This window comes from Paroedura picta, chromosome 18 (genome assembly GCF_049243985.1).
Source record: "Paroedura picta isolate Pp20150507F chromosome 18, Ppicta_v3.0, whole genome shotgun sequence".
NCBI lineage: Eukaryota > Metazoa > Chordata > Lepidosauria > Squamata > Gekkonidae > Paroedura > Paroedura picta.
In genome coordinates this window covers 6390433-6674458 of record NC_135386.1, presented here as the reverse complement: position 1 = coordinate 6674458, position 284026 = coordinate 6390433, and the positions used below count along the sequence as shown (strand labels likewise).

The 284026-nt window shown below is 47.8% G+C and overlaps 8 protein-coding genes across 15 annotated transcripts in view; 4 read left to right on the top strand and 4 right to left on the bottom strand.

Annotated features, from left to right (window-relative positions):
* The window catches only part of GLDN (gliomedin), a 21734-nt gene extending 9398 nt beyond the window's left edge, over window positions 1–12336 (bottom strand). The window contains exons 1-6 of the mRNA XM_077318082.1: window positions 11680–12336; window positions 8197–8248; window positions 7364–7381; window positions 3956–4054; window positions 3309–3455; window positions 2206–2334 (exon numbers count right to left, since the gene is read on the bottom strand). Of these exons, the coding sequence (XP_077174197.1) occupies window positions 2206–2334; window positions 3309–3455; window positions 3956–4054; window positions 7364–7381; window positions 8197–8248; window positions 11680–12069 (835 nt within the window). The 5' untranslated portion in view covers window positions 12070–12336. The remainder of the gene's footprint in view (window positions 1–2205; window positions 2335–3308; window positions 3456–3955; window positions 4055–7363; window positions 7382–8196; window positions 8249–11679) is intronic.
* A 1754-nt stretch (window positions 12337–14090) lies between these two features.
* AP4E1 (adaptor related protein complex 4 subunit epsilon 1) lies at window positions 14091–131302 on the bottom strand. Its single transcript, XM_077318075.1, has 16 exons — window positions 131100–131302; window positions 129890–129979; window positions 128373–128508; window positions 127638–127896; window positions 125438–126004; window positions 125120–125304; window positions 124146–124303; window positions 122902–123044; window positions 114292–114420; window positions 98100–98461; window positions 93600–93708; window positions 88127–88204; window positions 63032–63253; window positions 40654–40902; window positions 36954–37064; window positions 14091–14243 (listed from the first exon to the last, which is right to left on the bottom strand). The coding sequence occupies exons 2-10, from the start codon at window positions 129903–129905 to the stop codon at window positions 98354–98356; spliced, it is 1701 nt and encodes a 566-aa protein (XP_077174190.1). The 5' UTR covers window positions 129906–129979; window positions 131100–131302; the 3' UTR covers window positions 14091–14243; window positions 36954–37064; window positions 40654–40902; window positions 63032–63253; window positions 88127–88204; window positions 93600–93708; window positions 98100–98353.
* Window positions 23292–45103, top strand: CYP19A1 (cytochrome P450 family 19 subfamily A member 1). 2 transcript variants are annotated; one of them, XM_077318083.1, is made up of 10 exons: window positions 23292–23782; window positions 30050–30211; window positions 31755–31905; window positions 33599–33753; window positions 34671–34847; window positions 36976–37090; window positions 38425–38539; window positions 39772–39934; window positions 40765–41006; window positions 41537–45103. In XM_077318083.1, exons 2-10 carry the CDS (start codon window positions 30067–30069, stop codon window positions 41792–41794), a joined length of 1521 nt encoding a protein of 506 aa, XP_077174198.1. In that variant the 5' UTR covers window positions 23292–23782; window positions 30050–30066; the 3' UTR covers window positions 41795–45103. The 2 variants fall into 2 exon arrangements, with proteins under 2 accessions (XP_077174198.1, XP_077174199.1); XM_077318084.1 differs by lacking the exon at window positions 23292–23782 and having other exon boundaries at window positions 29970–30211; window positions 34680–34847.
* Window positions 64896–117526, top strand: TNFAIP8L3 (TNF alpha induced protein 8 like 3). Its single transcript, XM_077318085.1, has 2 exons — window positions 64896–65082; window positions 114519–117526. Exons 1-2 carry the CDS (start codon window positions 65031–65033, stop codon window positions 115079–115081), a joined length of 615 nt encoding a protein of 204 aa, XP_077174200.1. The 5' UTR covers window positions 64896–65030; the 3' UTR covers window positions 115082–117526.
* Window positions 131303–143703: 12401 nt separating the features above from the next.
* Window positions 143704–185733, top strand: SCG3 (secretogranin III). Of its 5 annotated transcripts, XM_077318076.1 has the most exons (13): window positions 143704–144000; window positions 146862–146955; window positions 151370–151422; window positions 154966–155011; window positions 155111–155323; window positions 159898–160040; window positions 161032–161193; window positions 161715–161868; window positions 163837–163953; window positions 175211–175285; window positions 176641–176766; window positions 180863–180943; window positions 181587–185733. In XM_077318076.1, exons 1-13 carry the CDS (start codon window positions 143719–143721, stop codon window positions 181703–181705), a joined length of 1665 nt encoding a protein of 554 aa, XP_077174191.1. In that variant the 5' UTR covers window positions 143704–143718; the 3' UTR covers window positions 181706–185733. The 5 variants fall into 5 exon arrangements, with proteins under 5 accessions (XP_077174191.1, XP_077174193.1, XP_077174196.1 ...); XM_077318078.1 differs by lacking the exon at window positions 155111–155323; XM_077318079.1 differs by lacking the exons at window positions 143704–144000; window positions 146862–146955 and adding an exon at window positions 149989–150575.
* A 3319-nt stretch (window positions 185734–189052) lies between these two features.
* Window positions 189053–196120, bottom strand: LYSMD2 (LysM domain containing 2). 2 transcript variants are annotated; one of them, XM_077318233.1, is made up of 3 exons: window positions 195726–196120; window positions 191427–191795; window positions 189053–189919 (listed from the first exon to the last, which is right to left on the bottom strand). In XM_077318233.1, exons 1-3 carry the CDS (start codon window positions 195951–195953, stop codon window positions 189911–189913), a joined length of 606 nt encoding a protein of 201 aa, XP_077174348.1. In that variant the 5' UTR covers window positions 195954–196120; the 3' UTR covers window positions 189053–189910. The 2 variants fall into 2 exon arrangements, with proteins under 2 accessions (XP_077174348.1, XP_077174347.1); XM_077318232.1 differs by having other exon boundaries at window positions 191461–191795; window positions 195726–196117.
* Window positions 196121–208030: 11910 nt separating this feature from the next.
* On the bottom strand, window positions 208031–238641 carry LOC143827651 (tropomodulin-2). 2 transcript variants are annotated; one of them, XM_077317375.1, is made up of 10 exons: window positions 238425–238641; window positions 233188–233380; window positions 229998–230154; window positions 224213–224335; window positions 222661–222744; window positions 218241–218371; window positions 217313–217420; window positions 216446–216589; window positions 215329–215473; window positions 208031–214576 (listed from the first exon to the last, which is right to left on the bottom strand). In XM_077317375.1, exons 2-10 carry the CDS (start codon window positions 233311–233313, stop codon window positions 214542–214544), a joined length of 1053 nt encoding a protein of 350 aa, XP_077173490.1. In that variant the 5' UTR covers window positions 233314–233380; window positions 238425–238641; the 3' UTR covers window positions 208031–214541. The 2 variants fall into 2 exon arrangements, with proteins under 2 accessions (XP_077173490.1, XP_077173489.1); XM_077317374.1 differs by having other exon boundaries at window positions 233188–233383; window positions 238425–238636.
* A 5816-nt stretch (window positions 238642–244457) lies between these two features.
* Window positions 244458–283329, top strand: LOC143828053 (tropomodulin-3-like). The gene is made up of 10 exons (XM_077318231.1): window positions 244458–244610; window positions 257492–257678; window positions 258392–258548; window positions 269788–269910; window positions 270919–271008; window positions 271261–271391; window positions 271681–271788; window positions 272418–272561; window positions 274733–274877; window positions 279713–283329. The coding sequence occupies exons 2-10, from the start codon at window positions 257553–257555 to the stop codon at window positions 279745–279747; spliced, it is 1059 nt and encodes a 352-aa protein (XP_077174346.1). The 5' UTR covers window positions 244458–244610; window positions 257492–257552; the 3' UTR covers window positions 279748–283329.
* Window positions 283330–284026: the final 697 nt, after the last annotated feature.

Genomic DNA, 284026 nt, shown 5'->3' with positions numbered 1-284026 from the left:
CCAAACTGTAGCTCTCCAGATGTCCATGGACTACAATTCCCATGAGCCCTTGGGCTCATGGGAATTGTATCCATGGACATCTGGAGAGCCACAGTTTGGGCACCCCTGCAATAAATAAAGCACTGTCCATCCACATTACAACTGGATTTTGCTGTGTAGAATAGCCAAACCTGCTTGCCCAGATTGAAACGGCATTATTCCACATGTGCAAAAAACACGCCCGGCTTTATAAGAAAGGGAGGGGCCGCCAAGCCCGTAATCTGCACAAGATTCGGAAACGAACAATGACAAAGGAAGGAAGACCAAGGGATTTGGAACTCCAAATTCGGAGGGGTGGTGGTGGTGGTGGTGGTGGTATTGGGTGTGGGGAAAATTTGGGGAAACCTCAAAGCCATCCCCCCACCCCCCTGCCAAAACCACAAGAAGGGAGATGGCCAGGTTTGAACAGTGGCAGGATGTAGCCAGAGTTGAGCGGCCATCTCCTCTAAGTCAAGGCCTACCTCGCAAACGGCTGCTCAGATCCGTATTGGCAAATTATCTCCTTTCTCTTCTCGTCAGATAAGACAGAAGCTAGACACAGCAGGGAAAGAGAAGCAGTGGGGCGCCAGCTCCTACGGCGAGCTATCAAACAGCCCCCAAAATAGGACAAGGGGGAGAAGCCGACGTTCCCCAGCCGCATCCTTGAAGAGGCATGTTCTGTTCCGAGCACTGGAAGAGGGCCATGTTCCCACTTCACGAGCTCATTACCCGGCTTCCCGCAGCAGCCATTTTTCCCCCAAACAAAAAGGTGAGACCGCTCAGGAACAAACTGGCACAGACGCTCCCGGCAGGGTTTCGTTGCGAAGGCTTCGCTTTAAGACCCCCAAACAGCTGCCAGAAGTCTCGGGGGCGGGGAAAAGGTGTCCGGGATGAACGTGGCTGGCAACGGAGGGACGGGAGCTTGTCTGAGAACTGAATCCTCTTGAAGGAAGCCTTGAAGGGCTGTTGTGGGGAGGGGGAAGGGGGCAGCTGGAAGGCACGTGAGGCTATGGGGGGGCGTTGTTTTAGAGACCACCACCACCCTGCTACGTACTGCTGGACGGGAGAACCCGGGGGTGATCCTGGGGCCTTCGGCAGCCAAAGCCTACACTCTCCCCGCCGAGCTGAAAACACTGATCACTACTCTCAACCACGTCTCGGAGAAAGGCGTCATGCCCACGCCCACACCCCAAATGTTTACTAAGACCGGTGACTTGATTCTATGTAAGCCGATTGCCACTTTGGGATCGGGAGGCGAATTTCTTCCAGGCCAGACTGGCCAGGTTTGGGGAGAAGGCATCACTGGGGCGTGGGATTGGGTCACCATGGGAGTTGTGAATTTCCTGCATTTTGCAGGGGGTTGGACTAGATGGCCCTGGAGGTCCCTTCCGACTCTATGATTCTATGAGTTATGGCAGGGGGCCTTCAAAACGACTGAGAAGCTGAGGTCCTTCACCATGGCCTCCTACTGCAAGCCTTCCTCCAAGTAACTATCCTTCTTAGCTTCTGAGATCTGGTGAAATCAAGCGACACCGTCCCACCTTCCCCTACCCGGCCCCGTTTTGATCACTAAGGTATAATGACAGCCTAGAAAAGAAAGCCTTTACATAACAGCCTGTTCAAAAGGGATTAAAATTCTCAGGTGGCATTTCCAGATGGCCCAACCAAAGGGATCGCTTCCCCGGCCCTTTTCTCCTGCTTTTTTTTTTTCTAGCCTCAACGCAGAAGTAACATTAAACTTGTTTACTTCCCTGCCGCTTCCACTGTTTCCCACAGAGACCCATAAAAGGGAGAGAAAATTAACAGCCCAAAACGCCGGAGGGAAACGCCACTGGTTTGTTTTTTTTCCCCTCCGAAGGAACAAATCTCTGTCGCTCTTGCAGGATTTGCAAACGGGAGAGCCGAGGTGGGAAAGTAATGGACCAGGCTCAAGCTGACCCAGGTTCAAATCCCTGATCCTCCAGCAGGTTTACTCAGTAACCTTAGACCATCCTACCTTGGTTTAGTAGAGTTAGGGGCACAGACTTCCAATCTGGCGAGACCGGGCTTGATTCCCCACTCCTCCCCCACATGGAGCCAGCTGGGGGCATATAAGAACCCTCCTACCCCGAAGTAACACAATGCGCAAGCTGGAACTTTGGGCTTCCCATGCGCAGGGAAGACGAGAACAATGTGAGAGTCACTCACCTACACACTGGGCGCTGAACATGTTCTCCTGAGCCTGGGCTTTTGCTTTTCGTTTCCCGGGAGGCCCCGGAGGCCCTGGGGGACCAGGGGGGCCAGGGGGTCCCGGAGGCCCTGGCTCGCCTTTCGCACCTAGAAAGACACACAAAAAGCGTTGTGTTTCGAGCGCAGCAAAGTTGTTCCCAGCTGGGGACGCTTTCAAAAAAGCCCACCAGTGAGGGGGGGGGGACCCTCTAACTCGGATCTGAATTTACATATAGTCAAATATTTAGTCTTCGGTCACCACCCCATCAGCCATAGCACCACCAGAGATGTCAAGGTCATCTCAAGGGCACAGATCTAGAAGGTCTGCAGCAGAAGGTAAGGCCATGCCTATTCCACAGGTCATCAACATCCAGACACTAGCTAGAGGAAATTCTGCAATTCCTATGTACATCTCGTAACATGCTTCTGGCCAGCAAAGAAGGAAAACTGACGTGGTTCCTGCCAACTTTGGACCCGTCTCATCGGCTGAGCCCAATGTTTCCAAGGAGTGTCTTTCACTGCCCTGTCTTGAGCCCAGAACTGGCTCAGAGATCTGGGGCTGCTGGGGTTGAGTTGGGACTGACTCTCCCACAGCATTGCTGTTCTTTAAACTTCGAAGCCCAAGTGAATAGGACAACATGGGTCCCTCCCAAAGCTTCTAAAGAAAGAGCAGCAGATAAAAGAGCTAGACCAGGGGTGGCCGAACTGTTGTTCTCCAGATGTCCATGGAGTAAAATTCCCATGAGCCCCTGCCATGCTGGGAATTGTAGTCCATGGAGCAAATAGTTCCACATGGTCATTTGAGAACGTGAGAACAATGGAGAGGCTGAAGCTATTTGTCCTCATACTTTGTAGTCCCCAGCAAGCACAAAGCTCCTGTTGCAGATCAGATGCAAAACTCCTCCTGTCGTCCCATGACAGACACAAGGACTTTGAAATGGAACCTCACCCCTCAGTGAACTAAATGAGCAAATTAGAGAGTTTCAGTGCTGGCAAAAAGGTTAATGGCCCCAGAAAGTTCCCTGCATAACTCTCCAGGGGAGTTCCACCGTTCCTCTTTTTCCAAATAAATCTCCTCTCACCTTCTGGCGTTAAATCATTGCTTGCTTCTCCTTTCTCCCCTTTGGCTCCTCGCGACCCTTTTTCTCCCGGTGTCCCATTTTTCCCAGGTAAGCCAATTTCACCAGGATCTCCTTTTTCTCCTTTCTCTCCGGGGTCTCCTTTTGGTCCTGGTTAAAAAAAGAGAAAGGCATGACTTAGAAAACACATTTGGAAGAACTGCTTGCGTGCCGATATCTGTCAAAAGCGCACCATGATTTTCACTTCTGCTATCAAGCTTGGTCAGGGCTGGTTTTTGGAACCACTTTCCAAACAAACAAACAAACAAACAAAAAGATCCAGGAATTTAAGCAAGCCCATCATAGGCTCACTGACAAAGGGGATTCACTCTGCATGTATTCAGAGGGACTTTTTCGACTGGTACTTCCTACTTTCTGGCATTTCATAATTCCTTAGCGTCCTGGAATTAGAGATAAAATTGGGCCCCATATGCAGACGTCTGATACAGAAGACCCTGGTCCAACATGCTGTCCTCTGCATGCAATCTGGAGAGGTACAAAGGAGGACTACACCACGTGATTTTATTAGTGTTTTGAGCCAGCCGCAAGGTATTGGAAGTGGGGGGAAAGAGAGATACTTCAAACCAACTATTGTCCACGTGGAAACATACCTGGTTTCCCTCGTCTTCCAGGTTCTCCCTTTTGCCCGGGAAGGCCAGGAATCCCGTCAGATCCGTTAAAACCAGGCGAGCCATCAAGACCAGGAGGACCTGAAGAAACCAACAAGACATGAGATCTGAGTGTCCCACCCCAGAGAACAGGGAATCTAACACCAAACACAAACTTCAGCGTTCACTACCTTGGCTTAAGAGTCAACGGAAGCCAACTTGAGATCCCCCCACCCAGTCGTGAAAATGATTCAGGGAGACCTATAAATACAGGAAACAGGACTGCGGGATACACTCCTAATATGTATTATTTGTTGATGGTTGATGTGTATTTTTCTCTAGCTCTCACTGTGTTGTATTTCCACTTACACAATACCAGTTCTCGCATTAACAGGTCAAGTTTGATACTCAAGCCTTGTTCCTGACTCCTGTAAGCCTCGTCCTATTACGCTGTTGATGAGATGTCTCCTCATCCCTTTGGTTGCACAATTTACATTCTGTAATGTAGGACTCCAGGAGTCTTCGCAATAAAAGGCAGACTATAAATAACGTAAAGGAATAAGCCTATGCTAGGGCTGCCATCTTTTGAAAAACAAAACACAACAAACAAAACCAGGACACATTTCCCGATGGACCACTTCAAACCAACAATTACTATGACGAATCTTCTTTTAAAGGAGGAGGAGTTGGTTTTGATACCCTGCTTTTTCCTACCCAAGGGAGTCTCAAAGTGGCTTACATTCGCTTTCCCTTTCCTCTCCCCACAACAGACACCCTGTGAGGGAGGTGAGGCTCTGAGAGCCCTGAGATTACCGAAGAAGAAGAAGAGTTGGTTCTTATATGCCGCTTTTCCCTACCCAAAGGAGGCTCAAAGTGGCTTCCAGTTGCCTTCCCTTTCCCCTCCACACAACAGACATCCTGTGAGGTAGGTGAGGCTGAGAGAGCCTAGATATTACTGAAGAAGAGTTGGTTCTTATATGCCGCTTTTCTCTACCCGAAGGAGTCTCAAAGCGGCTTACAGTCGCCTTCCCTTTCCTCTCCCCACAACAGGCACCCTGTGAGGTGGGTGAGGCTGAGAGAGCCCTGATATTGCTGCTCGGTCAGAAGAGCTTTCTCAGTGCCACGGCGAGCCCAAGGCCACCCAGCTGGCTGCATGTGGAGGAAGAGCGGGGAATCAAACCCGGCTCACCAGATTAGAAGCCACCGCCCTTAGCCACTACACCAACACAGGGAATCGAACCCGGCTCTCCACACCGCAGGCTGCCCTTCAGCCACTACACCAAGCTAGTTCGTGGTAGGCTGGCACAAGTCGGATCTCACCAAGACAACAGTTGGATCCGGTCCAAGTTCCTCCGAAGAGGGTAGGTAAATTTTCCCTGCCCTAACATCTGCCCAACTGCGTATTCCAAGCAGAGTTCCCTCGCGCTCTCAAATGTGCTCGGGAACCGCAAGTGGGTGGAACGCGAACCTTTTCCAAGAAATATGAAGCTCATTAAATGCCGCGTCTGGAGGAGGCCTAGGCCAGGCCAGGGCAGAAATGTAATCCCGGACAACCTGCTTTTGTCCCGCCTGCGGGAGAAGCCAAGAAGGCCAAGGGAAACCGATCTTATCCCACACCCTCTCAAAAGCTGGAGGAGGAATGCTGCGAAGGAGGCTGCCAACTTCCAGGCAGTGGATGGAGATCTACCAGAACCACAAGTGTTCTTCAGACCACATAGATCCGTTCCCCTGGGGCAGCCTTTCTGAGCTTCTTCACCAACAAGAAACCCCTAAAGCATCTTTCAGGCTTCGAGACACCCCAGAAGTGGCACGGTCGTGCAGAATATGGTTGGGAAGCAGAGCTGTCCACATGACCCTCCCCTTCCCCACCCCTCCAGGCCCATCACTTGGGAGGCCCGATATATGTTTAATAAATTTTAAAAATATATTAAAAATTAATTAACTCCAACTCATGTGGAAGCCCTTCCAGGGCCGTCAAGAAACCTCACGGGTTAAGAAAGCCTACCCTGGAGAAAATGGCTGAAACGCCTCCCGTCCCCAAGGATCTGCCTCCAAAATCTCCTGGATTTTTCCTTCTCAGAGCTGGCAATTCTGACTGCATTGTTGAGGCTGATGACCCTTGGGGTCCTTCCATCTCTATGTTTCTATGAGGAGCATCTTCGCTGGGGATTATCAGGTATCTCCTGCACCACCCTATTTCTGAATCAACCTCTTTTGTTTTTTACTGCTGGACCGTTTCTGCACTGGAGGTTTCATGCTGGGCTGCAGGCTGGGGTTTTAGTCGTGGCAGGTTGCCCCACCTCTTCCTGCACCCACACGGGGGAGCATTTGGCCTGGTGTGCCACATCTGCCCCGGATTTGTGCTCCTGCACGGGAGTTGGGGCAGTGAAGTTCCCTGTGCGTAAATGGTCCTGGAGAGGCATTCCAACATCTTCATTTGCGAGTTAGCAAACTTTGAAGAGCAAAGATCCCAGAGTACCTGGGATATGATCCCTTCCTGCACCCCCTTCATCTACATTGACGTATCCGGCACTATGATCCATAGTGATCAATAAGGATTCTGTACAGCCTTTCCTGCCCCCCTCCCGGGAGGGGCTGACATGATCTGAATCCCCCTACAAGACCGAAGGGCAGGAAAGGAGCTTTGGAAGTTATAAAAGGAAGCAGGTGCCAGCCCTAAAGCCGTGCCAACCCAGTAATTGCATCCTCGAAGTTTCATAATAGCTGGGATTTTAATTGACGCCTGATGGAGGAAAAGAACCCCGCCTGGCGCAGAAATTAAAAGCAGATCAATTCCATTTGCTTTCCAGCGGCTTTGGGTGGGAGTCGGCCGTTTCGGGTGGCTCTGGTTTGTAAGAAACGATCGTTACGGCGCTGAGTGCAACATTGTGCAAAAGACGTTTACTGACGATCCTCTGCCAACTTATTCCAGAGGTCGTTTGGAAAAACATTCTGTTCTGAGGGAAGACAACAGCCAAAAAATGCCAAAAATGCCCCCCACACACCCAGAAAGAAGAAAAGGTGGGGTTTTCATGCGCCCTCAAGAAAAATGGGGGAGAGGGTGTGAAGTTCTAGGAAATTCCCCCAATCTCTATGGTAAAAACCATAGAGAGTATGGAAATTCCTAGAGCACCACCTGGAAAGCAGTACCATGTTTCGCCAAAATTCCACTCTCCCGAGGCACCGCCCCCAAAAACCTCCTGGCTTTTGCTGGGGCAGGGCTGGCAACCCTAGTTTAATCTCCACAGTAACCCCATTTGGGCAGGAACAGCACAGGCCGTGATCACAGTGTTGTTGTACACGGGTAGACCCTCCCGTGGCTACAGGTCCTGGTTTTTATCCACTGGACTAAGAGCGTTCTCAGTTCCGTCAATGGTTGAATGGTAATGTAAGAAGAAAAAGGCAAATTACCTGGTAAGCCTGGGGGCCCTGGAACAAAACCAAAGAAAGAACAGAAATTAGTTAGCAGGCACGATTGGGCAATAAAATCGAGGAGAATGTTCTTATCGGAAAGGGCTGGGCCGGCTGAACTGGTAATACTGTGCCAGCCAAATACTTAAACAGGAGACTGGAATCGTTTGAAATGGGATGCCTAATTATAACCTACTTGTAAGCTTTAGAGTGGGGACCTTTGGAATCCTGACACAGTGGGGAGGACACAACCACAAAATGGCCGCCACAAGAGATGGAGTCACACATGCACACACAGGAAGTCCACGTCTAGGGAGGAAGACAGGCCATTTTTAAAAAACCCCGGGGAAGAAGAGTTGGTTCTTATATGCCGCTTTTCCCTACCCGAAGGAGCCCCAAACCGGCTTCCAATCACCTTCCCTTCTTCTCCCCACAACAGACACCCTGTGCGGTAGGTGGGGCTGAGAGAGCTCTGAGAAAACTGTACTGCAAGAGCATCTCTAAAGAGAACTGTGACCGGCCCAAGGCCACCCAGCTGGCTGCCGGTGGAGGAGCGGGGAATCAAACCCGGTTCTCCAGATTAGAGGTCACCGCTCTTTAACCACTGCGCCTCCCTGAAAGAGGGATAAAACTAACCATGCAGTGGCAAACGCCGCTGAAACATGTTTTAATCGGCACAGCCAATCAGATGACCAAGAGCCAATCAGAATAGGCTCCACCCACTTTCAGGAAACGGTCAGTGGGTACCGAGGAAGGTGCTGGTGTCCACTTACACCCCATGACGGGGGGAAAGTGTGTTCATCAATCCGCAGGCCCCTATTTCGACAACCTACCTGTTAAACACACTCCTTTGGTGCCGTTGCACAGCTCCAACATCACCCGGACCTAAAAGCACAAAGGTGAGGCACAAAGTTAGCATCCCAAGCAAACATTTCATCGTGGAATCTCTCTGCTGGACAATTCTCGCCTCTGACGCTGTGGTTCTCCAGCTGATCCTGAGGACATCCCAGCCTGTGCCGCAAGGAACAGATGCATGCACTCTGTAAAGCAGGGGTAGTCAACCTGTGGTCCTCCAGAGGTTCATGGACTACAATGCCCATGAGCCCCTGACAGAAAACATCTAGAGGACCACAGGTTGACTTACCCCTGTTGTAAAGGATCCTGTGCGCAGCTTGGTGTGGTGGTTAAGAGCGGCGGTTTCTAAACTGGCAAGCTGGGTTTGACTCCCTGCTCCTCCTCTACATGCAGCCAGCTGGGGGACCTTGGGCCTTGGGTCCCAGTCCTGTTAGAGCAGTTCTCTCAGAGCTCTCTCAGAGTCTCACCTGCCTCACAGGGTGCCTATTGTGGCGAGGAGAAAGGGAAGGTGCTTTGAGTCTCCTTCGGATAGTGAAAAGCGGGGTATAAAAGCCAACTCTTCTTCTTTGCTCCGGAGGGCTGTATCTGCTGCTCTTTGTACAGATATCAGGACTCCCACAGAACAGATTGTTACCTCCCAAAAGCAAGTCCCGTCTGGCCATGCTTTCACGTGGAAGCCAAACTAACTTTCGAAAGAAGGCCGCCAGCTGACCTTACTCATTAAGGCCATTAAAAAAAGAGAGAGAGAGAGAGAGAAAGAACATGTTTTAAAATCCAACCGTGCAAGGATTAGGTCAAACAGCGCCCCAATCCCAAACATACACAGCTGAGTAAAGCCCGAGTAATTTCACCCATGTTGTGACTTGTAATGTTGTGGCGTGTGATGTTGTGGCTTGAAGCAGGGTGTTCGGCACACTCCAGTCCAGAATAACACACACACACCCCTTCCGGGGGGAGCTGAAGTTGCACATTTGGAAAAAAAACTACAAAACAGGTGAAGGACAGGCCCATGTATAACACAAGAATGCATCCCCCCCTCCTCTTCCCCCAAACGTCTGTAATGTGCAGTCACGATGGCAAACTGGCCAAAAGGGAATGCCTCCCTTCCTCCATTTTGTTCTGACAACACCCCTGCAAGGCGGGCCAGCTGTTCTCAGCCTAGCTTCCAGCAAGTTCCAGGGGATAGCGGGGGGGGGGGGGATTCGAACACAGCTCTCCGACATCACTCAAACTGCTCCACGAACGCTGGGCCACCTGCTCTACGCTTTTCCTCCGGATGGCTTTGAGAAGAGAACAAAGGGTTAGCGAGGGAGGCTCAGTGATGTAATAAAAAGCAAGCAGATGGTCGGGACGAGCGTCAAAGGGGGCTGTGCTTCGAATTCCAGCCTGCGCTTTTTGCGTCGCTCACAATGAGGAGCTTATTGCAAATGTGGGCCTTCGTTTTTTCCACGGCCGGGAAAGCCACGGCCGCCAAGACCCCCGGTGACGGGACCGCCAGCACGCTCCGGGGTCCCTCGCGCCTTTTAATCGGCACAATGGCAGCGTGATTACCCGCTCTCCGGAGCGCCCCCTCATCAGGGGATTTTGTCAACGGCCACCGCTGTTAAAAGAAAAAGCAGAAAAACGAAAGGGGGGGGGGGTGCCTGGAGACGTGGTGTTGGCAGGAGAATCAAGGGAGGGGGGGGACTGATTTTGCTTTCCCCGACAATTATCTCCTCTCCGATAACTGCTAAAGTTTCTGCATTAAGCCGCTATTGAAGGCACAATGAGAAGAGCCCGATGAGAAAGGTGGGGCGGGGGAGTTAAGATGTGTCTCACTGACTGCGCATCTCAGACCTGGGCCCGGAACGTATTTCTGGCCACCTCTCTTGAATTTAAGCAGTTTTTCGGCCCTCGCAGATCCGTGGGTCAGCAAAGCGCATGCATTTCCCACAACCACCCAGGTGCCCAACTTCTGCCGCTTTCCCATCAGCCTTGGGAACAATGCCCCCTTTTCGGTTGTCTCCTCTTCTAAACAGAGGTTGGTTCTTATATGCCGCTTTTCTCTACCCGCCGGGGTCTCCAAGTGGCTTACAAAGCCTTCCCTTCCTCTCCCCACAACAGACACCCTGGGAGGGAGGTGAGGCTGAGAGAGCTCTGGAAGAACTGCTCTGACAGAACGGCTCGGCGAGAACAGCTCTAACAGGACTGTGACTGGCCCAAGGGCTGGCTGCAGGCGGAGGCTCAAACCAGGCTCTTAAGCACTATATGCCCACCACTGAAATCAGCGGACTACCGCAGGTCTGCTTGGGGCACACTGTCCAATAGGCAGACTTTCAGCATTCACAGATTAAACGAACTCATGAACACCGAACAGCAGATTCTCACTGGGGAGAAAACAGAACCTGAAGGAATCTTTCCAGCAAGAATCACCAACCGAAACCATCTTCTGCTACTATGCCTTTAACATGTGACCCCCCCCCCCCCCAGCCCAGAGGAGACACAGCAGCTGAAAAGTTGGCAAACTGCTTTGAATGTCTGCTCAGAGATGTGCTCCATATTTTGGGCTTGGATGAAGTTATGGTGGGATTTCTCGAGGGGTGGGCGGAGGGGGTGCGCTGACATCTACCCTTCTGGGCCCAGGCAGGGTGTCGCCTCCAGCTCAACCATCCCCCTCACGTGGCCCTCTGTGTGTTACCTGCCCAGCAGGAGGGCAGTGAGACACGGAGGTAGGGCTCTTGTGCCTTTCTCCATGAATCAGAGACTCTTTGCTGCTCGCCTCATCTGTCTGCCGCACGGAACATGCTGTTCCCGCTGGAAACTTCAACCTCCAGATTGGCCATCTATGCACAACCGCTGATTGCGCCTTACCTGCAGGGGCCTCCTGAGCAGCACACCTGGAGCCCCTGCAAGGGGAGGAGAGCTGGAGAGGGAGGGGATAACCCAATTGGGCAGGGGCTGCTCCTCTAAGCCAATCCAAGCAGCCCCACAGCAATTCCAGCTGTGCTGCTTCAGTGGGGATTTTACTAGGGCACAGCAGGCAGCAGTTCAACAGGGGCAGCACTCTCCAGCAAGGAAAAGGATGGGCAGCTGCTTGTTTTCACACTGGCGGTTGCCACCTCTGGCTTGGGAAGTGCCTGGAGGTTTGGGGGAGGTGGGGCGTGGGGAAAGCAGGGTTTGGGGAGGGGCGGGGCCTGGCGCTTCCCTCCAAAGCAGCCCTCTCCTCCAGGGCGACGGATCTCCGTAGTTGGAAGATCAGGCAGTGGCCAACCCCTCCCCAGCCCAGAGCTCCCGGCGCCGCTCTTCAAGTTTCCCGGCCAACTTTGCAATCCGCAGGCAGAGTTCGCCGTAGCTTTTAAAGTCGCAGAGGCGCTTTCCGTGGCCCCCTCCCCGCCCCACCCGGGCGCGGGGCTTGGTCCCCCGGGCGGGAAGGTGGCAACCGGGCCCGTGGGGCAGGTCAGCCGGCCCAGCGCGCCCCCTACCGGCAGCACGGAGTAGCTCATCAGCAGGAAGGCGTCGTCGGGCTCCAGGCGCAGCTTGGCGCAGCCGCGCCCCCGCTGGCTCCGCTTGCTCCGGCCGCCCGGGGCCGTGGGGGGGCCGCCGCTGGGCGACGGGGCGGTGGGCTGCGGGGCCTGGCGCCGGAGAGGGCTGGCCGAGCCCGGCGGCCACCGCTGCGACCCCGAGGGCGGCTCCGACGGCGCCACCGCCACCGCCGCGTCCTCCTGCATGCGGCGCACGGCCGCGCTCAGCTCCCGCCACTGGCCCAGCAGGAAGACGGTGCCGGCCAAGCTCAGCGCCGCCGCCAGCCCCGCGCCCGCCGCCACCCACCGCACCGCCCGCCCGCCCGACGAGCCACCCGCCGCGCCCCGCATCGCGCCCGCCCGACGAGCCACCGAGCGACGCCTGGCCCCAAAGCGCGCCCCGGCCGCTGCGCTGCGCTGCGCTCCGGGGAGGGTCTTACGCCCCGTGGGCGGCTGGCTGGCTGGCTGGACGGGCCGGGGCCTGCGATGAATGGGGGAGGCGGGCGGCCGCCCTGCCCTGGCCTGGCCTGGCCCCACGGGGGTGGGGAGGCTGGCCCGACGGTCGGGCGGACGGACGGAGCGGGCGTGGGAAGGCTGCGGGAGCCGGCTGGTGGCCGAGCGCGTGTCTCGGGTTGCCAACTCTGGGTTGGGCCACTCCTGCAGAAGTGGGGAGGACGGAGCGGGGCGAGGCCCCCCTACCCGGCGCCGGAGCGCTCCACTAGCTCAACTGGGATGCCAGCCTCCAGGTGGGGGCTGGAGATCTCCCGGAGTGACACCTCCTCTCTGTCGGAAGAATGAGCTGTGATTTTACAGAACTTATGGGCTAGAAGCCCGGTTGGTTTTTCAAGGGGCTTCGGGACTTTATTGCAAACCGGCACAGCAGCCATCGGGAATACATTCCCTCCAACCCCCCCCCCCCCCCCGTTACTTTGAAGGGTGGACTTGATGGCATTCCTGCTGACGTCAGGCTCCACTCCCAAACCTCCCTCCGGGAAGTTGGCAACTAATATAATCTAAACCCACTGGAGACAGAACAGCATAGTGGCATGCCTCCCCCTGCCTCTCACAAGCACAGAGGCCAGCAGAAGCTGTTTACTCAGAAGCCAGCGGCATGTCGCTCAGTGGGACTTACGCCCAGGTAAGGCTTGTCGTGGGAGCCAAGAGCCTGGAGGTGGATTGTCGAGACCAAAAAGGCTAGCCCCTGTTCAAGGCAGGGGTGATTTCGGTGGACGCCCAATCCCAGTGCAATTGGAAAGCACTGTTCAGATATATTTTTCACGAGCCTGGCCAAAATTAGTCCATGGGGACTTGCAAACCACACCTTGTGCATTTAGGCCGCAACTAAATGTTCAAAACATCTACATGTTTCAGGAGCAGGTCAGCTCAGACGTAACACATCTTAATCCACAAGGCTCAAGGGAAAGGATTTGCACATTTGCATATATATATATTCATTATATAAAAGGGGTAGCTCTCCAGATATCCTCTGGGCAGGGGCTCATGGGAATTGTAGTCCATGGACCACTGGAGAGCCACAGTTTAACAAGAGGCAGTTTACAGCTTGCTAAAAAGTTGCAACATGCTCCATGATTGGTCCAGGCAACCTGTCATATTGAAGTTTGCTGAAGAGTTCCTGCCAATCAAGGGAGCACTTAGCTGAATTGGATGGTCAAAAATGCTAGTTCCTGAGCCGAATTCTGCAACTAGCCCTGCAAAGACTAGCCAGAAATGTAACGGTGAACGGAACAGACATAGCCGCCCATGGGCTGAACAAGTAAAGCACTGATTTATCATCTGCTAATAAAAGCACAGACCCACCAGAGATGCTGAGTAAACCCACTTTTAGGTCGCAAGGGAACCTTAAATGGTGCCGTGTTTGTGGCTGGGTCCTCGATGCTTTAAATCTTTGGATTATCCCTTTTAAAGTAGAGGGCCAGGCGAAAATAGCTACCACAGGTTGACATTTGGAGCATAGCAGGAGGGAAACAGCACTCGGGTTCTCCATCTGTCTATTCCGGGGGTAGATCGGGCTTTTTAAAAAGATCGCTGGTGCTTTATTTATTTACTAGACATTTTTAAAAGGAAGAAGAACTTGAGTCCAGCAGTACCCTTCAGACCAACCGGGTTTAATTCTGGGTATCGGCCCTTGTGGACATGCATCTGAAGTGCGCATGCACATGAAACTTGGCTGGTCTTGACGGTGCCACCGGACTCTCCACTTTGCCCTGTGGCCTCAGACCAACGTGGCTACCCCTCCGGGATGTATTTATTTAAAAGAGTGCGTTATCACCAAACCCCTCCGTTGTACACAAAATGTAACAAGGCAGAAGCCACACATCTTACCTGCTCCTGGGATTTGAAATGCTGCATCTACAGTTACAGAAAGATGCTGCAGGCTGCATTAAGTCCTCATCGGAGAGCAAAGGCCAGAGCATAAACGGAAACAAACGAAGGCTGAAATCCTACATCTCATTAGATCGGCTTCCTGCAGTCCTTCCTGCGTGTCCAAACATAGGCCGGAGCATCTAAAAATAAATAAAAATAGATAAATGAACGGCACGGGAGCGAGCCCCATTGAATTCAGCTGCACTTACATGGCTGGGATCCCATTATTTTAAAATGGGAGTGGCTAAGAGTGGCAGCCTCTAATCTGGAGAACTGGGTTTGTTTCACGGCTCTTCGGCCTGCAGCCACCTGGGGGGCATTAGGCCACAGTTCTCTCACTCAGCCCCACCTACCTCCCAGGGTGTCTGTTGTGGGGAGGGGAAGGGAAGGGGATTGGAAGCCAGTTGGGAGAACTTGGGTCATGCACAGTTCTCTCAGAGCTCTCTCAGCCCCACCTACATGACAGGGTGTCTGTTGTAGGGAGAGGAAGGGAAGGCTGCTTTGGGCCTCCTTCAGGTAGTAAAAAGTAGGGTGTAAAAAGCAACACATCTTTTTCTTCATTTAAACTCTGCTTTTCTCCCCAATGGGAATACAAAGAAGAGAACGGAGGGAAGGACTGCTCGCCCTCCCTCTGTTACATGGCCCATTTGGAGGGGAGGAACCTCTATAGAAGAAGAAGAAGAAGAGTTGGTTCTTATATGCTGCTTTTCCCTACCTGAAGGAGGCTCAAAGCGGCTTACAGTCGCCTTCCCATTCCTCTAGAGAGGGGGGAATGGGGAAGAAGAGCTGTTTTTTTTTTATATAGCCTGCTTTTCACTACCCAGAGGAGTCCTAGAGTGACTTACAAACCCCCTTCTTCCCACAACAGACACCCCGTGAGATATGCGGGGCAGAGAGAGCTCTGTGAGAACTGCACTGTGAGAGCAGCTCCGAGAGAACTGTGACTGGCCCGAGCTCACCCAGCTGGCTGCATGTGCAGGACGAGTGCGGAATCAAACCCTGCTTCTCCAGCTCAGAGGAAGACCTGGTTTTTAATAACTTCCCAAAGCGGCTTACAAACACCGCTCCCTAACTCTCCCCACAATGGATACCCAGTGAGGCAGGTGGAGCTGAGAGAGCTCTAAGAGAACTGGGACTGAGAGAGCTCTAAGAGAACTGAGACTGGCCCAAGGTCAGCCAGCTGGTTGCATGGGGAGGAGGAGTGCGGAATCAAACCCGGCTCTCCGGCTTGGGGTCTGCTGTTCATCACCACCACGCCACCCTCCAGAGGCGACAAGCTTCTTCTCTGGCTGATTCATAACCACTCAGCCCCCTACATGTGCCTTGCAGACGCCAGGCCAATGAACTGTAACCTTATGCCCCGCGAAAGACGACGCCGGCAGAAGGGAGGCCGCTGGGGAGAGGGGCCGTCCGGCAAACGGCACAAGCAAGAAGGGATGCCTTGCAGTCGGGGTCTGGGAAGAATTTTTCCCCGTCGGGTCCTAAAATGCAGACTGCGTCGGCAGCCAGCAGAAAACAAAGCGACAAGTGTGACGGAGGAGGCCGTGTGGGAGGGGGTGCAGAGGGGCCCTGCGGGAAACGGCCCAGCGATATTTGCTTTTGAAATGATTGGGTGCTCGTCTGATGCCATGAAAAGTTTGGCGGGGGAATAAGTCCCACCCGGGGTTTCAACTCTTGCAAATGTGCGTACGGTTGAAGCCGCCTAGGATGCAATCCTCAATAGAGTTCGGCCCTTCGAAGCTCATTGGCTTCAACGGGCTTCGATGGGTAGAACTCTGCTTAGGTCTGAGCAGTGGCCTTTCGTAAGCGTGCAGGGATTCGAACCCAGGTTCCTCCAGTCCGGGGCCCCATCACCCAGGCTCATCGGCTTGCCTCGATGCTCTCCAATGGGACGCGGGTGGAAACTGCTGCCTGTCCCTTACATCAGGGGTAGTCAACCTGTGGTCCTCCAGATATTCATGGACTACCATTCCCATGAGCCCCTGCCAGCAAATGCTGGCAGGGGCTCATGGGAATTGTAGTCCATGGACATCTGGAGGACCACAGGTTGACTACCCCTGCCTTACGTGGTGTATCCAAAGCCTACCCCTTCTGCCCTTGTAAGTTCCACTGAGTTAACGGCCACAATTGTTTCTCTCCTCCCTTTTTCACGCAGAGTGCTCAAAATGTGGAATTCCCTGCCAGAGGATGTCGTGACTGTCAGAGGAATAAACCGCTTTTATGGGGAATTTGATTCATGGAGGTTCATTCGGTCAATGGCTACTGGCCGTGGTGACTGAGGGGAACCTCCACATTCAGGGGCACTAAGCCTTTGAATCTCAAGAGTCCAGAGGTATGTTCGGGGAGGCCTCGGCCTCTATGCCCTGTTGGCTGTCCAGAGGAACTGGCTGGCCACTGTGTGAGGCCAGTTACTGGACTAGATGGACCCTTGGTCTCATCTAGCAGGGTTCTTCTAATGCCCTTATGAAGGCCTCGAACTCTCTCCTTGCTACTGGCTCTCCAGGGGAGGCTGCTGGCCTCGATGGATGACTGGCCTGACCCCGCAGAGCTCTCCTCGTGTTCAAGCCACCTACGCTGGCAGCTGTCACAATACCTTGTGACAGTAAGTTCCATAAGCTTGCAGGTGCACTTTCTTTGGACAGCCCTTAGTACCAGTTTTAGGAGACAGGGAGAAAAATTTCACTCATCTCCCCCCCCCCCCCCCGCCCCCATCATCACCTAACATTTCATACCCCTTTGAATTCACAAACACAAACACACACCCCGAAACGGAAAAAAAAAACACCCGTTGAAGAAGAAGAAAACCAGCGATTCAGTGGAGCCGGGCCTGGAGAACAAAGAACTTGGATGCGATGGTTAAAAATAAGACCCAAGTCCCTGGCAGCCGGAGGAGACTCTTCCCAGAAAACTTGCTCACAAGTCCTGCAAACAATCGACCGCTTGTTCGCGAGGAGGAAAGATGAATCAGACAGGAAAGGTGACCAGAGGGAGCAATCGGACAGGACCGAAGCGCGCGAGGAGAATGAATGAATCAAACGGAACCCAGATTATAACTTGCCCATTCATGGCTGCGAACCAAGGGAGAGAAGCAATCGGCTGTTCTGTGACTTCATTCTCTATTTGTGCTTTCCCAAAGGAAGTCCTCCTGAGGCCAAAAGGGCTTATAGGAGAGAGGTCAGACTTCAGGTGAGACTTGGGGACCCCCTGGAATTACAGCTCGTCTTCAGGCCGCAGAAATCAGTTCAGCTGGATAAAAGAGATGCTTTGGGGGGGGAAGTGTATGGCATTGTGCCCGTGTGACATCGCCGTCCTTCCCAGGATCCATCCCCGAATCTTCTTTCTTGACCAGGGATGTGCGCAAACTGGCTAACGAACCAAAATCCGGCAAGAATTTGGACCAGGGTCACGGTTCACGAAGCAGTGTTCGCAAGCTGAAGAACCACTGTGAATTTTCATGAGGTTTGTGGCGATTCGTGAACAGGAGAAAGCATGGGCTTAAATGCCTGCTTTCTGCTCTTCGCGACAAAGAACTGTGCTCAGATGTTTGGCTTAAATGGCTGAGAGCCATTTCGCTCCCTGCTTTCTGCTCACAGCTACTTTTGGCAGCGAGCAAAAAGCAGGAGGTGAAATGGCTGGGGCTCACTTAAACCCCTGCTTCCTGCTCCCCCTTTGGCTTTCCGTGGGGAGCAGAAAGTAGAGGGAAAGTTGAAGGCTGCTAGGAAAAGATAAAGACCCAACATGAGATGAGATGACTCAATCAGCCCTTCTGTTTGCAAAGATTTGAGCAAGGGTGTAACCAATAGGATGATTTGGGGGTCATTCATTCATAGGGCCGCCATAGAAGCGGTGCACAGAGGCCAAGAACAGGACAGAGAGGCTGAGGCTCTGTGACTCAGAGGACTAGTGCCTCTGCATGTGGAGGTTCTCCGCAGTCATAATTGTCATTGCCAGGAGCTCTCGCCTTCTTAGCATGTGACCAAAGTTCAATAGCCTCAGAATGGTCACCGTTAATTCATATCCTGTTTTTCTCCCCACTGGGACTCAAAGCAGCTTACAACCTGACCCCCCCCCCCCATATAACTTAGACAAAGAAAAGTTTCCACCATCACCGGTTCTTCACAAACTCTTAGAAGTTTTCTTCCTGCAGAACTTCGATAATAGCAGGAACGCGTTCAAGGGCTCTTAGAAAACCAGTCTCTTAACAGACTGGCCCAGAATATCTGGATCTTATCAGGTCTCTCTTTATTCTAGGAGGCCATTTGGACACTCAGAGCTCCTTTCGAACCTGCTAAGGACTCCCGACACCTTCCCATGAACCACATGAGATTGCTAACAGGAAAAGGTAGGTGCTGGCTGTTTACTCCGCACTCAAGGAGATAAGCCCCAGCACTCCTCTTCCTCCTCATTTGCCGCTGGAACGTGTTCTGAAGGACTTCTCACCAGGGGAGGACTGTAGAGAGGGAGGCGTGTGAAAATGCAGCTGCCCGGCCCTGCAGATGGGAGCGCAGCTGTTTGGCTCGAATCGGGTATTTTTAGCAGCTGCAGCCCCGACGGTGCTGGGGAAAGGGCGATAAAAGCCATCTGCGGGGCCTTTTCTTCCTCCCTCTCCTGGGCCAGCGGAGCAGCAAAGAGGCAGGAGTAGGAGAGGGAAATCAAAATGTCAAAATTCTTGCGTGCAAAGAGGAACTGCGGGGAGGAGGGGGGGCAGTCGGGGTGGAGGACCTTTCGACCCCCGGGTCAACAGCGTAAACACGGTGCCGTTTTGGGCAGGGACCCACACGGCCTCGCCGCAGAGACATCTGTTTGTGTGAAGATGTTTGGGCCCCAGTTGCAGATAGGCAGGTGTTCTGGGCTCTGGGTCAAAAGACGCCGAAGGGACCGTTGTTTCCGACAGCCAGGGCCCAACGAAGGAAGACGCAGCTGCCAAGAAGTGCCCATTGGGCTTTTTTTTCTTTGCCCTGGCCTCAACCATATGCCTGGCGGGATAACGCGGTTTTGCAGGCCTTGCAGAACTTTGCTAGTTTCGTTGGGGCCCGGGTTTCGGCCAGGCTGGGGCCAGGATTAAAAAAGGCCCTGCCCCGGTTGAGTCCTGATGTTCTTATTTTGGGTCAGGGATCGCCAACATGTCTTTAGTAGAAGACCTCAATGTTCATCTGGGGGCATACTCAGAGACAGGCCATACCTGATTATAGAAACATGCCCTGAAATACAGTCTACGAGACCTCCCATCTCACAAGGTCAGAAAAGAGCCAAGAATTCCCACTAAAGGGAAGGAGAACAGGATGAAACGTAAGGAGAGGCCTAGGCGGAAGATGCTGAGTGCCAGATTTTGCCAGAGATTGTTTTGACCTCCGCTGAGCCTGTGAAGTACAAAAGCAGTTTTGAACAAGAAAGCAAGAGAGGCCAAAAACAATACCTGGAGAGTAAAACGGCACATGAAACAGGAGAGGGGAAACAACAACTTTTAAAGAGGTGTGTGTGGGGGGGGGGGGAGGGATAACACACTGAAGGGCCACGCGTTCAAGAAGGCAAACCGTTGCATTTTGGCAAAATAAAGTCAGGGGAAGTATGCTCAAACCTTCCAACTGTTGATTGGAGAGGGGAGAAATTGATACGAGTGGTTTTTTTTAAAGAAATAATTCTGAAAAGCAAATCAGGTTTGCGGTACTTGGCTTGCATCTTGGAGAGGCCCTCCTCGTGCACGGAGAGCTACTTGTACGGTATCGGAAAGATAATTGCTTCTGCTCTGGGTTGGCGGTTTGTCTTCTTCATATCTGATTTCTTCAGTAAATAACCCGAGACTTTGCTACAAGAGGGTCCCCACTCCGGCTGGCGGGCCGCCAGCTATGCAAAACTGAATTTCTCAGGATGCTTTTTTTGTAAAGGTAAAAGGGCTTTATGATAACACCACGCTTCTGAAAGAATGCTTTAATAAAGAGAGGGAAGGCACAAGAAATGGAAGGTCAGTCCACGATAGGATGTGGAATAGTATACTATAGTATACTATAACAATAATATTAGTAATAGTAGTAGTATTATCATCATCATCGTCATTAGCATTATTTCAGAGTATTCCCCGCCACTCCCAAGCGGCTCGTGGCGGGTGGCTATAGTCTGAACAAAATCCCCAATAAATCTCCCATTAAAAACGCAGACATAAAAACACATAGATCCATAATCACAAACCAAAAGAGAGAAAAAACGGCAGAAAAAGCAATTCAGACCACAATCCGTTCCCCCCACTATAGCACGTGCTATGGGCCCCACAGTGTTTTTGGGTCCCCCCCCCATGGACCATGCGTCCCCCCCATAGCTTCTCTACTCCCCCCCTTTCCCCTCTTTAAGGACACTTGGTGACACCCCCTTTTACATTGTAGCGGCCCCTCTGCCCCTAGTCTGGCAGTTCCTCCTGCTAAGGCCCTGCGCATCCTTAAACTGCCTTTGGTTCAATGGCCCACACAAATCCTTAAACCACTCCTATGAAATGGGGGACAGAAAGCCACTTGGAATCACAATGGACAAAGGTCCATTTGTGAACTTAGAGGAGACTACCTCGGGTTTCTTTTTTTTTTACGGCATTAGAAAGAACTTTGTGAATTCTCTAGCAAGCCTACACACGCCAAAGAATTTTCTCAGACCGAGCCAGAGAGCCTTTGTGGCGAACAAAACTCCAGTTATTCTGCCTTGATGATACAAAGTTCCAGGAATTCTTTTGGCGTGAAAGGAACCTTTGCTCAACTGAGTTTTGTTAAAACAACAACAACAACAACAAAAGATTTCGCATTATTTCACCTCTTTAACGCTGACCTTATGAGATGCGTTCAAAGACACTTCCCCCCGCCCCTCCCCATGTCATCATGGTCCCCAAATGACATTTTTTTTTTGCATCGATAAGTCAATGGAACGCTCGGACAAAAAGAATGCTATACCAACAATTATTCTGTGCCGCTACACAATTTTGATACAGCTGCTGCGTTGTGTATTTTTAGCCAAGTCAATTGGGACAGACTGGGAATAAGGAAGGCATGACAGGGATTGGGGGTGGGGGGAGATGATCACATGTTGTGAGAATTTTCAGAAAGTGAGGATCACATGCTCTTAGGCAGGGGCATCCAGGGTTTGGCATCCTGTTTGCCCTTCCAGCGATGCTCAAGAATGTGTTTTGTTTTCATGACGTTGCCTTACTTTCTTTTACCATTGAGAAAACCCTGAAACTTTCTTCAGGCTTTGAGGAAACTCAGAAGTGGTGGGATCCTGCAGAATGTGGTTGGGAAGCAGAGCTGTGGACACGCCCACCCTGGGCCCCTCCCCTTCCAACCTCTTCCAGGCACATCATTGGCCATTTTGGGATTGGGGGGGGGCAGGTCTGCATGAACATATATGGTCATAAAGGTAAAGGTATCCCCAGTGCAAGCACCGGGTCATGTCTGACTCTTGGGGTGATGCCCTCCAGCGTTTTCATGGCAGACTCAATACGGGGTGGTTTGCCAGTGCCTTCCCCAGTCATTACCGTTTACCCCCCAGCAACAAGCTGGGTACTCATTTTACCGACCTCGGAAGGATGGAAGGCGGAGTCAACCTTGAGCCGGCTGCTGGGATTGAACTCCCAGCCTCATGGGCAGAGCTTTCAGACTGCATGTCGGCCACCTTACCCCTCTGCGCCACAAGAGGCTCTTCTATATGGTCATATCACCTGCTAAATGTTTAACAGATGTTATTAATAGATATTGATGGCTAGGAATTGATACATATCCAGACTCTGCTCAGTCAAAATGTTTACCCAACTTCAAAGCAACGGGGGAAAGACTTTAGAGGAGTGGGTGGCAAGGTGAGGCTCTCTCTGTGTTTGGTGTCTACGGCTTTCACTTTTCAACCTGTCACCTGACATTTTCCCCCAAAGCACATTCCTGGTGGCTCAGACACCCTAAGACCAGTTGGCCCTTAACTTGGGCAGCATGTAGAGGATCATCAGGAAAGTTCTGTGAGTTTGATGCCACAGAATTCACTCTCTAAAGCAGTCATTTTCTCCACGCGAACTGATCTCTCTAGTCGGGAAGATGTAATTCCAGGAGATCAGGTCCCACTTGGGGTTGTAACCTAAGGCTGAAGTGATCTGCTTGAGAGAAAATGGGCACCATAAACAAGGTGTGCTTGATTCTCCAATGCAGGCTTTCCCAACCAGTGTTTCCTGAAAACCTGGGGTTTCTTGACAGCCTTGGAAGGGTTTCCTGAATGAGTGGCGTGAACTAATTTTAAATATTTTAATGTGTTAAATATTTTGGTGGTGATAAGACCTTATATCGTCATGTCAATCCCCCTCCAAGTTAGCCAATGATGGGCCTAGAGGGGCGGGAAGGGGAGGGGTCCCAGGTGAGCATAACTGCAGCTAGACCTCCCAACCATATTCTGTATGATCGCACCATTTCTAAACCTGAAGAATGTTTAAGGGGTTCCTCAGTGGTAAGAAAGTTGAGAAAGGTTTCTCCAGTGCCTTGCGTGCTCCTCTGTAATATTTACATCCCGACCACATTTCCCAGAAGACGGTCTGACTTATTTACTAAGCAGCAGGGGCCCCACTTTTCGCTTGTGGCTCTAGGTGGCTTATAATACTAAACTATGAAGAAGCTTTATCCTTAGTTGGACTATTGATCCATCAAGGTCAGTACAGTATCCTTGGGGTGGGGCGGGGTGGGGGGTCCCAGAAAGAGAACTCTCTTCCCTATCGCCAGCTGTCACAATGGGAGACCCCGGGAATGGACCTGGGACTTCTTGTATGTCAAGTCATTAAGTCACAGTCCCTCCCACCCTCTCTTCCTGAGTAGTATAAGCAATGCACAACATGTAATATGACATCATCGTACAGCAGGGGTCCTTCCCTATCCTCACCCCCACTCGCTGGCAGTCTTCAAGCAAAGGTTGGATACACAGTTTTCTTGGATGCTTTAGGATGCTTAGGGCTGATCCTGCGTTGAGCAGGGGGTTGGACTAGATGGCCTGTATGGCCCCTTCCAACTCTATGGTTCTATGATTCTATGAACATTGAGCAGGGGGTTAGACTAGATGGCCTATATGGCCCCTTCCAACTCTATGATTCTATGAACATTGAGCAGGGGGTTGGACTAGATGGCCTGTATGGTCCCTTCCAACTCTATGATTCTATGATTCATTGGCTGCCATGACCTCATGAGTTTTGCATCACTACAAGCTACCAAAGAGAAGGAATACGAGGTGATCCAAAAACTTGGAGATCTATCTTCCATGAATCACTTCAAAGTTCCCGTCAAATTGATATCATCCCATTGTTCTTTGTCATCCCGTCTCTCAGAACAATCTCAGACCTCTTCAGGGCTTCTCAACTGTTTGATTCATTCCCAACTGGTTTCTTCCCTCTCCCCTTCACACTGGATATTTTGGCTTGAGTACATTCTGCTCTAGAGGTGAAATTGCAAAAACTCTCCTTTCAGCGGCAAAGCCCCCTGCCCTAACACATCCACATCCACATCCCCACACACACACACAAAATAATCTCTTAGCAACCAATCTCTTAGCAACAAGAAGTACCTTCATAAAAAGATGCTCCGCAAAGAGTGATCATCAGAAAATCTTTTTCTGATCTTTAACAGGAGCGAATCATTAGCCAGAATAGGACCTAGGAATACGGAAGTGGGAAAAGAAGAAGGTAACTTGATTTAAACTTTCTCTATTTCAGACAGAAAGCCACAATGAAAAGCTGTTTGAGGCTTTGTAGGTCTTTCCCCTCTCTTTTGTGTAGTTTTCTAGATATGCCTAACTTTCTTTTTCTGCAAGGCTGACTATGATTCAAAGACGACTGACATTTGCTTCTCAGTTTCCTCCGGACTCAGAAGAGAAATGGAGAATTTATCCTGCTCAGGTTTTCTTGAGCTGAAATTAAAAGAGATCGTAGGATGCAACTCTTAACACCCTTAACAGGGAGTGAAGTCCCTTTGATTTACTTCTCAGTAGACCTGTTTAGGGTTGCACTGTGATTTTGTAACTTTTAACTGATTGCAGCAATGAGATGCCAAAACTGCTATGCATTTTTCCTTCCCATTATTCCTTCTCTTTCTTTCCATTAGCCAAAACAAAAAAGCTTTTGAGGGGCTTCATCCTACAAGAATTCCAAGGAGTGTAGAGTTTCTCCAGGGCTGATTTCAATTGGAGGGGGGGATGTATTTCAAGCAGGAGCGAATGCAACAAAAACTTCTGTTTGACTTGGAGAGGTATAAAGAGCTGGTGACTCTCAAAGGATGTTTTGGGAGGCTACCTGTGAACTTCATGTGATGTTCTCTCTTTTCTGGACAATGTGAGCTAGCCTATTTCATAAACTAAATTTCCTCTCTTCTGATTCAAGTCAAAATTAATTCTGTTGTTCTGGTATTTCTATTCTTCCTAGTTTGGAAATATGCATTTGGTTTCCAAAACTAGGGTGCTGTTTTGAAGCCAGTTGAGAAGAACCAAGGGACGTACCAAAAGGATGATATTTGCGAGGAAGTTTGTCCACTGAATGCAAATCAATCTGGAAGAATTTATAAACTGCTCCTGATTCCTCTGCTTGCATTCTGCTATCTTCTTGTGGGGAACTAGGGATAAGATGTTTTGAACAAAATAAAGGCGTTAAGATGCCAAAACCTAGGAGATGGCTAAGAGAGACAGAGAGCAGAGGTTTATGGAGGAATAGTGCCTTTTCAGTATCTCTGCCTGTTTTGAAAAACAACTTTGTACATAAGATGCAAATATGCTACTAGCCTCAGACAATTGATGGACTTCTTCGATTCTTCCACCCGAGCATATTTTTAATACAAGACAGGTTGATGGGTGGGAAGAGGTGGTTTAACTCTTTCCTTTATGGTTGCTCTTCAGCCCAAAATCTGCCTCCCCCATTTGATTTTTCTCCCATAGGAGAAGTTACGGGGAGCATTCGTGGATCCCATCTCTCTCCCCCATCCCGCCCCCTCCCCATAGTTGAAAAACCAGTCTGGGAAATAGGAATTTGAGCAAAGGAAAGATCTGGAGAGAAAAGTCAAGAAAAGAAGAGCTGTGTGGGTTTTTTAATCCCATTAATCTCAAAGAGCCAGTTTGGTGTAGTCGTTAAGAGTGTGGACTTCTAATCTGGCAAGCTGGGTTTGATTCCCTGCTCCCCCACATCAACCAGCTGGGTGACCTTGGGCTCGCCACAGTGCTGATAAAAGTGTTCTGACTGAGCAGAGATATCAGAGCTCTCTCAGCCTCACCCACCTCACAGGGTGTCTGTTGTGGGGAGAGGAAAGGGAAGGGGATTGTAAGCTGCTTTGAGACTCCTTCGGGTAGAGAAAAGCGGCATATAAGAACCAGCTCTTCTTCTTCTTCAGGAATATCAGGGCTCTTTTAGCCTCATCTCCCTCCCAGAGTGTCTGTTGTGGGGAGAGGAAAGGGAAGGCGAATGTAAGCTGCTTGGAGACTCCTTCGAGTAGAGAAAAGCGGCATCTAAGAACCAACTCTTCTTCTTCTTTTTACTACCCAAAGGAAGGTCTCAATAGTGCCTTGCTTTGAGGGACAAAAAGCATGACATCCCAGATCGCTAGAGAAAAACCTACAGAGTTGTCATAAGCAGCATTACAGCCTTCTAAACCCTTTGGCTTCAGGAGAGGCAGAAAGGGGGTAACTCTGCAGGGGAGGATAGCCCAGTTAACGAAAGGGAAGCGGTGTCAGGTCCCGACTAGCTCTAGCCTCGTCAAATTCTGACCCGCACCGAGGGCCCTTCCTGCCCTCTGAAAATGAACTTTCGGGTTATTATTACGGAAGAGACTTTCAGAAGCGCAGGCAGAAGTGCTAAAGACAAACACCTGTTCAAATCCGAAATAGGGGAAGGAGGATGGTGGATGGGATGATTTTTTAGTGGGGGAGAGGGCATGCAGCTGCGTTGGTGTCCGTAGGTCCATTCCCAGCAAGCCCTCTTCCTTCCGACTCTCCTTTCAAGGGCTATTATGAGCTAATGGCCCTCCGCCATTGGGACTAAAAAGGAGTTGGAACAAAAAAGGTACAACTTGAAATCACGGTGCGTTGGCGGGAGTTATTCTTCGTGATTACACCGAGGGCCTCTTCTTTCTCCCTTTCTTTGTCTGAAAAGGTATGAGGGCTGGCAGAGGAGCCGGGCTTTGGAAAGCGTGCAAAAGTTAGCGCTGCGGAATGACGGAACGCCCTGCCAACCTTTCATTTTGTCGTATTCTTCTCCTTTCGAGAGGACAAAAGGGGAGAGACGGCGTCGTTCCGGCAATTAGTTGCTTATCACGCCGTGCTTCCCCGACAGCATGTCTTGTTCCCCACTTCACAGGTCGGCCTTAGGTAAATAACAGCCACGGAGCTCCTGATAGCCCGATAAAAGATGGCCGCTGGCTGCCAATGGACGAGGGGGGCCAGGAGACCCACAGTGTGCACTCCCTTTGCTATGATGCTTCAGGTCTGGCCCCACAGACCACGTTGTATGGAGAACTGGGAAGGGAACATTCGCGCAACGCTTTCAGATGTTCAGAACACGTGTCTAGCTGCGTCTCTCTCAACCAGACCGTTCTCCCAAAATAATTGGGGTTTTTTTGCTTGCAGAAGAGCGGGAAGGCAATTTTTTGTTGGTCCCCACCCCCTCCCCACTGTAGACCCCTGCTTGGGTGGTGCTGAGAATCCAGACACCTCCCACCTTCTGGAACAATATTTCAGGGGAGTGCGGAGGGAGACAGAAGTAGGAAAGTCTCACTTGGAGAAGTCTGTGGACGGCTGGATCAGGAGTGGTTTACAAGTGTGGCAGAAGGAGCCAGACAGGGGGCCGAGGGGCCCTCCACATTGGAAAGGAGTGTCACTCTGAGTGCCCCTGAAGAACGAAAAGGGGGGAGGAAAGAGGCTATAGCCCTGTTCCATGGGGGGAAGGCACCTTGTGGGCCTTCTGAAAGTGCGGGTCATGGTCATGTGCTACATGGATAAACTGGCCAAGGGGCTGGCAGAGGAGCGAATGCTGGCAGGGGCTTCTGGGAATTGTGGTCCATGGACATCTGGAGGGCCGCAGTTTGACTACCCCTGCTCTAACCTGTAGGCAGGGCAGGGGGCTTAAAGGATGACCGAGCATTCCCTTACCCTGGGGGGTCACTCCTTTAGTTATTTTGCTATGGCTTCACTTAAACTCTTTCCCTTCCCATTGAAACAGGCCAAATTGCCTTTCACTTCTACGGATTTTTTTTTTTAAGCTAGCGCATTACATTTTCAGAAGATTAGTGGGGAAGGATAGCACTAAGCCAGCCACAGGGCGGCTCTGCCCAAGGTAGTGCATGCCATCTGTAAGGGAATATTCCTCACGGAATACTCTGGCAACTCAACTAAAGGCTGCTCTCCTTAAGTGTCTCTATGAGTCATCTCAGGAGGCCGAGGATAATCCACTAGCTCTGCAGGAATACAACAGGATCTGAGAGAGAAAGAGAGGCAACAGGTCATGTCCTTACAGTGCTGGGCCTGCACAAGGAGACTCTCCAACTGCATTGATGCACCCTCTGGGGTCCATCAAGGCAAACAAAAAAAATCAGGAATGACTGGGAAGGGATCTAGAACGGGATTTCATGCTTGAGGAGGGGAGGGGACAGCGGCCCAAACGGCTTGCATTCCTATTTCTGACAGGGAAATCCATAGTGCTAAAAACAGAGGTGGCCCTGCAAAATCCTGCCAGGGTCCGGATCCCCCTCAGCAGCTCATTCCACGAGGCAGGTGCCAGGGCTCAATTGGATTTCTCTGGGCCCGGGGATCACCAGCAAGTGGGCATTTATTGGGAAAGGCAGTCCCTCAGACACACAGGGCCCAGACCACGTATGGCCTTGGAGGTGGAACTGGATCCAAGCTCCCTTGGCTGAAAACAAAGCTTCTTGTTCTTAAACGACAACCCTCTCCCCCAACCCCCCGGAGCTGAACTGCCACAGATGATTCCTCTCGGCTGTACCCAATCCGTAGAATGCCCGACAGGTACCCGCTAAGTGCTTCCTTTGTCAACTCCGACTCCCAAAGTAATGTCCTCGGGTGATACGAGGCCGGTTTCAAAGTGTACCTTGCGCTGCCTCCTTCGGCGTTCAAATGCCTAGTCCATAATTGAAAACTGAGAACACCACGTCCCGAGACACGAATTTCACGGGGACGTAAAGGATCAATGGGTTCTCCCTACCGTCAGAATCCTTCCCCCAACAAGCCTTCTTCGGCGAGAGTGCGTCTCCGAGGAATTCAAGGCCGAGAAAGCTCTCAGAACGGTTGGCAGGCTGCAGAGAGTAAGAACGAAAACAAAACAAGCCAAGCCACGTTGGAGTTTGACGGTGGGACCCAGGCAGCAGCTGCTGGGAGATCCGGGAGGGATCAGAGCTGGGGTGGTGGGAGGTTAACTCCCCTGATCAGAAATAGGGTTGCCAGCTCTGGGATGGGAAAGATCTGGAGACTTTGGGGGTGGAGCTGGGAGTGGGTCAGGGAGGGACCTCTCAGGGGTAGTCAACCTGTGGTCCTCCAGATGTGCACGGACTACAATTCCCATGAGTCCCTGCCAGCAAATACTGGCAGGGTCTCATGGGAATTATAGTCCATGAACATCTGGAGGACCACAGGTTGACTACCCCTGGAGTATAAAAGCTACGGAGTCCCCCCTCCAAAGCAGCCATTTTCTCCGGGGGAACTGATCTCTGTCTCCTGGGGAATGTAAAACCAGGGGATCCCCAGGTCCCACCTGAGAACTGGCCTCCCTAATCGGAAATGGGTAGGAGAAAAGGACAGGCAAAAGGTCAGCTGGGGAAGTGGTGGGCGGGAGATGTTGGCCCCCTCTTCCCCTATCCTTGAGATCCCACCGCATACTTCCCATGTAGATGGCTCCTATTTGATTGGAGGACATGGACACTAAAAGGGCAAGCTGGGACACGATTCATGCTGGCCTTGATCCAGGCCTGTTTTTGAGAAGTAAGAGGCCTCCATTGATTTCATCGGGCCCGCTGGTCCATACATGTGACTCACCATCCATGCAGTGCCCAGTGGCTATGTCTGTTAAGGCTTAGTCTAGGCCAGCCTTTCTCGACTTTTTCACCATTGAGAGACCCCGGAAACATTCAGGTTTCAAGAAATCCCAGCACAATCATGCAGGATATGGGTGGGGAGCAGAGCACAACAGACACCCTGTGAGGGAGGTGAGGCTGAGGGAGCCCTGAGATTGCTGAAGAAGAAGACTACCGAATGTTTTTAGTAATAATATTTATACTGTTGCGGTGTTTCCAATGGATTGTTTGAATGTATCGTAACCCACCCCCAACTACCAGGAATAGAAGGAAATAAGAATAAAGATGATGATGATTATTATTATTATTAAATCCCAAGCTTTCTGAGATACGCAGAACCCAATTAGACTCATGAACAGTATCACTCCTCACCCCACAAGTGTGTTCCAACCCTGCTGGGAAAATCCACCCGACTTATCGTGGCTATCCAAGGACACCGGCCGCCCCCAGCCCCAGAATCTGGGCAGGGAATGCGTGGATGAAAGGCCGCTCAGGGGAGACCTCTGCCCCCAGCAAGGAATTTCATTTTGTTGGTTTTGACTGGGGAGTTGGCACTGAGTCAGGGGTCCACGTCACCACGGGCTACTCAAGGGTAGCAGGAAGATAGGGCCTCCGTGGGCCTCCGATTGCCCTGACAGCATCCTGAGCTCCGATACCAAGGCCAGAAATGCTTTGCTCTTGTTGGGCATGATGTGTATCTTTCTCAGCCTCTTGTTTTGACTTGGCGCTCCGGCTGTCTTGTCTAAAACAACCCGCTTTGTTATAAAACAAAGCTAATCGGGGAAGAGCCTCATTTCTTCAAGGCACTGGGCCAAGCCTAGGGGGCTGCAGGATCGCCTGCTTCTGACGGAGCCGGCGTTTTCTTTTTTTCCGCTCCTCTGCCCTCCCAGGTTGGCCGCCCGACGAGATGATCGAGGAGCCCTTAAGCCCCGGTCACTACAACATCAGCCGGGTGGTTTCCGAGACGGTGCCCGCTGCCGCTTGGCCTCTCTTGCTGCTGATGGCCTTCCTTTTCCTCATGTGGAACCTGGAAGAAACCTCGTCAATCCCAGGTAACTTGACGCAAGGCCCGTCTGAGGAGGTGGGATCGGAAAGAACGGGAGAGGTGTTTTCACACAGCCTCCCCTCCCCTTCCCCTCCGTTCTCAAGGCCCTTTGCTGCTGGCTTTTTCCTGTGGGGAACGGCAAGAGACGCTCATGGACGCTGGCTTGGAAGACGTTATTCGACAGGTGTAAAAGCCACAGGGGGTTCCCCTCTTCTCCTCTAGGAAGCTGGGGGAACAGCAGATCCTTCAGGCCAAAAGCTGGGTGGGGGGATCCTAGTTGCTTTTCACTAATCCAATAATGCAACTTGGAAACGTCCCTCTCAAGGGCGGAAAGGATGTTGTGTTTGGCCAGGCCCCCGTGAAACCCTCCCCATACCTCAGAACCACCGTGCCCCCGTTTTTGACCAGCCACAGCTAGGCTGAAAGAATGAGCCATTTCGTACAAAGGACCCCAAGGGTGGGGAGTGGGGAGAAGCCATTGAGAAAAAGAGGGTCAAACTCTGCTGGGTCTGATGGAGGGGGGCTCTGCATACAGCACACACCAAAAAATCAGGGTTGCCAACTCTGGGTTGGGAAACGCCTGGAGATTTGAGGGCAAGGCCTTAGTGGGGAGAAGGGATATAAAAACCCAAAGCCAGATGTCTCCAGAGGAATTGACATCTATCATCTGGAAGTGAGTTGTCATTCCAGATCTCCAGGCCCCGCCTGGAGGCTGACAACCTTGCAAATGATTAAAAGAAATGCAGTAAGAAAGTTCGGAGGGGGGGGGGAAGCCCATAAAATGTCCTGCAGGGGCATCAAAAGCAGCATTCAAAATCTAAACACCAGAGTTCACACTGGGAACGTAAGAAAAAAAGAACAATTCAGATGTGAGCCAATTCCAATTTCCCCGTGTAAACTTCATGGGTAGATGGGGGAACTCTCAGCTAAAACTGCTCATGATACAGACATGAAGCTGCCTCCTGCTGAATTAGATGGTTCGTCCGTCAAGGTCTCGGGTTGAGGTGCCATGAAAGGCAGATGTTCTACCACTGAGCCAGGGTTTTTCCCATCACCTCCTGCCTGGTCCTTTTAATTGGAGATGCCAGGGGTTGAACTTGGGACCTTCTGCATGCCAAGGAGAGGCTCTTACACTGAGCCCAGGTCTCAGGTCAAGGCCTTTCCATCACCTATCACCTGGTCTTTTGAGCTGGAGATGCCAGGGGTTGAACCTAGGATCTTCTGCATGCCAAGCAGGTGTGAGCCAGGGTCTCAGGTCAAGGTAATTCCCATCCCCTCCTGCCTGGTCCTTTTAACTGGAGGAACTGAACCTGGGACCTCCTGCATGCCAAGCAGAGACTCTTCCCCTGACCCAGGGCCTCAGGTCAAGGTCTTTCTCATCCCCTCCTGCCTGGCCCTTTTAACTGGAGATGCCGGGGATTGAACCTGGGACCTTCTGCATGCCAAGCAGAGACTCTTCCACTGAGCCCCAACCCTTCTGTAAAGTACTTTGTATTTTGTCTTCTCTGCCTGCTGGTGCTAATCAGTCCTACTTCCCTCCCTCCCCTTAGGCCCTGGTTATTGTATGGGCATCGGCCCGCTTATATCTCACTGGAGGTTTCTTTGGATGGGCGTGGGGAGCGCTTGCAACTACTACAATGAGATGTACGGTGAATTCATGAGAGTCTGGATCAACGGAGAAGAGACCCTCATTATTAGCAAGTAAATCTTTGATTTATGCAACTGGGGAATTACTGCAGGTGGGGGAAGGGCCTGCTCCAGATTTGGGGAGGGGGGCAGAGAACACTCCGGTGTCCCCCCTCCCCTCATTTGCTAGGAATTAGACAAATTCACGGAGGTTACCTCCATAAAAAGGTTATTTATCATGATGGTGCCATGGAACCTCCAGGTTCAGAAGCAGTACTCCTTTAAATGCCCATTGCTTGAAGCAGAAGCAGACGGCTTTGGTCGCTGAGCCCCTGCTGTGGGCCTTCCAGGATGATTACTGTGAGAAGCAGGATGCTGGATGAAATGGGTCTGATCCATAACATCGGGCATCTCTGTTTTTAAATTGTGCAACCAGTCAAAATCACTGATTCTTAAACAGAAAGAGACGGGTCTTGCTAAACTGCATTGGGCTAGATCGCGGTGTCCTTTTAAGATATAGGGAGCCAAATGCCTCCCAAAGGAAAATGCAAGCAAAAGGTAGAAAGGAATACAGGCTCCTGGCATTTCCCATACTGTGCCATCACTGGGATATCTTTAAGCTTCTAGCTCCCCCTAAAGGCCATTCAGATTAATCCATACGAGTCTAACAACAGAACAGAGATTCCGGGGAGTCACCCTGTTTGTCTGGAGCAGCAGAACAAAATCGGACTCCAGAAGCACCTTTAACACCAACAAAGCCTTATTCAGGCAATAGTTTTCTTGTGTGCAGGCTCACCAATTTTGTCGCTTAAAAGCAGAACACAGTTTGAGTCCAGGAGCGCCTTTAGGGGCAACAAAGTACAAGGCATGCTCCCAGAAGGTTTTTAGTTACCCGCCCTGAGCCCACCTGGGAAGGGCAGGCTTTAAGAATAGAATGATAATAATTTTTTAAAGGGGAGGCTATAAGAATGTTGTTGTTGTTGTTGTTGTTGTTATCAATTGCTTCTCAGCCTTCTGGCTAAAATCAGCTGTAGTGTTATCATCATCATGATGTCTACGGGTACCATTTCTTTACAGAGTTCAGGGCCTGTCCTGCACATGTAAGATAATGCGCTTTCAATGCACTTTAGAAGTAGATTTTCCTGTTCCGCACAGGAAAATCCAGCTGCAAAAGCACCTTGGAAGTGCATTATCCAATGGGTGCGTGTCCTCTCCCTCCCCTACCTGCCATGGTGCCCCCCTGTCCATCGACTCCCTTCCCAGCTGCTGACCTGTGTGCCTGCTGTGCATCCCCCCCTCCGGCCTCCTCACGAACTCTCTGGCCACTGAAGCTCACCACCTGCATGCCCTTTCCCTGACAATGATGGGCACTGGACAGTGCCTGCAGCTGGGAGCCGGGAGGCAGAGTGGGTAGGAAAGATTAGATAGGTGGGCAGCAGGGGGAAGGATCAGGGCAGGGGCATCAGCAGCAGGATGCCCAGGGTCCTGGCAACGTCCGCCTCCCTAGGGATGCCAGACTCAAAAGATCAGCCCCCCTGGAGCAAGCGGCTGCTTTGGTGGGGTGCATTCTGCAGCGTTATATTCCACTTAGGCTCCTCCCTTCCCCAAACCCCGCCCACTCCCAGCTCCACCCCCAAAGTCTGCAGGTCTTTCCCAACCCAGAGCTGGCAGCCTTCCTCAGGGTACGTTGACACTGGCTCCGCGTAGAGCAGAATGGTGGAGGCCGAAGCAAGCTGTTGACGCCACGCCCTTTCCTCCGGCTTCTTAGGTCTTCGAGCATGTTCCACGTCATGAAGCACGGACACTACATCTCCAGGTTCGGGAGCAAGCTGGGCCTGAAGTGCATCGGCATGCACGAGAACGGTATCATCTTTAACAACAACCCGGCGCTCTGGAAAGAAATCCGGCCCTTCTTCACCAAAGGTAAAACGGCACAGGCTGCGATCCAGAGCGCTCTCCCAGGAGGAGTCTGAACAGGCCAGCTTCGGATTGCTCTCTCGGCTACTTTTCTTCCCGTCTTAGCCTTTGCTTCGCTTTCCTGGGATGGCATTCGGATTGCTAAGGGGGGAAATGGTCCATTTGTCAGGCCAAAGGGCAACAGGGGGCTGCAGCTAGGGATGCCAGCCTCCAGGCGGGACCTGGGGATCCCCTGGAGTTACAGCTCATCTCCAGACTATAAAGTTTCCCTGGAGGAAATGGATGCTTGGGGGGGGGGTGAACTTTATGCAACTGTACCACTCTGGGGTCCTTGTCTTCCCCAAGCTCTATCCCCAAATCCCCAGAAGTTTCCCAGCCTGGATATGGCAGCCTTACACCCACATTCCCTGCCAGTGGCTGGGGGAGAGGGGGGATTTTTGCATGGCATCTAAAGGCTCCCCCTAGGCTGTGTGCCCAGAGAATCTAGGGCAGTGATTCTCAACCTGGGAGTCAGGACCCATTTGGGGGTCGAATGACCCTTTCACAGGGGTCACGGCAGGGCAAGCAGCTTGGCCGGGAGGGCATCCACACAACAGCCTTGTGGGGTAGATCGAGATTGAGCGATCGTCTGTCTGGAGCAGCAGAAAAGAGCGAGATCGGCATGGTGGGACAAGAGTCAGAACTGAACTGAGAAACCCTGGGGAAAAAACCCAATTTATATGCAATCCTGAATAATGGATCTTCACACCATTGGTCAGTTTCGGTGTAATTTCTGTGATAATTTTATGGTTGGGTGTCACCACCACATGAGGAACTGTATTAAAAGGTCGTGGCATTAGGAAGGTTGAGAACCACTGACCTAGGGGTTTACTACCAAATGTGACAGCTTTATTTATTTATTTGGGTCCTTTGTGAAACTTCAGCTCTGTCAGGTCCAGGTCTTGTGAGGATGATCACTATCTGCGTGGACTCAACGAGAGAACACCTGGATCGTCTGGAGGAGGGGACGGCCGAGTTGGGCTACATCAACACCCTGAACCTCATGAGGTGTATCATGCTGGACACGTCCAACAGACTTTTCCTGGGGGTTCCCCTCGATGGTACTACAGTTCTGTTTTTCCCGTATATTTCTCTGCAATCCTGTTTCTAGGGTCTGATCCGAAAAGATGTTGTAAGAAATAGCTTGCAGATATGAACAAAAGGGAATAGGGCTCAGTGTAGACAAGGCCTCTCGTCAAAATTTGGTGATGAATCAAGGTTTCGTACACCTTGTGGCTGGAAGCAAATGTACTGGGCTACTTACGGCAGGTGAGGGATGGGCATTCAAAGGTTGAACTCCCCCTTTGTTAATGTCATTGTTATAACTCATGTCAATTGAAAGAATGCTGTAAGTAATATTTGAAAACCTTCAGACGGAGCGGATTCTCTAATGGTCTGGCTTTAGGGAAAATAAGAGGGAATCACAGGTATGCAACTGACAGGGAAGTTGTCCGATGACAGGGGTTATACTGATCTCGCCATACAAAATGGTTCATGTTGACCTACCCCCCCCTAAAATGGCCAATGATGGGCCTAGAGGGGGCAGGAAGGGGAGGAGCCCCGGGTGGGCGTGTCCACAGCTCTGCTTCTCAACCATATTCTGCATGATTGCGCCACTTCTGGGGTTTCTCAAAGCCTGAAGAATGTTTAAGGGATTTCTCAATGGTAAAAAAAAAGTTGAGAAAGGTGGGCTTTAATTCTGTTAGTTGTGATTTTTATTCTAGGGAGAGATGTGCCCATAGCTTCAACATTCTCCCCATAGGCAGGATTTTCTGCCAGAGGTTCTATGAACTTAGATGCCCCATGGGCCCTGAACCGTGCTCCAACTTTGTCAGGGCCCTAAAACGAGAGGGTACGTAGCCAAAATCTAACAAATGAGGTGCGTGGGGAGCTAGCTTCACCCGAACAGATCAGTGAGAAATTTCCTCGCAGGAATCTGTGAATCCCAGTCCTGGTGCTTTGCAAGGAAGTATTTTTATCATGCTGCCAAGCCAAAGCAACACCTCCGTGGGATTCGTGTGGGAGAGAGCTTTGCTTATATTTTCATCCGGCATCGGTGCTTTTCTCCAGCTAAGTAGGACTAAACAGTCTGCTAATCTAACAAAAGCATTGGATGAGGCTAGTATCCACAACACATTCTAGCAAAATACTGCAACATCTGTAGTGGTTAATGCCTACCATGAGAGTGTCAAGCAATTCCCACCACACACACACACACACACACCCATGCTCCCGTATTGCAAGATGTGTAACAGCAGGATAATTCTTTAGAAGAGAAGGGAATGTGCTTTGCACATGCCCAGAAGAATCATCGACATTTCCCCCATGTTTGAACATTAGCTATCTTCTACTATTAGAGCCTCTTGTGGCGCAGGGTGGTAAGGCAGCAGACATGCTGTCTGAAGCTCTGCCCATGAGGCTGGGAGTTCGATCCCAGCAGCCGGCTTAAGGTGGACTCAGCCTTCCATCCTTCCGAGGTCGGTAAAATGAGTACCCAGCTTGCTGGGGGGTAAATGGTAATGACTGGGGAAGGCACTGGCAAACCACCCCATATTGAGTCTGCCATGAAAACGCTAGAGGGCGTCACCCCAACGGTCAGACATGACTCGGTGCTTGCACAGGGGATACCTTTACCTTTACCTTACTATTGGGGGGGGGGGGACAACCAGAGCAAACTGAGATGTGCTGTGATAGTCAAGTATCCGAAGAGCTCATCACAGAGAGAATGGAGTTGTTTTCCGTTGCCCCGGAAAGCTGGACCAGAACCGATGGATTGAAATTAAATCAAAAGAGCAGGGGTGGGCATGAACCAACAAAATGTGGTTCGTTACCGAACCGTGAGCCAAACCTAATGGGGAGATCCATTCATGAACCGAACTGGTTCATGGCCGCATAAACCTTGGTAAAAGAGACCTCAGTCCCTTTAAAACAGGCTTTCTTGTGCACCCCCTTTAATGTAAAGGGGCTGAATAAAACAGCCTGAAGTAGCTGAGCAGAGGGGAGAGGGCTGCTCCCTTTAAGAGCAAAAATCCAGTGGCTAAATGGTGATTCGAACTGATGTCTCCACCATCTTGGCCCAACATGCTAACCACTAGACCACACTGGCTCCTTGGATCAGCCCCGACTCAATAAAGGGCGTGGCGCATGTCAGGTATGCCTCCACTTACCTTTCCATCTTCTGTATTCCAGAAAACGCCATCGTGCTCAAAATCCAAAACTACTTCGATGCTTGGCAAGCGCTCCTGCTGAAACCCGACATCTTCTTTAAGATCTCGTGGCTGTACAGGAAATACGAGAAGTCTGTGTGAGTGGCGGCAAACATTGGACAGTCGAGAGTCATGCTGTTGTGCAAATAAAGGGTCTTCCCCTAGGCTGAGGGTAGGCCAGGATGGCTGAAAAGAAACCGTGGTTGCTGTCACCCATGCTGGGCTATGCACTTTCAATCCATGCTGAGGAAATGCTACCATGTTGGAAAGAAAAGAAGCTACGCTTTGTAGGGAGTCCTCCAGTGACTTCAGTAGGAAATTGCCCTAAGAAGAAGAGTTAGTTCTTATATGCCGCTTTTCTCTACCCGAAGGAGGCTCAAAGCGGCTTACGGTTGTCTTCCCTTTCCTCTCCCCACAACAGACACCCTGTGGGGTGGGTGAGGCTGGGAGAGCCCTGATATTACTGAAGAGGAAGAGTTGGTTCTTATATGCCGCTTTTCCCTACCTGAAGGAGGCTCAAAGGGGCTTACAGTTGCCTTCCCTTTCCTCTCCCCACAACAGACACCCTGTGGGGTGGGTGAGGCTGAGAGAGCCCTGATATTACTGAAGAGGAAGAGTTGGTTCTTATATGCTGCTTTTCCCTACCTGAAGGAGGCTCAAAGGGGCTTACAGTTGCCTTCCCTTTCCTCTCCCCACAACAGACACCCTGTGGGGTGGGTGAGGCTGGGAGAGCGCAGTAGATAGAAGAAATCCATGTATATCTGCTCAGATCCAGCCCACTATTCCCCTTTGGAAGCTATCTATGCCTGTTGTCCACATTTTAATTGCTTGTCATGTAAAGAAATATTTCTTTTTGTCTGTCTTGAACGGCCCATTAGCTTCAGTGGATGCCCTCAAGTTCTATTATTTGAGGGCAAGGGACGGGGGAGTCCTTTTCGTCATCTGTTTTAAAACGCGGTGGCTATATAAAAGCAATGGGAAACCATCTCAACGTCTCTTGGCTTGAAAAACCTATGGCAGGGGTGGCCAAACTGTGTCTCTCCAGATGTCTGTGGACTACAATTCCCAGGAGCCCTGCCCGCAAGGGCTCCTGGGAATTGTAGTCCACAGACATCTGGAGAGACACAGTTTGGCCGCCCCTGCCCTATGGGGTCACCATGCCGGCTGCAACTTGACATCAAATCAAATCAAAATAAATCAATAAAAGCCAAGTGAATGAACAGAGTTCTTGCAAACAAGATACTGAAATACAGCCCTTTCCATCCCTTTCAGCAAGAAATGGTGGAACAAGCACTAAATCGGAAATCCCGTCCCGTTTAAGGACCTTTCAAGATACTGAATTATCTGGCCCAGTTCCTGGGTGGGCTTCCTGAGTGGGCACAGAGAAGCACCATGGCCCTTATGTGATGTTGCCTGTCCCTTTCTGTTTCAGGAAGGACCTGAAAGAAGCCATCGAAATCTTAATTGAGCAGAAACGACAAAAGCTCTCCACTGTCGAGAAACTGGAGGAGCACATGGACTTTGCATCACAGCTGATCTTTGCGCAGGTAATTTTGATCTGAGCGGGACACGCCCTGGAATGTACCACCTACAGCAGGGAGGAATGTGATTTCATTGATTTGAGGGGCGCATTTGTTTCCATTTCCCTGCAGCCACACCCATTGCAAACTAGGAATGAACTGGGTTTCCTCATCCCATGCTTTTATTGTTCATGTGTCACTCTCTGTCCTGCACATTGCCCCTCCTGACTTCCATCTGAGCAAAATTAATTCTAGAAGTGGGTCGTGCATTATTTGCCACAATTCTCTGTGCCATCCAGGGATCATATTATCTGTCTTTTTCTCTCTCCTAAAAAATAAAGCATTCAAAACTCTAAGGCATCTGTTTCTCCAGCTATTCAACAGGAAGAATGATTTGCTTGCAGTTTCAAATCATAGAATCATAGAATCATAGAATCATAGAATCATAGAATCATAGAATCATACAATCATACAATCATACAATCATACAATCAGAGTTGGAAGGGGCCACACAGGCCATCCAGTCCAACCCCCTGCTCAACGCAGGATAGAATCATAGAATCATAGAGTTGGAAGGGGCCATACAGGCCATCTAGTCCAACCCCCTGCTCAATGCAGGATCAAATGAGCATCCAGTGGGCCATTCCAGAGGACACATTAACCATTTGTTTGCCTGCTAGGCTCAGACATACTCCAGAATTATGCCAAACAAGTTGCAGATGACTTACGGTGACCCCCAGTGACAGATGATTTATGGTGACCCCCAGTGGCCAGCATTTGGATGGGCAACCTCCAAGAATTTGGGTGGTAGTTCCTCCAAGGAACACCAGGGGGTCATGATGTGAAGGCAAGCAATAGCCAACCACCTCTGAACATCCCTTGCCTGGCTGCCAGTGGGACACAAGCAATGCAACTAAAAATGTGGAGAAGCCCACAGAACGAAATCTGAAATCTGATCACTCCACCCCCTCTACCCTAGACCCCTCACCCTTCCTGAGAGTCTCATCACATAACATAAAAATATGGCCTCGGTGTTTGCTTGATTTGTGTCTGCCTTGACCAGGGGTAGTCAAACTGCGGCCCTCCAGGTGTCCATGGACTACAATTCCCAGAAGCCCCTGCCAGCATTCGCTGGCAGGGGCTTCTGGGAATTGTAGTCCATGGACATCTGGAGGGCCGCAGTTTGACTACCCCTGGTCTTGACCATGCGGTTGTCCACTGTGTCCAACAGTCACTGTTTTTCTCATTAAATGTTACAGAGCCGCGGGGAACTAACGAAAGAGAATGTGAACCAGTGCGTTCTGGAGATGCTGATAGCGGCCCCGGATACTCTTTCGGTGACACTCTTCTTCATGTTAGCACTGATTGCTGAACACCCTCATGTGGAAGAGGCGATGATGAAGGAAATCCAGGCTGTGATGGGTAAGGGACCATGGACAGGTGGTAGAGATCCACAAGACAAATGATCCCCTTTTTGCAAAATTCCACGTTGGAAAAGGAACAAAAGGTTAGTGATCCAAAGGCAGTAAACCTGACGATTTTTTAAAGACAGTTCTATAGACCAGGAAGTTTTAAGCATGATTTTCTTAGTCTCAAGACTGACCCAAGGCTGCGTAAGAAGTAGGGATGCCAGTCGTCACGTGGAAACTAGAGATCATCTCCAGGCAACAGAGATCAGTATTCCCTGGAGAAAATGGCTGGGTGGACTTTATAGCATTAGACTCCACTGAGGTCCTTCTTGGCCCCCCAACCCTGCCCATTCGCAGCTGAAGAGCCTTCTTCCGACTTCAGAATCTCTTCCGCTGGCGGAACAGCCACTTCCATCAAAGGGACGTTCCTTAGCTGAAAACTTTGCTGAGCACAGTGGTAACATACAGGCCAATGTTCACTAAACTAGACCAATGTAAAGGCCCTTCTTACTTTTGGAGAGAGCATGCCTGGACATGGAGGTGGGGGGGGGGGGAATAAGAGGGTGGCATTTTTTGTAAATGTTTTTGTCCAGTGGACTGCTGGGTCATTGGTTTGTTAAGGAAAGCAAGAACTGCTCATCCACCTGGTTTCAGAATCAGACCTTTGGCACATCAAGTCATATTTCAAAACTTAAAAACGATGAGCATTGAAAAAGAAAAGGAAAAACCCACCTGAAATGTGGCCAGATTCCAAACACAAGTGGCCCTATTCTTCCAGCTTTTCCCTCCCGGGAGAAACAGGAAACCAGAGATCAGCCTCTTTGTCTTCCTCCCTCCCTCCAGGTGACCGAGACATCCAGAGCGAAGACATGCCAAAGCTCAAAGTGGTGGAGAATTTCATTCACGAGAGCATGAGATACCAGCCGGTTGTGGACTTAGTAATGCGCAAGGCCCTGCGGGACGACGTGATCGATGGCTACCCTGTGAAGAAGGGAACCAACATCATCTTGAACATCGGGCGCATGCATAAACTTGAGTTCTTCCCAAAGCCCAACGAATTCTCTCTGGAAAACTTTGAGAAAAATGTAAGTTGTTACATACACATGGATGTGTGTGTGTGTGGTTAAAGGTTCACACTTCAAGAGGCAGGGAAGGCTGGCCAAGTTTTTGCTGAGCCCCACTCACAGAGCCTCTTGTGGCGCAGAGTGGTAAGGCAGCCGTCTGAAAGCTTTGCCCATAAGGCTGGGAGTTCAATCCCAGCAGCCGGCTCAAGGTCGACTCAGCCTTCCATCCTTCCGAGGTCGGTAAAATGAGTACCCAGCTTGCTGGGGGGTAAACGGTAATGACTGGGGAAGGCACTGGCAAACCACCCCATATTGAGTCTGCCATGAAAACGCTAGAGGGCGTCACCCCAAGGGTCAGACATGACCCGGTGCTTGCACAGGGGATAACTTTACCTTTACCTTTTATGTGTTTCCACATAATCTGCAACAATCTAATTCTCATGTATATTTTGGTCTCTAAGATGTTTCGAGTCTCAAATTTTGCTTTTCTGCTGCAAGCCAACATGGCCAGCCCCCCCCCGAAACTGAACTTTCGTTTGATGTTTGTACAGGTCCCCCATCGCTACTTCCAACCCTTTGGGTTTGGTCCCCGGGGTTGCGTCGGGAAGTTTATCGCCATGGTGATGATGAAGGCCATCCTGGTCTCTCTTCTCCAACGATCCAGCATCCAGACCCTCAAAGGCAAAGGCCTCCAGAGCATCCCGAAAAACAACGACCTCTCTTTGCACCCCAACGAAAGGCAGCCCTTGCTTGAGATGGTTTTCGTGCCGAGGAGGAACATGGCGGCCAAGGAGAGGGAGGGCCAATAGAATCGAAACAGCAAGAAGACTGGCGGTTGGGCTTCCCGAACCTCAACAAAAAACTGTCATCCATCCCGGGCGCATCCATTACACATTCACTCCACCAAACAGAACGTTTGTTTGTTCCAAGTGCATCAACTATGCGGGTGGCCATCTGACCAGTTTGGGTCGTTATTTGAGACACATTCCTTCCAAGCAACAGAAGAAAGGCAGTAGGTGAGCGGACATGCAATAGACGGACGAATACCTTGACAGGGTATGCCCTTGAAGATGGAATTACGGGACTCTGGGGCACAGGCCCCCAAGAACTGTTTCTGTAGGCCCCGTGGGGCTAGACGTGGGTCACGAAAGAGGCATTTGTAGCAGCCAAGCATATTAATGGAGCCATGGTCCCAGGCGTGACCCTGTGAACGAATTTCCGTGCCAGTGTTCACCAGGAAAGGACAATGGATGGATACAACTTTTGAAAGAGAGCAACAGAACAATCTCTTCTTCCGTAGTTTCGAAAAGGCGTTGTGAAAGGATCTTTGCTGCTTAATGTCCGTCGTCCTGATACACCGTCTGCACAAGCCCTTGTTTATTTATTTAGGTATTTATGCCTGGCTCTTCTCCCCCAGGGGGGACACAGAACTGCTCACACTACTGTTCACCCTCCCTGCTTCTGTTTCGGTTCTGAACTCACAACAATAACCCTGAGAGATAGATTAGACTGAGAGCGTATTGGCTGAGCCAAGGTCATCCAACAAGCTTCCATGGCAAAGTGGGAATACATGAAGCTGCCTTACAAGGACTCAGACCCTCGGTCCATCGTCAGTATTGTCTACGCAGAATGGCAGCCACACTCCAGGCTGCGGGCTCAGGTCCTCATATAGCCCACTGCCTGGTCCTTTCCACTGGAGAGACCAAGGACTGAACCTGGGACCTTCTACATGCCAAGCAGATGATCTACCACTGAGCCACAGTCCCTCCCAGATTTGAGTTTGGGTCTCCCGGATCCTACTTGAAACACTGTGCCATTCTGGCTCTGTTTTGAGACATTTTGGGGAGGGGTGGGTGGGAATGGGACACGCCCACAATGAACTTGCGGGCTCCATTCCTCACTTAGTGCGCTGTCTTCAGAACGTCCCTGCAGGAGCACCTAGGGTTCTCTCCACACCATCAGGAATCCTTAAAAAAAGAACATTCTCAAATGCCTGGAAAGAATGATATTCCCATAGACAGGGGTGGCCAAACTGTGGCTCTCCAGATGTCCATGGCTACAATTCCCATGAGCTCCTGCCAACACTGGGTAATTGTAGTCCTTGGACATCTGGTTAGTCACAGTTTGGCCACCCCTGACATAGACTTATAGCACATTGTAAGGTGTTCCAATCAAGGGGTAGTCAACCTGTGGTCCTCTCAATGTTCATGCATTACAATTCCCATGAGCCCCTGCCAGCATTTGCTGGCAGGGGCTCATGGGAATTGTAGTCTATGATCATCTGGAGGACCACAAGTTGACTACCCCTGTCAATCAATCCTGCCAATCGGTGTGTTTTGTTTCTGCAGGTGACCGACAGAACAGGGTAGATCCAGCCATCCAAGTTGCCTTCCTCCAGTCCTGAAGCAGCCTTTTCCCAATGGAAGAGCTACTGAGATTGGAGGAAGGCTTCAAACTTGAGGCCAAAGTTCAACAACGAGGCCAGGGGGGAAACAATCATTCTGAACCTGGGCCTGGGATACTTAAGCAACTTCCTGTTCCCTGACAACTTCCTGTCTGCCTGCTCACTGAGAACATCCTTAGAGGTCTTTCTCAAAAGCCCCACCATCTATCATGATTAATCAGGGTGGACTCAAAAGACATTGCCTTCTTAGTGGTGGTACCAAGATTACGGAACTCCCTCCTTCCTCTTGACCTTCCTTTGACCATATTCCAATGCGAGGTCAAAACCGAGCTTTTGAAGGAGTTTTTGGAGGAGACCTAGATAGTTTTATTTCTTAGCTATCTACATCTCTGGTTCTGAGTTGACTTTGATCTATTGGTTCTTTGATGATTTATGCTGTGTTGGGTTGGGTTTGGGTCTTTTTGTGTTTTTGGTGCTCAGATTTTAACTGCATCGACCGACAGCAGTTCATGGCCTGCTTTGCGGACTAAAATACTTCAAGTGTGTCAGAATGACGGACAACGTTTTGTACTCTGGTCAGAGAAACCCGTATCAGATGGCCATCAGCAGAGGCCATGCGATCTTGTAAATATCTTATTTATTTGAAGGCCAAACTTCTGAATCATGAACTTCTGGAAACATTATTTGATGGGTAACACGACACTTTTTACAACTGCGATGAACCGATATTCCAGCTGTTTGATGACCAAGCAACAATTTATAGCTTAGGTCTTCTGAGCTTTGAAATGGGCCTAAACCTGCGGTCAACACCCTACTGCCGTTAGTGGGGTGATTCCAAGCATAACATTCGTTTCCGGCAACCACAACTAAGATCTGTGGGACTTGAGATTTTATTCCTTCCTTTTCTGGCATTCATACAATGAAAACATTTTCCATTTTGCATGCAAAACCATGACAGTCGCAGCTCTTTTTCGGTGGTGTCCCATGGTCCTGTTGTTTCCTGTTCTTGTGAAAAGTCAACTGGATTTTAGACTGGGTTTTAGACTGACTTTTAGCACACAGGCTAAAAGCCCTTAAGTGAGCGTCATGGCACAGCTGTGGTTGAATGGGAAATGCAACGTATAAGACTGAATCTAGATTTTAGCCTGGCCCTTTGGTAACTGTATGGTCGTCAACAGTAGGGCTTTTCAGCTTTTTTTCATCTTGAAAAAAAAGGGGGCTTCATAGAGCTGCCAATCCTAGGTGGGACCTGGGGATCCTGTGGTTTTATAACTCTTCTCCAGATGACATAGATCAGTTCCCCTGAAGAAAATGGCTGCTTCAAAGGGTGGATCCCATCGCTTTATGCTCCACTGAGGCCCCTCCCTTTCTGCCCCAAACCCCGCCCACTCCTGGCTCTGCCCCCAAAGTCCCCAGGTCTTTCCCAACCCAGTGCTGGCAATCCGAGACTCCGACCACTTAATTTCCCTGTTATGTTGTGGGCAGCTGTGAATCCGGTGATGTTCATCTATTGTATAGTACGGTTCTTCTAACACGGACCCTTTGTTAAATTTCACTTTTCACCTGTGTTGTCAGCTGCCGGCTGAGGCGGGTTGCGGCTGAGCAGGGCCCAGGCCAGGCCAGGCTTATGTCCTAATAAAGTTCTGTTCCGTTTTGGTACCGGCTGCTGTGCAGTTAATCCAGCGCCCCTCTTCCGTGCCGTCCTCGACAGAATTAGCAGCCGAAATGCAATTCGAGCGCGCCCCTCTTGCTTCTGTGCCGTACGTCACCCGGGGTGCTTTTGAGCACCGTTTGTGCTCTCCGCTGTCAAACTTTGTCGAGGGACTTGTGGCTCTGTGCTCAAGCAAGTCAGTTGAACAGCTATACTGAATGCCGCCCAGCAGAGGGCACACGCTGCCAATGTTATGTGCCCTGCGATTTATACTGAACGGAGGCGCCTTCTTTAGACCAGCCACTCTCCATGCGGGTGGGGGGTATATGACTCCCTGTGAGTCAGGCACATTTGAAGAGGGGCACAGGCTGAAAAAACGGGCAGTGATGATGTCAAACATTCAGCTGAGTCCAATTCGTGGCGATCCTCTGGCACAGATGCCCCCACTATCTACGATCTTGCACTGCTTCTTTTAGATGCGCAATGTTCGGAACAGTGTCCATTTTGATCGTATCCAACCACTATGTTCTTTGTCGGCCTTTTCCCCACCGACCGATCCTAGCACAATTGCTCTTCCCGTTGAGTTGGAGCGCATGATATGGCCAAAGGGAGCCATAGGGACCCCGATGGGCAGATGACAAATGATAGCTTAGGGTTTAAACACCACAAACACCCCAGGAGGAAACTGTAGGTGACAAGGCAGCATTTCATGCGGTGCTTTGTGAAGTCCACCCTGAGCTCGGGAGGTTGCTCTCAAATTTCATTACCTCCTCCCTAAATTGATTCCCGCACTCGGACGTGAATGAAATAAATGACGGGATAAGTGCATTATTCTGGACGGGAAGGGAAATTGCATGTGGCATACAATATACAGACTTAAATAGGATTCAAAGTTCAGCGGGTGGAACCCAATCTAGTCTATTCTTCCCTACTCTCCCCGCCCTGCAGATGTTAACTGGAAGGCCCCACTTGGAATGCCCACTCTGCCTCAGAAGCTTGCTGGGCGACTTTGGGCCATCTCTTAGATCTCGCCTACCTTGTAAGGTTGTTGGAAGAATAAATTGGAGAAGGGTGAAACAATGTTGCCAGCCAGTTCCGGTTCCCGGTGGCTTTAGGCCAGTCACAGTTCTTTTAGAGCTGTTTTCATATAACAGTTCTCTCAGGGCTCTCTCAGCCTCACCTCCCTCACAGGGTGTCTGTTGTGGGGAGAGGAAAGGGAAGGCAACTGTAAGCCACTTTGAGACTCCTTCAGGTAGAGAAAAGCGGCATAGAAGAACCAAGTCTTCTTTTTCTTCCTTTACCTACTTCGTAATCTGAACCTAATCTGAGACCTCATTCATATTTACGACGTTTCCCTGCCGCTATCTACGTGTCGGGTGGGGGCAGAACGGGCATCTGTCTCGATAAGCCCTGGCAATCCATCGGATTCACTGTATTCTTTCCAAAGAGAGCGCTGGCCTTTTACTTTTCCTGCTTGCCTGACCCAGCTGCCTGAAATTTGTCTCCATCCATCGCCACAGAATCCAGTTTAGTCTGCCACGCATCCTGTCTTCCCTCCTGGAGCAGCAGATTCGGGATTATTGAAATAGTCGCCCGAGAACTGGTTGAGTCCTCCCCCCACCGGCCCCCTGGTTTTTTGTTTTTGTTTTAAATACCAACTAGCCAGCTGGATGACCACTTCTGGGAGATTCCATGCAGTGCTTTGGGATTGATCCCCCAGTCCTAGAAAAAGGTCTTGCACCATTCTTCACTTTGGGAACAGGTATTCTTGAAATTTGCAAAACAACTCCCCGTCTGCGTTTTTACTATTCTCGGGACAATATTTTGCCGGTGAAGGCATCACACCAGATAACCATCTTTGGCCTTCTTCGATCCCGGCTAATTGAAAACATCTTTTCAAAACAACCGCAAGCCGGCAAACGGCAGGCAGAAGGGAATCGCTAGCCACAGAGGCTGGCCGGGGCCTCAACTAGAATGCAAACAATGAGCCCCCCACCCCACCCCTGCTTTGATTTTATTTTAAAGTTAAACTATTAACAGATCAAGGTTGTGGCTGGCTCCCTCCGCCCCCAATGAAATCCCAAATCAGATTTTTTGAAACCCGAACAAACAACATCACACACAGGTCTTGATCAATTGCACTGTTTGTAAAGATTTGCCATTAGTCAAGAAGAGTGTTGACATTTCCCCAAGAAAAGCAGATAGCGAACTGAACTCACACCAGTCCCAAAGAATGGCATATCCCGCTTAGGAATTCACAACGTTTGGTTTTGCCCTGAAGAGGAGTGCACAACAAATAAGATCCAAGAGCCATTGTTCATCTGTGCCGACGGAATCTGGTTTATCTCTTTTCTCACTCGGGAACTGGAACCCACCAGCTTTGTGACTGGGGCAAGAGACCCTGCCTGACTACTGGACCCAACTAGGGTTGCCAGTTTCCAGGCAGCATCTGGAGATCTGATGACCAACCTCAGTTCCCATGGAGCAGATGGCTGCTTTGGAGAGTGGTCTCTATAAAATCCATCCATCCATCCATCCACCCACCTATCCAATCCATCCATCCATCCATCCACCCACCCACCCATCCAATCCATCCAATCCATCCAATCCATCCACCCACCCACCCACCCATCCAATCCATCCACCCACCCACCCACCAACCCATCCAATCCATCCATCCATCCATCCATCCATCCACCCACCCACCCACCCACCCTATTCTATTCTATTCTATTCTATTCTATTCTATTCTATTCTATTCTATTCTATTCTATTCTATTCTATTCTATTAATATACCCCACAACCCCAGAGGTTCAGGACAGCCTACAAAAGGTTTAAAATACACAGTAAATCAGATACTTATTTAAGTCAGCCTTTCTTCATCCACAGATGAAGCCACACTTGAGTATTACATATGAGGATGTAGACTGGCCCGCAATTATGAGAAGCATCAGCCTATTTTCTTAACAGAGCCAGAGTGGTGTAGTGGTTAAGAGCAGTGCCTTCTAATCTGGCAAGCCTGGTTGGATTCCCCGCTCCTCCACATGCAGCCAGCTGGGTGACCTTGGGCTCGTCACAGCCCTGATAGTGCTTTTCTCACAGAGCAGTCCTGTCAGAGCTCTCTCAGCCTCACCCCCCCCCCCTCACAGGGCGTGCGTTGCGGGGAGAGGAAAGGGAAGACAATCATAAGCCGCTTTGAGACTCCTTCAGGCGCTGAAAAGCAGGATATAAAAACCCAACTCTCCTTCTTCTTCTAAATGCTCAGTAAGGTGATTTCATTCCTAGACCTGGCTTTTGAATTTGCACAGCCGAAACTGCTGCTTTGCCAAACATGCCACTCGGATGGTTTTGCAGGCATGCTCTATATGCCTGATCAGTTGGACATCGATTGCAGAGGCCCAGTCGGTTCTGGGAGGTAAGGAAGCCATTTATGGAGGCTACGTTCTAGCTATTTCAGAATCAGAGAGTTACCACTGAAAACGGCCCTGCATAAAGAGTTCTCGAGGGCCCGTCTGTCTTGCACTGCAGCCGAAGTCAGTTTGCTGGGGGCTGTCGAGAGTGCATGTAACAACCAACCCTTCCAGATTCCCTGTTTGTGGTTTCCAATAGCAACCCATCTGAAGCTTTTTAAAATATATATATATATATACATGCGTAATAAACATTGCTCATGCCGAGCATAAGCAGAAGTGTCTGGAGCTGATGATGGAAATATGCCGATCGTTCGAAACCACACCTGAAGCAAACAGAGTTCTTGCGGAGGCGTAGTACAGGACCCACGGGTCTTTCTTGCAAAGAATAGGATTGGTGGTGCAATCCTGTGCAGAGGTACCCCAGTCTAAACACGCTGAAATCCACGGGCTTAGAGTGGACTAGAATCCTAGAATCATAGGGCCATTCCGCACAGATTCATTGTAGCAGGAGCGTGGCAAATTGTAATCGCTACTAAAATGCAGTTGTGCACAACGTCGTAGACAATCTGCCACACTCCTGAAACCGATCCGCAAAAAGCGCTTCGTTGTAGCGCTTCCAGGAAAATCCCAAAAAGTGGATTCACCCTCTGGAAAGCACTACACTTTTGCAACACTAGCGGAAAAGAGTTGGAAGGGACCTCATGGGTCATCTAGTCCAACCCCCTGCACTATGCAGAGTCACTCAGAGTGACTCTGAAGAATTTTGATGTTAAAGCTACTAGGAAGCACAAATCGTGGCAGATAGCCCCCTTTCCTCTTCACATGCACAGGGCACGGAGATGACGCTCCGTCGTTCATGGACCAGACCCCCTCCTGGTTGGGATCTTAAGTGCGGTTATTTCAGTTCAGTAGTTGAAAAGAGCAAGCGAGAGTCCAGGAGCACCTTAAAGACAAAATGCATGGTAGGAGCTTTCATGAGCCACTGCTCACTTCTGAAAACAGCGAGAGTCCAGGAGCACCTGAAAGCCAAACAGAATCCAGCTTTCATGTGTCACAGTTTTTCGGATACAACTGGAACTCAGATTCCGCCAAGAACAGGGTATGGAGGCCAATGCTTTATAAGTAGATAAGAAGGGTTCTGCTGGATCAGACCAGTGGTCCATCCAGTCCAGATGCCTGTCTCACTCTCTGGCCAGCCAGTTCCTCTGGAGAGCCAACAACAGAGCAGAGAGGCCCACAAAGTTGCCTTGTGGCTCTGGGATTCAGAGGTGTCGTGCCTCTGGAAATGGAGGCTCCTCTCAGCCACCCAGGCATACTTTGCTCTCTTCCTATCAGAATCGTGGTCTGCATCACTTCCTGTTCAGAACAAACCCTCCTGACTTGGGAGGCCGGGACTTTTATAGCTGGGGTAAAGTGAAACATTTGGGGCTTGTTCAAGCCCCGGACATCTGGCAACCATCGCGCTGGCGTTCCTGTAAATCCACATCTCTCCTTGCTTCCTCTCTAAGCCGTGTCACCGGTTTCGCGGGAATGCCTCTGAAATATGAGTGTTCCAAAGGATTTGCTGCATAGTCATTCCCCTCTCCCCTGCCCCCCCTTGCATCCCGGGTTGCTCAACCCTTGACAAGCGAAAGAAAATGAAAGGCATCTGCTGGGCAGATTTTTCGACTGCTCCAACTCCCATGGTCGGGGGCCCTCGAATTCCGACTGTCTGGGCCCGACGGATTGTTTTCTGAAGACTTTCCCCCAGCCTGATTTCGGCCACGAGGCCTGCCTGCGCCTTCTGCTCGGAATATTGAGATTTCGTTGCACCCAGACAAGGAGTCTCCTTCTAAATGTTGGGTGGCGGGAAGGCCGGCTGCTTTATTTGGGCCCAGACAGCTTTTCCACTCAGTCTAGCACAACCCCCCTCTGGCAGGGAGCTCCTGGGAATTGTAGTCCACGGACATCTGGAGGACCACAGGTGGACGACCCCTGTTCCAATGGACAATCTCAAGCCAGGACTGTCTCTCCCGACAGTTCCTTCATTTTAAAACTGTTGCTCTCCATCCTCTGGAGGCGCAGAGGCTCTGTTATGGCTCTTTTATTGGAGCATCAATCCTGAATGCAGGTAGCCCGATGACACATAAAACCAAATCCCAGGTGCGTCTCTTCAAATCAGGCGGGCTAGTGCGGGAGGCGCAGTTTGCAGTCCTGCTTTATGACTTGTCAAAGATAGCTAATGTGTCTGGTAGGGAAACGGTATTTCATTTTGATTCTCCCCCCCCCCTCTCTTTGGCGACACTCAACTCATTTATACAGAGTCACCATTTTTCAAAGGAGATGAACGTTTCCTCTGTCCTCGTGATACATGGAGGATTTTATTAAAAATAAAACAAAAACAGCACCTTTCTCAATAAGAACACGTCCCCCCCTCTGCTCGGTTCAAAGAAAAGCTCGTGGCCCATGGTGATTTCCACTTGGAAGTGGACGAGAGACATCACAAGGCCGGTGGCCTAAAGCAGGGGTAGTCAACCTGTGGTCCTCCAGATGTCCATGGATGACAATTCCCATGAATTCCCAATTCTCATGGGAATTGTCGTCCATGAACATCTGGAGGACCACAGGTTGACTGCCCCTGGCCAAAAGAACAGAAAAGAGAGAAGGAATTTGATTGTAGAAGGAAAATAATACAAAGAGTAATTGTAGAGTGTAGCCACGTTGGTCTAGATCAACCTTTCTCAACTTTTTGACTATAGAGAAACCCCTGAAACATCCTTCAGGCTTTGAGAAAACCCCGGAAGTGGTGCAATTGTGAAGAAGATGGTTGGGAAGCAGAACTGTGGACACGCCCACCTGATGCCCCTCCCCTTTCACCACCACCCCAAGCCCATCATTGGCCAGTTTGGGGAGGAAGGGGTCACATGACCATATATGGCCATATCACCAGATAAATGTTTATCAGATTTAAAAATATATGGGAAATAAATCCTTCCAGTGCTGTCAAGAAACCCCAGGGCTTCATGTAACCCTGGTTGAGAAAGCCTGGTCTAGACTCAAGTCTAGAAGCTCCTTGGTGATCAGCAACATTTTGGGACTAAAAGCTCTGAGGCTTTGATGTGCAGAGAAGCCACTGATACCAGATATCCTAGTGCCCAATATTCCATCCCTTTCTACAATTGCCAAAAATCACCAAAGGTCCTTTGGAACTCTAAAAACGAATAGGTTTCCTAGGACACAAGCATTTTCTGACTGATACTCTTGGCTGGCATACAGATCCAAACGATACCCGCCAGTATAACCGGCCATACATAAAACACGTCAGTTTAAATCCAATATCTCAGCTAATGATTGATCCGATTCGGTGCGACAACTCCTTTGCCCAGTGAAGTTCCCCAAATGATTACATCTCTCAGTAGGGAATTGAATTAATATTTTGGATTGAGCAGCTAGAAAACTAGCGTTGCGTTCTTGAGGTAATCTCATTTTCTGAGCAATGGGGGAGATGATGCAGTGGACTTAGAAGAAGAAGAGCTGGTTTGTATACCCTGCATCTTACTACCCAAAGGAGTCTCAGAGCGGCTTACAATCGCCTTCCCTTCCTCTCCCCACAACAGACACCCTGTGAGGTCGCTGTAGGTGGCCAAACTGTGGCTCTCCAGATGTCCATGAACTGCAATTCCCACAATCCCCTGCCAGCTTTGTTATCAGAGGCTCACAGGAATTGTAGTCCACGGACATCTGGAGAGCCACTGTTTGCCCACCCACCAAGCTGGCTCTCTTAGAACGGTGTAACTCTGCTTAGGACTCAGACTGGGCTGCAGCTCAGTGGCAGAGCATTGGCTCGGCACACAGAAGGTCCCAGGTTCAATCCCCGGTATCTCCGGTTAAAAGATCCACTCAACGATGGGAAAGACCCTCAGCCTGAGACCCCGGAAAGCCGCTGCCAATGGCTTTGATGGACCAAGAATCTGCCTCTCTATACGGCAGCTTCATGCGTTCCTGGATCTTCAAAGTCTCATACAGTTTGGACCTCAGGAAAAGTGTTGGGCTTAAATGAGGATTACAGAGCAGGATCTTTCTGCCATGGCTGTCATGGCTCCATTTTGCACTTCTCCAGGCGGGATGCTAGAGGAACGGAATATGCCGCTTCAGAGGCACAAGGGGCACCCAGCTGATGATCTGCCCTGTCCCCAATACAGACCAAACAACAGAGCTCTTGCGATTAAAAAAAAGGGACGAGCAGGAAGCACTTTTCATTGCGCTCTTCTTTAATGGTGTTTATGGTTTTCCTCCCCCTTTGAGAATAATGGAGACATGAAATGTCCGGCTTAGAGCTCCTATTATTCCTCATTAGAAAATAAGAGGAGGCTTGTTTCCTTCCCATTTTGAGCTTGAACTGTGCCACGGAACATCTGTTCTCGTACGCCAGGATCTTTTATGATTGTTATCTGCGTTTTGTATTCAACAGCACAGACGAAACGAGAAGGGGGGAGGGGGGGAGAACGCAGAAACAATCTTAAACTCCTCCAAACTTAGAGGCTTACGTTCTAAGTCCACTCTTTTATAATAAAAATGGCTTCCGGGCGGTTTCCCCGTGGCACTGTGTCTTTTGCAGTTCTCTCCTGGTGAGAGGAGAGGTGAGCTGACCAACAAATTATTCTCTGTTGCCCACTCTGGGCCGTTGTACTGAGACCTGGGTCCATTCCGCACCCATTGGTTAATGCGCTTTCAATGCACTTTAGAAGCAGATTGTCCTATTCTGCACAGGAAAATCCAGCTGCAAAAGCACACTCAATGTGCATTATTCTACATGTGCGGAATGGGCCCTGGTTGCAGATCCATGTCTGGTTCCTCAGAGACTGCTTCCTCCTGCAATGTCTCTGCTACTGGCTGTGGTTTGGGGACTGGCCTTCTGGCTGCTCCTGCCTCCAAGTCCTCCTCTGCATCACTGGACTCCGTTGGCGCTGGCTGGTCCACGACACCCACACAAGGGGAGTGCCCAAATATCGCATGTGAAATCTGGGAAGGACAGAGAAATATGGGAAATCCGTGCACCTCACCCTCTTTCAAGCAGGAGGGTCCACCACAGGTAAACAGGGATCACATCCAAAGGGAGGGGGATATTAGGGCTCAATTGTGTTGACGGAGGGCAAAAGGTCCAAAATTTAACCGGCAAGCTCCTTGGGTCAGGCACTTGTCCTGTTTGCTGAGGCTCTTTGGTCGATGGGCCCACAGCAGACCGGGCTGTATAAATAGCCATAATCGTTGGGCATCATGCGCATGAGCACCGGTTCTGCAACGCCTTCAGATCGACTGCCCAGTGAACCACATTCTAGCACTCGACAGACTCGTAGCCATCCAGCTGTGCCGCCGCATCAAAGGCAGAGGACCGGAATGACCTTCTCCCTCGTAATGTGCCTATCAAAAATAATTTGCCAGCTGCCCATCTCCAAGTAACAACGGCTGGCCCGAAGAGTCCCTCGCGAAATGCTAAAACGGTAGATTATTCACGCCGGCCAACTTCCCCCCGAGGCAAGGGCTTGGTTACAAGCAGTTGTCCTGTTCGTTAAGCCGGACTTGTTCCACAAGGGCTGTCGGGCACTCTTGGAAAGGGGGCTCTGAGAGGTCAATAGGGTCGGAGGGTGACTTTGAGAAACCCTTGGCTCTCGAGGGTCACTTGGCTCCCATCCAAGACCTGGGCTTTCGTGCAGCAATTGCATCAAATCAGTTGATCACCAAAGAGCAGCGATTCGAGCTCGATTAGAGCATCTCAGTTTTGGAGGGGGATTCTCCCTCCAAGGTTTCTCCCCTCCTATACCTACTCTTTGGCTTCCCAGAGCTTTTTGAGAGAATTCATTCTGGCCAGATTAAATGCCCCCGCCTCGGCAGTTAGGAGGGGAAGGTTAATATGCCGTAGTAGACGAAGAAGAGTTGGTTCTTATATGCCGCTTTTCCCTACCCGAAGGAGGCTCAGAGCGGCTTACAGTCGCCTTCCCTTTCCTCTCCCCACAACAGACACCCGGTGAGGGAGGTGAGGCTGACAGAGCCCTGATATTACTGAAGAAGAAGAAGAGTTGGTTCTTAGATGCCGCTTTTCTCTACCCGAAGGAGGCTCAAAGCGGCTTACAGTCGCCTTCCCTTTCCTCTCCCCACAACAGACACCCGGTGAGGGAGGTGAGGCTGAGAGAGCCCTGAGATTACAGAAGAAGAAGAAGAGTTGGTTCTTCGATGCCGCTTTTCTCTACCCGAAGGAGGCTCAAAGCGGCTTACAGTCGCCTTCCCTTTCCTCTCCCCACAACAGACACCCGGTGAGGGAGGTGAGGCTGAGAGAGCCCTGAGATTACAGAAGAAGAGTTGGTTCTTAGATGCTGCTTTTCTCTACCCGAAGGAGGCTCAAAGCGGCTTACAGTCGCCTTCCCTTTCCTCTCCCCACAACAGACACCCTGTGAGGGAAGGGAGGCTGAGAGAGCCCTGATATTATTGAAGAAGAAGAAAAGTTGGTTCTTATATGCTGCTTTTCTCTACCTGAAGGCGTCTCAAAGCGGCTTACGTTCGCCTTCCCTTTCCTCTCCCCACAACAGACACTCTGTGAGGTGGGTGAGGCTGAGAGAGCCCTGATATCACTGCTCGGTCAGAACAGCTTTATCAGTGCCATGGTGAGCCCAAAGTCACCCCGCTGGCTGCATGTGGGGGAGCGGGGAATCAAACCCAGCTCGCCAGCTTAGAATTCTGCTCTCCTAACCACTCCAACCAAACCACTACACCAACGCAGTATTATATTCCATTGAGGCCTCTCTCTGCCCCAACCCTTGCCCACTCCCTGCTCCGTCCCCAAAGTCTCCAGGTATCTCCCAACCCTGAGCGAGTGACCCTAGATCTTGGAAGCAAAGCAGGAAGGACACAGGACAGGTTCTGTGCACTTCTTTCAGGCAGGAGGGTCCACAAAACCACCAAGGCCACCAAGGGAGACATTGCAAACCACTTTGGCTTAGCAGCTTCCCTTGAAACCTTGAAAAACCCAGGCAGTATCCAATCCTCCGCCAAGAAACAAGAGCACAGCTCCCCTTCCTGCCGACTTTTGAAGCTTGCTAAAGATCAAGGGAATGGCAGCGAGGGAACCGGTGCAGAATGTTTCCGCCGCATTCCCGAAAAGACCCAGATCCGTGTGCGAAGGAAACAAAGCTCGTGGAGGGATGTGTGCGGGGAAAACACACACACACGAGCACAACGAAACAGAAGGCCCAAAGACAGGTTGCGGTGCTTCAATGCCACCCACACCTCTCTCGCATGTAAACAAGCTGGCCAGAAATGTATACCGGCTTTGGATCAGGTTAGTGACCGATGAGTCAGGAGGGGGGAAGGGGCATTTCGGGATTCGTAAACAATTCTGAAGGACGGCCTCGGTCAGATGGGAAGCAGGATCAGAAGAAACCGCCCACGGGTTTCGTTCGTGTGGGGAACATTGGCCACGTTCATCTCTAAACGGCGATTGTTTTTCAAGGCCGTTCTCCACGAGGAGGGGTTTGGGCCCGATTCGGATGTACGGCTTGTTGAAGTGGTTAAAAGCGGCAGCCAGGTGGGATTCCTCAGTCTTCCTCCACACACAGCCACCCGGGTGACCTTGGGCCAGACACAGTTCTCTCAGAGCTCTCCTAGTCTCCCCTATGTCACAGAGGAAGGGGAGGGGATGGCAAGCTGCTTTGAGACACAAGAGGCCTGCTGGGTGCTTTGAGACACAAGAGGCCTGTTCTGATTGTTGTTTATTGCATTCACGCTGGTAGCCCCCCAGCCCCAAAGAGGTGCCTTTGGCTTCGACCAAACTCCAGCTTTGGAACAAACCTGACTCTTCTCTGTCGCCAAGAACTCTCCGCCTCTCTCAGGGATTGTGGGACACTGCCTGTGGAGTTTGCAGCCAGAGACTCTTTCTAATTGGTCTCTAGGCGAGTCTGGTTCTTTGCCGTGTGGAAGGGAAGGGAATGATTGTGCCTGCACAGGGAGAAACATAAACGGACACTGGAGGACCAGTCTGGGGTGCAATATGCTATCAAGTGGCTCTTGCCTGCAGCTCTAGATAGCAACGCTTTTCCTGGAAACAACAGAAAACTCCCCAGGTCTCTTGACTATCTGTGAACAGAGAGTAAATCAAAGAGCCGGCGTTCCTGGAAGGGTTGTCGGGTTCTTGACTTTCTGGCAATTCCCTGTTGCTGATCCTTCTGCCTTTGCCCTATAGAACTTAGCAGACGGTCTTGTTTAGTGCTGTGCCTTTAAAAGCTGTCCCTGCTGGTGCCTGACGGCAGAAAGGCAGGCCTAGCTGGTTTGTTTCTGGTCAGTTGGCAACCCCTGTGCAAAACCACAAAGGGAGGGACATAAGAGGAGTCCTACTGGATTAGAACAATACTCTTCATCATTCTGCCTCACACAGTGGCCAGACAGCTCCTCTGGAGGGCCAACAACAGGACAGAAAGGCCGAGGCCTTCCTCTGATGTTGCCTCCCGGCTCTGGGATTCAGAGGTTTTGTGCCTCTGAATGTGGAGGTTCCCCTCAGCCGCCATAGCTAGTAGCAAGTCCCAGGAGCAGAAGAGAATTTTCCTTTGCAGCAGCACGAGAATCAAAGGTTTATGGCTTACACAACAGGGTGTCTGTTGTGGGGAGAGGAAAGGGAAGGCGACTGTAAGCCGCTTTGAGCCTCCTTCGAGTAGGGAAAAGCGGCATATAAGAACCAACTCTTCTTCTTCTTCTTACAGTGGAACCTTTCCCTGAAAAAGATTTGTAATGAATACCAGAGAGTCGGAATGAAGCAAAATGAATTCTGTTTTACAGAGCCCTGCAGAAATGGGCTAATTCTTTGGTGATAAAAGAGCCCTGAGAAACAATCCGCTAGCAAGCTTTCCGCCTGTCTACTAAGGTACGCCGGCGGGAGGAAGTATAGATTTTCTGTTTCTCTCAACACAAGATCCCATCTTTCTCTACTGCAACAAGCTTTCAGGAGCGACCAACATCAATCCACCCAGTCCGTTCCTATGCCAAGAAAACCTACAACTTCATTATTCAGGAGCAGAAACAATATTTTTTTCCCCTCCCTTTCCAATTTGCAAAACTGACAGCTTGGTTGGCCATTCGGCAACCGATTCTCCATTCAAGGCTGAAGCCTACAGAGAAGACCCCGCCCAGCGACAGGCTTGGGCTAAGGACCGTGTTGGGCAGGGTAAGTATCCGCAGGGTGAAGTCGGCAGCCAAGACTGAGTCAGGACCACGGACAGAGCACAGTGGGCCCATGGAGGCTGAAGCCGGGCAAGCACATGGCGAGGGCCAAAGAAGATAAGTCAGTAGACACTGACTAATCAGGTCCATGAATGGAACTACTCAATCATAGAATCATAGAGTTGGAAGGGACCTCCTGGGTCATCTAGTCCAACCCCCTGCACTATGCAGGACACTCACAACCGTACCGCTCATCCACTGTCACCTGCCACCCCCTTGAGCCTTCACAGAATCAGCCTCTGTTTAAAAATCTCCAAAGATGGAGAACCCACCCCCTCCCGAGGAAGCCTGTTCCACTGAGAAACCGCTCTAACTATCAGGATGCTTTCCATCAGCCAGGCAGGTATCGTGCTTACAGTGTCTCCAGACCAAGATCTGGAAGAACCACGTTCACGTGAGCATGTGAAGCTGCCTTAAAGGCACTGACCAGCTTGGCGTCCTTGATTAGGAGTGGCAGGCCCTAATCTGGAGACCCAGGTTTGATGAGAAGGGAAGAACAGGAGGGAGCTGCAGGACAGAAGGTGCAGTGGCAGATTGGCAGCACAGCACAGGCTCCACACAGCTGCCTCCCAACCCTATTCTGCTCAATCCCATCCCACTTCCGGAGTTTCTCAAAGCCTGAAGAATATCCAGGGGCTTCTCAACAGGGAAAATTGAAAACGGCAGCTCTAGAGGATGGGGGATTTAGCTCAGGTGCACACACCCACCTACATCTCAGTGGCCATCCCACTCAGTCATGAGCAACGACAATGCCCGCTGAGCCACTGGTCAAAAGGGGCGCAGGCGGACGATGCTCTGGGGCCATTTTAGCTTCTCAGCAGCGGGCCACTTGCAATCCGCTGGACGGCATCAAAGAGAAGAGCCCTGGGAACCAAACTGGAACCAGTAGCGCTCCCCACCGCCCACCCCCCCTGCCACCCACCCCCTCCTTCAGCACCCAGTCGGGACTCCCAGCTGTTATTTTGCAATTCCAACAAGCGAAAGGGATTCTAAGGAATGCGAGGAGAAAGGCAGGGACGCCAGCCAACCACCCGTCAGAGAAAGTTAAGGTACAGCCACTTGTATTGTTTCCTAGCAACCAGCACTCCTCCGCTTTTGCCCGCTCATGCAAAGTTGCAGGTCCCTCCCTCCCATATGCAACCTGCTCGGGAAACAGAGATGACCTCGACTCCCGGCAAGGCGGGGACGGTTTCGGGGTCTGATGGAACCTGGCTGAGCATCAAAGCAGCTTTTGCAGAGAGCTCAGGTGGTCCCTGCGTTCTCCCCTGGCCACGGTGAGCGGCTTGACTCTTTGCGGCTTTCAACCAATGCATGCAAGGGGAAGACCTGTTTGCGGTGTTCTAAGAGAGGCAAGGAGGGGGAGGAAAAGGAAACAACATCGGCTCCCTCCCTGCTCTCTGGAAACACGCCTGCAGGAACGGTTGGACTTGCGCAGCACGGATGCCCCGAAGGAAATATTTCCGCCGAGAGAACAGGTGGAACTCCCTGCTTCAGAAGCCGCATTTAATTTTTCTCTCTCCTGTTTTGCGGAGAGAGAAGGGAGGTGGTTTGCAGTTGGCAGGCACCCGTGGCTCTCCTTAGAGCCCAGCCTTTCTCCAACACTAGGGTGTTTGGGGGATGGAATTATTCGCACCCCTGTTCCTCTCCCATGGAGGACCACAGGTTGACTACCCCTGCTCCAGGGGACTGATCTCTGTTGCCTGGAGATGAGAACCAGAATGACACAGAGCTGAAAGAGACCGCCAAGGGCCATCCAGTCCAGCCCCCCACCTTCGCGGGGCTTAAGAAACACACACTCCTGACTGATGCTCATCCAATCTGCTCCTAAAAACTCCCATCGAAGGAGATTCTACCGCCCTCCATATTCCATCTCTGGACAGCCCTCCCTGTCAGAAAATGCTTTCTAATATCTAAGTGGAACTTTCTTGCCCATCATTTGAACCCATGGCTCCTAGAAATTGGCTTAGAACTGCAGTAAACTACTATAATCCCAGGGGATCCCCGGGTCCCACCTGGGGACTGACATCCCTAGCCTTGACCCTACATAAGACGTGATCAGGCAGGTAGGATTTGGAAGGCCCAGGTTCAAATTCCCCACTCTCTCAGCCCAGCCTACCTCACAGGGGTGTTATGAGGATGGAATAGAGGAAAGGAGAATTATGCAAGCTGCTTTTGGTTCCCTTTGGGAGAATAAGGGGATGGATGGATGGATGGATGGATGGATGGATGGATGGATGGATGGATGGATGGATGGATGGATGGATGGATGGATGGATGGATGGATGGATGGGTGGGTGGGTGGGTGGGTGGGTGGGTGGGTGGGTGGATGGATATAATATCTCCTTAGGTTTAAACAAACTTTGGGGCATTCTTAATTCCATTCAATTGGACAAATCTTCCTTATTAAACAATAAATCTTCCCTTCCATTGGACTATTGGATAATAACTCTTTCCATGTGATTACTCGTTTGAAAAGGCACAGCCTGCATTGAAACGTAATGAGATATAATTAAAAAAATAAGTCCATTTGGAATCTGTAGGAAACGTGTAAGGATATGAAAAGCACCAAAGATAGGATGCCTTGTGGGTGGGAGTGTTTCAGATCAGGAAGTAGCTACAATTTGTGGAATGTTTGCATACATTTTGTTTGGTGCATTTGCTGTGCGGGATGTAAAATGTGCACATATTTGGAAATGACTGAAAAAGACACACACAGGCAGGCTGGTGATGTCTTGCCCTGGGACTCCAGAAATGGAATGGAGAAGAGGCGGCCTGTCAGGACAGTTGCTGGAACACTCGAATTCATGTCTGTGGGCCACACAAAAGGAAAACCATATATAACATGCGCGGAAGAAACATGGAAGAAGAGAAGAGCTGATTTTTGTACCCCCCTCCTTTTTAGGAGAAAAAGAGTCTTTTTTTTCTACCAGAAGGAGTCTCAAAGCGGCTTACAGTCGCCTTCCCTTTCCTCTCCCCACAACAGACACCCTGTGAGGTAGATGGGGCTGAAAGAGCCCTGATACTACTGCTCTGTGAGAACAGCACTATCAAGACTGTGACTAGCCCAAATTCTGGGGCTGATATGGGCAGCCGCTTTTGACAACACCTCTGCAAGGTAGGCCACTATCGCAGTCCCTGTTTTGAGCCTCAGCGGCACCTGCAATGTTCAGCGGTCACACCAGCGTAATCACCTGCTAACATCTGCCGATAAGTGCGAACATGCAGCGGCTGGCCATGAGTCATCTCGCAAAGTGATTTCATTCTGGCATTTCCTTCTTTCTCCCCCCCCCCCTTTCCCTTAAATGAATCACAAAACGAATAACGTTAGGCCAGTCATGCGAACTCTTGCTCGCAGCTGCAATCCATTCTGGGCTTCCTGGAGAGAGCATTTCCAGGAGCAGAGACGATTGTGCGCCAACGGGACCCCCGCGGAAAGCATTTAAATAACTAGCCAGGCCTAGTTATTACTACTAGTTAGATATACGATTTCCCCACTCCCATGAGCACCGGCGCAGTAATTAAAGCCTTCAAGGCTTTCTCTGTTAGCTCTTTCTTGCAAGCAGTCGCCTTATACATTTCTTGCCCCGCTGGCTTGTTGTTTCGGACAACTGTGCATGCCGGAGGCAGAAAGGAGGAAAAGACAGAATGTGGTGTACCGAGGCAGGAAATGAACAGAATCAAAAGACAGGAGGAGGCACAGAGAGAAAGACACAGAGAGAGAACATGCAAAGGCTCCAAGCCTAGGCATGTTCACTAGAGAGTGCAGTGGAGTGGTTAGAGCAGGGGTCCCCAGCGTGGGTTCCCATAAGCACCACGGTGTCTGTCAACACCTGCTTTAGGATGCTTAGGGCTAATCCTGCGTTGAGCAGGGGGTTGGACTAGATGGCCTGTGTGGCCCCTTCCAACTCTATGGTTCTATGATTCTATGATTCTATGATATCCACTTTTCATGGATGTTTTAGGATGCTTAGGGCTGATCCTGCGTTGAGCAGGGGGTTGGACTAGATGGCCTGAATGGCCCCTTCCAACTCTATGATTCTATGAGCAGGGGGTTGGACTAGATGGCCTGTGTGGCCCCTTCCAACTCTATGATTCTATGATTCTATGAGCAGGGGGTTGGACTAGATGGCCTGTGTAGCCCCTTCCAACTCTATGATTCTATGATTCTTTCCTGGCATCTGCCGAGTGTTTTTACAAAGTATCTGGGGGTCCTGTCCGTGGGTTTCGTGGCTCCGCCTCCTACGTTGAACCATTCTGTGATCCAGCCCACCACCGGGGTCAGAATTCTGAAGGTGTTCACCAGCTCAAAATGTTGGGGATCCCTGGGTTAAAGGGGCAGATTAGGTTCGGGGAGGGCCAGGTTCGAATTCCCACTCTGCCAAGAAGCTTGTTGGCTGACCTGGATGTGACTGTGCAGAATACGGTTGGGAAGCAGAGCGGTGGACACGCCCACCCGGGGCCCCTCCCCTTCCCTTCCCGCCCCTCCAGGCCCATCCTTGGCCATTTGGGGAGGGGTTGTGTGAGTCGACATGACTATATATGGTCATATCATCCGATAAATGTTTAACATATTTTTAAAATACGTGAAAAAATTAACTCCCATTCAGGAAACCCTCCCAGGGCCATCAAGAAACCCCAGGGTTTCACGAAACCCTGGTTGAGAAAGCCTGTCCTAGTCTAACCCTGCCTATCATCAGTACTATTAGTATTACTATCAGGTTAGTAAAGGTAAAGGTATCCCCTGTGCAAGCACCGAGTCATGTCTGACCCTTCGGGTGACGCCCTCCAGCGTTTTCATGGCAGACTCAATACGGGGTGGTTTGCCAGTGCCTTCCCCAGTCATTACCCTTTACCCCCCAGCAAGCTGGGTCCTCATTTTACCGACCTCGGAAGGATGGAAGGCTGAGTCAACCTTGAGCCGGCTGCTGGGATAGAACCCCCAGCCTCATGGTCAGAGCTTCAGACAGCATTTCGGCTGCCTTACCACCCTGCGCCACAAGAGGTTAGTAACACATTGCAAAGCTTTGGGGCCTGAATGACAGTGATACATATCAAAGAGGACAGGTTTTCAGCTGGGGAGGGTATCTGGTTTGCGGTCTCGTGGTGGGTAAACTATTCCTTTAAGGTATTGGCCTCCTGCCTTGCCAATTCAGTTTGAAGCAGCCAGTCAGAGCGGTTGGACACAAACAATAAAGAGCTTTAAGCAACGGCCGAAGAATGCAATAGAAGCAAGCAGAATTAGAACGAATAGATCCAAGGAGAGGAAAACAAGTTTAAATTCACCTGTTCGCCAACATAGCCCAAAGCCAGCTGAAGCTTGAAAGGTTCCTTTACCTGGTATCTAAACACCGAAGGAGCAGAGCACCAAATCGGGATAGGCCATTCCACAAACACGGTGCCACCACGGAGTAGACCCTTCCACTTCCTTAAGCAGGCTGCTTCAACAGTTCTAAGTTCAGAAAGGAGCTGTGGGAACAACGAATCAAGATGTGTAGCTTCCCCTTGCAGAAGCCAGAACAGGTCAGATGGTTGCAAACTGGATAAATGTGTTCCCAGCTGTGGAAAAAAGAAGAGGAATCTCAGCTAGGGATACTTTAGTGCAAGAGCAGATTTTACAAAGTCCTCTTTTCATAAATCTGCCTAGTGCTGGTTGATATGAACATAATTTGTAGAAAAGATCAAATCACTTTTAAAGGCCTATTTTAGCTCTTGACTGCAGTCCTAAAGATGCTTTCCTGGGAGTAAGCCCCATTGAATAACATAGGATGTACTTCTGAGTAGACTTGCTTAGGCATGCTCCTGCCTAGCTTGTATTCTGGAGTCCTTGCTCCCCACCCACCCCTATTAGCACTGAATCCAGTGGCACTTTTCAAGTTTAATTCTGGATTTAAGATTCTTTGTGCATGCAGATTGAAACGCTGTTGATTTTAAAGGTGCCACCTGGTCTTAAAGAGGCAGACACAAAAAGCTTATATATTTATTTGTATTTATATACCGCTCTCCCGAGAATTACACTTTGTTGGTCTTAAAAGTGTCGCTGGACTCAAGCTTAATTCTGTGGTTTTAGACCCACATGGCTACCCATGGCTCTCCGCCTGAATCTACCCAGACCTGGGTTTGGTGTGGGACCCAAGGACTTTGTAGAATTTCTTGAAGGCCTTGGTGTCTAGTGAGACTTGGATGGATATCGAATTCAAAGTAGTGTGTTTTTTCACCCTTTGTTAGGGAGGTTATTTCTGTTGGTGGATTCTGCAAAGCAGCCTCACTTCTCTGTTTTTGACAACACTGTCCATCCCCACCCCCACACACACACAAACACAGATTTTCTGATTGTATTTTTGGTGATTTTCTCCTGCAGCCATCAGACTTGCCCCCCCCCCCGCCCCCAAAGTGTGGAATATTTTGTTTGTCTCTTGTTTGTCCGGAGCAGGGGTAGTCAAACTGCAGCCCTCCAGATGTCCATGGGCTACAATTCCCATGAGACCGTGCCAGCTAGTCCATGGACATCTGGAGGGCCGCAGTTTGACTGCCCCTGGTCCAGAGGGAGAGAGAAACAAAGAAGGGTGCAAAGTTCTCAGGACACTTTCCAATCCAAGAACCTGGTTTGGTCTTGTGGACCATGGCTCTCAATTGTAAGCAGGGAGCAGCATCAAGCAGGGGCTTCCAAAATCTCCTGAAGCTGTTTTGCCTTGTTGTCTTTCAAGCTTAGCCCATCATTGATTGGATTTGGTCTATTTTGGATAAACTTGCTGCAGGGGAGGGGGGCGGAAAGAATGAGCCACTGTTGACCCCCCCCCCCCATCTAAGCATCCCCCATTCAGCTGCTGATCTCAGCAGGCTGGCTGCAGGCTTACATTCCTGAACTTATTTATTTCAGGAATGCGATGCCCTTAAGCGAGTAGAGGGCTCAGAAGTTTGGGAGGAGGGAGGGGGGTGCAGTTCTGATCCAGAAGTCCATGGCGACTTGAGGAAGGGGGGGGGGGAGATGTCAACCCTGGTTGAAAGTCATCACTCCTCCTTTCCGCGGAGTCTACCTCACAGGGCTGTTGTGGGGCTCAAACGTCCAAGGAAGAGGAAAGCCGGGCGAGCCTGCTTCTTTGGGAAGAGGAACCGAGCCCCGCCCCGCCGCCTCCTCCTCCTCCTCTTGCCCCCCGAGCCTGTCAAGCCCGCCCGGGGGAGGGTCGTCCCCGCCCCTGGCTCCGCCCGGGCAGGCGGCCGCCGGCTTGGCTGCGGCGCAGGGACGGCCCCCCTCGCCGCCCGCGCCCCATCTGGCCAGCGCGCTCCGGCGGCGGCGGCGAGGACTTTGCGCTCCTGCCCGGGCGGACGCGGCGCCATGGACTCGGACTCGGGCGAGCTGAGCGACGGCGAGCTGGTGCCTCCGGCCGGTAAGCCCCGCGGAGAACTGGGGGCGGGAGGGATCGGGGCTGCTCTCGTCGGGGGAAGAGCAGGCGGGGTCTGGGGGCGGCGCAGCCATCTCTTCCCCGGTTTTGGATCTCCCCCCCCCCCCCGCCCTGCACACTTTGGGGATCCCTTCCTTTCCTCTCTGTTCGGCCTTCTTCCCCAAAACGGTTTGCGTCACACACACACAGACACATCCGTCCCCCGATTTATCCTCACGACAACACCCCTGCGGGGTAGGCCTGGCGGGGAGAGGGCGGCCGGCTTTGAGGGTCTGTCTCGTTTTGTAAGCCTGGGAAGCGCGACCTCCTCCCGTCTCTCTTTATTTTCCGCGTTATATTTTTCTTTTATTAGCGCGGATTCTGTGCACTTAGGCAGATTGTGAGTGGGTGGGCAGAAGGGACTGCGTCGTGCTTGGCTCTTGGGGTCCTTTCTTGCACGCCCAGGGAAATGCCGGTCGCTACTTATGGGGGCAGGAGGCAAATTTCTTACAGGCCAGACTGGACAGGGATTCTGGGGGTTCATCTGGGCATGGGTTTGGGGTCCCTGTGGGTGGGCAGGTAAATTTCTGGGGTAGCCAACCTGTGGTCCTCCAGATGTCCATGGACTACAATGCCTATGAGCCCCTGCCAGCGTTGCTGGCAGGGGCTCATGGGAATTGTGGTCCATGGACATCTGGAGGACCACAGGTTGACTACCCCTGGACTAGATGACCCTGGAGATCCCTTCCAACTCTATGATTCTATGACTTCTATCCCATTCTAAATGATAAACATGGCCCTTCCCATCCCATGGTCCAGCATATCCTCCCAACAGCCTTGCGAGGTAGGCTGGGGAGAGCTTTCCTAGTAAGTTTCAAGGCAAGCCCAGAATTTGAATCTGGCTCTTCTTGTCCGGTGCTACAAACACCTCCACAAACACTGCCTTGACTGTAAAATGAGAGTATTGCTATAGTAAAAGAAAATTGGGCGTGCTTTTTAAAAATAGTGACTCTCTGCCAATTTGAAGGAGCTCTGAGATTTCTCCCACCCCCAGGTTTTCTTAGGGCACAGAAATGGTTCCTGATCCTATGGCGCATGCACAACTGCGCATGAGTCTTAAGGCAGCATCAGTCCGTGTCCGCAAGTATATCACAGGGGTCTATTTCAAGAGTTTTATAGCTTGCTTTAAGGAAGAGCACTTGCCTGAGGTGCTCACAAGATCGGAATGGACCCAGCGAAATGTATCGCCAGCTCTTGGATGCTGGTGCTTGATGCACTGTAAAAGATCAAGTACCTTATTTATTTGTTTGTTTGTTTGTTTATTTATTAGATTTCTATCCCACCACTCCTGGCAGGCCTTCAAAACTTAGCAGAATTTGTGGCAGGGGAGGAGCTTCCATGAGTCGCTGCTCACTTCTTCGGATCTGGAAAGAGCGAGAGTCCGGGAGCATCTTCAAGACTTTGCAGAATTTGTGGCAGGTTTGCGGCCCGTTAAGTCTTTCCGGTGCTCCTGGACCCTCGTTCTTCTCAGAGCTGAAGAAGTGAGCAGTGACTCACAGAAGGACCTCCCCGGCCACCGATTTTGGTGGTTTTTAAGGTGCAGCTGGACTCGTGCTCTTTTCTGCTGCTACAAACGGACTATCCAACTTGATCTGGGTTTGGAACTCTGGTTTTCCCAAGACGTTTTGGATATGCAAATGTAAGGAGAAGCGTCTGCTCTCATTTAGGCAGGAACTGAAGGAGGGTGGGAGCCAGGAGGTCCCCCGTTCCAATCTTGCCTTTTACAACCTTGCTAGGTAGTCTTCGGCAAGAGTTACTCTCCCAGCCTCAGCTGCCTTACAGCGATTATCATATTGGCTTACCTCACAGGGTGATCGTAACAATGACAAGTGTGCAAAAACCCTTTCAGCAGTGGAGACGGTTATATAAATGCTGGTCGTATATATTATACGGAAAATTGCGAGGGTCTATTCTTATTCAAAGGATCCCAGAACTTCTCTGCATTCCTCAGCCTACCTGTTGGGCTGTCCCTAATCATCAGGACTTATTAGGGGGTGTTTTCCAAAAACACGTGAAAGCAGTTGTTAGTGGAGTCATTCCTAACTAGGGCAGAACTGTGACTTCATTAAGGAGGCCAAGGTTGTACGCTTTCTGCTTTCCAGATGCGGCAGATCAGTTTCAATGGCTCACAGGGGGGGAAACGCTCTTTCTTGTCCCAGGACTTCTCTGGGGGTCTCAAGGAAGCCAGCTCTTCAGGTTTTGGGGTCAGGAGGTGGGTGTCTTCCTCCGCATAATACACCAAGGTGCGACCTTGCAGGCCTTAGGCTGTTTTCACCCGCGAACCTTTGAAGAATCAGCTGTGGGACGATGCGGATACAAAATCTACATTAGCTAGAACGCTCATCTGCATAGCAAACGGCCTCTCTTCCCCCTAACCCTCACTTTGCAGGCTTTGATGTAAATGTGGAAGCAGGAAGTGCCGTCAGAGTGGCAACCTGTAGGGCAGGGGTGGCCAAACTGTGACTCTCCAGCTGTCCATGGACTACAAGTCTCATGAGACCTGCTGGCAGGCAGTCACGGCTGGGCCACCCCCATGGGCTCATGGGAATTGTGGTCCATGGGCATCTGGAGAGCCACGGTTTGGTGACTCTGTGGACTCTTGGGAATTGTGGTCCATGGGCATCTGGAGAGCCACGGTTTGGTGACTCTGTGGACTCTTGGGAATTGTAGTCCATGGACATCTGGAGAGCCACGGTTTGGTGACTCTGTGGACTCTTGGGAATTGTAGTCCATGGACATCTGGAGAGCCACGGTTTGGTGACTCTGGACTCTTGGGAATTGTAGTCCATGGACATCTGGACAGCCACGGTTTGGCGACTCTGGACTCTTGGGAATTGTAGTCCATGGACATCTGCAGAGCCACGGTTTGGTGACTCTGTGGACTCTTGGGAATTGTAGTCCATGGACATCTGGAGAGCCACGATTTGGCTACTCGGAATTGTGGTCCATGGACATCTGGAGAGCCACGGCTTGGCCAGGTCAAGATGTTCAGAGGTGGTTGGCCATTGCCTGCCTCTGTGTAATGACTGGACTTCCTCAGTGGTCTCCCATCCAAAGACTGAGATTTGATGGGATCAGGCTAGCCTGGGCTGTCCAGCTCAGAGCCTCCTAATGTAAATAACGTCTCTGAAATAGCACTGGAGTCCTCACAGTGAGGGCCCTCCTCCAATGCAATGACTTTGATGTGAGGAGATGTTGCCCTCAGCAAGATCAGGAGAGCCCAACTTGGCTCGAGCTCACCAGCTATGACCCTCTGCATCCAAGCAGCGTTCAGTGGAACTGAAATGCTAGACTGGTTTGTACACACTCTTGAGTTTTGGCCGGGGTTCTTTTGGAGTGTTGCTTGAGTTTACGAGTTTATAGGATGGCCAGCTTGCTTACATACCGGTGGAGTCAGGGGATAACTTTCACGTATACAACCCATTATCTGTAGCCTTTCAACTTTTGTAAGCCGTGTGCCTTTGCGAAGGGCCTCTGATTACACACCAACGGAGATAGTCTTATTTTAGACATATTTACGAAGGGGAGCAAAGGATCTGCCTTGCACGTGGAACATCCCACGTTCCGTCTCCAGCATCTGCCTGAGACCTTGGAGAGCTGCTGCCGGTCAGAGTAGACAATACTGACCTGGATAAGTCAGTAGTCTGACTCAGCAGTCAGCAGCATTGTGTGTTGTGCAACTAAGTCGACAAAAGTTACTGGTGCACAAGGATTTTAGTAGTCTGGCAGTTATCTGCATTAATCATGTACCACATTAATGGTCTGCAAAAAAAGAATACAGGTCAAGAATACCGCTACGTCCTAGGGGTAGTGTCAGCCGTATTGTCACATGTTTGCCGCGTGTCATATAGCATTTATGTTCAGAATGTGTATTGCGATATTTTTTTCTGATGCTCTGAAAACATAAAGCCATCTCTCCCTTTAGAATGCCTCTCTGTCCTTGACCATCAGAGGAAAAACGTGTGTTGCTGTGTTTTTCCTGAAAGGAAGATAAAGACTTTTTCCCAGCAGAGCTGTTAAGAGGAACAGGAGGTTGTCTTAAGGTCACGAACAAGTTCCAAGCGTGTACACTTAATGAACTTTTTGTGTCGAGATGTGGGACCTAGATGTGTCTCCCAGCAGCGCCAACAGTTGTGGCGGGAGCCGGGTGACGTAATGAAGAGACTGACCCCTCCTCTCACAGCACCATCCGGACCTGGGTCAGGGTGTGTCTGCGATGGTTGCTTACCAATTTTTAAAACTGCTGAGAGATTTGGTCACCTCATCTGGTCTGGGCCAAACTTTCTTCCTGTTGACAAACCCCTTGGGCTGATCAACTGACATGTAGTTATGGTGGCTTTTCCCAACAGGCTTTAAGTCAAAGAAAATGATGTAGGATTTGGGGAGGGGAGAAGGCTGAAAAGCCCTCCCGTTATTCCCCCACTTTTTCCATCTGAGGCCCAAAGAACCTCACAGAATTCTGTTTTATCCTTACAATAACCCTGTGAGTTAGTGTGACCAGCCCCAGGTCACCTAAATAAGTGACCTAGGACAGGGGTAGTCAACCAGTGGTCCATGGACTACAATTCCCATGAGCCCCTGCCAGCAAATGCTGGCAGGGGCTCATAGGAATTGTAGTCCATGGACATCTGGAGGACCACTGGTTGACTACCCCTGACCTAGGAGATAAATAAGTTTCCACAGCAGAGTGGGGATTCAAACCTACGTCTCCCGGATGCCAATCTGACTCTGTGACCATCATGCCACCCTACCTCTCGTGCTGCCAGTCCAAATTGGCTGAGCGCACGTGTGGGAATTGGCCTTTGGGAACGGAACTCCCAGAATGCAAGTCCCCATGGGACGCCGAGATGTGCTGAGATGTGCAAATTGGCCCTGAATTTGGTGTAGAGAGCCAGTTTGGTGTAGTGGTTAGGAGTGAGGACTTCTAATCTGGCATGCTGGGTTCGATTCTGCGCTCCCCCACATGCAACCAGCTGGGTGACCTTGGGCTCGCCACGGCACTGATAAAACTGTTCTGACCGAGCAGTGATATCAGGGCTCTCTCAGCCTCACCCACCCCACAGGGTGTCTGTTGTGGGGAGAGGAATGGGAAGGCGACTGTAAGCCGCTTTGAACCTCCTTTGGGTAGGGAAAAGCGGCATATAAGAACCAACTCTTCTTCTTCTTCTAAATCTGGGGGCCACTGTAAGAAGCGGCTATTTATATCGTGAACATCATGAGCCACCTCAGGCATAATCGAGGTGAGAGAGAAATCCCTTTTAAAAAGTAATCGCCTGTTGAGAGGCTTTTGGGGCTGTGTTTTCCCAATGTGTGAAGAAGTTATCCATTGGTTTACTTGACCGAAACATTTACGCCTGGCCTTGTGGTTCAAGGCGGCTTACGAGGATGGTCTTACGAGCGAGTGTGCCCACTTGAACCCAAAACAGCAAACCCCCAAGTCCCTCCCCATTTGTCCCTTATTTGCTCCTTGGGTTTAGTGGCCTGCTGCAGAGCACATTCCGCTGGGATTGAGTCCCTGAGCCTGGGTGGCATTCTGTGTTTAGCTCACTGGGAGCCGGCTTTGCAACATCTGAGAGGCAGGCTGTTTCATTTTGCTCCCCCCCCCTCCCAGTGTTGTGTCATGGGGACAATACAAGCCAGCTGTTTTCCGTAGATGGGAAAAGGGGCCTAGAGAGTTGAGGGATGGAGAACTGGGTTCTTCCTGGGTAAGGGAACAACTTCAGAAGAAGAAGAAGAGTTGGTTCTTATATGCCGCTTTTCCCTACCCGAAGGAGGCTCAAAGCGGCTTCCAGTCGCCTTCCCATTCGTCTCCCCACAACAGACACCCTGTGAGCGAGGGGAGGCTGAGAGAGCCCTGATATTACTGAAGAAGAGTTGGTTCTTAGATGCCGCTTTTCTCTACCTGAAGGAGTCTCAAAGTGGCTTCCAATCGCCTTCCCATTCCTCTCCCCACAACAGACACCCTGTGAGGTGGGTGAGGCTGAGAGAGCCCTGATATCACTGCCTGGTCAGAACAGCTTTATCACTGCTGTGGCGAGCCCAGGGTCACCCAGCTGGCTGCATGTGGGGGAGCACAGAATCGAACCCGGCAGGCCGGATTAGAAGTCCGCACTCCTAACCACTACACCAAACTGGCTCTCAGTGAATCAGCAGACCTCGCCATGGAAAGGGCGCTGGCTAGAAAGTGAGTGAATATAATTTCTGATGGGATTTCCCGACGCTGGGCCCATGGTATGTCCTTGCGTTGGTAGACTGCATGCTGATCTGCAATGATCTTTGGGCAAATAACTCCCCCCCCCCCCAAAAAAAAAACCCCACCTTTTTCTGACCTTAAATAGCACCCCATCCAGATTCGTTTCTTGCTTCCCTTGGAAACATTCAGATTGTTATGTGCTGCCTGTCTCAGCAGCCCTTGTGGCTTCCCTTTATCACTGCCAGGAGAGAGGGACAGAGTTCAGCAAGATCTGAACATGCCGGGGGAAGCGGGCGAGTGAGAACAAGATGCAATTCAACAGGGACAGGAGTTCTACATCTGGATCGCAACAATGAGAATCACGCACATGGGGCAGCAGCGTGTGAGAATGAGATCTTGGGGGTACTTGTGGACTGTAAGCTAAATATGAGCAGACAATGGGATGCGGAGGTAAAGAAGGTAAATGCGGTCTTGGGCTTTATCAACAGAAGTATCGCATCAAAATCACAAGATGTCATAGTCCCACTGCATACCGTGTTGGTCAGACCCCACCTGGAGTCCTGTGTGCAGTTCTGGAGGCCTCACTTCAAAAAGGAGGTGGACAAAGTGGGCAGAGGAGAGAGGCAAGGATGATCCGGGGCCTGGGGACCAAGCCCTGTGAGGAAAGGCTGAGGGACTTGGGAATATTCAGCCCAGAGAAGAGGAGGTTGAGAGGGGACAGGGTGGCTCTCTTTAAGTGTTTGAAAGGTGGTCACTTAGAGGAGGGCAGGGAGTGGTTCTTTTTGGAGTACTAAGTACATGCAACATAATCCTTCTCCATTTCATCCTCACAACAACCCTGTGAGGTAGTCAAGGTTCCTCCAATGAGCTCCATGGCAAGCTAGGGATTCAAATCTGATTCTCCACGATCCATTCTTGGATCTCCTAGCAGATTCTCTAATGTAATGCTTGGGGAGGGGGGGACGTTCCATGGGTTAAAGTCTGTATTCTTGGGTTGCCAACTGGTTATCGCCCCTTTCTTAGCAGCCTGACGCTCAGAGATTAAAGAGGCAAAACTTTTCCGTAATGCACAGCGGGAAGGCTTGGTGCTTGTTTAAAGCCACAGAAGGGAGGCTGCGGGTGGAAAATGCCGTCAAGTTGCAGCTAATTTATGGTGGTGCCATAGGACGGGGGCGGGGGGGGGGGGAATGGTGGCTCTCCAGATGTCTCCAACATATTGGCAAGGGATCATGGGAAATGAAGTCCATGGGCATCTGGAGAGCCGCCATTTGGCCACCGGTGCCATAGGATATTCGAGGCAGGTGAGACAAAGAAGTGGCCTGACTCTGGCCACCAACCCTGGACTTCCTTGGCCCAGGCTTGTTGGGCCAACCAGCACAACAAAACAAAAGCAGAGTCCAGGGGCACCCTTAAGACCAACAAAGATTGATTCAAGGCGTGAGCTTTCGAGTGCAAGCACTTTTCCCCAGACTATGAACAGTCTGGGCCAACCAGGTAAGGGCGAAGCAGGGCTAGTTTCCAAACGAGAAGATGCCTCTCCTTCAGTTGGTGAGTTTTCATTGCTGAGGAGCCCCACCTGCTGCCCAGGAGGAGGAGCTGCCTTAGCTGGCCGCCTACCGAGGTTCAGCTTTCCCAGTCGCCTTGGGCTGCTTCATAGCATCGACCTGATGGTGCCGCTACCTGTGCCCGTGGGTGGGAGGTTCGCTCCTAGGGGTTGCCTGCCCCCTAAACACTGACTGATCCCGCCCGGTTTGGCTTGTATTCATTCCCTTGCCATATCTAAAATCCGTGCCTGGTTTTCTTGCTATAGGGCTACCGTGTGTGTGTGTGTGTTTTCCCCCTTCTGCTTCTTACCAAAGGGGGACGGCGTGTTCCAATTAGTGCTGGAGACGGAGTCGAACTACCGCTGGCTTTTACAGGGACGGCAGCTGTTTTCGGCTTCTTTGCCCCCAGTGGCCTTCGGTGCTGCTCGGAATCCGTTTTGCATCCTGCCACCGTGCCGTCGGCTTTAATTAAGTCCGCAGCATCTCCTAGCCCCCTTTTTTGTGACTCTGGCGAATCCGCGGACTTTGTGGGGGGGTTTTTTCCCCCCTTTCTCCTCCCCGAAAGAGAATTCTGGGGAAACTGAAAGTCTGCCTGCTGCGTTATGTGAGCGGGGCCTTGGCCGATGCAAAGGTTGACTGTCTGTATTAACTTTAAAATTCGATACAATTTGCACAATTTAAAAAACTTTAGGAATTAAAAACATGTAACAGTGTGCTATGCACTATATGAGCCAATAAACCGGCGCATTTTGGCCCTTACGGGTCTGGTTTTAACACACACATATAAAATATGTATAGCAGCCAATAAAAGCCCCAAAGTAAGAGCTGTTAAGTACCAGAGTCACTTAATGAGTGAAGGCGCCTATTTATCAGCCATTAGCTCTCTTCCAAAGGCTGCCAAAAATTTCAGTGGTGTGTTCTCTTATTAGTGCATATATCGCAATGAGTGAAGCATAGCACACTGTTTTGCAGTAGCCTATGGGCTGTATGCATGCTTCCACTTCCTGAAGTTATAAAAATTGGGCACAATAAAAGTTATAGAATTTTTCAATTCATACAGACATTCAACCTCTGTAGGTCCTATCTGTCATCAGTTGGGTTTTTATGGCCACTGTGAGAGACAGGATGGTGGACTAGATGGACCCCTGAACAAGCAAGGCTCTTCTGATGTTCTTATGAAGGCTTCGGCCTCCCTGCCCTGTTGTTGGCCCTCCAGTGGAACTGGTTGGGCCCCTGTGAGAGACAGGATGGTGGACTAGATGGACCCGTGATCTGTTCCAGCAGGGGTCTTCTGATGTTCTTAGGAAGCTGCCTTATAGACAGACTGTTGGCTCATCTAGCTCAGTAAGGTCTACTTTGAACAGCAGTATAAAATCACCTGTCTCCTTGAGATCCCTTTAATGGGCAGTGTGAGGGGTTGAACGCAGATGGGGCTTAGTGCATTCAAAGCGTCTGCCCAACTGGCCCTATAGCATTGTCTTCTAGCACGTCAGAGTCTCCATTCCTTCCAATTCAACTGTGGCTCTTGGGAGTGTTACAGAGAGCAGCCATGGCCTAACGCCTGCTACGTGAGATCCTTTTAGACTGGCAATGCCCGGGATTGAACCCGGGACCTTCTGCACGTGAAGCAGGAGCTCTGCCACTGAGCCACAAGCTCCTTTGACCATTAGCCTGGCGGTGCAGGAAGAAGCCGTGCTGCAGCTCTCGCCTCACCCAACTATGAAGGGAAGCTTTATTTCCTTGCCAGGAAAAAAGCTTTCCTTCCTTAATGTCTGCACTTTCGCCAGGCTGCTGTTAGATACAGCAGCACAGCCAGGAAACTGGGTGTGTGTGTGTGTGGATTGCACGCTTTTTCCTACAGCCTAAAATTCCAGTTGTTGGGTGTAATGTAGGTGTGTACTGTGTTTACTCCTCGGCAAAATGGAAAGACCTCTCCGAATTTCCTATCATTCCAAGCGTTTCTTGCACTGGAAACGGGTTCTACGATCTCTCTCTTTCCCCCTTCTCCCTTATCTGCCATATGTCCCCTATTTTATTACCTTAATGGACATCGGGATAAGAGACACAAAATCGGCTATGAAACCAATATTAAACGCAGAAACTGGTGGAACGGAGAACCGTAAAAGAACGATACATAACTGGACAGCAAATTAAGGCCGGGATGGATTCCCCCCGCCCTGGCGCCACAAAGGTGATGAAAATTATCCCCATGCCAGCAAATCTACCTGCTGCCATTTTCCAGTTAGAGAATTCCCTAGACAGAGAAAGCCGTCTGCCGCGTGTACACCTGCGCCAAATTGCATCCTCTTTATTATGGGTCAGTGGCTCCGAAATTAAAAGACAGTCTGTGGGCGTCCTTTGTGCCTGGCCATGTTGAGTGCCAAGTCTGAATCCCAGAACCGATGAACTGTAGAAGGACCACAAGCTTCAGAGATGAAAGGCTTCTGTGGGGGAAGATACTGTCTTCACGGGCCTCCATCCCTCTCCTCCTTCTTGGCTCCCCCCCCCCGATAGAAGAGGAGGCTGGAAGGTTAAAAACCCTGGGGGGGGGGGTTTGAAGCAGTCATCATCACCCTCTATCCCCCCAATGCCCTTGTTCGGGTAGGGGAGAGTGGTATTTTCCGCCGTGTTGGGTATTTTTATAGTCTTTTAACGGGGGTTTTAATGGGGCATTTTAAGACTGTTAAGACTGTGCTGGCAGGGGCTCGTGGGAATTGTAGTCTGCGGGCATCTGGAGAGCCACGGTTGGCCCACCCATGGTTTAGATTAGGACCAGGGATGACCAAATTCAAATCTCTCGCTTAACCAAGGAAGCCTGTTAGGCGACCCAGGGCCCGTCACAATCCCTCAGCCAAATCAGCTCTCGCAAGGTTGTTGTTGTGAGAATTAAGTGGAGGGAGAGCGAGTTCGAGAAGTTGCTTTGGATCCCCGACCAGGGAGAAAAGCACGATATACGTTTAAAAAATAAATTATTCCCCGTGTCTATTGTCTGACCCCCTCGATTCTGTAGCCAGGGAAGGAAGGAAGGAGATATCTGGCAAGTCTCATTGGGACCAACCTCAGCGTTTATATGAATCGTCTTCCGCTAATGATGGAGTCACAAGGCCCTTTTGTTAATGGTGTGCATTAGCAGCCTTATAAATCAGGGCCACGTAGAGGCATGGGCAGCTCTCTGTGTGCAAGGCAGCTCCTGAGCCTTATTTATGTTACGTTCTGATGGATGCCGATACCTAGTTTCAAATATATACTGCCTCCCCCCAAGAGGACCACCGTAGCATTGGCTGTGGATTGATTTGATTTAAGTTTCTGTTATTCTGGACTTCTGTTCCTTTTCTATTTAAGTGCAACCGCCCCCCCCCCCCTTCCCTTTGCTTAAGTATTTATTATCCCTCCTCTCCAAAAGAAAAAAATAATAAAAGTGAGAGAAATAATTGTTTTTCTAACTGCTCATTAGCTGTTTGGAACGGCATAATGCATTTCTAGGCAAGCATTTTTCTTTCCTCCATCCTCCCCCCCCCTTCTCTATAGATGCAGTATATTTTGGTGGGTTTGCGTGGGCGTTCGATCATCAGCCTGTCAGTCAATCTTGTAGGCGATACCAACCCCAACCCCCCCCCAAAAAAGTCTCTTGGTGGGGGAGGTTCATTTCTGGGATTACAGCCGGAACTCCTTGATGGAGACGGGTCATTGAGACTTCTGTGACTGGAAGTATCTCATCTGCAGAGGTGGGGGGAAAAAACCCTTGACCCTGGGGCTTTTTTGGGAATGATATTCTCAGTACTGAGCACTGGTATCTCTTGGATATGCAGTGGAATTGGTGGACATCAGCACTACCTTACATATGAGTCCTGATAATCCCCCCCCCAATCACTGCACAGTCCCCCCAGCCCCCCCCCACTAATTAAGGGGTCAACCTACTTTTATCTATACTTTCCTGTCCCCTCGTCTGCATATGCCCACCCCTTCATCTGCATAGTTATACCCTTCTTCTGTCCTGTCCTGAATTCTTTAATTACTTCTGTCCTACCCTGTCTTTCTTTCCAGTGCGGAGCCAAAATTGTTTGCATCGTTCTCCTCTCTTCTAATTTTTTCCGTCACAACAACCCTGTGAGGTAGGAGGGTTTGTGGCTGGCCCATGACGGCGTCGTTATTTGAATCCGGGTGTCGTAGATCGACATTCTACCCGAGTTCACCACGCTGCTGGCTTTTGGTCCCTCTTTCTCTCTCCTCTTGGTCCTCATTCCCCTCTGTTCTACTTTTTCCTTCACAACGACCCTGCGAGGTAGGATAGTCTGAGTGTTTGGGGGTGGCCCAGCACGTTTTCCTTAGTGGCGTAGGGATTTTAATCCCGGGCGTCCCAGACCGACATCCTGCCCACATTCACTATGCTGGCTTTTCGTCCCTCTTACTGTGACGGTGCCGACGTCGGGAGAGGTAGATAGATGGTTAACCCCAGTCCGTGAGTTACTGACGACTGGGAGTTACTTTATTTAGAAAAATGCATTAGCAAGTTGGATAAAAGCGGATAAAAAACTTCTCGCTGAGGGGATGTGATGAAACAAGAAGGAAAGCTAGCAAGTAGGACGCAGTCCTACCCTGACGTGTGTGCTTATATATAATTGCAACCTACGAGCAATGATTCGGAGACTTTACTTTGCCCTTTGAAGTCAAAGGCCTGGCTTCGGTTTGTTTTTCAGGTCAGGGAGGGCTGCCTAGTCGGTGGCAGGCAGCTGTCAACGCACAGGAGGGTTCTGCATGGTCCCCAACGTGTTTGTAACAAGATGTGGTGTGGGTTTGGGGAGGGGAGGGACTTCAGTGGAGTATAATGCGGTACAACCCCCTCCTAAGCAGCCATTTTCTCCAGGGGAACCGTTCTCTCGCCTGGAGACGAGCTGTACTTCCGGGGGATCCCCAGGTCCCACCTGGAGGCTGGCATCCCTATTAACAAGGCATGGTTTGGGGTTACCTCTCAACCAAGTGGATGTCTCTTATGATATGTCTTTGCAAGGGATATCTTTGCAACAAGATGTGATTGCAAGGGATATCTTTGCAACAAGATGTTTGTAACAAGATGTGGTGTGGGTTTGGGGAGGGGAGGGACTTCAGTGGAGTATAATGCGGTACAACCCCCTCCTAAGCAGCCATTTTCTCCAGGGGAACCGTTCTCTCGCCTGGAGACGAGCTGTACTTCCGGGGGATCCCCAGGTCCCACCTGGAGGCTGGCATCCCTATTAACAAGGCATGGTTTGGGGTTACCTCTCAACCAAGTGGATGTCTCTTATGATATGTCTTTGCAAGGGATATCTAAGCTGGCATTGCATGCATATGAGAGAGAGAGAGAGAGAGAGAGAGAGAGAGAGAGAGAGCTTATGTTATATTGGTTTTTGACTTAATAAAATCTATTACGCAAAATGCAAAATTGCTGTGCAAGCCGGAGCGATCTATGCTATTTAACGAGCTTTCAGCGATATAAGGCATGTCATGTTTGCAAAATGCTGACACCCCCACACCCCCTGCACCCATTTTGGAGGAAAGAAAGCCCTACTTCGGATCAATTCACTGAGCTTTGGGCTGGCCCCTGAAACCCCAAACACCCTCTGGGTACAGCAGCAAGCCCACCCACCTACCCCAAACCCATTACTGGCTTTATCCCTCAATTCCATCCGTGGCCCAGAGCCGCCTTCGGAGCGATTCTTGCATCATAACTCCTGGCACGAAAGGGCTGGATCATTAAATTATATGATGTACCATCTCGTCCTAATCACAGGGAAAGAAATATGTTGCTGGTAAACACAGTATCAGATTTGATCGTGATTTACGATGCCGGCCGAGGCTATAAAAAAAGGCGTAATTTACTCGGAGCTGCCCGGCAGATTTTATTATCGAATTTGCAAGGCCTAGCAAATCATTTTTGTTTTGTTTTGTTTGCTAAACCATTTAGGAGCTGTATGTACACTGGCTTCATTGGGAGCAAGCTTGGATCTCTTTCATAGTATGCCTTCCTCTTGCACGGAGTCTGAGCTAGTAGATTTTGCTGTATCAGACTGCCTTCCACACACATCAGAAGTTCGTTTCCTGGAACGATGCGTCCTCCAAATGTTACCATCATTGGAACATGTTTTAAAATCGGGCTGTGATTCAGTTAAAGACATTTTAGTTGACTAATCCTCAGGATTTGAGCAAACGGCGTCGATGGGTAAATTCTGGATGTTTCCTGAAAACCGACCTTTAATTTTTATACTTCTTTTTTTTAGTCGTGGAGAAACGATTCTGGAGTATTAGAGAACGTTCTGTGCCGGGTAGATTTCTTTTTCCTCTCATTGGCCAACTGGGCAGAGCTCTCCCTCCTTCAAAAGGAACGTCACAATTGCCACTGCTTTGTAGAAGGGTGGCCAAACTGTGGCTCTCCAGATGCCCACAGACTACAGCTCCCATGAGCCTCTGCCAAGCAAGGAGGGATTCAGCAAAAATGTAACCAGACAGCTGGGCAACTAGGAAAATCGCTTTCATCCTGGGCTCCAAGGCCAACCAATCAGGGGAGGACGTCGCAGAGCCAAGATGACACCACAAAGAAGTCCCTTTCTCTAGCTCCTGTCCCCATTTTGGATGCCAATCCAAATAGACTAAGCAGGATGGTGGAAAAACATGGCCAGTGGAGAGTCGCTGTTGCTGGGATCGCAGAGGTGACCGGAGCCATTGGTGTGTGAGAAGATCGAAACGGTGCCCTCCAGTGTGGTTGGTGCAACAGCAATAGATTTAAAAAATTGATCTCCCTCCCCTGGGCCCATCCATGCTCGCCTGATATTTGGTGCCCTCAGCAGGGGCGTCACCCTGCCTGATCCTAGCACAGGCCCTGTTTGGGAAGGCTGCTTCACCTCTTCCTTTTCCTGTCTCCAAACAGGCTGTGCCTTCTTCTGGGGGGATTAGCCTTTCCGTAGACAGAAAGGTCTCTTGCCCCTCCTGTTCAAATAAAGTTTCCCGAGGGAAATTTCCCTCACGCGGCATAATGGAGCACAGAATGAAAAGACGCCTCCCTCAAAACCTGTCTGTCGTGCCAAGGTTGGTTTAAAAGTGAGAAAAGGTTCACGGGAAACGTTCACAGCACCAAGAGTTCAGGGGAGAGGGACACCTTGCCGACGAAAGGCCGTGCCAGTCTGAGGAAGTTTTCCTTGGAAATCCCTTTTGGCAGTCGCAGTTTGGAACGCATTTTGGGACTGGGGCAAACCGACCATCACTTCTTAGCACCCAGAAGACGCACGTTTGTATTCCCCCATCCTCCATCCTCTCTGTTTGTTTTCCCCTCAAGAACTTAAGAAAAGCCCTGTTGGATCCAGCATCAAGTTGGTCCAGTATCAAGTATCGCGCAATGGCCAGCCAGTTCCCCTGGAGGGCCAATAACAGGGCAGAGAGGCCGAGGCCTTCCTAAGAACATCAGGAGAGCCCTGCTGGATCAGACCAGTGAAGGTCCATCCAGTACAGCATCCTGTCTCACACAGGGGCCAACCAGTTCCTCTGGAGGACCAACAACCGGGCAGAGAGGCCGAGGCCTTCCTAAGAACATCAGAAGAGCCCTTCTGGGTCAGACCAGTGAAGGTCCATCTAGTCCAGCCTCCTGCCTCACACAGTGGCCAACCAGTTCCTCTGGAGGGCCAACAACAGGGTGGAGAGGCCGAGGCCTTCCTAAGAACATCAGAAGAGCCCTGCTGGATCAAACTAGGGGTCCCTCTAGTCCAGCATCCTGTCTCACACAGGGGCTAACCAGCTTCTCTAGAGGGCCAACAACAGGGCTGAGAGGCCAAGGCCTTCCCCTGGTGTTGCCTCCTGGCTCTGGGGTTCGGAGGATTATTGCCTCTGAATGTGGTGGTTCTCCTCGGTCACCATTCGGCAGCCATGAATCGACCTAATCCCCTTTGAAAGCTGTTGATTCCTCCGGCCATCGCCACATCCTCTGGCTGCACATTCCACTCTCGAATCACTCTCCGTGTGAATTGGTAGGTCTTTTGTCCGCTCTGAGCCGACTGTCCTTGCTCACTTGAAGCCCTCGAGTTAGAGTTCTTCATCGTCCTACTCTCTCCCTTGCAAATCGCAGTGTCTCCGTGCCCCGCCCCGGCTTGAGCGCTGCCTATTAGCAAAACGCGATAATACGTATTTTAGACCAGAGTCGCTTGGAAATTGCCATTCAAAACCAGGCCGGGTTATCTTAATCACCGTTGACATCTTTTGTCAACGCCGAGAATGCCGGCAATCACAGCCCTTGGCTGAGGTGTGATGCCGAGAATCGCACTGCGTGGCGGAGCGAAAGCAGCACGGTGCAGCGAGGAATTCCTGTTTCCCCTTCCAGACAATGCTGCTCCAGAGGAATGAGTAATGTTTTTTTTCCGTCTTTCCATTTGCGTCTGACGGCGGGCCTGCTCAGCACTTTGGCAGCCGCTGCGATTTTGGGGGGGATAAAAATAGAAGCCGTAATTCAGAACTCCCAATTTCTTGTTCGAAAGAAGCTGGCATTCGTCTACTGTAAAGAGAGATTTCCACCACAGTAAACTTCCTAGAAGCTAGATCTAATAGTTGGCTTATGACTGTTCCCAGAGCTTAGCGGAGATCCTCTTCTCCAGCCGTCTTCTCTGCACCCCTGAGCTGACGTGGGTGGCAGAGCTGACGTGGGTGGCCAGAACCAACAGGGCTTTCCCAGTGGTGGCCCCTTGCCTTTGGGATGCCCTTCCCTTGGAGGCCCCCCTTAACTTCCTTTAGGCTCCAGGCTCGCCTTAATTTCCTTTAGGCTCTGGCCAAAACGTTTCTCTTGATTCAGTGCTTAACTAGAGGGCTCCATCGTCTTAAAATTCTGGGTTATGGTTTACTCCTGGCTTGCAAGCTCTTTTATCCATATCCAGTTTTTGTTTTATGTTCTTCTGCCTTAGCTTGTTTTGGTTTGGGTTTATTGCCCTGGCTTGCTTTTATCAGCATGGTTTTTTCAGTTTGTTTTTTAAATGCCTTGGATCGGTTCTATTTTATTGGTTCAAGTGGGCCTGGAGAAGCAGCATAGGTTGTTTCCTAAATTATTTATCACCGCCAGCAGCGGGGGACGTCCCTGCAACCACATCTACCGCTGTCAGGCAACTCTATCCAAGCTCATGGTCTCCTCTCCAAATTGCCACAGTTACATGTATGGGGGGCAGAGAATTAGAACATGTGGGCTTTGAATTTTATTCCACCAGGCATTTGGTTGAGGCCGCGCCACCAATAACAACTAGAACCCCTCCCCCCCCCCCCACACACACACATGCATGCACACTTTTCTCTATAACATCTATATTCCGGCAACCAATTATAGGACAGTAACGTGGGAGAGATATGGCAGTAAGGGTACATATGTTGCTTTAGATATTCTGTTTATTCAATGTCATTTTAATGTGGCGTACACTGCCCTTAGCTGGCTGGGCTGAGAGGGGCGGCCCTACAAATCAAAGTCTGATATTCTTTTTGTCAAGCAAAAAAAGGAAGAGGGGGTGGGGAACGCCACTCAACTCCAAACAACTCTGTGCATCTTTATGACTGTCGGAGTTCTGTTGCTTGTCAATAACGTTCCAAAGATGATTGGAGACAGCGATGCGCTTCCATTAAGTGGGTTTGCGTGGGCTTGTTAATGCTTTTGAACATGCAGCCAGTTCTCGGGGGAAAGGAAGAATTGCAGATTGTGTAGGGTGTTGTTTCTTTTTTTTCCTTGGTGCAGGCTTGTCATTTCTTTTCTTTTTTTTAAAGTTCCTGCGACAGCTTGTAGTACAGGAAAAGGTCGTCGAATGTGTTCGCACAGGCCAACGTCGGAAGGCCGAGATGAGAGGCGTTCGGTCAACACCCTTGAGCGCTTTGCTCCAGTTTTGCAAGGGCATCAACGGGTGAAGAGCCAGTTCAGGGGATGCTTGGCATGGTGTCAATTGGCCAGACAGATTGTTAGCTCTAACTTTTCTCCCTAGTTAGGACTCAAAGTAGCTTGCAATGGGAGACCACCGAGGAAGAACCAGCGTTCTCCCCCTCCTCCATTTTCTCACAACCACCGGCCAGCGAGGCAAGCCAGGTTGCAAGACTGGGACCGACCCAAAGCCATCCAGTGAGTTTCCATGGTGGAAGCTGGGATTCAAACCTGGCTCTCCCGGAATTGTAGTCCAGCCCACGGTCCACTGTGCCAAACTGGAAACCTGTCTAGTCATATGTGTTAACAAGTGCCCATCTGGATGCCTCACAAGTATGTGGGTGGCATTTTCCTTGGCTCAGGAGGAATCTTATCGTTCTGCTATAGGTCCCCCATAGAGAGGTTAGTTCCCTTGTCCAAGCATCAGATCGGGCCAGCCACTGCCCGCGATGGCTGACTTCTCCACCGAGATTCCACAACAGAACTGGATGTTTCTTCCGGTGAGATTGCTCGAGGCATCAGAGATGGTTTCTGAACTCTCGTGAGATCTTGTGGGGGGTGGGAGGGTTGGCTCTGCTCTTCCTGTTGCCACAACAGCTTCATTGAATTTGCCTTATGAGATCCTGATGGGTCGTGAAGGAGATGGGGAAGTGGAATGAATCCCCCTTGTACAATTCCTTGAAGATTGGCTACTTGTGTCATCCATTGACAATGGACGATCTGATGGGCTTCAGATCAAGAGTTCTACTGTAGAATCTATGCCCAGTTGGAATAGGGCCCTGCTCTGAAGGAACACACCTTTGGAGGTCCATACAGTGATGAAAACATCTTCTTAGGATTTGCCGACATAAAGTATAATAAGCATACACTTGACGCCATCATAGTTTCCCATATTATATGTGTCAGACCAACTGGCAAAAATTCAGACTGCGGTGAGTTGGATCCAACCATCCCTCCAACTTTACTTAAAACTCTTGCTTTAATTTGGAGGAGGGCTCTTTAGACGGGAGGAAGGCCAAAGGAGGTGGCAGCACATCAAATCTCCAATGGCAAATCAGAAACTTCGCTTGGCAAACGCTCCACGGGGTCCCTCCTACTTTCTAAAAACACTTGGTGGGCACCATGTTGGGGGCCTCTGCTTTAGAAATACCACTAAATAATGTAAACACAAGTCCCCAAACGGTCAATGACGTAAATGAATGCAGATTAAGTATTTCATAAACCGCTGAAGTTTATATTTTGGATCCCGTTAAGTTGATTACATGTGGTGTGTAACCAAGCACTTAACTTTGGTCTCCCCTAAATTTAACCGGGTAATCCCACATTATAATATTACCAAAGGAGAAACAGGTAACCATATCAGTAACCAAAGAGACACTTATGTCAGTCAAGGTCATTTAGATTTCTGAGAGGTTAAAGTTGCCGGTCAGAGAGGACATAGTTTTATGGGCCCAGTATTAATAGAGATCCATGTTCCAACTATGATTGCCCTGTAGGTCTGCGTTCCTTCCTCCATTTAATGCTATCAAGCTAAATGAATATTGCAGGAAATCAGTGAAGATTTCATTTTACTCTGATCGTAACGTCAAAGAGCTTTTAGGCAATGCGTCAATAAAACCTTACGAGACAGTCTACATGGCCAGAAAAAGAGGCTACTAAAAATGGTAGACAAGGAGTTAGATCCAGCCGGGCTTTTGTCTCAGTCTCCCAATCCCTCTCGTAGATAAAACTGAAAGAGTACTGAGGAGAGCAACGAAGATGATCTGGGGCCAAGGGACCAAGCCCTATGAAGATAGATTGAGGGACTTGGGAATGTTCAGCCTGGAGAAAAGGAGGTTGAGAGGGGACATGATAGCCCTCTTTAGGTATTTGAAAGGTTGTCACTTGGAGGAGGGCAGGAGGCTGTTTCCTTTGGCTGCAGAGGGGAGGACACGCAGTAATGGGTTTAAACTACAACGATATAGGCTTGATATCAGGAAAAACATTTTCACAGTCAGAGTAGTTAAGCAGTGGAATAGGCTGCCTAAGGAGATGGTGAGCTCCCCCTCACTGGCAGTCTTCAAGCAAAGGTTGGATACACACTTTTCTTGGATGCTTTAGGATGCTCTGAGCTGATCCTGCGCTGAGCAGGGGGTTGGACTAGATGGCCTGAATGGCCCCTTCCAACTCTATGATTCTATGCTTCTCCATGTTACAAATCCCATCTCATGTGGCTTTTATCCATGGAAACTCCCATGGGGATCCCCGATGTAAATCCATGGATGAATTGGCCTGCCCTAGTGTGAATAATGAAAGTAGCTCAACTGGGCCATTTGCAAGGTATCTACTTGGGGGTTCCCTAGGTAGGCAAAAAAAGTACTGCATTCCTCCCTGATCCCAGGAATGTCTCATCAGCTGCCTGGCACAGAGCTCATGTGGACAAAGAGGCAATAATGCTGCGAAGAAACCCGGCTGGCGGCTTGCAGCCAAGCACAAGTGCAGCCTTATTTTAACAGAGACGGCAACTACCCAAAAACCTTCTGGGTCATCGGTGGGCCAGGAATCAGCGTGAGTCTCTGCTGTCCCAGGCAGGTGGACCTTCTCCACCCTGGGTCAGAGCTTGAGATTTGTCTCCATAAAACCACTGAGTCCTCCCAGCTCGTCAGACAGATAGGGCTGAAGTAACTACACTTGCCTGAAGCAAAACACCAGTTTTTTCAATCCTCTTTATATCGTTACCAAGTCTATTCTGTCCTCGGCTGTTCCTGAGAGGTCTTCTGAATGGCAGGGCGGGGACACGAACGGGGGAATGAATAAGCACTTCTTTCTCAAATGCCAGTTTTCCAAACAGGGCTTTCAGAGGGTCTCTCTGCCTTCCAAAAAGGTGGGGGGGACCCCTTCCTAACTGGCAGCCTGTCGCTGGCAAGTGATAGGCTTTCTAGCTGTCAATTCTGGCTGCCGTTTGGATTGGGTTGTGTTCCCCCCCCCACACACACACACACACACACCGTCCCCCATCCTGTGCAGTCCAGTTTGTTTTCTTTCTCCCCACGGTGAAGGCTAACCAAGAAAACACTTTGAGGGAGCAATGACACTTATGTTTCGGCCTTTTTTTCTTCTTCTTTTTTTTTAGTGTTGGGGAGGCAGTAGCAAGAGCCAAATCGTGTTTCGCTTAATGGAGCTAAACTTTTTTTTTTCTGGGTTATTTTTTTCCATTTGGGGCTATTACTCAACTTTGGGAAATGTGTAGAATTCAACCCACAGAGCAGCAGTTAAAAACAGCTTCTGGGGCTGAGCCCACACCCATCTGCCTGGCCTGCCTTTTTCCTCCCCTGGCATAAAGGTAAACGGGCGTGGTGGGGAGCTGGGAGGGAAGGGGAGTCATGGGTGCAAAACTCCTGCCCGAGGTGTATGTATCTGATGAAGTGGAATGAAACAAAGGTTCCTAACCAGTGTACTTGCCATACTGTACACTGAGAAACTAAAATAAACCATCTAGGAATCTGATGCAAATGAGAAGATTATTTAGACTTCACTCAAGTTTTGGAGATCATTTTTATCATTATTCACTATGCTTTATCGTACAGCCTATTCCCTACACTTTTTTAAATTTCGTAGAAATATAACACGTTTTTAAAAGGGCAGAAATTCAACGGGTTCAACTCCTCGTCCCTCAGTGGCAGGGAAAGCTGCACCTATTCATTATCTGCCTGCTAGGCAGTGCCTTAGGAGGCCCAGCCTCTAGCGGGGAAGAGGTGGCTGGCAGCCCTAACTAGAACAACCGCTCCCAAGCATGTCACGGGGCGCTCTGCTCCCGGAGTGCTGAGCATGAGTTGACCCTTGGCTGAAAATTATCTCAAGGCACAGTCAATAAATTACGCAAAGAGTTGACTTTTTTTGGAAAGGATGAATGAAGGATGGCCGTTTGGGAGCCCGGACTGACTGCTTTAAATCCCCTTGGGCAAATAGCACATCTATGAATCTGCCCTGTCCCAATGGAAAAAAAGTTTATGCAATGATTTACGCGCTCGTTAAAATGCTGTGTTTTACAGCGGGGTGAATCTCTTCGGGGAGGCTGAGCGGGAAGGGGCAGGGGCCGGGTTTGCTGCGGCATGATTGAACCGCTGTGTCGTTTCAGAAGCAACATGAAACCGCGGAAGGCTCTTTGGTTAAGGGAGCTACAGCATGGAGGGGATACAGGAAGTGAAGGCAGTGGCAGCAAAAGGAACCTTTAAAAAAATATGCATGGCCAATCAGAAGTCTTGCTGGGTGAAAGCTCTATCTGGTCCCACCCACTTCCTAAAGAGACTTGGCAGGTGCTGTTGTGCCCGTGAGCTCCCCACGCTGGGGACTCCAGGCCTAAAAAGTAACTTCTCCTCCTCATTTCACAGTTGTATGGAGACAGATGGGGCAAGCAGCATATGGTGAGGTGAGAGGCTTTGATCACAGACACAGGCAGTTCTGTTTCTCCCTGTGATTTTGTAAACGACAGCTGAATTGCAGGGGACTGATGGGCTGTTTTGACAAAGAATTATCATTGGCTGTGTTTGGCTGTGTGACAGTCTACTGATGTAACAGAATTAATTTTTGCTACATGTTCCCTGTCCGGTAAGGAGTTCATAGTCTGAGGAAGAGAGCTTGCCCTCGAAAGCTCACGCCCTGAATCAATCTGTGTTGGTCTTAAAGGAGCGACTGGACTCTGATTTTATTGTGCTGCTTCAGTGCGACCTACTTGAATACTTCTCCCCAGTAAACCTCAACAGAAAAACAAGACACTGCGGATGGATGGCAAAAATAATGGGATTTGCAGAAACCTAGCAGGTTTAAGAACCATTTAACAGGCATTCTCGAGGCCCTGAATGGAACAGTATGTCTTTTCCACCTCCTGAACCTTTTTCAGGCCCTGTTGAACCTCTCGATTGTGGAAACAAAGTCGCAGATTGAACTGAAACAAAAAATTGCTTGTCATCTTCAGGAGAGTTTATGGCATAAACATGTCCAAATAAGGACTTGCTTGGGGAAAATAAACCATAACTATTTAATGAAACGTTGTTTCGTTATTTGATCAAACATCCTTGGGGCTTAAAACATGCAAACATTAGGGCCAGGTGAATAATGTCTTGCCATAAATATACACAAGGAACTAGGATTTTTCTCGGAATCATCTGGAGAGGAACGGAGGAAAGCCGTAAGGCCAGATTTGATAGTAATAACAGTACTTTTATAGGGCTATTTCAAGACTCCGTTGTGCACATATAAAATTAGACATCCTGGGCTGCTTGGCGCATCAGCCGGAGAATGGGCTATGGTTGCGTGTGTGTGCGGGAAACACAGAATACTCCTCTAGGAAAGTACACATTTTTATCCTACCGTTCATCCTGGAGGCTACAGGCAGCATGCAGGGTTCTTCTACCACCCGTCCCTTTCGGTTTTGTCCTCAAGACAGCCCTGTTGGTGGAAGAGAGAGTCAGTGGTCTAAATCAGGGATAGTCAATCTGTGGTCCTCCAGATGTTAGAATCATAGAATCATAGAGTTGGAAGGGGCCACACAGGCCATCTAGTCCAACCCCCTGCTCATAGAATCATAGAATCATAGAGTTGGAAGGGGCCATACAGGCCATCTAGTCCAACGCCCTGCTCATAGAATCATAGAATCATAGAGTTGGAAGGGGCCATACAGGCCATCTAGTCCAACCCCCTGCTCATAGAATCATAGAATCATAGAATCATAGAGTTGGAAGGGGCCACACAGGCCATCTAGTCCAACCCCCTGCTCATAGAATCATAGAATCATAGAGTTGGAAGGGGCCACACAGGCCATCTAGTCCAACCCCCTGCTCATAGAATCATAGAATCATAGAGTTGGAAGGGGCCATACAGGCCATCTAGTCCAACCCCCTGCTCATAGAATCATAGAGTTGGAAGGGGCCATACAGGCCATCTAGTCCAACTCCCTGCTCAACACAGGATCAGCCCTAAGCACTCTAAAGCATGTTAATGGACTACAATTCCCATGAGCTCCTGCCAGCAAGTGTTGGCAGGGGCTCATGGGAATTGTAGTCCATGAGCATCTGGAGGACCACAGGTTGACTACCCCTGGTCTAAATGATGAGTTTGACACTCGAGTCAGATTGCAGCTCTGGTTTCCCAGTCCTGGGTTCCAACGCTCTGGCCACTGTTACAGACTGCCCCTCCATGGCGCAAGCAGGCATGGGATCAGGACCCTCCCCGGAATCCTACATGAATCACCTTTGCATTCCACAATTGAAGAAAAACAGGCTGCAAACAATAATAATAGATATATATAATAAATGAAGCCGCTGTCAGGTACAGCCCAGTTGACGTGACCCTGTGGGTTGCTAACGTTTGCATCCTGCTTGCAAGCGTACCTGTGGCTCTCGTGGCCTGTGTGAAGCACCACTTGCTGCATTGGGCAGGAAACGGTTACTGGGACGTGCTTGTGTCTGAATCAAGAGGGCCCCTCGGTTTTAAAAAAAATCTATCTTGCGTTGCTTTCTTGATTATTTGGGTCGCAAGCTTCCTGCAACCAACTCGCAGGGTGGCATTTTGTTGGACGCTTCGGGATGGGGAGGGGGGTTTTGAAAAGAGAGCCCCTCCGATCCTCACTATGTTCTCTGGCTGCCAAACTCAAGGAGCCGCTTTCTTTGCCCCATTCAGAGAGTTCCTTTTGAAGCAGAGCTGGAAGCTGTAAGAGGCTTTGGCCTTACCAAGAAGATGCTGAACGCCACCGGCGGCTGGCCGGGAAAACCGGAGCGGAGTGCGGTCAGGATTGCTTCGCTGTTAGCTCCCTGCAAAGTTTGTTTTGGAAACTGCCCTACCGCCTCCTTCCCATCAGCTGCCTGCCGCTGCTTAGTTCACCTTCCAGGCCTTAGAAATGTTACTGCTTTGAGTTCTCCATTCACATCCTCATTAGGGGTGGATATCCCAGGATGGGGTGGGAGGGAGAGACCCGGGCATATTTGCAGGGGTCTCTGTTTCTTGGCCTGCTTTGTGCTTTCCCCGTGAGGAAAAGAACACCCTGTTGGTTTTAGAAGAAGAGCTGGGTTTTAGAACCCTGCTTTTCGTTGCCTGAAAGAGTCTCGAAGCAGCTTACAGTTGCCTTCCCTTCCTCTCCCCACAACAGACACCCTGTGAGAGAGGTGGGGCTGAGAAAGCCCTGACGGGATTGCTCTGTGAGAACAGCACTATCAGGACTGTGACTGGCCCAATTTCACCCAGCTGGCTGCATGGGAAGGAGTGGGGAATCAAACCCAGCTTGCCAAACTAGAATCCACCACTCTTAATGACCCCACCAAGCTAATCATTCCTTTCCTTTCCTTTCCTTTCCTTTCCTTTCCTTTCCTTCCTTCCTTCCTTCCTTCCTTCCTTCCTTCGGGCTTTGCAACATATATGTCAAACACAGTCCATTATTAAATCACAAGTTCTGTTTCTAAAGGTAAAGGTAAAGGTATCCCCTGTGCAAGCACCGAGTCATGTCTGACCCTTGGGGTGATGCCCTCTAGCGTTTTCATGGCAGACTCAATACGGGGTGGTTTGCCAGTGCCTTCCCCAGTCATGACCGTTTACCCCCCAGCAAGCTGGGTACTCATTTTACCGACCTCGGAAGGATGGAAGGCTGAGTCAACCTTGAGCCGGCTGTTGGGATCGAACTCCCAACCTCATGGGCAAAGCTTTCAGACGGATGCCTTACCACTCTGCGCCACAAGAGGCTCTTAGTTCTGTTTCTATCTGCTGCTTAATCCACTTCTTCCCATGATGTTAACAGCGGGAATGACCAGGAGGTGAATGGCCCCTAGGTTTTATGGCAGTGGGTGTTCTGGCCTCAACTGAACGCCTGGCAGAAAAGCGCCGTTTTGTAGGCCCTGCGGAACTTAGGTAGTTCCGTCAGGGCCTGAGTCTCAGTTGGCTGACATGACTTCTGGGTCTCCTCGAAGCCTTAATAATTACTTCAGTGGCTCCTCCGTGGTCAAAAGGTTGAAAAAGACTGCACTGTGAGGTAGTTCCCAATGCAGAAATCCCCATGAAGCTTCAAAACACAGGCGTGTAGTCACCTAGCACTGCACAGAAGGCAGATGTGGATCTGCAGCCCCTTTAAAGGCTGGGGAAATTGTTCTTGGCGTCATGAGTTCTGCACCTAGAAACTCTGGTTTCTGGGCCCAGATTGGTAGAAAGTACACCATGGATTTCTTTTGAATGATTAGTTGGCTGAACTTTATCTAAATGAACCTCTTCCCTGGTGCATACCTTATATAGCAGACTAAAAACCTAAGGAGTGCTTTTGGAGCTGTTCTTTTTCTAAACTTTCCCCAAATATACTCCCATCCATCCAGCATGCAAGAAAGGTCTAAAAATTGTTTCTAATGATGCCCGGGTTGGTGCCATTATGGGGGCAGGCGGGGGGGGGGGATTTTTTCCAAGCCTTAAAAGGCAACGGGCTCCTGACGGCACACGCAGGAAGGCAGAAAACCATGTTTGTTCCTGCCAGTTCTCCTTGAGATTATGACTTTTCCCCCTCCCTGAAAGGACAACACAGAGCGACAGGTACATCAGGTAAATGGCCACCTGTCACCTCAGTGAGGTCTCGTGTTCGGCACCCTGGTTGGCAACGTGAGGCAGTTTTAAGTGGAAGAAAAATCCCATCCTATTCAGAGAGGCTCAGGGGGAATTGACATGCTGTGAGTAGCTCTTTCATTCATTCATTCATTCATTCATTCATTCATTCATTCGGATTTTTGTACCACCCTTCCCTACGGCTCTGGCCGGTTGACATGGAACGTTCCACAAATTTACATAGAACTTTACGACAATCTATGACATTACACAAATTTCAAAGAACAGCTCAACAATACATCAGGTAACAATCACAACACAACACAAATACAACACTGATATATGCCTGGGGAGATCAAATTGTTCAGTCATGGAAGGGGGACCAGCAGATGTTCTGAGTCGGTCGGCCTCAAGCGAGTGCCTGGTGAAGGAGCTCCCTTTTGCAGGCCCTGTGGAATTGTGGGAGTTTGGCCAGGGCTCTGTTCTCCTCAGGGAGCTTGTTCCACCAGGTGGGGGCCAGGACCGAGAAGGCTCTGGCCCTTGTTGAGGTCCGACGTTCTCTTTAGAGACACCCATTTCTACCAAAGGCTGCCTCTGAAGCAGTTTGAAGAAGAGTTGGTTCTTACACCCAACTTTTTGCCACCTGGAGGAGTCTCAGAGTGGCTTACCATCGCCTCCCCTTCCTCTCCCTACAACAGACGCCCTGTGAAGTGGGTGGGACTAAGAGAACAGTTGTGAGAACAGCACTAACAGGACTTTGACAAGCCCAGCGTCACCCAGGGAAGGAGGAGAGGGGAATCAAACCCAGCCTGCCAGATTAGAAGCTGCCACTCCTAACCACTACACCAAGCTGCCCCCCCCCCTCCTTTGCCATGCAGCAACGCTGAATTGGGGCCATTCGTAGCTGCAATCAGTCTTTCAAAGACACTGGAAAGACCATCTGATGACGGAGCTCCAAGAGTCTTGTCTTTCGGAGGCATTTTGGAGCGCTCCAGCAAAGGACAGCAACTGACCTTAACGCAAATTCTTCTGGGTGGCATGTTTAGTCTGCTAAGAACTGTGGCCTTGATTTGACCTTGGCTGTACCAAGGGACATTTCGCCAAGTATTTACTCTAGTTAAAATTATTGCCTTCTGCCCTTTTGAGGAGCGTGCTCCTTCTTGACATCTGTTGACGCTCAAGATCAACATAAAGTTACAGCTAGGTTTCGAAGCATTTAAACATTTTTATAGCGCGCGGGTCTCGGCAAGCAAGAGCCAGTGGTCACCGTGACACTAATTGTGTATCTCCAGCCAAGGAAAAGCACATGTCTCGTTTCGGCCGTGTTTATCTCCTCGGTGTTCCTTGTAAATACCCCGCAGACGGCTAAGAGGATGGATGTGTTGGTTTGGCTTTGGTTTAAATTGTTAGGACTTTTCACCGGGAAGAAAACCCTATGACACATTTCAGGGGCAGCGCTGGATCGTAGGAGTCCTCCGATGAGGATCCGGTTAGAGATGGTGAGCGGTAGGGGAAGGTGGCGCATGCAACCGACGTCTCCTTAAGAGCCACACGCTGCTTCTGGCTAATCAGAACACACTGCAGAGTTTCTCTTAACAGGCAGCTAGTACTAAAGTGTGTGTGTGTGTGTGTGTGTTTGTTTAATATACCAACCTCCCTGAAGGCTCAGGGCGGTTCACCTAAAACAGGACAGAAGCAATACAGATAACTTAGATGAGGGGTAGTCAAACTGCGGCCCTCCAGATGTCCATGGACTACAATTCCCAGGAGCCCTTGCCAGCATTCACCGGCAAATGCTGGCAAGGGCTCCTGGGAATTGTAGTCCATGGACATCTGGAGGGCCGCAGTTTGACTACCCCTGACTTAGATTAACAATAATGAACGAGGTGAAACAACAAGCAACATGGAACAGTAGAAAAATGTGGGAAACGTTAAATTAACTCCTACTGATAGCCCAGGGGGGTGAGCGGAATTAGGGTGGGTGCCGTAGGAGGGGGCTCAGGAGGAGGGCCCTTGGGAAGTGATGGCACAGGTCGACCTCAGCCAAATGCCGGGTGGAGGAGCTCCTTTTGGCATATAAAGCAGGGGTTGCCAAACAGTGGCTCTCCAGATGTCCGTGAACTACAATTGCCAGCATGTTGGCAAAGGCTCCTGGGAATTATAGTCCATGGGCATCTTGGGAGTCACCATTTGGCCACCCCTGATACTAAGTGTCACATTGCAACGGTAGGATTTTCATGGTGAGAGACAAATGCAAGAGGTTTGCCATTACCTGCCTTTATGTAGCATCTCTGGACGTCCTTGCTGTTCTTCCATCGACGTAGAATTCGGGGCCAATCCCACGTAGCTCCTGCGATCCGAGACGATCAGGCTAGACTGGCCTATACAGGTCGGGGCACCAAAGAGAGAGCAGCATTGAAAAACAGCCACTGAATGCAGCCTGTGCTTCAGAGTGCGCAAAATGTCCACTGACTCCCTTTGTATGTGACCTTCCCCTTCATTTTGGACAAGGGGGCAGCTCACAAACAAATGAACCTTTTGTGGAAATAAATGGAGAAGTCTTTGTGGCGAGTGCGGGGTGGAGATCTCTAATCTGGAGAACCGGGTTTGATTCCATACTCCTCCTCTAGATTCAGCCAGCCAGGTGACCTTGGCTCTGTTACAGTCACAGTTCTCTCAGAGCTCTCTCAGTTCCACCTACCTCACAGGGTGGGGAGTGGAGGAGAATTTGTGGGGAGAGGAAGGGGAGGCCATTATAAACCGCTTAGAGACTCTTTCAGGTTGTGAAAAGCAGGGTATAAAAGCCAACTCTTCTTCTTCCTAGAGCTCATTCAAGCATCTGGGTTTGGGATAGGGGTGGGGCCGTCAATGGTCCGCAAGACAATTTATATATTTTGCAGAGTTCTAGATCTTCTATCAAAGCATCATACAATGAATAAGGGGGGAGGACCATTTACAAAAACCTGGCAACATAAAGAGACTCAAAGCTCACGAAATATGACGGGGAATCCCATAGCACCATCAGATTAAAAACCTGTAGAACATCCAGATTAAAAAGCAGAATAAAAGCTGTTATTAAAATAACTCACGAACGGCCATCAGTTAACCATCATGGAAATTACCAGGCGTATTTAAGCCCCTACAAGAATAGGAAGGTTTGGGGTTGTTTTTTAAGATGCCGGGATTGCTCTTTGGGTTTTTCTTAATGGCTGGATGCGCTGGATGCATGAGAGAAGGAGATTTGCATGCAGGGGTGACTAATCTGTGGCTCTCCAGATGTTCATGGACTACAATTACCATGAGCTCCTGCCGGGGTAGTCCGCGGACATCTGGAGAAACACAGTTTGGCTTCCCCCGCATTAGAGATGTATGTATCATATGTGGATGTCAAGTGAGATTCTACGAGTGCTGGGGAGTGGTGACATGCATTGTGACCATAGCTGACAAAAACTAAGGTTAATTACTACCAATTGGCTTGTGTGCGTTGAAAATTAACTTTCTGTCCCTCCCAGCAAAAACGAGGTCACAGCCAAGGTCATTCTGTGGATTTATGTAGGGCAGGACCCAAAGGCTGTGTTCAGACCACAGGATGAACTGTGGTTCGTAAACTGTGGTTTGCTTCTAAAGGCCGCTGGTGCAGCAAATCATAACAGGATTTCAAACTAGGACTTGCTGGCCACACCTTGTACTCATTGTGGTTTCTTGCGACCTTTGAATTCACAGCCCCTTTTTTTAAAGTAGCACAGCCATGTCCTGCCACCTGGCACCTCTCAAAGGTGGGAGATAAAGAAGGAGAAACGGACAAGGCAGGGTTTACACACCAACTGGTATGGGTTTATTGCCCGTGTCTCATGGGTCATCTAGTCCAACCCCCTGCACTATGCAGGACACTCGCAACCCTATCACTCACCCACTGTAACCTGCCAGCCCCTTGAGCCTTCACAGAATCAGCCTCTCTGTCAGATGGCTCTCCAGCCTGTAATAACAGGGAGTCATTACAGATGCCGGCATTTCCTTGACAGTGGCCTAATAATGGAGGACTAGATTTTGTGTGTTTAATTTGTGTCCTGGAAAGGGAAGGCTGGTGCTGAGATTCACCGTCGTCTGTGGCTAATCCACTGGGCCCTCCCGGGAGCTATTTAGGATTACGTTTCCTAAACGCCGATGGGTTTCCGAGTCTAGACGCCGGAAGATTCCTGCCTTTTCCAGGCTCCGCCACTTAAGCAGCTGGCTTTCGTCTCGGCTGCCTCCGCAAAACTGGTCGGTGGTCCAAGTTTTCATTTTTAGCGCGCAAATGTTCCGGCCAAGGTAGGCATCCTGCGGGGGGTTTAATGGGTCCTGCGACCTGCGTTTTCGGATAAGCGGACCGCAGGGTGACCGCTTCTCGGTTCTGCGAGCAAGCCCACATCATCCAGACGGATTTTTTGTCGCCATGAGGCTTTGCGCGCCGCCCTCAGGAGGACATTAACAAAACGACGTTGGGAGCACAAAGCAGCGGGGGTCACGATTTCCTAATTTCTGTCTCTGAGGGGTGCTCAGGCTCAGTAATGAAATGGTTGGGGGGGGGGTTACAGGAGGACAAAAGGAAATACAAATAAGATGTTGTGTAGGCCTGAAATCTTAAGGGGATGCTATGCTCAGAAGAGTAGCACTTTCTGCAGAAAACTGTCTCTTCACAACGTAGAGCAGGGATTCCCAGCCAGGGGTCCGTGGACCCTTGGGGTCTACAGGAGCTCCAGAGGGGGTCCCTGGCCTTTCTTCTCCATCCTTAATGGTCACAAGCTAGGGAACCAGCTGTTTCCCTTGCTCTCCTCCAGGGCATGAGTGAGTTCAACCACTGGATAACCTACTGTACGGTCCTTGTCCTTGAGGTTGTGTGACTTCCTACCACCGAGACATCCTCCTGGATCTCATGGGAGAACTTTCATGGTCCCTGCACCTGGGAGGGGGTGGAGCCTCCATGTCTTTTCCTGCTTTAAACCACCTTCTGTCTCCCTCCGCTCAGTCCGCTTCGAGCTTGCCTGTAAATGCAGGCAGTGAGGTCACTTCTGGGGGCGTGGCAGGGAGGCGTGGCCAGCTGACACCACATCCAGGGCTACATGAAGCTTGAGAAATTATTGCAGGGGCTCCCCTGTGGTTAAAAGGTTGAAAAAGTCTGGTGTAGTGGTTCAAAAACTGCTCTAGAGTGGGCTAAGCAGGTTGGGGAAATCCAAGTTCAAGCCCAGGTATGGAGGCATGGCTGGTCCTGGGATATGGCGGTCCGTTCAGCATTACAAAGATCACTCTCCTATACGTGGATGGGGTAGGGGCGTGATAGAGGCACTGGCCAGGTCCTGGCTGGGCTTGGCTCAGCCCCAGGAAGAAGCAGCCTCATCACTGCAACCCAAGGGGACATTATGATCAACCAGGGTGGAGGGACTTGAGAATCTTCAGCCTGGAGTGGAGGAGGTTGAAGGGGGACAGGATAACTCTCTTCAAGTTTTTGGAAGGCTGTCACTTAGAGGAGGGCAGGGAGTGGTTCCTGCCAGCAGGAGAGGGTAGGACTCACAATGGGTTAAAATTACAGGTGAAAAGGCACCATCTGGACATTATGGGGGAAATTTTATAGTAAGTGTAGATCAGCAGTGGAATTGGCTGACTAGGAAGGTGGTGAGTTCACCCTGGCAGCTTTCTATGTGGCTGGCCATACACTTGTCACAGGTGCTGTAGGCCATTTCTCCATTGAAACTGCGATTCTAAGAAGCTGGAAGTTTTCTTAGTTTGCTATTGGATGAACACACCAAGAGGAAATCCAAGGCTTATTTCACACACCCTGCTCTCCTCCAGAAACATCTGTTTGGTTAAGAATCCTTATCTCCCAAAATAGAACCTCTCCTGTCCCAAAATAATGCCAGACAGAATAGTTGTTGCTAATTCTGCATTGTTCCCATTGTGAGGGTGCACGTCTTTATTTTCGCTGTACCCACGAATAGAATCCCAGGATAGGCATTGTGTCTCCGCAAGCAGGCGACATCCGTGCTAAAAAAAAAGCATATTTGCTTGCAAGTAAGATATCTGAGCCCCCCCCCCCCCTCGCCAATCTTCAGCAACAATTTGTACTTTGCATCCTGCCATCTGGAGGCCAAAGATTTTGAGAGTTTTCAGTTGCTTGTGGAGATTGCATTAACAATTCTGAAAAGGGGAGGAGGTTCTTAAAAGGAAACCTGTGATCATTTCTAGTCTGTTCTACAATCCAAAATGATCCTGAACAGTTTTAGGAAGTTTTAATGTCACTCACTTGAAGGCCAAGCAGCACCTCAAGGGCTTAAGCTGGCAGGGGCTCCTGGGAATTGTAGTCCATGGACATCTGGAGGGCCACAGTTTGACTACCCCTGGCTTAAGGGAACGTATATGGCTTTCTAGTTAGAGATGTGAAAGGGAAACGTGGAGAATGTCTGACAACACTGGAAGAAGGTCCAAGGCACAAGTTTAGTAAAAATAAATAAATAAACAAATCTGGGTTTGTTTGTTTGTTTTTTCAGTTTGTGTGGAGGGTTTTATCCTCCTTGGCTTACCTCATTCAGGTGGCCGGCGATCTACTAGGCCTGGCTGAGGCCTGCTCTCCATTTTGTAGCTGACTCCTCCCCTTCTCATGGCAGCCATTTTGTAGCTATCTTCTCCTCTCCTCAAGACAGGCATTTTGTTCCCGACTATTCCCTACCCAAGGCAGCCATTTTGTAGCTGACTCCTCCCCTTCACATGGCAGCCATTTTATAGTTATAGTTATTCCTACCTTTCTCATGGCAGCCATTTTGGCTGGGGCTTATGTTCTCACTTCCTGGCTCAGTGTTGATTGGCTGAGACTTGTGTTCTCACGTCCTGTTTCAGTGTTGATTGGCTGAGGCTTGTGATCTCACTTTCTGTCTCAGTGTTGATTGGCTGCAGCTTGTGTTCTCACTTCCTGTGTCAATGTTGATTGGCTGAGGCTTCTGCTCTCACTTCCTATCTCAGTGTTGATTGACGAAGGGTTGTCACCTCACTTCCTGTCTAGATGCTTATTGATGGAAGAGCCATGTCTCTCAGCCTCCCCTCCCTCACAAGGTGTCTGTTGTGGAGAGAGGAAAGGGAAGGCGACTGTAAGCCGCTTTGAGCCTCCTTTGGGTAGAGAAAAGTGGCATATAAGAACCAACACTGCTGCTGCTTCTTTGCAGGAATACACATTTTTTAAAAGTTCCATGTATGTCCATGAGTGCCTTTGAATTGCCAAATAATCTGTTTCTAGACAAGTACATAATATATCAGGCTATGTAGATGCAAAGGAAAACGAACTGCTGTTCGTTTTCTACTTCTCTTTAATCATTTTTCTTTTTAAAGAAATCCTGTTTACACCATTGACCTAAGCAACTTCTTTCACCGTATATAAACTGTGCCAAGCATTTGAAATAAAATAAGCTGGGTCCTGAACAAAAATAGTGATACTAACTATTGCCAAGGCAAGCCAGTACTTGAGAGACTGTCTGAAAGCCAAATCCTAGTTTTGCAGACAAGCTATTGCTAAAATGCACCAGGCTTTTGTGCGATGTCAGAACCGTGCCTAACGTTGCATACCCCACTGTTTTGTGTTCTGGAGTTACGGCGTGGATAACTTTTTTTCTAGTATAGCCGAACCAAAACAAATGCCCGTCTGGCTTTTAAAACCCGTGGAAATCTGGCTATGCTACAGTGCACGAATCCAGCATCCTGTAGGCGGAGTAAAGCCACTAGCGGCATGCAGGTGGGAGGTGTTGAAGCCCAGGCAGTGATGAGGGTGGGGTAAAAAGAATCAGAGTGTTGAGCGTGTCCCCTCTTTTGTCTACGGAAGGCGGGTTGGCACGCGGTGTCAAGCGAGGACACGGCTTGTTCTCTCTCGTTGAGCGAACAGATGCAGATGGTTCCTTACTGGTACTTTAGCTGCCGAAGGGAGGCCAAAATGTCTCTATGACTGTCTGTGTTTCTGGGGGGGAGAGGCAGTTGCAATATAGCTAAGCTGGGGAGAAGCTGGTCTGGTTTTTAAAGCTAGTGTATAAAGAAGAGCCTGGGAGCTTCAAAAGGGTATTGTTCGCTTTGAGGAACGGCTGCTGCTTTCGACTAGTGTGGCGCATCTGGACCCACTCTGCGCCTAATGCACTTTCAGTGCACTTTAGAAGCAGATTTTTGTGTTCTGCACAGGAAAATCCAGCTACAAAAGCACATTGAAAGTGAATAATCCTCCATGTGTGGAATGAGCCCTGGGCCCATTCCGCACACATTGGATAATTCAATTTCAATGTCCTTTTGTAGCTGGATTTTCCTGTGCGGAAAAGGAAAATCTACTATTAAAGTGCATTGAAAATGCATTATCTAGTGTGTGTGGAATGGGCCCTGGTTGACTTACCCATGTCCAGCTTTGATATATTTGTAATTACACAGCCATTATAAAAGGCACTCTAAGCCCCAAAGAAAACACGACCCTTTTGTTGTAATGTCGCCCTGCTGAGTACAATAGGGATTGTGCAAAAGATGGGATCTTGCTGTAAAATGCTACAGCGTTTCTTGGATTCGAGTACGTTTCTGGCTAGTGTGTTAACTGAGGCCCTATTTATCAATGCCAAGAGGAGTGAGGTGTGTTTTCTTTTAAAACCAACCCAGTTTTATTTGAGGTATGAGCTTTTGTGCACATGCAATGGATAGGTTTTTGTGCACACGCTGGATGCCCACAAAATGCTTATACCCTGAATAAAATTTTGTTGGGCTTGTAAAGTGCCACTGGATTCAAACATCATTCTGCTGCTTCATGCACACAAAAGCTTATATACCTTGAATAAAACTTGGTTTGCAAGGTGCCTCTGGACTCAAAACATTGTTCTTTGGCAATGCTATGGTTTTGTCAGAGACCGAGATGCAAGCATTGAACACTAGGTGTCGCTATATCTTCACAGGCACCGTTAAGCGGGGATGAGTCGATTTTCCTAGTCACATTATTTTGTTTTGGGCAATGTTTACCCCGCACTGCATTTTATTCAGTTTAGCTTTAAGAAGGAGAACGTCTAAAATTCAAGCTTTCAAATTCTTCCATCCATCTGCACCCACCTCTAATCAACCTCTGAGACCTCCCTCTTTCTGTTCACACTATCCTCTAAAGAATCATGATATAGGTGGAACTGCATGGTACACGAGGAACACATGTCAACACATGTAAGAGGCACTGGGATTACACCCACTTCGTAGAATAGAATCAGAGAATCATAGAGATAGAAGGCACCTCCAGGATCATCTAGTCTTACCCCCTGCAGAATGCAGGGAACTGACAACTACCTGCCCACCCACAGTGACCCCCATTCCATGCCCAGATGATCCCCCCCCCCCCCCCGGAATCCCTGGCCAGTCCGGCCTGGAAGAAATCTGCCGACCCCAAAGTGGCAACCGGCATTTCCCTGGGCATGCAAGAAAGGGCCCCGAGAGCCAAGCACGACACAGTCCCTTCTGCCCACCCACTCCCAATCTGCCTAAGTTCACAATGCAACCTGTTTTTTTTTTTCACAAGTTGTGCCAAAGTCACGAAGGGGATAATCCCACTCACCCCTCCCACCTCTTACGCTCTTTGACTGTACGCTCCTCTCAAGTCAGGGCAGTTGTAGCAACCCAGATAGAAGCTGCAGTGTCTGGGAAACTACGGGCACTGGAAGTCCTTTTCTTCAGTCCCAGGAACTGTGCAAGGGTGCTACGATGCCCCCCATGCGCATTTTGGCTGCGGACGAGAAGGACCAAGCGACACCCAAATTCAAGAGCACTTTCTTCGCTCTCCTGCCACTCATCTCAGCGGGAGTGACCCGCCTTCTCAAGGCTCCGTTGCGCTACCCACGTAAGAGTTAAATCATCCAGCAGGGAATTTTATTCTTCCACCCGCACGACTGAAGCACACTGGACCCCACCTTTTGTGTGTTACTGGAATGACACAGCAGTGCACCCCTGCTTCCCGCTTGCCTTGGAAGCCCCTTGTTGGGGTGGCCATGACTTAGTTCTAACCCAGGGGTAGTCAAACTGCGGCCCTCCAGATGTCCACGGACTACAATTCCCACGAGCCCCTGCCAGCATTTGCTGGCAGGGGCTCCTGGGAATTGTAGTCCGTGGACATCTGGAGGGCCGCAGTTTGACTACCCCTGTCCTAACCTAACGGCCCGTGACATTTGTAGAATCCCTGCCATTCAAGCAACAAGCTGGGCCTCAGACTGTCCTCTAAAACAAAATGTATTCACTAAGGGGCTCAGAACATTTTAGATTTATCTCTCCTCCCTGACCAGTTTTGCAATTCAATCGCGTTTGCGATTTCTTCATGGTTCAAAAACAACCGGCGCCAAGATTAATAAGGTTTAGAGCGTATGCCGTACGTGGGTTCCTTAGCACAGCTGTAGAGTTTTGCTTTGAGAATTCAAAGAGAGGGGCTAATTTTGAGCTTCACTGTTTGCTTGCTTATCTGTCATCTAAAACGGTCCGATATCTATTTGAATAGCATTTAAAAAACAAAAATTGTTTTAAATGCACAATTATTGCTTCCTTCTCGGGACATTTTTAATAATCTAGGCAATTATGCAAATTATTTTCAAGGGGGAAATAAAGCAAACAGTGGTTTGATAAATGGCGGGTTTTCAACTGCATGTTAATTGCTTCATTAGAAGTGGGTGGGATTTCTCCCCGCTAAAAAACAAAAACAAAAATCTCCCGCCCCATCTTGTCGAAAAGAGATCTTTTACATTTTGTAAAATAACGAATAGACAAAATATTTATGTAAAATGTCCTCAGCAGACCATAGAGTGGTGATGGGCTTGCAGCCCACCATGGTTCTCTCCAGCCCCCTTAGGACCATCTGTTATGAGCTTCTACCTGAAATGTTGAAGAATTACTGTGCAACTTATGCATAAACTCCCTTTTCTGACGTTTTGTGACAGCCTCCTGTGGCAGCCATTTTGTGGTTGGCTCCACCTCCTGTGGCAGCCATTTTGTGGTTGGCTCCACCTCCTGTGGCAGCCATTTTGTGGTTCCACCTACCTACCGCCCTCTGTCAGAATTCCAAAGTTGCCTGCAGGCCCAAACGTTGGGGGCTCCTGCTCTAAGAGTACTCATTCTTCCTTCCATGCTTGCCCTCTCCCTATCTTCAGCATTACAGTGGCAATCCAAATTGTATTTAATGGGAGACAGAGCTTTGCTGTAGACTCTTGACGTTTTGAAAGATAAGTTAGGAGCACAACAATGCAACTACTATACCTTTGTATGGCAATTGGGTCAAGCAGTCAAGACACATAGGGGTCATGGGCGATGGTTCTGAGCCACCCTCATGTTACATTCCTTGCTGCATCCCAAAACCATGGATTTCACTGACCCTTAGAGATGCCAAGTTCTCCCTGGCCACTAGAAGGGGGTAGGGTTGGGGGTAGGGTTTCTAGACCCAGGTTAGAAAACTTCTGGAGATTTGGGGATACAGCGTGGGGAGGACACCTGGAGGCTGGCATCCCTATTCTCCCTTGTGCCATGAAAGTTACACATTCCCCAATGAGACCATGGGAAACATTTCACCTGTTAAATTTCTAACCATCGAGCTTCAAAGCACCATATCCCTGGCCCCAAACACCCCTGGGTGAGATTTGGCTTGCCCTCGCTTTAATTTGTTGCTGGCTTTTGTGCTAACAGAAATTTAGGGAGCCTTTGCTTAATTATAGAAGGGGAAAGAACTGCCTAGCAACCAGCAAAGAGTACACTATTATTGCCTAGTTATGAGCAGAAACACAAGGAGACAGTAGGTTGGTACCTAGCAACTACCTGTATTATTTATCCCCCCACACACACACCCAACAATCATCCCTTCTTCTCCAACTATTACACTTGCAGAACTCACTCTCTTTGAATTTGAAAAAAGTGTGCATGCACATGACGACTTATACCATGGATAAACCTCGGTTGGTCTTAAAGGTACCACTGGACTCAAACTATGTCTTGCTGCTTCAGACCAACACAGCAACCTATCTGAATCTAAATGCAAAGGTTAGGGGCCAAGGGATTACTCACTGGGCGACGGGACCCTCCAGAATCTCCAGCAAATCCAGAGTACCTGTAAACTGGAGCAGGTCCGCCAGGCCCTGTGGCTGAGGCCAGGAGAATAACATCTGGGAATCCCTGCCAAAAATCCCTTCGAAGCTCTGAGAAACCCATATAGGGATAATTTTTAAGTGGTGCTTTTTATTATTGTAGGGGTGTAAGAATGTTTAATTATGTTGGCTGCCCTGAGCACACCTGGAAAGGGTGGCATAGAAAGAACACGTTTATCCCTAAAAAATGGCTGCCTTGAGGAGGGGAGGGGCCAGCTACAAAATGGCTTTCTTGACGAGGGGAGGAGCCAGCTACAAAATGGCTGCCTTGAGGAGGGGAGGAGCTAGCTACAAAATGGCTGCTAAATTGAGGGGAGGAGCCAGCAACAAAATGGCTGCCTTGAGGAGGGGAGAAGCCAGCTACAAAATGGCTGCCTTGAGGAGGGGAGGAGCCAGCTACAAAATGGCTGCCAAATTGAGGGGAGGAGCCAGCTACAAAATGGCTGCCTTTAGGAGGGGAGGAGCCAGCTACAAAATGGCTGCCTTGAGGAGGGGAGGAGCCAGCTACAAAATGGCTGCCTTGAGGAGGGGAGGAGCCAGCTACAAAATGGCTGCCTTGAGGAGGGGAGGAGCCAGTTACAAAATGGCTGCCTTGAGGAGGGGAGGAGCCAGCTACAAAATGGCTGCCATTGGTAGGGGAGGGGAGGGGAGGAGCCCGGTACAAAATGGCTGCCAAATTGAGGGGAGGAGCCAGCTACAAAATGGCTGCCTTTAGGAGGGGAGGAGCCAGCTACAAAATGGCTGCCTTGAGGAGGGGAGGAGCCAGCTACAAAATGGCTGCCTTGAGGAGGGGAGGAGCCACCTACAAAATGGCTCCCAAATTGAGGGGAGCAGCCAGCTACAAAATGGCTGCCAAAATGAGGGGAGGAGCCAGCTACAAAATGGCTGCCTAGGATAGGAGGGGCCAGCTACAAAATGGTTGCCTTGAGGAGCGGAGGAGCCAGCTACAAAATGGCTGCCTTGAGTAGGTGAGGAGCCGGCTACAAAATGGCTGCCATGGGTAGGTAAGATGTCAGCTACAAAATGGCTGCCATTGGTAGGGGAGGAGCCAAAATAACAAACAAATGCAAAGTCAGGAAGTGAGATCAGCCAATCAACACTGAGACAGAAAGTGAGATCACAAGGCTCAGCCTATCAACACTGAATCAGGAACTGAAATCAGCCAATCAACACTGAAGGGATGAGCCTTGAGGAGGGGAGGGGACAGCTACAAAATGGCTGCCAGGGGTAATGAATAGTCAGCTTCAAAATGGCTGCCTTGAGGAGAGGAGGGGCCAGCTACAAAATGGCTGCTTTGAGGAGGGGAGGAGGCAGCTACAAAATGGCTGCCTTGAGGAGGGGAGAGGCCAGCTACAAAATGGCTGCCTTCAGGAGGGGAGGAGCCAGCTACAAAATGGCTGCCTTGAGGAGGGGAGAGGCCAGCTACAAAATGGCTGCCTTGAGAAGGTGAGGAGCCAGCCACAAAATGGCTGCCTTGAGAAGGTGAGGAGCCAGCTACAAAATGGCTGCCTTTAGGAGGGGAGGAGCCAGCTACAAAATGGCTGCCTTGAGAAGGTGAGGAGCCAGTTACAAAATGGCTGCCTTGAGGAGGGGAGGAGCCAGCTACAAAATGGCTGCCTTCAGGAGGGGAGGGGCCAGCTACAAGATGGCTGACTTGAGGGGAGGAGCCAGCTACAAAATGGCTGCCTTGAGGAGGTTAGGAGCCAGCTACAAAATGGCTGCCTTGTGGAGGGGAGGAGCCAGCTACAAAATGGCTGCCTTGAGAAGGTGAGGAGCCAGCTACAAAATGGCTGCCAAAATGAGGGGAGGAGCCAGCTGCAAAATGGCTGCCTTTAGGAGGGGAGGAGCCAGCTACAAAATGGCTGCCTTGAGGAGGGGAGGAGCCAGTTACAAAATGGCTGCCATGGGTAGGTAAGATGTCAGCTACAAAATGGCTGCCATTGGTAGGGGTGGAGCCAAAATAACAAACAAACACAAAGTCATGAAGTGAGATCAGCCAATCAACACTGAGACAGAAATGAGATCACAAGGCTCAGCCAATCAACACTGAATCAGGAACTGAGATCAGCCAATCAACACTGAAGGGAGGAGCTAGCTACAAAATGGCTGCCTTGAGGAGGGGAGAGGCCAGTTACAAAATGGCTGTCTTCAGGAGGGGAGGAGCCAGCTACAAAATGGCTGCCTTGAGGAGGGGGGGAGCCAGCTAAAAAATGGCTGCCTTGAGGAGGGGAGGAGCCAGCTACAAAATGGCTGCCTTGAGGAGGGGAGGAGCCAGCTACAAAATGGCTGCCTTGAGAAGGTGAGGAGCCAGCTACAAAATGGCTGCCAAAATGAGGGGAGGAGCCAGCTACAAAATGGCTGCCTTTAGGAGGGGAGGAGCCAGCTACAAAATGGCTGCTTTGAGGAGGGGAGGAGCCAGTTACAAAATGGCTGCCTTTAGGAGGGGAGGAGCCAACTACAAAATGGCTGCCTTCAGGAGGGGAGGGGCCAGCTACAAAATGGCTGACTTGGGGAGGGGAGGAGCCAGCTACAAAATGGCTGCCTTGAGGAGGTTAGGAGCCAGCTACAAAATGGCTGCCTTGAGGAGGGGAGGAGCCAGTTACAAAATGGCTGCCATGCGTAGGTAAGATGTCAGCTACAAAATGGCTGCCATTGGTAGGGGAGGAGCCAAAATAACAAACAAACACAAAGTCATGAAGTGAGATCAGCCAATCAACACTGAGACAGAAATGAGATCACAAGGCTCAGCCAATCAACACTGAATCAGGAACTGAGATCAGCCAATCAACACTGAAGTGAGGAGCTAGCTACAAAATGGCTGCCTTGAGGAGCGGAGAGGCCAGCTACAAAATGTCTGTCTTCAGGAGGGGAGGAGCCAGCTACAAAATGGCTGCCTTGAGAAGGTGAGGAGCCAGCTACAAAATGGCTGCCAAAATGAGGGGAAGAGCCAGCTACAAAATGGCTGCCTTGAGGAGGGGATGAGCCAGCTACAAAATGGCTGCCTTGAGGAGGGGAGGAGCCAGTTACAAAATGGCTGCTATGGGTAGGTAAGATGTCAGCTACAAAATGGCTGCCATTGGTAGGGGAGGAGCCAAAATAACAAACAAACACAAAGTCATGAAGTGAGATCAGCCAATCAACACTGAGACAGAAATGAGATCAGCTAATCAACACTGAAGGGAGGAGCTAGCTACAAAATTGCTGCCTTGAGGAGGGGAGAGGCCAGCTAGAAAATGGCTGCTTTGAGGAGGGGAGGAGCCAGTTACAAAATGGCTGCCTTGAGGAGGGGAGGAGCCAGGTACAAAATGGCTGCCAAATTGAGGGGAGGAGCCAGCTACAAAATGGCTGCCTTTAAGAGGGGAGGAGCCAGCTACAAAATGGCTGCTTTGAGGAGGGGAGAGGCCAGTTACAAAATGGCTGTCTTCAGGAGGGGAGGAGCCAGCTACAAAATGGCTGCCTTGAGGAGGGGAGGAGCCAGCTACAAAATGGCTGCCTTGAGGATAGGAGGGGCCAGCTACAAAATGGTTGCCTTGAGGAGGGGAGGAGCCAGCTACAAAATGGCTGTCTTGAGGAGGGGAGGAGCCAGCTACAAAATGGCTGCCTTTAGGAGGGGAGGAGCCAGCTACAAAATGGCTGCTTTGAGGAGGGGAGGAGCCAGTTACAAAATGGCTGCCAAATTGAGGGGAGGAGCCAGCTACAAAATGGCTGCCTTGAGAAGGTGAAGAGCCAGCTACAAAATGGCTACCTTTAGGAGGGGAGGAGTCAGCTACAAAATGGCTGCCTTGAGGAGGGGAGGAGCCAGTTACAAAATGGCTGCCTTGAGGAGGGGAGGAGCCAGCTACAAAATGGCTGCCTTGAGGAGGGGAGGGGCCAGCTACAAAATGGCTGCCTTGAGGAGGGGAGGAGCCAGCTACAAAATGGCTGCCTTGAGGAGGGGAGGGGCCAGCTACAAAATGGCTGCCTTGAGGAGGGGAGAAACCAGCTACAAAATGGCTGTCTTCAGGAGGGGAGGAGCCAGCTACAAAAAGGCTGCTTTGAGGAGGGGAGGAGCCAGCTACAAAATGGCTACCTTGAGAAGGTGAGGAGCCAGCTACAAAATGGCTGCCAAAATGAGGGGAGGAGCCAGCTACAAAATGGCTGCCTTTAGGAGGGGAGGAGCCAGCTACAAAATGGCTGCCTTGAGGAGGGGAGGAGCCAGTTACAAAATGGCTGCCATGGGTAGGTATGGTGTCAGCTACAAAATGGCTGCCATTGGTAGGGGAGGAGCCAAAATAACAAAAAAACACAAAGTCAGGAAGTGAGATCAGCCAATCAACACTGAGACAGAAAGTGAGATCACAAGGCACAGCCAATCAACACTGAATCAGGAACTGAGATCAGCCAATCAACACTGAAGGGAGGTGCCAGCTACAAAATGGCTGCTTTGAGGAGGGGAGGAGCCAGCTACAAAATGGCTGCCTTGAGAAGGTGAGGAGCCAGCTACAAAATGGCTGCCAAAATGAGGGGAGGAGCCAGCTACAAAATGGCTGCCTTGAGAAGGTGAGGAGCCATCTACAAAATGGCTGCCTTTAGGAGTGGAGGAGCCAGCTACAAAATGGCTGCCTTGAGGAGGGGAGGAGCCAGTTACAAAATGGCTGCCATGGGTAGGTAAGATGTCAGCTACAAAATAGCTGCCATTGGTAGGGGAGGAGCCAAAATAACAAACAAACACAAAGTCATGAAGTGAGATCAGCCAATCAACACTGAGACAGAAATGAGATCACAAGGATCAGCCAATCAACACTGAATCAGGAACTGAGATCAGCTAATCAACACTGAAGGGAGGAGCTAGCTACAAAATGGCTGCCTTGAGAAGGTGAGGAGCCAGCTACAAAATGGCTGCCAAATTGAGGGGAGGAGCCAGCTACAAAATGGCTGCCATGAGGAGGGGAGGAGCCAGTTACAAAATGGCTGCCTTGAGGAGGGGAGGAGCCAGCTACAAAATGGCTGCCTTGAGGAGGGGAGGGGCCAGCTACAAAATGGCTGCCTTGAGGAGGGGAGGAGCCAGCTACAAAATGGCTGCCTTGAGGAGGGGAGGAGCCAGTTACAAAATGGCTGCCATTGGTAGGTAAGATGTCAGCTACAAAATGGCTGCCATTGGTAGGGGAGGAGCCAAAATAACAAACAAACACAAAGTCATGAAGTGAGATCAGCCAATCAACACTGAGACAGAAATGAGATCACAAGGATCAGCTAATCAACACTGAATCAGGAACTGAGATCAGCTAATCAACACTGAAGGGAGGAGCTAGCTACAAAATGGCTGCCTTGAGAAGTTGAGGAGCCAGCTACAAAATGGCTGCCAAATTGAGGGGAGGAGCCAGCTACAAAATGGCTGCCTTTAGGAGGGGAGGGGCCAGCTACCAAATGGCTGCCTTGAGGAGGGGAGGAGCCAGTTACAAAATGGCTGCCTTGAGGAGGGGAGAGGCCAGCTACAAAATGGCTGTCTTCAGGTGGGGAGGAGCCAGCTACAAAATGGCTGCCTTGAGGAGGGGAGAGGCCAGCTACAAAATGGCTGCCTTGAGAAGGTGAGGAGCCAGCTACAAAATGGCTGCAAATTGAGGGGAGGAGCCAGCTACAAAATGGCTGCCTTGAGAAGGCTAGGAGCCAGCTACAAAATGGCTGCCTTTAGGAGGGGAGGAGTCAGCTACCAAATGGCTGCCTTGAGGAGGGGAGGAGCCAGTTACAAAATGGCTGCCTTGAGGAGGGGAGGAGCCAGCTACACAATGGCTGCCTTGAGGAGGGGAGGGGCCAGCTACAAAATGGCTGCCTTGAGGAGGGGAGGAGCCAGCTACACAATGGCTGCCTTGAGGAGGGGAGGAGCCAGTTACAAAATGGCTGCCTTGAGGAGTGGAGGAGCCAGCTACAAAATGGCTGCCATTGGTAGGGGAGGAGCCAAAATAACAAACAAACACAAAGTCAGGAAGTGAGATCAGCCAATCAACACTGAGACAGAAAGTGAGATCACAAGGCTCAGCCAATCAACACTGAATCAGGACCTGAGATCAGCCAATCAACACTGAAGGGAGGTGCCAGCTACAAAATGGCTGCTTTGAGGAGGGGAGGAGCCAGCTACAAAATGGCTGCCTTGAGAAGGTGAGGAGCCAGCTACAAAATGGCTGCCAAAATGAGGGGAGGAGCCAGCTACAAAATGGCTGCCTTGAGGAGGGGAGGAGCCAGTTACAAAATGGCTGCCATGGGTAGGTAAGGTGTCAGCTACAAAATGGCTGCCATTGGTAGGGGAGGAGCCAAAATAACAAACAAACACAAAGTCAGGAAGTGAGATCAGCCAATCAACACTGAGACAGAAAGTGAGATCACAAGGCTCAGCCAATCAACACTGAATCAGGAACTGAGATCAGGCAATCAACACTGAAGGGAGGAGCTAGCTACAAAATGGCTGCTTCGAGGAGGGGAGGGGACAGCTACAAAATGGCTGCCAGGGGTAAGGAATAGTCAGCTACAAAATGGCTGCCTTGAGAAGGTGAGGAGCCATCTACAAAATGGCTGCCTTGAGGAGAGGAGGGGCCAGCTACAAAATGGCTGCTTTGAGGAGGGGAGGAGCCAGCTACAAAATGGCTGCCAGGGGTAGGGGAGGAGCCAAAATAACAAACAAACACAAAGTCAGGAAGTGAGATCAGCCAATCAACACTGGGACAGAAAGTGAGATCACAAGGCTCAGCCAATCAACACTGAATAGGGAAGTGAGATCAGCCAATCATGACTGAGGGGAGGAGCCAGCTACAAAATGGCTGTCTTGAGGAGGGGAGGAGCCAGCTACAAAGAGGCTGCCAAATTGAGGGGAGGAGCCAGCTACAAAATGGCTGCCTTGAGGAGGGGAGAGGGCAGCTACAAAATGGCTGCCTTTAGGAGGGGAGGAGCCAGCTACAAAATGGCTGCCTTGAGGAGGGGAGGAGCCAGTTACAAAATGGCTGCCTTGAGGAGGGGAGGAGCCAGCTACAAAATGGCTGCCTTGAGGAGGGGAGGAGCCAGCTACAAAATGGCTGCCTTGAGGAGGGGAGGAGCCACCTACAAAATGGCTGCCTTGAGGAGGGGAGGAGCCAGCTACAAAATGGCTGCCTTGAGGAGGGGAGGAGCCAGCTACAAAATGGCTGCCTTGAGAAGGTGAGGAGCCAGCTACAAAATGGCTGCCTTTTGGAGGGGAGGAGCCAGCTACAAAATGGCTGCCTTGAGGAGGGGAGGAGCCAGTTACAAAATGGCTGCCATGGGTAGGTAAGGTGTCAGCTACAAAATGGCTGCCATTGGTAGGGGAGGAGCCAAAATAACAAACAAACACAAAGTCAGGAAGTGAGATCAGCCAATCAACACTGAGACAGAAAGTGAGATCACAAGGCTCAGCCAATCAACACTGAATCAGGAACTGAGATCAGCCAATCAACACTGAAGGGAGGAGCTAGCTACAAAATGGCTGCTTCGAGGAGGGGAGGGGACAGCTACAAAATGGCTGCCAGGGGTAAGGAATAGTCAGCTACAAAATGGCTGCCTTGAGAAGGTGAGGAGCCATCTACAAAATGGCTGCCTTGAGGAGAGGAGGGGCCAGCTACAAAATGGCTGCTTTGAGGAGGGGAGGAGCCAGCTACAAAATGGCTGCCAGGGGTAGGGGAGGAGCCAAAATAACAAACAAACACAAAGTCAGGAAGTGAGATCAGCCAATCAACACTGGGACAGAAAGTGAGATCACAAGGCTCAGCCAATCAACACTGAATAGGGAAGTGAGATCAGCCAATCATGACTGAGGGGAGGAGCCAGCTACAAAATGGCTGTCTTGAGGAGGGGAGGAGCCAGCTACAAAGAGGCTGCCAAATTGAGGGGAGGAGCCAGCTACAAAATGGCTGCCTTGAGGAGGGGAGAGGGCAGCTACAAAATGGCTGCCTTTAGGAGGGGAGGAGCCAGCTACAAAATGGCTGCCTTGAGGAGGGGAGGAGCCAGTTACAAAATGGCTGCCTTGAGGAGGGGAAGAGCCAGCTACAAAATGGCTGCCTTGAGGAGGGGAGGAGCCAGCTACAAAATGGCTGCCTTTTGGAGGGGAGGAGCCAGCTACAAAATGGCTGCCTTGAGGAGGGGAGGAGCCAGTTACAAAATGGCTGCCATGGGTAGGTAAGGTGTCAGCTACAAAATGGCTGCCATTGGTAGGGGAGGAGCCAAAATAACAAACAAACACAAAGTCATGAAGTGAGATCATCCAATCAACACTGAGACAGAAAGTGAGATCACAAGGCTCAGCCAATCAACACTGAATCAGGAACTGAGATCAGCCAATCAACACTGAAGGGAGGAGCTAGCTACAAAATGGCTGCTTCGAGGAGGGGAGGGGACAGCTACAAAATGGCTGCCAGGGGTAAGGAATAGTCAGCTACAAAATGGCTGCCTTGAGAAGGTGAGGAGCCATCTACAAAATGGCTGCCTTGAGGAGAGGAGGGGCCAGCTACAAAATGGCTGCTTTGAGGAAGGGAGGAGTCAGCTACAAAATGGCTGCCAGGGGTAGGGGAGGAGCCAAAATAACAAACAAACACAAAGTCAGGAAGTGAGATCAGCCAATTAACACTGGGACAGAAAGTGAGATCACAAGGCTCAGCCAATCAACACTGAATAGGGAAGTGAGATCAGCCAATCATGACTGAGGGGAGGAGCCAGCTACAAAATGGCTGTCTTGAGGAGGGGAGGAGCCAGCTACAAAGAGGCTGCCAAATTGAGGGGAGGAGCCAGCTACAAAATGGCTGCCTTGAGGAGGGGAGAGGGCAGCTAGAAAATGGCTGCCTCGAGGAGGGGAGGAGGCACCTAGAAAATGGCTGCCTTGAGGAGGGGAGGAGCCAGCTACAAAATGGCTGCCAGGGATAGGGAAAAGTCAGCTACAAAATGGCTGCCTTGAGGAGGAGAGAGGCCAGCTACAAAATGGATGTCTTGAGGAGGGGAGGAGCCAGCTACAAAATGGCTGCCATGAGGAGGGGAGAGGTCAGTTAGAAAATGGCTGTCTTGAGGAGGGGAGGAGCCAGCTACAAATGGCTGCCAAATTGAGGGGAGGAGCCAGCTACAAAATGGCTGCCTTGAGGAGGGGGAGCCTTTCTCCTTGCGCGCCTAAATATCATCCCTTCACGCCTATCAAGAGGCCACTTCCTTCAAACCCCTCGAAATGAGAGAAGCTGTCTGCACGGGTGCAACGTAGCAGATTCCCTTAGCCACTTATTATTCAACTGCCCCAAATTTCAGATGTTCCATCTTTATGGGAGGGGAGGTTTATGGGAAAACTGAAGTATCTGGGCATCGATGAGCAACATCTGCTGAAAATGTTGCTGAGTGTAAAGGAGCCTTTTCAGATAGTGGACCTTGCAAAAATTCAGTCAATTATCTCGAGAACTAATCTATCTCTGCTGCAGATTGGCTGCAAGACATAAGGCCTTATTACTGTTGTCCATATGTCTATGCCCAGAATTTGTGTCTGGTTTAAATGTTATGACTATCAAATCATATGCAAATAAAGGTATCTGAATCTGACCAGCATAGTTACCCCCTCCCCGAATTTATATTGTCGCCAAGTTTTCCGGCAGCCAAGTCGGGTTCTTCATCATCACTTTTCACCTCCTACAGAAACTTCAGGATAAAATTAATTCCTCCTTAAGGGCTTTGTGCTGCTCTCTGACGGAGGCAGGGGGAGAGGCTCAGGCTGGAAGAGCCGGAACGTTTTCCCCCTCACCCCTGTTGAGGGTCACTGGCATAGCAGAACTCCCCCTACGCAAACATACATTGCATATCTGTCCGTACATCAACTTAAGAGACTAGGCTTGCTCGTCTTCTGTTTCAACAGTAGCTACTCCGCGAAATGTCAGCGCTGTCTGTTATGCGCCTGTGAAAGGTTTGCCGCTGAATGCGTCTTTCCACACCAGCTGAGTTTGATAAAAACTTAATTTCGCTAGATTCCGCGAATGGCCTTTTAAGCTGGCAATCGGCTATTCTAAGTGCCTGAATGGCAGGTCACTCCTGCTGAGATGAGTGGCAGGAGAATGGAGAAAGTACTTTTGAATTTGGCCAGAGGGCCTCTTTTTTTTCTTTTTTTATGAGCGCTCTACTGAATTTGGTGCAAACTTAAATGGACTCCGGGGAATGGTAGAAGACAGGAAGGCCTGGAGGATCATTGTCCATGGGGTCGCGATGGGTTGGACAGGACTTTGCACCTAACAACAACAAAAACTGAATTTGGAAATGACTTAAACAAGGCGTCTTGGTTTCATAGTAGGTGAACACTGTAAGCATTCAAGTCATATCCTTCCAGAGTTTGGTGGTCTCCAGCACTCGTGGAAAAAGAAAACCATGGGTATATAGATTATGTCAGGGGTCCCCAAGGTGGTGCCCTTGGGCACCATGGTACCACTGCCACCCTTCTTGGCACTGGCCGAGTGTTTTTCAGAAATGGGTGGGACCGCAAGGGGCTATGGACCAGTGAGGCTTCTGGAGGGCTGTGTAGATTTTGAAACATGAAAGGTGCCAGAACACAGACTGGTTATTAAAAATTTTCAAACATAAGTTCTTCAGTGACAAAATCAAACAAATATTCTACAAAGCCATTTGTCCAATTTCTTTCCGGTCTGGTATAGAAACAATCTTAACACTGTGGGCATAAGCAGCTATTAGGCTGTGACTACATCTACTTGTCCCCTGAATTACTACTATTTTTTAAAAATAAGATTCTATTCTAATACTTCATCTTAAGGGATACGCTTTTGAACCATGGTGTCAAAACTGTTTTTAATGCGTTTGAAAACGCTTACTAACCTTTTTGCATTCCCGGCTTGTTTCGTCCTTTGAATAAAAGATTCCTTCTACTTGTTTCATTTCTGCAGCTCTATTGTCAGAATTCCAAAGGCGACCGCAGGCTTGAAAAGGTTGGGGACCCCAGTCTATCTATAACATATAATAGGATGTGTATTGAAAATTATGTAGTGAACTTCCCCCCATCTCTCTCTCTCTCTCTCTCTCTCTCTCTCCACTGCCCTTCCTAGGTCCTGACAGTTTCAGCTCAAAGAGTCTCGCCTTGCAAGCCCAGAAGAAGATCTTGAGTAAAATGGCGAGCAAGACCATGGCCAACATGTTGATCGATGACACGAGCAGCGAAATCTTTGACGAGCTGTACAAAGTGACCACGGAGCACCTGAAGAACAAGAAAGAAGCCCACAAAACCATGAAGGACTTGATCAAGGTGGCCATCAAAATCGGCATCCTCTACCGCAACAACCAGTTCAACCGCGAGGAGCTGGAGATCGTCGAGAAGTTCCGCAAGAAGCTCAACCAAGCGGCCATGACCATCGTCAGCTTCTACGAGGTGGAGTACACCTTCGACAAAAACGTACTTTCCGAACTCCTGCACGAATGCAAGGACCTGGTCCACGAACTGGTGGAGCGGCACCTGACGGCCAGGTCCCACGCCCGAATCAACCACGTCTTCAACCACTTTGCAGACGTGGCCTTCCTGACCGCTCTGTACAGCCTGGATGGGGAATGCCGCCCTCACCTCAAAAAGATCTGTGACGGGATCAACAAACTACTTGACGAGAAAATCCTCTGAAACTTTGCTTTTTCAAGATAGATTTAACGTAAGCAATGTCAGCTGAGAAGGTAGGTCAGAAAGGCAAGCACCACTTCCTGACTGTAATTGCAAAACGGGACATCTCTAATCTGGATCGGTCAGCATTGTTTGTTCATGGAAAACAAGACAGAAAACTAGTCACGCAGAGTCCCTGGGCCCACCGGTAGCTTTTTAGAATGCAGGACAGTTTGTCATGTCAAATCACATTGTGTCATAACCACTGTTACTGCCATGCTGGGGCTACAATTTAATGCCTCTTCCCAGCCTCCCTCCCCAAAGCCTTATATCCACGCCAGAGATGAGCAGTTCCACACCGTTTTGATGACAAGAGAATCCCTGACCGCCCTCAACATGGCAGATCTCCTGCTGTACACACGCAAGGTCAGGCGTGGAAATCATGTTGCAGGCCAGATACGACCGAAGCACAAAACTTTGATTTTTGGCTTGGTTTTTTTTTCTTATGGAAGGAAACGAAAACGTGAGAGCCATATGTGGCTCGTATTTCCCAAACTTTCTGCACTGCCCAAGCTGCTCTCTAATTGTTACTGGTTTTAGCCCCAGTGTCCACTAGACTCCAGCCACGAGACCCAAGAGGAGCACTGGAGATTCAGCCATTAGAATGGGAGCCCTGTTGCAGAGGAGAGGACACGCAGTAATGGGTTTAAACTTCAAGTACAACGATATAGGCTAGATATCAGGAAAAAAATTTTCACAGTCAGAGTAGTTCAGCAGTGGAATAGGCTGCCCAAGGAGGTGGTGAGCTCCCCCTCACTGGCAGTCTTCAAGCAAAGGTTGGATACACACTTTTCTTGGATGCTTTAGGATGCTTAGGGCTGATCCTGCGTTGAGCAGGGGGTTGGACTAGATGGCCTGTATGGCCCCTTCCAACTCTATGATTCTATGATTCTATGAGCAGGGGGTTGGACTAGATGGCCTGTATGGCCCCTTCCAACTCTATGATTCTCTACTGCAGCCCCTATTGCACCATGGAGTGGGCCATTTCAGTGCAGGCAGATAATGTCAGGGCGCCCTTAAATCACGAACAGCTTGCTGGAATTCATTTGTGTACCCCCCACAAAGAACTCAAGATGACACTGGAAAGGAAAGGAGACTTGTGGTTTGTTAGCAGATAAAGTGAAGAAGCAGCAGCACCACCAAGATTTCAATCCTCTTATTCCGCTCCTTTTCAGAGGAGCGTTGCTGGATGTGCTGAGTGACAGGCTAGCGGTAGAGAAGCAGCGTTTGAATTCCCCATTCGGCCATGAGGATCACTGCTTGATCTTGAAGCCAGTCGAGCACACCCAATCAGCCTCACCTACCTCACAAGGTGGGCATGAGGATAGTCCGGAGGGCTGCGGAGATTCACGTGGGCCACCCTGGGCTCCTCAAAGAAAATGTACCAGAAGCCCTTTACACTGATAAGAGCCTTCACAGATAAACTCACAGTTTTCCTGCCTGCCTTCCATAGTTAATCTAGCCTAGAGTAACATAGATCCACATAGGCATTCTAGAACCATATCAAACTCTTTGGTGGGAGCCTTAATCATTTTAAGGGGGCATTTGCAGAAGGTGACAGTGCATCTTTGGCAACACAAACACTGCAGTGACCCCTGCTGTCAACACCACGGAAGCAGCACGGGTATTTCTAGGTGAAGCCCACGTTCAACAGCTGCCTCAAGTAAATTCTGGAAATTAGCAGAGTTCATAATGTCGCCAGGCCCCTGCTATTATTCATCGCGTGGCATGTGTAGCGTAGCCTGGAGACCCAAGCACTGACTGGCAGCCAGCCATTCGGAAGCAGGTTCCCATTGCCTGCCACTGTGCCATGACCTCTAGTGTTCCTTGGAGGAACTACCACCCAAATCCTTGGAGGGCTCTCATCCAAATATTAGCCATGGTTGGCCCTCCTTAGCTCTTGGGATCGGGCTGGTAAGCACTGATGTGCAAGATTTTAACTCGTTGACAGTCACTTGCCTAGAGTGTCCCTCAGTTTGCCCGTTTTGCTTCTGAGTCCCTGGACTGTTTGCCAAAAAGGGGAAATGCAGAGCATTAGAAATTCAGATACAGCGACTTTTAATAAGCTTTCCGCAGGGAGGCAAAGCAGAAAGGAAGGGTGTTCCAGAACAGAAAGCACAAGAGGAGATCCTGCTTTATAAAAAAAAAATAGCACACATTGCTATTCAGATTTTAATTATTTTAGGAAACAGCCAACTGTCTTGTCACTTTTATTTATAAGACTTTGGTAGCCTTAAAAATGAGGAGCGACTATTAAGCATTGCTCGTGTCGGTATATGCTGTACATTCATGGTTTACTTTTATATATTAGTACATAAAACATGGTAAAGCATTCTGCTCCAAACTATCAATCAGCTACAAAACTGTGCATTGTATTATAAATTATACATTAAATGATTTGTGATTCAACAGCTGTCTGTTCCCTGGCACTTCTTTTGAGGTCTCATGCCATTATAAGACGTTGTTCTCAGACAGTAATGACAAACGGAAGGCTTTAAAGCTAAAAGAGGCTATTATTAAGGTGGGGGACTCCAGGTGGGTGAAGATGGGAAACAGATAAAAGGTAGGTTGGTGAATGGCTGGGAAGGAGGCACGGAAAGGGGAGAGGACGTAGGAGTTGCCAAGGGGCGGGAATGAAGAGAGCAGGGCAGGGGATACAGGAGGAAGTGAGGTGCAGCCAACAATCTTTAGGGGTTTCATATTAGAGCCTTTTGTGGCGCAGAGTGGTAAGGCATCAGACATGCAGTCTGAAAGCTCTGCCCATGAGGCTGGGAGTTCGATCCCAGCAGCCGGCTGAAGGCTGACTCAGCCTCCCATCCCTCCGAGGTCGGTAAAACGAGTACCCAGCTTGCTGGGGGGTAAACGGTAATGACTGGGGAAGGCACTGGCAAACCACCCCGTATTGAGTCTGCCATGAAAACTCTAGAGGGCGTCACCCCAAGGGTCAGACATGACCCGGTGCTTGCACAAATGGGCTTGGCCAAATGGCCTGCGCAACATTACTGGGCCATAGTTTTTTCTAGGTTGAGGCCACTAAAGATAGAGGCGCAATTACACATAGATTTGCCGTTGGGAAGGAGAGAAGGAAGCAGGAAAAGGGGAGACGCTACGGGGGAAAGAGGAAGTAGTGGGGTAGGGGAAAATGAGATGCCTACCGACCGTCTGTGTGGGTTATTATTATTTTATTTATTACATTTCTCTACTACCCTCCCGAAACCGGCTCAGGGCAGTTCCCTCTTGTTATGGTATAATTCTCATTTCGTGTTCTTCATCCATCTATCGCTGGACTTTGACGCCGCAAGCCCACATTTCTTGCTGAGCCTCAAGGCGGAGTCACGACCAGACAGCATAAAACATTGAAAAGGAAAGGCAAGTAGGACTACGGTTACTGGGACCCAGTGCAAACCAGTTGGAAGAAGCCCATCTAAAGACATGTCATACCACGTGTCTCAAACCCCCTGGGATAGCAGGATGGCGAAGACAGGCATTGCAATAAGAGATTTTTTGGGGGGGAGTGACGACTCTGTAGAAGCTGCCCCCCCCCCTTGACCATAAGTGCTATTCCATCAGAGGAGCTGTGTGGATACAGGTCGCTAAATATTTTAAAAGAATGCCACAAATGATTCATAGCGAGATAACACTTTTTTTTTTTCCTTTTAAAGCAGCAGAATATTTTATTACACTGGACTTTTATAAAGTTACAGATCAAGGGATGGGGGTGGTGGTGTGGGAAGCAGTTTCTGTAGACAATTTAAAAATAAAAGTGTACCACAGGTACAAATGAGCAACCCCGTTTAGGTCCTGCAAACATAAGTTTTAGTGATGGTTCTCCCAAAATTCCTTACATTTACAAGATAAACAGTTAAAACGCCAGAATTAAAAAAATCTTTCCAACCAAGTGTCAAAAAAAGAAGAAGAAGAAGAACTCTGCTCATGTTCAGTATGCAAAAGGCATAGCAATGGTGGGATATCGATTTAAAATGTCACATGGCTGTAATGGCAGGAAACTGCATAGCCTGGGAACGGAAGCTTTGCTAGCTGACACAATCCATGATGTTTTGCTCAAGCCTCCCCTTAATATCTGAGGCACGCTGCCCGCAGTCAGTGGAAAGAACGTTCCCGGGGTTCCCTCGACATCAGCAATGAACAAATGTAAACCTTAAATGCATATTCTAGACGCCGACATCTGTGATTTCAATACGTTTCAGTGCATTTGAGTCAAGCCCTCGATTTGGATGACGCTGGAGATCGTGGCAAAGCCGTTGGCTCACTTCTGTGGGTGGCCACGCCGCACTCCTGAGGCCTGTGACCCCTGATGTCCTCTGGAGTGTGTAAAAAGCAGCTTTACTTCCTCACAGAGAAGTGGTTCGAAAGACGTCTACTGTGCAGCCGAAGCAGAGGCAAGGCCTGTCCATGTACCCGGCGTTTGGGGGGACCACGTTGTGCTGCTCTGCACAAAGCGCACACACGTGGGAAGGGGCTCAGTGGAAGAGCATCCGCTAGGCCTGCAGAAGGTTCAATCCCCAGCAGCAGTAGGTGACGTGAAAGGCCTCTGAATGAAGCTTTGGACAGCTGCTGCTGGTCTGAGTTGACAATCCTGGCTTTGATGGACCCAAGGTCTGATTCCATAGAAGGCAGCTTCGTGTCCAGAGTCGTCCTTCCAGTCACCCAGGCTCCCCCCACCCCTTTGTTCAGGTTCTCTACAGTACACAACATCTATAAACACGCAGCACAACTGTACTCCCTTCTTCCACACCGACAAAACCACCACAAAAACCACCACAGAGACAACTATTATTTTGTGCCATCAGGATTTTCTTGCGATTGTGGCTGTGCACGCAGCAAGTTTGCACCACACGACAATACACACTGGTGGCTCCACACTCTTATTTGAAATTTATCCTTTCTGGAGCTTGAAAGTGAAGTACATGGTAGAGCGACAATCTTAATATGCATCTTATATGCATGCTTTTAACCAGGGCAGAAGGTTATTTGCAAAGAGGCCTCTATGTTTTATCTCTGCCTTGCTCATTGAGTCCCCATGAGTCCTTGTATTGTGGAGAAAGGGAGAAAAGGACTTCTTTCTCTGCCTTCTCTATCCCAGGCCTCATTTTGTAAACCTCCATTATGTCACCCCTCAATTATCATTCCTCCAAGCTAAAAAGCCCTTAACTCTTTAGCCTTTCTTCATAGGGATGGTGCTCCAGCCCCATAATCTTATTAATTGCCCCTTTGGGTACTTCCTCCAACCCTAATAGTATCTTTTTTTAGGTACAATGACCAGAAATGCACACACCATTGAATTAATACAGGGGCATTATGATACTGGCTGCTTTGTTTTCAATCCCTTTCTTAATAATCCCCAAGCACAGCATTTGCGGTCACAAACTGGGTTGACATTTTCCAAGAATTATCTATCACAACTCCAAGATCTTTCTCCTGGCGAGTTACAGCCAGTTCAGACTCCAGCAACATATAATTACAATTTTTGGCTCTAATGTGCATTATTTTGCACTTGCCTATGTTAAACCTTATTTGCCACGCTGATGCCCACGCAGGTCCCTTTAGCCCCTCACAGTTTTCCCTGGCTATCGCTGTCCTGGACAACTTACTCTCTTCTGCTAAATTAGCCCCTTCACTGCTTACTCCCAACTCCAAATCATGAATGAACAAGTTAAAAGTACCAGAACTCGTACTAAGCTCTGTGATACTCCACTACTTTACCATTTTCCACAGTGAAAATTGCCCATTTATAATGACTCTGTTGCCTGTTAATTAACCAGTTTTTGATCCACAAGAGCAGGGGTAGTCAACCTGTGGTCCTCCAGATGTCCATGGACTACAATTCCCATGAGCCCCTGCCAGCATTTGGACATCTGGAGGACCACATGGGCAGTCCATGGACATCTGGAGGACCACAGGTTGACTACCCCTGCACAAGAGGACTTATTGTCCCATGCCTACTGAGTTTCCTTAGGAGCCTTTGATAAGGAACTTTATTGAAAGCTTTCTGGAAGTCTAGGTAAATAACTACTGTTTCACCCTTGACCACATGTTTATTTAATCCCACAAATAACTCTAAAAGGTTAGTGAGACAAGATCTCCCCTTACAGAATCCATGCTGATTCTCCAATATCTTTTGTTCATCAATGTGCCAACAAACTGAATAAATAATAAAAATCCATCTTCAGTAACAGATTCCACCAACATACCCAGTATCATTAGACTGATAGGCCTGTCATTTTTCAGTCATAATCGTCTTACACGGAGTTTGCTACATCAGATTTCAACCCAAGGATGCTGTAGGCTCCTATGAACATTTTTTTTGGAGATACCAAATCCCCCAAATACTGCAGTTTTGACAGTTTTGATAGCGCCAAGCTCAGATTCACCCTGGGCGCCAGAAGGGAACAATTGCAGACAAAGACATTTCGTGACGAGAAGACGCAAGAAAGAACCTCACAAACTGCATAGAAGAACTACTTTTGATTTCGAACGTATTTGTGAGTGATGCTTTCAAGCACTGTCAAAACCACCATGCAGCTCCCAAGCATCATAAAGCAAGTGTCAATCCACAATGGTTTGCATTAGTAAGTCACTTGGACAAGGCCAGTTCAGCACAAGCTGCATGACAGTATTGTATGCTCGCCCAAGAGACCAGGTAACTGATTGCCTCGAATTGTTTTGGATCAGGAGAACAGAAGGGAAAAGGCAGGTTCAATCACAATCTCCTCAAGTCCCAGCCTCAGTCCAAATCAAAACTTCAGAACCTGATAATTGTTTTTTGTTTTTTTTTTAAACCCTAGGAGGTCCAGACCCAGGACTTTCAGCTGCTCATCTGGTTTGACCCTGCTGCCCTGAGAAATGTGACTAAGGTTTTTTTTTAACATTTTCCAGAGCAAGTATCTGAAAATCGACATGGAAGTTCATTTTGTTTTCCCAGACCCATTTCCCGTAACAGAAATTGTCCCCAAAGGTCCCCACTACGGTTTCAAAACGGGGGCTCAAGGCGCTCGGCATCCACGGAACCCCATGAGTAGCCGTAGCTTTTTTTTTGCAAGACAAAAAACTGCAACTTTATAATGAAGGAAGCCAAACTGTGCCCAGGCAATCTTAAATTATAAAACATCTTGCATATCTGAGCGAATCCTCTGCGAGGCACGCGGAATGACATCCCCAAACCCCATCATCCGGGAAACAACCTTTTGTGTTTGACATAACGCCAAGCCAGTGTGGACAACAATGGTTCGTGTGTCTTGTCAACAAATGTCAATTTCACACAGACGTTTGGCAAACCGCCGAGCAACCAAACTGCTCTGCGAGAGCCGCCATCTTGTTTTTAATAAAACTGGTGGCTTTGGATGCTGGGGAGGGGGGCAGTCACAAACAAAGCGAGTGAGGTTTCAGGTGCAACTTGACAACATGAGACATGTTAACAGCTTCATTAAGCAGCAAACGATCCTATGAATAAAGTGTCACGACTTATACAAGTATGTAACCAAGAAGACATCCTTTTAGTCGAGACAATGCGTCTCATTCAAGCAATTACCAATACTTTTATTTTGCCACTCGTCAGTGACTGATAGATCCTGAGCTTTTTTTTTTTTTTCCTCTCTCTCTTTCGGGCAGGCACCTAAGAATACTAGCCCAGAGGTACACAGGGGGCCTAAACTTGCCCAACGCCACTCTTGGTAGACAGATTTGTTTGGGTCAACCCCTGCACAATCATACACTTCCACCCAGACGAGGAGACATTCCAGACACCCTCAGGATTCCCCCATCACCTTCTGACACTGGTAAAGTAAACAGTCTGGGAGTGCAGAACACGGTGACCTGAACCAGAGGGCCAGCATCCCAGCATGGATACGACAGTGCAGCAAGCCGGGGACCGACGGAAGCAGCCTGCAAGCTGCTAGTCCCTCGCTGCCTAAAGAGAGGAGAGAGATGACCTCCCGTTAAATTATAAACGATGTCTGGCATGGTAATAACGCACTTCTTTTCATATGTAGCTTTTGCTATAATCTGAATTACAGGATTGCTATGAGCCTCAAATCCATGCCTTGCTTAGTAAAGCAATTTCTGTCTGGGGGAAACAAAGAAAAAGTAATGACTCCTCCTTCCCTACAAGGTGATGTTCAAAGGACTCTCTGTCTTGGATTCAAAGAGCGACTTGCCTGGTGTGTCCAAGGGCACAACGATCCTGCGTTGAGCAGGGGGTTGGACTAGTTGGCCTGTATGGCCCCTTCCAACTCTATGATTCTATGATTCTAAGGGCTCCTTCAACATCTTTGTCAAAACACCACATGCACTCTCTCCCTCGTCCCCTCCCTCACCCCCAAAATTCAAAAACTACAGCGCCCTACAGAAATACTGCCATATTCAGGGGTGGCCAAACAGTGGCTCTCCAGATGTCCATAGACTACAATTCCCATGAGTCCTTGCCAGCAGACATCTGGAGAGCCACCATTCGGCCATATGTGCACCTGCCAGATAATCCCACCCCACCCGCAAATCAGTCAACCTGCTTTGCTCTGCTGCTGTTAAGTCACCGCTGGCTTATGGCCGACCCTATTGGAATTTGCAAGGCAGGAGTCATTCCAAGGTGGTTTTGCCATTGCCTGCCTCCTCTGCATCATGAACCTGGTCTCCCACCCAAATACTTCTCAGGGCTGACGCTGCTTAGCTTCTGGGATCAGGCTAGCCGGGGCTATCCAGATCACAACAACCTGTTAGCCTACATCAGGGGTAGTCAAACTGCAGCCCTCCAGATGTCCATGGACCACAATTCCCAGAAGCCCCTGCCAGCATTCGCTGGCAGGGGCTTCTGGGAATTGTGGTCCATGGACATCTGGAGGGCCGCAGTTTGACTACCCCTGGCCTACATGTTCTCTCTGCTCCCCAGGGTTAGTGCAATCTGGGGCAGGGGTTGGAATCTATTTCACTGACTACTTCAAATGCGTAGCGATGTACTGTTGCCAACTTGGATCGTACATGCCACAACCCTGGAAGGTGTCCCCAAGTTACTTACCTATGATATCCACAACGTGTAGCTTTAGTTTTTGCTGCAAGGTGTTTAAAACGACTGATAGAGATCCCTGAGACGGTGTCATTTTTAGGTTCTGTTTGACATCGTTAGAAAAGGAGAGCCACAGTTTTCCAAATTCTTCAGTGGTTATTTTCATTGGTCTGGGGAAGAACGTAACAGAATCAGAAGAGCCCTGCTGGGTCAGACCAGGGGTCCGTCTAGTCCAGCCTCCTGAATCACACAGTGCCCAACCAGTTCCTCTGGAAGGCCAACAACACAGCAGGGGGTTAAGGCCTTCCCCTGGTGCTGCCTCCCGGCACTGGGACTCGGAGCTTGACTGCCTTTCAACAGGGAGGCTCCCTAATCACTAGGAAACTTAACATATCTGAGCTTTTTAAAATGTTAAGCAATTTTAAAATTAGCATGTCCATGTAACTTCGGTCATTTTTAAACATTTAAATATTTTAATTGCAGCTTTTACGATGTCTTGCAAGAGCCTCTTGTGGCGCAGAGTGGTAAGGCAGCAGAAATGCTGTCTGAAGCTGTCTGCCCATGAGGCTGGGAGTTCTATCCCAGCAGCCGGCTCAAGGTTGACTCAGCCTTCCATCCTTCCGAGGTCGGTAAAATGAGTACCCAGCTTGCTGGGGGGTAAACGGTCATGACTGGGGAAGGCACTGGCAAACCACCCCGTATTGAGTCTGCCATGAAAACGATGAGGGCGTCACCCCAAGGGTCAGACATGACCTGGTGCTTGCACAGGGGATACCTTTACCTTTATCTGCAAGCTGCCTGAGCCCTCAGGGAAGGGCGGCATATACATTTGATGAATAAATAAGTAAACTTAGAAAAGAATGCATGCAGGTATACCTGGGGTACCTGGAGCTACCAGTAATATGAAGTTAAAGAAAAAATTCAGATCAACAGCCATTACTTCACTGCACTACAAATGTACTTGTTAAACAGATCCCCTTAATTACCTTATAAAATCCAACAGCACTAAAGTTACGGAAAACAGGAGGCACATCTCTGACTCTCGGTGGTAACGGAGGGATCCAGACAGCAGTCCCTCTGAGCAGAGCTCCTCCATGGCTACACATTTCTGGCAGCTTTCTATGCTTTGAGCTTCTATTTCGGCAAAATGGCAGCCGAGATTTCCAGAGATCTACAAAACAAAGGGGAGGAGGGTAAACCAAAAGGAATTACAGGTGTTTTTTGTTTAAATAACAGGTCTTTCTTTCAGGAGGAAATTAAAAACAGAGCCAATAAGGAAATTCACAGACTGTTTGTCTCGTTACCTTAAAATGTCTGGAGGGTTCCAATTCCAGCTTGACGGCTGTAAGCGTAGTGACACTTCTATTGGCAAGAAATGCGAACAGCGTGAAACTGTCTTCTTTCCACACTTTACACAAGTACAACACGATGCTGTCGTTGCCACAAAGTTCCGTGATCTCGGAATGAGGATACTGGGCTACTTCTTCTGGCAGGGAAGGCGTCAAAGAGAGTTGCTTTTTGACTCGGGGCTGAGCGTCCGGAGAAGGCTGGAAAACCTCCATGTTCCCGTCCGCAAACAAGGACGGAGGCGAGAAGGTGCAGCCCAGAAGCGTCTCACCTAGTCCAGCTTCCGGCAGAGAACGAGACCGATCCAGTACTGCCTTCGATTCTGGAGCATCAGAAGAATTCAGGGACGCTTTCCGTAATCTTAGATGCCCGTTGTTTTGGAAGGGATTTTTGTTCCTAGATAACGCATCGGGCGAAGGACTTAGGGGCGGGCTTTTCCTTGTGAACAATTCCTCGTTATTTTGGGATTCACCCATTTTAGATTTCCTTTTGAACTTCTGGGCGAGAGACTCTCCTTTGCCCATCTGAAAGCAGACAAACAGAAATATCATTTTTAAATGCAGGTGTGTTTTAAGGGGCTCCCCCAAAAGTATAAAGGGATCTCCTGGACACTGCTTCGAAAGATAATGTTTAGCAATATATCGGAGACTCAAGTGTCAAGAAATAGCAGTTTTATAGTGACAGCGACAAATGAAAAAGTATTGTTATTAATGTCCTGCTTTTCTCCCTGACTAGGAACTCAGAGCAAATTCGAGAGACCCTTGTTCAAATCCTTATCAAGTCATGAAGTTCACTGGGAGATCTGAAACATTTTTATGCTGCCTTCCCTGCATTTTTATGCTGCCTTCCCAAATTCGGAAACATCAAACTATTTCAACATTAGTACAGCGTTTAAAATGACATGTAAAATAATTCAATAACGGTTTACGGTTGAGACCAGGCTTAACATCTATACCCCCCCGGGACCTGAGGATTGGGAGTAAAGAGACAGGTACCATCAGTATCCCCTCTCCACCCGCTAGTGGGGGAATGGGTAGTCGATTAGCCGCTCTTGCCAGGTAGCTTATTAATTGCAGATGTGTCAATGGGATTTTAATGTATTTTATGGGGTTTTATACTGTTGTAACCCGCCACGAGCCGCAAGGGAGTGGCGGGTAATAAATCCAATAATAATAATAATAATAATAATAATAATAATAATAATAATAATAATAATAATAATAATAATAAAAACGTATCTACCAAAACCAGAGAGTAGGGTCCACAACAGTTATTAGGAATACACCAAATGAAGCAAAAAGCTCTTCACCCACCAGCAGAAGACTACCACAGAGGGAGAGTGATGAATCTCCCCAGGGAGAAAGTTCCAAAATGTCGTTGCCACAACCAATTATCCCTAATCTCAGGTTACCGCCCATCTGGCTCCAGATAGCAGGGGCTCCTAAAGCAGGCTCTCCAAAGATGACCACGGTGGATGGGTAGGTTGGTAAGAGAGTTTCTTATGAACTCAGGCAGGGTACAAATGAAATAAAAAAGATGGCAGGACAAGCAGCAAGGGATCCAGAATTGTTTAAAGGGAATGTAACGGAGGCTTTGAGCACAACGCCAACTGGACTGGCTCACCTCCGGACAGAAACACGAGGATCAGGCCTGTGTGACAATCCTCCCCCTTGATTTTTGAATGATTATGAAGGAAGAGAATGGCCAAAGCTACAGAGGAGGGAAAACAGTAAGCCACATGCTTGGCTAATGTTTCCCTTCCTTGCTAAGCAGGGAAAGGCTGAGACCGAGATTCACACAACAGGGGGACCTTTTCGTCCACATCCTCAGCAGAGAGCCATGCAGGCATCATCCAGGACACAAAGACCGGCTTTGGGGGAGCTCAAGGGCTTGCATCCGCCCGGCAGCCTTTGACTTTTCTCCACTTCGAACCGCTGGTGCCCATGACAAATTATTTTTACAACTCCCCTCAACTCCAAGCTGGCTTTTGGCAGACGGAATGGCTACCCCCCCCCCCCGCCCACTTCAACTGAATGGATTTCCTTTTTAACATGCAGGCTACAATGTCTGAGTCTGAAGAACCTCCACTCAGCAACAGCCAACATCCTCGGGTTTCTTGAAATGCTGCTGCTACAAAGCTTTCGAGAGCTCCCGTACCAGACTGACGCTGCCCTGCAGGCCGAGGCCGACAAAGAGGGTCGAGGCAAGATGCTGCTTCTCCTTCTCCTCCTTGGAGGGGCTGGCAGTTCCTTGCTCAGACTGCAAGGCAGAGCTATTGACTGCAGGTTCCGCGGACACACTGCTCTCTACGGCGGGCTTTGAGCTGTCTTCTTTCCCCACCGGGCTTTCCTTTTTGGGCAGGTAGCCTTCTTTCCCCCATAGCTTCTTCACACCTTCGAGCTTCAGACTGTTGGTCCTAAAGAGCACACAATGACGAAAGGTCAGCTCAGCGCAGGGCCAAGGAGGGAGCTTGAAAGAGGAGCATTTTGGAGAGGATCAACGGAGACTAACTTAAATTCAAGGATGCTCTGCACCAGGGGAAGGGAGGGTCAGTACTCATTGCCACTGAGGAGCTGTACGAGAGAGGAGTGACTGGGGTGGATTTAGCTCTTCTTCAGGCTTCTGCCAATTTAAGTGGCTTTTCCTGCAAGGAATGGGCCACGTACTTTGGAGGCAGGCTTCAAATCTGATCCCAATGGGTAGGCGGGGTATAAATATTCTGGCAAACAAAAAACTTTGTTCAGTGGATTGGTAGAAGCAGAGCAGGAATCCAACCCAATGACCCCGACGGAAGCTATGAAACACACCTTGTGCAGTTTGACTACTAAACTCAGCACAACCACTAACATATTTCATTACAATAATAAGTTGGATTGCTTGGTTAATACTCACTCCTTCTGTCCCGCCTCACCGCTGTTACCAGAAATGTCAGAGCCCAGAGAAAGTCCAGTAGGAGACTGTCTGCCAAGAAAGGCACAGGCTGAGAGGCTTTGGGAGAGCGACAATCCGTAAGGCTCGAAATTCAGAGCTGCAAATACAGAGTTATTCACCCATCAAAACAGATCATAAGAAGATCACAGCAAAGAAGCAATTCATCATCAACGGGATGCCGACTGAACGGTCCGCATTCAGCATCCTACCAATGAGAGAGCCCGGATGGTGTGGAGGTATCAGACTAGGATCAGGGAGGCACAGGTTGGAATCCCCACTTTGTCATAGAGAAACCTTGGGGGCCAGTCACGTGCTCTCAGCCTAACCCACCTTGCAGGGCTGTTGTTGTGAGGATGAAATGGAGGAAAAGGGAGTGCTGTAAGGCACTTTGGATCCCCATTGGGGAGAGAGAATAGAAGTGAAATTGAAACATAGCAAAACACAAATCATTATTGGGCCACAGTACTGATTTCAGAATCATAACCCTTTTCGAATTCACACGTGTTCCTGAGACACGCCAATCATAGCAAAATGACAACGGCTCCAAAGTTTTTGCTTGGACAACAATGTCCTTATTTGACGGACACATATCCAAACTCATTCTGTATAATAATAAGTCACAGAGTAGAATTAAGCACAACTTGTTCATACCAAGTTAAATCCCTTCAGTCGCAATCTGAAGAACCATTTAATAACAAGGGCAGCCTGCGATAATCTACTCACCTAGGACTGTAATAAATGCAGACTGCAATCTCTGGTAGTCTTATGTTATAAGGGAGAAAAAGCATGTCTGTACTTTGGAATGTATGAAAGTGTGTGCACATTCCACTGCAAGTACATAAAGGGGGAATATACTTACACACAAAAATCGGTAACCGCAGTACAAAATTCACACCATCATTCATAAAGAGGCTGGCTTTGCAGTGAATACTGATGATTATAATGCTACCGTTACCTGTTTCCCCAGATTTTCCAGGCGGGTAAGCTGCTTGAACCCCACAAAAACCCCTTTCATGGAATTTGCCACTATCTAGAGATTTTAGGCTTCTTGTGGCGCAGAGTGGTAAGGCAGCAGACATGCTTTCTGAAGCTCTGCCCATGCCGGTGGGAGTTCGATCCCAGCAGCCGGCTCAAGGTTGACTCAGCCTTCCATCCTTCCGAGGTCGGTAAAATGAGTCCCCAGCTTGCTTACTGGGGGGTAAATGGTAATGACTGGGGAAGGCACTGGCAAACCACCCCGTATTGAGTCTGCCATGAAAACGCTAGAGGGCGTCACCCCAAGGGTCAGAGATGACTCGGTGCTTGCACAGGGGATACCTTTACCTTTTTAGAGATTTTAGATACGTTTCTAGGCCAGCCAATAATTCACCTTCTGTGTGGTGTAAAATACAGATTCCCACCCTTTACCTCCTTTCTCTCTCGGCTGGGAAAGGAGGCTTGAAGTACCCAGCTCAAAACAATCCGGAGAAAACACTCACCTTTTTCCTGAGACATCTGTTCCTCTTGTCTTTGGTGGCGAGGCTTATATGGTGCCGTACCGCGGCCGAGACCTTCCGCTACAAACCCATCTAGGAAAGACAAGGAAGCATCTACCTATATTGAATTAGAGCAACAGTTTGAAATCCGATTAAGGAATAGAGCACTTCAGGCGAGTAGCACCCTGCAAAATAAGCGTAACTCGCCGGTATCCAGCAGCTCCTGTGCCAATGCTACATCCCGTACTCAAGTTTTTTTACTCATGAGGACACTTAACTAGTCTATCCATTTGAATGATGCATTGAAGCAGATAAAACAGAAAGCATCAATCTGAGTAGGCAGGCAAGGAGACAGAGGTGGCATACAAGGACAAAATCTGAAAATGAGTTCAAAATTGGAAGGTGTGTAAAGAATGTCTTTTTGATTCAGCCCGTGGGGCCGCAGAAGGGTAAAGAGGGAAAAGTCAGAGTGATTATTTATCACTGGACCAGAAAGATCTTATTCTTCACCCCTGATTCAAGGTCATACAAACTCACATTAAAAATCTGATGTTTTTTTTAAAGGGTGAATTATAGAGTTGGAGGGGGCTATACAGACCATGTAAGTCCAGCCCCCAGCTCCCAACAGCATCTATGGTAAGTATCTGTCCAGTCACTGCTTAAAGATAGCCAGTGAGGAGAGCTCACTACCTCATGCCTCCTCTTAACCTCCCCTTCTCCAGTCTGAATTATCCCAAGTCCCTCAGCCTTTCCTCACAGGGCTTGGTCCCCAGGCCCTGGGTCATCCTTTTCTGCTCTCCTCTGCCCCCTTCTCCATTTTGTCCCTGTCCTTTTTGAAGTGATTAAAAATATCCCTAAGCATCTTTTGTTCCAAAGGATGTGAAGTTTAAATGTGGGCCTCTCATCTCTCAAAAATATTTTTTCAAAAACACTCAGTTCTGCAGAGCTCAGTGAAAATGAAGAAAAGTTGGGTTTTAGACCTCGGTTTTCACTGCCCGAAAGAGTCTCTCTCAAAGCGGCTTCCGCTCGCCTTCCCTTCCTCTCCCCACAACAGACACCCTGTGAGGTCGGTGGGACTGAGGGAGCTTGTGAGAGAACTGCTTTGTAAGACCAGCTCTATCGGAACTGTGACTAGCCCAAGGTCGCCCAGCTCAGTGCATGTGGAGGAGTGGGGAAATCAGACCTGTTGAAAAACACAATGCCGTCAACTCACCACAATCTCCTCACAGCTAGCATCCAGCGGAAAGAACTTCCTCATTGATTCTCTGTCCTCACATAAATTCTTCAGCTCAAAGGCATATTGCCTCATGCAGGTGTCCAAGGAGGTACTGTAGTCCATTATCAGCTTCTCCACTGTTTTAGAACACGCGGTGCGAGAGGTTATTTTAGTGACGGCAGCCATAATCCAGGCCTTGGTTTCAGAGGTAGCGTAACTCTTAAGGATCCTGTACAGGTTGGCCAAGATAACCTCCGGATCGACATTTGCCATAAGGCAAGAATATTCTCCCAGCACCTGTCGCGAGGAAATGGGTTAAACGTTACGGACGGCTGCCACATTGCTGAGGCCAACAAGGGCTTAACTATCCCGAGGAAAAACAATAGGGTTTGAAAGTGACCACTTTGGGGCTGAAACTCACGGCTTCCCGAAAGCCACCACGAGGTTCTCCTGTCACTAAAGTGCATGGACCCCTAAGGTGGCATTAAATGGGCAGCGTCTTACACGGGACTCTCTACTCTCAAGCCTGATCTCTCCATTTGGGCAAACGGTCACTCTCTGCTTTCCTACGTTCAACGTCTGAGCTACCTGGGCTGCCGAGTGCACATGTCTCTTACCCAGCTCATCACTTGAAGAAACTTCTGGGGGTAGACGGCCTTCTCGTCCTGGAGCAACCCGAAGTATGATTGGACAGCGTGCAGCCGTAGCTGGCTATCTTCCTTTTCATCCTCGAATCCTACAAAGCAAAGCACAGTTCTCTTTTAAGGGGGGGGGTGTGTGTGGGGGAGACTTGCTGGTTAAAATAAACATGTGGTGCTACTTGCCTAAGGAGGTGGTGAGCGCCCCCTCACTGGAAGTCTTCAAGCAAAGGTTGGATACACACTTTTCTTGGATGCTTTAGGATGCTTTGGGCTGATCCTGCGTTGAGCAGGGGGTTGGACTAGATGGCCTGTGTGGCCCCTTCCAACTCTATGATTCTATGAGCAGGGGGTTGGACTAGATGGCCTGTGTGGCCCCTTCCAACTCTATGATTCTATGATTCTATGAGCAGGGGGTTGGACTAGATGGCCTGTATGGCCCCTTCCAACTCTATGATTCTATGATTCTATGAGCAGGGGGTTGGACTAGATGGCCTGTATGACCCCTTCCAACTCTATGATTCTATGATTCTATGATTCTATGAGCAGGGGGTTGGACTAGATGGCCTGTATGGCCCCTTCCAACTCTATGATTCTATGATTCTATGAGCAGGGGGTTGGACTAGATGGCCTGTATGGCCCCTTCCAACTCTATGATTCTATGATTCTATGAGCAGGGGGTTGGACTAGATGGCCTGTATGGCCCCTTCCAACTCTATGATTCTATGATTCTATGAGCAGGGGGTTGGACTAGATGGCCTGTATGACCCCTTCCAACTCTATGATTCTATGATTCTATGAGCAGGGGGTTGGACTAGATGGCCTGTATGGCCCCTTCCAACTCTATGATTCTATGATTCTATGATTCTATGAGCAGGGGGTTGGACTAGATGGCCTGTATGGCCCCTTCCAACTCTATGATTCTACTTATTTAAATACCCAGACCCTCCCCACCCCCAACCATTACAGAGCATAGGATGTTTTGCCCACCTTCAGCAAGGAGTCTCAAGAAGCCATTGGGGATGTCTGGGTGCATTTTATCCCCTCCTACAGAAAAGACCGCGTTCATGGTGCAAATGAACCATTCGTTGTCAGGAGCATACGTAACGGGGGTGTTAAGGAAAAGTACATCGACGGCCAGCCCATTGCAAACCATTTCCTCCCCCAGCTTCAAAGTCATCTGGTCTGATAGAAACAAGCTAATCGGGGAGCTATTACTAGAATTATTTATATGAATTTGAATTGCTAGACCGCTCTCTCCGCCAAGGCAGACTCAGGGCGGTGAATGACGTCTGTAGAGGCAATGCAATTAAAGACACAATTCAGCATTTTTTAAAAGATCTCTAAAACATACGGAACCCAAAGGCTCAACATGGTTTTTGCAGACCCCGGCAGAGTGCTCTTCATGACCTGGACAGCAGCTCTGAGCAAAGCCATTTTAAAGCCTGAGAGGGTAAAGTGTTTTAAATGCTGCTGCAGAAATCTGGCAATGCAAAAGAAGCAACTATGTATTGGTTCCAAAGCGGGTAAAAAGGATATTTCTCGGCTAATTCTGCTATTTTGCCGACTATGCTGATGACCGTATATTCCTCCTCGCTTTGGGTCAAGTAGTCAAGCATCTTCTGGACAATGACGGTGACGTTCTGCCCGTTGGTGATCCTATATAGAAGTTCCAAAGTCTGAAGGAGAAGGCAGACTGGATTTACATATTTCTTTACTTCATTTATACAAGAGGGGGCCAAACCGTGGCTCCCCACAGGTCTGTGGACTACAATTACCATGAGCCCCTGCCAGCATTATGCTGGCAGGGGCTCATGGTAACTGTAGTCCATCTAGAGAGCCACAGTTTGGCCACCCCTGATTCATACCCTACCCTTCTCCTCGATGGGATCCCCAAAGTGGCTGACATTGCTCTGCTCTCATCCATTTCACCCTCACGAGAGCCCTGCGAGGTAGGTTAGGCTGAGGGTACGTGACAGTCCCAAGATCACTCAGCATCCTTCCCTGATAGAGTGGGGATTTGCACCTGGCTGCTTCTCCCGAAATGAGTGCTGAAGCTTTTACAACCAAACGTTCCCCTGAAAAATGCTGCAGCTTCCCGAACTATTAGAAGACCCAGGTGAGCTGTCTTGCAATGCAATCCTAAGCACAGTTATAGCCTTCTAAGAATACGGATTTCAATTGGTTTAAGAAGAGCGGAGCTCTGTTTAGGAGCTACTCACTACTGCAAGACCGCTAAATATTAACATTTATTTTTATTTATGTTCAGATTGATTATTATATGACCGCCCTTCCCGGCTAAAGTGGAATTCAGGTCAATTCCTTCTCAGTGCTCTGATCAGAGCACTGTTTATTTCAGTTAAATGCTAAGGATGAGAAATATGTTTACAAAACATTAAATATGGATGTATCTCAAATGTGAGGCAACTTGTATTGCCAAAGTACATTACTGGAATACGTTCTGTTAAAGGTAAAGGTATCCCCTGTGCAAGCACCGGATCACGTCTGACCCTTGGGGTGACGCCCTCTGGCGTTTTCATGGCAGACTCAATACGGGGTGGTTTGCCAGTGCCTTCCCCAGTCAATAAGTTCTGTTAAGAGGAGGGAAATAAAATAATACCAGTGTGATGGCTGAAGGGGTATGTGGGTTGTTAGAATTTACCTTACCTCTCTTTTAATAATGGGGTCAGGATGATCCAGGCACTCGATGATGGTCATTTGGTGCTGCAGCGCCAGGTTTGGATCCTGCTGCACGACATAAGTCAGAGCCTTTAAACCTAAAAGGGGAAGGGCAGTTAGGTGAGTTATAGGCAGCATCAAGTGGCAGGTTAGAGTGGATGAGCAATTGGGATGTGAGTGTCCTGCATAGTGCAGAGGGTTGGACTAGATGATCCATGAGATCCCTTCCAACTCTATGATTCTATGATTCTACATCCCCTAACGTAGTGATCCCCAACCTGTGGGCCGCGGACCACATGTGGTCCTTCGACTAATTGGAGGTGGGGAATCTATGATTCTACGTCCCCTAACGTAGCGATCCCCAACCTGTGGGCTGCGGACCACATGTGGTCCTTCGACTAATTGGAGGTGGGCCCCGAAGGACGCCTTCTCCCCCACCCCCAGCCCTTTACAACACACTTTGGGTGTCATTGTCTCCCATCACTCCCAGATGGGACTATCTCGTTGCAGAGAAACAAGCTCAGGGTTCCCACTGATTTGTCATTGTCATGAGTTAAAATTTCCATGAAAATAAAATGTTCCTTATGTTCATTGCTGTGGCGTGTCTGTATCTTCTTTTGAAGGGATGTTTAAACATGACCAGAGCGATCAGAGAGCGTTAGGGCAGTGGTTGAGAGTAGAGGAGTAAACTCCCCCCACACACACACACCAGGCCTCAGTAAAAGGCGTTGAGTGGTCCCCGGTGATAAAAAGGTTGGGGACCACTGCGGAGCTGTGATAAATCAAAGAACTTACCCAAGTATTTCAAGTTGATTTTTGGAGACAGGACAAATTTTCCAATACATTTGGCAGCCTTCTCAAGTAGATCAGACTTCGGGTATATTGTATAGATTGTCTGGACACATTCAAACAAGATTGCTGGGGGCGGGGAAGAAAATTGGTAAAGGGGATTTATCAGAGCTTTCACAGTTCACTCAAGAAACAGCTATGCCCTTGTTAAGGTACTTGTGAATGCGCTGCTTTAGTTTTATGCCTAGCCATCTGTGCCCCAGCTACATCAGGTCCCTCTTAGGAGTCTTTCCTTAAAGGTAAAGGTATCCCCTGTGCAAGCACTGGGTCATGTCTGACCCTTGGGGTGACGCCCTCCAGCGTTTTCATGGCAGACTCAATACGGGGTGGTTTGCCAGTGCCTTCCCCAGTCATTACCGTTTACCCCCCAGCAAGCAAGCTGGGTGCTCAATTTACCGACCTCTTAAGGATGGAAGGCTGAGTCGACCTCAAGCCGGCTGCTGGGATCGAACTCCCAACCTCATGGGCAGACAGCTTCAGACAGCATGTCGCTGCCTTACCACTCTGCGCCACAAGAGGCTCACAGTCTTTCCTTACACTGTGCTAAACCAGGGACCCCAATGTGGCACTTGCAGGTATCATGGTGCCTAGCCAACACCTTTCCTAAATCCCACCCAGTGTTCATAAAAAGTGGGCGGGCTTTTCTTCTGATCAGTCACTGGAGATCTGAAGGGCTGTGCAGATATTTCAGAAGTTGCTTCAGCAACAGCTGCCCTCACAGCACAAGGATCTTCACTGAATTACCCTGTGTGTGTGTGAGAGAGCAAGAAAATATTCTTAAACTATATGTTCATTTGAAAAAGCATCCTGCTATATAGAGCGGCTGCCTGAATTATTGAAGAGCTACGGTTAGTGTTATGCACTAAAAATTCTTGCAAAACAGCAGTTAACCACCTTTCCACTCCCCAATCCACTGCTCAGCTATCTGGGGGGTCACGAGGGGGGCGGGTTTGCTGATGTTCCTTACAGCCTGGCCTCAGCTGAATGCCTGGGAGAAGTGCTCTGTTTTGCAGGAACTTGTGGAAGCGAGCTCTGACAGGGCCTGTGCCTCCTCTGGGAGCTCGTTTCACCAGGTGGGGGCCAGGACCAAAAAGGTCCTGGTTGAAGCCAGGCAAGCCTCTTTCGTGTTTGCTAAACTGCATCATTACAATGTGTATATCCTGCCTTTCTTTCCGCATGAATCTCCAGGAGACATACACAGGGGGTTCTTGATGGTCTCTCATCCAGGAACTGACCAAAACCGACCCTTAATAAACTTTGGCAACCTTCTAAACATGCTATCAGATTCTGACACTGGTATCTCACTATCTAGGATTAGAATTTAATATTTTAACCAAGCCTGCAGGTTACCTGTTCTAAACATAAGAGGGGGAAGTTCTCACCTACCATATGTAATGTTGTGATTTATCTCTGCTCTCCTTAAAGATTCATCCAAAACATCATACATTAATTCGCTGGTTCTGTAAAAAATATGGAAATGTTCAAGGATAGTCTTAAGATCTCAATCTTATATAAAGGCACCTTTATATTATGACAGTTATTCACTACTGAGAACAAAGGAGCTCATGTTCTGATCATTCAAATGTTTTAACAGGCAATGAGGAAAAAAGGACCTGAGGGAATTTACAGACTCAATGGCTGTAATCTAGAACTCCAGCTAATGGGATTTGGGGCTGTATCAAGTGGAGTATCCTGTCCAGATCACGGGAGGTGATGGTACTGCTTTACTCTGCTCTGGTTCGGCCTCACTTGGAGTACTGTGTTCAGTTTTGGGCACTGCAATTGAATAGGGATGTAGACAAACTGGAGCGTGTCCAGAGGAGGGCAACAAAGATGGTGAGGGGCTTGGAGATCCGGAGGGAAGGACCAGAACCAATGGGATGAAATTAATTCAAAAGAATTTCCGCCTAAACATCAGGAAGAAGTTCCTGACAGTTAGAGCAGTTTCTCAGTGGAACAGGCTTCCTTGGGAGTTGGTGAGTTCTTCATCTTTGGAAATTTTTAAACAGAGGCTGGATAGCCATCCGACCGAGAGGCTGATTCTGTGAAGGTTTAAGTGGGTGGCAGGTGACAGTGGATGAGTGATTGGGATGTGAGTGTCCTGCATAGTGCAGGGGGTTGGACTAGATGACCCAGGAGGTCCCTTCCAACTCGGATTCTAAAAATTCAGAATTTCGTAAAGCAAAAATCAAGCAATGCATTATGTTTATACTTATAAACTGCCATTAAACCCTTGCAATTTTGTATTTGGATGGTGATGCTTCTTCCCCAATATCCCTGAAGATTCCTGTGGTTTGCACGTAGAGCTAACAACACAGCACACCCAAGGATCTGCACTAACATGCACACCCCTACAAATGGATGCTCACATTCAAAGCAAATGAGAGACAGTTTACCTTGGATCATCTTTTCCAAGCAGCCCCAGTATTCTTAAGAGCTGGATTTGTAGCCAAGGGGCTGGCACACTGTGGTAATTGAAATCTATGGGGAGTTTTCCACCCACCACCTGCTTCAGAATAGCTATGAAACTACTTGTCAGGTCTTTGTATCCAGATGCGTTCTCCTAAAAGAAAGATTGGGGGGGGGGGAAGAGATTTGTGCTTTATACAGATTTCTACACAAAACAAAGAGCGTCTTGTGGCACAGAGTGGTAAGGCAGCAGACATGCAGTCTGAAAGCTCTGCCCATGAGGCTGGGAGTTCGACCCCAGCAGCTGGCTCAAGGTCGACTCAGCCTTCCATCCTTCCGAGGTCGGTAAAATGAGGACCCAGCTTGCTGGGGGGTAAAGGGTAATGACTGGGGAAGGCACTGGCAAACCACCCTGTATTGAGTCTGCCATGAAAACGCTAGAGGGCATCACCCCAAGGGTCAGACATGACTCGGTGCTTGCACAGGGGATACCTTTACCTGTACCTTACACAGAACAAAGGCAATCACATTTCCTTTTTCAATTTCTGAGTTTGCACTCACACATTAAATCCCCCCCCCACACTCCCAGTTTTCAACGCACGGCTGACACAAGCTATACAAGTGAATCTGGTGTTTTTACTTGGGGGGTTTAATTGGCAATGTTTTAATTAGGATTTGTAAGCCAAGAGAAAAGGCAGGGCGAAAAGAATCACAATGCGGCTGACACAGTCACACTTTACATGCTTTGTGAGCCCTACCTTCATCATCTGGAGATAAATGTGCAACGAGGCAGCCATGACTCCCACATCCCGGTCGCAAAGGGCTTTTCGGAATTTGTCGTGGATGTGCTGGACTTGGTTGGGATTGATCAGGTAGAACTTGTAGAGTGCTTGGACTGCTTTCCTTCTAATAATTTCCCTAAAAGTTTAAAACAAAATCTTACCAAACCTGGCTATTAAGAGTTACTGGCTGTTATGGAATACTACATTGATTGTGATTGCTACATTTGTTATGATGTTCTTTGTAATTACACTGTGGCATTTTATATAAACTATCCAGAGCCGTATGGAAAAGTGGTATACAAATCTAAAGCAATCAATCAATTTTAGGGTTGCCAGGTCCGGGCTGGGCTCCCCCACCCCCCCGAGTTATTGCTGGAGATGTTAGGGATGGGACGATGTTTCAGCCACATCTTTATTTTATACTGTTGCTATTGTTGTATTTTATGGGTTTTATGTCAGAGGTTTTAATGGGATTTTTTAGATTGTATCTGACATTTGTAACCCGCCACGAGCCTTCGAGGAGTGGCGGGAAATAAATCACTAAATCACTAACTAACTAAATCACTAACTGACTAACTAACTAAATACCTGACGATTTAGGGAAAGGGAGAGAACGCAGCAGGTTACAAAGCCCCAGACTCCACCCTCCAAAGCAGCAATTTCCTCTTGGTCGTCTGGAGAACAACTGTTGGAGGCTGGCACCCCCCAAAGGTTTCTTAAAATCCCCATTTTTGAAAACATATTCTTACTTGGAATGCTGGAGCTTGTCTTCCACTAGCGGGAGGACAGCAGGAATCATTTCCCGTGGAAATATCTGACTTGCCACCGTGAGAGCCATGCATACTTCCATGAGGTTAGTGCTCTGCAAATCCTGCCAGAGGCGTGGAAACAAAACGGTTATTTCTCTTCCCAATACTGGAAATCTAACATTAGAGAACAGCAAAGTTTGAGTCCAGGCGAACTAAGTTTTATTCAAGGTATAAGCTTTCGTGTACAAGTATACTTTTTCAGTTATCTGTTCTGGGAGATTCTCCACTCTTATAAGCTCCCATATCTTAACTATTCATACCTTACAGGCATGGAGTTATTTTCAGTCACGGAACCAAACTGATGCTTTGCAAAATCAAAATGCAATGTACTTTTTTGAAGGCGGCTTTGCGTTTTCTTAATAGAGCCTTGAATTTATCGGTATGAATGAATCTTGAAGGCTCTCACGCCCACAGAAGGACCCTTGGTGGCAAAATTGTAATTTCACTTTGAACGCGTAGAAAGTGTCCATTAAACCCTGTGCTTCATTGCTGTTCCAGATGCTAAACAAGGTTTTACTTCAAAATGTGCATGCAATGCTCTGAGTTAACACTTTAAAAAATACATCCAGGCCCAAGACCTGCATGATGTTTACCCCCAAGCCTCCCATTAAACCGTACCTTCACTACGGTGTTCACAAGCAAGAGCAACAACTCGTGATCCTCATGAAGAAATAAAGAAACCGCCAAGTAGCCTTAAAAAAAAAGAAGAAAGAAAAACCGAATTATTGCAGCCCAAACTCTCTCTATAAATTGTTTTTTCAGAGTGTCAGTTTGGGGGAAAAAAAACTTTAATAGGTCAGAAACTAACTTCGGAGGACTAGTGAACCTCTCAGGTGTGATTCAAGACCTAACACAGACTGGCAGGGAACAGTTTGATCAAATGAGGACTGGTTGCAATAAAACAGTGGTCCATCCAGCTCAGTATCCTGTTATATTTCAGTGGAGCATAAGGTAAGTCATATTGGACCAGGCCAATGGCCAATCCAATCAGACACTCTGTGTCACACAGTGTCCCAAACCCAAGAGGCATCAGGAGAAGGACCACCAGCAGGGCCAGGATTTCAGAAGCCCTCCCCGCACACCCCAGAACCAAGAAAACATAGTGTCACTGCCCCAGAGTTACAGCATGAACAAAATATGGTGATCCAGTAAAAATAAATGTTGTAAGGGGATCCTCAATCTCTAGTTTACTTAGCTTCTGCACATATCCAGCTCTGAATGGGAAGGAGCTGGGGGCCCTGCAGGAGCTTCCGGCATTCTTTAGGGCTTGCAAAATGGAGCTCTTCCACCAGGTGTGTGGGCGAGGCCAGGCGGCAAGGAAGATCAGCTCCCCCCCTTTAGAGGGAGATGGTCAGGCTTTTAGGCCCACGAAGTGTTTTCGCCACAACTTATTGGTTTTATAGGCTTTTTACGTTATTTGTATTTAGTTTTTATCGGTTTTAAGGGGATATATTGGGTTTTTTATCTGAATTTGTAACCCGCCGTGAGCCTTCGGGGGGACGTGGGTAATAACAATAAAAACAATAACAATATCAATAACAAAAACAAATAACAAAGGCAATAAACAATAACAATAACAAAAACAATAACAATAACAAGCCAAGCCTTTCTTGAGAAGCCTCCTGACATGCAACGCTTTCGGATACATACCCACTCTTTTTTCAAAAAGGTTTCCTTGTTGGGCCAGCTTGATAGCGTGGATGTACCCAAACGAGGCCTCGTAGCCCAGCATCTCACAATAAATAAGCCTCACCATGCATTCCTTCATCAGCCTCTGAAATAAAAGAAATGGGAGTATTATAAACATTTTGGCGTACAGTCGGACACGACCACCCAACTCTGAGTTTGAACCAGCCTCACAAATTGTTCCATTAGTCACAATCGACACACGAGCCTGAAAAAGTCAGCATACAACAGACTTGGGGGCCATTCTTACTTGCTAAAGGCAGTCTGTTGAAAACAGCAGGAGTCCGGCAGCACCTTAAAGACTAATAACATATGTGACAGCTTTCGTGAATCACTGCTCACTTCTTCAGACATGGCTCGAATCTTTTTAGCTCTTCCCCTTTCTGGCTTCCCCCTTGGTGGTTCCAAGTTCAGAAACCTCAGTTGAAGACATTGGACATGATTCATGCAGCCAGCCTCGGGGAAGTCCAGAAGGACAAAACCAAGTTTGTTTGTTTTTTAAAACAAAGGGAGAGGAAGACAGGTAGAAAGAGAAAAACAAAGTGCAACCTAAGGGGCTCTCAAAATCCACAGCTGTCTCAAGCATAGTCAGGAAAAAGTTCGAGGGCTTCCAGGAAGAGAAGCTGATTTTTATACCCAGCTTTTCACTCCCCGAAGGAGTCTCCAAGCAGCTTACAATCACCTTCTCTTCCTCTCCCCATAAAAGACACCCATTGAGGGAGGTGAAGCTGAGAGAACAGGGACTGGCCCAAAGTTACCCAGCTGCATGTGGAGGAACCAAACCCTGTTCTCCTCAGAGTTTATCACTCTTCACCACAACACCAAGCGGGCTCTGAAGCATATCAGAATGTCAGTGTCCTTCTCCTCTTGAGAAAATAATTCAGTTTTACGTTTAGAACTCACCAGAGTGGTAGTGGGTGCAGAAACGGTTGCTTTCAAGCTGCTTAATTCCTGTCGGATTAATTTTTCTTCCTCCTAACAGGGAACAATTGTAAAAGGCACTTTAAATCATTCCACAAAATATGCTCGGCCAAGTAGCCAAAATGAGCAACATCAGGTAAAGATTATCCCTGCATATTATAACTTCTCCGTGTCATGTCCCCCCGTGTATAGAATTACACTGAATTGCTACATTTCAATTTGACGGCATTTTTAAAAAGAAAGGAATCAACTCTACAGAGAGCTATTTTCAAACTTTCATGTGGCTCAGCAACAGAGCCTCTGTTCATCATGTAAAAAGTTTAATACCCAACATCGTCAATATGGACTTTGGTGGGCCAACCGTCCAATTTGGTATAAGGCAGCCTCATGTGTTCATCACCTCACAAAGGTGGTCGTTTTAGCCTGTTGCCGCAAACTAAGACAGGCATCCCGTAGCATCTTCTACACGAAGTTTTATTCCAACAAAATTTGCATCTAGTGGCACTCAAATTACTCTAGCAAAAGTTAAGCCAGGCTGCTTTCACCAGGTGCACAAAAACATCCATTTGACTATTACCCTTCTGTATATAGCAACTAGTCCAATCACTGCTCAAGTTATTCAGCTTCTGAAATCACTCCACTTTCCAATGACGGACTCACATTATAGCTACAGGTGCACTTCAGTTGGGATAGACATAGCTGCCCATAGTGGCCCATAGTACTGTAATGTAATGTAACAAACTCTATATTTTGAGTGGAAATGTTGGGGGGGTCGTCTTATACACCCAGTCGTCTTATACGCCGGCAAATACGGTATATTTAAAGGAGCTATGGCACACGAAAGCACCTACCATGACCCAAATTTTGTTAGTCTCTAAAGTGTGCCTGGATTCTCCCTCTATTCAGAACTGAAAAAGTGAGCAGTGATTCACAAAGCCTCCTTCTCCTGTCACATATTTGGTTCGTCTTTAAGGTGCTCCTAGACCAGGCGTGGCCAGGGACTCATAGGAATTGTAGTCCACGGGTGTCTACAGATCCACAGTAGACGATTTCTGTTTTCAGATATCTGAAGAAGTGAGCAGTGGCTCTTGAAAGCCCTTACCCTGCCACCAATCTGGTTAAGTCTTTAAAGTGCTCCTGGATTCTGAATCGTTTTAGATCTGCAGCAGTGACTCCAGGAAGCTCCTAACCTGCCATGATTTCTGTTAGTCTTGAAGGTGCTCCTGGACTCTCGCTCTTTGCAGATACCTGAAGAAGCGAGCAGCGACTCATAGAAGCTCCAACCCTGCCACAAATTTTGCCCATCTTTACGATGTGCCCTCTTTTCGGATCTCGAAAAACTGAGCCGTGACTCGGGGGCGCTCCTCCCGTGCCACCAATAAGTTGCTCCTGGACTCATTCTGCACACATAGGATAATGCGCTTTCCCTGCACTTTTGCGGCTGGATTTTCCTGAGCAGAACAGGGAAATCTACCTCTAAGGCGCGCTGAAGGTGCATTAACCCTTAGGTGCAGAACGGGCCCCGGACTCTTGCTCTGCTCCGTGTCACTGAGACACTTCTACTAAGGCTGCCTACAGACCGGGCGCCACAAAAGTTGCACAAGGCCTCGCCTGGGAGAACCTCCAGGCCTAGACCCGGGGAGACCCAGGTGCGAATCCTGCCCCCGCCTGCCGGGGAGCCCCGCAAGAGGGCCTCGCGCCCCTTCCCGCCGTGCCGACCTCGCAAGGCTGTCGTGAGCGCGTGTCCCCTCCTCCGCCATGCCCGCCTCCCCGCTTCGGCGACCCCAGGCCCAAAGCCCCCCAGAGGCCCAAAGCCCGTACATGCTTGGAGGCGAGCGCCGTGATGCTCCGGATGAGGCCGCCGAGCCGCGACGTGGCCGAGCCCCGACCGGGCCCTCCAGCCGCCCCGCCGAGCCCAGGCCCAGGCCCAGGCCCAGGCCCCGCCTCGGGCTGCCCCAGCAAGCCGGGCAAGGCGCTCAGCGTCCGCTGCACCACGTCGCTCATCCCCGCCGCATCCCCGGAAAGGAAGGCCCGGCACGGCCCGCCGCCTCACGCTCACTTCCGGGCTCCGGAGGAGGCCGAGGGGGAGGCCCGGCGCCCTCTCCGGCCGGCGTTTGACTCGAGAGTAAGCCCCGCGGAGGCGGGCGGGCTTCCTCCCGAGTAGGCCGGGCGGGCCGCGCCAGAGCGCTGAGGGAGGGGAGGGGAGGGGAGGGGAGGGGAGGGGAGGCCCGGGCTGAGGGGGGACTAGGCCGCGGGCGGCCTGAGGAGATGTTTTTTTTCCCCCTCAGGTTTGCAGAGGCCTGGCGTTGATGAGGGTTGCCAACCCCCGGGCCGGGCTGGAGATCTCCCGGAATTAGTTGGAAAAGCCAACTAGGTAGATGGCAGCCCCTCTGCCTTCCTCTCCTCCCGCTGTAAGCTCGGCCTCAGTCATCAAAGGCAGGGGGAGTCAACCTGCGGTCCTCCAGATGTCCATGGACTACAATTCCCATGAGACCCTGCCAGTCAACCCGTGGTCCTCCAGATGTCCATGGACTACAATTCCCATGAGCCCCTGCCAGTCAACCCGTGGCCCTCCAGATGTCCATGGACTACAATTCTCATGAGCCCCTGCCAGTCAACCCGTGGCCCTCCAGATGTCCATGGACTACAATTCCCATGAGCCCCTGCCAGCGTTTGCTGGCATGGGGCACATGGGAATTGTAGTCCGTGGATATCTGGAGGACCACAGGTAAGTGGATGCAGCAGTGTTCAATGGGTGGGTTTGTGCTAAGGTGACCCGATTGTCCCACTTTTGGAGGGACCTCTGGGGGCACCTGGCAAATGGTGCGTAGGTTGAAATTAGAAAGTATATATTACAATAGTATTTTTGCATTCTATGCGTTCTAGGAAAAATTTTGTTGCTTCAGATAAACCAAATTTGTAATCAAGAATCCCGCCCCCCCCCCCCCCCGGTCAATGGTGTCCCGCTTTACCAAAATCTGGTCACCTTAGTTTATGCAATAATTTTATAGTAATTTCTAACCAGGTTCTATCTTACGAATCATTGTCTTTGCAAACTGCCCCGAGACGGGGGAGTGAGAGGGGCAGTGTATACATCATCATGAAATAAATAAAAGGAAATCTTTCCCGGCTTCAAACAAAGGATCGCTATGACAATTCTCCCTTTAAATACCCCTCTTATTGTAACGGTGGTCATCGCTACACGCTAGGAATATTCCTAACCTTACAACCCAAAAAGGGGACATTTTAATCCATTTAAATATAAATATGTTATTATAATATATAATAATGGTATACTTTTTAATTTCAATAATGGTAGACTTTAATTGGGAGCATTTTGAAGAAGAACAGGCTATTTATATCCCCACTTTTCACTACCTGAAAGAGTCTCAGTGCCTTCTCTTTCCTCTCCCCACAACAGGCACCCTGTGAGGTAGGTAAGGGCTCTGAAAGAACTCTGACTGGCCCAAGGTCACCCAGCTGACTGCATGTGGAGGAGGAGTGGGGAATCAAACAGCTTCTCCAAATTAGAGGCTGCCAAAGACATGAAAAGCTCTCAAAATACCAGAAGATGGCACCAAAACACAACTTTCTAAATAAGAACTGCCAGTGAATGTTCAGGATTTCCTTAGGGACTTGCCATGTTGCAGATGCTGCAGATTCTGATCAGGAATAGTGGTCAACCTCTCTCCATTCTCCATTGGAGCAGGAGTCAGGTGTCTTTCGTGGTATGGAAATGGCAAAGCTCATTGGACTGCAAATGGTTAGCCATGTTCTTCCACTGCAGTGAAATAAAATGCAGGGGCCATGGCACCGTAAAGACTAACCATCTCTAGATAACACTGAATATATACAGTTGTGGCAGAGAAATAATATGCACAGCAATGTAACAAAACTAAATATCAGATATTTCCCGGTTGATTTAATTGGATGGCCCGGGCTAATTGATTTTGTCTGGTCTTGGGAGCTAAGTACTTGGGATGGGAGACCTGGTTAAGTACTTGGGATGGGAGACCCCTGAGGAAGTCCCGGGTCACTATGCATACAGGCAAACTATGGCCAATCACCTCTGTACATCTATTGGCTGTGAACTTGTGGCATTTTCCACCACCATTGGTTTAATGCTGCTATTCTGCATTTTAAAATGGTCTCTAACGCTGATGCGGACAAATTGCTTGCTTCCATCCGATTTGGATGTTTCTTCCCCACTGATTTAGCCGGCATCCGCTTTAAAAAGCGATATTTGTGCAAAATCAATTGCATTTACTGATTTTAGGACACTCAAAGAATAACACTGTCATCGATTTTACAGCCATGCATTTGAGCTAAATTGAGTGACACACCCAATTAAACATCCGCCGTTTCTAAGTTTAGCTCATTGTTGTATAAACACACCATTCACTCCCCCTGCTCAGAATATAACAGTTCAGTTGAATGAAAGGTAAGCATCTGTTCAGTCCTGAACTGAAACCAGCCTGCAGAGAACCAGCGGCTGTCCCGTTTCTAGTGGATTAACTTAGTCCTAAGGCCAACCCCTCTCAGCTGGCTTTGGGACAGGAGAGATGAGAAGCTTCCACAGACATGTGGGCAGCACTGCATATTTTCAGTGCATTTTAATTGTTTCCCCCAAGGTGTTTGCCTATGGCTTTCAGCCATATATCTGTGTGCATAAGGGAGACCAAGGAAATCGGCGCCACTCTGCTAGAATTTAAATTGGCCCTCTGGGAAATCTGGTCGCCAGACATTGCAGCAGACACCCAAAATGGTGCATTGCTCTTATTGTGCTGTAAGAATTCGGCACGACCTGACTATCTCCTCCTCAGGTGCCCCTTCATCCTGGGCTGCCTTTGTGGAAAAGAGGGTGCCTGTTTCTCTTTCTCCATCCTCTTCCTTGGTCCCCTCTCACCTCTCACTAAAAAGACGACGCCTTTCACAACTTTCACAAAAGTTGCACTCACAACTTTTTTTTGTTTTGTTTTTTTCCAGGGCATTTATTGGCACAGCTGCAGTTCTTGTGGTATTCCAGCAAACGTGGGAGACTTCACAACCCGGAAAAGTAATCAAGGAAGAACAAAAGAAGGTGCCATCAAGTCATTTATGGGGCATTCCAGGCAAGAGGCAAGCGGAGCTGGTTTTCTATTGTCTTCTGCATAGCAGCCCCGGTCTTTCTTGGTGGTCTCTGTTCCAAGTACATAACGTGGCTGCCCCTGTTTAGCATTCCAGTTCTAACATAGGCTAAGATAGACTATTCAGGGTGCTATAATCAAGGGAAACAGCTGGAAAAAACAGTAAAATGTTTCAAACTAGGATGTGTTGGTAACGGGATGCAAGGAGAAGTTAATGACATGGCAGGCTCTATCCACAGACATTCTTTTGATTCATGGGATTATTGCCCATTTGGTCCTTTCACATTGGCAAAGCGAAATAACAGTAGGTAAGGGCATGAACTGGCTCGTGAACTAAAGCTCACGATCGTTTATGAAACGTGTGTTTACACACCATTTTCAGCCATGAAGCTTCCTGGGACCTGGAGCCAACTTCTCTCTCTCAAACTGAGAGCCAGTTTGGTGTAGTGGTTAGGAGTGCAGACTTCTAATCTGGCATGCCAGATTCGATTCTGCACTCCCCCACATGCAGCCAGCTGGGTGACCTTGGGCTCGCCACGGCACTGAGAAAACTGTTCTGACCAAGCAGTGATATCAGGGCTCTCTCAGCCTCACCCACCTCACAGGGTGTCTGTTGTGGGGAGAGGAAAGGGAAGACCATTGGAAGCTGCTTTCAGACTCCTTCGGGTAGAGAAAAGCAGCATATAAGAACCAACTCTTCTTCTTCTAATATTATTAAACCAGTAATATTGTCTTCTAACAAATACTTGTTTCAGCAGTCATTGTTCTTTGTTTGTTTGTTTGCCAGAGGGTCACAATTTAGGGCAACCTCATAGACCATAAGTCAATTTTCAAGGCAGAAGAAGGTCAGAGGAGGATTGCCGTTACCTTGAATATATTAGTTTATTGGATTACAGTATAGCAATATTAGTTTACTGGATTACCGCTGCCATGTTTCTGTCTATGTTTCTAATGGTGTATTACTCATCTTCCTTCTGGTTTTATTATTTATTTTTAATGCCTCAAGAATCTTGATAGGAACAAAAGGGAGAATGGATTCTTAACAGCTCATTCGTTTCCCCCAAATCTGGAGTGTGCCTTTCTGGGAATCAAGCTATGAATAGAGTGCTGGCGGGGAGAGCATGTCGTAATTATAGTGGAAGGAGAAGAGGAAATTGCTTAAGACAAATTTACCTTTACATGTGTTAGCAAAATTGGGAACCTAATTTAAAGGCCTGCTACATGGTCATTAGCACAACACCGGGACAGAAAATCAAGGCCTGAATAACTGATCTTGCTGTTTTTGTGCCTCCGTGCTAGATCTTTGGTTTAGAGTCGATGCTGCAATTTCTTGTGGTATTTGTGCTAAAGAGAACTGTGTTGAGACATACCACCAAAATGAAAGGGTGAATCAGGAAGTACCTCAGTCCACATAGCAAATATAACTCAGAAATAAGTTTCTGTACAGTAGGTCACCTTCAGGTAACTATGCATATGTCCTGACCTGGATGGTTCAATCTCATCAGATTTCGGAATCTAGAAAAGAAAGAAGTGTTGGTTTTATATCCCATTTTTCACTCCCCGAAGGAGTCTCAAAGTGGCTTACGATGGCCTTCCCTTTCTCTCCCCATAACAGACATCCAGTGAGGTAGGTGGGGCTTAGAGAGCTCCTGACAAGGCTGCTCTGTGAGAACAGAACTATCAGGACTGTGACTAGCCCAAAGTCACCAAAGCTGGCTGCATGTGGAGGAGTGAGGAATCAAACCCAGCTTGCCAGATCCCTGCTTAGTACTTGGATGGGAGATCCCCCCAAGGAAGTCCAGGGTTGTGTGCATAAATTACTATTAAAATGCTTTTTAAAACTGGGCAGAATCCCTCCAATCTTAAGCACTTTTAAGTGGCAGGAGAGTCATAGGGTTACGTTCACTGGTTCAAACTGTCCGTACAAAACCTCTTCCACAGCTTTTCTTCCCTCTTCACTTTCTCCTGCCATTTGCCCTTGAGAAATCACACCTATCCCAAATGAGAACAAACGCAGCAGTCATTCAGGGGTGTGAATAATTCTACTATATCCTGGCTTGAATGCCTGACTTGCAAAAGTGACACACTGTTAGTCAGCATGAAATTTTCACCGGTTTCATCACGGCCCCTGAGCCATAACAAGCCATGAGAGCTGAAAAGGTACCCCGAATCGAAAAGGCCCGGAATCCTTACAGAAAATGCCCTTTATATAATCTGTTTGCTTTTGAAAACTCAGCTGCTATTAAGTCCTCTGGGTCCTTTAGACCTAAAATCCAAGGAGAACTGAAATATATATTCAGCATGCCCATGGCCTACGTTTTTTCTTTGCCTGCTTGGCTACCATTTAATGCACATCCACAGCCTTGGTCTCTGCCCATTCCCAGAGCAGCCTCAAAGATCTGTTTTCGCTTTTCCTGCCTGCTTTTTTAACATTCCGATCATCACAACGCTGAAGGTGAACTGTGGCTCGGTTGATTTATTATATCCTGCAGCTGTTGGGGTGGGGTGGGGGAATAAAAATGCCGCGTGTGAGCAGAATGCAGGTGCTCCGTTAGTCTGTATGCTCCTCCCCTACCATGAGATTAGGTTTCACTAAACGGAGAAGCTACCTTAACCTCCCGCTTTCCTGTTCTAGCTGGAAACCAGTCGTTGCTCCGTCACCCTCGCCTGGTGTGGCCTAACACCCCCAATTCGCTCTGAAGCTTTGTTTTAGGAATTGCCGCTCTGCCATTCCTGCCCACTCTACGCTTCGTAATCCTGGAAAGTAACGCTGGCATCTATTAGAAACATCAGTCATAGGCCTGGTGCATCACATCAGTGGGCATCACTGGCTTTTAAAATCGCCAGTGATGTGTTTGCTCTTTCCTCCTCCCTGCCTTTGAGTGAGTCCTGTAGGTGGAGATTGTGTTTTCCAGAGGCAGCAGCCCTTTGCTTGTGGGCTTGAAAGCACGCTCCCTGCCCAGGAGGGGTCGTTCTCTCCAGCAGGCTGGCTTAGCCCAGAGAGAGCTGTGTGTGGGACCAGGTGGTGAGCGCATGCGCCTGCAGCCACAATCCCCCTCCCTGTTATTCTCCCTGGCCGCCTCCCCTTCTTCCTCCTCCCACGCCGATCCTGAGCTATCCACGGGGAAAAGAATAGGCTCATCTGCTGATATCGAGGGGTGTGGGGGAAGAGGGAGGCAAAGCAAGAACAGCTCTAGTCACATTCCTGAGCAAGCTGCCTGCTTACCTTCTCGGACGGCAAATGACGCCTCTGTGACTTCAGCACCAGCAGGGCTGGACAGCTCCCGGTTCAGGAAGCCGCTGGCTGGGATCCAGTGATTCTATAGGGAGGCATCGGCACAATACAGCCGGCTAAAGGAAGGGGAAGGAGGCATCCTCCCCTTTATCTGGCTTACACAGCCCCCTGCCCTCCTCGGGCTCTGCCAAGGACGCTTCCTTCCATACCTCAGCTGAAGCAGACGACAAGACCAACGGGAGAGAAAGATGTTTCTCAAGTTGGCTGTCCTGATACCAGTGCTGGCACTGATGAAAAGCCAAGTCCATGGCTTCCCTAAGCCCGAGGGCACCAGAGGAGGTACGTAACTCATTGGAACTTTGCATAGTCATAGGAGCCCTTTTAAAACTTCCTCGGATTTGGGCACTTGCTGTCACTCACGCTGTCCGTGTGTTGCCTTCTAATGTGAAAAACAGCTTTAAAAATCTGATTTCCACATACCAAGTTGGTGTGATTAATCATTATTTGCCCTTCTCTTTGGAAATTAATTCCCAGTGTCTAGATTTTGTGCTAATGGTTTGAACATTGGTGATGGCAATGTTAATTTAATCCCCCCCTCCCCCGGCACCTGGATAAGATGACTGTTTAGGTTTGTTTGTTGTGGCTTCCCTTTCTGGATGGTTTCTGTCATTCTGGAGTGTTTGCTGAGCAGCCTTGTCCGTAGTGCAGCAATATCCAAGTCTGTCTTTGTGGGCTTGCTGTCAATGTCAGGGATCTTTTTAAGCTCTTGCTGTTTCCAATCCGATTATAGGTTACTGCTATTTTGGTCCAGCTCTTATAGGAGGTTTTTCAAATGTGTGTGTTAGAAGGTTTTCGGAGGAGGAAACGCAGGGACGGTCCAGCACGGGAAGCTCTTAGACAAAGGCAAGAACCTCCCCAAGTATTTGTTTCTTCTGTAACTTAAAGGCTCCTCTCTCTGTGAGTTGTTCTGAGCCACCTGGTGCTTTTTGTTACAAGGACTGATATTTATAGAAGCGCAGGGAAACCTTAAAGACTGTGATTCATTTATTGTTACTTTGTGGAGCATGACTGCATGTGTGTGTGTGTGCGATTACGTATCACAGTTGTACGTATATGTGTGTCCCTTTCCCTAGATAAAGCCATACACAACAGAGAATTAAGCGTGGAGAGGCCACTAGAAGAACAGGTAGGTTAAAAACTGATATCTGAGCAAATATCCTTTGGCATTTTTACAGTGAGCAGATAAATGGACAATCTTGGCTTTTACTGCTGGGAAAACCCCAGCAATTTCCAGGAATAAATTTTGGCATGGTAACCATATGAGATGCTGTAACAAAAATTACAGACTTCTTTGCCACTGTCAAGACAATAACACAGCCTGAATGCATGCATACATCTGTAGGATGTAAGTCCTACAGAGATGAATGGGGCTCAAACCCAGGCGAACACTCGATTCCAGCCCTGGGGTCAGGGCAAGAGCCTGTTTTATTAGATGCATGGAGATTGGATTCAGGCAGTGAGAGCCAGGGAAGACTGTGAGACACTCCGGAGGGATCTGTCAAGGCTGGGCAAGTGAGCATCAACATGGCAAATGAGGCTCAACCCTGGCCAATGCAAAGTAATGCACACTGGAGTACAAAATCCTACCTATAAATATACATTGATGCGGTCTGAACTGGCAGTAAACTGACCAGGAGGCAGATCTCAGAGTTGTGGTAGATAACTCCTTGAAAATGTCAACTCAGTGTGTGACTGCAATAAATAAAGGCAAAATTCTATGCCGGAGGTTATTAAGAAACAGATTGGAATCAAACCAGCCAGTATCATTACACGCCTGTATAAATCTAAGGTGTGGCCTCATTTGGAATACTGTGTCCAGTTCTGGTCACTGTACCTCAAAATGTATGGCAGAAATGGGCACCTAAAAATGACTAAGGGGATTGGAACCCCTTCCCTTTGAAGAAAGGTTTAAGAGGATAGGGCTTTTTAAGCTTGGAGAAATGAGGGAGTGACACGATGGAGGCTTACAGAATGAGGCCTGGGATAGAGAAGGCAGAGAAAGAAACACTTTTCTCCCTTTCTCACAGTACAAGGGCTCATGGGCACTCACTGGAATCAATGAGAAATGGGCTTAGAACAGATAAAAGGAAGTATTTCACCCAAGTACTTGATGCTATGGATTGGGCTATATTATCGGGAAGGCACTGGCAAACCACCCCCCGTATTGAGTCTGCCATGAAAATGCCAGAGGGCGTCAGACATGACTCGGTGCTTGCACAGGGGATACCTTTTCTTTTTATAGTATCCCTATGTTTTGTGTAAACTGCCCTGAGCCTCAAGGGAGGGCGGTATAAAAATATAATTAATTAATCAATCCATAGAAATTAACACGAAGAATTCGTTGCCACAGGAAGTGGTGGCTGCTACAGGCATAGGCAGCTGGATAAACGTATGGAGCAGAGGTTCATCAATGGCCACAGGCCATAACATATAGATGGAATCCTGTGTCTCGGGCAGTCATGCTCTCTTCTTGGTGCCTAGGATGAGGGCAACAGTGGGCGTGTTTCTGGAGTTCTAGCCCTTGATGGCAGCTGGCATTTGGCCACTGTGTGACACAGAGCGTTGGACTGGATGGGCCGCTGGCCTGATCCTAGATGGCTTCTCTTCCGTTCTTACGACTTTTATGTCCAGCCTGCCTTCCTGAGCATTTCAAAATCCGTTAACAGACAAACACTCGTAATATGACCCGTAAAACTCCGGAACAATATAATGAATGTAAGGAGCAGTGCGGGCAAAACATGGGCATATAAAAGGACATTCAACTTGCACATTAATACCAGTAGGGGAGGTGTCAGAAGCTGGGCCCCAGCTCAAAGAAGGCCCCGTCTTTGCCCCACTTCTGAAGAAACAACACTTTGATTTCAGCTGGCAGGCAGGTTTGGACGTGAGGTGGCCCTTCTGATGCCCGTTCAACAGGAGGTGGGCATTTACCTCCTGAAAATTCATGCCACAATAAAAGCGTTGCTCTTCAAGGTGATTTGGATGCTTGAGCCAAGTGGAAAAGCAGGCTATAAATATTTTACCTAATAAATAAATCAAATGCTTTGACTGGGAACCAAAGTACTAGGAGAAAAGTGATGAACTGACCACCACAGGGCCCCTGGTTTCTACTCCACTCATTGTTTCCAGTAAAGGCCTCATCCCTATTTAATGAAAGCATCTGCCCCTCCAAGTAATAATGCTCCAGATAATGAACTATCCTAAGCATTTGTCTGTCAAATGCTTAAAAGCATCTCGAAGGCATGTCTTGGCTTGACATTTGACACATTTGGAAGCACAGATAACCCTTAAGAAGAGGTGCAAATAGGAAAGCAAGCGACAGACGCTGCTATGGAAATAGGAAGCTGTCTTCTTTCAACGGTCCATCTATTTCAGTGCTGCTCCATCTGGCAGTCGCTCTCTGCCAAAGAACGGTCTTTCCCAACACCTGTTACCTGAGATCATTTAACTGGAGATGCCAGGGATCAAAGGGGGGCCTCTACGTGCAAAGCCTGTGCTTCTTCGGGTGGAGAGCCAGTTTGGTGTGGTGGTTAGGAGTGCGGACTTCTAATCTGGCATGCCGGGTTTGATTCCCCGCTCCCCCACATGCAGCCAGCCGGGTGACCTTGGGCTCGCCACGGCACTGATAAAATTGTTCTGACTGGGCAGTGATATCAGGGCTCTCTCAGCCTCACCCACCCCACAGGGTGTCTGTTGTGGGGAGAGGAATGGGAAGGGGATTGTAAACCGCTTTGAGCTCCTTCGGGTAGAGAAAAGCGGCATATAAGAACCAACTCTTCTTTTTCTTCTTCTATTTCTGATATGTCATGCTGACAGGAAAAAGTGGGAGGTTTTTTTTGGTTGGGAGGCCGCTAAGGAAGTCCAGGGTCACAGCACAGAGGCAGGCAATAGAAAACCACCTGGGAATGCCCATCGCCTCGCCATATATCACGTGTGCCGTGATGGCACTTCCTGCTGCCGCCACCAAGCATGTGAACATAAAAATGATTGCTTTTCCCCAGCTTTTACTAGCTTTTCCAAATTGGGTTATTGCTCCAGGTTGGCACCTTAACTGCACCTGTTTCCCCCTCCCATTTGCCGTCCAGGTTTCTTGCCTTGTGTTGTTTCAGAAAAACCACAAAAACGGTCTGTGAAAAGACAATCTGGCATACAATGCAGTTAAGACCCTTGAACCATAGCAAAAACCAAGGGCAGAGAAACCTCTTGACGTCTCTGTTGTGAACAGTTTATAGACACTTATTATAGAAGCAGCTCAGCTGGAAGGGAGGATGGTAGAAATTAGATGGCTGGGAAGGCATGGCTGATTTCACATTTGTGTCGTTTAAGCTCTGCCGGGATACGTAGAGGGTTGGCAACTTCTGAACTGGTCCAACTAGCTGTGCCTTTAATATCAGTATCACCCACCGGTTGATGTTGAGCCATGCTGTGAAAAGTTTATCAACGGCCTGCTTCTGTGTATTGAACATCTAGCAAAGGGACAGGATATCCCCCCTCCCACCCAGCTAGCAACCTTAGATGGCTGCCCCATTGGTGCAGAAGGCTGGCCGTAGCCATGTCTAAGGGGACCGCCGAGCCACACAACACCCTTGTTAACGTGCATTAATTGCTTAATTGCCAAGGCACCCCAGGTAGTGACTGTGTCTCCTTTCCGTCGACCTCCCCCAAACAGATCGCCGAGGCCGAGGAAGACCGGACGGAAAGAAACCTCCTGACAGGTAACTCTCCTTTGACTCCCCCCCCCCCTGCCCGCTCGTAATGCCGACTGCTCAGAGATGTGAGAGTGTCTCACCCTGCCTGTGTTATGCGTCTTCCAGAACATAAGCCAGAATTCAGAAATTATTCCTTTGTTGATGACTTGAACTTGCTCAAGTCGGCAGCAGAAAAAGAGAGGAAGGAAAAGGAGAGGGAGTCAATCCGAAGCAGATATGACCAGCAACTCGCCCTTGATGACGCAGATTCCACCAAGAGGCGCAGGCTGGTGGAGGACTATGACTCCACTAAGAGCGGCCTGGACTATAAATACCAAGGTACTTCATCAGAAGCCGTGTTCTTAAACATTTGCTTTGAATGTCTGTGATGTCTACAGAAAGAGGCTCTTGTGGAGCAGGGTGGTAAGGCAGCCGACATGCTGCCTGAAGCTATGCCCATGAGTTCAATCCCAGGGGATACCTTTACCTTTACCTTTAATGTCTACAGAGGAGCCAAAGTGGCCGATCTCACGGGAGAGCAGGGTCAGGCTCCTCCATTCCGTCTGGAAGAGCGGCCACATTATAGTCTGTTGCAGGGAAGGGGGGGGGGGGAAGGGAACCAATAAATTATCTCTTGGCATCTTAAAAGCCAGCAAATTCATTTTGGCAGGAACCCTCAGATCTTTTTTTGAAGTGGGCGGCAGGAGTGTCGTGTTTGTGTTTGTGCGTGGAGGTTTGTAGTATCTATTTGTGACGCACAAAGCAACCCCCAAAAGATATGGAGAGGTGGTTTGGGAAACTAAAAATAAGCCAGGCCCTGTCCGCAAGCCAACGGGAGCATGTGGGGTGGGCCCCTTTATAGAAGGGTGTCCGGAGGGTAGCTGTTTTGAAAAGTGGGATGAAAAAGGGAAATCCATACACTGTATGAGTCAGTCGATAAAGGCAAAGGCTATGCAGTTGCAATGGGGAGGGGACGGGCCATCAGATCCTGAGATGGGTCTAAAGCAGGGGTTCATGGGAACTGTAGTCCATGAACATCTGGAGGACCACAGGTTGACTACCCCTGGCCTAAAGGACCATCTAACCATTGCACAGATTGAGATCGTTACTGTTGGTAGTTAGGGAATGTGTATAGCTTTCCAGGCCGTAATCATGCCTACCGTTTCCAGAGTCCTAGCACCTGGTTTATGAGATCTTCTAACTGGAGGCGGCCAGGGTTCGAAACCGAGACCTGCATGCGAGGAACATGCTCTGCCGCTGAGCCATGACCCCTTCCAAACGAAAGCAGGATGTTGGTAGTCTGTCTTCAAGATATAACCCCTGAAGCTGAATCAGAGTAGAGCTATAGGACTGAGAATAACTCTCCAAGGTTGCCATCCATGGTCATTCCTCACCTTCCTACTGGAGGTCCTGGAGATGGAGATGTCTGGAATTGTCCTAGGCCATTTTTTCAAACCAAAATCTCCAAACATAGGCACAGCACACCATTCAGGCCTGCAAGGGGAGGGATAATAGGGCTCCCCCGTCTTTCGTCCACCACGGCGGGAAAGCTTTGGTCCAAAGAGTAGCCCAGCAGAAAAGGATCGTGTGCTCCTGACGCTACCTCCCGCATCTGCATAAAAAATAGCTGTGAGGTTGTGATCGCTCATCTCCGAAGATAAGTGGCCAAATTCACAAATAAGCAACCTTCTATGGCACGAGTGGGGATTCGAACCTGGGTCTCCTAGATACTAGTCCAACACTCTTAACCACTGCACCCTACTGACAGTGCAGTCTGTGGGGGGGGGCTAAACCCCGAGGTTTAACACATGACCTCCTCCTACCTCTCCCAGAGCTCCACCTGAGCCAATCTCATTTCGTTTCATTTCATTTGCAGGTTTGACACAATTTGTGACTTCCGTCGGCTGCAGTAGAGCCAAAATCAATGAGCCAATCTTTGGCTTTCTATTAATGCCACATGAACGAGATAAATCCACATTCCTTAACCCGATTATAAGCACTAGCCCCTCTTCCCTGGTCCTGTACGTCCAGCTTGTAAAACATATAAGAACACAGGCTACCATTAGACATCGTCCCCAGTTGAAAGGGCGGACTGAAATTACCCCAAGGTCGCCTTTTGAGCTTCACAACAAGTGAAGATTTCAGTCCAGGTCTCTTTTGTCTGTCAGTTTCCAGCATATGTCTGAGTGGTGTCTGTTTTAGGACATCTTGATTCTGTGACTTTAGTTCCCTTTGGTGAGGCTCAAGCCATTTGTTTCTTGGCTTGGGGAAGGGCACGCTGAGCAAATTTTAAGAAGCCTTGGTCTGCATGCCATTGCTGCTGGGCGTTGCAGGAGCCGGGTGCTGTTTGGAACTGAAAGAACGTCTTAAATCATTGCCAAACGACAGCCAGTTATTGCGGGTGCACTCCAAATTCATCATAATCTCTGTATGTTTTTAGAAATATAGATGTAAGCTTGGTGTAGTGGTCAGGAGTGCGGACTGTTAATCTGGTGAGCCGGGTTTGATTCCCCGAGCAGGAATACCAGGGCTCTCTCAGCCTCCCCTCCCTCACAGGGTGTCTGTTTTGGGGAGAGGAAAGGGAAGGCTATTTTAAACCATTTTGAGATGCCTTCAGGTAGAGAAAAGCAGCATATAAGAACCAACTCTTCTTCGAATGCATCTGTATTTCACAAACACTTGAACGTGGATTTGGGATACAGCATTAATTTATGGTTATGTTTTAACACTGTATTCCATCTATTTTGAGAGGGGTTTCCCCCCACCCCAAAGAACGAAAAGTTTAAAATTACATCATGCAAACTTTGAACGGTTTCCTCATTTATCCATTGAGCGTCTGACCCGCTCACATCAACAGAAGGGGCAGCTGCACATACCCAAAGATGCAGAGCGGCCTTTGTTGAAAAGAAGGGGGAAACCGAAGTGGGAACTCCCTGTGCATATCATGTTTGCAGGAAATCAGTCAAGCAGATCATGCATACAGGAAGCTTTCCTGCTCCTATTCAATCTCCACTTAATTCTAGTTCTCTGGAAGAGAGAATTTTCACGTTCCTCTTCCTTTTTTTTTTTTAAGGATCTGTAAGTTTATCCCGTCTCTTTTTCGGTTGTCTTCTCTTTAAAAATCTTTGCCGATCAAAGGATGGACTCCATCAAGTGCAGGAGCACTTTAGAGACTTCCTGAATGTTCACGTTGACTCCATTGTGCTGACTGTACCACTCAAGCAGTCCATTGTATTTGTCGTGTTGACCAGAGTGGGTATGGGCCTAATCATGATGTGGTAATCTTTCTAAAAACGCATTATGGACTGGCAGCGTGAGTCATTTCCCACATAGGAAAGCGATGACCAACCACTGCCCAGAATAAAGTTAATCCAACTCTGTCTAATAATCATGTAGCGTTCTTACTGTATAAAAGATGAGCACATGAATCCCCCCTCACATTTAACCTGAGCGCTGGTCTATCTAGCTCAGTACTGTCTGTGTTGATTATTAGGTAGAAATAGGCACAAACCAAATCTTCCCATGAAAATGCCCTGGTTGATTTCTCCCGAACTGAGGTTCGTTGGAGGCACCTCGCCAAACATTTCATGGACCTTTGTTTAGTCTGGGTCAGGGGTTTGGCTGGAAGCCATTTTAGGGTTCTCTGAATCCCAGAGCCAGGAGTCAACATCAGGGGAACGCCTCAGCCTCTATGCCCTGTTGTTGGATGTCCTCTGGGTAAGACAGAATGTTGGACTAGATGGACCATTGGCCTGGCCCAGCAGGGCTCTCCTTACACAGGCTACTGATCTGCTCCTGAGTCCAATTCAAGGTGTTTCCTTTCCTTTGAAGTCTCTTATGCCTTGGGACCAGTGTTGCCTGGAGGACCATCTTCTCCTCTGTGTTCCTGCACCAGAATTTAATTCACAGGGATTGTCCCACCAATCAAAGAGGTTTCATCTGGTGCATACAGGAGAGAGGGCCTTTCCTGTGGCAGCCCCACAATTATGGCATAACTTCCCCAGGGATGGGTGCCTGGCCCCCTCGTGGTCAGTCTTCAGGAGACGGTTGAAGACAGCTTTATTTAAGACTGCATTTTGGTTTATTTGACTTTTTATGATTTGCAGCCCTGATTGGTGTTTTTAATCTGTAACTTCTAGAGGTTTGATCATTGTCGCTTTTTATGACATTTCCCATCATGTTTTATTCACATCGTATGCCGCCTTGAGTTCGGGAAGGGAGAAAGGTGTCTAACGAACGGCTTAAATGAAAATGTGAAATGCCGTTTGGTCGAGCACTGTTGGAATAGACAATGTCTGGTGTACAAAGAAGAAGACCCTGCAGGGGGCAGCATGAAGATTGTTAGAGAGGATAGTGAGGTCAGGACCTTCTCTCTTGTTAAGGGCCATTCTTTGTCTTTCTCCTGATGAGCCTCTTGTGGCGCAGAGTGGTAAGGCAGCAGTCTGAAAGCTCTGCCCATGAGGCTGGGAGTTCGATCCCAGCAGCCGGCTCAAGGTGGACTCAGCCTTCCATCCTTCCGAGGTCGGTAAAATGAGTACCCAGCTTGCTGGGGGGTAAACGGTAATGACTGGGGAAGGCACTGGCAAACCACCCCGTATTGAGTCTGCCATGAAAACGCTGGAGGGCGTCACCCCAAGGGTCAGACATGACTTGGTGCTTGCACAGGGGATACCTTTACCTTTACCTTGTCTTTCTCCAGATTGCTATTCTTAGGGGCCATTTCCTGCTTCTTCTTGGAAGCCACAATTTCAATCTGTCTCTCTGTCTCTGTCTCTGTCTCTCTTAGTTAGGCTTGCAGTCAGCTCCTGTCTCTGTCTCTCCTCTGCACTATCAAGTATGGTAACTCTTTAATAAGCCTTCTCCTATTCTTAACTCAGGGTGTGCAAACCTTACTTACCTTGTCATGCTTTCAGATGACCCCGATGGGCTCCACCAGCTTGACGGCACACCGTTGACGGCCGAAGATATCGTCCAGAAGATCGCCATGAGGATATACGAGGAGAACGACAGAGGGGTGTTTGACAAAATTGTTTCCAAGCTTCTCAATCTGGGACTCGTAAGTTTCTGGACATCAGCCCCTTTGCCTACGTACCCTGCCTCGATATTTGATTCAGCCCCTTCGCTTCCTTTTTAAGAAAGCATCACGTTGACGGATGTTCCTTTGAATCAGAGCTAGGGCCTGCAGTAGTGGTTTTATTCCACACCAATTCTGCTCACCCTGCAGCTCAACCTGCAATTTGAAGCTTGGCCATGCTGGGCCAGTGGCCACGAATGGCTTTCCTAGGATGAAGAAGCCCCAAAGAGAATCAAAATAGCAAGCAGGGGAGAAGCACTTTCCCCCGAGCCACTGCAGATTATAGAGCGACTTGTGATCTGAAAGGGAGCCGTGCTGGCTGAGCTGTCAGTGGGCATAAACCTGCACAGCACGACTGACTTAAAGCAACTAGGACTGATCTAAACCAGCGGAGAAGTGGGCTTGAATCATTATTCCTTGCTGCTGTTGAAATATGTCATCAAAGCGTAAATGTCCTGGCTGGCGTTGTCACCTCCAGTCTCAATCGATGGGTCATGTCTTAAACCAGCAGCCGACCTGCAAGCCGTGCAATTAAAGCTTTCGGCTGTCGCAAGCTAGCCGCCCCCAGGAGGTTGGCAGCCTTATCATTCTGCAGCGTGTGATGTTGTTATCGCTGGCCAAGTTGCAGAAACGGTCCCCTGGCCCCGAAGCAGATTTCCAAGTCTGAGCCTTGGCTCTGATGAACGAAAAGCAGAGAGTTTTGTTTTTTAATTATTGAACACCGAGAGATTCTGTCACGAAGCAAAGACTTGGGGCCAAGGTCCACTCATGATGCCATTGTTCCATCAAAGCTAATTGAAGGGCAGAAGCATTAGAAGAAGCGATTTCAGGAGTAACTATTCATTGGGAAGAAATTCAAGGACTCCCCCCCCCCCTTTGCCTCTCAAAAGATGGTTTATCAAGTCATTTGCAGAGAGCTGTAATGATAAATGTCATCTCTCCCCCCCCCCTCCGCTTTTTTTCTTTCTTTTAGATCACAGAAAGCCAGGCCTACACATTAGAAGACGAGGTGGCCGAAGTCTTGCAGCAGCTAATTGCTAAGGAAGCAAAAGATCGGGAAAAGGCGCCGGAAGATCTTGGTTACCTTCCAAGCAGAATAGAGAGTAACACTGCAGAAAAACAGGAGGAAAAAATGGTAACGTTTTTCCGCTAATTGTTTTGGCCCACTTACTGAACAGAATGAATCGAAACCCCCCACATACACACACACACACGCACTGTTTTTTGCTTTAGGGAATTCAGCCTCTCTGTTCTGAACTAATTAAGGAAGTTTTGAAGGATGATACTCCCTAGGACACTCAATTCGCAATAAGCCTCTTGAGCATTTGTATGAAATTAAAATTGCCTTCTGTTCCATTTGCGACTGCAGTGCTCCCAAGCTGTGTGTGAAAGCAGAGGGTTTGCTGCTCCTGTACATGGAGGTTCCCTTTAGCAACCATTGGGGTGATAAGAGCGGCCCTTCATTAATTTGTCCGATCTCCTTTTAAAGCCGGCCCAAGCCGGTAGCCGTTGCGCAGAATCGAAATGGAATTGATCCAGGTGTAAGGCACTGTCTTACTCTTGCTTTAAAAGAAACAGACTCTAAGGTGGGCTTGTTTCTCTTTCGATACTGTTGCCCATATTTACATATGTCCATTTGTAACCTTTTGCATGGAGGCTCCAAAAACTATGGATCGGGATGACACCTTGGATAACACCTGGACATCCTCCAACGTGTTGGAAAGAAGGAATGAATTGCCCCCAGGGGATAATTTCGAAGACCTCCAATATTTCCCAAACTTTTACGAGCTCCTGAAAAGCCTTAACTCAGGTCAGTTTCATATTTTCAAAACCACTGTTCTTAGCTTTAAATTGTTATTAATAAGAATATAATGTTATCGGATGAAACCTTTTTTAGAAGCATTTTGAGAACACTTGCCTTTTTGGAGCAATCGCAACGCTTGCAATTTTATTGCAGTCTCACAGTTTAAAAAACGGGGCCTTGACATCAAACACCCTCTTCAGCGTTCTAAACATGGTGCATTATGTCTTAGTGTTTCGGTGAGATGATTCTTGGTTCGATGACTATGGCTCCATGACTTCAGCAGCTGAATGGGCATACTCTTTCCCTGTTTTGTTCCTTTTTGTCATAAATCCTCCCCACAAACATGGCAACTCTTCAGATTTTAGTTATTGCATATCTATCTGTTGACAGATAGCTGTCCTGCTTTACGCCCCCCCCCCCCCGTGTTTGCCTGTTCTCGTACATCTTCAGCAGCCAGCCCAAGTGGGCTAGGGCAGTGGTCCCCAACCTTTTTATCACTGGGGACCACTCAACGCCAGGGACCACTCAACGCCTTTTACTGAGGCCCGGGGGGGGGGTAGTTTACTCCTCTACTCTCAACCACTGCCCTAACGCTCTCTGATCACTATGGTAATGTTTAAACATCCCTTCAAAATAAGAGACAGACACGCCACAACAAGGAACATAAGGAACATTTTATTTTCATGGAGATTTTAACTCATGACAATGACAAATCAATGGGAACCCTGAGCTTGTTTCTCTGCAACGAGATAGTCCCATCTGGGAGGGATGGGAGACAATGACACCCAAAGTGTGTTGTAAAGGGCCGGGGGGTGTGAAGTAAAGGGCCGGTGGGGGGGGGAGGCGTCCTTCGCGGCCCACCTCCAATTAGTCGAAGGACCACATGTGGTCTGCGGCCCACAGGTTGGGGATCGCTAGGCTAGGGTAAAAGAAGTTATCTCCCTTGCCCTTGTGAAACCCTCTTTTATTTTTGAATAAATATTTTTTATTTATTCAAAAAATACACAACATGTTGCAGAGCTACTACTATTAAAGGCATTGAACTGCCGTTTTGCAATACATAAAAGAAGAGAAATGCATATCTTCTTCCCACAAACATAATCTTCATCCTATCACATACCACGTCCTACATCCTTGCCAATATTTCCATACGCAGTCTATAAATCGGAAGACGAGGGGGGAATCACACCCAGTTCTCCAGAATAGAGGCCGCCACTCCTAACTGCTACGCCAGGCTGGCTCTCAGAAAGAGGGTGACCAGAGGCAACAGAACATAAACATGATGTGCTTTTACAAGCTGTGCACAAAGCCAACTTGACAGAAAGGAACAAAGCTAAAATAAATCTGAGCGTATTCCGAAAATAACCTGACTCATTCCAAACAAGCTCTGAAAAAGGCCTCACCTGTGTTCATCTTTCCGTTGCTGAAGACCTTAGAGCCCCTCTCAACAATGCAAAACAGTCACGTTGACGCTTTTCTATGACCTGGCGTTTCCATTTGGTTTCCTAAAACACAGGGCCAGATTAAGACCAACCGATGCCCTGAGCACAGCCCAACAGCAGTGCCCCTTGGCCCTTGCCTTGCTTAACTGACAAGACACAAAGACTCAATAAGTCTTGAAGCTGAAATAAGAAAACTTATTTTTTAACAATGCAGATTCAAGTCGAACCTGACAGAGAAAGTCAATTGCAAAAAACTCGATTAAAGTGGGGGGCAGCAGCGAAAGAGTTGAGGGCATGATAGCTAGAGGGGGAAACTCTGTGGTGCCCCCCCTTCCCTTCATGCCCTCAGCCCATGCATCTTTTGCTTGACCCAGCGCTGCTAGACCACAATGGATATCATTAAACAGGAAGGCGGGATAGACATTTTCAAAAGGATATGAATGCCGTCCTTCTGAGCATGGCCCCATCACGCCCCTCATTTTCCAATCAGTCCTGTGCCTCTTGACATGGAGCTTTCTGTTTCTGAACCCAGAGAAAGAAGCCAAGGAGAAAGAAACCTTGATAACTATCATGAAGACCTTAATTGACTTTGTGAAGATGATGGTTAAATATGGAACCATTACGCCCGAAGAAGGCGTTTCATACCTGGGTAAGTGCGCCTTTGGAACTTCTTCGAAGGACATTGTTCCTCTGATGGCAGGAGTACTGGTAATTGTATTGTCATCTAATTCGACTTCAAGGTGGTTTGTATCGCAGGCAGGCGGATGGATGGATGGATGGATGGATGGATGGGGGGGTGGATGGATGGATGGATGGATGGATGGATGGATGGATGGATGGATGGATGGATGAATGGATAGATGGATAGATGGATGGAAGGTTGGATGGATGGATGGAAGGTTGGATGGATAGATGGATGGATGGATGGATGGATGGATGGATGGATGGATGGATGGATGGATGAATGGATAGATGGATAGATGGATGGAAGGTTGGATGGATGGATGGATGGATGGATGGATGGATGGAAGGATGGATGGATGGATGGATGGATGGATGGATGGATGGATGGATGGATGGATGGATGGATGGATGGATGGATGGATGGATGGATGGATGGATGGATGGATGGATGGATGGATGGATGGATGGATGGATGGATGGATGGATGGATGGATGGATGGATGGATGGATGGAAGGTTGGATGAATGGATGGATGGATGGATGGATGGATGGAAGGTTGGATGGATGGATGGATGGATGGATGGATGGATGGATGGATGGATGGAAGGTTGGATGAATGGATGGATGGATGGATAGATGGATGGAAGGTTGGATGAATGGATGGATGGATGGATGGATGGATGGATGGATGGATGGATGGATGGATGGAAGGTTGGATGGATGGATGGATGGATGGAAGGTTGGATGAATGGATGGATGGATGGATAGATGGATAGATGGATAGATAGATAGATAGATAGATAGATAGATAGATAGATAGATAGATAGATAGATAGATAGATAGATAGATAGATAGATAGATAGATAGATAGACACATATATATATTGTTTGTTTTTTGTGGCAGGTTATTTTGTGTCAAACTGCGTTTCAAGATCTTAATTTCTTTCCGGAAAAGCGACTGGCGGATTAGGCAGCCGCTGCTCTTATGCCATTGGGCTGGTTTGCATGGCGTGTGGTTTTCCTCTGCTTTATAGCTTTAATTTTGTCGAGCAGCTTGTTCCTCTTTTGTCATTTTCACCCCGTTATATATATATATATATATATATTTTATCGCATCGTGGCACGTTTTAATTATCTGACGGCCACTGCGAAAGCCATTTTGTGAGGTGGTGAGCTAGATTTTAAAAAAAAAGGAAATGAGTACAAATGAATAAACATGAGAAGATCCCCGCTGGAACGGCTCAAAGGTCCACCGTTCTGTTTCCGGCTAACCGGAGGCTCCTGGGAAATTCGCAAGCAGGGGATGAAAATTGTGACTTTCCCCTGTTGTTTGCTCGCAGCATCCGGTATGGAGAAATAGACTGCATCTGACAGAACTGGGATTCCCCTTTAGTAGACAGTCGGGTTCCCCAGCATGACTCGCAGCAAATAATAGCGCGTTGGAACTCAGGGCACCGCTGGACACTAATGAAACCGGATTGCAGCTTTGAATAGTGTGGTGTGGTGTTGACAGCAGTGACCCTCTTTTTCTCCCCTTCCTGTTCTTTTCCCCCCCCCACTCATAACCACAGTGGTCCTTAAAAAGATTAGAATTGAGCACTATCCCCCCCGAGACGGTCAAAGCTGGATTCTTCATGTGGGATGAACCATGAAGGACCAAGCACTGAGACCCAAACCGCTTACGGCAAAATGCCAACGCCTGAAGTTATTTCTAGTTCTCCTTCTCCTCTGTGATCTCTGTAATGGAGGAAGAGAGAATTGGCTGGCATCCAGGAGAGCAAGGCAGAGTGCTTGTATTTCCTCTCCAAAAGCTCTCCCCTGTCACCCTGCTGCCTTGTCAGAGCCAGTTTGGTGTAGTGGTTAGGAGTGCAGACTTCTAATCTGACAAGCCAGGTTTGATTCTGCACTCCCCTAAATGCAGCCAGCTGGGTGACCTTGGGCTCCCCACGGCACTGATAAAGCAGGAATATCAGGGCTCTCTCAGCCTCACCCACCTCCCAGGGTGTCTGTTGTGGGGAGAGGAAAGGGAAGGCGACTGTAAGCCGCTTTGAGACTCCTTTGGGTAGAGAACCAACTCTATGATGTAATGATATATCTTGATGCCTTGCAAGTACAATTGGAGAGTTAAGGTAGAGGGTGTCCCCAACATGGTGCCCACCAACAATTTTTATCGCATCTGCCAAGTGTTTTAAGTTTGTGGGGGCCACATGGGCTCTTACCCCGTGGGACTTCTGATTGCCTATTGGAGATCTGATAGACTATGCCGATTAAGAGCTGAAGAATGGGATGAATACCGTTGGGCCATCCTACTAAATTCCATGTCTAACTCCCTTAGTCTCACGCTTGTAAGAAGAAATTGTCTTCCCAAATCCCTATCGATCCTTCCATCCATCACCCGTACTATTTGACCATTAGCATTCGTTTGATCTTTGGCATGGAGCTTTCAAGTCCATTTAAAGTGAGTAAGCACAGCTGGGCCCATAACATGTCAGGGTATTTCTTCCCCATTGTCTTCTTTGGCTGACTTGAGTCAGATTTTGTCTCTGTCAGGCGCGCCTATTTTTGAGTCACAGTGGCATTTTATATGATGATCTGTAAATAAATATCATCCATAGGTACAGGGCCCTTGGGTAAATATTGATTGCTTGCCGTTTTCACATCTGTGATACAAGTTTTCTAGCTGGGGATAGAATCTTCTGCAAAATATTCATTGCTCTGTGGTTCATTATGCACAAACATCTTGCTATAGATTTCCAGAGCAGTAAGCCTTTAATCTTGACTTCGGTTTCTGTGCCCGCCCTAGGCATTCTTTTTCCTCCAGTGTATTTATTCTGCAGCTACAATTTTTAAAATGCACTTTTCTAAATCAGCATGGGAACGTCACATGTTGGGGGACTGTTCAAAGATTTTTTAAAAATTTATTTAATTGCCCCATCACAGCTGTGCAGTAGGATTCCCCCTTCCTTTTAAATCCTCATGGTTCAGGTTTTACATATAGCATTAGCTTGTTGAATGAAAGGGAACAGGATGGAATTCAGGCAAAGGGAGAAAACCTGGACCGTTTCTGCATGGAGGGCTAAAATGCACCTGGCCTCCTGCTTGCAAACAAAAGATGGTAAACCTCTGCCTGCCGTTTTCCCTCTGCCCCATCGCGGCTTTTTGCCTCCCAATGAGGCTGCAAGGGAAAGCAAAATGAACTCACCCCCCCCCCCCGCTCCTTGGCGTGTCAATCACAGCAAGCCACCAATCACAGCACTGCAATTCTCTCGTGGACTGAAATTTTCTTTCCCCCCCAGCCTCCCAATTTTTTTAAAAGGCACCTCCACATTGTTATGCAATACAGATGCATCTTTAATTTAAAAATAACACTGCCGTGTTGCTATGAAGAAACACCAGAACGATACAGCATTCCCCCGCCCCCTTTTTGGGATTTGTGGTGTTTTGGACACTATTTATGTCTGGGTGGATTTGTGAGACGTTGCAAATGGTAACTGGAGCTCAAAGAGTGCATGTGTGTGAATGGATGGCTTTAAAACAAGGAGCGTGCATGCCTGATTGATCGAGAGAAGGATGCTTGATCACTGCTACCCACCCTCATATATAGACTCACTCTGCTTGTAAAAAATATGTAAAAAGGGGGGTGGGTGGAGCTTGTACACTGATAAATGGGGGAGGATGGTGGAAGGTGCAGAGTGAGCAAAACAGCCTTGATATGGGCTGGAAAGTGACCTTCAAAGGACGGCAAAAGTTTGACTGGGGGAAATCCAAGGGAATCTGTACCCTTTTCAATTACCTTTGACTTGCAAGTGAAACAACGGGGAAACTAGCACAAAAGCACTCTCAGAAAACCCAAGGAAACAGTGACCAGAAAGCGAACTGAGCGCTAAAGGGAGGGAAACCAAGGCAGAGTGGCAAAGAAAACCCCAACAGACACGCCCAGTGAAAGCAAGGGAAAACACCCGGGCTTAATAGGCTTCTGATTAAGCTTTCAGCCTCTGCCCAGGATTGGTAATCATTAGCAATTCAAATCAGTGGCCTTCGAAACTAGGCTGTTTTAAAGTGGCTTATCGTCCTAGAGGGGCTGAGCCGTTTGGTTGAAGAGAGTACTGGCTGCAATATACTCGCTGATCTAATTATAATCCCTAATAGGGTTTGATTAATATGAATGAGATTAAAAGGACAGCAGATGGAGTGGATGAGCTGTCACACATTCCTTCTATTCTCTGTTTTTTTTTCGAAAACATCATCCTCGTGACTAACTCCCTCCTCCCCATACACTCATTACGTCTACAGAACCACACAAGTGTGAAGTGTGTACTCCAAGGCAGAAACCCAGTGAGAATTTGAACCAAGAACGGGGAGAGAGGCAGGAATTTACGAGCAAACCTGAGAATGGGGAGAGAGAAAGGTGCCTGCACAGATATCGTGTGATTCCTCTGTTTTTTGAGTGCTTGTGTATGCACTGGGTGATCAGCGGCTGAACCCCCTCCCCAAACACACACACAAGCCACCCACAAACCCTCCCCGCCCCCCCCTCAGTCCCAGAGGCACTTGGACGAACCCCCCCCCCTGCCCCTTAGGAAGCACTGGGACCCAAGACTTCCTTCTGTGCTCTTAGAGCTGTGATGCCCTATTCACATCACAGAGCGTCAGAGCGATCAAGGGATGCACACGAACACACAAACTGTTCCCAGTGGGATTTTTAGCCGAAAATGTGACCTGGCTCGACGCTGACAGGCCGTTACGCTCCGGGAAGCGACGACAGAGAGACAAATTCCATCGGAGCTAACCTTAGGAGGAAGCGTTTTCTCATAGGCTTCCCGCCACTTTGGCACCGACCTATTTCCAGCTTTGCTGTTGAGAAACGACTTTCTTTCTGACCTTCAAATACTGATCTGATATTCTTGGGAGTGCCAAGAAACTGTGAGGATATTAACTTAAGCGGGGCGGTGATGGAAGAAGCGCAGCGGAACTGCTAAGATTCGTGAAAGGGTTGAGGGCAGGCAATAGTCTGGAGCAGTGGTAGTCAAACTGCGGCCCTCCAGATGTCCATGGACTACAATTCCCAGGAGCCCTTGCCAGCATTCGCTGGCGAATGCTGGCAAGGGCTCCTGGGAATTGTAGTCCATGGACATCTGGAGGGCCGCAGTTTGACTACCCCTGGTCTGGAGTATCGGGTCTATCTCTTTAACTGAATGCATCATGAAGAGTCCTTGGGCCTTATTGCGTAAGAGTCCCCATTTCTATTTCTTTAACAAGGGATAACAACTACAGTTCCCAGTCTCCAGGTGGTGCCTGGATATCTCCTGAAATAACAACCAATCTTAGAATGCAGAGATCAGTTCCGCTGGAGAAAACGGCTACGATAGAAGGTGAACTCTGTGGTGTTATACCCCACTGAGGCCGCTCTCCACCCCGAACCTTCCCAGGTTCCCTAAAATCTTCTGGAATTTCCGAATCTAGACCTGGCAACCTTAGTACTACCCCTTCTTGTAACATCCTGTTAAGATGTCTACAGCCTCTCTCCCTCCAGGGTAACAGGATTTCAGCATGAAGGCTGGTTTTAAAATATTTGCTTCCAATTTCCTCCTGTCCCCTTTTTAAGGGCTGAAACGACGAGGCGGGATTACGCACGCAAAACAATAAATCATTTACTCAGTCACGTCCCGTGCTCTGAGCTCCTTCCCCAGCAATCTATAGAGACAGTAAGTTTAAAAGCCCGTCTCGGTAACAGCTGCTTTGGGATTTGAAGGCCTTGCATTATGTCATCGTTGCAGAATCTCCTTCCAGCGGTAACAGTCCTGAAGCACTGTTCAGCGAGCGATGCTCTGCTACATCTCACAGTGTACAGCGCAGCATAGCTTTTCTCCGCTTATTTTACCATTGAGAAATCCCTGAAGCATTGTTCAGGCTTTGAGAAACCCCAGAAGTGGGGTGATCACGCAGGACATGGTTGGGAGGCATAGCTGTGCACACACCCCCGGGGATCCACCCCTTCCCACAGCCTCCAGGCCCGTGACTGGCTAATGACCATATATGAGAAATGTTTACACATTTAAGAACTACAGTATTTGCTGGCATATAAGACTACTTTCCCCCCCCTGAAAAACATGCCTCCAAGTGGGGGGGTCGTCCTATACGCCGGGTGCACTTCAGTTGGGATAGACATAGCTGCCCATAGTGGCCCATAGTACTGTAATGTAATGTCACAAACTCTATATTTTGAGTGGAAATGTTGGGGGGTCGTCTTATACGCCCAGTCGTCTTATACACCGGCAAATACGGTACATTAAAAAACTAATTAACTCCCACCTATTCGGAAAAAACCCTTCCAGGGCTGCTAAAACCCCCCAGGGTTTCACAAAACCCTGGTTCAGAAAGCCTGGCACAGCATCTAGCCCCAGAATCCAGGGCCGGATGGAAGAATAGCAAAGCACATAAAAATGTCTTTGGCCTCGTTCTCAGTACATGGTGCTTAATATGCAGGGAAGCGCAGTCAATGCAGCAGCGCTCAAGTAGTCTTAAAATGCCATATGCTTCTGCTGAGAGGAGGGTGGCACTGTACAGAGCAGGGGTCCCCGGCGTGGTTCCCATGGGACTCGTGGTGCCCTTTGGCACCTTTCCTGGTGCCCGCCAAGCGTTTTTAGAAAGCGAGCAAGGTCAGGTGGGGTTTTGCCCAGCAAGACTTCTCATGGGCCGGTGGAGATGCAGTTGGCTGTGCAGATTTTTAGAAATGTCGCTTCAGCAGCAGCTGCCACCACAGCTCAGGGATCTCCAGTGTGTGACGGAAGATAAGCAGGGGCAGCCATTGTGTAGCTGGCCGTGCCTCCAAGGGCAGCCACGTGGTGACGGCCCTTTTGGAGCTGGGCCTGCCGTGCTGTGTCAGAATTCCAAAGCGGCCTGCAGGCTCCCAAATGCTGGGGACCTCAGGTAGAGAGGGCAGGCTGCGTTCCTCCCAAAAAATGCATCAGCACCCACCCGTACCACCCCGATGGGTCTCTGATTCTCACAGGGGACCATTGGAGAGTTTGTACTATTGCTTTGTACTTGTACATTGGAGACTTTGTACTTTGCATGCAACATTCCAAGGACATTCTGACAGCCACAGGAGTCATCCGTGTAGAGCAGGGGTAGTCAACCTGTGGTCCTCCAGATGTTCATGGACAACAATTCCCATGAGCCCCTGCCAGCGTTTTCTGGCAGGGGCTCATGGGAATTGTAGTCTGTGGACATCTGGAGGACCACAGGTTGACTACCCCTGGTGTAGTTGCCAGCTCTGGGTTTGGAAATACCTGAAGATTGGGGAGGGACCCTGGGGAGGGCAGGATTTCGGGAGGGGCAGGACCTCAGCAGGATATAATTCTATAGAGCCCACCCTCCTTAGCAGCCATGTTCTCCAGAGGAGCTCACCTTGGTTGTCTGGAGACCAGCTGGTAATAGCAGGAGAACTCCAGGTTCTACTTGGAAGCTGGCAACCGCAGTAGAGAGAGGAGTTTTTACATATACTTTCTCAGAAGTTCAAAGTTGTCTACCTTCTGGTCAGAGCCAACTAACGATCACCTGCATCAGCAGATAGTTGGTGTTTGTCCAACAGGTCAAGCACAAAGGGCAAAATGGCAGTAAAGCAAGGGGGCAGGGGAGACTGATATAGCGTGGCGGGAAAAAAGATTCCAATGCATTAGCTAGTGGCAACATCCTGCCCAGGAGGGATTTCCTTTGGCAGAGCTACCCAGATCGATTGTGTTTTCAGTGGGTACAGGACAATAATTCAGTTTGGTGTAGCGGTTAAGAGCGGCAGCCTCGAATCTGGAGAACCGGGTTTGATTCCCTCACTTTTCCACCTGCAGCCAGCTGGGTGATGTTATTTCAGATTGTCTTTGTCTTGGGACAGCAGCTTGTTGACCTGGAAGGAATTCTACCTAGGGTTGCAATGCCAGGACCTTTTGGTGGCAGATGGGGTCACCAGCTCTGAGTTGGGAAATATCTGGAGATTTGGGGAGGGGAGGGACGTTCAGTGGGGTATAATGCCATAGAGTCCACCTTCCAAAGGAGCCATGTTCTCCAGACGTTCTCAAACCTGGTAGCACATGTTGTTCCCCATCCCTGTCACACCTTGAGGACTCTGTAACAAACAAAAGGCAGGACTTGATTTATATATCTGCGCTGCCCTTATATATCTGCGTTGCCCTCCTCTCCTGACCGATCTCTACTCCGGGCACAAGGAATCAGCCATCTTCCTCCTTCATAGATGGGGGGCAGCTGTCTCGTATCACAGCTCCTTCCACTTTGGGGCAGAGCCACTGTTGTCTCACTGCCTTCTTTAGTCATCGGGATCACACCTTCCTCCTTCACTTGTGACTCACCACTCCCATCTCCCGGCCTCCTTCGCCGCTGCGTAGGGGAATGTTTTGATGAGAGATGGATGTGTCCAGATGCCACCATACATCTTGCCTTCCCCCGTGTTTTGCTCTTTGGAAAGTCAGGCACGTCCCGCCTCCTACAGACAAGGAGTCCAATCTCCTTGGCATATGGGCCAAGGCTAGATCCATACTTTCCTTCTCAACAATTAACCAGAGCCAACCCTGCTTAAGTGGTGGGTTCTCCATCTTTGGAGATTTTTAAACAGGAGTGCCATCTGATGGAGAGGCTGATTCTGTCAAGGCTCAAGGGGGTGGCAGGTGCCAGTGGATGAGCAAGAGGGTTGTGGGTGACTTGCATAGTGCAGGGAGTTGGACTAGATGACCCAGGAGGTCCCTTCCAACTCTATTATTCTATGATTCTAAATTCCGTCTAAACATCTGGAAGAAGTTCCTGACAGAGCAGTTTCTCAGTGGAACAGGCTTCCTCGGGAGTTGGTGGGTTCTCCATCTTTGGAGATTTTTAAACAGAGGCTGGAGAGCCATCTGATGGAGAGGCTGATTCTGTGAAGGCTCAAGGGGGTGGCAGGTTCCAGTGGATGAACAATAGGGTTCTGAGTGTCTTGCATAGTGCAGGGAGTTGGACTAAATGACCCAAGAGGTCCCTCCCAACTCTATGATTCTTTGATTCCAAGTTCCAAGATCTCACAGGCTCAGGCTCACCTGGGCCCCCTGGGTCAGGCAACACTGGACTGGAAGACTCTTAATCTGATCCAGCCTCTGCCATATGTTGTGTGTTCGGTTGCCGGTCACAGTGCTACAATCAGGCGTTTTAAAGTGTCGAGTGCCTGTAGACACCAGCTTTGAATGTTCTCTGTTATTACCATCACCACGATGACTACACTGCCTCAACATTTCCGTTCCAGAATTGGAAAGCGTTTGCATCCCTGTTGGGGTTGGGGGGAGGAGACGGAGAGGTCTTCCCCGCACGGAATTATTGAATGCTGCCTATCTTTAGATTCGCTTTTGGTTCCAAGTCATGCTGACAAGTGTGGGCTGAAAGAGGGCCTTTCAGGCATATGTTGATTATGTAAAGAAAAACGTGCCTTTTCGGGGCCTGTTTTGGAAACTCTTGAAATCCATACGGTGGGTGGATGATTGGATGTGATGCAGAAAGCCCGTAGGCCTTTCAGCGATTGTGTTTTATTCTTGCAGAGTGCATTTGGCCTTGGGAACACCATAAGAGAGACCCATACAAAGGGTTGCCCGGTCCCCCCCCCCCCCCCGGCCACTGGCAGGGGGTGTGGGGGTAGGGTCGCAAGATGCAGGCTCTGAAACGTCTGGAGATTCGGAGGATGATGGAGTCTGGGTAGGAGAGGGACCTCAGTGCAATAGGGCCATTAGCCAGCCTGAACCTCAGGCCCAAAGGGGCCTCACATTTAGAAACGTTTTCAATTTTTGGCCTCTGAAAAGTTTTGCAACTTATTTTTTGGCTCATCGAGTGCTGCCTTTTTAAAACTATCGTTTGGCGACTTTTTGCCATCGAGGTGTAGCCCACTGATGGCAACCCTGTAGGTTCAAGGCAAGAGACGTTCAGAGGCGGTTTGCCATTGCTGGACTTCCTTGGTGGTCTCCCATCCAAATATTGGCCAGGGTCAACCCCGCTTAGCACGCAAGATCTGCTGCAAAGTACTGTCTGCAGTTCCTTAAATACGTAGAACTTCCTCCCTCCCAGGCTGGGCTGTTTTGTTGGAAATTATGAGCAGTTCCGTTCTGTGTGTGTGTGTGTCTGTGTCCATGTGTGTGTGTTGCTGTTGGCACTCTTGGAAATTGGGGGCCAGATGGGTGAAAGGTTGCTGCCTGGATGAGTTCTTAGCCCATTAAAAAAAAAGTTGCCAAGGCAACTGGCCTAGTAATGACCAGGAGCAGCGTATTAGAGCCCCAGCTAGGACACCCCGTTGCTTAGCTACTGGCCAAGAGTATGACATTTCTCCAGATGACTCACCCCATTAGTGTAATTCAAAGCAAATACCGTGCACTCCGATTCGGATCACGGCTGGCGGGCCCGTAAGGGTAGCCTTGACTTGAAACGGAGCCAGTTGGTCGCGGCTTTCCTTCTCTCTCCTGACCTTTTCCGAAACACGGTGCGTCAAAATGGGGCCTTGAACAAACCATTCTGCATATTTGAAAGCAAGGTGGGGGGTTAAAAGGGAAAGCATCCCGGGCTTGAGCTCTTTAGAACCTGGAGGTTGTCACAACGTTGTGTTCCAGACGGCATTTCTAGCCGTTCCGAGTGCCGAAAGGATAGCAGCATAGTCAGTTGGGAAGGGAGATGGGAATCAAGGAGAGAGAGGGCCAGATTCCTTGCACCTTCCAGGTTTGTCCTTCGTAACTGTGCACATCATAAACTGATTAAGGTTTTTCGTATCTAAGAGCAGCAGTTTTAAAATGTGTGGGTGTTGTCTAATCATCACCAACATTTTGGTGCAGATTGTTTCAAATGTCTGTAACAGAAAACAGAACCTATCCTGGGCTAAACAATTTCACAATAAATATCCATAAACGTTTCTTATCTCTTCTTTTATATATATGTATATTAGAACAACCAGAACGGCCTCTAGATTAAACCGTTTTCAAGTGGGTTTTCCTCAATGGTTGTTTTTCAACTTATTGTATTGTTAATGGAGTCCTTCAAAAGGATCAAGTTTTCCTCTCAGAATTTAAATCATATATATGTGGCCTTTGGCTCCCAAGTTCAGAGAGGTCTAGTAAAAAGACAAATTTCATAGCTTTGGCACACCTTTCAGGTCTAGTCCCAGGCGACAGCAGCCAAAGAAGGGTCATTTTCTCTTTCTGTTTTCCAGAAAACCTAGATGCAATGATAGCCCTGCAGACGAGGAAGAAACTTGAAAAGCCCAGTCCGAAAAGCAAGCTGTCAGGTATTTGTGCTGTTACTGGGTCATTTTCCTACAAGGATTTCTCCTAGAAGATTCGTTGAGTCAGTAGCTAATGTGAATAATGAAAACCTGAATTGACCGTGTGCTTCTCCCATCCCACCTGGAGTGATTTCCTTTCCTTGTGTCTCATGTTTCCAGGTGGCCCTGTATCAGAGCTGGGGAAACGGTGGCTCTCCAGAGATCCATGGACTACCATTACCATGAGCCCCTGCCAGGCAGGGGCTCATGGTAATGGTAGTCCATGGTCCTCTGGAGGGCCACAGTCTGGCCATCCCTGCCCTGCAGCATCTGCTTTTATACAAAGGCACAATGTTTTGTTTCTAGAGTTGCCAGTAAAACGGGATAGAATTATAGAATCATAGAATCATAGAGTTGGAAGGGGCCATACAGGCCATCTAGTCCAAACCCCTGCTCAACGCAGGATCATAGAATCATAGAGTTGGAAGGGGCCATACAGGCCATCTAGTCCAGACTGCTGGGATCTTGGGTGACAGGCCTGGGAAAGACCTTCTTCCCATGTGCTCCCGGTGAGAGTGGACAGTGCAGGGCTGCCTGAACCAGAGTTTGCTTCCATATCGAAGTGGAAAGTGCCTTCCGGTTGCGGCCTACATATAGCAAGTGACCCCTCATGGGGTTTTCAAGGCCAGAGTTGCTTGCCATTGCCTGCCTCTTCATCCCAGCTCTGGTATTCCTTGGGGGTGTCCCCTTCAAATACTCCCCAGGGCCGGCCCTGCATTGCCTTGGCCTGGATGGCCCAAGCTAGCTTGATCTCATCATATCTTGGAAGCTAAGCATGTTAGTATTTGGAGGGGAGGAATTATGTAGGCCACTTTAAGCCTCATGCACAAAAATGCCCCGAATTTCTGAAGCGGGAGAGCCCGTGGGTGTTAGATTAAAGTTGCTCTGATGCTTGCAGTAGAAGAAGATTTGGTTTTCATAGCCTGCTTTTCACTACCCAAAGGAGTGTCAAAGTGGCTGACAATGACCTTTCCCTTCCTCTCCCCACGACAGACACCCAGTGAGGTAGTAGGGCTGAGAGAGTTCTAAGAGAACTGCTCTGCGAGGGCACCTCTGGAAGAACTGACTAGCGCATGGTCATCCTGCTGGCTGCATGTGGAGGAGCGGGGAACCAAACCCGGTCCTCCAGATTAGAAGCCACCACTCTTAACAACTGCACAACTTTAGAAAGTCATCCCGTAGCCACTGTCCCCTTTCTGCAGAGTCAGTACTCATTCATATGGAACATGCTAGTTCTTAGCTGATGCACGTTAGACATTCCTACTCTTCCGATGACACCAGAGTGACTAACGGGGTTCCCTGACTGCCCCCCTCTCTAGACAAGAGCACCGAAGAGGCCGACAGCACAAAAGCAGCAGCGGCTAAAATGGAAAAAGAATATGAGACACTGAAGGACTCCACAAAAGCGGAAGAACAAAACACAGAGAACAACGAGGAGCCAAAAGGTAAGTGGGAGTCTTTCCCTCTTCGCATTTCCAGATGTATTATCAAGAAGCTTTCCAAGTACTGCAACATGACGGCTGGGATCCAGAGAGCTCCCTTTGGCAGGCCCAAAGGCTTGCTGGGCTGCCTGCCTTTGAACGACACGCCCTCTTGCTGTATTCCAGACTGCTTTCAAATTCCCCGCTGGCCGAAAACAAAAAGCCCGGAACGCACAAGACTAGTTGCAGGACTCTTTGGGGAATAGCCCAGGCCTCGGAAGCACAGCATAGGCAGAATCTCCAGTCTAAAAGATCTCATGGTTCTCTTGACTAGTGACTGTGGCTGTGTCGGGGGAGTCAGAGTGTTGGGCTTGGATTAGAGAGACTTGAGCTCAAATCCTACTCAGCCTCAAAAGTCACAGGGCAGTCTTCGCTATCTTGACTCCCTCTCAGCATTCTCGGTACAAGAAAACAACATAGGTCTGTGCACGCTGATTGGGTCTTCTTGTGGAAGGGTGGCCTTACAGCTGGGGGGGAAATAATAATAATAAGAAGAGTTGGTTCTTATATGCCGCTTTTCTCTACCCGAAGGAGTCTCAAAGCGGCTTACAGTCGCCTTCCCTTTCCTCTCCCCACAACAGAGACCCCGTGAGGGAGGTTAGGCTGAGAGAGCCCTTATATTACTGATGTAGAAGAAGAGTTGGTTCTTCTATGCTGCTTTTCTCTAACCGAAGGAGTCTCAAAGAGGCTTACAGTCACCTTCCCTTTCCTCTCCCCACAACAGACACCCTGTGAGGTGGGTGAGGCTGAGAGAGCCCTGATATCACTGCTCGGTCAGAACAGCTTGATCAGGGCCGTGGCAAGCCCAAGGTCACCCAGCTGGCTGCATGTGGGGGAGCGGGGAATCAAACCCGGCATGCCAGATTAGAAGTCCACACTCCTAACCACTACACCAAGCTGGGTTTCAGGAAGATCTCGTGAATGCGGAGAGCCCCAAAAAGGAAGAAAATGGGAGCCCCATTCGCATTTGAATTGCTTCCATATCCTTAGCGCACAAACCACTCTAACAGGGGATTGACCCATTGAACAGCGAGGCAGCTGTGCTATCTTTTCTTGCCAACTCTGAACGGCAGCTTTGCTAACCAGATCGAGTGCCTTCAACATACCACGATAGCAGGCGGTTCCTTCCTAATGGCATCTGCGCCTTTTAAAAACATAAAATCGTTAGTGAGTTCAATAGCCCGGGTTGAGCCGTATCGATTGGTCTGTAACATGAGAGGAGGGAGGGGGGGGGGATACAAATTAAAAGTCTGGGAGTCATTTCCAGTAGAGAATTCTGCGCTACGGCCTCAGAACGAAACGGAGAAAGATGGATGAGGTGGGTTGTTATCCGTCCCTGCTCTCTGCAGACATTGAGTAACTTGGCACACAGCCCTTCAAGACTTGGCGTGCAGCGAATTGCTAAGGCACTGGGGGGTTTCTGGTCTGTGATTAGTTCTTACACACATGCAGATCCACCCTGATGCTGCAGTCGTAAGGACATCTTTGGCATCCGTGACCTTACCCAGGGAGATTTATGGTGTGTTCTCCCTTTGTTTATGGAGCCAGCGTCTTAGATTCATTGTCTTGTGCTCCTCCCCAGCGACAGGAGTGAGAGATTCTAGGGCCAGCGCCGCCAGGTTCCTCTGCCCTTGGTGAGAAAGCACTGCAAACGTAGGATGTTTTCGTAATATTTCAAGTGGGTCGCCGTGTTGGTCAACTCACAAAGATCTATTCAAGACCGGCCAAGATTTATTCAAGGCGTGAGCTTTCGTGTGTATGCACACTTCCCCAGACAATGGCTGAGGCCTTGAATAAATCTTGGACGGTCTTAAGAAGAAGAGTCGGTTCTTATATGCCGCTTTTCTCTCCCCGAAGGAGGCTCAAAGCGGCTTACAGTCGCCTTCCCATTCCTCTCCCCACAAGAGACACCCTGTGGGGTGGGTGAGGCTGAGAGAGCCCTGATATTCCTGCTCAGTCAGAACAGTTTTCAGTGCCATCGTGAGCCCAAGGTCACCCAGCGGGCTGCATGTGGGAGAGTAGGGAATCAAACCCGGCTCACCAGATTAGAAGTCCGCACTCCTAACCACGACACCAAGCTGGCTCTTAAAGGTTCCACTGGATTCAACCGTTATAATCTTTCCTTTTTACTGGACAGCCTTTATTATCATTTCTAAATTACCTTCTGTCTTATCCAAAGACAATGTCGTCCCTTATCTGTTGGTGGATAGAGATCCAAGGATGATGCTGAACTGAGCTGCTTTGGAGGGGGGACTCCGTAGCTTTATACTCCAGGGGTAGTCAACCTGTGGTCCTCCAGATGTCCATGGACTACAATTCCCATGAGCCCCTGCCAGCATTCGCTGCTATAGAGGTTTCAAGGCAAGGGGTTTCAAGGTTTCAATACCCCTGCTATAGGGGTTTCAAGACAAGAGACTAAACAGAGGTTGGCCATTGCCTGCCTCTGCACAGCAGCCCTGCAATTCCTTGGAGGTTTCCCATCCAAATAGTGAATGGGGGTGGAGCCTTCCAGGATCTAATCAGACTGGGCTAGCCTAGTTGGACCTGGTGAATAGTTGGACAGGATAGCAGCCAGGAATTCCAGGGTTGCTTTGCAGAGGAAGGCAATGGCCAACCACCTCTGTTCATCTCTGGCGGGTCCTTAATTCACTTGTTCTTCCAATTACTGATTCTCTATGGGATGAGACACTCAGAGGGGGGGAGTGAGAGTCTTCCGGGAGGCTAATAGCTCTTGTCTTATCTGACGACACGTGAGCATGCTGCATCTACGAAGCTCTTGCAAAGCGAGAAGCCATTAAACTATTATATTACTCCGGGGACCTTATTAAGCTGGCTTTGAACTAATTTTGTCTCGGTCGCCCCATCAGCGAACTGGCTCAGACTTATTTAGTATTTCAAAGGCAGCGAATAATGTGAACAAGAGAACAGTAATGCAAATTGTAAAAACAAAAGGCCCGTTTTCAACTTGGGAAAGATTATAGGGCTGAAGGGGGCATTAGGAAGCGATCAGAGATCTCTGGCAGTATCCAAAAAGTAAGTCGCATTTACCCAGCCACAATTTAGATTTGTTTTTTTAAATGACACACTTTTATATGATATAACTTTGGGTGTATGGGGAAGCAGATCAGTTAGCTTGAAATTAATCTAGAAAAATTGAGACAGAAAAACTTGAGTTCTGTTGCATGTATGTCTGGGATACCTATTATTTCTGTTGTATTCTTTTGTTGGGAGCTGCCAGCCTGGTGTAGTGGTTAGGAGTGCTGACTTCTAATCTGGCAAGCCGGGTTTGATTCCCTGCTCCTCTGCATGCAGCCAGCTGAGTGACCTTGGGCTGGCCACAGCACTGATAAAGCTGTTCAGACCAAGCAGTGATATCAGAGCTCTCTCAGCCTCACCCACCTCACAGGGTGTCTGTTGTGGGGAGAGGAAAGGGAAGGTGACTGTAAGCCGCTTTGAGACTCCTTCAGGGAGAGAAAAGAGGCATATAAGAACCAACTCTTCTTCAGTAACCTCAGGCCTCTCTCAGCCTCACCCACCTCACAGGGTGTCTGTTGTGGGGAGAGGAAAGGGAAGGAGATTTTAAGCCTCTTTGAGACTCCTTCGGGTAGAGAAAAGCGGCATATAAGAACCAACTCTTCTCCTTCTTCTTGAGTTTTGGAGAGCAATATAGAAGTCTGAAATAAATATTGGGCTGGATCCATCTAGCTTTCCCACCTCATCTTGCCCGGCTTCCTTCTTTACTGAAGCCCCTCCCTCTTTTGGCTTTTGTTCATGCAGGTTCCATGATCCCCAGCAAAACATTTTCAGGCACTCAAAGGAGAACTTTTCCCCTTTTTCTCCCTTTTTCTTTGCAGTACAAGGGAAAGGTAGAATCCTGTTGTGCTTCACTGTGGACTCATTCCTAGCTAATTTAGTGTGTAACAACTGCTGGTTTGTCCTATTAAACTAAGCCTGATAGAGGATTTAATTAAATCTGTAACGCAACAAAACACCATGTCTTAACCAAGCTGCATACTACGAATTGCCAATATACTGATTTCCTTCTTTTTTGCTTTTCAAGGGAAAACAGAAGCATATTTAGAAGCCATCAGAAAGAACATCGAATGGCTGAAGAAGCACAACAAGCAGGGAAGCAAAGAAGGTAGGTTGGCAAGAACTGAGGGTAGCGGGTGGGTCACGGTCACCTTAGCCTTTGACTTCGTAGTATGAATTATAGAGGAGTAACTGAATTATTATAATTCTGCAAATTAAGATGGCACCTTCTAGCGTCTAATTTGCATAACTGGGTCAGAGTGTTCATCTCTTTGTGGCACAGACCCTGACAGATTTCTGCGTGTTCAGCCTGGACGCTCTTTAATCGATCGTGCTTTGACTCCGGCGTGGCTATGAATGTTCATTTCCCAGGCGTGCCTTTTAGAAGCCGCCGGGCACCGCGTACGAGCCCTTCAAAAGCCCTTGCCCAGAATGCCAGGTGTTCAGTTCAGTTTGTTTCGAGACAAGATCAGCGCAGTTTAGACGTTACGTTGACAGAAGGGCTGTGACCCAGAGGAAAATTGCTGTACGGAAGAAGGAACGAACCCATGAAGCTGCCTTTGGTCCCTCAAAGTCAGTATTGTCTGCTCAGACTGGCAGAGGGCCCCAAGGTCTTAATCAGAGGTCTTTCACATCACCTCCTGCCAGATCTTTAACTAGAGCTACCAGGGACTGAACCTTCTGCATGGTGAGCGAAGGCTCTTCCACTGAGCCCCATCCTTCCCCCGGACCAAATGCCTTCTGTGTTTCAGATTATGACCTTTCTAAACTGCGGGACTTCATCGACCAGCAAGCGGACGCTTACGTGGACAAGGGCATCCTGGATAAAGAAGAGGCGGATGTGATCAAACGCATCTATGGCAGCCTGTGAGAACAGAAAGGAGGACATCTCCGGGAAGCTGTAGGGAATTCTAGTCTAGCTTCACCTCCGTACGGTCTGCGGCCTGTTTTGTTTTCTCTCGGTTTTCAAAGAGATTATTAGGAAGTGTTCGTGTTGAATCTTTTCCAGGTTAAAAAAAAAACAAACCTGTGTTAACCACCCACAGTGACTACATATTCACCTTTCCTGCTTATTTTATCATCTCATTGAGGGCAGGGCTTGTCTGCCCACTTAAAAGAGTTAACAGGGTAAAACACTGGCTTCCTTGTTCCCTTTTGCTTCCTATTCAACGCCCGGCAATTCTGCTAAAGAGGCCAGATGTTTTTGGGTGGGGGAGATCTCTTGCCCCAGGCTTCAGCTGCTTGCCACACTGTTCAGTTGGATCCAGAGAACTGCACACCAGAGGCAAAAAACCACTAATACTGTTCTGCAAATCCTTGCAACCAGAGGTCATGTGATGCTGGGATAAGCTGGTTCCGTTACAGTTCCCATGCTCCAGCCTATGCAAGCAGCACACCTTTGGCTTTTTCTTCCCCTTCCTTGCTGCAGTAGTGTGAGACATACAACCGCCCTTCTGTAATCAGGTCGGGGAAAGGTGCCTTTGGATCTAACTCAGTGACTTGGGAGGCACGCTGTCGTTCATTCGTCAAGGGCGTTATCAGGGAACAATGGCAAATAAAATCCCTGCGGCGAAACATTTGCAAAAGAGATCTCACTTCCAAGCCCCCGTCTGTCTTTACTCGTTCATTTGGTGCCCCCAGATTGGCTCGTTCTGAACGCATCCGTGTCTCATGCCATTTTCTTGCTGTTTGTGCATTCTGTAGCTTGTCCCCCCTGTCTGCGTGCCATTCACTAGCCACTGTACATTCGACCGATGCATCAGCCTTTAACATAGACTTTGCAGGGAGGGAGAACCGGATTGCTACCGTCAGGTACAGTAGCAGCGTTGTCATTCACACACTTTGTAGCTTTTTAGTAAGTGTTATTTCTCTGTGCATGTATAAAGAATTCTCCATGTTGAGTAGCTTAACGACACATGTAAATAGCTCTTAATTTCAAATCGGGGGGGGGGTTAAAACACTGTAAAGATAAACTTTTCCAGGGAGCATAGAATTAGAGGTGTTCAGGAGCAGCTGGTCAAATATTTCCATACCATACATTGCTTTTGCCAATCGGGGTGCAATTAGTTCCTAACCACTCACCTGAAGCAAAAGCAAGCGCTGTTTCTTGTTAAGAACCTGAGCAGCCCTGCAGGATCAGACCAGTGGTCCATCTAATCTAGCATTCTGTCTTTCTCACACAGTGGCCAAACAGTTACTCTGGAGGGCCAGCAGCTGGGCACAGAGGCTGAGACCTTCCCCTAATGTTGTCTCCTGGCTCTAGGATTCAGAGTTTTTCTACGGTGGCTTGTAGCCACTGATAGAACTGTCCTCCACATCTCTGTCTAATCCCCCTTTTTGAACTTATCTATGCCTGTATTCACATTGAGGTCACTTGTTATGTAAAATAAGCGTTTCTTTTTGGGGGGACTTAAATGACTGATCAGCAAGATTTCCCAGACTTCTAGTAGTGGAAGTTTGCTGCTTTGTTAACTAAAACTGGGGGCCACAAAGCTTTCTTTGAGACGCAAGACCGACTGGCCAGTGGTTCTGAGCGTTGCAGAACCCGTACCTTGTTTATTCTGTGGATGTTGAACTTGATGTGTTTGTGAGATGAGATTCCTAGCTGGATAGAGCAGTGACTCGCGCAGGCTGTAATCGTGCTGAGTTTCTGCACCGGTTGAACAGTCCACTTAATACTTGACGAAGGGACTTGACAGAATTGTCCTCAGCAGAGGCTGAGTGGGAGATATAAAAGATGTATCACAATCGGAACTTGGCAAAGGGAATGGGGGGGGCAACTGAGCAAAGTTAAGTGGAACAGATTGTGCAGGTTAAAACGTATGCAGAGGTTTCCCGCCAACTAAGAGTCCATTGCCAACTGCACTACTGAGGCGCAGTTTCTTACATGTCTAGTTTCTCATTAAAGCGGTCAGTCAGCATCAGGGGTGGCGTCTGTGCAGACATGCCTGGACAGGCAAGAGAAGTTGCTGCCTAACCTTAGCCAGTTGTCTACACATAGAAAAGCATTGGTTTTCCCTTTTCTTCGGAGGTTTTGCTGCAGTCCAGATCAACAAGGTTTGTTAAAAACGTCCTTGCTCTGGCTTGCCCATCGCAGAGTCTCTGCCTGTAAGAGAGATTCCAGGTAGGCAGCCAATGTCAGTTTGAAGCAGCAGAGGGAAGCTTCAGTGGCACCTTTAAAAGTCTTAAAGGTGCAGCTAGATTCAAACTTTGTTTACAAGAGTAATGGACCTGTGCATGTTTCTCCCAAATGCGTTGGATGTTTAACTTTCTGTCTTATTCGTGGAAGCCCCAAGTCATCCCCAGCTCCGCATCGCACAGGGTCATAATTTTTATGCGCATTCAGCCTAGGTTAAGCCTCCGTGCAAATTCCCAAGGGATAATTGTTCCTCATTTATGCAGGGATGCCTGAACCTCCCCTGGAAGGTGTTTATATATATATATAGCCATCTGAGTAAATTCAGAGCAAGTAAATCCAGAGCAAAACATTGCAGGGCATTAAGCAGGTGACGAAAGAAAGAGAAACTGAGTTTGCTCAAGCCCCTGAACACTTGAAAATCCCAAGACATTTTTGGAGGGGGGGAAGGGTTAAAATTGCCTCTCCACTCATGATTAATCATGGGCATCATGCTTGTTTGAATACTGCTGACAGTATGCTAAATTACGTGTGTTCCAGGAATACTGCAGCCCCTTTTGCCATGACTGCAAGCTGCAGTTGACCGCGTACGGTTTATCTAGGCTAGGAACATGAGGCTTAGGGAGGGCCATAGAAGAAGGGGATTCAGCTTAACAGAGGCACCAAAGGAGAATGATGGCAACAGGAGAGGGAGATAACAGGAAGTGATGGTAGATTAATTTGTAGGAAATGGAGGGAACACTAAAGGACAGAAAAGACAAAGAAGGGGAAAGAGAGGACAGGAATGAAGGCGGTTTAAAAACAAAGCGCTTGACACTTAATTGTTGAGGGAAAGGTTTATAGGATGCCAGCATAAAGATGGAAGGAGGTGGACAAAGAAGGACCATGGCCCATCTCAGGTGGAGCAGAATGAGCAAGAGCTATATAACCAGAAACTCCTTGCTCTAAGGAGTGTGGACAAGGGAGCGGAGAGGACAGAGGAAGGGAGACAAAGGAAGAGCATAGAGGATGGATGCGGAGAACAAGGAGGGCAAGAATGAGAGAGATGATGCCTTGAATCCTGCACTGGAGCCTTGGAGGTATGCTCTGAGACAATTCACACACACACACTTTTAATCCAACATAATGTCCAGAGAACTCCTTGGATCATGTATGTTTAGAAATGCCCCTTTTGTGTAAATCACAGCCAGTGTCAACAAACACTGCCTTTTTAATAGCTAGATAACCATGCCATGAAAATCAGCGTGTTCGGTTCCCTCTGCTGTACTGAGAGCCTGGACGAATGCATCTATACAATCGGTCACTTGAAATGACAAAGCTAACAGGAAGAGCTGCATCCATCACCCTGCACTGCAGAGAAGCTACAGCTTGTGCTAAATCAGGGCTGGAGAGGGCGATCTCCATTATTACGATTAGCACTGCAGATGCCGAAGATGCTGGTTTCCGGCATGCTGTCCGTAGGATGCTTTCTGCTCTCACAGCATTTGGGGGCAATTTGCAGGTGACAATTGGCTAGTATTTTTCCTATTGCCAATAAGGAAAAAGGTACCTTCTGTCTCTGTGGTTCTAACCCCACCCAATATTCCCCAGGGGGTTCCCCCCCCCCTACTTTGTTAATAACTTTTAGATGCATCAAGATGTCTTCACTGTTATGGGGGGAAATGCTGAAAACGTTAACAAAACATACTACACTCACAACATACTTTTCTAATAGAATCCTGTTTCTGATACTGTACTTTATTAAATGCTTTGCTACAAGATAATGCTGTTTAGGCTTTTGTTCCTTTGAATTTGTCGCTCCCTTTAAAAGTCATGATTTTGCACTGCAGAGAACGCTGCTAAGTTCTTGAGACCGGTAGAGGATTCCCTGTACAAGTTGAGACTTATTGGTGAGATATTTGAAAGGGGCCCACTGAGAATACACTCTTGTGATGGCTAAGAGACACTTTCTCAAAAGAATTTGTTGAGAAACCCCTGAAAAATTCCTCAGGCTTCAAGAAACCCTACAAGTGGCACAATCATGCAGAATATGGTTGGGAAGCAGAGCTGCGTACATGCCCACATGGAGCCCCTTCTCCTTCCCAGCTCCTCCAGGGTCATCATTGGCCATTTTAGGAGTGTGTTGCAGCAAATTGGATGTGGCTATCATGGCCGATAGTCAAAAGACAGCTCTCATTAATTTGTTTAAGCTTTCCAGGCCACTGGCTGCTATATCCTATAGCTGCAAATCCTGTAAGTTAATTAAATTACATGCTGGATGCATTAGTGCTTCCTGAATTTGTTTTCCCCAGGGGATTTCGTTGGGAGTCGTGTCATGAGACAAGAAGAGTTCCCTCATCTGCTTTCACTGTGTTCTTCAAATCTTTCCGAAGTCTCCCCCCCCCCCCCAGTCACCTTTTCTAAACTAAAGAGCCCCAAATGGTTCAGGAGTTCCTTGTAGAGAAGAAGCCCTGCTCTTAACATCAACTTTTTGGGTACCATTTCATCCCCACCCCCTTTTTGTACAGAGCATTCCAAAGCCAGCGGCAGCATAGCTTTCTGTAACATTGGCTACATGTTTAAAAGACTGCCTCTGGATGTTGCATTGCCCGGTAGGCTCAAGATCTCGTTTTATTTGCAGACCCTGCAGTGGCTTCTTTAAAAGAGGGAGGGAAGGCTACAAAAGGGGTCCAAAACCATCATGGTCCCAAACTGGCAAGTCCTTTGGGAGAAAACAGCTCACATTCTTGTCCCCCCACCCCACCCCAAATACAAGAACTCCCATCAGTTCTAACAAAAAATAGGGTCTACGTAATCATTAACAGCAGATAAATCTGTCTAGAGTGATTTCCAAGATTATGGTTTTTTCCCCCTCAGAATTGAACCTAATTGAGCCTAAAACCCCACCACAAAAATTGTGCACTACAGCCACAATTAATCTTTTTAATGTTCTATTGATTCCAACGGAAGAAAGTCAAGAATATGCTTCACTCTTCCTTTGGCATCAGCGGCCAATGGGAGTGCTTACCTTTAGCTGTATCGCACCCATCACTTTTAAGGCTTGCTGTCAATGCTCATAAAGACAGCTACATTTAAGGACCACCCCAGTAACAAAAACTTGACTCAGCAAAATTTGTCCAATAGCACCTTTAAGACCAACCATGATTTATTCAAGGCGTGAGCTTTCATGGGCATGCAACCGTTTTGCAACTGCTGGGTATTGCAAGATTTATCTGGGAGACTATTTTAACTTTTTGTCTTCCCGTTTTGACTTTCCAGATGCTGACGTTTGCTCAGTAAGGGACGTTAGCGATTCTGCTTTGGAAAAAAACTGGAATGGGACTGCCTGCATTAAAACCAGCATATTAGAGGCTGATCTCAACAGAGATTTTCTAGCTTGTCAAATAAAATGCTGACGAGGCATAAAGCAGGCAATCCCATTTGTCCAGGAACAGCTGCCAAAGTGAACCCTCTCCCCCCCCCCCCCCAAAGAATGAGATTCGTTTTTCTACATGAAGCCAGCACAAAATCAATGAAGACTGCGACGGCTATGGATATATGAAATGGCTGCAGTCTTTGCACAAGGGAGAGGTCGTTGTTCATTTTTTACATTCGACATGACCGTTCATTAATCCAGAATTTTATCCGAGGAGAAATAATAAATTGCATTTGGTGGAGGAAAGATGCAAACAAAAGCCGCAGGAGAGCACTATCAGTTTTCATGAGACAGCCTGTTTCCAAGGTTCGCAGTGTTGTATGGAAGAGTAAATCCTCATTACTTCTCTCTGCTGGTTGCAGGGATATCTGTTTTGACAGGCTAATCTAAGAGCTGACTGTCCCAATTTCATTTGCAAGAGGAGAATAACCATCAGCCCTTCATTTCCTCCAGGTCCTGCTGGTTCCTACCCCAACTGCTGGATTACATGATCTTTACCAATTACAACCCTTTAATTAAACCCTAACATTTAGTCTGTATCAGACTACTGTATATAGCCATCATACAATCCATAGCTAGGCATATGGAGTTCAAACTCCATCATATCCTACTAGGTTTACAGGCTGCTGCCTATGTCAGGACATCTCTTCAAATTATGGAGCCAAGATGGTTTTATCAGGCTGTAGCCTAACCTGTATACTCCCCCCCCCCCCACCACCACCACCACATACTTGAGACACAGGCAGATATGGATTAAAGCACATCATTTGGTAAAGTCTCTTATAAAGGGCTTCTGGATAAGATGGAGGAGAGGTGGCAAACTGCTCTGGGTCTACATTGTGGAGAAAGGCCAGGTATAAAAGAAACAGGAAATGTAGCTGAAGATGAGAGGCAGATAAAAAGTAAATTGGCTGACAGGTGGGAAGGACAGAAGGTAGCGGGAATTCAAATATAGGGGCTGCCCAACAAAAGGAAATATTGTAGGGAGCAGTCCTGGGGGAAAGTGAAGCACTTTCTGTAAGTCCTTGTAGGCCTCCCTCCTTCCAAATGGGCTTAATTCAGCCAGGATTCTTCCGGGAAGAAGGTAAAGGTGAAGTTGGAAGGGAAAATAAAAATTTGGTTGATTGATGAGTGGGGAGATGCTATGGGGGCTACAATGGAAGGAAACAAGGAAATAGAGGAGGTTTAAAAGAGATGCTCCCCACAAGTCCTTGTAGGTTCCCCACTTGCAGAAATCCCACTCATGACTAAATTCAAGTGACTTCTTAGTAAAGCAGTCTCTGTCAAGCCCACATTATGCTGTAGAGGCCCTTCCTGTTGTCACTCATTCAGACAGTCCATTTGGTGTTGAAAATGGCTGATGCTGTCTGAATTAAGTGAAACGCAGTTTATCTTGTTTAAATCCCGCCTGTAAGAAAAGAAAATTTATGGCTCCACATCCAAGCTCTTTTAATAACAGATTGAATTACAGAAAACGTAGAGGGAATATGCTTACAGAATACTATTCATATTCTTTTCTGATATGCATCAACCAAGATTTTAATCCTCAGAGTATTTCAGGAAGCCTTGAATAAAAAATACACAAGGCATCAGATTTCGGATGGTTCTAATCTTGATTTCTTTCAAGCAGAGCTACGGGAGTGAAAAAAGAGAGCCCGGAGACCTGAACGTCTTGGGAAGCTTTAATACATCCAAATGAAACTAAATAAAACATGTCTTGAAATATATCTGCAAAACACTAGACACTGTGCTTTCTATATATAACCGGCCCAATAACAAAGTGAAATCGCTGACCTAAAGTGCATTTTTTAAAAATGAAAGCTACATATTTACACACAAGAAGCTGCTTCAAACATTATCCTAACACAAAGAAAAATACATTTTACCAAGCTTTTCTTCTTTGTTTTAAAAAAGTTTCCAAATAGTATTCTCTACTTTAAAACCCCAACTTTCCCCCACCCCCTCTCAAAACAGGTGGCTAAAACACGTTCATTTTTGGAAAACAAAAATTATTTTCTATATATACTCTGTATCTGTATACACATTTACACACACTCCCACACAAACAACATTCAAGGCCACATCCATCAACTCTGATATTTTTGCACAACAAGCTTAACTGCTTCATGGCTCACAATGATGCTTTTCTTCTTGAACGCTTAATCCCTCTTATGCTTAAGCATGCGGTTTCTTAGAGACTCTGCAACAAGGTGGTCTCTGGGATATATTGGTGCTACTGTGCTACTGTTCCATAGCAAAAATATGAAGGCAATCACTAGTTTGGAAGGCTTACTTCCCTTAATGACACCAATCTGCAGAAGGCAAATGGCCCCAAAACATTTTAGTGCAATTATAGTCAGTGGAATTACCTATACATGACTGGTAACAAGTACTCCAGCAAAAATCAATCCAAAAGAGTTCCTTTTGAATCTTGACATATTTAGTTCTTTAAGAACTGTTTTTATTCCAGTTCTTTATGTGTCCTCTACTGCTGATAGGAAGAAGTTGCATAGGGATTTTCTTCATCATCCTCCCTGTTGAGGCAAAAGGAAGCAGAATTATGAAAATGCCACCAATGATAATAATATTTTTTAAAATTTATATCCTGCCCTTCCAGTGCTCAGGGTGGGTTACAGTCTTCAAACATATACAAAATTAAAACATTCCAATTTCTGGCCATCATGCCCTTGACTAAGTCCCAGATGGGGGAACTTTGGCAGGAGCGAATCTTCCATCTCCTTCCTTCCCTAGCAGTGAGGCCAGCTACTATGGTAGGTATTCTTTTTGGCTAATATAGCTAATGATGAAATTTCAAATTGCATCTTTCCTTCTTTTTTGCAAATGCAAATACTTTTTAATCGATACCCATCGGAATGCAAACTGGATTTTTAAAATGACCCTCCTTCTCCCCTGCACTTGGTCATCCAATTGCCATTTTCAGTATCTGTGCATCTATATCCTCCATTCTCTGCATTATTTGCCTCATGATAGTTCTTCCGTCTTGGGCAACTAGTAGATGGATATCCAGTCCAATGCCCTGCAGTTTCCCTAGTATCTTGTTTGCGGCCTCCAAAAAAAAAGGGGTCGGTTAGCAGATTGAAGAGTAAGGAGTTTGGTGCTGCATGAAAGAGTTTGTTGGCCAAGCTCTGCTGCAAGCCCGTGGGAATCGCAGTCCATGGATATCTGGAGGGCTTTACTTTACAAAAGTAAAGCAGGAAGTACGAGAGAAGGAAACAAACGCTAGTTGTAGAATCCCAAACAACTCAAGTGAGTTCATAGTAAGTACTAGCGCAAATGCAGCATCAGTGTGAAAAATATATTTCAAAATATGAGACACTGGAGTAAAACTATTCCATTTGGAATGGGAAATGCAAAATAGTGACAGACAGAGAAAGCTGTAACAGCCAGCAAAAGATACTTGCTTAAGGGTGCTTTCACACATGTTGAATAACACAGTTCAATCTACTTCAGTAACCGTTTGCAAGGGAGTTTTGCCATTTCACACGGTAAAATCCAGTTGCAAAGTGCACTGAAAATATAGAAAGGGTGTTATTTAGTGTGTGTGAAAATGTCCCGAAGTTACACATTTCAGAAGCTACAGCATGTTATAGTGCCAGAATACTTCACGTATCTGATGATTTTTGCACTAGCCCATGCATGCTTATGCTGCTATTAAATTTGCTAGTCTCCGAAGTGCCACAAAACTCCTTGCTTCATCCCAGTGTAGAAGTTGCATTTCTCAAGCCTTCATCTTTTGCACCCAAGTGGTGGGAGAAGACGGCAACACTTAAAATATCTTGAATGAAGTCATTCAATACACTATATACCTGTAGTATAGATCATGATACTATAAGGCCAGTATAAACAATTATTTCATCCCAAGTGTGAGTCCAGCCGAACGGTATTCAAAACAACTCAAAATGTTTCAAATTCCACAGGGCTAATATTAAGTGCCAACCCTGAAAGACAGTAAATAATTGAAATTTCTAGAAGCTCCTCTATAAAAAACTATTTTAAAACTGTAGCCACTCAGCTTAATACCTTGGATTTCTCTGTCCTAGTTCGCAAGGCATACCTGGTATCCTCCGTTTTTAGTTTCCTAGCTGCCTGTTTCGATAGCTTAATCTGCAAGTCTAGTCTATGTAGAAAATCTTTGGCAGATAACTCTTCAGGCGGAGGGGGATGATTGTCAGATTCTTGAGAACTGGGCGAAGACTCGTCTTCCTGAACAGTCACCGGATCATCTTCACAAGAAGGGGGGCTGCTGATTGCTTCATTCTCAGGGGACTCCAGTGAGTTCAGTCCATTAAGTAGCAAAGGCTTCTCAGATATAACAGGTATGTTCAAGGTTTTTCTCAGAAATATGCAGTCATTTGTGAACAGCTTATTTGCTCTTTTTATTTGCTCCATCTGAAAAAGAGACACAGTCCTGTTCACTGTTGATTCACACACTGTTAATCACTCCTATGCAAAGAAAATAAATAAGCAATTTTCTGCAATAATGCTTCTTTGTTAGAGAAATTGCTTCCCTAAGCGTATTGCCTCTTTCAGTATATTACGGGGAGGAGTCACGCTGCCCTCTTGGCCATGCTATGTCTGCCTTGATTATATTATCCACATTGGTTTCCTTTTATAACTTTCCCTGTATCACAGCAAAAAATAAATTACAATTAAAACATAGCTATGATGCATTGCAACAATATCCCTCAGACGGGCAGCCATGCAAGTTCTCTCTCATGCATATAGCAGAGATTAGAAGTTATGTACTCAAACAGAATTAAGGCATCCTCTGGGACATCTGGAGCAATTTCTGTCCTAAAAACTAATATTATACAGAGGGGGCTGCAAATTAGGAGCTCTGAGGACTTCACCAGCCTCTGGCTTTCCACAAACCAGCTTAGGTGCCCCTTTTTCATTTTCCAGAAGACATTTTCCAATAAGAAAGGAAAGATGATGTGAAAAATAGAAATATAGCTCCATAGCCTTAACAATGTATTTTCCTTCTTACCATGCCAATCATGCCTAAATAATTAAAGCACCTTAGAACAATGGCATATGGGTGAAGGGCTGGGTGTCTCTAATCCAAAATTCCCCATATGGTGTAGGAAAAAATGTTACACTTGTCACAAGATGTCTCCCTGTTGACCACTTTAGCAACAAGTTTGTCTCTGCAGCTGGACAAAACAGATGTCCCCTATAGCAACCTAAGCACTGTTGATCAGGATAAATGGATTTTCTTTCGAACTGACATGGAAACTTCAGCATTGTCAGTTTTGTGATATTTACTGAAAACCCTGCATTGCCTCTGAACGCACACGTGGCCTGACATGACTGCAACCGGAAGAAGCTCGGTTCACACAAAGAAATACAATATTTCTCTATGGCATTAGTTTCCCCAATGTATCAATAGCAGACACCGAGCAGCTTAATAAATAATGCACCAACAACTGTGCAACTCAGAGCATTTGTTCCAACTTGCTCTCTAGAAGCGCATGAAGTTTATAAGAGCTGGTTCAAGCCATCTAATTCACCTCTTATTTGCTGAAATATCAAGTGCTGGTTTATGTATTTGAACACAGCATCATGAATTAAAACCATAAATGAAATTTTCTCATCACCTGAAATTCAACAATTTTCCAGTTGAACCAGCTAAAATATTCAGCTGTTACTCAACTGCCAAGTAATCAATAAAATTCATCAAACATAGAGCTATTGGGAATGGTACACAGACTATTCAAGGCCTATCTAACCAATCGAATCAATCTTAAGACTTGTAGTCATATTCATGCCTTTGTACCATTTGTGGTAACCTGATTTTGGATCTGACTCTCTTCAATGTTTTCTTCTCAATTGTGGCTAGAAAAGCCAAGAATCTAGCAATGAGACATTTACTTCATGCCAAGTGATGCCAGTAACGTAAAGAGAGTAGCAAAATAGGACTAGCCAATTTCACCATACTGAAGAGTAACAAGTGACGGGGTACTTCAGCCCTTACTGTCTCTTCCAGAGCACCAAGGTACTGGAGCCTTGATGACTGGAACTGGATGGCAATTTCCAATAATATGGATAGGGAATCAATTCATGTCGTGTATTATAACAGCAGAAGGCTGTGCTATGTGTTCCAGAAAGCAAAGCTTTCACTTCCACTACACTCTGCTTCCTTCGAGGGCTCAGTTAAAGAAAAAGTCAAATGCTTTGGGGGAAGCCATAGGAATCGCATTTTACATATGTGCATGTAGATATTTGCTTAGCAGCAAAGGATGTGGCTTTTTGCAAGATTACCGACAAGGGCAATGGAGTAAAATGCAGCTGCTGAATCAGTTTGCTGTGCCCTAATAAGGAATATCTGAAATGCTGCTTGTGTTTCATGCCATTTCTTCAACTGACAGCATTATATACCATAGAAATAATTACCTGAAGAATTAGATTCAATGCAAATGGAAGCCCACATATTTGCAGATTTGTGTCCATTCCTACTTCCCTCTCACACATACAAACCCATTTCACATATATCACAATCCCACACTGTCCAACAGATGACCAACCCTTTCATAAAACTGCTTACTTCTTAGATGAACCTGCTTCACCAATAATACAGTCTCCCTGAGAGCTGACTTTTTAATATAACATTTCCTGATGAATTGCAATGTTCACTAATTTTCCATAAGACAATTGCCACAGAGCGAATAAGAGGGGTGGACACAGATCTTTCGATAAACTGAAACCTAAATACTTACTGGAGAGGAAAATAGCTGTATTCCCTGTATAACTTTGCATAGGCTCAGAAGCTCATTAAACTGAAATCTGTACAATGCACATATGCTAGTTTAGTTTTGCAGAATCCGAAAGGTACACTGCAAGGTGCCTTGCAAGGTTTGATCTGGATCCTTGTATACAGGTACCTGCTCAAAGGAGCTTACAATGAACTTTACCAGAAGCAGAAAGGTAAGTAACAACAGAGATCAGAGAGGGATGGAACCAGCTAGTGCAGCATGAAGTAAACATGGGCAAGGCTGTTAGACCACAAACAAATCCACAATGAGCAATCCCAGACACATATGCAGGAGCCTTTGCAAAGTCACAAGGCTAATGGGACACAATCCAGTGGCAACCCACAATCCAAAAGTTGGAAACAAGGATCCAAATCAGAACTGCAAGGCACCCTGCAGTGTACCTTTCTGATTGTACATGGTTACTTAGGCTTCCCTAAAGTTTACTGCCACCCTCAGTAATCACTTAGACTTCTACAACATGATGTAAGTTCAAGGCAGGCATGTAACAAAAGTGGAAAAATAAAAACATGCTATAACTGGAGGGGAGGCGGGGGCGTAGAGAGGACTGGCAACTGTTTAAACACACAGCGGCCTCCTCCTCCTCACAAACTGTCTTTCATTTCCCCCATGAAACCACCAGCTGGGCAATGTTGGTTACCCAGCCATTGTTTTTTTTCCCCACAGCAAAAGAGGCTCACATCTGTCTGGACCCCCTACCCACCCCTGAATCCTTGCTGCTAGAGGAATTGACAGTGGTTACTCCACAGTGAGGGAACGCCACATTATACATGCTTGCCTCTCATAACCATGCTAACAGCTCTCAGCAGGTCCTCTATCCACAACATCTTGCACTTAAGCAATGTTGGTTAACTGGAAGGCGCTATTGACCCAACCAGATTCCAGCTGCCTGAAGAATGAGCTGCAGTATTTCCACAATGAGGAGGGGGCACTCTGCACATGGCCAGAGAGAGGTGCTGTTTCCAACAAGTATCAGGACTTTTCAAGACAATCTCTGGCAACAGGATGGACACCCACGGAGTGTTTGCCTCCTGTACTAAATAAACTTGCTTATTTCACTTATATACCATTACTCTCCCCAATGGGGACTCAAATTAGCTTACAACATTCTCTAAGTTAGGTGAAGAAAGCCCACCGAGATTCAGGGATGCCAGCCTCCAGGAGAGACCTGGAGGGATCCCCCAGAATCACAGCTCATCTCCAGACTACAGAGATCAACCCCCCCCCCCGGAGAAAACGGCAGCTTTGGAGGGTGGTCTCTGTAGCACTGCACCCCACTGAAGCCCTCTCCAGGCTCCATCCCCAAATCTCCAGGGGGGGGGACCTGGCAACCCTGCCCCCTCCCCATCCCAAGAGGAACCTGGCAGCCCTTCTTGCAGAATCCCACAGCCCCAGCTCGCCCCTGAAGGCTGGCAAACCCCAATTCCATCTCAGGTGCCCGAAAAGCGATTGCACAGGTGGAGAGGAGGGGAAGGGGGAGAAGCGAAAGGCGGGCAGGCACTCTGCACGCGCTCAGGGGGCCACTGCCTGCAGCAAGAAGCCCACCTACCGTCACGCCGTACTTGAGCGCGATGCCTTGCAGGGTGTCTCCGGGGCCGAGGCGGTGCTCCAGGTAGCGCTCGGCCAAGGGCGCCGCCACGCTGGCCGTGCTGCCGTACGAGCGCGTCTTGGCGAAGGCCAGGCTCAGCGAGAGCTCGGCCTCCGTCTCCGCCGCCTCTGGCCCGGGCAGCGGCTCCTCGCGCAGCCCCAGCCCGGGCACCGACAGGAAATCGGCCATGGCCGCCGCCGCCGCCGCTCAACGGGGCTGGCCGGGAAGCGGGGCCGCGGGCATAGCAGAGCCGGAGGCGAAAAGGCGGGAAAAGACCAACCGCCCCAACCGCCCGCTCGCCCAGGTAAACGAACGGCCGCTCGCGCCGACGTCGGCCCCCGCCGGTCTGCGCCTGCGCAGAAACGCCCGCGCATGCGCCCACGCGGCGCACCTGTCCTGAGGTGAAGACCGCCCCGCCCCTAGTTCGTCGCCGTCTTCTTCTTCTCCCTTCCTGGGAACGAAGTTTGAGCCCGGCGGCAGCTTTCGGAGCAGCCAAGTTTCATTCTGGGTATAAGCTTTCTGGTACAGGCACACTTCTTCAGGCCCGTTCAGGTGGGCAGCCATGTTGCTCTGCAGCCCCTGGACCAAGTTGGAGGCCTGTGGCGCCTTTAAGACCCACCAAGTTCAGTTGCAGGTATCCGCTTTGGTGTTTGTGCCCCCCTTCTTCAGGTACATTCAGGTGGGGAGCTGTGTTGGTCTGAAGCAGGGGTAGTCAAACTGCAGCCCTCCAGATGTCCATGGACTACAATTCCCACGAGGCCCTGCCAGCATTTGCTGGCAGGGCCTCGTGGGAATTGTAGTCCATGGTCATCTGGAGGGCCGCAGTTTGACTACCCCTGGTCTGAAGCAATAGGATAAAGGTTGAGTCCCAGGGCACTGTTTTAGAGCAATAAAATCTAATTCCAGGTGTAAGCTTTCAGGTGCAGGCACACTTCTTCAGATCCATGCAAGCACATAGAAATGTATGCCCAGAATTGAATTTTGTTGGTCTTGAAGCTGCCACTGGACTCAAACTTTGTTAGATTGCTTCTCGCCAACAGGGCTGCCCATCTGAATCTCACTCCATGGGGTTCCTTGTCCTTCGGTGAGCATTTGGGGATTGCTTTCAATGTGGAGCATTTAAATGTAGTTAAAGAGAGGGAGGCGCATCCTTGAGTATATGCAGAATGCCTTTTTAAAATTTACACCTTCAAAATCAGTGCCTTGCACTAATAAGGCTCCCTGAGGCATAAAAGGTGCAAAATATGTTTGGAATACGGATGTATCACCTCTCTACAGGCAACTAATATCACAAAGAACAAGTATCACACAACTGCTTTGAGTTAACTATGCATGTAGAAAGGAAGCCATCCACAAGTTTTTTAATTAAATGCACAAACTATTTGATATAACCAATCAAAACTTTGCCCTGGGGAAACATATTTTGAACAAGTAAATGTGGGTTAGGCCACAGAAGACTTCAAAAAGATACTATTAATAGAAGGTGTAAGCAAGAATGAAGGAAACGGCTGAGAGAGAGAAGGCACCTGGAACTGAAGGAGGACATGGAAGAGGAAGAGATTGGAAGGCTTCAGGAGGCAAATGAAAAGGTAAGTTTATAATAATTCTGTGTAGCCATTTGCAATGTTGTCATGATGCAGTGTGAGGGAGGGTGCTTGCTATAGCCCCAGTACACATACATTTGAGATTTGTGAATTGTATTTATTTATGAAATAATATTTATACCTCATTTTTGGGGAGCGTGGCTCAGTGGTAGAGTATCTGCTTGGTATACAGAAGGTCCCCAGTGCCATTCCCAGCAACTCCACGTGAAAGATCTGGTCAAACAGCAGAAGTGAAAAATCTCTGCTTGAGACCCCGGAGAGCCACTGCTATCCTGAGTAGACAATACTGAACTTGGTGGACTATGAGTCTGATTAAGTATAAAGCAGCTTCATATGTGCATGTATTCTGGTTGAAACACTCTACAAAACAACTAAAAATTAATCAGTAGTAACAAAATCCAGTAATGCAAACAAGACATTTTATCTAGCAGAAGATTCAGCATAAATAATCAAGAGCTAGTGTGATGCTGAGTTACATTAGAGTATCAGGAAGGATCTCAGAGACCAAGACTCAAATCCCCTCTCTGCCAGGGACGTTTGCTGAGTTATATTGGACTCTCAGACTAACTTACCTCACAAGGTAAGCATTAGATTGTGAGCATTAGATAGATTGGAGAATGAATAAGGTGTCTTTGCATTCCCATTGGGGAGAAAGGCAGCATGCAAATGAATTAACATGCAAATAAATTAGCCAGGTATATTAATAGCCAAAACAGTTAGCTCCAAAGGAACTGTTTAAAAGCTTTGCCCGGGCACTGGAACGTCATTAGGGAAGGGAAAATATTAATTTTCTCAGGGAGGGATTCTAGTGGATTAGTGCTATTGAGAAGGCCCTTTTTTGAGGGGCTACCCAACAAGTCCTAGATGAAGAGCCCACGTGGAGTACATCTTCTGACAACAATTGTAATGAATGAGAGGATTCATATGGATGTACACTTCCTGTTAAGTATCCTGTGCCTGAATTAGTCCCAGAAACAAACTGGCAATCCATAGAATTGGCAAGACATATTCTATAGGGCAACTCTCAGCTATAGATGCTGCAACTCTAAAAGGTGTTGGCCTTATAGTTTCTTGGTGACACACTGAAGAATTTGCATTCCTTGTGTCAGTGTTGTGTTTCAGGCTATGTCTAGACTGGTAGCTGGTTTTAATAACCAGCATCCATCATACACCCACGTTCCTTATGCTGCAAAATTTCAGCCTAGCTGTTTGATTCCAGCCTTCTTGCCTTGCTGTCCTTCTCTTTTTGATCTCAGGAAACAGCTATATTATTTCCACTCCTTGCAGTCTGTTAAATGTAAGCTGTAGACCTGTCCAGCAGTGATCAATGAAATCAAACAGTGCAATTCCATCACTAATTTATGCCAGTTGAACAGATTCAAATCCAAATCCCCTTGTGCATATATAAGCATTGTGCTAGTACAGCAAGGCAACAAAGATCCCTTGCTTTCCGAACCGCAAACAGGGCCTGTCACAACTGTAAAGAACAGAGCATAAGTGTTTCTATGTAGGCTGCCCCTTTTTCATCCCAGGGCTCCTGTGTCTTTCAAAAATGCATGGGAGACAAAAACACAACAGGTATGCATCTTTACCCAGTATGAAGTTGGGGGAAACTTCTGTTAGTCTGGTTCTTGTGCAACTTGGAGAAGCAAAGGAGTCTTACATGAGCCACAATTTTGGCAGTGCCATTTCTGTTTGATTCTGTCAGAACTCACACCCTAATGCTCAATGAAAGCAGTGACATTTTCTGTTCTATGCATTAATCCCACCTCAGATGTCTTTGTGGCAAGCAGTACATTGGGAGGACAGTTGGTGTCCCCCCCGCTCATGCTTTTTGGCCCACAGTGGCTTTCATTGTGTCTATATTAGCTTGTTTTTTAAGTGGCATTACTGAGCGTTTGATTTTACTGCTAGAGTGAGCCTCAACTGTGTCATGCTGGCATAAGCTGTGGCATAGCCACAGCTGTTGTTCTTAAACCATTGGATATGTAGTGCCTGTGTTCTCTCTAAAATGGCTAAGCTACCACAAAAACATTTGCTCCATTTGTTTTTTATATAACTGCATGCCAAGTGCTGGCATTGTATCTCACAACATTTGCCTTCATGTGGAGATGGTTGCTTTGATTTTAGCCACAATACAATCTGGTGGATTATTATGTAAATGGAAGTAGAGGTTGTTTTCTCTGGAACTAGGGTAAATTAATGAAGATGGGAATGAACCATGAGAACTACTGGTGACCCAGTCAATTGGAGAGGAGGCTGGTGCCACCAATCCAGACAACTGGGTGGGAAGACAGCTATAGAATCCTAGATCAAAAAGTGTTTTCGCAGGTGACCCCTTTTCAAAAATGTTTATCTGCACAAAGCACAGTTGCTGCCAAGTATATGCTGTGCTAAACAAAATCCAAAGTCTGAGTTAGGTAACCAAAAAACAACTTCCAGAAAAAGCAGAATTGCTTCCCTGAATAAATTAAACAACTCTGTATATATTTTTCCTGTTTTGCATAAATGATGGGAAGAACTATGAATTATGCATCATATGTATCCTACCCACCTCACTTCACTAGAAGACTCACAGTGCAATCCTATGAACACTTCCCTGGAAGTAAGTCCCATGGGAGAAGCCTGATAGGGTTCTGAGTAGATCTCAGGATTGCTCTCTTAGTGCCTTTTCTACTTCTGAGATTTTGTCAGACATTGATCACGAGCTTTATTTTTACATCTGTAAAGGCTGGAAACCTCTCTCTGTGGTTTAAAGTAGATTATTGGAGCCAGGAGCTAGAGGACTTTTGTTCACATCTTCCTGTGTAGCTCATCATTATACAGAGCAGAGTTGCGCACAGGCCCCCAACTCAAAGGAAACCGTTTTCAGCCTGCTGCCATCTCTGTTTTGCACCATGGTGGTAATGCTGAGTTTGTCAAGTCTCAAAGTCTACACAAGAGTTCAAGTTGCTTTTGGAGACAGGGCATATAATACCAGAAGGAGAACTCCAGTGAGGAGGAAGGTGAGAGGTGGAAAAAATAAGATTTTTGGTCTTTCTTTTTGAAAAGCAAAGAAGAAATAAATGAATGTTTGTGGAGGGAATTAATGGAATGGAAATTGATTTTGGGAGGAGAAAGTTTGCAGAGGAATCTGATGGGGAAATTACTCTCAGGGGAAATTATTTGTTCAGTGCTCGTACCCCACGTCTGCCATCTATCCAGTTTGCTGATGAGGAAATCTCTTGTCTTCATCTAATCCAGCATTTTATTTTCAACAGTGACCTGCAAATTCCAATAGTGGCAGATAAATGAAAGCGTGAAAGCTTTTACTGCGATATATTTCATATTACTGACAGTTTATCCCAACTCACTCAGAACTACAAATGAACAAGGATAGAAATAGATTAGCATTGTTGGTCATTCTGGTACATTATTGTTGCAAAGATTTGCTTACCCGCAAAATTCATGTATTCCGCTGAAAACTTGTGAAGCTTTGAGGTTTGCTGTTTGTCTTTACTTGCAGCCTTTGACTATTTTCAGCTCAAGGGAAAGAGAACAAGATGTTTCAAGGCAGAGATGACAGGAACAAACAGTCTGGTTGTTGTGTGTACATTTCAAGCAATAGTTCCTGCAGTTAAGCATGGCAGGGGTATAGGAGAAAGAGGAGGGATTGCTGATGTAGGTTTGTCCTCAAGCCAGTGCTAGATGCAAGCTTGGCAGTGCTATGGTGATAAATTCTTTAAAGAAACATCAACCTGCACCCAGTGTTGGTACTACGACAGCTTACTGGGGCATGATTTTGTGTGAACAAGGAAACAGTAGTTTTCTAACTACCATTATTCTACTAGTTCTGTGAAAATCAACTGAAAAATGAAATTAACTAGATGGTCCCACAATTAGCTCCTGGTTTAGTTTCCCTCCCAGGGGAAATTTAAATAGTATATCTGTAAATGTGCTGAACAATAAATAGTGCATGAAGAAGAATAGATTTTTAAAGGACCAGATTGTGAAGGACCTCTTCACATGGCAGCCTGTGCAGAAAAATGGATGCGAACAGATCCTTGACTGTACTTTAAAAAGCTTTAAAAATTCTGCTTCAAACCCTTCTGTGGAATTTGCTTGAGGTGGCTGACAGAGTACCAATTACAGAGCAACGGCGGGAAGAGAAATACCAAATGAAGTTTCCCCATAAGATTGATGTGCAGTAAAAGAAACAGACAGAAATCATAACCATTAGAACAAATCCAAAAGCAACAGCTGTGTGGTTCGCTCTGTTAGAACCAGTCCTCCAAAAATCACAAATTGCTTTGAGGTCCTCTCGAACTCTGTACCCCTGCCGTAAAATAAAAACTTGAGGGGAAAGAAGTGTTCAGATATTTGGTTAATGTAGCAGAGTTTTGCCCAGAAGCATGACACTGAGTGCAGTAAATACGTCTCTCGGAGTACATTGCAAAAAAAAAAAAAAAAAAAGGAGACTTCAATTTCTTTGAGTAGATCCAATTCACATTCAGGCTGCAGACACCCTGTGAGGTCGGTTGGACTGAGAGAACTTTGAGAGAACTGTGACTTACCCAAGGTCACCCATCTGCTTATATGTGAAGGACTAGGAAATCAAACCTGGTTCTCCAATCTGAGGCCGCAGTCTTAACCACTACACGAAGGCTGGCTCTTAAGAGCCAACAGTATCTCCATGTGACTCTGTGCATAACAAATTTATGTATGTCTGTTTCATACCAGTGTAATTGTAATGTCTTTCCCCAAAGCATCTGAGAGAGATAATTTGGTGATGGAGATAATGAATTCTCTGTTAGATATCTCTAGCTCCTTCTCACAGCACCAATTCCCAGGATTCCCTGAAGAGTGGGGATTACTGTTAAGCGTGTCTAATTCCGTGGAGCGTAGATACTCCTGTCTCTCCTCTTTATCGTAAAGAATTTACAATGAACAGCATTGCCCCCAGCCAAACTGCCTCGTTCAAAAACACCTAGATGCCTTATAGTCAGAGCTGAATCAATGTTAAGGCTGGTAGAATGGAAGGAAAAGGAATCAACACGTTAATTAAAAGCTTTGGGGTCTGAATAATGCAAAGGGAGCGAGCAAAAAGCTCTGTTGTCATGACAACATCATCCCTAGATGCTCTGGGATACATCTCCCTCTGCTTACGTCCCAAGGCTTCCTGCACACGGATATGATGTGAGCTAATTTCCCAGCTATGCGTAAGCTCTGAGCAAATGCCTCCCTGAGCAAAAACAGAGATACAAGGAGAAATCTGCTTGGGCTTGCCTGTAAGTCCATGAGTAGCTGGATCTGGAACCAGAACCTCTCCTTATGGTAAAGAACTTGTTAATCATTTATCTACATGACAATCCCTTTATCTGTATTCAAGTGCCAAAATAAAAATAAAAATCACAGATCATTGATCCCAGCAGAGAGTTACCAGAAGCTTCTGCCACTGTTCCCCATGTTTAATAGTGAGGGCAATAATAATAGTACAGTACAAGGATGTTTAAAGCACTTCACATACATTAGAGTTTGGTGTAGTGGTTAGGAGTGCGGACTTCTAATCTGGCATGCCAGGTTCGATTCTGCACTCCCTCACATGCAGCCAGCTGGGTGACCTTGGGCTCGCCATGGCACTGATAAACCTGTTCTGACCGAGCAGTGATATCAGAGCTCTCTCAGTCTCACCCACCTTACAGGGTGTCTGTTGTGGGGAGAGGAAAGGGAAGGCGACTGTAAGCCGCTTTGAGCCTCCTTCAGGTAGAGAAAAGCGGCATATAAGAACCAACTCTTCTTATCAGTCCAATCCTTATTACAGTCCTGAAAAGTAGGCTAGTATTGTTATCTCTTAGGTCGGAGACATAAGAAAAGCCATGTTGGATCAGGCCAATGGCCCATCCAGTCCTATGCTGTGTGTCACACCGTGGTCAAAACCCAACTGCCAAGAGGTCAGACCCCAAAGTCAGTATTGTCTGCTCAAACTGGCAGAGACTCTCCAGAATCCTAGGTAAGGTTCTTTCACCTCACCTATTATTTGATCCTTTTGACTAGAGACCCTGGGGATCGAACTTGGGATGTTCTGTGTGCAAGACAGATGCTCTACCACTGTGCCACTGTCTAGGGTATAATCCTGATAGTGATGTCAGACTGAAACATCAAAATAAGATATGTTCTTTATTCTGATGACTGATAATCTAAACCCCCCCAGTACCAGGTTTAACCCAGTGACTAAGGCACTGACCATTAATGACAATGGTGCAGTGATAATGTAGTTAACGTTAGAACAACGGCTAGAAACCTGTTGTGTAACTGGATGAGACCAAAACATGAAAGTGCTTTGGCCCTCTAGAAGCAAATTTTCACAAACTTCAACCAACATCCCTATCACTTCCTTTTGAACAGTCTCCTCCTTGCAAATGCACTTTTATTGGTGTAACTTTGTCACTGCATGCCAACCCCCAAAATAAAGCAGATGCTCAGCCTGAAGCTGTGGGGAGTACTTCAGGGGAAAGAATTTCTAGAGTTGTAGAAACTTCCATGCCTCCTTATGTGTCCACATAGTTTTAACCAAGGGGGTTAAAGAGATCACTCTTAAGTGAACGCTTCCTCAAATTCTACCCAGGTCAGATAAATCATTATGTGGTGACAACTTAAAACAGATTTATTATGGTAAATATGTTTTCATGCACCTGTACCCACTTTGACAGAAGCATGCCATGTGCCCTCAGTTGGGGGTGGGGGGTATATAAACAATGGGACCTGGTAGCTGTGAAGTACAGCAAGTAGAACTTGTGTTGTTTCTGTGCAAAGTTTGAATAAAGAAGGATTATTCTAGGTATTTCTTGCAGAAGCTACTGTTGCAAAGAAACCAAACGCATGAGAGGTTTTTTTACAGTCTCAGAACTGAGAGAGGTTGGGATGAATTTGGTTCATACTTGGGTTTTCCCAGTAGCCATGGTCAGATTTCAAGATTTTTACTTGAAGAACATATTCTTGTGTTGCTTGTTGTTTCCTGAACTATGTTCAGAGCACAGCTAAAGCAGTGGCAGGCTGCCTTCCAGCTTGAGTAGAAGCCGACCTCTTTCTGGGGGTCAAGATTTGGGTTCTACAAACTGGAGCCATTCACAAAAAAGCTGGTGGTGGAGGGGACAAATTGCAAAAGGATTTCTTCAGAGGGAATTCATAGACAAATAGCACATGAGAATGTTCAGCGTCAAGCCCTATTAAGTGCTGCACAAAGTTCTGGTCCCAGGCAACTAGTTAATACCGCTGTAGGCACTACCTTGCAGTCTTGAAATAATTAATGCTGAGCCTAAGAGAATATTCCTTCTCAGCTGCAGTTTTTAAACAGCACTTTGTATCTGCATTCCCATTTATGACTGCTGGAAAGGCTGCCATAGCAGTTGCGGCTAGCTCTTGCAAGGGGGTGTGATTTTCAGGAGGGGGGAGCAGGAACTGAAGTTTACCCGGAGAACTGTATTTAGGCCAGAGAGCAGTGTGTCACGAGGGTTTCTGATTGATGAGTTTTAGGAGATCTCCCACGATGCAGACCAGAGCCGGCAGTCTCTGTGCTTAAAGAATGTATAAATTAGACCAAAGGCTATTTGACCCAAAGTTATTTGCATTTGAAAACTGACAGAGCCTGCAGTATTAGTTTCCTGAAAAGTATGTAAACAAAAACTTGACTTTGTGTCCTTTGAACTAAGCTAGTTGTTCACACTGGAAAATCTGGGAAATCTTGCATGGTCTCTGCCGTGTCACCTGTCAAGCTTTATTTGTATCATCATGAAGGCTCCATCTAACTGCCTGTGTATGTTTCCAAAAAGGGGGAACTGAGTGCTGGGCTTCAAATCATAATGGAATGTATTTTTCTGGCTTGCTGCTATGTTGCCTGGTAGCCAACAGACGTCTGAAACTCTCCTGGAACGATAGTCGGATCATGTTTGCGTAGTCAGGGCCTGTTGTTCAGATTTGCAGTCCTGAATCAAATTGCACGGTGCTCTAATCCACTTCTCATGCTCAATTGTTAAGGTGCTTTCATTCAAAAAGCCACCATCATTGGCAGTCCTGGAATAATTAGCATTATTTATACCTTGTACTAAGACAGTCATCAAGCCCCTAGTTAGGAGCACTTTTCCTCGTTTCCTTCTCAACAACCTCTGATTAGTGTACTGGAAGCAATTCAGAAAATGAAGCTGAGAAAAATATTTTGAATCTTGGCATAGCTGAGACCAAAGATGAAATTAGCTTGATGTCTGAATGGAGCAAATGGATTCCAGTTTATTTTCTTCTGAGGCCATTGTTGGGGGAGTGGATGTTCTCTCAGCAGCCAAGCCATGCCCAGCCATAGTGGGAGGAGGGGGGATGCTTGACTGTCTTTTTATCCAGCTGTAAAAGGAGCATCTACTGCTGAAAGGAAATCAGGATGTTTAGAGATGCCATGGATGGCCTATTTCAACTGTCACTGAGCCCTGAAATAATATCTGAAATCCGATCAATTTTATGTATATACGAATAAGGATTCACCCCCTGGCATTTGAGTTCGTGGGGTTTTTGCTTTATTTTAATTAACTCATCAGTTTTATCATATAAGATGACTATATATATATATATGTGTGTGTGTGTGTATGTATATGCATATATATATGTATATGTGTGTATGTGTGTGTGTGTATATATATATATATATATTTATTTATTTATTTATTTATATATTGTTTTGCAACACACTTAAAGAATCTGCTTTTGACTGCAGAGTCTATGATGTACATTTTGAAATAATGTGGGCAGCCCCCAGACAAATGTTATGAATATCTCAAAGACATACCTGTCATCGTGTACTTCTGTATGCAGCAAAGGTACATCAGTGCATTTTACCTTTATGCACATGCATTTGGAATTGTCAGCATCTTACATTTGAAGGTCAATATTCACCACCGTTTGAAGATTGACAGTAAGAGAATGAAATACATGGGATATTATAGTGCAGTAGTTCCATCTAGTGGACAAATGTTATTCAGCACTCTTTGACATATTGTAAACATGGAAATCCTAACATGGCAGGCTTGTTTTTTCCCATTTTCACCAATGCCTCCAACTCAGTCAGCCCTTTCCACCACATTTTTACCCAGAACGCTGCATCTACCATATTCTATAGTGCTTTCTAGGAGGCACAAATAGGGAAGAGTCTCATCCTCTTCCTTTGTTTAATCTTCCTCCTTCTGAGAGTTCCAGCACTGAGATTGACACAGCGAATAGAATTAGCCATCCCCTTGCTTTTAAGCACCAGTCACCTTTTCTTTGGCAATAGAGGTTTCATCAGTGGGAGGCAGCAATCAGTGGGCCAGATTTCACCTAAAAGGCAGCAGTTGACTTTTTAACACGTTCCTTCTCTTCCCCCCCCCCCTCCACCCTTTTTCTTCCTTTATGCTTCTGGCCAGGTTTGTTATGCTTCTACAGGAAAAGCACCATCTGTCATCCCCTCCCCAGAGAGTTCTTACTAATCCTTTCAACATCATCCTCCCAGAAAAGAGGGCCTTCTCTCTTGAAAAATTTGACTCAGAATGCTAATGCCAAAATCTAGCAGAGGGCAAAATATGTTCAGTTTTCTGCAAAATACAGTCTAAACAAAGTAGTAAAAAACAAAGGGATGAAGGAAAGTAACGTCTATAATTAGCTTCTCTTATCATTTGCTAAACTATAATCTCCTTTGCTCATCCAAGCTATTCCCCTTCATGTCAGGTCTAGTAAATTCACCACCCACTGTCAAAGGCAGACAAGCCCTCGTTCAGAGTCTTTGTTTATGTTCAGCTGCATTTTGGAAAGGGGCAAGAACAATCAGCATTCTGGTATGACCTGTTCTGTGCATTCAGGTGCCATGCAAACAGTGCACACAATGCAGGTGACTGCTCAGGGCAGCAATAGTTTAGGGGGCCCAAAGAAATTGTGTACAGGCTGATTGAGTGAGAAATGAGTGACAGAAAGCCTAAATATCATTAGGCCAAGAGTACCACCTCGAATATCTGGGATCTTGGACACATGGGGTGTACATTAGAATAACCCATTAATTTCCATTCCACATTGGGCTGTCCTGCCAGACTTAATTCTTGTTGGACAAAGGACAAACCTGGTTTGGGCCAGACTGCCTATTTGCCATGAAGGTTCAGAGCCATTAGAAGAATTCTTTCTCATTGGGACAGGTTAGATGTTCTCAGGAGGACCCTGAGTGGTAGCAGCTGGTTACCAGAGTGCTTTTAGGGAACCCTTGGTCTAGGGACATACTTCCAAGTATCAATCAAATTTAGATGCTTTCACCAAGGACAATAAACTTGACAGCCTAAGAACCAACTTGCTGGATTTGGCCAAGTCCATCTGATCCAATATTCTGTTTCCTTCACCGGCCAGGAAGATTCCTCTGAAAACTCATAAAGACTAGATGAAGGTGGTGGCAGTTGCTCCACTTGATTCCCTGCAAAGTACTCAAAGGTATACTGCTCGTATAGGTGGAGGCTTCATTCCACAATCATCGCAGAGTAACTTGTCCTCTATTGTCTAGTTCTCATTTTTAGAAGCCATAAAGCTAGTGACCATCACCACCTTTTGTGGTAGCGAATTCTTCACGGCATCTGTATCCTCACGGTTTCTGAGTCCCACAGCATCAACGTATAACAGGAAACCGAATTGTTATGAAAGTTTATTTACAAAAAGCGACCACCAATTAGTGGAAGCCCACATCACATCTTCCAGCAGCTCCCATTGCTGCAAAGCCATGAACATGCAACATTATTCACTTTCCAAACCAAACATCTACCGTTTGACATGTACATAGACTTGGTGCACTATAAAATGCATAAACGTTGCCCACAGTGGCCAACAGCATTCATGGAAAACTTTATTTAAAAAAAATTAAAAATCTGAAACAGCAATGTGCAAAATAATTGGTTAGCTAATCCCCAACCAGTTGCCTTATTTTTCTAAATAAAGGAAGCTCTAATTTATGTGCCATCATCACATTATTCTAAATAGGATTCTCATGTGCTTGAAAGCTGTGCTTTAGAACATTAGTAAATCTATTATGAATTTCTACATACCGTCAAGGAAGTCTGCTTGCTGTCTGCATCTGCTACCTCCAGAGTTCACCTGTCTGGGGGGGGGGGGACACAGCTATGTTACATATTGCACACCTTTCTCACCTAATATTGATTATCAGGATGTCCCATTTAAGGGACTTAAGGCCAGATCTTACTATAAAACAAACAACCTGTGCAGGTTTTGGGGGACCTTTTCCATTGTAAGAGGCCTTTAAGTTCTTGGGCACAGAAGTAACTCTTCTATTTCCCTTGGAAGCCTGTATGTAAACCCCCTGCAAGAGTTGTCCCAAAGGGGATGTGTAGATAAGACATCTGCCATGTTGAAATGAACACAGATGAAATGACTGTAACCTTAGTTGCATGTCTTGATCATGAATCAAAACATCTTGTAGGAGGAGCAATACGGAGCTAAGGAGCAATACGGTGATGTGTCAGTTGGGTCAGTGATCTAGCACAGGGGTAGTCAACTTGCAGTTCTCCAGATGTTCATGGACTAGAATTCCCATGAGCCCCTGCCAGTGTTTGCTGGCAGGGGGCTCATGGGAATTGTAGTCCATGGACACCTGGAGGACCACAAGTTTGACTACCCCTGATCTAGCATTTGCAAAACTGGTAATCCACCTGCCCACAAACCACTGCAAAGATCATTCCAAAGAATGTTAATTTCAACAGCAAAACAAAAATCTGAATTCTCATAGCCAAGCATATGAAGAGAAGTTCCAGAACAGAATTCTCTGAACAAATGGGTTGTCAGCTAATTCTAGATTGCCAGCTGCTACAAACAACCTCCTCCTGCATTGTCTCAAAGGCCCTGGAAAAGATTGCCAAAAAAGATCTGCTCTAGTGTTGTTTTTGTTTTCCTCAAAACAGCTTTTATTTCCCAGGATTTTCCTCCATGCTGCTTAGCTAATAGCTCCATTTATGGTGCTATTCTAGTCCATCCCCCGTTTATAGGACAAAACAAATCTGGGTTATGCCTGCGTGCAGAAAGATCCTGGGATATCTTTCATTATTCAATTTAAAGAGAAAAGTTTGACGACTCCCTTTCTAGATAGGCTAGTCCTGTGCATCTGTGTTGCTAGATTTTGCTATGTGGCAAAAAGGTTAGCCTACATGCATGCAACAGTAACCTGCCAGTTAACAAATGGCTGTCTGTTACTACTCTTGTGAATGGGAAAGAAGAACAGAGACAGAATGATCGATTACCGAGGCTACAAGGCTGGATTAGGCAACCAAGTGGAATCTTACAAAGTGTTGTACACATCACATGTACACAATTTTACCCATTATATGGCTTGGCTTGAAGGACAAATACAACAATAACAAATTGCCATACTATAATAAGCAGTCGAGATGCCCACAGCCAAATTACCCCACTCGATACAGCATCACATGTACAGAGGTTACAGTTATAGTTACACATCACTTTGCATACAGGAAGCCCTGATTAAAAAAAAAAAAGAATCAAGGAATATAGTGCCCTAAGTTTATATTTTTAAACTACCCCACCCAAAGCAGTCCTCTTGCCAAAGGCTTTGAGAGGGAACGGATCTGTGAACCTGGACATCCACACCGGCCCAGGGGAGACAGCTGCACCCTTCTCCGTCTCTCTTGAGGACAGGAATATCACACTAGAAATGTGACACTCCCAGTGCCCCGCATGTTTCCCCCCTCACACAGCAATGGTGATGGGGGTCAATCCCCATGAGGGGAAGGGATTGTAAATGAATGATCCGGGGGTAATGTTAAGCCTACTAAATTTTGACTCCTTGTTCCCAGTGTGTTTCTTAAAATTATCCCTCTTCTTTCCTGTGCTTGATTCTCCTCTGTGCCTCCTGCAGCAGCAGTTTTGTGGTTGCGCCCACCGCCCAAGGCATAATCCCAAAGGTGCCCACAGGCTCAAAAAGGTCTGGGGTCCCTGCCTTGCGGTGTTTTTCATGGTTAAAAGGGACACTGATGATCACTTAGTGTAAATAATTTTTTTCTAGGAGAAGAAAGCTTGCTACCCTTTTAGTCTTTTGACATTGAGCAGGTTTCCATTTGTAAAATTATGTCTGTACCCAAATTATCCAAAAGCCCACTTCCTCTGAAAAAAATTAACATATCTGATCATTTGAAGAAGAAAAATTGGGTAAGGTTGTCGTCTTGGAAGTCTTTCGACATAAGGGAAGACAGTGCTTAGTATCATATGTTCCCCTTCCCACAGGTTTCATAAAAGCCACCCAATTGTAAAGGGATCGCTATAACACATCATAAAGGGGCCCTGAAATATTTCGGATAAAGACAGACGTCTGCCATTTTAGATGATGGCTTCAACATACATCCTCTGCCTGAAAACCGATAGCTCAGAAGGCAAAGAACTTGTGATGAAACTATTTTACTACATTTTGGAATATGTAAATGTATAAAACAGTCTTTGCCCTTTGACTCTCAGTCTGGAAATTCCTTAGAACGACAAGTTTCAGGATCCAGCCCTCAGGTGCACCAGAGCTATTTCAACGGACTTCCTAGACACAGAATCGCGACAAACATTCACATTTGACATCTTTTTTCCATTTGTGCGAGGCTTCTGGAAACAACATTCATACATTAAAACCTGTATGCACCAACGGGGCCAGTAAGCACAAAGGCAGCACTGCAGAAGCTCATGCAAGTTACTAAAAACTGGCATGCGTGTATATGTGTGTTTCCTACAAGGGGGGGGGGGAGCCACTTGACAGGTGATTTTATCTTGCCACTGGTAAATGAATTAATATTTTAAAAAAGTGTAAAGGCTGTAAAGAAGCAGTATGTGCTCCTGCCCTTTCAGAAGCCATTTCAGGACGTGCTTAACAGAAGGCGGTGCGTTCCAGATGCCCATGTATTTGCTGCACTGCAGTTGGCCATAGAGATATTACAAAGGCACAGTGTTCATATACCTCATAGTATTAACTCAGGGACCAATGCTTGGAAATTTGTTCTTCTAGACTGTGTATCTTCTGCAAAGGCTTGCTCCCCAGAGTGCAGCAGACAGGCTGCAACGCCAGCTTTTTAATGCATTTTCTTTATCATGGATGCATACAAAGGATGGAGGGAGCCTACAAGCTCTCACTCGCGCAAAAGGACAACGTGAGTCTTAAGATAAATCTACCCCACCAATTCTACCTGCTTCTTAGAAGGTAGCTACTGCACTACCTTGGGGAGGGTTTCTGAAATTAGGAGAGTAGGAACTAAGGATCTTTTATTTTCCAAATAAAGGAACAGGTAATCTAGAGTTCTTCATCGTCTGTAAACATGAGGTCATGGTGGTCGATCCCCCTGTTACGTTACAGTCACAAACAAGGACAACATAACATACCACAATAGTATCTGTGCCCAGGACACTCTAACTGTATCAAATCATAGAATCCTAGAATCATAGAGTTGGAAGGGGCCATACAGGCCATCTAGTCCAACCCCCTGCTCAACGCAGGATTAGCCCTAAGCATCCTAAAGCACAAGAACTGTGGCACCATCTCTCAACAACATAACAGAGGCGTGTTTTATTCTGTTAAACTGGATTTGGAGAATGTGCAGCTTCCCGAGATAAAAATGTAAACTAGGCAATTGGTCCTTTCCCATGGGACCTTACATTTTAATGCACCTCACCTGCAGCCCAAGGACTTTTTAAGTGCACATCTGAAGTTGCAAAGAGTGACTGCATCAAGAATGCTTGCAAACACACTCCGTGTTAAACCCAGGGGTCTTGCGTAATATATGAAACAGACCTTCGTCTTCTGCTTCTTATCCCCTTCCTTTCTCATATATTGGAGAAAGAACTGCAGCTTTTGCTGTATTTATTACGTTTGTGATCTGCTTAAACCTTAAAACAGCAGCTGAACAAGTTAACTGATGAAACTGATTTTATTCAGATCCCATTTTTGTTCCTCTAGGAACGGAATTCGCTCTTTGTGTTGGTTGTACATTAATGACCCAGTTGAAAGCCGATTATGGCTCACAGATCTGCACTCACTGTTTTGGAGTCACCAAATCCCAGTAACCAACGGTTGTAATAATTTCAAAAGAATAATTACAAAAAGAATTAAGTGGTTTAAAAATATAGCAGCTTCTGCTTATAAGAACACTGGTTTAGCTGAAAGAGATTTCTAGTGGCAACATTAGTCTCCCATTAAAAACCACTATATATGTGTGTGTATATATATATATTTAAATCCTAAGTGACTTGAAGCTAAGCTAAGTTTGGCAAAACTAGTATTTGTTACATAACATCACTGGACAACAAATCTGGACCCTGGCTAGCCTAACTTTAACACATGTAAACAAGTAGGCTTTAACAAGGCTTACAATGTAGACCAGATTCCACAGGCGGTGGCACACAACCTAACCTTGATGGGGAACAGGATGTGTAGTAGAATGAAGGTGCACCCAGTTTAATTTCTCTTCCTGCGGACTTGGGTTTTGCTTGTGCTCAAGGTCTGCCCAGTGACCACATTTGAGGCCAGGAAGGAATGGACTCTAGGTGACCTGAGGGAATGGGTTGATTGTGGCCCTCTATACAATATAAACCTTGACCCTTTTTGCAATTAGTGAGTGCTTTCCTGTGGTATACCGGTTCTGTGTTTATGGCACTTTGTAGTCTGGTTTTTGTAGGTCGCTCGATTGGGGTGTTGGTGTAGGGGCTGATCCTACATTGGAGCGTGAGGTTAGTCCGAATGACTTCTTGGTCCCTTTCAGCTTTATAATTCTAATGATCTGCGGAATGTGCTACCCAGTAAGGCGAGTAGTGCTTTAAAGAGGTGCAGAACGATGCTGGTCCTACCACGGGGACAAGGTGAAATGTCAAATATTAAAGGTGCAAGAGTGGAAGACTGACACGTCTGACACAATCCAGGGGGCAGCTCTCCTTTGTTTCAAAGGGGCTTGTTCAGGAATCCCCAGCATCTCCAGTCTAAAAGGACTAGAAGAAGAAGAAGAGTTGGTTCTTATATGCCACTTTTCTCTACCCAAAGGAGTCTCAAAGCGGCTTACAATTGCCTTCCCTTTCCTCTCCCCACAACAGACACCCTGTGAGGTGGGTGAGGCTGAGAGAGTCCTGATATTCCTGCTCAGTCAGAGCCGTTATCTCAGTGCTGTGGGGAGCCCAAGGTCCCCCAGCTGGCTGCATGTGGGACAGCGCAGGTTCAAACCCGGCTCGCCAGATTGGAAGTCCGAGCACCTAACCACTATACCAAGCTGGCTCTCTAGCCAGTAGGTGATGTTGAAAGACCTTTACCTGAGACCTTGGGGAGCTGCCACCAATCTGAACAGACAGTACTGACTTCAATGAGCCAGTGGTCTTCTTCAGCATCAGGCAGATTCATGTGTGTGAGAGTTTCCCGGTGGATTGTGCCCCAGGTTAATTGTGAGGGAAGGGGGGGCCGCTTTCACTTTTCATGCACCAAAATCAGGGCAACCCGCATTCAGAGTGTGACTGTAGACTGCCGGACCAGAAACCAAGAATGCAGCACAGCAAATATTTCTTTGCATTGACTACACCTTACTCGCATAAGTAGAATTTAGCAAAACGTTTCCCATGAGAAAGGCCTATTCTGTTTAGTAAGGCTTAGAACAGGGGTAGTCAAACGGCGGCCCTCCAGATGTCCATGGACTACAATTCCCAGGAGCCCCTGCCAGTGAATGCTGGCAGGGGCTTCTGGGAATTGTAGTCCATGGACATCTGGAGGGCCGCCTTTTGACTACCCCTGGCTTAGAAGCAAAAGGATGCCGGTTTGCATCTAGTATCCTTTTAACTCGTTTTGTTCTTACAAGGAGGGAGGCAAAGGGTAAAGGAAGGCTCCTAGCGGTTTCAGAAGTTGCACAACAAAGCCCATTGGACCTGCACGGAGTGTGTGCTGACTTCACATAAGTCAATCAAAGCTGTGTTGTGTTTGTTGTTGTTTTAAAACAAACCTTTAAAAGAAAAAACGACTTGACCGTTCTGTTTGAAATGAGCGTAGTGGAGCATGAGCAGCCTTCTTCCAAAGGCTTTCCAGTGTCTTCCCTTCAGAGCAGTGAATTTTCTGAGATTGCTGACTGACCCGTTCTTTTGGATGGGCAGCTGATTCGTGTCCATAGAGGCAAGGCTAGTGGCGTTCCCCTTCCACTCGTTTCTTGCGAACTGGAGAGCACAGGGGCAAAGCATAATTTGGTCAGAGTCTAGATTCACCTTTCTAAACTTGTAGCATTCAAAAACAAAAACGGCATTGTATTTATTACATCTGCATCTCTCCCTTCCTCCACGGAGCTCCAGGCTGCTTACCTAGGGTGACAATACTTATCCTTACAACGCCAGCAGCCTTGAGGGGAAGGTTAGGCTGAGGGATGGCGACTAGCCCTAAGATGGCAGGCCTGTCTTAGATGCAAAAAAAAAAAGAGGAAGTAGTTATTCAAAGTATAATACCCGGATTCAAGGATAATCACAGAGTGTGAGCAAAGGGAATGCTACACATTCTAGGATTCCTTGTTTGTGCAAACAGGGATCAATGATATGGATTAACCCTACAGTTGGATGGGTTTTTGGGAAAGAAACTCATATAATCCAAGATGCATGGGTCCATTAAAAGAAGTGCTGAAAATATTGTAGCTATAATAGTAGTAGTAGTTGTTGTAGTAGTTAGTAGTAGTAAACAATTTGTGCCCCTGGGTAAAATCTGGCCATCTGGCAATAGCAATCTGACCTCTGAGTTACCAGTCAAACCAACAGAGGTGTTTGAAGTCTGCTATTCATGGCAGTGAGACTGGGGAAGGGGGAGGGATTCAGGCCTCAACTTACTTAACACTATACCTGGCCTATTAGCACCAGCTTAGTGCCTCAGTGAGGCTTTGGGGTGCTCCAGTAGTCTTGCTGCCCTGATGGATACTGTGACTCACCTAGGTCATTATTTTTAGTGATGGCTGCTGCTACCCTTGTTCTTGGACCCTGCTTTGTAAACTGGTACCCGAATTTGAGGATCCGGGGGTTCTCCTCCACCATCTGAGCAATCTCCATCTCCACTGCGGTGCCAAGCTGCTGCCTCTGAGGAATGAATTAAAACGAGAAGCAAACATTTATTTCCACAGGAGAGAGAAGCAGGCCTGGTAACACACCATGCACAAGCAGCACTCGGTATCTCATTGTTCTATTAATGATTAAGCTAAAAACAGATCTCTCCCCCAAAGAACTTACAATGGCAAAAAGAGAGGGGAGGGGAAGGCAGAGGCAGCAGGGAATGAATAGAGAACGAAGGCAGTAACACATATTAAGGCTTTATTTTAGTTGGCGATATGGAATACTAGCTTATAACAGGTCAGCAATAAGGAGAGATGTTTGAAGAGCCAGCCACCTTCGTTCAGTGGAAGCCAGCAGTTTTGGAGCCTGTTCCCAAACGCTCATCACCCAACCGCAACTGGTATTTGTGAATGAACCATCAACATTGTGGTCAAATGCCAGGCTAGATGAAACTTTGGTCTGACGGAGCAACATGGGTCCATAGGGCAGGGCAGTGGCTCCAGCAACAGAGCATCTATGTTCTTTGCAAGCCATCACTGGCATCTCCAGTTAAAAGGACCAGGTAGCAGGTGAGGTGAACAGCCCGAGACCGGGAAAGCCACTGCCTGTCAGAGTAAACCATACCAACTTTGACAGACTGATGATCGGACTCACTGTAAGGCAGCTTCAGGTGTTCCCTAGCATTTGTCTGAGTGGCCCAGCTTGGAGGCAGCGGTTAGACAAGACAGAGCTCTGCTCTGAGCTAGCACCACAGTTTTGACGTTCCTTATATTTATTTTTGTACCGAGTTTTCTCAACATGCCTTCACTGAGATCTGCCTCTCTATTACATTGCTGAAAGTTGCCAGGAAATGAAAAATCAAATCCTACCACTCATATGTCTCTCTCACTTCAAAAATATCTTGTATCCACACCACGAACACCTCTTTGCTGCTGATCTTCTGTTGCCAATATTTCCTAGAGCGAAAGCTAGCTTCCGCTCCATGGTCCATTCCTTTACCTGATTGTCGATTTTGATCTCTGTCAGTGTCTCATTCACTTTTAGGGCATCAACCAGGGCAAGGATGCCGATCCCAGTGATGAAGTTGGATTCTATATTTAGACTTTGCAACGTCTTGTTTGCTTTGAGTGCGTCAGCAAAAGCCTGAAGGCATAAGAATAAACGCATGAGTTAGGATCTCAAGATCATCTGCCCAAGATACGTCTCTGGCATGGCGTACATATCTGGCGATGTCTCAGAGATGAGAATGTGCCATTTAAAGTTCTTTCTTACAATTTATTTTTAAAATGGGGTCAGATAAAAATATTATGTATAAGTAAGCTCTAAGGAGCGAGGCATGATGGGCTGGAGAGAAGGATGGGAGGCCATATTTGTATGTGCATGTTTGTGTTCTTACTGACCTCCACATATATGAAACACATCCAATGAATAAAAGATACTCAAGGCTGTTAAGTTGGGCCCTGTAATTTAAGACCTGTGCAAAAGAATTATAGTTGCTACTTATGAATAATGTTTGAAAATTTGCCTTCATGCTTCTTCCCCCTATTGGAACTCAGATACCTTTAATAACAAAACAATAAGCAGTAATACAACGTGACGTTTTCTTGCCATATAAATAAAGTGATGGGGACAGGTGAATCTGTAGAATTTCTGCTTGTCCCTTATTGGTTAAAGACAAATGGGTCCAGCCAGAAAAATAATGACACTATTACATAGATAGACCATTCCTCAAACAGGAAATTTACTAAATAAATGTCAAAAATGGTACAGCCCTAAAGTTATGTACAAATTTGTATCCCCTCAGACATTTTCCAGTATTTGCAACTCTAAATCTTGTAGAGACAGGGTTTTTCAAGAAATGCTTACAATGGCAACAGGATCATTGCTCCGAGAAGCTGCCAGGCTGAATTTCTTTACATGTGTATTGGTTTCCAAAGCTTTTGCGAAGTCTTTCAGTGTTGGAATTGGAATATTCTGCATTATAGGGGAGAAAATTGCAGCAATTTATAACATTAGACACTTGATTTTAATTTTAATAAATAAATGTTCCAGCAAGGGAGAGGAATGAGTTATATTTTAAGCCTCAGTTATGACAACATTTCCAAATATTGGCTTCTAGTGGCAGCTATGGAGTCCGAAGTGGCAGTTCCTAGGTAAAGCCAAGTCATGGTTCAGCATTAAGTAATCAAGTGTCATATGCTTGTTTGCCAACCTCCAGCTGGCACCTGGACAGCTCCTGGCATTCAAATGGATCTTTAGAAAATGGCTGCTTTGTGGGGTAGACGCCATTAAATTACACTCTCCCCAGGCTCCAACCCCCAACCTCCAGTAAACTCCTGACCCAACGCTGGTAACCCTACTCATATGCTTGCACTGTTTTCTTTCTGCCTCTGTCCCTCAGATGTTACAATTCTCTGGCAATGAGCCATTCTTTGTTTTTACATCAAACCCCAGCAAACTGTGGTTTATGCATGCCCTACAAAATACAAAACACTTCAATTCATGGGAGTCGACTCTCGGCCTGGTGGGCGTGGCTGAGCTTGTAAATCTTCTGTAATCTCCAGAAGTTTGCTAAGATTTTAGCTCAGTGCCTTCATGCCTTGCTTACTTACTGACTTCCCCCATTCATAAAGATTGTCAACGGAGGAAGGGTTCTTCAAACACACAGCCCCTGTGCGTGCCTCCATACTGTTGTGTATTAGAATCAGCTTGCAAGGCTTTGCTCTGCCCTTCCACGGTGAATGAAGAAATACTCCAGGAAACAAGTGGCATGCAATGGCATTCATTTCAGTACCTTTATATTGTTCAGATTCACTTCTAGGAGTGTAGGATCGTTTGCTTTAATCCTTTGCAAAGTGGCTTCTACATTGGTGGGATTAGGTGGCTCTTCAAAAACTGGCTTAACCTTTTCACCTTTGACCACATCTGAAAAACAAGAGCCAATTCTGAGTGGGAATGGCATCAATAAATTATTGGAAATATATATGATTTTCTTTTCATTTCCTCTGATGTCGTCCTCAAGATGTTAGATATATATTAAAAACTGGTACTCCCAATTAGGGATGGGACCGAACCGGACCATTCCAGTTTGCTTCAGGGATCAGGGTGTTCCCAAACCGAACCACTGAGCCCCAAAAGAACTAGTCAGTCCAGTCTGTATTGTTTTGCCTTGCTTGGATGTAGGGGGAAGCAAAATGGTGCAACAAAATGCATTGCAACCATTCAGCCTCACAACGGAGGGCGTGCCTTGAGGCCAAAATGGCTGCCATCATTTAAATGTCACAGCTTGACCAGCAAACCAGTCAAGCTGTGAAGTTTTAAATGGCTGGGCCATATAAAACCTCTGTTTCACACTCCCTGGGATACTGGAAGAGTGTAACTTGCAGTCAGGCCCTGAATCTGTTGCTTTCTCAAGGCTCAATTCATCCCCAGGCAATGGCAACCAGGGACATTTCCAGCACCTCAGTAATATTACAGCAATTCAGCCAGCCGCTGCCAGAAGCTTCATCATCACCAGCGCAAAAACTACCTTAGAGCATTACAAGCTAGGTAGTGCAGCTCCAGTTAATAATCTCATTGTCAAAACCCATGAATGGTTTCTTCCCATAAAGGGAATAAGGAGTGCGTCTTTCGCTCTATAAAGCTCTGCTGTTTTTAAGGAAGGAACAGATCTTCACTAAATACAGGGAGGTTCTGCCTTCACTATCCATCTCTTACATTATCGGACCATCTGCAGATTCAATTAGTGTTTGTGAAATTGCAACCTCTGCACATTCTATGCAATAACACCACCAAAACCGCTTCTCCGCCAGCCCATGATTTATTAAGTCTTCACGGAGTAGCCTTCCTTGAGAGACATACAATTCTCAATGCAAGCAGAAATGAGCTGAAGATGAGCACTGGGCTATTCCTGGACACATATATAAATCGTGGCTCCCAGCACTAATGTGCAATTATAGTGTTTCAGCATCAGACTAATGGGATGAATAACAAACGGACCACCCAAGCTGTCTAAGAGGGAGGCAATCTGTTAGCAGGCAGCAATTGGGGACACCCATCATCAAGAGTAAGGGAGGCTATCCATCAACAAAATCCTCCCCTTGCTTGTCTCATTGAGCCCCTGTATGTGAGAGAGTCCACACAGTCTGGTGATTATTGTGGCATCTGTGTCAGAATAGTTTGGTTGGCTCCAGAAATTTGAAAGACAGGTAGAACTGCTATGTACAGACACTGCTAGAGAGAGAATCTAGGGCCTCATTTAAAAGGGATGCCGGAGGTGTACAAGAATCCATGCAGAGTTGCGAGCAAATAACATCTCATTCAGACAGGGATGAATTAAATGCATAGATAGAGGCTGGGGCTCTGTGGCAGAGAATCTGCTGGGCATATAGAAGGCCCAGGTTCAATGTCCAGCATCTCTGGTTAAAATAATTGGGAAGTAGGTGATGGGAAAGACCTCTGTCTGAGATTATGGAGAGCTGTTACCTGTCTGAGTAGTAAACAGTACTGACCTTGATGCACCAGTGGTCTGATTCAGCATGAAGCAGCACTACACTGGGCTGGTACGCTAATGCTATGCAAGCAAACGAAGAAGCCATTATAAACATGCAAGATCCCACACATTTAAAGTTTAAAGGTAAAGGTATCCCCTGGGCAAGCACCGGGTCATGTCTGACCCTCGGGGTGACGCCCTCCAGCGTTTTCATGGCAGACTCAATACGGGGTGGTTTGCCAGTGCCTTCCCCAATTTACTTTACCAAATTTACCAAAAGTAAATTTAAAGTTTACCTTTGTTTTTAAAGCTTAGCATGTTACGAGTCAAATCAACCCCACTCATTTTGTTGATTACACTGACTCACATTGTGTAATCCACGCTGAGTCTTTGTAAGAAAGTAAATAATGTAAATAAATAAACACCAGTCAGCATATAAGCGTCAGCTCTTTTAAAAACTTCTATCTTGTTTATGAGGAGCTACTGGACTGGAATGTAAGTTTTAAATCCTGTTTGAGATAGTCACAGCCAAGAGCTTCTTTGAACAGCTGTTTGTCCGTGGATGCGGGGCTTCCATTGCTGCATGGACAGAGCATTCCTTCGGGCCTGCCCAGCAGCTTTAAGTACTTCAGACAAAGGGGAAGTCCACATGTAAATGTTGTTAGGTGACTGCACCAGCAACTCAGGGCATGCATTCAGCCAACATGGAAGGCACCACCTTTAGCCACATGGGTGGAGATCCAAACAAATGTTGCCTATCTTTAAGGTGCCATTCAATTTTGTTTTAATTTACTACAACAAATGTGGTCTGTCTGTGAAATCAATCCTAGCGGGGGCCTGGCAAAGTCTCCATGGCCTCTTCAGAAAGGCAGCTGATGGCCTTTGTGCTCCGATTTGTTTCAAATATTTCTTTGCACGAGATTTTTACATAAGTCACGCAAACGTTTGTTTAAAAGCTAACGTGATAAGTGCTTGTTAGCTACGATAGTCTAACAGAACTTCTTATTTGATCTACAGTGTAATTCTAGATATTCTATTCTGAAGTGCCCCTTTATTCAACGTGGCTAAGAATAATAATAATTTATTTTTTCTATCCCATCCTTCCCTAGTCAACTCAGGGCGGGTAACACCAGGTTTAAAACAGTCAATACAAAATAAATGACATGTGTCACAAGCATTAATCAATTATACCTTTAAGCTTTAAAATTGTTTTTAAAATGGTCTCTTCTTCCAGTTTAAAATCATTACTGAAGGGGCCGGTCAGTGTTAGTCAGATTTTGCTGGCTGGATGGTTCTTAAGCAAGGAGGCCCACGTCTGTTTGATATTATTTCCTGGCCTCAGCCATAGGCCTGGCAGAACAGCTCTGTCTTACTGGCCCTCCGGAACTGTTTAAAATCCCAGAGAGCCCTCATCTCACTAGGAATAGCGTTCCACCAGGCTGGGGGCAGAGCCAAAAAAGTCCTCGCCCTGTTTGAGGCCAGTTCGGGGCCGGAGACCCTAAGCAGGTTTTGATTACTCGATCTCTTTGCAGTTTCTACGTTGTCTTATAAGTAATTAGCGGCAGCTCCTTTGCCCCGCTGTGCAACCCCACATGACCTATAATGTTTTTAATTATAATTCTCCAATCACTGCAACCCCTGAAGGACATGCTCCACCCCACTCCCTCCTAATTAAAAAAAAATGAAGCAAAACACGAGGAAAGGTATTGTTTTTGGAACCAAGTGGCCTGACAGAGCAAATTCCTGGGTTGCTGCATTCCTGACAGCAGCTTAGCTTGGCCAAACCCACCAAGCTGTAATGTTGGCCTGGTTTGCAAAAATAATCACAGAGACCCGCGAATTAGCAATGTAAGCTTCCGGTGGCTGTGGCATGCCGGACTCCAGCTGCGAAGGCTAAAGATCAGCCTCGATGCAGATGGAGAAGGCAGGTTTCTCTCCCACTCATTCTTCCCCCTCTCTTAGGCATCTTCATCATGGGGAAAGGCAAGGCCTCCTCAACAACAGCCTCCTGGGCAACCAATATTTCAGCAGCCATACAACCCCAAAGGCTCCAGGTGCCAAAAGAGAAAAGTTAGGCTTTCAATATGAATGGAACTTAAAAGTGATTGTGATTAATCTGAGCATTGATTTCAATAGGATTGAAAGGTAACTACCTTCCTTTGTATGAAACCCAAATGTATACTCTCCCTTACCCCCCCCCCACGTCTTTCCTATATTCAATACAGGTTGTCCTCATTTTAGACTCTAACCCAGAATTATAATACTAGCAAGCACAAAGTATGTAATAAATGTAGAGCTGCCTTATAATGAATCAAGCATCCAAAGGGTTATCCTGTTGCCAGAGTCTGAAGCTGTACAGTCCATTTTAACGCCTCGTTCTTCTGCCTGTGTATACAAGGCCTACATCAGACCAACGATGCGCTAGACTAGAACCAAATTCCCAAAGCAAGCTATGATGAATATGGACAGTCTCTCAATGCCACTTACCTCACAGGGTTGCTATGAAGATAAAAGCTGTATTTTATGTCCCCCTGTGTTTCTTGGAGGAAGGACAGGATAAAAAATGAACATAGGGCATCCAAGTAACTTTTTACTTCCCAAAGCAAATAGATTAGTGACACAAAAGTAGCTAAGCAAATATATTCCAGTCTCTGTGTAGCAATTGTGGTCCAATATCTTGGACCAGATGTACACAAGATATTGAAAAGCTGCATCCACTTACTTTTCACAATTTCTTTGCCATCTTTACTGGTTGTTCCCTCATCAAATTTTGGGTTGTTGACCAGGTTGTGCACACCGAGAACAGCTGTAAGCACAAAAGAAACCAACAGAAGTTTAGAACTATAATCATTTTGAAAGAAAGATGCTATTTACAAATTCTCTTGCCCACACACCTGTTCATCATCAGACAATTGCAAACTGAAGATCATGATAGGGTTTGTAAAAGTAATTTTTAAAGGCAACACTAAGGAATGCTTTTTCTGTCCCTAGCCAACTGATGAAAGTAGAATACAGGTTGTTCAAATACAGCGTGTTTAAACTCCCATGGTACTCTAACAGCTGCTCCAAGCATTTTGCATGTTACATGGAGAGTAATTTATAGAAAAAGGAGTGAAGCCCATATCAGCCCACATGCATGTCCTTTTTCAGAGATCCATGGAAGAGAAAGGAAATCAGGATCACATATGCTGTCTCCACCACCCAACGTCCACAAATTCAGCTGGAGATCTAAATAGAAGCTGCAGCATGTATAACTTTCCAGCTATTACCTAGACCTTCCCTCCAGATTTCACCAGTGGTCAGCTATGCTGCAGAAACTGAGGCAGAGAGAACAAAGCTCCTTCCAGCAGACTACTTGGCCAACTACCACCAGGCTCCTTTCTCTCTGACTACCATCAGCTACCAGCCATCCCACAGAAGAAGCTGTAACTAAAGAGAACCTCCACATTCAGAGGCAGTCAGCTTCTGAATCCCAGTGTCAGGAGCAACATCAGGGGAAGGCCTCAGCCTCTATGCCTTGCTGTTGGACCTCCAAAGGGACTGATTGGCCATTGTGTGATACAGGATGCTAGACTAGATGAACCACTAGTCTGATCCACCGAGTCTTTTCTTATGTTAACCTGGACCCTTTTGCCAGAATGATAGGCAATCTGACTATGTATATTCTCTGTATATTCTTCTGGATATTCTGGATATTCTTCTGGATATATTCTGGATATTCTTCTGGAATAAAATGCTGACTATTGGCTCTGTAACAGACAAGGATTCTGCCTTTTCCAGGGTTCCAGATAGCTTAGAAGGAGCCTATGTGCCCAGATTTGAGGACTCAATAACAGAATTCATGGTTAATGAATTAAGCCTAGGAGAGAGGGCAGCAGGAATTGCCCCCGCTCTAAATGTCCAGAAAAACCCAATCCTATGCCACAGCTCATTGACTCTATGTGCCTCTGCCAGCTGCATCACATAGCACAGGGGACCTTCTTGCATTAAGGAGGCAAGATGTGAAAGTGTACACGCAAACGCACAAGAAGCACATCAGAAGTCAAAGACCACGGATTTTAGTTGAAGCAATTCTTCCCTGCCAAGCAAACTCAGACAGCACGAACACAGTGCATGAATGGCGACGGGTGCCCTGCCAGTAGGTAATGGGCCCTGTGGGTGACAGTGCCAAGCAAGCCAAAGAAATTAAGAATGTCTTGAGACAGCTGAAACTGCTGCTAAAATGAGGAAGAAAAGCAAAGCCAGAAATTATAATTAAAGGTTTAGCAACACACCTGCCAGATCATACAGCTCAGTATCAGAAGCGCTGGCCAGGGCTTCTTCCAATTCTGGATCCAAGGTCACCTTCTCCTCTGTGCGGGTTTCTATGGGCTTTTCTTTGGGAACAAATACTTTTCCTTCAATAGATGATAAATAAAGCAAATTGAATATGGTGATAGCCACTAAACGACGTCAGCAATCCTTGGGAAATTAATCAGTTCTATCTGACAAAACCTATTCAGGGGCAGAAGTGAGCAGTACATCCAAAATTTAATCAACAATAATTGAGGAGAGGTCGTGACTCAGAGGAAGAGCATCTGCTTGGCATGCAGAAGGCCCGGGGTTCAATCTTATAAACATGGATAATTTCAAGAGGAAATTGTTTAAACATATGGAACAGAGGTCCATCACTGGCTATTAGCCACAAGATAGGGATGGAATATTCTGTTTGGGGTAGTAATACTATTTATTGTTGGTGCTTGGGGGTCAACTGTGGGAGGGCTTCTGGAGTTCTGGCCCCACTGGTGGATCTCCTGATGGCACCTGGTGATGGCACCTGAGAGCCCATTGGCCTGATCCAACATGGCGTCTCTTACGTTCTTATGTTCTAATCCCTGGCACCTCCAGTTAAAAGGACCAGATAATAGGTGATGTGAAAGATCTTTGGCTGAGACCCTGGACAGCTGCTGACTTTATCTGATTCTGGATACGACAGCTTCATATGTGTTCATTTGTATTCCCAAGTAAATGCTAGCAGCCCCATGTCCAAACATCCCTCCTTGTTCTGCCATTGTTCACACATGCACAGAAAATGCTAATTATTACATTTAGTTGGTTGCCACCATTCATCTGTGAGTGCTGATTTACAAACAGGGACACAGTTTCTCTATGATCATATTTCTCTCTGTATAAACCATACGGAACTGTATTCTAAACATCCAGCTCATGGATCCCAGTTTTAAAAGACCCCACACAGATTCAGACTTTAAGAGAAAAATCCTATCAAAAGCCCTTGAGGAGCAGACTGATGTAATTTATTCCCGTCTTTGTGCCAGATACTTAACATCTGGTTTTTATGACGAGGGTTTCTTAGAGATGTTAAGACTTGGCCTAACTTCTCCCTCTGATGTTACCTCCATTGATTCCGTTGACAGCAGAGCTAGGACAACAACGCTGAACGCTATTCAGTTTCTACTTTGTAGAGAAATGCAGGGACCTGGCAGCTGTTCAAGAAGCGTCCCCCCCATAGGAACTTTCCCACTAGACAGAAGCCTGTAGAAAACCACACAAGCACTCAAGAATTGTTCCCACGGAATTGCGAACTGTGATCCAGAGGGCTCCTGATTTTGCAGAGCAGATGTTTGGTGTGTGAACTAAGCTTACATTATTTTTTCCCCCTTAAGCACAATGTAGGGACCCAGGCTGTCAAATCAGCCAGAGGTGTCCTACAAGGGATGGAGGGATTGGATGAAATCTTCCTTCTACTCTGTTTGTGCTCCTCACCTCTATTTGTTTAGCTCCAGCAGGGGAGGAGGAACTATACCCATAAAAACTGATCTTGGAGAGTATTTTTTTTTAAAGCTGGGAAATGGTGCAAGAAAATGAGTTCAAAGCCTCCCTTCTAAAGAAGTGTTGCTATATAGGGGGCTCTCTCTCTTTGAGGCTACTTTTAAAGTCCAAACACATCTGGATTTCCAGTCACGGATCTCCAACTTCACTTGTACCTTGATGAGCGTCCCAAACCTGGAGCCACTACCTACAACTCGATTCCGTTTTAGTGGCACAGTTGTATGTATTGAAAAGCACCCGTTCTAATTAACTGTTGCCGCATTAGCAAAATAGTCCTATTAAAGGAACTAGCTCCAGCCCGTTCCTAAGAACGGACCTGGAAAGGGTCCCCTCCCCTGGCCGCTTAAGGTGGCTTTGGGCCGCAGCTCGCAGCCAGATCAAGTGGGGCAGGCCTGGGACAGAGCTCCTTAGCACAGGGGTAGTCAACCTGTGGTCCTCCAGATGTCCATGGACTACAATTCCCATGAGCCCCCTGCCAGCAAACACTGGGAGGGGCTCATGGGAATTGTAGTCCAAGGACATCTGGAGGACCACAGGTTGACTGCCCCTGCCTTAGAAGGCTGTCAGCAGGCCCTTTCAGAACAGCTAGACATGCATGGGATCGCACACACTAAACTCTCCCACTATTTATTTCTATCAAGTATTCCAGGAGCTGTGAAATGGTGGAGTTTATGCCATTTGAGACTAGGTAGAGCTCGAACTCTGAGAGTTCAGCATTGCTGCCTTTGCAGTCACTGGCCCAACTGCTCGGCCACAGAATTTCCCATTTGTCATATTAATAAATGCAAATTTGTATCTGCTCTGCTGATTTGTGCACCCGTGATGTCTTCACCTATAGGCCAGCATCCTTCGTTACTTTCTGTAGCTTCCATAGCAGATGCAAAACTCAGTGATCTTCACTGGACCCTAGCCCATAAACAAGCGTATTTCAATCAGGCATTAACTAAACCCATTGTTCTTGGGTTGCAGTGACCCTCAGGTGCAGGTGGGTTGGCCCAGTCTCCAATTCTGTCAACTGCCTGGCAGCTTTTTGGCATGAAAAATGAAATGCATGGAGTATTATTAGACATTTCAGACGTTGCTCTAAAATTACTTTGTAGTTACACCACCTGGAGATACCATATTGTCACCTTAACCAGAATGGTCCTTTAAGTCACTCACAGCTATTCTATGCCTTTGCTCTTCCACAGCTTCCCCTTTCCATTTTCCATTGCCTGTTCCATTTTCCCTTGCCTAGACTACTGTTTTCACACCCCAGACTAAGCTGCTTCAGTACTGCTTTCCTCCATGTAGCATGCCCAGAGCCTCCAGGTGCATAAAAGATCATGCAGGGCTCCAGTTTGGAGGACAAAGTGTTGCACCTTTTCTTCCTGCACCATTTTCCCAATCCAAAATGAGCCCTTGGATTAGCTATTTGCCCCTCTGGGACAAACACAGAGGCAGGGGATTTTTGTTGTTGTTGTCGAGTCACAGCTGATTTAGGGCAACCCCTGGTAGGGTTTCCAGGCCAAGAGGCATTCAGAGGTGGCTTATCTCAGTGGCCTTTAAGGCTCAGGGAGAGCCATAAGTTAGTGGCAGAGCATCAGATTTGCACCTACAAAACCCAAGGTTCAGTTTCCACCATCACAGATGGGCTAAAAAGGTCTCCAAAGCAGGTTTTCAGAAACGGCCGGGCCTGTCCTGAGATCTTGGAGAGCTGCTTGCCAGTCACAACAGATGATGTTGGATTAGAGGGGAAACTGACCTGACTCGGTAGAAGGCAGCTTAAAAACAAAAACTCAGAATTCCCCTGCTGTTTAGCCACTTGTGTTTTATTTACAGAAACAAAGCTTGAGGTTTGAGCCTAGGCCTTCTCCATTTTAGTCCTGCATTCTAACTGATCAGCCCCATTGGCTCTGCCACCAGATATGATAGATAAGGGGACAAAGGACGAGGCATGGTGTCTTTACCTAAGGCTAAATGGTGCCTTTGTGGCTGAGACGAGATTTGAATCAGGGATTTTCAAGCACACACGCTTAGCCACTATAGTAAATTAGCTCTCTAGACACACAGTTTCCTGAGGCCATGGTTTTCAAAGTGTGAAATAATCCTTTCTAAGAAGACATGAGCAGTTGCTAGGAAATATCTTAAATTCCTTCCTGATTCTACTGTCTCCCTACAAAACTTTGGCATTCACTACACACACACACACACACACACTCCTCCCTTTCTTGCTTCACAACATGATTGAAACCATGCAGCCAGCTTTTGTCATATATAAAGCACCACCCCAAGCAACTGAATTTTCCATCTTTCAGCCAGTTGGTTGACGTTAGATAGTTCTTTTGTTCAAGAATTCCCCAGTGCAGCAATCCATTTTAGACAAAAGGCAAATTGACTGGGTTAGGGGTGGGGGAAATAGCTAACTGCACATTTTTCCAGGAAGAGTTAGAGGGGCTGGAATTTAATGTCAGGTCTCTGATACTCTTTCCACTTCCTTCCCACTGACGAGTTACACCGAACTCGGGCTTTACTCCAATGTAAGAGTTGGCATGCGTGGGTTGTTGTATAAGACATTTAGCCCACATGTGAGGAATCAAATCTTTTGCTCTGCATAATCTGGAAGCATTTTCTCTCCATTTTCCTTCCCTGTTTCAGATCAGTCATGCTTATTAGGCTCCTCACTTTACCTACAAGCGTGTCTTGGAACAGAAGTTAAGCATTGCAGATTTGTTTTGCTGCCCCCTGCTCCTATGTCTTTAATAGCACCTTGCTCTACAAGAGCTGTCCAATTCAGACTAAATTGGCAATTTTCACTGCTTCTTCCTGCCTGTAGCCCTGGTGACTGAGGGGAACCTCCACATTCAAAGGCACTAATCCTCTGAATCCCAGAGCCAGGAGGCAAATCAGGGCCTTAGCTCTATGTCCTGTTGTTGGCCCTCCAGAGGAACTGGTTGGACTAGATGCTGGACTAGATGGACCACCGGTCTGATCCACCATGACTTATAACTGGCAGTCGCAAAGCAAATGAATACATATACAGCAGGCAAGGAACACTCTGCAAGGCATAATTGGTACATGCCCATGTGCTCCATCAGTGATTCTTGGTGTGAGAGTAGGGCTACTGTCTATATGCAAGTTTCCCTGTTTTCTTCTGTGTAATGTTGAGTATGGCTCTCAGATGGCTCAGGGTAAGAATACCCTCCCCTCCCAGTGAGAAAGGACTGGGAGGGGAGGATATTTATAAGATGCAGACTAGTCTTGACTTCTCTTTAAAGTGCATCTCCTATCCCCTCCCTGCCTTAAAATGTAAATTAGGGCTGTAGAGCCTGTTTCTGATTTATATTTCAGCTACTAAAAGTGGTGAGGCACCTGTTGGTCAACTAGAGCTCTTGAAATTTCGTGCACATGTAGGCCAAGGAACTGGGATAACCAGGAAAACCCCGAAAACCGAACACTTGTTTTTCTCGTCCTCAGAATAAAGCCCACAGTGGTTGAAGTCTCTCCAGACCATTCAGAAAGATGTTTTTTTGGCAAACACCCTGATTCCTAGATAAGTGAGGGAGACGAGACATTTTTAAACTTGTCAAAACTTGGGGAATGGAGATCACTTGCTAATAGAAGCTGGAACGAGGAAGCCAAGCCAGGCATATGGAGGAATGATAGGAAGTGTTGAATCTTGCCAAAGGGGACAAAGGATATATAGCCATGCTTAAAGAATGCAGACTTCCTTTGCTGGCTCATAGTCGCCACTATGTTGGGTGGTTGTAGCGGGGATTAAGAGGTTAATGAACACATCCTGAGAACAGGATTTTTCCCTCACCTAAGTGTCTTGCCCAGGGCTGTGCAACCAAGTCAAAAGTGTCTTTTTTACTCTTGTTTTGTGCCCTGCAAGGGAATTAACCCCTACAATTCCAAGGAGACGGCCTGGAAGATTTAATGAGCCAGTGTACAGTGGGCTGTGTTCTACTCAGGGGGGGGGGGTCTCAAGGGGTCCAGGTCCGATCTTGAGAAGCACTGCAGAAAAACTAGGACAAAACACGCACATGCACACAAACTGTGGTGTAGTTGGCTTCTGAACTGGTGGGCAAACCACAGGCTAAACTAGCAATTTATCTAGGTTGGTTTACACAAGTTGCACATAAAGCCCTGTAATTTGGCATTTTAATCTTCAGTAGGCGCCCAGCTAGCTTGAATTGCTTTGTTCACATCTCCCATCCTGTCAAGCATGCTTGAAGAGGAACGGTTTACCTTTCTTTTCTCCAGTAAAAGGCACACAGTCTTCCCTGTCTTTGTGCTCCAGGGCTTGCTTCTCCAAATAGGACAGGAGTCTTTCTCTGTCAAAGGGCCCCGTGGCAGATTTATTAGTCTGGTCCTTTTGGCGGAAGCCTGCTGGCAGAAGTGCATTCTACCCAATCAAATGTGAGAGACAGAAATGGTCATGGAATAAGCCGTTCCCACAGGATCTGTAATTTCCTTCCCAGACCCACTATCATCATGGGTCAAATACAGTGAGTTATTCTTACTGGTGACCAGGGTTCGCAACGGTCATCCCCATTAGTCTCCTGATAAGATCAGCCCATGGGTTAGAAGTTAAGAGGTAAAATGACCACCCAAATTCTCCTCTTCCCCACATCTGGTAGTTTCATCAGTTCTCATCAGTTCACTGGGCCATGCTGTCTTCCCCTTTTGAAGCATGAGTAGCAAGCCACACACATCCCCGGAGGTCATCTGGCCTCTAGTGATAGGAGAGACACATGGTGTCTCTGTCATCTGGACCACTGGACTGCGAGAGCCAGCATGGTGGTGTGGCTAAGAGCAGTGGTCTCTAATCTGGAGAACCGGTTTGGTTCCCCACTCCCCCTCCATCCGGCTGAGTGACCTTGGGCCAGTCACAGTTCTCTCAGCCTCACCTACCTCATGGGGTGCCTGTTGTGGGGAGAGGAAAGGAAGGTGATGGGAAGCCACTTTGAGACTCCTTTGGGTAGCTCTTCGGCTCTTGTCATCTTACACCTGCTCTGCAGAGCTTCTCCCTCAACCCATAGCTGCCCCACCAATAGGCATTCTTTAGCGTTGGAAGGCCTTGGGGTGGGATGCAGACTGGGGAGGCAAAATTCCCAAGGCTCAAGCCAGCGGTAGGGTCCCTGAAGCTGGATCTCCATTTATCGTCCTTCTAGTATAGTTCTGCGCTGCAGTGACTAGGGGCACAGGGAATGCAGAGCCCGGTAAACAGCCATCAGTTTGCTCTAGGGCAGGGGTAGTCAAACTGCAGTCCTCCAGATGTCCATGGACTACAATTCCCATGAGCCCCTGCCAGCGGACATTGGCAGAGGCTCATGGGAATTGTAGTCCATGGACATCTGGAGGGCTGCATTTGGACTACCCCTGATCTAGGGTATTTTTCTGCCGGGTTTACTCCAAGGAAGCAAACACTTGCATATCCTACTAAACTCATTGGCCAGGCCAGTGCAGGAAGCAAGGCAAGACTAAGCTGCACAGCTCATGTCTTCTCTTTCCTACATCTTTCTATTTCATTTTGCACTCTTCCTTTCATGATGTGCCTTCAGTTCCCCCCATTATCTGCCAGTCGTGGTCTCAACTCTTTCTCATCCCTGGTTGGCAAGCTATGGTGTACTTAATTGTAGTATAACAGCAAACCCTTGTTAATGTTATTAAAAGAAGCAGGGGGTGATATTTCCTTATGTTCTATCAAAGAAATAAGAGGATGTTTCCCTCCTCACTTTATATGCATGCTAATATAATGTTAATCTGTTTTAGTAGTTACATGTGATAGAACTCGCCCCAATTAGATTTAATTACATTTTATTCAGGCAGCAGGTTGTTGTAGTATTAATGGGACTTCTCACATCCCTTATGAAATGCTACTTTGATACTACAGACAGTAATCTACATGTTATATGACAAATTACAATCGTTTTTAGAAAATGTGTCAGTGAAATCCCAGTACTTCTCATCCAGCACCACTACATAGTAAATATCCCCCTACTACAAAGATCCAGCTGGGTCACCGTGTTGATCTGAAGCAGCAGGGTCCAGGGGCGCCTTTAAGACCAACCAGGTTTAATTCTGGGTATAAGCTTTTGTGTGCCTGCACATTTCTTCAGATAAACATGATTAGGTTAACCTCAATTAGATTTCTCACTGATTTAATTACGAAAGCTTTATTGTGATATGTAGTTTTTGTGAACTACAGCCCAATTCAGCAGATGTCAGAAGGGTGTCTGATTTTGATACACATGTGTACAAATGTAAAATTACAAAATTAGACACGTGGTATGGATCAGGGTCATACCAGAAGGGGGAGTGGAATCTTTGCCAAGGGCCCATGGTGTACTGCAATCTCAACAGCACTGCATACAGGGAACTCACAAGCCTCATTCTCTGTGCCTTTGCCTACAGAGGCGATGCAGGTCGCAACCAGAGACAGGGATTTCTGAGTCCTGGCACCTCCTTTGTGGAACACCCTTCTCCTTGAGGCTTGCTTGGTGCCTAGACAGCTTTCATGTCAGTGCCGGGCCAAAATGTTTCTGTTTGTCCAGGCTTTCAATTAAGGGGCTGATTAAAAAACAACAACAATAACACTATTCTGAAAACTGCAATTTTAAGCTGCCTGTAATCTAGTTTTTACGATTTTCTGCAGGGCTGCTTTTTGAATGCAGGTTTTTAATATCTTTAAATGTTCTGCCTTGGGCAGATTCCTGGAGAGGCAGCATACAAATGTTCCAAGCAAATGAATAGTAGGGACATAAGTATAGTTGATGAAGCATATACACAAAAGTCTTTATTTCAGATTTTGACCTCTTTTTAAAAGATCTTAAGTCACAGGGCTCGGAAAAGATCTTGCCTAAGCTACAATACTGGCCAAAGTAGATCAAACGTCTTTTTCATTTAGGGATGCCAGCCTCCAGGTGGGACCTGGGTCTCCCTCCGAATTACAGCTCATCTCCTGGCAACAGAAATCAGTTCCTCTGGAGAAAATGGCTGCTTTGGAGGGTGGACTCCATAGCATTTTACTCCAATGAGGTTCCTCTCTGCCCCAAATCCCGCCCACTCGCAGCTCCATCCCCAAATTCTCCAGGTATTTCCCAACCGAGAGCTGGCAACTCTAATTTCAAGATCAATAGGCTTCATTTATTCCTGAGCCTTCCTGTGATCTGTGGATTGATCCAGAGCTCTGCACAGCTTTCTCCCTCACCCTGTAACAAGCAGGAAATTACACTAAGCAGGCAGATGTAGGCCTATTTCTACAACTTACTGCAGTTTCCAAATCCAGCTTTTCCAGCCACAAAGTCTGGGTTATTTCAGGGCAGATTGTTTTGTTTTAATTCTAAATATACACCGCCCTGATACTTTGTACGTGCCCCTTTGAGCCTTTCCGAAGATTTTGGAATGCGATTCTGCGGCTTTGTTTAATACACACCTCTGGATCCAGGTCATCAAGCACACTTTCGAGCTGTTTCAGCTCATCCTCTGAGAGTTTGCTGAGGATTTCGTCTTCGTTGATGTTCTTGTATTTCTCTAACTCTTTCCGGAATGGTACCGACATGGCTTCTTCTAAGCGGCGTCCCGTGACGTTTGCTTGCCCACCATCCGGGGATCAATCTTCTGAATCCCTGCTAAGAATGAATAGTTCTGTGAACAGTTGTTTGCTCAAGTTACAGAAAGGGCTTACTGGAAACAATTTAACCTTTTTACACATTTGCTCTACTTATTTCAGAGATCTCGGGAAGAATCCACACCAGTGACTTAGAGCTAGAAGTTCAGCTGCAAGGCAGGACCTGGGAAAGTAGGGGAGCTGATTAGAGATGCCGTGCAGCATTTAGCAAAAAATAAAGAACAGCTTAGGTTAAAAAGGAATGGGATAGCGGGCATAGAAACCTTGAGCCAGGTTTTTGAAAGCATCTTATTGCAGTGACGAATTATATACATACGCTTCCAATAAAAGCCGCAGCATGCCAGTTCTTTTGTGTTTGTAAAAACATCCTAAAAATAACAGTCACAAAATTGTTTCTTCATCAAAGGCCCACACAGCCGCTGAACACATTTCAGTCGTTGGTCTTCTTTGGCGGCTTGTGTCTAAGATTCCATTACAGAGCACATCTGATGATCCCTCCCAGCACACAGAGCTGTCCACTCGTTTGATATTATTCAAGTGTGAATCCTCCACCTCCTCATCCCCATATCATTTTAAAGATCACTTTAAAACTTTGCCTTATGCACAAATACGCAATGGACCCAAATGATGGCATTACATATCTATTTGCGTGTGGGTATAAAGTGCCATCAAGTTGCAGCCAACTTATGGTGATTCGCTAGGGTTTCCAAGGCAAGGCATATTCAGCGGTGGTTTGCCATTGCTTTCCTTTGAGCCGTAGAGTTCTTTGGTTCTCTCCCATCCAATGGGAAGCTGACCCTACTAAGCATCCAAGACCTGGCAAGATCAGGCCAGCCTGTGCCATCCAGGTCAAGGTATGCATACACACACACTTAAAAAAAAAACCATTCCATTCTATTTTCACAGGTAAAATGAACAGCCACGGATAACTTCTAGGCTACACGTCATAGGAACGGTTGAGTCCAATTCAAGCCTCTGTCAATGGGGGTGAAGAGAAACGTAACTTCTAACAGGAGTGGGCTTTTTGGCTGTAGGATGAGTATAGCTTCTCCTCCTCCCCTGCAAAGTCCATTCCTGCTTGCCTGGTTTGAACCCTGAGCAGCCAGTGTCGAGGGGCAATTTGTAGAGGGCTTCGTATCAGTGTTCACCAATTCATCTAGGCTAGGCATTCCATCTAGAAATTCTGCCAGAAATCTTTGTCTAGGGGCAAGAATATAGCAGGCAGCAAAATGGAAAACAAACAAGGCGGTCTACTGCCCAAAGGCCAAAGCTCACACCTCCGTTGTGAAGAACCGAAAGGTTAGAACACAACAGTGAATCGCCCTTCCTTGGTGGCCATCACTCAATTCAGAAAGCGGGTACAAGGGCATTCAACACTGCCCTTCTGTCCTTCACACCTGCACAACAACAGTTGGAGTCCGAGATAAGCCGAAAAGCACTTTTAAGTGGCACATTCAGCCTAGAGGTCTTTGCCTGCTGTCCCCCTAGAGAGGCAGATGGAAGTAATTAAAAGTGGAGAGTCCAAATCTTCGTTTGTGAATCAGCCTGTGCTAAAAAACAACAGCCCAAGAGAATTAATATAATCCGCTGCCATTTTCTGCTGCTAAACTCCAGCATTAGTGTTGCAAAAGCCGAGTTGATCCATATTACAGCCAAAGCTACCCTTGTGAGCACTATTTTCTTTTCTTTTTTTTCATTTTAAAGAGAAGCTTTCTGGAATATTATATTCAGGCTGCTAACAGCCAAACTGGGAGATGGGAAATCACATCTGGACTAAATCTTCAAGAACTTCTTTTTTAAAAAGAATCTAAATAATCGATACCTTAGCATAAATATAATTAAGTGCTAGTCCTCCAGACAGCAGTCCTTGCTGGGGCTAAAAGGCTTTAGAGAAGATTATGGCTTTTCAGAAACGTATTAAACGGTTTGTAGGCTTTCATTGCACTTTAATAACATTTCCAGATAAGTCAAAACAAACCTGACTCGAGAGAGATGGGGGAGCAGGCCATGTGCAGCTGAAGAGCTCCCACCCTGCAGGGCTCCTTAGCTCTGCCAGTTCCTTAATAAGTGAAAGGCCTCTCATAGCAAGCAAGGTCTGTGGGGGATATGGGTGCCAACCTCCAGGTAGGACCTGGAGTTCTGGAATTACATCTCCAGACCACAAGAGGTTGTTTTTGGAGGGAAGACTTTATGGCATCACATCCTTGCTGAGCTCTCTCCCTTTCCCAGACTCCACCTTTCACAAGCACCGCCCCCAAAAGTCTAGGAATCTCCCAATCTGCAGGAGACTCCCCTATTGAAGGGAAGTCTAGGCAGGGATCTCAGCTATGCTGCTGCTGGAGGTACAAGGGCACACTGCATCCCCCAAAGAGTGGGAGGCAAAGTGTCAGTCAATAGCCTCTGCTCCCATTACTTTACCCTTCTGTCTTTATTATTCAACAACCTCATTCATGTGGATATGAATGGGCAGAGTTTTGGACCTCCCAGTCCACTTCCGCACTGTTTTCTTTCAATCGCTTTGCTCTTCCCATTCCCCCAATGGGCTTCATGCTGTATTCAGTCATTAGAGTTCTAAAACGCTATAGCAATATAGCATCTACTGATTAAAAAAAAAAAAAAACAGCAGAAAGCCTCCAGAAGCATGGGAAGGCAGAAGGAGGGGACACGTGAGTTCCTGACACCCCTCATGGTGGGTATTCCGCCACTACTGCGAATGCTTCTGCAATCGCTGTACCCATGAGTGACCAAAGCATCATGATTTAAAGTTTCCTACAAAGAGGGCTGCCAAGAGCCACTGGTATCCCAGACAGAGATTTCCTGTGGGCCCCTCTTCACATTCAGAAGAACACACACAGTAGTCTTCATTAGAACAGAGGGTAGCAGCTCATCTGCTCAGCAGCGCCCTTCAGGGTGACCCAGGCCTCTGGAATTTTGGACCACTATTCCTCCCGGCCTGGCAGCCTTGCGTACAAGAAAACCTCTGCACAGACGCGCACACAAATCAAAACTAGGAAACGCTCTCCGTCAGTTGCCCATTGCCATCCTTACAATAACAGTTTCTGTTCAGAAAGACCCTCTGTTCCAAACGGCAACAAAATGCATGTTGACCAAGGTCACCGTCCTGGAATCGCATCTTCAGGGAGCGCCCCACATTGTACGAATCACTCCTCCCTTCCCCTCAACAGAGATAACACAAGAAGACAGACGGGTTTCCTTGAATTGGCACCGTCGGCACACACCCTCGTGAGAAACGCAGAGCACAAGAAAGATAATTCCCATAATGTCCCCGCTGCTCCAGTCTAATGAGCACAGGCCACTTAAAAGCCAACCACTTCCTGGGTCCCTGAGAACAGTAGTCATCCATAGACACTCTCCAACGGGGATGGAAGAAGACTCTCTCTAGGGCAGCAAGTAATGTGAAGTGACAGGCAGCCATAATGATGGGTGCAGAAAAACTCACACCCACTCCGGTTTGCTGGTGCGTCTGTATGCACGCTCGCTTGCTCAAAGTCGCCTAGTAGGCTTCACGGCTAAGCATGGGACAACATGGTGCATTCAGACATTTTTGCTCCCATTCTGTCACAGGTGATTTCTCAGATACACTTCTTTGTACAAGGGCGTTCTGTGGCAGCTGATAATATTTTTACTGTGGTACGTTTGGCCTGAAAAACCCCCATAAAGCAGCTGCAGCGTGATGACACTTTCCACCTAAATGCTTCATTCTGACCACGGTTCAATGCTGTCAACTACTAGGTAGTCGATGAAGTGTATATATTTTTAATGCAGTCCTCAGCTAACGGCTTGGAGGTCGCCACGTTCTGAGCGGAGGGGACGGGGGCTGAACCTGGAAACTCATGTGCACAAAGCCCGTTTCCCCAACGAGCTGTGAAACCGGACCGCAGCCGCCAAAGATTTCAGGTGAAGATTAAACCGCTTAACGCTTTGCCGATCATCTGCTCTGACCCTCATCATTTCTCATAAGAATGCTTTCTTCTAAATGTGGCTGGAGAGAGGCAGGAGGTTCCTTAATGCGCAGGATCGCAGGCTGCCACATTGGAAGGGGGAGTCGGAAGGAAGCCTGCCTCGTAATAGGCTGGCTGCTTACTCTGAGAGCATCTTGTGTTCTCCCGCAATGCTGGCATGGTGCTTCCTTCTCTCACCCCGTCCTTTCCCATTCTTTCCCACTAAGCTTGTCGCGCTCCTCCTGCCGTGCGTCTTTTGGCACAGACATCTGGCCGGCTGGACTTCTCCCGATCTTAACCTCTGCTGCTGGTTACACAACTGCAGCCTAGCCTGCTGGGGCGGGCTGCAGTGTGCATGTGGGTGGGTGGGGTCGGGGATAAATAGGTTGTCATCTGCTAAGGATGCTTGGGTGGAGAGACCCCTGTCTCCGCGTGGGAGGGAAGCCGGCCCCCACGCCAACTGGACTCCGTTCAGCCCCTTCCCTTCTCCTCTCCTCCCACTCAACCATTTTTTTAAAGCAGATCTTCCGATTTTAGAAACGTGACATCACCGGGTTCTCCTTGGATAGGAGGCTGCCACTGGAACCCAGGCACGGATTCACACCCACCGCCGCCCAGAGATTGTCAAAAGGCAGGCAGGGATTCCAGAAGGCGGAAGCCTTTTGCAGAATTTGTTTTTGTAAAGGCTCCTCGGCCGCCTTCAAGGCTAACTGGCGCATTTGTGACCTTAAAAGCGTGCATTAAAGACTAGAGCATAACAGCAGCACCGCCAGCATCCCGACGGCCCCATCCCCTCGCGTTATCCTCATCGCCAGGCCGGCCAGCACGGCTGCCCTGCCCGGAGCATCCCTCTGTTTCCGTGGCAGCAGCCGCCGCCGCTGCTAGGCGAGCCCGGGCCGCTCCTCGGCGCCACAAGCGGGCATGGCCGGGGATGCTGGCGGCGCGGGGGATGGAGCGCCCAAGGCACGGCTGTGGCCGCAGAGCGCTGGCGGAGATGCGCGCCGCTCCCGGGCATCCTGCGGGCAGGGAGGCGGCTGGCGGGCACGCCTCTAGGGCGGGGAGGGGCGCTCGCAGGCTTACCTGTGCGCTTTGCCTCTCGCAGCGGGAAGGCACGAGTCAGTGGGTCGGCCGCCTCTCCCGCTCTCTGCCTTCGGTCCAGCCTCCCCCAAAACACAGGGCTGTCAACAGGCAGGTCGCGCTCCAGGCAGGCGGCCGCGCAGCCTCAATCTCGTCCTGCGTGCGGAGCACTGTGGGACTCGTAGTTCTAAAGCGGCGCATGCAGAGCCGCCCGAGGTCTCTGGCGCCGTTCCAGCCGCATCCTCCTCCAAGGGAGGGCGGCCCGCCTCCGCTTCCTGGCGAGCCTTTGGACCTTAAGCCATTCCATCCGAGGCAGAACGTCTCTGCATCATCTCTGCGCCTAGAAAAGCTGAACCTGTTGAGTTTCCACCCAGGCCGCCTGAGGTCAGGCGGTTTGCGTGTGGGAAGGGGAGCTAGGGCAAGCAGGTGGGTGGTGCTTGGTGACATGGGGGCCAGGGGCTCTGCAGAGAAATGACTGCCTGTGAACTGCACCCCCCCCCCTCCCATCTGACATCCCGAGGCCAGTGGCAAAGGGGGTGGTCACCTTGGGCCACAAGTCCCTTAGGTCATCCCCACTATCAGGAAGGTGGGACAGAGGACTGGCACCCATTGGGGATCTCCAGCATCTCTCTTAGACAGGCCAGCGGCCATAACAATCACTTTTCTGAGTTCCAGATGTATTTAGGGCAAAAGAGCATGTCTTATTGGAAGGGTTGCAACGTTTGAATTGTTGCTATTGTTAATCAGCCTACATCCTTTTCAGTGTCTATGAAATGGGACCAACCTGCTGAAAGTAAGTCGTTCAGGGTGTAGCCAAGTCCTTCTTGGAGAGAAGTTCCCCCTGTCCCCGGGAACCCTGTATAGACTGCCTTGAGCTTCATGACAGAACATGAAATATAAATGAAATCAATAATTGCAAATTAATGAATTGATAATGCAGAAGGAACTCCTATGGCTGAGCAGTGTTTCGGACATCTGAAGCTGCTGAGTTGCAGTGAGTCAGAGGCCAATGACCCATCTGGTAAAGAAGTCCCTATTGCAGAAATTCCTAGCCAGGGCTCTGTAAGAGTTCCCTGGGGCTTCCCCAGCCTTTCCACTATATCCTGCCCTAATGAACTTGGCCACAAGCTATTCCTGGCATTACCATGAAAGCAGAGAACCACCCACTTCCAATGAAAGGAGGTGGAGCCTGGACACCTACTCCTGCTTTAAACCACCTCCTTTTTCTCCTCCCAGTACTCTTCAGGCATGGCAGGGAAGCATGGCTAGTTGACATCACTTCCTGCCTGGTTCCGGGCCTCCACAAAGCCTGAACAATGTTTCAGAAATTCCTCCAGAGTCAAAAGTTTTTAAAAGGCTGGGACAGGTGATGTCTCTCTGAGATTTCAAGCTGAGTAAGATTTTCCTAGAATCCACCACCTGAAGTCTTTTCCCTGGTGATGCTAGGGATTAGACCAAGGACATCCTGAACATTAGACATGTACACTCCCATTCAGTCACACTCCACTGATTATTCTAATGCATTACAAATGTTATCCATATAACATTTGGGCTGATCCTGTTTTGAGCAGGGGGTTGTTGGACTAGATGGCCTGTATGGCCCCTTCCAACTCTATGATTCTATGATTCATATAGCAATCCGCCAGTTTGGTGTAGTTGTTAGGAGTGTGGAATCTGGCACGCTCCCCCACATGCAGCCAGTTTTGGGCTCGCCACGGCATTGATAAGGCTGTTCTGACCGGGCAGTGATATCAGGGCTCTCTCAGCCTCACCTCCCTCACAGGGTGTCTGTTCTGGGGAGAAGAAGGGAAGGCAAATGTAAGCCACTTTGAGACTCCTTTGGGTAGAGAAAAGCAGCATATGAAAACCAATTATTATTATTATTATTGAGATGAAAGCAATTACTCATAAAGCGAATTAGGTTTATGCTATAAGAACTACAACAGTTCCATTCAAACAGCATCATGAGACAACCTCAGGGTCACACCATTGATCCATCCAAATATTTTCCTTCTGAAAGCATTGCATAATAGGGCACATCCAAAACATATGCTTAAAACCTGCATGCCCCGGTAGCAGTTCCATTTCTCAGATGAACCCACACGTCAAACCAGACTGGTAAGCATCAAAGCAATCTTCCCCTTTCATTTATGCATAATGAGCCATGCATTCATTTAATTAAACACTGCACATCTTTATAGCATCACGTTATAAATGACATGATTGTAAGGGAGATATTGAAATATAACATCTAGGACTAGGATATATGAAAATGCGTTTCATTTCTGTCATCACCCGTGGAAATTTTGAAGCATCAGCTGTTTAGGAGGACGTTTCCACACCAAAGCCTTGAATTTTGCTTAGTGCTCCAAATGCCAGTGGAACACTGATGTGTAGTATATGGATTGTGTGCCAGTCCCTAGTTGTTTGCTTGTTTGTTTCTGAAAGCTTTTTACGCTAAGCCGCCAGGCTCCCAGGACAAAGTGAAATAGAATCAATTCAAATAGAATCAATTTAGCAGCACACAAACAACAACCGTCAAAATTAAAACCATTAATAAATTCACTAGACTTGGAGAAGGAAGGGAAAAAATGAAGAACAACCATGAGAACACCATTGTCTCTGGTAGCCATCCACCTCCTGTATTCTAAGGTGTTGGCACACAACGGAAGAGCCAGCAAAAGGTCCATTTTGTCATGCAGGAACAGGGTTTTTTTATTGCACTAAGTTATTTAAATGTGTTTATCCTCCTCTTGCCATAACAATGACCTATTGTGGATAGGTGTTTTCCCTCGCTTTCACTGTGCATGTCCATCAGGTTTTCTTTTTCTTTCTGCATTTCCCCTTGCTTTCATTTTGCATATCCATCTAGTTTTCTTTTTTATTTTGCATTGATTTTCCTCCCTCCAGTGCTCACTCGTTTTCCGTTCACTGTTTCCCTGGATTTTCTGAAAGTCATTTTGTGGTGGTTTCCCCCTTGCTTTGTTCCCAAGCTGAAGGTACCGTATTTGTCGGTGTATAAGACGACTGGGCGTATAACACGACCCCCCAACATTTCCACTCAACATATGGGCCACTATGGGCAACTATGTCTATCCCAACTGAAGTGCACCCGGCGTATAAGACGACCCCCCCCCCCACTTGGAGGCATGTTTTTCAGGAGGAAAAAGTAGTCTTATACACCAGCAAATACTGTAATTCAAAAGCATACAGATTTCCTCTCTCTTGGAGGCCACTCCTACCCACCCACATTGAAGTCACTCCTCCTACTCTGGATCTTCCGCTACCCTCCTCCTTTCATTGATGTACAAGCTCCATTGTTGCTCACATTTTCCATCTGTTTTATTCGGGGGAGGGAGTTTACAGGTGGGTTGAGTCGAGCAGTGTGACTTTATGATAGCAGCTGAGTGCACTTGAGTTGGTAGTGCCCGCCCCGCCCAACATGCAAATGAGTACTCAAGCCAGTCCCCATAGCAGGATCCTGGTGGATTGGTAGCCTCCCACCCTCGGCCCAGGCTCCTACTTGGCACTGGGGACTGCTGAAGGATCAAATCTAAATGTAGGAAATAGGTTTATTTGCATATAATGATGAGCATCACATGACATGTTAAATGCCATCAAGGTATTTGGGCTTCTAGCAACCCTACCAATTAATATCCTCCATCAGGCCGTGCAAAAGGGCTTCACAAAATGGCTCCACTGAGGTCCCGCCCTGCCCCTAATCCCACTCACTCTCAGTTCCACCCCCAAAGTCTCCAGGTATTTCCCACCCCAGGGCTGGCAACCCTACAACCTCCATGTGGGGCCTAGGAATCTCCAGGAATTACAGCTGATCTGCAGATGACAGAGATTGGTTCCCCTGAAGGAAACGGATGCTCTGGAGGGTGGACTTTATGACATTATGCCCTGCTGAGAACCCTCTAAACCAGGGGTAATCAAACTGCGGCCTTCCAGATGTCCATGGACTACAATTCCCATGAGCCCCTGCCAGCATTGGGAATTGTAGTCCATGGACATCTGGAGGGCCGCAGTTTGACTACCCCTGCTCTAAACCCCCTGGTTCTACCCTGGAATTTTCTATGGCCTAGTTAACAACTCTACCAGTGACAGATCTTTTCCATTCAGGTGGGTAGCTTTGTTGGTCTGAAACGACAGAATAATATTCGAGTCCAGTGGCAACAAAATTTCACTCAAGATAAAAGCTTTCCTGTGTGTGACCACTGAGGAAGCATGTTGGCACAAGAAAGCCTCTATCTTGAATAAAACTTTGTTGGTCTTAAAGTTGCCACTGGACTCAAACTTAGGCCTTTCCCCTGTATTCCCGTATTTTGTATTTCGAAGAATTGCTGTCCCCTGTCAAAACAGGGATTCCAGGAACCGCCTAGCCTTTTGGGGAGAAACGCTGCATTCAACCCCTCTTGCTGGAGTGTTTTATCTCCCAGCCTGTGAATGAAAGACCAGCCTTTGAAGGAGCCCTGCAGAATTATAATAGAGCTCCATACAAAGGCCAGCATGATCTTGGGCATACAACAGTTCCTGTTCATTCAAGCCACAGGCAGGGAGCCAGAACTACTCAGCTTTGCTTTATGGCATCTCTCACCCCTTGTCCTTCTCAAGAGAAACTCTCACAGGCATTTTGCAGTGCATGCAGATCTCTCCTGGTAGAGCACTCCTGGTTTTGCATACAGAGGATGTTTCATGCTGGGGAACAAAGCCCTCTCAGACAGTTTGGGCTTTCATGTCAGGCCCTTCCATTCTGCTCCCATAGAAAGGGAGAGACCACCGGTTTCTGTGGTAGAGTCCAGTTTGCCGATCTGTCTAACACCAGTGCTGAGATGCCAGATTCAAAGTTCTGCCTTCCCTTTGGCTTTTTACAACAGGAGCTGTGCTTTCGTGTTGTTGCTTTTTGGATCCATCAATGATGGCTTTTTCAGACAAGGCCACTTTGCAACTTCTGCTGGTTCTGTCCAGTTTAAATTGGAGAGACGTTTACTGTTTTTCGTTTCTTTGTGACTTGGGAGTCATTCTGAAGACTTTGGAAGTAGAGAAACGACAAAACACATTTCAGTCAAACCGACAGCCTCAGTTTCTACCCTGATAGATTCAAATGGGTAGCCGTGTTGAAGTAGCACAATAAAATCAGAGTCCAGAGTCCAGTAGCAGAGTCCAGCTTTGCCCCTCTCAGAACTCCTTCCCTTCACGGCCACCTCAAGTTTGGGCTTGAGCGGAACAGATTTTGAGTCCATTGGCACCTTTAAGATCAACGGACTTTGTAATGCCACATATCTGTTGGCTGTCTTCATGATGCTGTTTACTAATTCACTGCTAATTTACTCCTTATATTTATGTAGAACAAAGTTTGTGCCCAGTGTCCCCTTTAAGACCAACAAAGGTGTGAGCTTTCGTGTGCAGGCACCCTTCCTCAGACAATGAACTAGAAATCACCAGAGTGTAGATCTAAGCAGAGAGTAAGCGAGCAGTAAAATAGTAAACAGCATCATGAAGATAGGCAACAAATATACAGCATAACAAAGAGCAAATAATGCCTTGCTTAAGGTGACCAGATTGTCCCACTTTTGGAGGGACATCTAGGGGTACCTGGCAAATTGTACTTATGTTGAAATTAAAATATATATATATATAGTACAATACTATTTTGGTGTTCTATGAGTTCTATGAAACTTTTTGTTGCTCCATATAGACCAAATTTTAATCAGTCAATGGTGTCCCGCTTTGCCAATGTTAAAATCTGGTCACCTTAGCCTTGCTAGAACAAGGAACCGTTGGGTTCAATTGCCATTCACAAAAAAAATAAGGGGAATACAAATTACTTGGTCTTAAAGGTGCCATTGGACTCCGATTTTGTTCTACTACTTCAGACCAGCACCGCTACACACCTGAATGTGTGTGTGTGTGTGTACTTTGTTTCCCATCTCATTGTTAGGAGAAGTGTGCATGCACACGAGCGCTTATCCCTTGAATACAACTTTGTTGTTGTTCTTCAAGGTGCCACTGGACAGGTTTGAAGAAGCGCCTCTGGCATCCTGCAATTAAGGACTACAGTTCCCGTGATGCCCCTGCAGCCACAGGAGGAGGCCGCGCAGGCGCAGCTGCCGGGCGGAGACTGGCAAACCGCAGCCTTCCCACTCGCCAAGGCTGGGCAGTAGTGGAAGTCGCGTCCCCGGTCGGGTGAGTCCGCGGCGGGCAGGGAGGCTGGGGCTGGGCGAGGGGGGCTGGATCCGGATCGGGGGTTTGCAGCTCGCTCCAGATCCTGCTGCTGTGCTCCGGCGGAGCAAACCGTGCAATGGGGCGGAGAGGAGGAAACGGGGCGTGCAGGGCAACGGGGCAGAGCCAGCCTCTTTCCCATGGCTGGGAAGGGGGGATTTGGGGGCAGGGATGAGCCTCCCTGTTGCTGAGGGGCGGCAGGTAACTCTGCTTCCCGGAAGGAGGGGCGCCAAGGCGGCGTGGCTTCTTCTGTAGCGGCTCTTGGGGGAGTTTCCGCAACTAGGAACAGAACTCTTGTTTTCTGAGGTCCGGGCTCCGGTTTTCCCCCTGTAAAAGAACAGCCCTGGCTTCACTCTCGTTCTTCCTCCCAAGTCTGAAAAAAAATGTGGCCAGTCCCCACCCAGGAAAGTCTCTTGCTCCGCCCTCTTGTCATAGTGAGCAAACTTTCCGTCCCCACCCCCTTCTTTCCTCCGCTTCTGATTTATCATAAATGTTTTCCCCCCAGGGAACAGTGGCCTCCCTAGCGTTTCTCTGGTGTGGGTGGGTTTTGAGGCTGCCCTTAAAAGAAATTTGCGTGTGGCTTTCCTCCTCTCCCTTTCTGGTTGACACTAGTCAAACGGAGCTACCTTCAGGTGCTGCTGGACTCAAAATGTTTGTTTACTATCGACTCTGGGTCCTGATTGACTGGTTTTCATAGATCTTACCAGCCACCTTAAACCAGTCTCGGCTATCATCAGCCAGTGACTTGTGCATCTTGACTCAACTTATTTTAACTAGCCCTTCCTGGCACCTAACCCTCCCCAGCCATCTCTCTTACCTATGCATACTGGTTGAAGATGTTTTGTGTCACTGTATCTGACGACCTGTGCCTCACACTAAAGACTTTGTTGGTCTGAAAGGACTGGACTCAAACTTTGTCCTGAACTACCCTGAATATCTCATCTGTGTGTATCTGTCAAAATCACAAAACCGAAGAACTGCAGATTCCCCCCCCTCCAAAAAAACAAAGTTGCCTGCAGTTCCTTGGTTTTGTGATCCTTTTATAGTACATGATGATGATGTCTTGTCCTCCTTGCTTTCAACCTCTGACGTTCTACTCCTGCTTTGTCCATTCTCATATTTGCCATGCCCTGGTGAACTGAAGGAAATATCCTGATAGTTTCTGCATTATGTGGGGAGGGGGGAACATTCCTACCAATAAAATCCCTGCAAATAGGGTTAAGCCTGAACACAGCGGGACCTTCTAATATCCAGCCCCCTGCAGTCACAAGCTGCAACGTCTATTGGTCCAGGGGAACAGCTGTTGCCCAATGACAAGTTAATGGGATTTCCCACCCTGTTTGTTTCAAGGGAAGGAACTTGGCTTGCTGATACAGCCCTGTCATTTTGTAGTATTTATCACATTCCGCCAAGAGAACGCCGCAGGGGCGTTTGTGGACAGATTTGGAACCCTTTGTAGGACTGAATTCCGGCAGACTTGCTGAATACATCTGTTGGCATCTCCGCCAAAGGACACATACCCTGTTGAAGTTTCGTGCACTCCCGAATGTGATTTAGTCGACAAACTTCAAAACTTAAAACTTGAGCATGTTCCCCTCCCCTCCAAAAGAAACTGACAGGCTTATAGTGTATGTTCCAGGCTCAATTTGATTTCTCATGTGTGACTTCTGCCCTGCTACCCTTTTCGGTTCCAAAATGAAGAACTAAGAAACTGACCTGCCCGAGATCCCCTAGCGTGGGTCCGCTTGTGGGGGATTTGAATAGAGTTTCCTGTGTAGCAATCTACGGATCCTTAGGATGTACATAAGAGCAGCTTCATTAGTGCTGCGACCCAAACTACGTATAAGCATATGCAATCCTGTCTATGTCTTCTGATAACAGTCCAGGCGAAACTCAGGAGAAGCATAGAAAGTAATAATAGCTGTAGAACAAAAGAAAGTACGTCTTCAACCAGCGTGTAATTAACTTATGGAACTCGCTACCACAAGATGCAGGCTGGGCACTAGCTTAGAGGGCTTTAGAAGGAAATGAGAAGACTTCTGGGAGGATAGGTCCATCAGTGACTTTTAGCTGTGATGTTGAAAGGGAGCCTCCAAGTTGAGGCATGCTGTGGAGCAGGAAGAGGAAGCAGCTTTGGTTTCTGTGCCCCTTCTGGGGCATCTGGTTGGCCTCTGTAGGAAGAGAAAAGGCTGGACTAGAAGGCCCATTGGTCCATCTTTGTATCCATGTGTCCTTTAGGCCAGGGATCCTCAACCAGTGGTCTTCCAGATGTTCATGGACTACAATTCCCATGAGCGCCTGCCAGTAAATGCTGGCAGGGGCTCATGGGAATTATAGTCCATGAACATCTGGAGGACCACAGGTTGAGGATCGCTGCTTTAGGCATCCCCAGCACAGTTTCTGACTTCTTGGGCACCCCGCGTCCCTGCCGTGCTCCGCGGCCTCCTGATATTTTCCCCTACGGTTTAGAAAGAGCTTCTGGGGTGTTGCGGAGGTGGTGGGGAGCAGTGTTTACAAGTGAAACTTAAAGATGAAGATAGGAGTCAGTACCTTCACTTCTGTCACCTTTTCTCCATTGCTGCAAAGCTGAACCCCATAGACTGATCAGTCAAAAGGTACGCTCTGCCAGTATCCATGGTTGGCCCCAATCCTCATAGTACTTTTGAGTGAGACCCTCCCTCTTTGTGCGTGCAGCTGTACACAACATGCACCTGACGGTTTCGCACGGCTCACGGCAGTTTGCACTCTTGGACTCAGAGGTGCCCTCGGAACCCTGTTTGCTTTCATTGCAAAATGCGAACACTGCTGTCTCCTCGAGATTGCTCCAGCTCTGTTGCAGATAAGGGCAAACCGAAAACATTTAGAAGGACAAATGGTAAAAACTGCATCTAAGAGGCTAGGTGGGGCTTCTCGAATCCTTGCTATTTAACCAATAGCATTTGTAGATTTGTTTGGAAAGTGTGGTGTGCCTTTTTACTATCAACAGACCTCCTAGAGCAGGGATTCTCACCCCTGAGTTACAGAGAACCCTGGGGTTACACAAGAGCTCCCCAGGGGTTACGTGGCCTTTCCAGAAGTTTGGAAGGCTACTGACATCAGTAGACGTCCCTGGAGCCCACTCCCCTGTTGCTCTACAGGCCTAGCCTTTTTCTCCACGATAGAAACAGTAAATGGCCGATCGATTGATTGACAGGCTCCTGCAACTTCCTTCCGTACCCACGTCTCTGAAGGGGCATGTCACCACTCCCAGGGTTCCTCGAAAGTCTGAAGTTCCTCTACAGTCAAAAAGCTATCCTAGAAGATGATAGAATCTCCAAAATTATCCTTTCAGTCGTGCTCTTCCTCTTCTATTGCGCGGGTGGTGGGGGGAACAGTCTAAGGCAGGGGTAGTCAAACTGCGGCCCTCCAGATTTCCATGGACTACAATTCCCAGAAGCCCCTGCCAGCATTCGCTGGCAGGGGCTTCTGGGAATTGTAGTCCATGGGCATCTGGAGGGCCACAGTTTGACTACCCCTGGCTAAGGGCATCCCTGGTTTTATTCATTCATGTTTTAACCTCGCAGGGTCTATGAGTTTTGTGTTTCATGCCACTTGACTTCTTTTTTTTTTTTAAGCTGCAGAGGTATGTCGTTTGTAGAAGTATCATTACTGAGGAATGACCACATAGTGTAATTTGGGGCTAATAAAAGGTTCAGCGTGCAACGTCACTCTAATGCTAAAGGCCTGAGGAGTGCAGTAAAACCCGTCTTGGGAGTCGAAGCAGGAAGTAAGGTTTATTTGCATCCAGAAATGGCACCAGAGTGGCTTTGACTCCTTGGCATTCCTTTGTTATGTAAATATGAACATATTCAAAATGTCTCCGCCGCTGATTTGTTTGCTTTGGCTGCTGGGAGATAAATGACCTGGAGCAATTGGGGGGGAAAAACAAACCCAGAGCAAACTTTCTTTATCAAAGATTCAGGTGGTTCACCATGTTGGTCTGAAGCAGCAAAACCAAATCTGAGTCCAGTGATATCTTTTAGACCAGTGGTCCCCAACCTTTTTATCACTGGGGACCACTCAATGCTTGACAATTTTACTGAGTCCGGGGGGGGGGGATAGTTTACTCCTCTATTCTCAACCACTGCCCTAACACTCTCTGCTCGCTATGGTAATGTTTAAACATCCCTTCAAAATAAGATACAGACACGCCACAACAATGAACATTTGTGAATCTGCCGACGCGCATGTGTTCTACAGTAGTCCATGGAAAGAGCTTTCTTATCTGAAATACATTAGGCATATTTTAATAAATTATTTCCTAGCCCCCCCATTAAGACCTTTTTCTAATACCAGAGACATTGGTCTTCTTTCCTGAGTGCAACAGCAGTTGGGAGTTCCTGCATTCTGCCGGGGGCTGGACTAGATGATCCTGGAGGTCCCTTCCAACTCTATGATTCTGTAAGTGGTGCAGCTATGCAAGAAGAAGTGCAAAATCAGTGAAAGGCATCTACAAATGTTATTGGGAGGGGATGCCTTGTTTGTGCGGCAAGGGAGAGTGAACACTGCTGCTGTTATCAGGGTTCTCCGGAGAGAAAGTTGAAATTCCTCTCCCTTAGGCAATTGGAGCCATGGCAGGCCCGTGATTGATGGTGGAAAACTGATAAACTCTGCTTCCAGGGCCCTCCCTTCTCTGGTTGAGGTTCATCCAGAGGCCGATTTGGAAGAAGAGTTGAGCAAGAAATAAGGGATCACGCTTAACTTGCGTAGGACTCTGGCCAAAGCCCAGTGTGTTTGCTTTCGTAATGATGTAATTCCTATTTTAAAAGATGAGTAAGGAAGATCCATTTACAGAGGCCATTGGTAAATCTCAAGTCCCACCTTCCTACATAAGAAACAGGCAAAACGAAGAATCAAGCTATTAAGACAGTCCCTCACCTTCTCCGATAACCCCTTTGTTTGGTGTAGTGGTTAGGAGTGCGGACTTGTAATCTGGCATGCCAGGTTCGATTCTGCGCTCCCCCACATGCAACCAGCTGGGTGACCTTGCGCTCGCCACAGCACTGATAAAACTGTTCTGACCGAGCAGTGATATCAGGGCTCTCTCAGCCTCACCCACCCCACAGGGTGTCTGTTGTGGGGAGAGGAAAGGGAAGGCGACTGTAAGCCGCTTTGAGCCTCCTTCGGGTAGGGAAAAGCGGCATATAAGAACCAACTCTTCTTCTTCTTCTTCTTCTTCTTCTTCTTCTTCTTCTTCTTCTTCTTCTTCTTCTTCTTCTTCTTCTTCTTCTTCTTCTTCTTCTTCTTCTTCTTCTTCTTCTTCTTCTTCTTCTTCTTCTTCTTCTTTGTAACAGTCTTGACAGGTCTTCGGGCCACGAGGTCCCAAGAGTCCCGTGGATTTAGCATGCATCTGCTAAAATATTCAGGGCCAGTGGCAGTTCCGGCCTTTATTATGGATAGATAGGAGGGTTTTTTTTAATGTTTACAAACTTCAGCAAGTTTCCCCTCATTTGTTACCAAGGGGGAAAACCTGAGCATGGGTGCGGTGCTTGTTTTTGCAGCTTTTTCAAGAGCGTTGTGGACAAACCTGTTTGCAGTGACGTAAACTTTTAGAGATTACCAGACCTATGAAGTTTGTTCTCAATGAGAGATATGGGTATAGAGAGAAGTACTGCAGACGGTGGAGTCAAAGGGCAACGAAACACAAGAAATGCTGTCTGTGATCATTTCTGGACAGAGTTCAGATCCGTGCAAGATAAGCGCATCCGGGTGCTCTTCTTAGCTTTTTGACCCCACGGTTTCAACCTCATGTCCTACGTATGTGAACATATTACATTTAAAACCTGACCATCAGATACCTGCTGACACTCTTTCGGCAGGAAAATGGTTAATGGTGCCGCAAGATTCTGTATGCGTGTTTGGGAAACAAGGCTAACACAGCTAGCCTTCAGAACAAAATCGAAGCCCCGGGGCACCTTTGAAACCAATAAAGTTTTATTTGAGGAATATAAACTTGCATGTGTACTCACACTTCTTCAGATAAATAGAAATGGAATTTACCAGTCCATACGTAAAGGCAGAAGATGAGCAGAGAATGAGCATACGGCATAAAAAGCATACAGCCAGCCTTAGAGAATAGAGGGTACACGGGTTGTGACTTGATGGCTACCACCATCATCAACAAAGTTAGACATGAATCACTTTTTAAAAATTTAACGGCACCAATAACTTGGTGCATATTCCATCTAAAGGGAAGTGTAGTATTTTGGAGCCTTATTGAATTTTAAAAGACCCAGATGTTTAGAGCTGCTTAAACTACGGACTCCAGTGTCCTTTGCCAGATGCAGTACAATGTCAGAGACAGAAGGGCTGGCTTAACTCTTCCTTCTTTTGAGTTGGATCATCCCACGGGTAGAAGGAAACCTTTTAGAAATGCACCCCATTCTAGTTACCGAGATAAGAGTGAGCTCATGAGCTTCCTTCCACATCTCTGCACAAGTTCCCCCCTCCCTTTCCTCTTTCGGCATTCACCAGAATGTAGCATATAGATAATTCCTGGGTTTTTTGGGTCAACTGCAAAGCTGAGAGAGCAGCAGCATTCTGTGCCTTCTCTGCGCAAAGGAGGGGAGCAGCTACGCCTGTGATACTTCAGACTTGCCAGCAGAGCATGACCCCATCAGTTGGGTTGGCTGCATCTCCACATGACAGGCCGTCCCCAGAGCCAGCTGGCCAGCAGCGCGTTCAGCCGGTCATGTGGACATCTCATGCGTCTGGGCGCACTCACAGGAAAGAGGGGAAGCTTGTTCCAAGGAAGCATGTGACTCGATCAGTTGGGTTGGCTGCATCGCCTCATGACAGCAACAGTTATGGATAAAGTATTACCCCAATCAAAATATATCAGAATGCATCATTAATAGGGCCCCTCCTCTGTACCTTTCTCCCATCCAGGGTTTCTCAATAGTAAAAGGTGGAGAAAGGCTGCTGCAAGGCATCATACCCTGTTACAGTCCGTCCCCAAGCTGCCATCCTCAGGCTCCATCCCCAAAATCTCGAGGAATTTCCAAGCCAGGAGCTGGCAAGCATAGGACGAGGGCTGCCCTGTGTACACACAAAAACACTCACGCTTTTAAAATGTTCTCTGCAAACAGGGGCATTCCCATCCTGAAGTTTCCAAAAGAGTTCTGCTGCTCTCCCCTGACTGCAAAGAGAGCTTCCCAGTGCTAGGGTGGGGGGAGAGAGAGACGTAGCATCATGTCAGCTTGGCAAAGGAGACCTGCTGTTTGGCCGTGGACGGTGCTGAGGAATGAGCTGCACAAAATGATTTCTCTTGCAAGATCCTGACTTGCATTGGAAATGTGCTTGGAAAGTGGGGAGGAGAGGGGGAGGGAACACTTGTGCTACGAGGGTAGGGTTGTTGGCCTGTTTTTTTATGAGACGGATTGCTGTTCCAGTTAAAAAAACGAAAGCCTGACCCAGCATGTTCCGCCTCTGCAACGCAAGCAGAGCCTTGAGCGCTGTCAGATGGGCCCCGAGATACCAGTGGGTAGATGTGGGACTGTTCCTCTTGGAAAGGAATCAAGATATGTAAGTGCCTGGAACTCTTGCAGGTGGACCTCTAGGCCAGGGGTAGTCAACCTGTGGTCCTCCAGATGTTCATGGACTACAATTCCCATGAGCCCCTGCCAGCAAACGCTGGCAGGGGCTCATGGAAATTGTAGTCCATGACCATCTGGAGGACTACAGGTTGACTACCCCTGCTCTAGGCTATGGGCGTGACACCTAAGATCTGGCTGCTGGCTTCAAATCAGGATAGATTTGAAGGTGGGTGGCCATGTTGGTCTGAAGCAGCAGAGCAAGGACTGAGTCGAGGGGCACCTTTAAGAACAACACAGTTTTTGTGTGCATTCACTCTCCTTCACATGCATTGAAACAGAAGTCACCAGCCAACTATATGTAATGGTTGGCGACTTCTGTTTCAATGTACCTGAAGAACTGTGCATGCACGTGAAAGATTATTATGCCCGGAATAAAACTGTGTTGGGCTTAAAGGTGCCTCTGGACCCATGGCCCATTGACACCTGGGATTTGGACACCGGGTGTTGGAGTGGAGGGGCCACTGTCCTGATCCAACATGGCTTCTTTCCTGTTCTTAATCTTCATTCAGATCAATATGTGATCTTCTGCCTTGCTCAGCTCTGAACTTCATATTGTATTTTGACCCTTTCTCACTCCCAGTTCCACCACCCCCTTTCTGTCTTTTTAGCCTTCTCCTCTCCCCTTCTTTCTGGACCACTCCATGTTCTGATTTTCCGTGCTTGCTTCCTTCCGCTTGGTCAGTTCCCTCTGTGGTCCTTGGCTCTTCTGCCTCAGTTCTTGCCTAGGAAAGATAGCCATTCTGGTAAAGGCATCCAGAGGAGACCAGGATGACCAGATCACTTTGTGCCAGGCGAACAACTGAGCCAATCTCTGACAAGGGTTTTCTCAGGGACACTGCAAAAATCTTTGGCGTGTTGCACCTTTGGCTCATTTGAGCTAGCGTGACGGTAGCATAGGGCCACATGCAAGCCCATTCATTGATGCTTATTCATGAGCCGAATGGAGATTCCAATCTATATTAGAATGCCGGAAATGCTCCACCCTTTGGCCAGCCTTCAGCCTTCACTGTCTCAAAGGGTAGTGTCGGATGTCATCTTGAAGTGTCATGTGTCCTCTTGAGGAAGTGCCTTTCGATTACTTAAGGAGCGTTGTTTAGCTGTTTTCTCTCTTTGGCGCTTAGCTGTTTAATACCAAGGCTGTTCACACGAAGGTCAACGGCTTTCCCAAAGGTACGCGTGCTTCCGTTTACAGGATGCTCAAACAAATATACAGGATGGGCATTAAGGGGAAGTGAACTGATGAAGAGTTCATTGGCATCATGGATTGGTGGTGGAGCACCTGCTTAGCGGGCCCAAAATCCCTGGTTTGGTTTTCAGCATCTCCAGTTAAAAGATCTTGAGTATGAGATGCTGGGAAAGACTTTGGGGGGCCACTAAGCATCAGTAGACGATACTCAGCTAGATGGTGCAGATTGGCCATAGGGGGGGTTGTTCATATATCAAAAGTATTGTTCCTGCTAATCTAGGCTGGCCACTTAGGCATTTGCTTGGCTTTGATCCGGAATTTTTAATCGTACCGAGACCCTGCCTACAAGAACAAAGTTTGAGCCCAGTGGCACAACAAAGCAGCCTTGTATCCGAAGAAGCGTGCATGCACTCAAAAGGTTGGATAAAACTTTTGTTGGTCTTAAAGACACCGCTGGACTCCAACGTCATTCGGGTGCTGCAGACCAACACGGGTCTCGGCCAACATGACTTCAGGGCAACATGGATACCCACCTGAATCTCACTTCATAAGATCCTGTAGACATTTTTCTAGAGTGCTGTGTGATTTAGGCGTTGATCAACAGGCTGACTGCTCTTCCTTGGTTTCACCATAGGAAGCAAGGTGCCTAAAGGCCTCTGCAGTTGTCCTCAGGAGGAAGGATGTTTCTGAAGGGTTGTGAGTAGAACGTACATTGGGCTTGCACGTTGAACTGGCCCACCTGGATTCCCAGGCCCCGGTAATGCGCTCACTCTTGTGTTCGTTCTCTGCGCTCAAAACCAGTCACATGGGGAGATCAAATAATTCAGCACTTCCTTTAAAGTAAATTATTGAGCTGAACATTTACAGGTAGTGAAGGGCTGAGATGGGGTGGAATGTCTAGGGAGCCTGTTTTTTAGGGAGCTGGGCGTGCTTCCATTCCTGCATGCCTAGTTGAGGTTTGTACTAGAAGTTGATGATGATGATCTTAATTTGATATTTTGTTACTCTTTCGGGATGCCGTGGATTGTTTCGTGCTGTCACTCACCTCGAGTTGCAGGTAGTTTTGAAAGTCGGTTTCCATGCTTTTCTTCAGTGAGCTCATGGTGTGTCATACATGGTCCTTTCTATCAGGAGAAGTGAGCAGTGACTCACAAAGGCTCCTCCCCTGCCACCAGTTCTGTTAATCTTGAAGATGTTCCTGGACCTTACTCTTTTCACATCTGAAGAACTGTGTAGTGACCCACGGAAGCTTCTCCCCACCACAGATTTTGTTAGTCTTTAAAGTGCTCCTAGACTCTCGCTCTTTTCTAATGGTCCTCTCAGTCTCTTATCTTCCCAGCCTCCTTGGGAGTTAGATTGCTAGCTCCAGGTTGGTATATTCCTGGAGATTTTGGGGAGGGCAGGGTTTGTGGAGGGAGAGGACTTCAGCAGAGCATAATGTCATACAGCAGGGGTAGTCAAATTGCGGCCCTCCAGATGTCCATGGACTACAATTCCCAGGAGCCCCTGCCAGCAAATGCTGGCAGGGGCTCCTGGGAATTGTAGTCCATGGACATCTGGAGGGCCGCAGTTTGACTACCCCTGTTATACAGTCTGCCTTCCAGAGCAGCTGTTTTCTCCAGGGGGAACCAGTCACTGTTGCCTTGAGGCCAGTTGTAATTTTAGGAACTCTCCAGCTGCCACCTAGAAGTTGGTGACCCTATTGGGCGTTAAGGCTCAGCTGAAATAATTGACTGACCCCAAGGCTCTGTGACTGAACCGGATTTGAACCCACACTTCCAGTCACCTGGAGCACTCTTGAAAAGAAGAGGCAGCTCAAGAATGCAACAAATACATTTTTCCAGTAACAACCCAATGAAATGTGAAGAATTCGGCAACGACAACCCCATTATTTGCAGTTTACTCACCTTATTTGTGTTCTGCTCACTGAGCATGTAGCTTTGGACTTCTCCGCTCAGGCTTCCCGTTCAAGCCATGACCGTGACCTTGAGCACAAGGGCGGGGGAAACCGCTTCAATTTTCTGTACACCTTGCGGACTCTGAGGCTCATGCGTGTCGCCTGAATCTGAGAGGAAGCTTTAGGCTGCTGTTGTCTTTCCTGCCGAGTGGAACGGAAGAACGTCTCTGGGCTTCCCCTCTATGCTAGCGGACTTAAATTGTTACGGACATAAATCGTAGAGGTGCTTTTTTAAAAATATGGGGTGGTGTAAAACAGTAAGGGAAAGCGAAAATAATTATGAAATGGGACTTAGAGAAAGCCTCCGACTGTCCCCTCTTAAAATTCTTTAGGTGCATTTATCACTTTGTTATTCATATGGGAGGGTTCTGCGAAGGTGGCAGAGCCAGCATCAAGTAGTGGTTAAGAGCAGTGGCAGGTTAAGAGCAGGTCTGATTCCCCTCTCCTCCTCCACATGCAGCAAGCTGGGTGACCTTGGGCTCATGACAGTTCTCTCAGAGTTGTCTCAGCCTCACCTACCTAACATGGCAACTGCTGCAGGGAGAGGAAGGAGAGGCGTTTGTAAGCCGCTTTGAGACTCCTTCGGGGAGTAAACGGTGGGGTACCAAAAACCCCTGCTCTTTTCTTATTTTGGAGGTCGAATTGATACATCATGGGAATCCACTGTTTAATTACAAGACCTGTGGTGAGCATGGCTGCAGGAATATGTCCATTGACCGTGGTTATCTCAGGTGCATCAAACAGGGCTCTAAAACCACAGCTTGAAGCTGGTTTCCTAACCGCAGTTTGCATTCACAAAGGTTTTGTGTGCTGTACAAACGCTGGCTTCCTGGCGGCAACACGGCCTCCAAGGCAGGCTGGAAGGACGACAACTCAAACAGGGTTGGTTGAAGCTAATCGGGAGTATAGATGGTCATTTCTGAATGGAGTCCCAGTTTCGTCAACTAACCGTAGTTAAAATGAAGCATGGCTTTGCATCATGCCTGAACAGAGCCAGTGTCTTTACATTGATGGACCTCTACGTAATCTAGGAGCAAGTATAGAGCCTCAGGGCCTTCCAGGGACTGGGAAGACCCACGTTTAACTCTTGATTTTGGACCTGAAAGGTGCTGTATGTCCTTGGATTCGGATCATTCAACCCAGGGAAACTTACGTCACTCAGTTTCTTGGAAGAAGGGTGGGATACAAAATCTTAATATATATATAAAAGATGCATGCAGTTCACATAGAAGAATCTTGCCGGATTGAACTAATCGTTCATCTAGTCCTGCATCTTGCCTCACACAGTGTCCAGCCAGTTCCTATGGAGGGCCAGCAGCAGGGCACAGAAGCCGAGGCCTTCATAATAACATCAGAAGAGCCCTGTGCGATCAGACCGGTGGTCCATCTAGTCCAGCCTCCTGTCTCACACGGCAGTCCACCAGTTCCTCTGGATGGGCAACTACAGGGCATAAAGGCCAAGGCCTTCATAAGAACATCAGAGGGCTGTTGTGCAGATAAACTAGCAGAGAGGAAAATTATGTGAGCCACTTTAGGTCCAAAAAGGGGTGCTTTCTGGTACTCCACTGTTGACCTTAAGGGGCTGTTTAAAACTTTTAAAGTTTACTCAATCTTTGACACACTGGGGATATATATTTGTCATCCACGATTGTCCTCATTTGTTGTTTCCTTTCTATGTCTTTTCTTTCTTTCTTTCTTTCTTTCTTTCTTTCTTTCTTTCTTTCTTTCTTTCTTTCTTTCTTTCTTTCTTTCTTTCTTTCTTTCTTTCTTTCTTTCTTTCTTTCTTTCTTTCTTTCTTTCTTTCTTTCTTTCTGTTTTTCCAGTTAGATTGTAAACGGCTTTATGGAAATGGTGGAAAGGCAGAGTGCAAATGTTTTCAGTAAATATTTTTTGTTAAAAAAAACAAAACACCTCCCTTTGCAGTGGTGGAATTCCGCCTCCAAAACTTGCTGCTCTGCAACGTCCTGTGTGCTTGTAGCCCAAATAATTTCCAATCACTGTCCACCAGTGAGCAAAATTTGGCCAAAGGAACGTATTTGCTAATGAGTATCTCCTCACTTTTTTGCAGTTCCAGTTAATAAGTCTTGTGGTACGTTTGACAAGCCGCTTATCCCTCTGCTGCCGGAGTTATGGAGCTCCCCTTCCGGAAAGACCTGGAGAAGTACAAGGACCTTGATGAGGACGAAATCCTGGGGAAGTTGTCAGAAGAGGAGTTGAAGCAGCTGGAATCCGTGCTGGATGAGCTTGACCCGGAGGTGAATGTTCATCCAACCGGGCTACTTCCTGACCGCTAAATTAGACTATCCTGTTCAGAAGCAATAGGGAAGCTGTGTGCATATTAAACAGACAGTCTACAATACCGTAACTGAATTTGCATCCAGAGTCTCTGCTTCCTGGTATAAAATGGACATACGAGTGAGCTCTGCGAAGACCATCATATAGTGATAAAAAGAATGCAGTTTTTATTCATGCACTGCACAGATCAAGGAACAAATAATTCATGTTACGTGAAATAATATTGCACAGCATTTGCATAGCTCATCTGAGTGTTGGAAGCACTTCAAATATGCTCTCTCAGGGTAACCCTCACAACAGCTTTGAAGGTTAGGCTCAGAGTTAAAGGGGGGACTGCAACTGGAAGAAAGGCAGCGGCTTGGCTACTAACAGCCACTAAAATTTGTGACTGGAATAAGACAGAACTCGGGACCTCCTAGATTGCATCTCGTCCCTCTTGTTGGATAAGGTTTTCTTCCCCAGAATTCTCATTCACTGTAGAGTACAGCTGCCCCAAGCCTATCAGGAAGGGGTGGTTTATAAATCTAATTATTAATTAATAAACAAATAAGATAGCTCCTTCAGCTATAGAAACAGCCCTTTAATGAGCCGTTGATGTAGATGTTTTCTTCATTAACCGTTGTGCAAAAATGTTCAAAAGTTATACCTCTCCCTCTCTCTTTTTGCCTTGCAGAATGCGCTTCTGCCAGCAGGATTTCGGCAAAAGGACCAGACTGTCAAAAAGCCCTCCGGTCCTTTTGATAGAGAGAAGCTCCTAGCATATCTGGAGAAACAAGCTCTGGAACATAAAGACAAGGAAGACATTGTCCCTTACACAGGAGAAAAGAAAGGTATTGGTCGATGTGCATGTATCTCAGTGCCTCCCTCCATGTGCAGAATGTCCCTTGTGATGCAGGCATTCCGTACGAACAAACCACATCCGTGAGACTTTTCTTGCCATTCGTTTTCAAAACCCAGTGAAATCATGCAAGCCCTCTGTCGCACATTCCATTGCGTGCACCCCTTGTTGTTTTGTTAAAAAATTATATCTTAAGAGCTGCACCTTGTTGCAGCCAGGGCACGCATGGAACTATGCAAAATGCCTTTTCCTTTCCATGCACGCTGGTTGGATCCAGGCCATGGCTTTCAACACAGCTTATCAAGTTCCTCAAGCAACGGAACCCCCTCGTAAGGCAGAAATAAACCAGGGAAGCAGGTGCTGTTCCCATGTCTTTGCGCCAGTCCTCAAGGTTTCCTGCCAAGGCTACTCTGACTGCTGCTCTTCCTTTGGGTCATGACAGATATGGGATGCAAAGTCACCTCTTCCCCACTGCCAGAATAGGCTGCAAATTTGACAGAAACCAGATGTTATTGGTTGGAGGGGCTGCTCTTCCTTCCTTAGGTGGTTGCCAGGGTAGTGCCGTGGTTGAAAGCAGTGGTTTCTAATCTGGTGAGCTGGGTTTGATTCCTCGCTCCTCCACATGCAGCCAGCTGGGTGGCCTCGGACTCATCACTGCCCTGTTAGAGTTGTTCCCACAGAGCAGTGCTGTCAGGGCTCTCTCGGGCCCACCTACCTCGCAGGATGACTGTTATGGGGAGTCTGCTTTGGTCAGTACTGTTTGTCAGTCAGTAGCAGCAGTGTCCAAAGGTGGGGAGGAGGGGGTGCGCAGAAGTGTCAAAGCTCCTATAGACCATGTTTTCTGTGTCTTGGAAATACTACTGTTATTTTATTTAAAACATGCCCATAATCACTTTCCAAGTGGTGAACGTCAAAACAGTATTTAACATTAAAACAGCATTTTAAATAAAGTGTAGATAAGCACAATAAGGGGCCTCTTGTGGCGCAGAGTGGTAAGGCAGCCATCTGAAAGCTTTGCCCATGAGGCTGGGAGTTCAATCCCAGCAGCCGGCTCAAGGTGGACTCAGCCTTCCATCCTTCCGAGGTCGGTGAAATGAGCACCCAGCTTGCTGGGGGGTAAACGGTAATGACTGGGGAAGGCACTGGCAAGGCCACCCCATATTGAGTCTGCCATGAAAACGCTGGAGGGCGTCACCCCAAGGGTCAGACATGACTCGGTGCTTGCACAGGGGATACCTTTACCTTTAAGCACAATAAAATCAGAGTCCAGTAGCACCTTTAAGACCAACAAAGATGTATTCGAGGTGTGAGCTTTCGAGTGCAAGCCCTCTTCTGAAAAGCTCAGGCAGGCAGGAGATAAATAAATCGGTGAAAAGCATCTTTCAGAAACAACGCTTAAAAGAAAGCACCGAAGAGCCAGTTCACCATGCAGAGCAAAATCAGTTTTGCGGAGTAAATTAACTCTTCTGTGCAGAGATCAGAAAAAACAACGGTGTATTTAGTGAGTTTTCATCAGCTTATCCATCATGCAGAGGAGGCCCAGGCTTGGTATTGTCTGTTCTGACTGGCAGCTGCTCTCCATCTTTCCATGCAGGAAGGGGAGGGGGGGGTCTCTGCCAGCTTCCCTGAGATCTTCAAAGTGGAGCTTGTCTGGCATTCTGCATTCAAACCAGGTGGTGCAACGTTCCTAGGGGGTGATCTTCTTCCAAGGCATATTGTGCCATGTCTTTTCCAAACCCATGCCAGCAGCCAGACTGCTTTGCTAAAAGCAAACATATGTCTTTTCAGAGATGTTTGATGTCGGTCTGTAATTACCTGCTCAATTACTTTTCCTAGAAAGGGGAAATTAAAGGCTGGACAACACTGGATGCCTGATTAGTAGGTACAGATTTATTTATTTTTTCAGAAGAGGCTTAAAAGTATCCACCCAATCCGTACATTACTTTTGTGGAGTGGTTTTCTCTAGAAGGTACTCTGCTGTTGTTAGTCACCAATGGTGTTTTGTTAATTGAATCTATTTATTTATATTTATAGCCCTCCCCTCTCGAACCAGTCATGTAGTATAACCAATAAAACCATAGCCATAAGTAAAATTAATTTAAAATTAACAGCAAGTTATCTCAGCAAGTCATTGTCTGATATATGCTCCATGGGAGGGGGAGTGAAGCAGGGAATCCCAAGCCAGTAAGGAAGGCCCATGTGATGTTCTGGTTCTTCCCTATGTACAGGCCCCAACCATATGCCTGGTGGAAAAGCTCTGTCTCGCAGGTCCTGCAGAACTGTGCTAGTTCCATCAGGGCCCTGATGTTTGGTGAAACCTCATTTCACTGGGCAGGGATAAGGGCTGAGAAAGCCCTTTCCCTGATAGACGCCAATCACACTTCTTTGGAGCCAGGGACTACCAGTCAGTTAGCCATGGCAAACTGTAACGATTCAGTTGTGTAAGTGCTTCCTAGACCAGCAGCCCAATGAAAACCATATGGACAGCTACACTAGGTCAATAGCTTCTCTCTCCACAGGTCTTGCAGTTCTCTAAGTAACCCCTATCAGCTGTAACCCCTGCTCTCTGCTCCCACTTAATAGCCACAAGGAGCAGAAAGCAGGGGGTTTTAACGAATGGTGGGACTGCTGCTCAGCTGTTCAGTTTAGATTGCTCTGAGCCATTTAAAACGTGCTTTCTGTTTCCTGTGAAAAGTTATGGGGAGCAGAAAGCAGGGGTTTCCAAATACCTGCACAACAAGACACCTGTTTTTGCTCTTGCACAAACTCTACAAAAATTCATGGAAGTTTGTGGTGGTTATTCAGTTCGTAAACATTGCCACAAGCCAGCCAAAATTCATGACAAACTTTAGTTCATCAGCCAGTTCATGACCATCCCTAATTATAATAGTTTTGAGATTGTCTAAAAACATTGTTTAGTAGAATTGTTTTTAAGCTGTATAGCTGGGTTTCCTAGTTCTTGCCTTGTGCTTCCCCACGCTTTCCCAAACTCCATATCTTTGTGATTAACCGGTTGCAATAACAAACTGCCCAGTTGTTGATTAAAAAACACAATTGGACATTGTTGCCCAAGAGAGAACTGATGTAACTGACGTCCTTTCATGAAATGACATTTCAAAAAATACAAATTTCATTACTGCAACAATGGTAGCATTGTGGCTCTGAGGGCAGCGATAACAGGGTGGTGTGCAAAGTTCACCATGAGCTACTACTGAGAGCTGTGCAGTTTGCAGCCCAAGGCCTCTCCATCCATGCCTGCAGGTAGTGAGTCCCACAGAGTTAGTCCTATGTAAGTAAGCAGAAGATTGTCACCAAAGAAGTATTGGGTCAGTAGGCAGGCCAGCAGTCTACCTGGCCAAGTCATTGTCAGTGCACCTGTACCCAGGCAGACTGGGCATAGAAGCTGAAAGCACTGTGCATTTTTAGATGGGCCATCTCCAAAAGGGTGAATAAGTCTAAGATAAAATCTGCAAGCCATGTTTCTTCAGTGGCTTCCATGCTATTTAGTAGTTCATTTCTGTCACATGGCATGTGGTGTATAGGACTTACAGCCATGAAACGTACTGGCGTTAGCTTGAGTCCAAACTGGATTGTGTTTGTAATGGATATGGTTGAAGTTCCCTTCATCCAGCCTTTCTCAAATTTTTTACCATTAATAAACCACTGAAACATTCTTTAGGCTTTGAAAATGTGCAGAAGTGGTGAAGGTCGTGCAGAATATGGTTGGGAAGCATAGCCGTGGACATCCCTACCTTTGGTACCTCCCCATTTACTCTAGGGATGTATAAATATTTTTTCACATTATTTTACATGTAAAAATATATGAAAAAATAAGGATTTTCATCCACAAGTTCTCACTATAGGGGTAGGGTTAGGGTAGGTATGGTTCAGGGTAGGTAGTTTTTCAGTTTAGTGGAAGCATTAGGGCTGGGCAATGACGTGGTTAGGAAACGCCATGTAACGTCTACATACTATTTCGCATTATTTTACATGATGAAAAAGGTATGTAAAAAAATATGGATTTCATCCGGTGAAGGTCTGAAATTAGTTTAGTGGAAGTGTTAGGCCTAGGGAAGTTGCAGTAACAGCAAGAGGAAGGCCATAGGATGTCAATAATTTTTTTCACATAATCTTACAAGTAAGAATTATGTAAAAATTAGGGTTAGGGTTAGGGTTATCAACTTAGGGTTAGGGTTAGGATAAGTATGGTTCATAGTGGGTAGCTTTTTAGTTTAGTGGAAGCGTTAATGCTAGGGAAGTTGCAGCAACAACGAGAGGAAGGCCATAGGATGTCTCAATATTTTTTTCACAATCTTACAAGTAAGAATTATGTAACAATTAGGGTTAGGGTTATCAACTTAGAGTTAGGATAAGTATGGTACATAGTGAGTACCTTTTTAGTTTAGTGGAAGCGTTAATGCTAGGGAAGTTGCAGTAACATCTTGAGGAAGGCCATAGGATATCTCAATATTTTTTCACATAAACTTACAAGTAAGAATTATGTAAAAATTAGGGTTAGGGTTCTCAATTTAGGGTTAGGGTTAGGGTTATCAACTTAGGGTTAGGATAAGTATGGTACATAGTGCATAGGTTTTTCGTTTAGTGGAAGCGTTAGGGCTAGGGAAGTTGCAGTAACATCTTGAGGATGGCCATAGGATGGCTCAATATTTTTTTCACATAATCTTACAAGTAAGAATTATGTAAAAATTAGGGTTAGGGTTCTCAACTTAGGGTTAGGGTTATCAACTTAGGGTTAGGGTAGGTGTGGTTCATAGTGGGTAGTTTTTAGTTTAGTGGAAGCGTTAGGGCTAGGGAAGTTGCAGTAACATCTTGAGGAAGGCCATAGGATGTCTCGATATTTTTTTCACATAATCTCAGAAGTAAAAATTGTGTAAAAATTAGAGATAGAGTCCCAGAACATCTGCATCTAGATATGTCTCTTAGCCTTGCTTCTCTTAAAAACAGCAGAATGTTGTCAAAAGCCTTTCTTGTGTACGTTTGAGCATCTGGAGCTGACCCCGTGTCAGTTTGGCGTAGCATTTGATCCGTTTTTAAACGTTTTAAGCATGAGGAATTGTTCTTCTGGAAAATCCCCAGCTAGCGGCTTCAGCCAAATCTGCATTTCAGCCAGGTGAATTTAGTTTAGTTTAGTTTTTTTTTAAACAAAGCTTTTGGCTCACTTGTTAAATCGGAACAGCTCACTTCTTAAAAATCCCGTTTGAAGACTGCGTTTGAAGATGTGTCAGGGTAGACCATCTCTCCTTTGGCTTCAAGCTCCCCCGTCCTTCCCCAGGTCAGCAAATGGACACCCCAGAGCAGGTTGCCCCTGTGGGGAAGGTAGAATCCATCATTGACATCAGGACTGTTTGGATTTGGCCAGCAAGATGGGGAAGGCAGGCCCCGCACCTTCATTTGCCGTGAATGATTTTGGGGTTGTTGCCGTGGGTCACTGTTTCAGTTGTGATTTCGTCACAAGACGTTCTTCCATCTGGGAAAGGTTAACCCTCCAGTAAAGTTTTTTTGGATTCTCCTGCAAAGCTGCTTTTACTGGGTGAGTCCTGATGGATAATTTTTGCAGGGGGTGGTGGTGGTGGCGATTTTCTCTTTGTACCCTAAACTCCGTTCATGCGCCCACTTACCGTTGGATCACTTTATCAGCTGTGCACTGGCATTCCAGAAGCTCTTACGAGAAGCTGTTAGGCTCCAAAGTGTTTTGCCAGTCTCAAAGTAAACCCTCTGTCGCTTGTCCTCATGTGATTTCCTCTCGAAGTAAAAGCTGTGTCCCGAAATAATCAGAGGTGGGGAGGAGGACAACTTCTAGGGCACCCTCTGAGCTCATGCACAGATGTGTGCTTTTTGAAAATACTTATGCTGGTATGTTTGCAAGGGGAGGGGGGGGGAAGAGGAATCTCCCAAAGTGCTCTTGGCCCTCTGCCCAGCAGTTAAGTCATTATTTCCAAGGACTGAAGAGCTCTTACCTCTGAAATGGCCGAACAATACATTGAAATTTAACTATGTCCTTACCTGGAAAGGAGGATTGGCTGAGTGTGAATGAGATGCGGGTGGAGGTCCTTGCCTCCGGGGAGGGTCGTTTTCTGTAGGAGGAAGCAGTGAAAGTACCTCTTAATAGGCTCAATTGCAGGAGGTCATTATTTATGCCATTTACATCAGGGGTAGTCAACCTATGGTCCTCCAGATGTCCATGGACTACAATTCCCACGAGCCCCTGCCAGCAAACTCTGGCAGGGGCTCGTGGGAATTGTAGTCCATGGACATCTGGAGGACCATAGGTTGACTACCCCTGATTTACATTATCTGTAGTCCAGGCCAGCCCTGCGCATGTTCATTTGGAAAAGGTCTGCTCAGTGTGGTGGGACTTCCTCCTGAGTAGGTATGCATAGGATTGCCTATTTAGGATTCACCTGCCTATTGCAGGGCAGGCACTCCTCTGTAGAGGCTGTTATAAAAGGAAAAGAAAAAGCAGAGCAACTATGGGTGCCTAGAAATTAATTCTTCCTACAGGCTCCCCCCCTTCCCCCATGCTTCTGTTTAGTGGGGGAAAGTAGTTGTGGTATTGAGTGGGAAAAGCAGCCTACAGTGAAATATCTGGATGCAGATGTTCTGCTCTCTTTTGGAGGGAGGGTCGTGCCTTGCTCAAAGGCTCCCCCACGCCTCCAGCATTTTATCATTAGCCAGCACAGAAGATGGCCACTTGATCAAAGTGCTTTTCCAGGGAATCTCGGAGTAAGTACTTTCTGGGAAACTGACAGCCCATGGGCACTGTTCATGTGGTCGCCTAGCTTCTGCAATACTGTTCTGAATATAGGATTTTGAGTCTGGCAGGACCTGGAACGCTTTGGCAGGGCAAAGGTTTGTTTTTTTTTTTTTAAACGGGTGCAGCAGAAGATTGTGGAACTTCCGTTCTTTGGGAGCAGCGAAGGCAGTGCCAAGTCCAATAAGGGAAAGGGATCAACAGGAAAAGCGTAAGGCTGGGCGCTTGCCATGGCTTCTGGAACAAAACTTCCCATGCTGAGCTCCGCAGTCACCATCCTGTTGTGGAGGGGTGGCAGCTTGTGTGTGTGTGAGTGAGAGAGAGAAGATTGCCTCAGAGCAATCCTTTTCTTAAGCTAGTTCTCTTTTACTAATTGAACTCTTCCCCCTCGCCGATGGTATCGGCGCCAATCAGACGGGACAGAAAAACCATTCCAAAGGCATCTGCCCACTGAAAAGGGAGTGGGAGGGGAAGAAAAGAACAGATGTGCGGTCTTCTTGAGCTCAGTCATGTATATCCCCAAAGCGAGTAGCAGCATGTTCCTATGTAGAACATCCATAGCGGAGTGATTGGTTGATGTGCTTAAATTCCTTTCTCCCCGGCCTTTCTTCCCAGGCCGGGCCCCTGAGCAACTTACTGTTGTTCTCCCCTTCTGTGTTTGACCCTCATAACAACCTTGTGGTGTGGGTTAGGCTGAACGTGTGTGGCTGTCCCGCCCAACTGAGTTTCCCTTGCACTGTGGGAATTCGCACCTGTGTCCGTCCGTCCCCCCAGATGGCAGTCCGTCACTCTGACCACGGCACCAGACCAGCCATTCTCTGATTAAGGAAGGTGTGTCATGACTGTTACATGCTGTCACGTTGCTTTTGCCAGCTAAGTTCAGGAAGGAGTCCGTGAACATGATATACAGATTCTTGCTATTGGTCCACCTAGTTCTGTCCAATCTCTGGAGACTGGCAGGTGTTCTTCAAGGTCTTTCCCACCACCTGGCACCCGCAGCCCTTTAACTGCAAATGCAAGGGATTGTTTGTGGGTTAACCCAAGTATGAGCCTTTGTCTCTTCCAGGGCTGAACTGAGGTGGGTCTCAAACCCCTTCTCGCAAATGTGAGTCCAGCTTCTCCATGTCACTGGCTGGCAATTCCATTGCCGAGTGTTCTGCTGGCTTCCAGCACTGTAAAATGCCAGAAGGGGTCCAGATATCTGGGATTTCTTTTTAATCTTTATGCAGAACAATAATGGTTAATCCTATGAGCCTCTTGTGGCGCAGAGTGGTAAGGCAGCAGAAATGTGGTCTGAAAGCTCCGCCCATGAGGCTGGGAGTTCAATTCCAGCAGCCGGCTCAAGGTTGACTCAGCCTTCCATCCTCCCGAGGTCGGTAAAATGAGTACCCAGCTTGCTGCTGGGGGGTAAACGGTAATGACTGGGGAAGGCACTGGCAAACCACCCCGTATTGAGTCTGCCATGAAAACGCTAAAAAAAAGACGTCACCCCAAGGGTCAGACATGATCCAGTGCTTGCACAGGGCATACCTTTACCTTTACCTAATGGTTAATCCTTGCCAAGATACGTGACGTGCAAAAGTAAATATACAGCAAACCAAGCCAGATGGTGGACAGCTAGGATGCAGGCTCACCGTTTTGTTTCTGTTCCCCTTTATTTTTGGGGTGGGAGCATGTTCTTCCAAATTAAGATCTCCCAATGCAAAGCCCGAGAAAGCCTGTTCCCTAATTAGTTGTGTTTAAGAAATTCCGACGTCAAAGGTTGTGCGATCCCAACCAGAAACATCACAGAATGGTATGCAACAGTGTGGCCGGTTTTATGTTCCTTCAAACACTCCATCGGGTTGCATGTTTGGTGCGCAACAGCGAAAAGGGCGGCAATGGGGGAGCAAGGAAGAGAAAATCAGATGACTTCAGGCCTGTTCGCAAAGCCCCAAATCTGCACTGCTATCCTTAAAACGGAATAGAGGGCGGACCGCAGGCTGAATGGGAACAGATGGTACTGGATATGAAACAGGTTTTCAAGTCACAGCAAAGACTGCTGTGCCAAAGGAGAAGGAGGGAGGGGAGGGTGTCTCTCCGTACTGAATAACAAAAGACAGCAATTAATCAAGTCTCCAGCCTAGGCCTTCTCAGCCAGGGCTTCGTGAAACCCTGGGGTTTCTTTTTTTTATTATTATTATTTTTTTTTAAAGGTAAAGGTATCCCCTGTGCAAGCACCGAGTCATGTCTGACCCTTGGGGTGACGCCCTCCAGCGTTTTCATGGCAGACTCAATACGGGGTGGCTTGCCAGTGCCTTCCCCAGTCATTACCGCTTTACCCCCCAGCAAGCAAGCTGGGTACTCATTTCACCGACCTCGGAAGGATGGAAGGCTGAGTCGACCTTGAGCCGGCTGCTGGGATCGAACTCCCAGCCTCATGGGCAGAGCTTTCAGGCGGCTGCCTTACCACTCTGCGCCACAAGAGGCTCATTAAACCCTGGGGTTTCTTGATGGCCCTGGCAGGGTTTCCCGAATGGGTGGGAGTTAATGGGGTCATGTCAACCGCCCCCCTGCCCCCAAATGGTCAGTGTTGGGCCTGGAACGGGGTGGAAAATAGGGGGGGGGGTCCCAGGTAGGTACGTACACAGGTATGCTTTCCAACCCTATTTTGCATGATGGTGCCGCTTCTGGGGTTCCTCTAAGCCTGAAGGTTTCAGGGGTTTCTCAGTGGCTAAAAAGTTGAGAATCGCTGATCTAGCCAGTACTGAATGAGACACACAGGCCCACCATAAGGCAGAAGAAGAGTGGATTTTTGTACTCCGCTTTTTACTACTCGGAGTCTCAAAGCGGCTGACAATCCCCTTCCCTTCCTCTCCACAGAGCAGCCGCCTTGTGAGGCAGGTGGGGCTGAGAGAGAGCCCATGGTTCTCCAGCAAGAGTCAAGCAGAGGACAGGGGGATCAAGCCCTGATGGGAGCCTGCCAGCCCTAACCACTGCACTGCCCTGGCAGAGGCAGTGAGCAGAAGGAAATCTTGCACAGCAAGATTTGAAAGCGGCCTCTTCCAGTTCGCCAGAATCCACAGTCTGCTCATTCTCTTCCCTGGCTGAGTGGGTGAAAAAGTAAATCTGTGCTGTTTTGCAAGATACTCGCCCATTTCTTTCCCTTCTGCTCAGCGCAGTTCCTTCCTTGTGATTTGCTTAATTGAAGCATCGATACCAGCTCTCCTCCAGGAAGGGTGCCAAGCGGCTTCGTTGGGGGCGGGAGAACTGAGCATGGGCGGATTGAAACGGGGTCGCTGGCAAGGCAAAAATCACCTCCACGGCTTGGTCCACGTGCAGCCTCTCATTTAAACCAGGCATCTGCCTCTGCAGAGCGCCTGCCGCATCAGCAGGATGGCGTGACACGCGGCCAGGCAAAAAATCCCTGGTGTTCTCGCAAAGCACCCGTAGCCGCTTAAGCCTGTCGTTACCCGCCCTGAGCCAACCGGGAAGGGCAGACTATAAAAATAAAGCTGTTATTATTAGCCCATGGGAAGGACAAAGTACAGCCCAATGGGGGTCTGAACTCGGTGAGCCTGAGAGGGAAAGGATCTTGGGGTTGTAGTGGATAACTTGATGAAAGTGACAACTCCACATGTTGCAGCGATGAAAAAGGCAAACTCCATCTTACTGGGGTATTTAGGAGAGGGCGTACGGGCCATCATGGCATGACTGCCATTGGGCAGAAGGGGCCAGTCATAAGGCAGGTGCCTCTTGCAAGCTGAGCAGTGGAAGCAGCTTCTTATAGTTTCATGCCAGGCTGCAGGCTGGAGTTTTAGTTGTGGCAGGTTGCCCCACCTCTTCCTGCATGCACACAGGGGAGCATTTGGCCCAGTGTGCCTCATCCGCCCCCAATCTGTGCTCCTGCATGGGAGCTGGGGCACTAAAGTTCCCAGTGCGTAAACGGTCATAAACATACACAGAGACCCGAGTTCCTTTGAAGCTCATGGTGCTCCAGGGAGGCGGAGGACAGACAGCTAGGCCCAACTGTTTGCTTTGGGGAAGAGACGTGGTAGGGAACAAGCCAGTGAGTGCACAGAAACTCAGCCGCAGATGCCATGGAGCACCATGTTCATTCCTCACTCATAATAACAGGAACACGAGTCCCCCTGGGGATCCCCCGTTTTTACCTCTCCAGGCGACAGAGATCAGTTCCCCCAGAGAAAATGGCTGCTTTGGAGGGGGGGACTCCATAGCATTAGACTCCTCTGAGGTCCTTCTCTGCCCCAAATCCCGCCCACTCCTGGCTCCACCCCCAAAGTCTCCAGGTATTCCCAAACCTAGAGCTGGCAAGTTGCAAACCTTGGTAATAAAAAGGCTTTGGGAGAGCTGCAGGGGAGAATTAAGAAACATGGCCATTGCAGTTTGGAAGTTTAAAGCTCCGCATACCATCCGAAACTAACCAGCCAATCCCCCGTTTTGTTTTCTCTTTGAACAGGAAAAATATTTATTCCCAAGCAGAGACCAGCACAGACTTACGCAGAAGAAAAAGTGACTCTCGATCCAGAACTGGAAGAAGCATTGACAAGTGCCACGGATACCGAACTGTGCGACCTTGCAGGTTAGCGGGGGCATTTGGTTGGCTTGAAGCACACAGCTGTGGCTGGGCATATTCATGAGGCCGCCTCTGGCAGACTGGGGCATGGGACTCAGGGCAGCGGAGCAAAGAAGTAATTAAGGGATCCACCTTCTCCCCCTGCTCCATTCTAGACGACAAATGGGTTTGCTGCAGTGGTCTTTCCAGCAATGAAGCCGTAGCAAAATATTTGCATGCCCCGGGAACCATTGTTATAGTTTATTCTTCCCTGTTGCACTGCAGCTGGGGCAGTTCACCAGAACTTTTTGGGTGAGGGAAAATCTTAAACCCAAACAGGAGTCCAGGAACCAAAAAAAGGTTAACAAAAAGGGAAATGTCTGTAGTCCTATGGGGAGGGGGGGTGCACCAAAACTTTCCTAAAATGTAGGTATAAAAACACCAGTATTTATTAATAATACAGTTCATTTTAAAACACTCAAAGCCTCTATGTATAGCCTCAGATAAGATCAGATCCTATATACATACTAATTCTCAGTGCCACTGACCAAACGCAGTTTGGCATCGCCACCGTTATCAGTGGTCGTTTCCACAACAGCATCTTAAGTCAGCCATTTTGAACTGTCAGCTGACTTTTGCTTGGCGATGGCCATCATCGTTCCCCCCACACTCCGCCCCACAAAGGCCTTGTGATCTCTCCTCCCTACAGGTTCACTCCTACAGCAACCCAGCCACCCCAGGCCTGCTCCCAAGTGTGCCACTGTCCACTTCAATTAATGAGGAGCTGTGGTGTTACTTCCAGTGACCATGGCCAGCACATTCCCCTCTCAAAAAACCTGAAGATGCCCCCTCCCTGAAGCCCATCAGTACTGTGTTTGTTGGCAAGGTGCATGTCCTACATTTAGTTCCCATAAATTCCATAATAAACAAATAAGGTTCCGCATTTTAAGAGTTGCCACAATGGTGAGATTTTGAAATTCTGCACAAAGAATTCAACTAGAAACTGCAACTAATTTTCTCCCCTTTTCCTGACAGCTATCCTAGGAATGCACAACTTGATAAGCAATGCTCAGTTGTGCGACATCATGGGAGGTAGCAACGGGATCGGCAACGAAGGCTTCACAAGTGAGTATTCACACTGAGGGTTTGGGTAGAATTTAGGATTTGGTGTCTTCGCTGCTGGATCGTCTAGAGACTATAAACTGCAAAGACTCTTGTTTTATCAACTTCCACGGTCTCTTCTCCCAAACTCTTTCTTATTGCTGTAAAATTGTTGTGAATGTTATAATGGTAAGATGGTGTAATGCCAGTGCCTGAGTTTCAATACTAGCATGTTTTATGATGTAGTTGACTCGTTTTCCTTCTCTCTCCGTTCAGATGTGGTCAAAGGGGAAAAGATCGTACCCGTCTTTGATGAGCCACCAAATCCTACAAACGTGGAGGAGAGTTTGCGACGGATAAAAGAGGACGATCCTCACCTCCTTGATGTTAATCTGAACAATATAAAGGTAACAGTTGAGAGGTGACATTTTTGACCACTGTTGTTGAGATAAATGATGTACTTTTAAGAATAACCCTGTGTTTGTGGGAACGGTGTCTAGAATTTTTGCCCAGAGAATGTATAAAGATATTTTCTCAGTTTCCACACTATTTTAAGATCTGTCACTTATTGAGCCTGCTGCTGGGCTGAAGTGTGTGTGTGTGTTTGTGTGTGTACACGTGTGTGTTGGGAGGACACATTGTAACATGTGATATATTCAGTGACTATTAATTGTTATGTCCTTATTTCAATTTAAGAACATCCCTATCCCGACACTGAAAGAGTTTGCCAAGGCTCTGGAAAGAAATACCCATGTGAAGTGTTTCAGTCTAGCTGCTACCAGAAGCAATGACCCTGTTGCTGTGGTAAGTCGGAGGTCCGATGCTGCTCATGCATCGTGTGTGGGGGAAAAGGGGGCTATTTTAAACATTTTAGTTAAGGCAAATGTGTTTAAGCTCTGACCCGGATAGCCCAGGCTAGACCAATCTCTGAAGCCAAGCAAGGACAGCCAAAACCCAGGTGCCATCAGGAGATCCACCAGCAGGGCCAGAACTCCGAAAGGTCTCCCACTCTCACCCCCCTAGCACAAAGAAGACAGAGCATCGCTGCTCCAGATGTGAGAACATAAGAAAAGCCAGGTTAAATCAGGCCAATGCCCCATCCAGTCCAAGAATCTGTGTCACACAGTGGCCAAAATGCAGGTGTCATCAGGAGGGCCAGAACTCCAGAAGCCCTACCACTGTTTCTCCCCGTGCACCAAGAATACAGAGCATCACTTCCCCGGACAGTGTTCCATCTATACCTTGGGGCTAATAGCTGTTGAAGGACCTCTGCTCCATATGTCTATCTAACCCCCTTCTGAAGGTCTCTATGCTTGCAAGTGCCACCCTGGTCCATCCCTGGCTGTAGATCTCCTGCAGTGGATGGCTCACTGTACACAGACTCGACTGCTCTTTGTTCCATGAGGTTCCATCACTGTGTCTCTTGTTCCAAGGCTTTTGCAGACATGCTGAGGGTGAACAAAACCCTGAAGTGCCTCAATCTAGAGTCCAACTTCATCACTGGGGTGGGCATGCTGCAGCTGATCGATGCCCTGAAAGAGAACGAAACCCTGATGGAGATCAAAGTTGACAACCAGGTAAGTTGTCATTTCCCACCCACCCACCCTCCCCCATAGCTGAGTGGGTAATGCCTATAACAACCTTTCTCAAGTTTTTTTTACCATTGAAAAACCTCTGAAATATTCTTCAGGCTTCCAGAAATAGAGAAATTGTGCAGAGCTGTGTTCAAGCTCACCCGGGGCCCCTCCCCTTCCCACCCCCTCCAGGTCCATCACTGACCATTGAGGGGGAGATCGGCATGACCATTTATGGTCATATCACATGATAAATGTTTAACAATTTTTTTAAATATATTAAAAAATGAACTCCCACACTTTCAGGAAACCCTTCCAGGGCCATCAGGAAACCCCAGAAAGCCTGACCTACAAACATGTCAGTTAGGAGTGAACAGAATGGTGAAAGTTGTTCTGAGAGCCAAGGAATGGTGTGAAAAGCCTAGGACTTTACCCTGGGGGCACTCCCCATTCTTCCTTCATGGCAAGGCACTTTTAAAACGGAAGATGGTTTCAAAGGAAGTTTCAATACAGCATGGGCCAGGTTGCATTTTTTTTTTCCTTTTCAGACTTCCCCTGGAAATAGAATTGATTGGGGAGTCATCATCTTCAGAGTCCATTAGTCCTCTCCAAAGCAACTGTCTTTGGTTCATGGAGCACTTTAAGAACAGACACAATACATTTTTGTTTGACTTTATGGCTCCATGTTCCTCCGTTGAGCTCACACTGGTGAATGTGGTTCTCCGCTTCTCCATTGTATCCGCACCACCACCCGGTGAGATAGGTTAGGCTAAAAGCGTGTGACTAGCCTGAGGTCACCCTGCTAGTTTCTTGGCACGTGGGGATCTGGACCAGGCCTAGGCTGACAGTCAGTCTAGTACTCCACATTTATATGGTAAGCCACCTTGAGCTCTGTAGGGAGAAAGGCCGCTAATAATACGTTTTAAATAAATCAATGTGTCTCATGGTTCTGCCTTGATCTTGTACAGCCTGTACGATTGACAGCTCTGGGTTGGGAAATACATGGAGATTGGGGGTGGAGCCTGAAGAGGGCGGGGTTTGGGGAAGGGCGGGACTTCAGTGGGTTATGATGTCCTAGAGTCCAGCAAAGCTGCCATTTTGTCCAGGAGAACTGATCTCTGTCACCCCGAAGATCCCCAGCTAAACCTGGAGTTTAGCGAACCGTGAAGACTGTGAGAAGCAAATGTATACGAAAAGTCCCAAGTTCATTTTGTGGTAGGTAGAGCTTGAATAAAGACGTCCTTATTTTAAGCTGCTTATCAAGAACTCCCTTATGACTAGCTTATCAAGAATTAAAACAGTTTCCGGTAACACTGCTTTCAAATCACAAATCTTCAGCGGAATTCCAATTATATCTTATCTAGATTTGTTAACAGGCACACACTCCCTTCAAATTCTCACCGATGTTAGGGGCAAGTTAAATAAGGATGCCTTCATCGAATCTCCTACCACAAAAGAACCTCGGAACTTGCATTTACATTGGCCTCTCACGGTCTTCATGCTTACCCATACTGTGGGGCCAATTTGTTTGTGTGATTCCCACGTGGAAGTTGGCAACTCTTAGCAGCGTGGCTGATACACAGTCCGAGTAACTGCCTTAATTTATTACAGTTACTTAAAAAAATCCCCACACCCAGCCCCGCACATGTCTTTCAATGGCTGCTTCCGCCAATGTGCTTAAAACTTATGAATAAATCTCTTCTAATAGCTGAGACAGGATGTATTTTGGGGGGTTTTCATTGTGCAGTCTCTGCACGTCAGCAGAACTGCCTGTACCTGTCTCCTGCTATGCCGTTCCTCTAATTAGACGCACACTTACAGTAAGAAGCACATTTAACCCACGTGATGAATGACTTTTATTACAGCCCTTAATGAACGTAGCCAGACTAATTGCCTGAAGGCTTCGTGGGCTGTCGGGTGGGTTAGTTCTCCTCCCGGAGGTTTGCAAACAGAAGACGAATGTTAAGGCTTCTTCTGTTATCGAGGAGATCGTTACCAAACCTGCTCTGCCTTCGGTCTCGCCCTTTTTCCAACCAGACCCGTTGCCTTGCCCCATTGCCATGGTTTCTAATGTCCCGTACAGAGTGGGTTGGCCGTCAGGCGTGCCTCTTATCTCCGGCTGATCATTTGCTGCTTTATAATCTGATGATGATGCCGTCTGACAATTGTAACAGAGGCAGCAGTTTGGAACTCCTGTGGAAATGGAAATGGCAAAGATGCTTGAAGAAAACCCAAAGATCCTGAAATTCGGATACCACTTCACGCAGCAGGGGCCACGGACTAGGGCAGCAGCCGCAGTTACGAAAAATAACGACTTAGGTAAAGTATTTCTGGTGGTGGGAGGTCACGAGAGGAGCAGGCCTTGCACACAGGCCAGAGTTGTTCTGCGCCCCAATGAATATGTGCTATTAATCATGTAAATAAGGTGTGTGGTGGTGATTAAGAGCGACGGCCCGTAATCCGGAAAACTGGGTTTGATTCCCCACTCCTCCACACGCAGCCCCAGTACCGGGCTCCTCACAGCTCCCTCGGGGTTATCTCAACCCTCTCAACTATCTCAGCATAAAACCTCCAGTGCATAAATGGTCCAAGTGTACCAAAACCCATAACTTCCAAGCTGACTCCAGATCATGTTTTTGTCCTGACAGGGGGATAAGTGTAAGGGACAAGATTTTTTTTTTGGAAGCTCTGTTAAATGTACCCTGTTAATGCTTGGCTGTGCTGGTGGGAAACATTTACATTATAGTTTTTCAGCATCCTGTAACGACGGAAGGGCTTGGAGGGAGGGAGAGCTAAAGGGGGATCTTCAAGACCACGCCAAAGCCCTAGAGATTTTGCAGACAAAACAAGTTGGACAGAAAGTCAGTCTCGCTGAAACCAAGCAGGGCTGACTTCGCAGCAAATATGTGCAGGGTCATGTGGCTTCTCTTTGTTTATCTCCTCAAAAAGTTTCTCAACTCATCTTGAGCTTTCCTGTATTTTCCACAAATTCCAACTTGGTGCATTGCTGGGGAGTTTTATTTTTTTAATCACCTATTGATATCTCGCTTTTTTTTTCTCCACTTGCTTTCCTAGTCCGGCGTATAGGAGTAAAACTTACATCCAAGGCCCTTTCATCTCTTCTGTGCTGATGCTTCCGAGGCAGGTCATTGCAAATGCCCCTTTGGGTGCTGAGCGCTACGCAAGAAATCCCCTTTGCAGTCTCCGTATGTTTCTCCCGACAGATTTTCATGTGTCTTTCCTCCCATGCCGATCTCTCGCTCGCTGTGTGCTGCCCACTCATGTTGCCCGCCAGAGGCCTTCTAACAGCATGATTCCCTAGAGCAGGGGTAGTCAAACTGAGGCCCTCCAGATGTCCATGGACTACAATTCCCAGGAGCCCTTGCCAGCATTCGCTGGCAGGAGCTCCTGGGAATTGTAGTCCGTGGACATCTGGAGGGCCGCAGTTTGACTACCCCTGCCCTAGAGTGTCAGCAGCAAATTATAATGAGTTGCCATCAAGCTTGTCCTAAGATCAGTTTTGCTTCTGCTGGTAGTGCAGCAATATTTTCTACTGCTTTAGGGAGCCAATTTTTAATCATGTGTTCAAAGCTTGCTTTATCTAAAATGCTCCCCCCCCTAATATGAGAGCCAGCTTATTGTAGTGGTTAGGAATGGCAGCTTCGAATTTGGCGAGCTGGGTTTGATTCCCTGCTCCCCCACATGCAGCCAGCTGGGTGACCTTGGGCTCGCCACAGCACTGAGAAAGCTGTTCTGACCGGGCAGTGATAGCAGGGCTCTCTCAGCCTCACCCACCTCACAGGGTGTCTGCTGTGGGGAGAGGAAGGGGAAGGCAATTGTAAACCGCTTTGAGATTCCTTTGGGCAGTGAAAAGCAAGGTTTAAAAACCAACTCTTCTTTTTCTAAAACAGGGTGATTTTGACTTGTCTCTGACATTCAGATAAATTGCAAACTGCTGAAGAAATGAGGAATGCCCCGAAATAAAAAGGACGTATATTAGAGCAGGGTGTCCCAGACTCCCAATAGCCGAGACATACTTCTTCCAAATCAAACTCCTCAGCCTCTTTGCATTCTTACATCCTGAGCCACCAAAAAGTTAAATGTTAAAACATGTAAAATTATGGTCCTTGGTGGAGCCTCCCATTGTGTATTTTGCACCTCCCCTCATGGTTATTTAGAGTTCCAGAGCTGGGAAATGCAGTCGCCCAAAGTGGAACTCTCTCTGGAGAGCAAGGAAACACCTGTGGCACCTTTGCACTGGAATCAAATCCTTCCTAAAGTCAGTTACTATAACAATATACTATACTATATACTATAACCGAGAGAGCTCAGGGAGAACTGAGAGAGCTCAGGGAGAACTGATGTGTGAGAACAGTACCATCAGGGCTGTGGCTGGCCTAAGGTCACCCAACTGGCCGCGTGTGGAGGAGTGGGGGAATCAAACCGGGCTCGCCAGACGAGAAGCTGTAACTCTTAACCATGACACCATGTGAAAATATGTGTGGAGTCTCAATGGGCAGATGCTTAAGAAGTTCAGGAGGACATCCAGTGTTTTTGTGGCTTTTCAGACGCACAAAGGGTCTTTCCTGCATGACTCTTCTATTTAAAATGGCCTATTCCTAATGGGTGGGTGGAGCTGAAGTCAGATAGAGGCCTTTAGTGTTAACAGTGTTCCAATTCATAAGCTTTCCAGTCTTAAAGGCTCAAAGTGACTCTTTACCGAAAAGGCTTTCCACCAGAATCAAGTTACCAACTTCCTAGACTGTCCCAATCAAAAGCCCTCGATTGTTTTAACTGGTTCAGCCTGCCCTCGGCCCACCTGTTCTCTGGTTACTCAGCGCTATATGCATAAATAAAAGTACCAGACAATAGCTTCCCATTGGTGGTACATTTTTTAAAAGTTTTTGAAAGGGTGAGAATTCAGGCTCGCACTTTTCAAGTCAATGGACTATTCACAAGGAAGAAAAAGGCTTAATGCCAATCTTGTATTCCTCACTGTATCAAGTTTTCAAGTTTACAGGAATATATTTTGCTCACCCAGTGAAATTTAAATATCCGTGTGAGAAACGGCCATCCTTTTCAGGACTATTGGCATGTCATTCGGGTAAGGAGCCTCAGGTTCCTGGGTTTTAATGCCACACAAAGCTGGCTTATACTGAATCAACATTGGCTCATTGAATTGTCTAGTTCAGGGGTAGTCAACCTGCGGTCCTCCAGATGTTCATGGACTGCAATTCCCATGAGCCCCTGCCAGCTGGCAGGGGCTCATGGGAATTGCAGTCCATGAACATCTGGAGGGCCACAGGTTGACTACCCCTGTCAAATGCATCACTTTGCACATGAGTCTAACGTGTGCTTATGAAGCATGCATTGATGCCCTCCATGGGTGGAACACACATGAAGCTGCGTTCTACTGAATCAAACCCGTGGGTCCCTCTAAGTCAATACCATCTACTCCAGTTGGTGGCTGTTCTACAGGGCCTCAGGCTGAGGTCGTTCCACCACCCACAGCCTGGTACTTTCAACTGGAGATGCTGGGGGTTGAACTTGGAACCTTCTGCATACAAAGCCAGTATGGTGTAATGGTTAAGATCGGCGGCCTCTGATCTGGACAACCGGGTTTGTTTCCCCACTCCTTCCCCACATGCAGCCAGCTGGGGAACTTGGGCCAGTCACAGTTCTCTTAGGGCTGTTATCACACAGCAGTTCTCTTAGAGCTCTCTCAGCATTACCTATATCACAGGGTGTCTGTTGTGGAGAGGGCAAAGGTAGGCAGTTGTAAAGTGCTTTGAGAATAAAAAAAAATGCTCTTCTCTCTCTCTCTCTCTCTCTCTCTCTCTCTCTCTCTCTCTCTCTCTCTCTCTCTCTCTCTCCCTCTCCCTCCTCCCTCCCTCCCTCCCTCTCCCTCTCTCTCTTCAAAGCAGAGGCTTTCCCACTGATCCATAACACAAACACACCCTTTAATATACTAGGGATTTACGGTATTCAGAATCATTGTTTCCTGCTTTTAGAAACCCTCATAGTTTCCCCCGGATTAATTTGCCTGCTTAAGAGCCTTCCCAAGATACTAACTAAACTGCTGATCCAAATGTTTTCCTACCTGTGGCTTTATGAAACTTGTTCTGAGCGTAGCAGAAGGCTAGAAGCTTGGCTATATGCTGTTTTAGCAGATAATCTCGTTTTATCTGATTATCTGGGTTTTAGAAGGCTGCTTGCAATGCATCGTTGCAAACCAAACGAGAGATGATTGCAACAAGGTCCTTGGAACAGCATAATGATTTCCCATGTTTCGCATTCCTCTTCTGAAATCTACACCATGGGGGTCTGCTGGCTGGGCTTTTGCATCCCTGGCAGGCAATTGGCAAACTGCCTCTGAACATCTCTTGCCTTGAAAACCCTTCTGGATCACCCTAAGTGGTCAACCTTATGGATGATGACCCATGAGGTCCCTTCTAACTCTATGATTCTATGATTCTAAGTTGCCTGCAGCTTGATGATACATTCCACTGCCATGAAGCCTTGGGTGGGTGGGGATCAAACTGGCTCTCCACATGCCCATGGACTACCATTCTCATGAGTCCCTGCCAGCACGTGCTGGATTGTCACTAGGGGGAGGCATCATCCAGCTAGGCTTTTGGTGAGCCAGCGTTATGTCATGGTTAAAAGCGGCAACCTCAAATGTGGAGAACCAGGTTTGATTCCCTTTCTTCCACACGCAGCCAGCTGGGCGACCTTGGGCCAATCACAGTTCTGTCAGGGCTCTCTCAGCCACGCCTACCTCCCGGGGTATCTGTTGCAGGGAGCTGAAGGGAAGGCAGTTGTAAGCCGCTTTGAGACTCCTTCAGGTAGTGAAAAGCAGAGTATAAAAGCCAACTCTTGTAAATATTCAGTTGCATTGAGGAGAATTTTACCCCTAGAACTGTCCGCAGACTGCCCTCTCTTGACCTACTTTTAAAAGCATTTCATGCGTGTCAGTGGAGCAACCCCCCCCCCCCCAAATATGTGCAGATCTCCCAAAGTGGCTCTTCATATCATGGCGGGAAATCTTTCTTCCGAAATACAGTCGTCTTTCTGTGAAGGTGTGAAAAGAGATTACGGAAGTAAACGAGTTGCGACTGACACCTTTTTGTTTGTTTCCTTTCTTTTGGACCCAGTTCGCAAGAGAAGAGTGGAAGGGGACCACCAGTAAACTTTCTCGGTGCCTGACACACAGGGTCTGGGGGATTCAAGCCTTCTTGAGGAGGATCTACTTAGCTTGGGCAATCTCAAGACTTCTTTTTTACCTGGGTAGAAGGGAAAAGACTGGAATCACCATTCCTTTTATTATTATTATTATATATTTTTGTAAAGTTCTATTGATATGCGCGGCAACCAGCACATGCGTATTTGAAACCTTGCGTTGATACCTGCCCAAGGTCGGGTCTCGAAAACACTTCAGGACTTGGGTCAGTGTCTTCCACCAAGGTAAATACCTATTCCGAAATCTTCATGGTAGCTACCTAATAGCCAATTAAAGATCACCGGGCAGATTTGGGGGAGGGGGCCAGCCAGGAAGTCTGGAATGCTCATTGAAATATTGTGGGCTTTGTATATTTGGAAAGCAGTGTTTGATTGAAAAAGGGATTCTCCACATAGGAACAAAAGACTCTTCAATACTTCCTCTGCCCTCTTCGTTCATCATTTTAATAAGAAATCATTCACAGTTAACCCCTTTTGTCTTTAATGCCCTCGGGCCATTTGGGATACTCCCACGATAACAGAGATTAAAACTTGACATTTATAAGAGGAGAAATCATTCCGCTTAAAGGAGTATCTCTGCTCTTTACTTTTCGGGGATGAACTACGCTGATTAAAAGGGAGGAGGGGGGGTCTTCTGGCATTTTAGGACCAATGCTGGTTTGGGCAGCTTATTAATGTCTTCTCCTGTTAACATAAGACACCTTGGCACTTTGTTCTGTTATGCCTGAACTGGATGTATTTATGGACTTTAGGTCTTCGTTCTTTTTTTTAATCTCGCATTAACGTGGTATGGGATTATATTCCTAGAAATATAAATGTTATAGATACTGTTTGGAGTCTCACCAATGGCCTGTAAAACGTAAGGCCCTCAGGCCAAAAATGCCAGTTGTGGCTTGCAACACGGGGTGCTTTTCTGTGGCCAGGGACGAGATACCTTGTTGCGTGTCTCTTCCGACGGGCATTATCACACCTTCTAGGACCCCCAGCGACCTGTGGGTGTACAGGTGCAGCTGGGCATTTGCAAGGGAATTTGACAGCTTTCAAAGGAACTGGAATAAGAACACAGGCTTGATCCAGCCTTTTGAACAATCCTCCTTACAGGGGCCTGACACGTAAGACGGCTCCTGAATTTGATGGCCGGAGCTGAGAAATAAAGCGCAGGCTAGAGTTCCCTCTACATTCATGTCCATTATTCCCAAACCACAAACTACGGTTTGTATGCTAGAAAGAAGCTATAACTTAGGGTTCAAGAAGACAGACAAACTGTGGTTTGTTGTAAACCCGGAAGACATCAGCCCCAGAGGGAGGGAGCCCAAGGACTTCTGAGGCTTATTCTCCCCTGAATGCAATCAAAGAGTTCATTCCCAATCGCTTAAGTTCCAAGTCCTGTCTTCGGAAAAAATTGTCAACAAAACCGGCCCCTCCTTCAAGCACGATATGTCTTAATTTTTTTCTAGTTAAGGGTTTTAACTATGCTGCTTGATTGCACAGAGCAAAGACAGCAGGGTCATAATAATCCAAGCATTTTTAAGCAGAGATGGGTTGCATATATTTTTATAATCACTTGATACCTGCCTTTGACTGGCTGTTGTACATAAAAACTGCCTAAGTGGGAAAGGTTTCTGATCATCTGCTTGACTGGGAAGTAAGGTCCTTTGAAATCAGTGGAGCTTCCTGCCCGAGTCACTGAACTGAGCACCGAGGCAAGAGCTGTCTTGCTACGCAGCAAAGGGCGGGCCGGGGCAAGGTCCTGATGCATCTTTAATGTACAAACTTATTAACAGTTTGAATTTTTGCTGTGCCCGCCTGTGTGCTCATCAAAATCATACTTGATTTTAAAATGGTGTTTGGAAAATTAACTTCATTCTTCCTCCGCTTGTAAAAAATGGCTCTAATGAATTAAGGAATAAAATACCATTCCACCGCATCAATATGTGCTTTTTAAAATGTCCAATACCCAGATGATAACAACACGTGTCGGTTAAACGAGTTTTTGGTGGCTTCTTCTGACAAACCAAAGATTGCCAGGGGCATGTCACACTTTTAGTACAAGCGGCAGGTCCTTTTTCCGGTCTGGTTTGCCATGGTTTGTCAAGGCCTTGACCTTCCCTATTTTTGTGGCCTAACAACCCTATTTTTATCAAGCCCTTGGTGGGCAGCCCGCACCTCATGGCCGGTATGCCCAAGAGACTGCAAAGTGCCAGGTCCGGTTGGCAGTACTTTCTGTTTTCGCACTACAGGTTGGGCTCCCATATTCTGCCTGCATGTTTTTGTTAAAAAAACTGGGGCCAGGGTCCCAGACCTGAAGACTTCTGTGCCCAAATCTTGTTGAAAACATTAGGATTTAACCATGCCTGGGAAGCATTGCTCCCGAAGAGGCTCTCACAGGTGGTGCTACTCTCTTGACCAAAGAATGAGAGTCACTTGTACTGTATCATGATGTCTGGAAAATGGTGTGTGTGGGGGGGGGGGGTGGAGAATCCACTGAGCACGGCCACAGCGCAACTTTCGTTCCAGCGTGTGGGTGGCTCATGCACACAGCCCTAAAACCAACAGTTGTTGCACACTTGCGCTCCTAGGTGGCCGATCTTATTCTTTTCAGTGCCTTACACTACGTAAAAGTGTCAAGGCAGTCAGTAAATCCTTCTCCCTGTTAGGCAGGATCTATGTGGTCAGCGGAACTTGTTTTGCCTTTCTCATCTGATTGGCTTTTGGTTTCACGGCTACTAATATCACTTTTGCAGTTGAAGCGGACGGAAAGTACTCCGCAAATCTTTGTCATCCTCTAGACTAGCTATATCACACTAGGGCACAAAAATGCCCTGTGTGGAGATGGGAGGCCCGCATGTAAGACTTCAGGATCTTTGTGGGGGTCTTAGTGTGGGAAACGAAGCTCCTTTACTCCTATAGCTAGGACTGCAAAGTAAATGGAAATAGGAAATGACTTGAGCCATAAAACCGCCCCTCCACATTGGGCAGGAGGAAGATCCAAAAAGCGAAGATGCTTTTCTAGCTCAGAGTATGCAACTTTTATTTGATCTGTGGATTATTTTTTCTGAATACACGCTGAGGAAGAAGTAAAGCTTATTTTTAAGGGCCTGTATGATTGCTGTAGCCCTGCGCATGATGCTGGTTCAGAAACAAAACATCTACATAGTGGGGCCAGTTTCTCCACAGGTAAAGCACTGGGTTGTATTTCGCAGCCTGATGTTTAATGAGGAGAACTGCTTCTCATTGAAAACATGCTCTTATTCTGTAAAATAATTAACCCCATGTTTTGTCAATCATCTTTTAAGTTCTGCTTTTGAAGATCATGAATAGAATGTTTCCGATACTTATGCTACCAAATAATGTGCTTACACACTTAATACTGTTTACAAATGTTATCTTTCTCTGTTTTTGATACAATACTGTTTGTAAGCTGTCAAGCATAGCTTCTGTTTTGGATGAAGCATCTGTGGAAGGAACGGGGAATGCATCAGAATGCCACCATTTGTATGCTGTCATGATTGTAATAAAAGTCTTCAAATGACATTTCTTTCCCACTTATTCTTACCACAAAACTAAACATTTATTTAGAGATCTGCTCTGAGGCTTTCCATGCCAAAGTTGCAACCAGATACTAGCCACACTCCGTGCCCACTGAAATCAGGCAAGAATTACCTGAGGAGGCTGCAATAAAGAAAATTCCTTGAGAGTTGTTTTTCTAACATCCATCCTGACAAAAACTTCAGGAGGCACTTGCAGAGTTATGTTTTTGATGGTGGTGGGGAGATATCCAAGGAACTGTGGCTGATCCTGGAGTACATGCAGAAAAAAACATTCCTTTGATCAGCTCTGTCAGCGAAGCGGTCAACTCAACTTTAACTTTGGGGGAAGGAAGGTAGAAGGAAATCAACCTGGCGGGAATGCTTATGAAGGTCAGTTATTTTAAAATCCATTCTGTTATGCAACAAGTACGCTATGTTAAGTCTCTTGTTATGTTCCTAAAGGCCTGTTTCCAAGCCAACTTTTTGATGTTGTGATAGATCACATCATTTGGCTCAATGTAACTTTGAATTTCTCCAGATGTTTGTAGGGGGGATAAAAACAGTTTTAGACACTTCTAAAAGATTGCTGACGCATACTGCTGCCTGCAGGCATCATTCCCCCTCCCCCATACTTCTCCCTTCCTATTCTAAAGCATTTTTATCCCTTGCTATTAAAAAAATTACTTGCAATGGACTATG

Coding starts and splice junctions, on each gene's coding strand:
- CYP19A1 (XM_077318083.1), top strand. CDS start 30,067: ATGATCGAGGAGCCCTTAAGCCCCGGTCACTACAACATCAGCCGGGTG. Junction 31,906..33,598: donor GAGACCCTCATTATTAGCAA/GTAAATCTTTGA, acceptor CCGGCTTCTTAG/GTCTTCGAGCATGTTCCACG. Junction 34,848..36,975: donor CCTGGGGGTTCCCCTCGATG/GTACTACAGTTC, acceptor TCTGTATTCCAG/AAAACGCCATCGTGCTCAAA.
- TNFAIP8L3 (XM_077318085.1), top strand. CDS start 65,031: ATGGACTCGGACTCGGGCGAGCTGAGCGACGGCGAGCTGGTGCCTCCG. Junction 65,083..114,518: donor CGAGCTGGTGCCTCCGGCCG/GTAAGCCCCGCG, acceptor TGCCCTTCCTAG/GTCCTGACAGTTTCAGCTCA.
- AP4E1 (XM_077318075.1), bottom strand. Junction 123,045..124,145: donor ACACGTTGTGGATATCATAG/GTAAGTAACTTG, acceptor TCCTCTCTTTAG/GCAGCGAGGGACTAGCAGCT. Junction 98,462..114,291: donor CAAGCCGGGAATGCAAAAAG/GTTAGTAAGCGT, acceptor CTCTACCCAAAG/GAGGCTCAAAGCGGCTTACA.
- SCG3 (XM_077318076.1), top strand. CDS start 143,719: ATGCTCCGGATGAGGCCGCCGAGCCGCGACGTGGCCGAGCCCCGACCG. Junction 151,423..154,965: donor AGAGGCCACTAGAAGAACAG/GTAGGTTAAAAA, acceptor TCCCCCAAACAG/ATCGCCGAGGCCGAGGAAGA. Junction 155,324..159,897: donor CCTGGACTATAAATACCAAG/GTACTTCATCAG, acceptor TCATGCTTTCAG/ATGACCCCGATGGGCTCCAC.
- LYSMD2 (XM_077318232.1), bottom strand. CDS start 195,953: ATGGCCGATTTCCTGTCGGTGCCCGGGCTGGGGCTGCGCGAGGAGCCG. Junction 191,796..195,725: donor CGCTCAAGTACGGCGTGACG/GTAGGTGGGCTT, acceptor TCTCTTTTTCAG/ATGGAGCAAATAAAAAGAGC. Junction 189,920..191,460: donor CTAAAAACGGAGGATACCAG/GTATGCCTTGCG, acceptor TTGCCTCAACAG/GGAGGATGATGAAGAAAATC.
- LOC143827651 (XM_077317375.1), bottom strand. CDS start 233,313: ATGTCGGTACCATTCCGGAAAGAGTTAGAGAAATACAAGAACATCAAC. Junction 217,421..218,240: donor TGAATCTGAACAATATAAAG/GTACTGAAATGA, acceptor CCTATAATGCAG/AATATTCCAATTCCAACACT. Junction 216,590..217,312: donor GCAATGATCCTGTTGCCATT/GTAAGCATTTCT, acceptor TTATGCCTTCAG/GCTTTTGCTGACGCACTCAA.
- LOC143828053 (XM_077318231.1), top strand. CDS start 257,553: ATGGAGCTCCCCTTCCGGAAAGACCTGGAGAAGTACAAGGACCTTGAT. Junction 258,549..269,787: donor TTACACAGGAGAAAAGAAAG/GTATTGGTCGAT, acceptor CTCTTTGAACAG/GAAAAATATTTATTCCCAAG. Junction 269,911..270,918: donor CGAACTGTGCGACCTTGCAG/GTTAGCGGGGGC, acceptor TTTTCCTGACAG/CTATCCTAGGAATGCACAAC.